The 216,813-nt window shown below is 37.2% G+C and overlaps 11 protein-coding genes, 1 long non-coding RNA gene and 1 other non-coding gene across 20 annotated transcripts; 6 read left to right on the top strand and 7 right to left on the bottom strand.

The window, feature by feature from the left end:
* The first annotated feature begins 66,955 nt into the window (after positions 1 to 66,955).
* Positions 66,956 to 86,515, top strand: zfand2a (zinc finger, AN1-type domain 2A). Of its 3 annotated transcripts, XM_077735168.1 has the most exons (12): positions 66,956 to 67,040; positions 77,723 to 77,967; positions 81,697 to 81,788; positions 83,478 to 83,545; positions 83,632 to 83,726; positions 83,811 to 83,942; positions 84,016 to 84,167; positions 84,346 to 84,465; positions 84,962 to 85,037; positions 85,102 to 85,178; positions 85,930 to 86,014; positions 86,183 to 86,515. In XM_077735168.1, the coding sequence occupies exons 4-12, from the start codon at positions 83,491 to 83,493 to the stop codon at positions 86,219 to 86,221; spliced, it is 831 nt and encodes a 276-aa protein (XP_077591294.1). In that variant the 5' UTR covers positions 66,956 to 67,040; positions 77,723 to 77,967; positions 81,697 to 81,788; positions 83,478 to 83,490; the 3' UTR covers positions 86,222 to 86,515. The 3 variants fall into 3 exon arrangements, with proteins under 3 accessions (XP_077591294.1, XP_077591293.1, XP_077591295.1); XM_077735167.1 differs by lacking the exons at positions 66,956 to 67,040; positions 77,723 to 77,967; positions 81,697 to 81,788 and adding an exon at positions 82,677 to 82,877; XM_077735169.1 differs by lacking the exons at positions 66,956 to 67,040; positions 77,723 to 77,967; positions 81,697 to 81,788 and adding an exon at positions 82,677 to 82,877 and having other exon boundaries at positions 85,930 to 86,055.
* On the bottom strand, positions 75,557 to 78,121 carry uncx (UNC homeobox). 2 transcript variants are annotated; one of them, XM_077735166.1, is made up of 3 exons: positions 77,682 to 78,121; positions 77,301 to 77,476; positions 75,557 to 76,670 (listed from the first exon to the last, which is right to left on the bottom strand). In XM_077735166.1, exons 1-3 carry the CDS (start codon positions 77,947 to 77,949, stop codon positions 75,735 to 75,737), a joined length of 1,380 nt encoding a protein of 459 aa, XP_077591292.1. In that variant the 5' UTR covers positions 77,950 to 78,121; the 3' UTR covers positions 75,557 to 75,734. The 2 variants fall into 2 exon arrangements, with proteins under 2 accessions (XP_077591292.1, XP_077591291.1); XM_077735165.1 differs by having other exon boundaries at positions 75,557 to 76,682; positions 77,682 to 78,120.
* Positions 86,516 to 88,900: 2,385 nt separating the features above from the next.
* galr2b (galanin receptor 2b) lies at positions 88,901 to 92,749 on the top strand. Of its 3 annotated transcripts, none has more exons than XM_077735277.1 (4): positions 88,901 to 88,941; positions 89,134 to 89,482; positions 90,884 to 91,266; positions 91,861 to 92,749. In XM_077735277.1, the coding sequence occupies exons 3-4, from the start codon at positions 90,893 to 90,895 to the stop codon at positions 92,621 to 92,623; spliced, it is 1,137 nt and encodes a 378-aa protein (XP_077591403.1). In that variant the 5' UTR covers positions 88,901 to 88,941; positions 89,134 to 89,482; positions 90,884 to 90,892; the 3' UTR covers positions 92,624 to 92,749. The 3 variants fall into 3 exon arrangements, with proteins under 3 accessions (XP_077591403.1, XP_077591405.1, XP_077591402.1); XM_077735279.1 differs by lacking the exon at positions 88,901 to 88,941 and having other exon boundaries at positions 88,954 to 89,482; positions 91,861 to 92,191; positions 92,384 to 92,749; XM_077735276.1 differs by lacking the exon at positions 88,901 to 88,941 and having other exon boundaries at positions 88,954 to 89,482.
* A 1,925-nt stretch (positions 92,750 to 94,674) lies between these two features.
* LOC144209082 (uncharacterized) lies at positions 94,675 to 96,401 on the top strand. The gene is made up of 3 exons (XR_013328990.1): positions 94,675 to 94,924; positions 95,051 to 95,144; positions 95,588 to 96,401. It is a non-coding gene; the product is annotated as an uncharacterized LOC144209082 (long non-coding RNA).
* A 3,926-nt stretch (positions 96,402 to 100,327) lies between these two features.
* axin1 (axin 1) lies at positions 100,328 to 115,840 on the bottom strand. The gene is made up of 11 exons (XM_077734900.1): positions 115,614 to 115,840; positions 112,963 to 113,910; positions 110,293 to 110,433; positions 110,087 to 110,183; positions 108,732 to 108,857; positions 105,931 to 106,244; positions 105,055 to 105,204; positions 104,800 to 104,982; positions 104,114 to 104,221; positions 102,966 to 103,115; positions 100,328 to 101,937 (listed from the first exon to the last, which is right to left on the bottom strand). Exons 2-11 carry the CDS (start codon positions 113,817 to 113,819, stop codon positions 101,811 to 101,813), a joined length of 2,253 nt encoding a protein of 750 aa, XP_077591026.1. The 5' UTR covers positions 113,820 to 113,910; positions 115,614 to 115,840; the 3' UTR covers positions 100,328 to 101,810.
* A 3,730-nt stretch (positions 115,841 to 119,570) lies between these two features.
* On the top strand, positions 119,571 to 119,642 carry trnat-cgu (transfer RNA threonine (anticodon CGU)). The gene has a single exon. It is a non-coding gene; the product is annotated as a tRNA-Thr (tRNA).
* A 238-nt stretch (positions 119,643 to 119,880) lies between these two features.
* Positions 119,881 to 122,315, bottom strand: LOC144208858 (phospholipase A2-like). The gene is made up of 4 exons (XM_077734896.1): positions 122,233 to 122,315; positions 121,467 to 121,635; positions 120,931 to 121,037; positions 119,881 to 120,396 (listed from the first exon to the last, which is right to left on the bottom strand). Exons 1-4 carry the CDS (start codon positions 122,267 to 122,269, stop codon positions 120,197 to 120,199), a joined length of 513 nt encoding a protein of 170 aa, XP_077591022.1. The 5' UTR covers positions 122,270 to 122,315; the 3' UTR covers positions 119,881 to 120,196.
* Positions 122,316 to 122,938: 623 nt separating this feature from the next.
* On the bottom strand, positions 122,939 to 125,041 carry LOC144208088 (phospholipase A2-like). Of its 2 annotated transcripts, none has more exons than XM_077733752.1 (4): positions 124,891 to 125,041; positions 124,347 to 124,524; positions 123,925 to 124,031; positions 122,939 to 123,308 (listed from the first exon to the last, which is right to left on the bottom strand). In XM_077733752.1, exons 1-4 carry the CDS (start codon positions 124,907 to 124,909, stop codon positions 123,160 to 123,162), a joined length of 453 nt encoding a protein of 150 aa, XP_077589878.1. In that variant the 5' UTR covers positions 124,910 to 125,041; the 3' UTR covers positions 122,939 to 123,159. The 2 variants fall into 2 exon arrangements, with proteins under 2 accessions (XP_077589878.1, XP_077589877.1); XM_077733751.1 differs by lacking the exon at positions 124,891 to 125,041 and adding an exon at positions 124,761 to 124,878.
* A 1,054-nt stretch (positions 125,042 to 126,095) lies between these two features.
* zc3h7a (zinc finger CCCH-type containing 7A) lies at positions 126,096 to 134,512 on the top strand. The gene is made up of 22 exons (XM_077733746.1): positions 126,096 to 126,256; positions 126,744 to 126,819; positions 126,957 to 126,993; positions 127,072 to 127,272; positions 127,479 to 127,637; positions 127,812 to 127,892; positions 128,527 to 128,572; positions 128,670 to 128,947; positions 129,017 to 129,269; positions 129,646 to 129,674; positions 129,759 to 129,867; positions 129,947 to 130,105; positions 130,192 to 130,397; positions 130,842 to 130,942; positions 131,022 to 131,203; positions 131,288 to 131,361; positions 132,094 to 132,224; positions 132,293 to 132,398; positions 132,468 to 132,576; positions 132,642 to 132,775; positions 133,301 to 133,464; positions 134,064 to 134,512. The coding sequence occupies exons 2-22, from the start codon at positions 126,749 to 126,751 to the stop codon at positions 134,248 to 134,250; spliced, it is 2,817 nt and encodes a 938-aa protein (XP_077589872.1). The 5' UTR covers positions 126,096 to 126,256; positions 126,744 to 126,748; the 3' UTR covers positions 134,251 to 134,512.
* Positions 133,888 to 136,040, bottom strand: rmi2 (RecQ mediated genome instability 2). The gene is made up of 2 exons (XM_077733750.1): positions 135,689 to 136,040; positions 133,888 to 134,821 (listed from the first exon to the last, which is right to left on the bottom strand). Exons 1-2 carry the CDS (start codon positions 135,969 to 135,971, stop codon positions 134,628 to 134,630), a joined length of 477 nt encoding a protein of 158 aa, XP_077589876.1. The 5' UTR covers positions 135,972 to 136,040; the 3' UTR covers positions 133,888 to 134,627.
* A 386-nt stretch (positions 136,041 to 136,426) lies between these two features.
* Positions 136,427 to 139,701, bottom strand: ubfd1 (ubiquitin family domain containing 1). Its single transcript, XM_077734545.1, has 7 exons — positions 139,605 to 139,701; positions 138,586 to 138,864; positions 137,868 to 138,076; positions 137,656 to 137,721; positions 137,476 to 137,581; positions 137,320 to 137,402; positions 136,427 to 136,848 (listed from the first exon to the last, which is right to left on the bottom strand). Exons 1-7 carry the CDS (start codon positions 139,618 to 139,620, stop codon positions 136,738 to 136,740), a joined length of 870 nt encoding a protein of 289 aa, XP_077590671.1. The 5' UTR covers positions 139,621 to 139,701; the 3' UTR covers positions 136,427 to 136,737.
* A 473-nt stretch (positions 139,702 to 140,174) lies between these two features.
* On the top strand, positions 140,175 to 193,545 carry LOC144208083 (UNC93-like protein MFSD11). Of its 2 annotated transcripts, XR_013328826.1 has the most exons (19): positions 140,175 to 140,764; positions 141,216 to 141,271; positions 141,353 to 141,460; positions 141,546 to 141,625; positions 142,452 to 142,548; positions 143,105 to 143,163; positions 143,246 to 143,393; positions 143,621 to 143,670; positions 143,869 to 143,934; positions 143,995 to 144,120; positions 144,608 to 144,782; positions 148,422 to 148,525; positions 151,864 to 152,291; positions 158,083 to 158,165; positions 166,268 to 166,422; positions 177,336 to 177,408; positions 183,061 to 183,178; positions 184,351 to 184,417; positions 193,515 to 193,545. XR_013328826.1 is itself a non-coding variant. In XM_077733747.1 (13 exons), exons 1-13 carry the CDS (start codon positions 140,675 to 140,677, stop codon positions 146,018 to 146,020), a joined length of 1,350 nt encoding a protein of 449 aa, XP_077589873.1. In that variant the 5' UTR covers positions 140,175 to 140,674; the 3' UTR covers positions 146,021 to 146,319. The 2 variants fall into 2 exon arrangements, 1 of the variants encoding a protein (XP_077589873.1); XM_077733747.1 differs by lacking the exons at positions 148,422 to 148,525; positions 151,864 to 152,291; positions 158,083 to 158,165; ... (3 more) ...; positions 184,351 to 184,417; positions 193,515 to 193,545 and adding exons at positions 145,179 to 145,314; positions 145,862 to 146,319.
* kdm8 (lysine (K)-specific demethylase 8) lies at positions 146,771 to 152,797 on the bottom strand. Its single transcript, XM_077733748.1, has 8 exons — positions 152,615 to 152,797; positions 151,810 to 152,269; positions 151,545 to 151,717; positions 150,408 to 150,540; positions 149,895 to 149,945; positions 149,539 to 149,688; positions 149,341 to 149,433; positions 146,771 to 148,582 (listed from the first exon to the last, which is right to left on the bottom strand). Exons 2-8 carry the CDS (start codon positions 152,257 to 152,259, stop codon positions 148,418 to 148,420), a joined length of 1,215 nt encoding a protein of 404 aa, XP_077589874.1. The 5' UTR covers positions 152,260 to 152,269; positions 152,615 to 152,797; the 3' UTR covers positions 146,771 to 148,417.
* Positions 193,546 to 216,813: the final 23,268 nt, after the last annotated feature.

Below are 216,813 nucleotides of genomic sequence, written 5' to 3'. Positions count from 1 at the left end.
CGCTCTATATCACATTAAGCAAATACCCCCCCCCCTCCCCAATAAACAATTAAATGCCTAATTTGTATTTACGAGGCTAATCCGCGCGATAGCTACTAATACGCGGGGTTACCTGGCTATTTTTCAATATCCACTTCCACACACGAGCCAACCGATAAGAATATTAACCTCATCGGTTTCAGGTAACTTTCAACGCGTGAACATCTTGTCTTTAAAGACCCCAGTGCCAAAGCGGGAGTCTCTGCCTTGGCATTTAGTGACATTTTAAGCCTTTTAACAGAATCCAGACGGGGATTTGCCTTTTCCCACCAAAGGAAAATAATTTATATCCTCCCTTTTTTTGCAGAAACTGTGGGTAGAGGGATTAAATACCGCACGGAGATTTGTATGTGGTGCAAGTAAAACAATGTTGTGACTCAGTTAATACATTTGCGCTCATCTACTTTCATGTTTTTCCCCCTTTTTCCTTTTTTTATAAATGGAGTCATTACTCATCAGACTGAGGTTGGCTTTGGAGACTTTGAGTTTGAAGTGTTCAGGTCACATTGGTGACAGCACCAATTACTTGCATCACCTCCCAATCAATCTTCCTTAAAAGCTACAATATGGAGTCATTTGAGCTCCAAATAACACCTCCAGAATGGCTTGGATGCCACACTGGCTTTTAATAAGAAGTCGAGCTTGTCTCTTGTTACCGTGGTAACTGAGAACTTGTTTTAATCACCTTCATCGAAGTGTTTTATAATAGTGAGGGCACAAGCCATGATCCCAAATAAGTTAACTGCGAAGAAAACGTACTTTAGAGATTCTGTGTGTCTGGCCAACAGCTAAATTAGATTAAAACTGTGTTTTTTTTGTTTATTGTACAGAGAAAAAGACTACAGGTTGTGGCTCATTGATTTCTATTCAATAAAGTTCAGTGAATTACGTATCTGGGGTGATAGTGCGATCTAAACCCAAAAGAGACAAGTGACTTTATTTCTGGTCATTTCAAAACACTAAATTCAGATTAAAACAGCTTAAAATTAGCTTCAATTCAGATATTAACAATGAAAACAGTTAAAAAATAGCTTAGATTCCGATATTAACAATTAAAACTGTTAAAAATTAGCTTCAATTCCGATATTAACAATTAAAACAGTTAAAAATTAGCTTCAATTCCAATATTAACAATTAAAACAGTTAAAAATTAGCTTCAATTCCGATATTAACAATTAAAACAGTTAAAAATTAGCTTCTTTCACATTGACCACACCTTAACTATTTATTTCTCGTCATTTCAAAAAACTCAATTCAGATATTAACAATTAAAACAGTTAAAAATGAGCCTCTTTCACATTTACCACACCTCAACTATGACATATTAACACTTAAACGAAGGAAATACAAAACAGTTTTACACTAGGCATGGTTTTTGACTGTTTCCCAATGTTAATAGGCGCTTCCCCTGGAAAAAAAAACAATGAAAACAATTATTCTTTCCTCCTTTTCTTAACCAGTAACAATTATACATTCATCTTCAAGTACAGTACCTTCACATGTAGTAGTAGTAGTAGTAGTTTGTTAACACTTGGTATGTGTGTGTGCGCGACATTCAGGGTCTGTTTTTGTGTGTGCGTGCTTTGATGCGCTGCCTCTTTATCTCACGGACGGCAAGGTTAATGAAGTGCTGGCACTTTTGGAGGAAGTGGAAATGGGATGAGTAGAGAAAAGACCAGAGGAAGCTTGGAGATGAAACGTCCGGCTCTTAGCGGCTGTAAGTGGCAATTCTGCTGTGTTCGCCGCAGACAATAAGAAAGGCAAAGAGGGGGTCTCGGGGTTGGGTGGGGGGGTGAGGGGGGTGCCGGGCGGGGGTCCTCATCCTCTTAAAACGTGGCAGACGCCCGAACGCGGAAGGGTTGATTGCATCTCTTTCAGCGCGGCTCATGAGCAATGACATTAACGTTGTAAGTTGAGCTGTCAAGCAAGTCCTGGTATAAGGCCGTTTGAGTGTTTCTATGATGCCTTTAATCCCGGTTTTGTGCTCCGACGTTTTCCCCAATTGTCCGCACGCACGGGCTAATAGGCAGAAAACTAAAACTACGTCTTAAACTAAATGGGGTCTGATGTAAAGCTGCTCCCAGTGGAGGGAGTCCTTGCCGGGATTTGACGAAACGAGGGGTCGCCGTCAACAAGGGTGTTGAAGTCAATAGCGGCGAGCCGTGTTTACGAGATTATATATTTGTAGTTAGTCTGTGGAATTTGTGTTGGTATTTATTCACAGGATTTTGTGCTCGTTGTGTATTTGCGTTTTTCTTGATTGCGCTGCTCCCTGTCGTGACTGGACGTTTGGTCGCCCGTCTTTTGATCGCCGGTCAAATGTACTTAGATATTAAACAGTACTTAAATAATAAACAGTACTTAGATATTAAACAGTACTTAGATATTAAACAGTACCTGGATATTAAACAGTACTTAGATATTAAACACTACTTAGATATTAAACAGAACTTGGATATTAAACAGTACTTAGATATTAAACAGTACTTGGATATTAAACAGTACTTGGATATTAAACAGTACTTGGATATTAAACAGTACTTGGATATTAAACAGTACTTGGATATTAAACAGTATTTAGATATTATAGAGTAAGACCGGCGACCAAACGTCCGAGCACCCTCCCTGTTCGTCTGTTAGATTTTGTCCAATCAGATTCACTCGTAGATCCATACTAAAGTCTTCCCAAACTTCTCAAACGGATTGGATGTCCATCGTTGTAAAGGCAACCGAGTTAACCAATCAAAGTGGGTCAACAGCCTTCACCCCCAATGACGTCAGTCATTTTCCTTCCCCCCGATTGCTCATCTCCGCCAATTCCAACAATCCAAACAATTGGAACATTCCCGATTCTGGCCTTCTCCAGATTATGTAAATATCCAAGTTGCATAATTGTCCTATATAATATTCTGTGAACACGCTTCCAAAATGGCGACTTAGCGGTATGATTTACTTGGCAAGTCTAATTCCTTCGTTATCATCGTTCATAGACAAACAAAAACACCGACTCCTGATTCCAATTTAAACAAAGAACAGCTAATACTCATACTTCCCATTCTTTACGTATTTTTTTTTTTGTCTATCCTTTTTTTTTTTTTTTGCTTGTAATGTTCCAATTCCCTTTACACGCATGCTAGCTAATAGGTAAAGAGTCCTGTACGGACCAAACGAAGCCAAGGAATTAGCATATAGATGAGTTCCTCTCACCAGAATGGCGCTCTTTTGCCTCCCATGTGCTCGACTGAGATCACGTATGTAAAGTACGAGTAGGCCACCCCCAAAAAAACGTACATTAATCAATTTCAAGTCATCATGGCGTCTAAACGCCAAGACTTTCCTTCTCGTTATTTCCTCATCACTCCAAAAAACAAAAAAAAACTATGCATTTTTTACAAATGAGGCGGGAAACCCACTAAGAAATCTCCGCTGAGCAGCGTAATTGTTTCTCCAAACACCGAAGGGAAACGTTGGCGACAAATGAGCTTCTCTTTTCCCCGTTTAAAGCCGCATTCACCAGGGTAAATAAATACAAGCGTACCTCTGTCCTCGCCGGCGACTTGTATTTGATCCTCATTACTGTAATTCTATAAAAAACAAACACAAGCCTCTGTGAAGTATTTGCGGCAGAGCTGTTGTTAATATGCCCAAAGAAGCTTACAGAATTGGGTCAACTAATTAAGCAATTAGCTTATTCCGGCTTCGCGGTCAGGGCCCTGCCGCTAATCTGCCGAGAGTCTCGTCTGCCACCCCGACTGAACGCCGCCGCCGCCGCCGCCATCTTTTTTCCCCTCATCCGTGCGGCTAATGCGCCCATTTGCCATGCAAATCCCCGCCAGTGAATAGCTTGTTTATTGTCAACTTGCAACACGGAGACATTTATGTAGCGCCGCTCGAGTGTTTTGCACTTTGCGTCGGGAGCTGTGTTAACACACACAAAATCCCAGACAGATTAGGAGCGAGCGTGAAAGCCGACACACGTTAAGTGATGCGTGTTTTCCCTCGCCGTCAACGCCGCTTTGCTAAATACTCCCCATCAATGCCATCATTTCCTTTGCTGAATAGTGACTGTTAATTTGCTCTGTTGTCCACATTCCTTGACATCAAACATGTCAGATGTACGCTTACGTTTAAGTATATGAAGATACTTTAATCAACATTTTACAAGATATAGAACTGTGTTTTTCGGCTATAAGTTGCACTTGTTTTTATAGTTTGGTTGGGCCTAAGACTATGACTGAAGTCAGACTTGTTTATTTTATTGTATCTTTCAACACCGATCCCCTGATGTTGTTTTTTAAGACTAGTTAGAAACTGAAAAACTGTTATGTCAACAAACGCCTATTTCACTATTGTTACTTTACGTATGTTTGTTCTTGGTTTCAAAAAAAATGTCACATATACATATACTACATATAGAAATACTACATATACATGTACTACAAATACATATACTACATGTACATATACTAGATATACATATACTACATACATGTATACTACATGTACATATACTACATATACATATACTACATACATGTATACTACATACACTTATACTACATATACATATACAACATACACATATACTACATACACATATACTACATACACATATACTACATGTACTACATACAAATATACTACATACACATATACTACATACACATATACTACATATACTACATACACATATACTACATACACATATACTACATATACTACATACACATATACTACATACACATATACTACATACACATATACTACATATACTACATACACATATACTACATATACTACATACACATATACTACATATACATATACATATACTACATATACATATACTACATACACATATACTACATATACATATACATATACTACATATACATATACTACATATACATTTAATACATATACATACACTACACATGCATATACTACACATACATATACTGCACACACACAATTTTTCTATTTTTGCTAAATGAATAAATAAATACATCTTTAAGATTGTTGGAAAAACTACATAAATATCTTTAAAAAAAGTAAATGTGGGAAGGATGATATAAGTGAATTAACATATGTTAAATTTTAAATTTTTCTACTCAAAATATAACAGTTTTCATCAGAAAAGCAAATAAATATCCAATTCACAAAACGTAGGATAATTTAACACCAAAAAGTTTTAATTTCCACCCCAAGCCCTTTATTTGACAGCCTATTATCCACCAATACATTAGCCAACCGCCCAAAACTGTAAATACGAATAAAGTCGGCACTCGTGCGTGTTGATTGTCGTTGATGGAAATAATTCAAGTGCATTATTATTTTTATTTAGTCTACCGATGCCATCACGTTCTGCCCGAGTCAATGACTGAATAATAACATCTTTTCTGTGTCGAAATGTAGGAGAGGTGCGCTATCATATGCAAATGACGCTTTAATGAGAGCCATGCCGGTCTGACAAAGTGTACCTAATTGAAGGAAGGGGGCTTGGAATGCATTGTTAACGGGTCAGGGGGACGCCACTTTACAGGCTAGCTGATAATACGTAAGGTGTGGAAAAAGCATTTGCAATCTCCCTCATCCTCCCTCATCCTCCCGTCATTTCCCATTCAATTCCTTCATTAAGCTTATGCATATCATCAAGCCGATATGGCCAGGGATAAAAAGCATGTGAGCGACGGACGGAATTCAAACAAGCCTTCTCATTTGCAAAGGTCATTAAAGCCTGGCATACATTAGAAAATCTGCTAATTATGAAATGGCTTAACTTCACATTCGATGGGATTATGGTTCCTCATTTGGAATATGTTGATCTCTATTCGTTCCTTTTTTTTTCTTTCTTTCTTTCGCTCACCACAAGACACTTGACAAGCAATGTTCCGGTTTCTTGTCGGTCATCTGCGCGGAGCAGTATAAAAAGACCCCCGTCTTCCCCCCCTCCCTCACTCTTCCATCATTCCGCAATTTAAATTTTGCTGCATTTCAAATCACTTTTAAAGTTGTCATCATCCTTTTAGGATGACTTATCGCAGTCTTCCCACATGGGACATGGTTTGTCGTTATAAAATGAAGATTGAATAATTTTTCTTCTCTTCATAAGCGATGTGGTATAGTCGCCACATTTTATTAGATGAAATAGAATTATTTTTACAAGCGTTAGGGCACTGGTGTCAAAGTGGCGGCCCGGGGGCCAAATCTGGTCCGCTGTATCATTTTGTGTGGCCCGGGAAAGTCAATCATGAGTGCCGACTTTCTGTTTTCGGATTAAATTAAAATGAAGAGTATAGATGTATATTACATTTCCTGATTTTCCCACTTTTAAATCAATAATTGTCATTTTTTAATCCTTTTTTCTGTGTTTTTAGTTCAAAAATATTTTTGTAAAATCTAAAAATATATTTAAAAAAATATAAAATAAACATTGAATTAGATCTATAAAAAACTGAATATTCAGGTCTTTTAATCCAGTTAATTTAATCCATTTATTTAAAAAAAAACATCTGAAATGGTCCATCCCGCCAGGCTTATAAAGCATTAGTATATCAAAAGACATTATAATTGTAGATCTATAGCAGAATATTAGAATATATACACTAGCTTTTTCTTAAATATCATGTTAAAGACACAATAAAAATTATTTTCTATGATTTTTTACTGGTACATTTTCTGTTTTCGTATCATTACTAACATTGAAAAAGTCTTCCGTTCTAGTTGCGCTCCACAAATACCAACCCAAACTTTTCCTCCGTCTTATGGGATGAAATCATGGTGATTTCAGTCTATTGAATAATCCAGTGGCCAATTAAATGGGGGTGGGGGGAATTGCTGCGATCTATAAAAGGTTAATAAGCCTCAGCTGCAGTGTGTTTCTCTTGAGCAAATGTCACTTAGACGCGGGCCAGCGCAGGTCAAGATCTCCTTCCAGATCTAAATTTAATCACGCCGCGTCGCCTCGGCCCGTCTTCGCCCTCATTAGTTCTCGCCGGCTTGAACGAGGGGGCCCAATCTGTCCCGCTTTTGCAGTTTTTACCTCCCAAGACAGAGTACATCTAGCTTCCAAATAATTATTTTTCCTCATTAACCCGCCATTGACGGGACCTCCAATCCATTTGAACTGGGAAAGTTTTACTGGACATCCATTATTGTATGTGATCCACCATACAACCAGTGCCATATTATCTTACCTATTGGCCCACAGTTTCCATTTTCTTCGTTTCATACGGTTTTTGAGCCGCCATTGTTCCAATTGAAGTTGATTCAGTGCTATATTTTGTATTATACGTTATGTTTAAGGCCTATATAAGTAGATTGAAGGTTTATATGCGTGTATTTGTATGTTTAAGGCTTGTATAAGTAACCAGCATTGTTTTTTTTACTGAAAAAAACATTTAGTAAAATAGAAAGAATACATACAGTACTGTATACATACTTTAGAGAGATGGAGTGAGAGGTTTACTAGAAATTGGCTGAAAGAAGCTATGTTGGGTGAGTTCTCACAGCGCCAGGCATCGGTATTAGGGGTGGAAAGAAGTACTACTCGGGAAAAGGCGCGAAAAAACTCTAATTTACGGATATTTTTCGACATAAATGCAATTTGCAGACATGTTTGTATGTACCGTTTGTTCGTACGTTGAATATTTGTAAGTAGGAGAGTCTGTATTGCCTTGGAAGGCCATTTTGTAGTTAACGTCAGTCAAGAAAACTTCTTAAACTATTAAACAATATTCCATGTACCATTTCCCCCGATCTCACCTGACCCGTTTACCCAACCAATAACCACATCCCATAATAATTCTTCTCGATAAAAAAGCCATAGTCTTCAAAATCCATGTTGCGCATAATTAGAACAGTCCGTCTTATTCCTCTTTTTGGCATGAATGTAAATTTATGCTATGCAAAGCTAGCCAGCGAGCGGACATTAAAAGGAATGACGCATTCAGAATACGCAATAATTCTTGGGGGCCCCCACAGAAACCATTAACATAATTCTGATAAATAAGCAGATGGTGGAATGTGAGAATTGAGCTAGATTTATCTTAATTAATATCTGGAAACTACTCAGAGAAAGGTAAATGGCTCCAGCGGGGTTACAGATATTCCTGTTTTCCGTGTGTCATTCTCACGGCCTCGACGTACGCCATAATGGCCGGAGGATATTAACTACGGGTACGCGTCAAACCTGGACGGAACGCCGATAATAGCGTGCACTTCGTGATGTTTGTTTCCCATCCGACTCCATTGTATTCCTTCATTGGAATTCACGTCCCAGAGATTAGTCTTAGCCCAACCTTTTCCTTTTCAAACAGGTGGAGAAAAATCTCAATTGCGTTCCCATGGCGATACGTCATCGTTAACCGACAAAATAAGACGTACAATCAAAAAACGTAAACGCGTTCAAACGTCCTAATGAGTGTGGATTTCTCGGTCCGGTGTCAAATAAAGTGCAACTTTGTCTGGCTCGTATTAAGGCAATTAAAATGTTAATTATTACAAGTGGAAAGGGGACAAATGAATTTAAATAAATGAATGTGATTCTTTTTTTTTTTTTTTTGGTCTTTTAATTAATTCACAGGGTTCCTGCTGCGCTGGGTAATTACGCTTAAGTGTTTAATTACATATTTTGATGGGATTCTCAATTAGTGAAGCTTAATAAATTATTATACGACTGCCTCTCAGGTGCTTTGAAATGAAATATTATATTACACAGCCTAGTGGGGGGGGGGGGGGTATTTTGGAATATCCTTACAATGGCGGAGGTAAAGAAAACAATGCATATATTTACATTTATTTAAATATAAATCTGGATTGGCCAGTATTGAGTTGTCTTATTTAAGTAAGGTTGTAGGTTAAGCTTGGATGTCTTTTGTTGTTAGTTTATGAAATAACATTAAAGTTGTTAGAACAGTAAATAAATAACAATATACCAGACTCTTGTAAGTCCACACATTTCACTTGAATTTGAGGTTTTCTCAAAAAAGGCCTTAAACGCAAACTTTGAGTAAAATAGACGTTAGTTGGGTGGTTTGAACTCAACATTTTAAGTGAACTGGACCTGATTTTCCCCCTTTTTAAATCAATAATTGTAATTTTTTAATCATTTTTTTTCAGTTTTTAGTTCAAAAATCATTTTGTAAAATCTAAAAATATATTAAAAACCTAAAATAAACATTGTTTTATATCTATAAAAAACTAAATATTCTGGGTTCCAGTTCATTTAATCCATTTATAAAATTTAAAAAATCTAAATATTATATCTAGAAATGTATTTTAAGAAGTCAACATTGTTAGCATTCACAAAATAAGTTTGTAGTTCAAGATATGTTCTTATTATTTTCGTGTTGTTGTAAAAAAATACAACACTCTACCAAAGAATCCTCTTTCCCCCCAAGATTAATTTTCATAATTTCACACTTGAACACTGCCTTCCCTAGATTCAAGTATTTGCATCTAATCATAAAAAAAGTCTTATTTTTTAAGACACATCCCACCAAAGTCCTCCACTTTTTTTTTATGACCAAGGCAAGGGTAAATATTCAATATGTGACTGTCTGGGAGTCTTACAAATCAATTTGCAGTGTCACGACATCCACTGTGGAATATGCAAAGCGTAGATAAGTAGCAGCTTGTCATCCAGCCAACGTTACTGCGCTTTCAAAAATAAAAGTGCCACCTGCAAAAGTATCTCATTGAAATCCTCTCAAAGGTTAGCGCAGTTATCTGTCACTTAGAGCACACGGGAACATGGCTTTCCCCCCACTTTTTTCCGTCTTGTTTTGTGTTTTACACCTTTTTTACTTAGCGTTACCGTTCACAGTCGCCGGCGGGCAAAATTCTATAATTAGAAGGCCGTTGAGTTGGTTAGCAGGTAATTTACCTGCAGGCGGCACAAGTCTAATTATTGCCTTTTGAAAAGCTCATTTAGTTCCCAACACTTGAGGTGTCTTTTCTCCTCGTCGCAGTCGGCAAGGGTAACGGAGCTCTGTGGATTGGCCATTGTTGTCACGTTTGGAGATGGTCATATAGGGTATTATATGGTCATATAGAGTATTTTTGGATTTTTTGTATGGACATTGGTCCTGGTGTTGGGTCCGTATTGGCAAAACATATTGTATCAGAAGTGAAAAGTATTGGAGCATTTCTATGCTCTAGAACAAAGTATGGTTGCCCTGCTTATCATACACTGGATTAAATTGGAGTAAATTAAAATTGTTGTCAATGGTTTCAATGTAATTCAAGTATTTTGCCAGCAATTTATTTTTATTTCATCACAGATTATCAAACATGTGGGAGTGCATTGAGGACAGATATTTCATTATACTATCAAATGTGTGTGTATATGTACATTTTGTGCAGGTGTACTATAGGTGCAGGTGTACTATAGGTGCAGGTGTACTGTAGGTGCAGGTGTACTGTAGGTGCAGGTGTACTGTAGGTGCAGGTGTACTGTAGGTGCAGGTGTACTGTAGGTGCAGGTGTACTGTAGATGCAGGTGCACTATAGTTGCAGGTGTACTGTAGTTCCAGGTGAACTATTTGTGCAGGTGAACTATTTGTGCAGGTGTACTATATTTGTGCAGGTGTACTATATTTGTGCAGGTGTACTATATTTGTGCAGGTGTACTATATTTGTGCAGGTGTACTATATTTGTGCAGGTGTACTATATTTGTGCAAGTGTACTATATTTGTGGAGGTGTACCATCTCTGCAGGTGTACTATTTATGCAGGTGAACTGTTTGTGCAGGTGTACTATAGGTACAGGTGTATTATAAGTGCAGGTGTATATATGTTACTGCTTACTACACTAGCATGTAGGGATTTCATTATGGCGACGCCAAATTCCCTGCCAGCCTAATGATGACAAGCTCTCTAGAAAGACGGATTGATTCTTTGAGTAGACAACATGGCCCTCTGATTCATCCACCGTTTACACACCCGCGGGCACTGTGGGACAACATCGTTCGCGGCCGGGGGCCTTTTGGCACCGCAAGCGTGTCCGCTACCCAAAAATTCACACGGGCGTCCACCAGCATGCTGCTAGGGCGTCCAACTGGAAGCCATCGAGCCGCCGTGACAAAACCTCCGATTAGACCGGCGGTTGGTCGCCACATCTCCATCGCTGTCGCCAAAAACGTGAGATAAAAGCCCCTCCATCTTGGCAACATCTCACGACTGCCCCTTTAAACCCCCCACAGGCCATTAAAGTGGCAAAATCTGTTGGTCTCCGGCAGAAAAAAAAACACGAGCCCGCCATCACGTTGTAACAGCCGTTACTTAATTGCGGCGGATTGAGCGAGGCCCGAGTGTTGCCTTAATTAAGCAGCTAATTGCAATGTAGCTCTTGATTAGCTTAGGGGGGGGATGGGAGAAACCGATACGTTGTACGCACTTCAAACTCATTTACAGAAATTGGAGCTAATTTCGCTCTCTCTCGCTCGTCTGCATTAATTTAATTTGAGTTGCTTTTTTAGCTCATTAACACTTCTAATTAATACGCTGACACCACCATTAAGACGTCGCTTTGAAATCGCCGACTCCTGATGGATCGGGACTTAAGGGAGGGTAGGAAGAAGACACTGGCGCTCTTTTGGTTACGTATATTTATATCCCGATACACGTATATGAAGCTTAATAGTACATCATGGCCGACACTAATGGGGATGCTGTGACAGGTGGCCAAATTGGATACGAAAGGGATGCTAAATGTTTTCAAATGCGAACAGAGCGTTCGCGTGACGGCCTCGGGGGAGCAAGGGTGACGGGGGAGGGCCGGCGGGGGTGTCGGGGCCAGATGCCGTACACAGCTGAAGACCACGCCTGACTACATTTGCGTCTTCGTCATTTTAATGAGCACAATTTAGTGAGCGAGACTTGCTAACGCTGCGTGAGAAGCGCCATTAGCATTAGCATCCACGCTAAGGACGACGAGTCGGAGATTGCTGTTTTATTTGTTTTAGGAGATTTCCTTTTTTTTTCCCTAAGGTGCAAAATTAGAGAGAAAAATGAGAATAACCCTTAGTTGTTTTGTTTTCGTTTTAATTTTGTCTATATTTGCACAGTTTGGAGTACAATTACTACTTGATGAAAATGGTAGACTGTCGTAATTGGCTTGGTTTACAGAATGGAAGGACGGAAGGGAAACAAAGTGTTTATTTGTGTATTGAATTAGTTGAGCATTTGGATTTTAGGAGACAATTTTGGAATGCTACAAATACTTTGCAATTTACAAATGATCAACACTTCTTTAAATTTTCCTATTCCAAATAAATTAGTCGTAAGGCATAGTCATGAGTTGTGAAATGTGAAATGAATCGATCTAGTAGTACAACAATATTTAAAATCATATATTTAGATGTTGTAATGTGTTTTTATTCTGGTAAAAAATAGCACTCTATAATATTATACTGTTTTCTCTATGTGGAAGATATTTTTTATATATTTTTATTTATTACCTATTTATTTATGTCTAAAACATATTTTTCTGTGTCTGTATTCTCACCCTCTGCTACTATGACAGTGAAATTTCCCCAATACCACAAGACTAAAATAATCTAATCTAATCTAATGATGAATAATACTATACATGAACCCTATGAGTGATATTTAGCCTCTTTTTGCCTTCCTGTTCTGAAATCAGATCGCTTTAAATATAGATGCTAATATTCAGCAACATCCTTATGTTGTTTCCAAGTCTATGTTAGCATCAAGTTAAAAATCGCTACCTGGTTATTTTAAACTGTTAAATACTGAGTCATATCTTTGCACTCACATGTCAAAGCGATTTTCATTTTGGATAGATTTCTTCCATTTCTTTCATTTTCACCTCACTGATTGACTTCCCCTCAGATGAGATGAGAATGAAGCATTGATCTAGGGGGGCTCAAAGGGGGGGCTTCTTATATGTGGGTGGGTTTTTTTTTTTTTTTTGCAAAGCGCTTCCCTTTGCAGAGTTTTCCTGAGGACAGAACACGTTGTAGGGAAAGCCTTGTGTTTAGCACTTCATTAAAAGTACCTCTAATAGGAGCCACTAGGGAGATGCTCCCTGCATGGTGTGTAAAAGCCATCAACATCTGCATCAATTAACCCCTTCATCCCCACGGGGCCCATTAGAGAGGAAGACGAAGAAGAAAATGCCTTTAAAAAAATCCTTGGTGTGACAATAGAAGCCATTTAATTGCCCGTTTGTTGTTTTTTTGTTCGTCAAACGCCAAATTGGACGTTAAGCCCCACCCTCCCCGAGTAGCTTTCCCAAGGAAATGAGGAGAAATGAGGGATTTAACGGCAGATGAAACTTTAATCACACGTCGTGAGTTGCAGTTTCACGATCTGTGATATTTAATTCCTTTTTTGGCCACTAGGGAGATGAACAAACAAGTCAAATGAGATCATTTGAAGATATACAAATCGGTTCGCTTGGATAAATGTGTAGTAGGACGTAATTGTGGTGTTGTTGAATAAATTTAGTGGCTTTTCTTGATTATATTGTCAGCTTTAAGATTGTATAGTATTGATTTGGCGACTTTTCATTAGGTTGGTATTTCGTCATTTAGTTCATTTCAATACTTGGCAATTAAGTTGCTTTTTTTCAACTTAAAAGGCAAAAATTGTCTCCCAAAAACTGAATCAGGTCTCCTAAAAATCACTCATTTTGCCTAATGAGCATATTAACGGTGGTCTTGCCGTTTAAACACAAACAAAAACCACAATGTTAATAATTGCAACTCTCCAGCGTGGTGGTCCTGATGCGAGCTTTAATAATTAACAGGTCTTTGTCTTATCCCCCTAGAGGCGTTCTTGCTATTATCCCGCTAAGTTACAAACGAGTAATTACTCTGTCACCTGGCGGGTCACAACATTGTCGCCGTCCTAATGCTGCTTTTTGCCAGCATTAGTATCACCTGGAAGACACCTGCTGACATTTTGGCTATTTTCACTTATTTGGAAGCTTTCATTAGAGGATTACCTCCTGTGTTTACATATTAGCGTTAATCCAATTGAGTCAACAAGGGGGCGTTAGTGTAAGCGACGAAACGGGTTTGAGCAATGCTGAATGGGACGGAGGAAATTATTTACTTGTGTAATGTTCCTCTAAGTTTCTGAGCATTTTAAAAAATGGAAGTTATACTCACTCCAGTGCAACTTATATTTTTTGTGTATTTTTTGGGGTACTGCGACTTATACTCAGGTTTGCCTTATAGTCCGCAAAATACGATAAGCCATTATTGAATGTATTGGCTTAATCGTGTGTATGAGTAAACAAATATTTAACACATTCTATTAGATAAAATACAATTATTTTTACAAGCATTAGGGCACTGGTGTCAAAGTGGCGGCCCGGGGGCCAAATTTGGACTGCCACATCATTTTTTGTGGCCCGAGAATGTAAATCATGAGTGCTGACTTTCTGTTTTAGGATCAAATGCAAATAAAGCGTATAGATATATATTAAATTTCCTGATTTTCCACCTTTTGAATCAATAATTGTAATTTTTTAATCATTTTTTATGTGTTTAGTTCAAAAATCATTTTGTAAAATCTAAAAATATATTTAAAAAAAGCACAAATAAACATTGTTTTAGATCTATTAAAAAAACTGAATATTCAGGGCTTTTAATCCAGTTCTTTTAATCCATTTATAAAAAAAAATCTAAATTTTATATCTAAAATGGTGAAATCAAGTTGACGTTAACATAGCCCGCAAACCAACCCGAGTCTGACACCCCTGATTTAACACATTGCAGAATACTTTTAGTAGAGTATTTATTTTTAACGACTTATTCTAATGTCCATATTGTGCATTACAAAGAAGCAAATACACTCCATTCCGACGTGTACCGCTTTAATGAGCAACCTCCTACAGCGTCTTCAGCCCTGACCTTTGACCCAAGTGTCAGCCCTTATGTCAACTCCCACTAATTAGCTTTTGATCGCACACACGGTCTACATGACGTCAAACTCTCCCCGAGACGCGTTCCGAAAATGACAAAATAAAGACAGACGGAATGGGAGGGGTGAACCCGAGGCGACCTCCGATAAAAAAGGTGGCCCCCATATCATGCGGAAGTCAATTAGGGCGTCGTGCTCTCTATCGGCTCGTTACTGTCGGCCGTATTTATTTAGTTCAAGCATTTGTCTTTGCCTAATTAGTTGGCGATCAATAAGCCAATTGATTTTGCGCCGCGCTCTGGGAACTGCTGCTATTAGAAGACGGGAAAAAGAAGCTAACCGCCATGTTAAAAAAACAAGTTGATGCTGAAGTTGAACCTTCATTTATTGTGGGTATAAGACCCCCCAAAAAACAAACACTTTAAATTATTTCCACACTCCCACGCTCACTTTTTATATGCAGTATTTATGGGGATTAAAAGCAACTTTAACACCATTAATTTTAGTTAATTACAAAAGGAAAAACACTTAGATTATGCCTGTGTATATTTGAGTCAAGCTTTCACTAATATTTTTATGATAATAGATAACGTTGCCATAACTATATTCTTTAAATCTTATTCCGTAAGACCCCAAAATTAAGTAAATATAAGAATTTTCCCCCTTCCATATTTTTTAAGCATAGTTCTTTGTATTAAAAAAATGCACTATATAAAGTACTCTCCAATTTCCATTTATTATTAAGTACAAATATGAAAACACTTAAAAAATGCTATTATAAGTTACACGTGTATTGTTGAGTCAGGCTTTCACTAATATTTACCATATTTATTCGCATATAAGCCGCTTTTGTTGAACAAAAAAAGGACTGAATTGACTGTTTGGCTTATATGTGCATAAGAACACAACTTGCAAAAAAATTGCGGCTTATACGCAAGAAATTGTACAATTTAAAACATTTAGAGGCAACTTTTTGGGTGCAGTTTATTTCCTGGCGGCTTATATGCGAGTATATACAATATTCAATTTGGTTTAGATTAGGTCACTAAAATTATATATTCTCTTAAAGATACAAGTACATTTTATTCTGTTCTGGACAAAGTCATACTCCAAAATTACACATAAAAAATATACCATACTTTTCCTCCATCCAGAAAGTACCACGTTACCTATACCCCCCCCCCTCCCTTCCTCAGAATAATCTGATTGCTAACATTTATGTTTTATATCACCCTAACTGCAGACAATACACATTGTAATGGCTTTAACCCCCACCCTCCTTTAACCAATTCCCCCCAAAAATTGTCTTTACGTGCAATACAAGCCCGGCCAGTAAAGTAACACCCATTAAAAGCTAATTTGCACCTTCAGGCAGTTCATTAATAGTGAATAGTAGAATCACACCAATATAGTCTGTCCTCACCTTAGGGCACCATCTCTATTCATCAAACTTACACACACACACACACACATACACACCTCTCATTTCCAATAACATCAGTCACCGTTGTGCAGCAGAGGGGACAATGGACACGTGTGGATGAGGGGGTTGGGGGTCAAAGAGGCCGTTGTAAAAAGGCTCGTCCCGTGTCATTCTTCATCATTTGGATGCTAAACAAGGTTAGCCGTGTCCTCGCCAGTCAAGTGCTTGCAGTAACCTGCGCAGAACACACTAATATTTCTCTAATATAATGACCATAAACAGCGAGGAGGGTCGATAAAATGCTAATGTGGTGTTATGTATTATATATACAGAGTATAACTTTTCTTTCTTTGTTAGAGTGTTGGATTTTTGTGTTGTTTATCAAAAATTGTGGGTTTTTTGGAGAGGTTTGGTAGACTATTGTTGTAATGGGGTGGTTAAATTAATATTAGAAGCTGTTTTCATTATAATGTATATAGAACAGATGCAGAGTGTTGTCACAAATATTCTTTTCGGCATGCTATTTAAAAGAAATATATAGATATATATGATTTTGGGATTTTTGTAACTAGAAAGTTTTGAGAGAATTTTATGTTTTCTTTAGAATCGGACTCATTTTTATAGTTTTTTTTAGGAATAAGGTCATATTACATAAATTAGGGCCTCATATAATAGAGAAAAAATGTCATTTAAAAGTTTCTGTTAAATTTGCATGAATATTACCTGCCCAAAAAACTCAAATATTTTAGAAAGTACTATCAAGTACTTCTAAGCTAACTACATCACAACAACAAAAGAAAATATTGTATACACATCATGTAAATGACATTTAAAAGGTAACTGTTAAATTTGCCTGAATATTACCTCCTAAAAAAAAACAAAAATATTTCAGCAAGTACTCTGAAGTACTTCTTGACCAACTACATCCCAACAACAAAAGAAAATCATATATACTGCATTTAAACATACATTAACCCTGACTTTCCTATTATTGCGACCTTATTGTACACCAGTCATTTGATAAAACTTATATGAAAATCAGTCTTAATTGATAATAAAAGATATCATTTACCATTCCCAATCAAATAATATAACAATAACCCAATTATGTCCACTTTTAAGGCACAACATTCAATAACATACTTAAAGTGGCCCATCAAACAACTGACATTTAAATACCACAAGTATACAGATGGGCTGTAGTTCTTCTCCCAGCCAGTAGATGACCCTCCCCTTCTCTCTCTCTTCTCCGAGACCCCCATTCTCTCCCCCAATGGAGTCTTCCTTCCCCTTTTCATCACTTTGTGATGTCCAGCTGCTGCTGTCAACACCTTCTTGCGGCCCTGCAATTCATGGCTGGCCGCTGCCAGCTGAGACCCTCCGTCATAAACTTCAATCTGCTGTTTGCACAAGGGGGCTTCACCCCCGTGCGTCGTCCTTAATCAAGGGAACGACCCCCTTTTTTTCCCAGAGAATGGGTGGGGTGGAGGTCCCTAATTACCCAGCTGCTGCAAACGGATGACGTTCCAATTTGTTTAACCCGTCGTCCCAAAACGACACGGTACGGACGATATGATTGGTTGCCATTGACGGGGTTTGATGTCCAGTTTCTGAAGGCAGGCAATGAGTTAAATAGTAGAAGAGAAAATAGTTTTAGAGGAATATTTTAGGGCTATAACTAGAAGAAATTGAACTTTTTAGTTGCTTTAATGGTTAGTGTTGGTTATAGTAATATTTTATTTATTTATAAATTTGTTTAAATATCGTAGTGAATTTATTTTGGAATATATAATACAGCTTTATTATGTATACAAGCATTGGTCGTTGGTTTCAAATCCGCCATTTTTAGTTTTCACAAGATGTTTTTTATATGATATTTTATGCAATTCCTTCAAATACTTTCATCTATTTTAACATTTTAGTCCTTTAAATCGTTGGATAAATATTTCATAATCGTTATTAACATTAGTTAATTCCAGTTAACTCATTTAAAAATTATAATGTATTAAATATCTATTCAATAACATCCAATGACAGAAACTTTTTAGCAAACATGGCCCAAATGTTCACTCTTCTTCTTTATCCATATTCAAATCCTTACAATATAATCCCACTACTACAATCTACAACAAAATACTCTACCTAGACAAAAAAAAAAACATTTACACCAACAGTCAAAGACTACAACCCCTATTAGTCTCCATTTCCTTCATTAAAAAACGTAACACCCAACAACAACTCAACATTTTAGTAAAATTTTCGCCACATTACCCCACGTCAACGCCTCTTGCCTGGCGGCTTTCGATTATTTCCAACTTGGCGTTCTTCCTCCAGGGGCGATATGGGTCCATTTTTTTATTTTTTTGCACCGTGTGTGTGTGTCTTCTCGGGGCTTCCTGAATTTTATTAAAGCCTCAGCTGATTACTTGAAGTGAGGCACACAGGTTGGCGCGTTTTAGCCGTGGAGTGGAGGCCCGACAGGGTCATGTTTAACATGTCCACAGGCAATCAATTCACCTCAACCCCTCCTGCTACTCCAGCCCCTCTCCACCTAAGATGTCCTTAATAACCAGGCAATGGCGAATTACTGATAAGGCGCTGGGGTCTCTGACCCATATATGCCCACCTCTACAGCAAAAACCTGGCCCCCACGCGCAAATTGGAGAAATCCTCACCCCAAAGAAATGTACATTTTAAGAATGCATAGTAATGGAGGGAATTCAATTCATTGCACCGGCGACCTCTCATTTTGTTCTCGGACAAAAAAAAAAACGGTAGTTCGCCGCGAGAAAATGAGGATAAACTCGAGAATCTTTGTAGGAGAACAGGAAAATCAATAAAATATATTTTTTAAGGGTATAGCTGAAGATAAGGGAGGGGGAGGGGGGTTTTATGTAAAAAAAAATTGATTGAAAAGAAGGAAAACTGGTTTTAATTCATGTAGGATCATATTTTAGGACACTATACACTTTTTATTAACATAATTTTGCCGCTATTTGGCGAATCCGCAATAGTAGATTCAAGTGGTTACTTGATAACATCTTTTAATGCAGTTTTATCCAAAATAACCCAAAAAAAGCAAAAGGAACATTCAGATAATTCAAATTTATTCACGTACAATCACACTTTTTGAGTTACCATATTTACTCAAATATAAGCTGTATTTGTAACCCAAAAAAAATGATAACCGAATCGAGGGTATGGCTTATATGCGCATAAATTGGACTTGACATGCATAAAACTGCAAGGTGACAAAGAAGAAACGCCTTAACGCAAAACAATGCTGCAGATATGGTCATTTATTTCAAAATAAACAAAAGATAAACATAAAAACACAAAAATATATATATTGACGTCTATAAATGAAACTCAAGAAAAGAAACTAAGCATATCTTGCATATTATGTGTATTTTAATCATGTACTTCATTTGTCATTCTCTCAAAATCCAACACTAAAAAAAGTCCAAATACTTATACCTACTCCTCTTTTAAACATAGTACACCCCATTCAATAATCTAGTACTTACAATTTACTAAAATTACCACATTTAATCCTAAAAAGTTGCAACAAAACCCCTTCATGCACCACAATTGAAAAGTACACACTTTTAACCTTTAACCCCTCCTAGAATACAATAATTAAAAAACTAAAAAATAATCCAAAAGCACCACTTAAAACTGAAAACCACTCTTTTTTTTCTCCCACATATAATGATCATTCTTTTCTTCACCCTCATTAATTTGTCCAGTTGTACGTAATATTTTTTTTTCTCTTCCAAGTATTTCCTACACGACTTAAAGATAAAGGTTTATTTTTCTCGTGAAAATGGTTCCACGCCGCTGCCTTTTCTCTTTGGTGTCATTGACCCCCGTGTAAGTTTTTTACTTAACAAGCTTGCAAAAAAAGCTTCTACATTTGCCCTCATATGACAGTGACTAATTGCCCTGACCATGTGAGCTGCTCGTTAGGCCCAGGGACTCTTTTTTTCTTTTTTCCCTCCCTTCCTTCCTTTCTTTTTTCTTCGTTAAATTCATTATTTCGCCCATTTAATACTCACACACAAGTATATCATCTTCTCCTAATAAAAGGTTAAAAGATGAACACACTTTTAGTCTAATTGTATGTTGCTAATTCTACAATTATGTGCCGTTTCAGACATTAAAAGGCGACAAATGTTCAATATGTCATTTATCACGTATGAAAAAATAACCCTGGCATACATGTATGTGGAAATTACATTTTAGGTTATTAATATATGAAGATTTGGTGTATAAATGTGGCTTATAGGAACACAAATTAGATTTTTACCCAAAAAATATTGCATTTATATTAGCTTTCCCATTGTTTAAACCATTTAAAGGGTAACTGACTTTTTTTTTAATGAAAAAAGAAGGAATTTTATTCTTTCCTCTGTTGTTTTTACTATTTTTGGTAATTAAAAAAGAACAGAAAATTAAAAACAATGGAAATTAAAGTTAGGGTCATGTAGGCTACAATATTAACCAAGTTTTTAAGTCATAATCCTAAAAATCATTCAAATTATAGTACATTTTATTATAAAAAAGACATTCTATGTTCTACTAACACTCAAAATTTCAATATTATAAATATTATTCAAAAAGTACTTAAAAAATAATTGCTACTGCTTTTTGCCTTTAACTTCAATTCCAAAATGCAAAAAAACAACAACTTTTAACTTAAAAACTCTAAAATCACAATAGCAACCAATTTAAAAAAACTGCAAAAACATCCCACAAAAAACATTTAAAGACCCCCAACTTTCAACTTCAATTCAAAACAATAAAATCATAACACCAAGCAATTTAAAAACATCAAAATATCCCCTAAAGACAGCCATCTTTCCTCCCAACCTGCCCCCTTTTTTAGCCCGTTCCTCAAGCAGCTGGCTTCACAGTTGAAATTCCCGTCTCTATACCCCGCCCCCTGTTTCTTCTTACTCACCTGTGCAGCTGTCGGGGTCGCGCCTGTTTAGACAATTAAGAATGGCGGCTGTGGCGGGCGGGGGGAGGAGCTTCCAAGCAGGGGAGGGTTACCGGCGAATGATCACACAGACAAACATCAATCTAACCTGAACGTTAAGCTCGCTCTCCCATTACCGGCATGCTGTTTATACTATTTTGTCCCACTGTTTACACAAGACACCCATAAGGAGAGGGAAAAACAGGCGGGTGGGCCGCCTTTCAATCAATTCCATTATGTGTGCTGATGCTACGCGCTAAAAATCAAAGTCCGTACATGCGCTATCGATTCGTCGCCCGCTTCTGCATCGCCTTCAATCGCTTTGCTTTCATTAGTCGCACGTACGATTTGGGAAGTAGGAAATGTACATGTTTGATTGATTATATGAGACCAGTGATTGGTTGGAAACCAGTTTAAAGGGGTTTCTTTCATAGAGTTAACTTTGTTAAACTAGTTCAGTATTGACCAGAATCCAAAATCTGGCTTAAAATACTTACAAAATGTTGTTTTTTCTACTTATAGTTCGGTTTTATCAAACTAAATCAGTTTACTTTTGAGTTTGTTTGAGATAATTCAATATAAAAAAGCTCATTTAACCACAAAAGTTACATAACTTTTTTTTTACTGCAGTTTAATCCAAAATAACCAAAATTTTTAAATAATGTCAATCAGATTCAGTACATTTCTATAGTACAGCAAAAGGAACATTCAATAATAATCATATTGCAAATTAATTCATGCCCAATCACACATTTTGAACATATACACCGTATTTGTAACAAAAATTATATATTTTCCATCCCAATTGAATGTCCTTTGGTCAAAATTTAATGCGTAATGTGTACCTCATGCTATTATTGCACCCAGAGACTTTAGTGAAAACTAGACCTCTACAGACACACTTCCTGGTTGTACTGCCCACTTGACTTCCTTTTTGAATCCGTTTTTTTCTCAGCGGTGATTTTACTTCCAAGGTGCGTCTTTACACGAGAAAAATTGAAAAATTCAACGATTTTAAGGCCATTTTTAAGGCTACAGCTTAAACGCAGAGGCGGCTAATACGAGAGAAAGTACGGTAATTCTCATCTTTTATTGACTGAAGCCATTTATTTAAGCATAAATAAAAAAAAGAAAGCTTCTTGTGTCTCCCCCCCCACCTTGTGTCAGTCCCTGGACACTTTTCCCGCATATAAATTTGAAAATGATTTGTCCTGCCCTCTTAATAATAGATGAGGGAGCGCAAAGTCAGGGTCCCTTCAATAAACTCCATTCCTGCCTTTAATTAGTGAAAGAGAGGGAGGAAAAAAAAGGATGAAGACGAAGACGATACGGGCACGGAAGCCTGCTGAGGACTTTGACTGGGTGTTAGTAATTAAAACTGAAAGCAGCAAAAAAAAGAGAGAAAAGAAGGAGAAGGAGGCTCTATTTTTAACGGGCAGGCTGTTTGGTGCCAAGTGCCAGTATAAGGTTGTGCAATAAAGAGTGATAATGAAGGTGCGAGACCTCTAGAGGCTGACTGGGCGCTCGCAACAATGGCCGCTCTGGCGGAAGGCTGAAATACGGGGAGCAATTAGACGAGGCGGCGTGCGGACTGGCCACCAGAGATTAGTTAACACCTCAGGAGTGGCGACGCTTCAGGACAGACACGTGCTTGTTTTCTTCCTTTTCCTTTCAACAGATCATAGGGAGACTTATTGGCTGCTCACTGATTTGGAGGCTTTTTTTGTGTGCGTGCTTTTAAAGAATATTATTATTATTATTTTTTTTTTTAATCTGTCAGACGGAGGGAATAGATGTTGATCCTTTTGATGGTTGAAAATATGGGTTTTTAAATTAGAGCTGCCGGTGTTTTGGAAGGTAGAAATGAATCGATTGAAGGATGGGGTATTTGGCTTTGTTGCAAAGATTGGGGGGAATGGGGAGGTTAAATAGGGGAAAAGTTTATTGGGAGGAAACAGAAAGGAGATGAAAATGTTTAGGTTTGTATAGGAATGATGTAAAGATGACACTTGAGCATTATTTTTTCTATTAGATGGGACTTTTGTCAGTTCATAAGAAGCTCCTCCTCATACTTCAACATAGTTCCTGAACTTTTTCAGCATTATTGACGACATCCACTAAATTTCAATGAAATATTTGGGCACTTTAAACTGAAAAGGCTTTCAAAATGGGGATGACAGTTAAACAAAGAAGTTTATGACCAAAAAATATTCGTTAAAATTCCCAGTGTAATACACATGCATTGGTTTGAATCATTGTCTTAATTCTTGTACTTCTTTTTCAATTGAATGCAATTAGTCTATATTTTGAATACTTTTTCAAATCAATATATTTTTTCTAAATTAATTTTCCAACTAATTTTGGATGGCAACATCTCCAATGTCAAAATTCCATACAATAACCCAGTTCTGAAGATAAACTAATGAACGACTTATGGTCCGAATTTTACCTTCCTACATCCCGACTCCTGATTGGTCGAAAACCATGCATAACTTGTAACGCTTCGAACACAATTTTTAACGTTACCCTCCCATAGTGACATTTTACGTTACATTCCCACAACACGACTTCCTCGCTAACATTCCACATGACGCCACATCACATCGACCCTCTTCCAGCCCCGCCTCCTTTCCCACCACGCATCGTAACACAAACGCCACGCCATTCTCCGCACATCAAAACCGCCTTGGCGACTTCCGTGAAACCTTAAGCCAAAGAACCAATCAAGGCGACATTGTTAATAGAGGCCACATATAAGCCGTTAAGCCACTATACGCATAATGTTATTTAATTGGAGTCATAAAAAGCCAATTAACCCCGCCTCCTCCACTCTTTCTTTACACTGTCCTTCTCAGTCGGAAACGTCGCCTCCTGGCTGTCATCTCCTGACATGTTTTTTTAATTTTTTTGCCGTCATCTATTCTTTTGCTAGCTTTTCTATAAATAGGGTGTTTTTTTTAAATATTTGGGAGGTGACGAGCTCTTAGGCGAAGGCTTTTGATTGCCGCAATATCGGCGTTTGCAAGGAAAACAGCAACAGCGCGTGGAACGCAATATTGGATCCGTCGAGCCGGGGCCATTTAAATTTCAATGCCGCTAAAGTGGAATGATGGAGAGGGGGTGTGTGGGGGGGCTCAGACACTGTTAAATATGATGCTTGAATGAAAATCTAAACCCTCCAATACCTCTAAGCAATGTAACTCAATGAGATGAATTAACTGTAAATGCCTCATTCTCTGTGTGAGTGTCTTCCAATTTAAAATCTCATTATTCATATAAGATCCTGAACAAGGTGACTCTTAGGATAGATGGAATAAATGAAGATAATCTTACCGGACAGTTTTATGCAAATATGGAAGAGGGGCGGGGGGGGGGGGGTGTGTATTGAATCAACTGTGAGGAGAATGGTGAATCAAATAAGCTAATAAAGTGGAGTCGGGATAAAAAAAAACGGAAGAAAAAGAAGAAAAAAACAGCATGAATAATGTTTCTCGGCTATCTCGCCTCAGTAGGAACGCCGCTTGTGAACTTACAAAGTGTATTAATCCAAAAGCTCTTTTAACGTGTATTCTTTTCGCCGTTTTAACCGCCGTTAACTGGCTTTTACGAGGACGTCCAATCGGTGAACTCCGTGTCTTTAAATCAACGACGTTTTTGGTATTCGGACGACGTAGGTGATAATGGTGCCGGTTAAGTCCGATGTCTCGTAACCCAAAACGGTGTCGGGTATCCAGACGGGAATTGATTGCAAGCTGAGCTCATTCATAATTTATTGCATTAATAATGGAACATTCATTATGTGGGAAATGTGGCTTCCTTTGTTTTTTTATGTGGCTTTATGGGTGTTATTGGTGTTTGAATTGGTCGTTGTTTTGTTAAACTAGGGATGATGACATTGTTCAATCTATGAAGGAGTATTTAGTCTTTAAAAGTGGCCGCTAAAATCAACAGGAGAAAATTTATGGGACATTTTTTGGAGAAAATGGCACTAGTTATTATGTTAAAAAAATTGATTTATCTAATTAAATCCAGTCATGTTAATTGCGATTGGGATACAGATAATTAAAATAGTACTTTTGTATTAAAACACTGAAAAAAAACTTGCAATCCTTGAAGTGAAAGTTTCTGGGGTGAGAGTTTATTCCTGAAATTACACTAGAATTTAGCTGAATAAGAATTATTATTTCCCAACTTAAAATGACATTTCCAACAGCGACTTTCACAACTGAAGCACTTCACTAAAAATCTTTATATTTTTTTTTCCGTCTTCCCAATGGATTTATAAGATTTACAGCCAAGACAGCTGTGTGTCAACGGCTGTGAGGCTTCTTTTGGACCCGCCCATCACTCCACATTAGAACCGCTTTGAACATAAGCATATTTCACAGCGAGGTTGTGTCGTACTTTTCGCAATGGCGGACTGGGAGATAAAGCCACTGAGCGGAGGAAAAAGCCAGGAATTAGAAAAGAGGCCACCCCAAAATTGACAGCTCAAATGTTTTAACTAAATTCCTCCTTTGCTTTGGTCTGCCGGCGACTTTAGCCAACGTACTAAAAAGCAGGGGTAGGGAACCTATGGCTCGGGAGCTATATGTGGCTCTTTTAATGGGTGGATATGGCTCGGGAGCCATATGCGGCTCTTTTAATGGGTGTATATGGCTCTTTTAATGAGGGTATATGGCTCGGGAGCCATATGTGGCTCTTTTAACTGGTGTATATGGCTCGGGTGCCAATTGTAGCTCTTTTAATGGGTGTATATGGCTCGAGGGCCCTATGTGGCTCTTTTAACGGGTGTATATGGCTCGGGAGCCATATGTGTGGCTCTTTTAATGGGTGTATATGGCTCGGGAGCCATATGTGGCTCTTTTAATGGGTGTATATGGCTCGGGAGCCATATGTGGCTCTCTTAATCATACTTTTTCTTCATTAAATCATAATGTATCTTCATTAGACTCTTCTGCATGTAACTATCATTGATACTCATTGATTAGCAACAGTGAAATCATGTTCTCAAAAGAATTCCGACTGTTTTTTGACTTTCAAAGTGTTGAAAATAATAATAAATGCTCACATTTTCATGTATTTTTACTTTTAAATTCCGAGTATGGCTCTCAAGGAATAATATTTAAAAATATGAATTGTTTATGGCTCTTTTTGTCAAAAAGGTTCCCGACCCCTTGTACTAAAGTGTAGAACAACCTTGGAAACGAATTAAATAAATCAGCCAAGCACAAAAGTAAAGTGACAAAGTGGCGCTTTAACAATGTGAAAGCTAACAAGGAAAAAAAAAGTGGAAGTTTTAGTGTGCAAACGACTTGTTTCTTGTCAGATATTTATTAGCGAGTTTTACTTCTCAACAAGCCCTTTTGCATAGATTCCCACTCTCAGGCCCGCTAGTCCAGCCGCATCTGATGGCTTATTAAACACTTCTGTCGATAAGAAGCGTGGTGAATGTTAATTTGGGAGGCCTTCCGTCAATAAGTGACCATGAAAATGCTGCAAATTAACCTCCAAATGTCATGGGAAATGCTTCCGCCATTACTTTTGGCCCCCCCAAAAAAAAACCACCCACCTAGACTCAGTGACCATGATAGGAAATGATATTATATCCATAGTATACTTTATGCAATTAAATGGGCTGACAGCTATGCTAGTTTTATCTCTGTTGAGTTTTGGTTCGCTCTTTTTTTGAGTGGCTATTTTGGGAAATAAAATGTTATAATATTCTTAAGTAGCTCCATAAATATCTGGCGTTTATCTACATGTATATTACATTATGAGGCATTTAGTGTGGGATATGTTGTGTGCTTACAGTTGTGATTGTGTATATACTATATATATTTTTGGAATTATTCATATATTCCGTATTTTCTCGCGTATAGGCCGTATTTGTCGCTTAAAAAATGATAACTGTATCATGGGTGCGGCTTATATGCGCACAAAAAAGACTTGACATGTACAAAACAGCAAGATTTTAAAGACAAAACGCCATAATGCAAGACAATGGAGCCTATATGGTCATTTTTTTCCAAATAGAGAAAAGATAAATACATAAAACGCTTAACAAATTCAATTTTAATGTATATTAATGTTATTTAAGAAAAGAAATTAACCGTATCTTGCATGAAATGTGAAAAAACTCACTATTTTACCCATTGATGACAAACGAGACCGCTACAGACATACTTTCTGGTTGTACTGCTCACATGACTTCCTTTTTTAAACTTGTCTACGTGCAGGCAACACCCTTTCGGAATGTGCAATGTAGCAGACAATCTTTTTGAATAATATATCTCAGAAATACTACATGCAATGATTTTTCTCAACATTTTAACACATTTATACTCCCTATTAAAACCATGAACATGTAGTTTAAAATTCTGAACCATGGTGCGTCTTATACAAGAAAAATTGTAAAATTCAACGATTTTAAGGCCATTTTACAGGTGCGGCTTATACACGGATGCGACTAATATGCAAGAAAACACAGTATATTTTTTCATATCCTGCAATTGCATATCAGATAATTCCTACCTTGCCTATAGCCCATTTCCATCCCTCTTTATCACCTCCAAAGTGTCTTATCCTTCCCCAAAAGTCAACTTTCCATCACAATATCTAATTCTGACCCTTTGATATCACTTTGTATTCATTTCCTTTCTGGCAGGATTACAAATTCACTCATCCAATTTGTCCATTAGAGCCAATAAACAGAGTCAGACACAAAATGTAACCATACATACTCTTTGCCATTAACCCCATGTGTTATTATCCCATGTTAAGTAGCATCGGCCATGATCCTTTCATCCATTATGCACATGACCACTGTGCCATTTCCATGTTTTTATGCACATCACAAAGTCCTGAACTAAAGTCACATATAAGCTATAAGGCCTAAAAAAAATCCAACTTGTTGGGTATCACCATTGTGGCCTTTTTGTAAAAGCTAACATTGTTTTTATTTTATTTTTTCATTGGCAGTGAATCTCAACAGCAAGCGTAACCATCTCTGGGATTTAAACAGGAATAAAAAAGAAAAAAAATCCACTTATTATTATTGTTTGACATTTAGAAAATAGCCGAGTGTAGCTTCTTTTTATTTTTGACGCGGGAGCGATATAAAGCGCTAGAATTTCCCGACAATATATGAAAGACCGAAGCTGATATTAAATGTCTTTGCATAAATTGCTGCTGGGAATCCGTTCAAGTGGGCCAAAAGTTTGTTTTCTTTTTTTTTTGACGCAATTTCGAACCGAGCGAGAAGTCGACCGCCTCGGGTCTTTTCTTATTAATTTGTTGGGGTATTGATATCGTCCCGTCAGTATCGCTGTGACGGATGGAGGATGAAAAAAAACACATTTTCCTCAGATAATTTTATTTTTTAGATGCTTTGCAATGCAGAAATATCATAATTTGACATTTGGCGTGTAAGAAAAGATTGTTTGTATTTCAACGGTGTCCAGATAGTTTTTAATTCAATATGTTGTCCACACAAGAAGCTTAAATTCAGCCTACATCATGCGAAAATGTATCAGTGTTGACTCTAGATCAGGCATGGGCAAACTATGGCCTGCGGGCCAGATATGGCCCGATAGGACTTTTAATCCGGCCCACCGACGTTGACTAAATTATTATATTTTTTTTGTTTTTTGTGGCAGTAGCTGTGTCCACTCTTATTTGTTTTTTGTGTTTTGCAGCCCTTCTATCTTTTTTTTAAATTACATTTTAATATCTTTTAATACTACATTCCTTTTACATTTACTTTCTACTTTATACTTTAATGATGAGTGATGAGTATGTTAATACTTGAACCCTTTTTTTCTCTTTATGTTTCATATGTACTGTTAACGGATGCACTTTTTTATATGTATCCTATCTTGTGCTGACCCCGCCCATCTGTCACATTTTTATTATTATTTATTCATTTCAGGGTAATGCATTAATTAAAACAGTTATTCACTTCAACTAGTTTACATTCCAATAAGAAAACCAAAAAAAAAAACAACAACAAAAAATATCATATGGACTGCCAATGACAAAACCAGGAATCAAACCCGAGCCACTACAACAGCAGACCACCAATCCACAATTTTTTTTTTCTTAGTGGAATGAAAACTAATCTTTTTTTATACCCAATTCCAATCCTCTCAGAATTGTTTTCCCCAAAATCGGCCTTCAACAGAAAAAGTTTCGACACCCCCGATTTAGCTCATCCGAGTCTGGCCGTTTTTACATGCAGTACTCCTAAAAATCCTACAAAATAAATATATATATATACATACCGCCCATAACAGCCTGCACAAATCACCCTTGTTAACATTTTAAAACCTGGCAACCCCCCCACGTTTAAATCTCACACTCTTTACGCATATTTCCAAATGAAGACGCTAAATCAGGATCCCACAAAAAAAAAAAAAAAAAAAACTTGAATAGATTTCGAAATTCTTAAAGCAAGATCAAATAAAAAAACACCACAAAGGCGCCGGCGAGTGGAATTGAAAGTGTGATACACATAAGAAACTAGGAGTAAAAGGGTGTCTATACATATGTGTGGGTGTATAGGGGGGGTGTGACGACGACGAGGGGGGGTCGAAAACAGGATTAGACGCCACAGGCCTGGTTCCCACAGATTGCCTGGAATGGGGAACAGATTTAATGCAGGTATACTTGCGTGTTGACAGCTTTTTATTTCACCCCCCTACACTTAAGCAGACCCATGTCAAAACCTGTTTACATGTGCCGAAAAGAAGCGGAACATGTTTTCCAGTCGGGCCAACTTGGATTTTTTGACACTATTGGCTCTATCACCCCCCCTCACCCTTCTTGATGGCCACCCATTAGAAACAATGGCGTTTTTTTTGGACCTGCTTTGATTTTTGTCACCACATGCTGGCTTTTTAAGCACTTGCTCGCACATGTCAGCAAGTTTGAGAGCTTAAAGTGTTTCATGTTTAATGGGATAAGCAGCAACATGAGCTTCTTTCTAACCAATCTCAACCCAATTGAGTATGTGTGTGTGTATATATTTTATAATGCAATTTGTCAACTTCCCTTCCACTAGTAGGATTTGTTCCGTACTGTTAGATGTGCAGTCAATTACATTGCATCTTTCCAAGAGTGTTTTGCGAAAAAGAGATTGCTCATCGGGCAATATTAAAAGCTACTTAGTGAATGGCAGACCAAAGATGAACGAATAGCAACATGTTTTTTTTTTTGAAGTGGTATTTATTTATTTACTGGAGCTTTTTGGATTTAGACCCTTTTTTGGAGGATTTCTACATGTTATGGTGGACATTTGTATGCCAATTTATGAGTTAAATAGGTTGGAGTGGGGATATTATGAATGGGTTAAGGAATAAACCAATGGAGGTTGTAGTAAATGGATGTAGTTAGCTGTATGTTAACTTGAGTTTTGATTTATTTTTGTTTTTTTTGGGTTAAAAGGGAGATGTAGTGTAGAATAGGTCATTTTATACCTAAAAAAATTGCAAAAATGGACTTGAAATGTGAAAAAATCTTCATTTTTTTGTTACACTTTAATGGACATTGCGCTGTTTTTCTATTTGTGTTAACAGTGACCAACTGGGGGCGAAATAATACAAAAGGCTTAAAAAAAATGGAACAATTTACAACTCATCATGGACGATAAGGAACACAGAACTGTGAGTGTTTATTTTTTGATATTTTCCCTAATAGTTGAATTATTATTACAATATATATTTGTCAAACAAGACTTCAAACACTTTTTATAGTTCGAGGAAGGCTTTTTTGGTCTTAAAATTTGTGTCAGATGGGGAACTTTTTAACATACATCCAATCTTATGGCTCTTTCCATCCTCTTGTGAACTTAAAATTAATAACATAGCTATCAGTGAATAAATATTTGCTCAAATTCATTGAACATCCAACACCATCCACAAACTCATGTCCATTTTTGATCAACAATTTACCAAATCAATTTCCTTACCATTCCGTTTTACCCCAACAAGACTAACACCTAAAATCTTTATTACTTACCAAACTTCCATCCACAACTCCCCTGTCAATCAAAACCAATCTCCACCATCTTTTTTTCTTCTTCCTTTTAACACCCAATTGCATCTCATTACATTTGGTGTCCATTCAATGTAAATCAACCCATTAATTCTTCATAACAAATATTTTATTAATCACTTCATATACTTTTCAAATATTATCTCACCCACCTGCTGCATCTGATCCCTTAACAAACCACCCATCCCCCTCTTTCCACCTTTCTGGCCCTCCCTATTTCTCTCTTTTGGTGATCATACATAATTTAGTCCCCGGCCACATCTAATAAATGATGTTGACATATGCTCTAGCAGGGAGCGCCGCCTGCAAGTGTTGCTTGATAAGCGTCTTTGCATTTTTCACTGGATCCAATTTTGCCCTATCAGTCAGTCGGCGAGTGTGTGGCAGGCGGCACGCTCCGTCGACCCCCCCCAAAGCCCCCTCCGACATGTCCCGGAGCGTCCGATTAGCGAAAAAGGGGGGGGTAGAAGCCTAGGAGAGAGAAAAAAAGGGGGGTTGTAGATGTGTGTTAAATTTTAATTTGTCACCAATAGCATTTATGTTTACGCCCGTGTAGATAAGGTGGCATTTATAAAGATCATATTCATGATTCATGTGTAAATTACTATTTTTTTTGTAATGCAATAGAGGTGTAGGTAAGGCAAAAAAAGGTCAAAGGTCAGCGACACAAAGCAGAGAAGATTGAATATAGAGACAGATTAAAAATTGAAACTTGCTCCAGGCGCTCATATATCCAAATATTTGTCTGAGAATGGATTCCTCCAGTTGAGAAAGAGAAAAGGAAGAAAAATAACCCTTTACAACCCCCTCACACACCCACCCTGAAAAAAAATCAATTCAATCAATTTACCCCCACCAATTGTTTGTTGTCGCTCCGCCCCCCGAATCCCCCCCCCCCCCCCCCCCCCCCCGTTCTGCTGACCACAACTCAAGGATTAATATTTGATTAGCCTTTAGGAGAGGTGGAAAGTACTTATTAACCTTATTTGTCAATCTGTCAGTAGCACGATGCCGATTGGGCCTGGTGGCTATAGGGCGTGGGGCCGGAGGGAGGGATGGGGGGGGGGGGGGGGGGGGGGGGGTGCCGTGCCAGAACGGGAGGCGAGGTGGGGGTGGGGGGGGGGGGTGACTTGGGGGAATATCATGTCATCTGATGATGGTTCTCCCCTGGCTGTTTCATCCTAATTATCCAGTTTAGGCTGCTGTCACATGAACAACAATCACTATTGCTTTAGTAAAATATGCTAGGCATTACATTGAGTATGTTCATTAAATAAAGCCTGCATAAGAAGCTTGAGTTGAGACGATATTGTTGTAAATGAGATGGAGTAGGATTGTTAAACAGGGTATGGGATTTGACTAAAGGGAGTCAGAATTGGAGGAGATATAGTATTTAATGGAGGAAACTGTGGAGTTTTGGTTGGTTTTTGTGTATTTTGGTAAATTTATACATATAAAATAATCTAATTGGATGAATTGAGTGTTTGTAGTTCGGATTTTTTGTAGTATTTTTATGTAGGCGTTATTTTGTTGCTTGTACCACGTGAATTTTGTTAAAAATATGGAGTAATTATTTAAGTATTGAGTTTATTTTGTTGTTTTTTTCAACTAAATTTTTTTTAACGATATATTAATGATGATTAAATATAGAAATGAATATGTTTGAGTCCCTAGAGATGTAATGTATTTAATTTATTTTCTAAGGGAAGGGATTCATTTTGGAACACACAATACTAAAAAATAAATGTTCCACACAACTAGTTTTTCACTAAAATTTGCTAAAAAAAGATCATAATTCTCATAATCTTAAAACGATTCCTTTAATAATGCAATAAAGTAATTTTATAATCAATGCAAACATAACACAAACGGCTCTCAATGTTATTTATGGAAATATCCACAAATGAAAGTTAAAGTAATTAAATCTGACCTTTGTACAAAGTTCCCATAAATTCAATGAATACAAATGTTATATATTAAAAAATATGAAGGAAAACGATTATTATCTAATTATTAATGTTAAAATTATCTCAAATAGCTTCCTTTCTTGTCACATTTCTTCATAATTTGACAAAAACTATGCAAAAAATGATTCTTAAAATATACTTTATCAACTAATACATAAAAAATACTTGGTCATTTTAATTTTAAGGTCATATAATTAAAACAAATTAAAAAAAACATGGAGTCAATGTAGTAACTGGCCTTAAAAACCTTGACACTATACTCGTCCCCTTTTTTTTTCATTAATAATTTTAATTAAGTCTTCCCTCACAACAGCGAAATTGACTTTATGCATAATTGTTCATTATACGTCTTGTTTTCTACAATGGGGAAATTAAAGAGCCTCAAACGGACTAACGTAAGACATGATTAGTCTCTTTCCTCCCAAATGGATCCTCCATTTTTTCCCCCCATCTTTCTCATAAACTCCGCCTCCTTTTTAACGCTAAAGTGAAATGGATATTTCTCCCTACAAAAAAACAAAAAAACATTTAATGAATTGCCAATTCTGTTGTCAAGTCAAAATAACAGACCCTCTTCAGGGAAATTTAAGTTTTAGATGCGTTTTTTCCATAATTATACGCATTTATTTTGCTATTATGGACACTTAAAAAACATTTTTTTGCTTGAAATGTAACTGTCAGATCTTTTGTTTACCCATCTTACACTGGCAAGTGTACATCTCTGATCTTTCTCCTCAACCTCTTGTCTTATCTGCGATCTAACACCCCCTGCGCGCGCCATTGAGCTTAGTCAAAGACCATCCCGCCATTTTGCCCGTGTTAATTACAGATGCTTTCATGTGATAGAACGCCGCTCAAGTCGAGATTGATTACTCTTTGAGCTAAGTTGTCTTCCAATTACTTAGACAATTAGCCAACTAATTAAAATACTTAGCCTGTGCATTGGAGAGAAAGCGAGAGAGGAGAAAAAAAATCCAGGAAAGAAGACAAGGAGGAGTGACGTTCCCCTGATATACTAACTGCGAGGGTTTCTTACCCGCTAGAAAACCCTCCTGAAAATAAGCTTCGGATCACAATGTGGATTTAGGATTTATCGGAATATTTTCACTGTTTGGTAGAGTTGTTCTTTTAGAAGGCGAGGAACTCGACTTTGTTGGTACAATGGCTTTTGGAAATGGATGACAAGTGTAGTGGTGTTTTAGAAAGGTGAATGTGTTGGTTTGATAGGTCATCGTGACGAGTGATTGTGTGTTAAAGCTTGAAGTGAACTTTATTTACCATTGTAACTGAGTATGGGTTGATTTTGGGTGGATTTGGGTGAATTTTGGGTGTGGTAGTTGTTGTAAAAAGTGATAAACTGAAGTTTAGTATTGATATTGATTGATATTGATATTGACAAATATTGATTCTATGAAATGTTAAGATCTAGTGACTTTATTTTTCTTTGTACTTTACTGAATTTGTTAAGTTGGACTTCCATAAGTCCGTAATTCTGTAAAATTAACAAATCTAACATTATTACCGTAAGTTATGTAGCAAAAGGTAGGCCTTTTTAGTCATTTTTTTCATTGCTGTAATGGCCAGCATTTATTTTTCTTTAATTTAATCGTTTTACATTGCATATTTTCAATAGTTATGGATCTTAGTACTACCTTAGCACAAGATTCTATCATTTAATGTGTGTAAAAAACATTTTACCTTAAGTTTCGTAGCAAAAAGTAGGCCTTTTCAGCCAGTTTTTTTCATCACTGTAGTGGCCAACATTTGTTTTTCTTTAATTTAATCATTTTACATTGTACATTTTCAATAGTTACAGATCTGTGTAATAATTTATCACTAAATTCTATCATTTAATGTGTGTAAAAAACACGTTATAGTAAGAAATTAAAATATATAATCCTTAAATCTCCCAAAAACTTTTGGCTTTCAGTCCTTAGAACTTTTTCACATGTTCTGCTATGACAACCATATTTAGTTAGCCATAATGCATTATATATTTCACAAATACATAGTAAATTGACTATATCCTAAAGGCCTTGTCATAAAACATTAACCTTTGTTTTTGAGTAGGAAGCATACATGGAAAAGTGGAATTTAAAAGTCATATTTTACTAATGCAATGTTGATATTTGCGCTTCGTCACACACATTGTGGCTGATCTTTTAACCCCAAGATGGCCAATTCCATTATTCCTCCTCCATTTTGATGTTAATACGGAAGGGAGGTGGGAGGTGACAAATATGCACGGGACAAAGAGAATGTAGACATGCGTTCAATTTATGCATCCGTAATTGCTTCTGATGATGTTGATAATGATGTTGCACTCGGGAGGGTTTTTTTTGCGAGGGCCAATTACAGCCAACTCTTCTAACCCCATCAAGTCTAAATACTATTTTAGTAACACGCTGGATTTATCCTCGTTTGCTCGGGAAAGCTGTTTTGCGTCTAGAACGACCGTAATGTCGTCAAAGTTCGGGTACTCCGAACAACTTGTGTAAAAATAACGAATAGAAGAACTTTAACCAACCAAAATTTACTGGATACCCTAAATCGGTGTCCAGCACTAAGACACAGAGAACAACCAATCATAGCTAGGGGCAATTTACAGTCTTCAACAAACCGTGACAGGACATTTGGTCGCTGGTCTTTTGGTCCCCGGCCAAATGGTGACAGAGAGTGTACTGTTGAAACCAGCTCTCAAGATTATATTAATGAAAAAGAGTTTAATATCTACTGTTTAATATCTAAGTACTGTTTAATATCTAAGCACTTGAAACCAGCTCTCAAAATTATATTCATGTGAGAGTATCTAAATATCTACTGTTTTCAACAGTAATTAGATATTGAACAGTACTTAGATATTAAACAGTTCTTAGATATTAAACAGTACTTAGATATTAAACAGTACTTAGATATTAAACGGTACTTGGATATTAAGCGGTACTTGGATATTAAGCGGTACTTAGATACTAAACAGTACTTAGATACTAAACAGTACTTAGATATTAAACAGTACTTAGATATTAAACAGTACTTAGATATTAAACAGTACTCGTCTAGCATGTTTTGGGGATGTGCTGGGTAACCGGAGTACCCGGAAAAAAACCCACACCCTCGTCTAGTTTTAAGCAATGTCTTCCTCATTTGCAACTTATTTCAGTAAAGGCATTTATGGATAAAAAACAAATTGGTCACCCTCCCAAAAGTGTGTTTTTTCACTTCCCAAGACCCTCAAAAGTGGCAAACTTGGGTCTGACCGAAGGACGCCGTTAGCCCGAGAAGTCATAGCCAGTCAAGATCTCCGCCGGCTAATCGCCGACGCCATAAAATGATTTTAGCACCACTTGACCTGCACGGCGGCCCTGATGTGCCTCGGCATGCTCTGTCTCTGTTAATCAATCAGCTCGGTATAAAAAAAATAAAAAATAAAAATCCAACTCAACCCATGCAAATGTCCGAGAGAGCTTTCCTTTCAAGGTCACCCCCATATTTCCCCCATATTTGTATTTGTTTTCCTTTTTAATTACTCCTGCAGAAATAGCGCCGAGTACATTTTAAACGGGTGGAAATGTGTATAATGTATTTTACGTGTCCCCTCCGGCGAGGAAATGAACAAATTGCAAATGTGCTCGCGCTAGAGGATTTATAATCAAATGAGATTTTCTCCGGTGCTCGTCGCGGGTGTCCCGTTCTGTCAAAACTGTCACCCCTCTGGTTTATTCTCGGCGGAGAGGTACGCTGATGATGCTGACAACCTCATTTAGCGGGGAGAACAAACTCGCCGCCTTTTGTTTCTCCCTGACAGCTGTTTGTGCTCACTAATATAGACTTAACTGGCGTGGGACATGATCAACATGCATCACCGACGTACTGCCGACGCTATTCTAGTTAGCTCTAAATAATCAAAAATGTTGGGGAATAGACGTTTTAGCCAAGGCTGAATTCTAATGTTCAATTAACCATGTGCTAGGATTAAAAAATAATAATAAAGTAAAAGATTTATTCACTAAAAATCATAAGATTGTCTTCCATTTATTGATGTTTAGTATACCGTATTTTCAAGATCATAGTGCGCACCACATTATTAGGCGCAGTGTCAATGAATGATGCTTTTTTCCATTTATAAAGCACACTGGATTATAAGGCGCCCTGTCTATTTTGGAGAAAATTTAAGACTTTTAAGTGCGCCTTATAGTCGTGAAAATACGGTTTATGTTTATGTATGGCATGGTGGTTGAGTGGTTTTATTGTACGTCTCACTGTTGTGAGCTTGAGGGTTCAATCCAAAGTGGTTTCGTATTTTCCCATGTTGACTTTGTTGTTTTATTACATTTTAATATTTCTTACTACATTCCTTTTGACTTTACTTTGTACTTTATACTTTTTACTTTCATGATGAGTGATGAGTATGTTAATACTTTAGTCCTTTTTTCTGTTTATGTTTCATATGTACTGTTAACGGATGCACTTTTTTATATGTATCGTATCTTGTGCTGTCCTGGGCTGGTTGGCTTGGCCAGGCTCCAGCACCCTTCCAAGTCATTCTACGTCCATTAGGGATCTTTTACATTTTGGTTGTAATGGAAAGTTAGTACATAAAAATATTCTGTTTTTTTAGCCGTTTTGCCTCAAGGATTCAAAATAGGTAGCCATCATATTTTCAAGCCATTTAACATGACGACATTGCGATATCGTTCTTTGTTTTTTTTGCATTTCCCGCTTACAAATGTGCATGTAATGATGGTACAGAAGGTCAGTTTAGTTGTGACAAAATTTGAGAGCGTGTAATATTGCTCCCCCGCTGCCGTTGCACCATCACCGGCCGGAATGGCTGCTCGTATCACCACATTTTTGGATGGCGACATCAACTTGCTGGCAGTCTCCCACTGTCTCCAACCACCTACTTGCTTTCATGGCTTTCCGTGTCAATGGCGTGTGATTAACGAGTCGCCAAGGACGACTTCTACGGGAAAAGTGCACACTCAGTCTAGTCGGTTATTTCTTAAAAGCTAGAGAGGAATTATTGGATGTAGAAATCCCACCTGAACCTTATTGATTATCCCATTTCCATCACTTATTTCTGTCTAGTTTTAAAAGTAGTGAACCAAGCGTGTCACGTCTCTACTGCCGTTAGCTGCTACCATCTGTCTTTTGGTCGCCGGTCAAATATCTAAGTACTGTTTAATATCTAAGTACTGTTTAATATCCAAGTACTGTTTAATATCTAAGTACTGTCTAATATCTAAGTACTGTTTAATATCTAAGTACTGTTTAATATCCAAGTATTGTTTAATATATAAGTATTGTTTAATATCTAAGTACTGTTTAATATCTAAGTACTGTTTAATATCTAAGTACTGTTTAATATCTAAGTACTGTTTAATATCTAAGTACTGTTTAATATCTAAGTATTGTTTAATATCTAAGTACTGTTTAATATCTAAGTACTGTTTAATATCTAAGTACTGTTTAATATCTAAGTACTGTTTAATATCGAAGTACTGTTTAATATCTAAGTACTGTTTCATATCTAAGTACTGTTTAATATCTAAGTACTGTTTAATATCTAAGTACTGTTGAAACCAGCTCTCAAAATTATATTCATGAGAGAGTTTAATATCTAAATGTCTACTATTTTCAACAGTACTTAGATGTTAAACAGTACTTAGATATTAAAGAGTACTTGTATATTAAACAGCACTTGGATATTAAACAGTACTTGGATATTAAACTCTATCTCTTATATGTTAAACTCTCTCTTTTAGATATTAAACTCTCTCTCATGAATATAATTTTGAGAGCTGGTTTCAACAGTAAATTCTCTCTCACCATATAACTGGCGACCAAAAGGGACCAAAAGACCGACGACCAAACGTCCGAGCACTGTATTTGTTACATTGTGAGTGCAGGTTTTGAATTAGAACAATTAAAAGCATGCATTGTGATTTTTTCAGACGGTGGGAGCTAATTAATTTGTCTTTACTTATTTCAAATGTTAAGTATCGATTTGCGATACAAATAATTTGACATACGAGCTGATTCCTGGAATGTATTAAGTCCATATCTCAAAGTATTTATGTACAAGCATCTCCAGTGGCGCCATATTTATTGAAGCAGTTTTTCTCGTCTTAAAAAATCTAGTAAATCCACCACCCATGGTTCATTCTTCCTTTAACTGGAATATTGAAAACAACACCTCCATCCCTTGAGGTAGAGAGCTAAACACCAACAAAACAATGACCGCATTTGAAAGCAAGCAAGGGTGGTATTCCCGTAGTTGTCAAGAACCCCCTTTATTTCCCCGACCTTTACCATCAAACTCTATTCCGGTCTCTAAGAAGGGAAAAAACCTCAGACTCGCCGACGTCCTACAGGACTGAAATTATATCATTTGTCCAATTTGCTATTGTTTCATCCATGTCAGGATAATTTGCTTTGGGTTTCCCGGGGAATGTCTGGGGTTTTGTCTGGAAAACTCCTTAGAGAGCCGCTATATACAGCGCCGTGTGCCCTAGATAGACTGTTTATCAAGTGCCCCGCATTCTGTCAAGTTGACTTTGCGGGGCTGTGATGCACGGATAAAACACCACGCTCCATTTCACCATCACGCCGACCCCCCACCCGGCGTCGGCCAAGCCTGTTTACCTGGCGTTCTTAATTGGGTCGGCGTTAAGAGCTCGGCCGGGCCGTCATTACTCAAAAGAACCACATCGTAATGACGGCTTCATCTCTCCCACAGTAGTCGTCCCCTTCCTAATTAATCCCATCATCTCGGCGAACAGTCGGAAAGACAGCCGACAAACAGATTGAGCATATGCCGCTATCACCGCTAACTCCAGGAAGCCATTTTTCTAGCTAGCGTCTGATTAGATTGTCTTAAGTAGGAAGGACATATGGGTTCCCCAGCAATTGTGTTGGAGTTCTATGTGTCTGTTTTCATTTTTTTAAAGGCTTGTTTTATTATTTGAGATATTTAAATGGTTATTTTAAAGGGGGGATTCTGTCTCTTGTTGTGGAAATGTTGATACTTGATACCAAATTCACGTAGAGGGACGTTATCCGATATATATACCTATTGTTTGGGATATATATTGTTTTAGTTAGTGCCAACTAGAGCTATATTGATCATTTTTAAGTGTCTTTAAATCGTTTATAGACGTTTTTAGTTGAAAACTTAAACTACATATAGTCTTGACTATAGTATATGGTTTATTATTTTTGCTAATACTAACATATTTAGAGCTTTTTTACCCACTTGTTAGGGTTAAAATCATTTATAGATGTTAAAATGTTCATTTAAAGACAGTAAGGCATTAAATATACAACATTTTTACTTACTATTTTATCTATTTATTCAGGTCTTTCAAAATGCTTTTTGTTTAAAAGAAACTCTGAAAAAATAGAAGTTTTTGTATTAAGAAAATGTATTTTTGGAAAAAGTGGGGGAAACCAGTTAATATTCTATGTATATATTATCTTCATTTCATATCAGAAAACATGAAGTCTACTTTTTATTGTTATCAGCAATACTAAAGTGTTGCAAACATTTTTTTTCTTATTTGCAGGCGGTGCTCCTCCAATTAATTGCTTGCTTGCCCAATGTATCTCTGCACGCTATCTTGTTTCATCACTTGATTGCATGTGCTTAATTCTTATCATAATTGGAGTTGCACGCCGCCACAAGGCCCTGTCGCGTTTTCTACCAAATTAGGCTTAAAAAATGTTTACTCCATTTTTTCCCCGTCTGTTAAGAGCTGCTTTTTGTTCCCCAGTCACTTCATACATAGCACAGAATGCAAAAAAAATAAAAATAACTTGACATTTAGTTTAGAAGAAATGATAATCGGGTTAAATTTTGATCAAAATGCGCCAAAATATATAAAACCGAAATATAAGAGTCCACTTGAAGTCATTATTGTAGTGATGGTTTATCAAAATATGAATCACATTGTCAAGGCAAGTGAAAGCTGGAAAATAATCACCATTAGCAAAAAAGGTGGCGTGCTAATTCAATCAAGCGTCATTACAACACGTTGTGTATTAATAGATATGCTCAAGGCCTGTGTTGAGAAACGTGTGATCTGCCAGACAGGAAATGGAATTGTTCGCTAATTAAACTTAGCTAAGCCTGTCATTAAGTCTTTTGCTCCATGTATATTTCCATGACAACAAGGGAGGAGGAAGATCGTAACCCTTTGTTTCCCTTAAGGTAAATTATGCTAAATATTATGCTGTGCTATTACGATGACTAAATGACAATTAATAATATAGTCGCAAGATATCAACATCATGGAAGATGATATTTTTACTGAATGCAAATATATATATATATATATATATAGATCGCAAGAAGTTTTGGTGATAAGGTTTCATAAGGTAAAATTGTTCCTTTCAGCCAATCAGGGGAAAGAGGCGGAGTCTGTAGAGGTGACTAGGAATCTGCTTTAATTGTAACGAATAGTAATTCTTGTAAATTGGTGATTTTTTTGTGTGGGAAATTTACGTAATTTCCTCGTCAGAAGAGCAAAGAACGCTACTGAAATCTTTTTGTTAACGAAAAATTTTCTTTTTAACGAAAAATCGTCTTTTTTAAACAAAAAATCGTCTTTTTTGAACAAAAAATCGTCTTTTTTGACGAAAATCGTCTTTTGCTAAAGAGAAATTGTCTTTTGCTAAAGAAAAATTGTCATTTGTTGACAGAAAATTGTCTTTTGTTAACGTAAAATTGTCTTTTGTTAACAAAAATCGTCTTTTAGTCACGAAAAATCGTCTTTTGTCAACGAAAAATCGTCTTTTGTCAACGAAAAATCGTCTTTTGTCAACGAAAAATCGTCTTTTTTGTACAAAAAGACCCACCGTCCAATCAGCTGCTGTATTTTTCTTCGTAAGGTTCCTATTATTAAAAAGGCCTGACCTGTATCTTTCCCTGCGTACTATATGAATAACAGACATGTAGAATAATCCATTTAGGTTGCCAGGTTACATCCTCACAGTATTGTCGTACATTTTGAAGTGTCGGTCCACTCTGGAAGCCAACATTGCAGCAGTCATGAAAAGTATTTCTTATCTCTCTGGGTCTCTGCGGAGAGATCCGGGCAGCCGTAAGTTTGCTCCGTTAATTAAATTTCGCCCTGGCCGCAAACTGAGCTTTTATTCCGCCGCCGGCCTAACGTCTCTCCGCTGAACAACAAAGGCAACGTCGGATGACAGAAACAATCACTGTTTGCCCAACGATCGATAATTTCGAAAAGCAGCGGCATTGAGAAATTTAATGGTGGTTTTTATGACTTTAATTTTACAAGAAGCGATTCGGCTCAAATGGCTCGGGATTCGAACCCTCTGCGTTAGTTTGGCGACACATGGGAAGGAATCATTTGTTTTAATTAGAATTTACGGCATTGTTGAGATTAACCTGATTGTTGGATATGATTATTGTCGTATTTGGTGAGAAATAGTACGAATTTAAATCTTTTTTTGAGCGAAATCACTGTTTAATTTGACCTAAAACATCGTTTAAAAAGTCAGAAGCACTTTTTTTACAGGAGAAAAGTTATATTCTTTAATTAGAAAAACTCACTTGAAGAAAAAACGAGCCGAGCTGCAAAGATAAGTTAAGCACAAGTGGCCATCCAATTAAACAGCAATTGCGATGGAAAATTCCATTTAGATACTCATTTTCTTTTGTTAAAAAAAACACTCAGAGCTGAAATGAAATCAAAGTTTTTTTCAAATATGGTTATTATTTACCTGTTCTTTGCCATTTACACAAATCTATAAAACAGATAGGATATTGTCACTTACTTAAATAAAAAAACACAATGCGTGTACTTTTTAATTACTTTGCAATTTGGCATGACCAAAACAATTTTAGCGAAACGCTTCTACATTTATTTGGACTTGGGTTTCGTTTTATTGATGTTGCAAAGGAACAGGGGGGGTTCGATCTTTGTGGCTTACTTTATGTGGGGAGTTTATTAATACTCATTTCCATAAGAATAGAGATCCCTTTGGTGGCTGCCAATGCATAGGCAATGAACACCCGCCATATTGTACCAATGACAAGAGAGACTATGATACAATAGGCGGTTGCTCTGTGAAAATGGACGTGACTAACATGCACACACGCCGCGTTCACTTGCACTCGGACTTGGTCGCCATTAAGTAAACCACTTGGGGGGGTGTTAATGAATGCAAATCGACAAATAGCAACCAGAGACTATTAACACAATCTGTTTTGGACATTGAGATTAGGAGAACAAATAAGGGAGAATAACTTCTTCAAATGGGTATTTGATCTTGGATATTATTTGATTTTTTTTAATGGTAAATGATAGGGGGAGTGTTATTATTCATTGTTATTTCAGTGGGGAAAGTGGTTATTATATTCGGCTCAGTGTTTGGAGTTCGCGGGCTCAATTCTTGGTGGATTTCGACCTTTGTGAGAGAAGTTTGGATTGTATACCTGTGCCTTTGTGGGTTTATTTTGGGTACTCCGATTTTTATACACAAAGTCAGAATATTACTAGAAAAGTCATACATTGTAAATTACAGAAGTAAATATATTATATTATAATCTTATATATATAAAATAATAGACATATCCTTAATATTAGAGCAGGGGTGGGAACCTATGGCTCAGGAGCCACATGTGGCTCTTTTGATGGGTGCTTATGGCTCTAGATGTCTAGAGTTGCTTTAATATTCCAGTTTTTAATCAAAAATTTCTTTATTCCATTGATTAGCATCAGGCTAACATTTCTGTCAACATAATTCTGAGACTTTTTCTACTTTAAAGGCAGTGAAATGGCTAAAAAAAGCTCACATTTTCATGTATTTTTATTTCCAGTAAATTCTGAGTATGGCTCTTATTGATTAATAATTGAAAATATGAATTGTTTATGGCTCTCTTGGTCAAAAAAGTTCCCGATCCTTGTATTAGAGGGTTAAAATACGAGAATTAAATCTTAGATTATAATAATAGTGGGTGGAATTCATTATTAGTAGTCATTTTAAACAAAAATTAAACATGCCATTTTCTATACATTAAATTAATACCCTACCATTTACGATAGTATTCATCCAATACATTTTACATCATCAATATTATCCAACGAGCTCCTCATTGAGGGTTAACCTTTTTTTACACAAAAAAAACCCACATTACCATCAATCTCTAAATTTCATCCCCAATAATATACTAAATTACCCTTTTTATGAGTGAACTAACCAGACACAATCTCCCTTAAAAAAAAATAAAATAAGATGCTCAATTAAGCATTATTCTCCTTGCAAATATTCCGAAGAGAGAGCTCCGCGTGATTAGATAAATAAAAAGGCTGATTTAATGTCTGCCTAAGTGTTTTAATAATCCAAAGCCACTACAGTGCCGTTAAGAGTTAGGAGGATATTAAGGCCGGAGAGACGCGTAAAAAACTTAGTGGGGTGTATGAATTAATTAAGCGGGACCCACAGCAATATTCCCTTCAAGGATCTCGGAATTCCGCCTCGTTTTTCCCGGATGACGTCCATTAATGAATAGAGGGAATTTACGCTGCTTTATTTGGATGTAAGACAGTAACGTTCTAACCCAACTTCCTGGGAAATATGTTTGAATTGGGATTTAGGGTGGACTCATTATTACAGCCAATAAGATTCATTAAACAACTCCGGAAACAAATGAAAGTGTAATGACTTGATTCTAGCTAGCCAGTGTGGTGTTTAATTAAAATCTAATTCATTCATTAATTCACTTCGGTTAAATGGAAGAAGACCGGTCGAAGCCAGTCGCGCTTGATAGACTGTGTTTGTTTGTCCTGTCATTAAGTTGAATTACCATTAAGAAAAATTAGGCCGGATAGTGTAATAAATGTGAGAACAGCTCGTTTAAAACAAACTATTCCTGATTATCCTTTTTTTTAATCAGATTGTCCTCATTACTGGTGGTTGTTTAAATCGTTTAAATCGGTGGTGTCCGACATAAGGCTTGTGGGCTGGAAGTGGTACGCTAGGGGGGTCGATTCGGTCCAAGGGGGTGTTTTGCCTAAACTCATTCTTAATGTAGATTTAGACTAAAATGCTTTTATTTTTGAGTAAGTTAACTTTTTGGGCCAAAAAATCTACTGGTTTGGCCCACATGAGATCCCTTAATGTAAATTTAAAATCTAAATGCTAAAGCTAAATGCTAAATATGCTCCTTAAGTAAGTTAAGCCTGAGCTCATCTTTAATGTATATATAGACTAAAATACTTTTATTTTTGAGTTAGTTAACTTTTTGGGTCAAAAAAATCTACTGGTTTGGCCTACACTAGATCTAGTTAGCATGAAAATGGACCAAAACTGAGTTTGAATGCTAATGCTAAATGCTAAAAATGCTCCGATTAAATTTTCAAATAAGAAGGCCAAGATTTGAACCTCCTAAATGTGATTTTTTCCATTTCCTTTCTAAAAAAAATAACTTTTCTGCCATTGTCGATGATTATAGAACTTAATAAAAATAAACAGGATGGGTTGCAGTGTAGACACTCCGGTCTAAATTTGCATGAACACATTGTGCAACCGTGCCGCTGATTGCCTGGCGGAGACCCCGCGGTGGGCTCCACTGGCCAGATGGCCACTCTAGAATGAGATTGACACGCTGTTGCAAACTGATTTCACGGGCAGCTCTCGGGAGAGCCAAAGCGGCCCGTTCGCCTCTGTTGGGAATCGGGATTACAAAATAGCCAATTAAAAAGGAAAGCGGCCAAATCTTGGCCCGATAAGGTGCAGATTAAATCGGTTATACTTTATTAGGCAAAATGACTTATTAGAAAGCTGCTCCTCTCCAAACACATTTCCATTAGCGTCCCCCGGCCGCCTTCTTATCTGACGGCCGCGCTGTAATTATGAAGCTTTTCCGAATGGCGTTGACGACACCAGTAGAGCGCTGTATCGTCATAGATTTCGCTTTTAGCCTGTCAATTTGCGCCATTGGAGAAAATAGATTCCGCCTTTAATTACGACGCCCGGGTCCGAACAGATGCGAGGGTCTGAATCCGAGAGTGTCCCAGCATTCCCGGATGACCAGCGCTTTTGCTCCGCCCAGGAAGCATCTGTTTGGCACCTGTGGACCCGATATAGCTCCGCCCCACCTGCTACTAGACGTATTTTTTTTTGGATATGGGGGCTAAGTCCCGCCTTTTTCTAGAAGACAGAATTAAAGCATGTATAAGTCGCAGGAATAGCTAAACTGTGCAGTTTTTAGTTTGGAAAATAGGTTTATAAAATGCCAAATTTAAAAGAAAATCTGTAAAATTAAACGCCAAAATATACAAATACTCTATTGCCGTCAGTTAAATGTATTTTTTTGTTTTTTTTTGTATTTTCTTCATAGTATTTTATCTATTTTCCTGCCGTTGACAACAATTGACGCCCAATTACCGTATTTTCTCGCATACACACCCTATTTTTCGCTAAAAAAATGACTGAATCGAGGGTGCGGCTTATATGCGCACAAATTAGACTTTACATACAAAAAACTGCAAGTTTGACAAAGACGATACACCCTATTAAAACAATGAATATAGAGGTGAAAATTCTGAATCGAGGGGCGTCTTATACGAGAGAAATCGTAAAATTCAATGATTTTCAAGGCAATTTCAAAGATACGTCTTATACGCTAATATGCCAGAAAATACAGTAACTTAAACTGCAAACACCTGCCATGAATACTCATCTCTCCTTGCCTCTTTTAGTCAAAACATCCAACATGGCTGCCAATGTGAATGCATTAAAAAAACAGCTAACATACGATTATAGTATTGACAAATATTCATGAAAGTTGTTCAATGGCAAACTAGCATCTCTTATCATATTATACAAACCTCATCATCATTGTTTTCTTTGTCAAATGCACTTTTTGACCTAAAATGCAGCAGTTTATAGTCTTTCTTTGCTTTTACCAAGCTGTGAAAGGCAGTAGGCATAGATTTTATTTCTTTATTTCTTTTTTTAAAGGCCTCTTCAATAGACATGGCAATAGACTAGATCCTCTTCTATTGTACACGGCTATTCATATTCATAGAATCAAAGTATTTAGGCGGCAGATGAGCATCAGATTGAAAGGTGAAGTGTTGATCGTGCACGGTAATAATATGGCTTTCATGTCAGCATCTTAACTCCCACACTTTGTGTGCAGATGAGGCAGACACTGTGTGACAAAGTATCATTATTATTTTTTAATGTAAATTACAGTCACGTGTGGCCATGTCAGGGAATCCAATACCTTTTTTAAAAGCTGTTTTTTTTCTGTTTTTCAGTCACATACTTAGCTCGGTATGCATTTTAGCTGAACATAATCACTTCCTTTAGGCAGGAGATTATTGGGAATGGAATTTTTTTCAATGGCTTTGGTCTTTTTTAACACATTTAATCATCTATATTTTTGACAAAAAAGCATGAGTTTTCGTTTGTGTTTGTCTGTGTGAATATAGTACAAATCTGGCCTACTTTTTTTACAGCAATAAGTTCCCATTTGTGGTTTATTTTAGCTATTAGTATGTTATTTCTGAAGAATTATTTAAATGTAAATAATCCATATGTTTTTTTCACCCTACTTTAACCATTTTGTCCTAAAAAAAAAACATAAAGAAAATGCTCCAATTATTTTATTTTTAGCCTTTTTTCCAGAAAGACGACTTAAAACAAACAGTTGAATACTTCAGAATTATACTACGTCATAAAATCTAAGACTTTAAGGTCTCTAACAACAAGAAAAAATGATTAACTCAGCAGAATTAAGGACATAAAATCCCTTGTTTGGATGCAAAGCCTTGTTTTAAAGGCTTTAAGATCTGTTGTCCGATTGGCTGAATCATTGTTTACATACAAGCCACAATATGTTGTTTTTTTAGGGATCCTCAAAACGGCCAATTTTATTTTCTCCGTAAAACTGGCATCAACTAGTTCCATGACATAAGGGATGTATTTTCATACTTATGTTCAGGTTCCGCTAGACTGACAAAGGGGGGTTCAGATGTCGAGGTTTCATTGCGACAGATTTTGCTCAAAGCCTTGGTGATGGCCCGTTGGCGGTAGCGGGATACTGCGAGACCCTGTTTGATTTCATTAGTGAGCAATATTAGATGCAAGTCTCCATCTCAGAGGACGCTTAGCAGCGCCTGCGGCAAATTGACATAACGCTGCTTTATTTGTAAAGGGGGTACGGGGCAGCTGACTGCCAAAGAGGATGGTTTATAAACAAAAACATTCATGTGCTTTCATAGTGGGAGTTTCAATGGTGTGTTGTTGTTTTTGGGTTCGATTTTGGTCAAGCAAGATTGAAGTTTTCCCGATTACATTATTTTGTAGCTGAAATTATTGTTTATTATTATTATTTGGTTGTTTTGTAGTCATTTTAGAAAAATCGGAAATCTTTTTGCATGCAATTCTGACCTTCTAAAAATGTTGTGTTGTACAAACATACTTTTAAAACTTCTTTAAATGTCAATCTTATCCATCTTTTAATAAAAATCTCAATCTTTTCCCAACCAAATCCGATATTTTACTGGCATTAACATCCAATTTGACTAGAGTGGGTAAACGCTGTTGCTAGGCCTATTGAGAATAGTATTTAAAAATAAATATTTCCCCATTAATTAGCCAATCTTTTCCCCCAATTCGGTTTGGAGACACCACTTTGCTGCTCCACTTTTTCCAGGCTAGTCCTTTTCTCTTCCATTTCATTCGAACAAGCAAGAATAGTACTTAAAAATAAATATATCTCATTTAATTAGCCGATCTTTTCCCCAAACTCGGTTCGGAGACACCGCTTTGCTGCTCCACTTTTTCCAGGCTAGTCCTTTTCTCTTCCAAGTCATTTGAACAATCGCCATTGAAAACCAACGGATCCTCAAACCCCATTTGTGTTTTTTTTTTTAGCTTCCGGTTGACCCTTTCACCCAGATTTGCAGCTCAAATCTTCCTCTCCCACTTCCATCCCTCCCACAAAGTATCTCCAAATTGCTTTGTACCCAATCCTTTCAAACCAGCCATTGTCACGATAGCTACATTTAAAAATCCTAACAAAAGGCGCTAATGAACTTTAGAATTTCACTCCAATAATAAAAATTCAATCAGCGCCATTTTCATACCAACCATGAGAAATAGTTCCACCAAAACATTTGCATGTCCCCAACATGGCTATGATATGCAGCTCCATTTTGGAACTAATAGTCCATCCCATGCACAATGCCCTTTTGATGACAATGATGCTTCTTTTTTTTCCTTTTTTTTTTATTCCCCGCACAATTACAGCTCACGTTTCGCCGCCGGCCGCCCGGGCTGATTTGTTTTCTACTCCGAGGGGCTGTCAGGGTCTTCTTTATTCACCCGCAGCCGACAATCAGACCTTATTGAGAATGGGGAAAGTGACGGCTAATTGATTTTACAGTGATACTGTTGGGAAGACAATGAATGTGCCATCAATTCAATCCGCTATTTAATGGTTCCAATTTGGTCTGTAAACGCGCCCTAAACTAATTCTACCGCCGTGCCGCCATCTGAAAAGCTATCATGGCTCTAATCTCCTCCTATATATTCATAAGGAAAAGGGAATTTAGCCAATTCCGTGGTGTGGAGATGATCCGTTAGCACGGTGGTCGGTGTCAATGTTTAGAACGCGGCAATTGAGTTCATTTATAAGGATATGAAAAGTTTTATTGGCAGGGTTAGCCGAGCGGAACTGTCGGATAATAGGCAGTTACCGCCAAGTGTTTGAAGGCTATGAAGCATAGAGATGTAGGGAATAAAATGCCGGGACATGCCGTAATCGGAAGCTAAACTGAAATTCTCCAAAGCGCTACGGCTGTTAGATTCCCACTGATAGAAGGCAGGGCGATGGCGATGGCTATGGCGGCTATTTGGGAGCCGAGCGTCTATTTATTTTGCGCTTCAATTTGGCCCAAAAGTGGACGAGCGCTGAGCCGCATATGCCGATGCCATGTGATGGGATGCTGATGTGGATGCAATGAGGTTCTTTCCCCTATCCCGGCCGGCCCAATCATGGCGGGATATAGCTCGGGCTCAACCATGAGAACGGCTTGTTAATGTGTCTATTGTCTCTGGGAGAAATGCTAGCTCGCCTTTCAAAGATAAGGCCATTCGGTACCTCAATATGTACTTCTTTTGTCTTATTTGACGTTGTTCGAGTCCCTCTTGGCTTAGCAGGTAGACGTGTGCTCTCTAAAGTATTTGTTACTGTGTTTTTGTTTAGGGAGGATACAAGCGTTGGAGGTCAATGTGTGGTGGGTGTTTGTAGTTCTCGCATCTCATCAATCTGGGAGCTTTGCATAGGATGGGATGCAATGTTCCTGTGGGTTATTTTGGGTGGGGAAGTGATTTGATGGCGGATGGGATGTCTGTAGTGACGGCAAGATGTAGAAATGCAGATTAATAGGAGGTTATGATTGAAAATAGCTCTTTTTTACTGCCGTTTTGGTGGAGCCGAATTTAAATGTTCCACTAATTATAAAAGGGAGGAAAGAAAACCACAAAATGATGAATTATAAATGAATAAACATCAGTTTTCTAGTAAAATGCTAGCAGTTAATGTAGCCAGAATTTTATACTTAACCATTTTAAGACCAAACTACTAAATATTCAACAGCAAATAGTCATTTGGAGCCAAATTTTAAATAGAATGCTACATTTGGTCATATAGGGTTTTAAAAAAAAATAAGGCGACTGTCGAATAGAGTGCTTTGGTAAGTGTGGATTTTACTGTAGATTTTTGTTTCTTTTTTGCTGAAAATGCTTGTAATCAAATGTAATTATTACATTTGTAATTGATATAGAACCATTTTTGATGGTGGTGATATTTATGATAAAGGAAAAAACTATATATGTATGTCTATGTCTATGTATATATGTATATATATAAATTTTTTTTTTCATTTGTTTTCTGTAGCGCTTATACTCACAAAGGTCGTTGGGGTGCTGGAGCTTATGTGTCGGCAAGTGACCAACCCTAAATTGGTTTCCATCCAATATTTTGTGTATAAACTTTTAATGTCTCTACTATTATTTCAAAAACTACATTTCCCTCCGATAACGACAGAACCATCCATGAAATGTTCTGGGTTTTCAACTCATTTAAAATAGTCTGCCTGGAAACCTTACAGCATTATCTCAAAACTCTTTAAGTACGCACTTGCCCAAAAGAAAAAAACACAAAGCAAACTATATATAACAACCACCAAAGCGCTTCACCCATAGGGACATGAGCAATGGAAATCTCCCCATCTTACCTTCAACCTCCCTCTGGGCTGCACCCAAGCGCTTTGTTTGTTTACTTACATGACCCATTTGTGCCGTAATATGTCTAAACGGACGCAATCACAGTCGAGGAAATGAAGGAATAAATAGACGTCTTGTTGATTTGACGTTTGAGTCTAGTTAGTTTGCAAAAAAATGGATAATAATTCCACATTGGGGCGCTAACAAGGTGCGAAAGATGATTACTTCTCACTGTTATTTCTTAGCCTCCCATGAGAGACAGATGTAAATATTCCTAGTGTATTGTTACCATAGTAACGATGCTTCATTTTCAAGCTTATTGAGTCCCTAAAGCCTTTATGAAATATTGATGAAGAGCCTTCACTCTATTTCCAATGGGTCAACATATTCTTCATTTTTTTTCTTCTTTTCAATAAGGGAATATAAAAAAAATATAAATAAATAAAGCAGCGTACTTACAAAGTTATTTAAATTTAATCTGTAATCCGGTAGAACATCTTGCAGGAAGGAGGCTTTCGGTAATTGTCGCTGGCACCGCAAATTCACTTCTTTATTCGTAAATTAAAAATTGGAATTTAATAGGCTCTTCTTTCTTTTTTTTTTTGCAAAGGGACTTGATTAAAATATCCATTATGAGATCAGCGCTTTAGTTTCTGTTGTGGATTACTTTTATCTTGGTAGACCTAAATTATGGAACTCTGCTCTCGGAGGTAATTGCCTAAAATATATTCATTGTTTCAGCCATTTTTTTTTTAGGCACAATTCCTCTTACAGTTTTTCATCTCCAGACAATTTTCTCTAACATTCTCAGCGTTTTCACTGATTAGCTACAGTTTAAGTGTTTCTTTTTTTGTGGGTGATGGGCAGAGGGATGATAGTTGAAATGTTTTGTTGAGTACTTGACCGTAGAACCAAAATGAACAATTTGGTTTCTTTACTTGGATTAAATAGGTTAGGTGAGGCTAAATAGTGATGAGTGGAAAAATAATAGACAAAACGCATAGGTAAGGTCATCACGTGGTCAGACGTCATTTTTTTTATAGTTGGTGTACTTTTAAATTTATACCGTATTGTCCAGACTACCGATACGTGTACTTTTTGTCAAAGTTTGACTTGGATTCCAACTTACATCTTTTATGTTTTTAACTGTGACTGCATCTATTTAGGCTCTTTTGTATATGTGTATATGTATATACATATGTATGTATGTGTGTATATGTATATACATATGTATGTATATGTGTATATGTATATACATATGTATGTATATGTGTATATGTATATACATATGTATGTGTATGTATTTACATATGTATTTATATGTGTATATGTATATACATATGTATTTATGTGTATATGTATATACATATGTATGTATATGTGTATATGTATATACATATGTATGTATGTGTATATGTAAAAATCTGTATATATACATATATATATATATATATATATATATATATATATATATATATATATATATATATATATATATATATATATATATATATATATATATATATATATATATATATATATATATATATATATATATATATATATATATATATATATATATATATATATATATACATGTATGTATATGTAAAATATGTATATATATATGTATGTATATGTATCTATATGTATGTATATGTATGTATATGTATCTATATGTATGTATATGTATGTATATATATGTATATGTATGTATATATATGTATATGTATGTATATATATGTATATGTATGTATATATATGTATATATATATGTGTATATGTGTGTATATGTATATATATATATATCTGTGTATATGTATATATGTGAATATATGTATATATGTATATATTCATATACAGTGGTATATCCGCTCTGGTTGCTCACTCAGTGAAAGCTTGGAATTTCAATTTTTCCTGCTCTTTTTTTCTATCTCTAATATGAGATAAGGCAATGTTTGCTCAGGAAAAAAAGAAAAAAAAATCAATAAAATGTGCTGCGGTCACAGGTTAAGTCTCCCTCTCTATGAATTCCATTTCAGTTTAGTTTTTTTTTCAAAAAAAGAAAAAAAGATCTCCAGCGTCGATTACGGATTTTTTGACTTTCTATTACAACCTCCTCTCAACTTGGGTCAAAGCGCTTAGGTACACAAACCTCATTTTCAAATTTATTTCAATAGCAGCCTTAACCTAGATAACAGTACTGCATTGAATCTCTAGTATTCCCTTTCAAATCATATCATCCAAGTCCCAACACACTCCACTGTGGATTAGAAGAATCAGATAAAAAAAAAGAGGAAAAAAAAAGAAGCACAATTTAATTAGCACCAATGGATGGATCCAGCACTTGAAAGAGCAATAAGTAAGACCCCCACTTATAAGCGAGATATCTACCAGGCCCCCACTGAGGTCTACACACTCCAGGTAAAATTGAAGATGTAATCTTCCCTAGCAGAAAATAGTCCCACCCGCTTACCCGCCATCGTCTCCCAGCCGGCGCCAGCCGCGCCCTTGTAGCTTTAATGTGGATCAATTATAGGGTGAGAAGTCCCTGTCACATTTCATTCATTGTGTGTTTTAGCCAGCGTATTCGTTTTTTGTACAAATACTCACCAGTCAGGAGGCGATGTGTCAAACAGACGCAATTGAACGGCGTGAATGTTAGTCACGGCTCGATATTCTTATGTATTTTTTTATTTGCTTCTGTGCCCACTGTGTAAATAAAGTGTCACATTTGATTTAGGGGTCTAACAAGTTTTTTTGGGGGGGGTGCAAATGTTTTTTGTAGATGTTAAATTTGGGATGGTTACTGTTTTTGTTCGTTTTTGAGGGAATTGTGTGGAAATGTTTTCCAGTTTTATGTACACAATTCCGAATTGGGGCTTATTTGTGTGTTTATTGGGCAAAAAGAGATAAATTAATTCTATAAAATGTATTTTTGTAAGGTTTTAGCTATTGGTTATTTGAGTAATTGATCAAGTATTGATGTATTAGTTTAATAATATTCCAAATTGGAGCTCATTTGTGTGTTTTTTGGGCAAAAAGAGAGAAATTAATACTATAAAATGCTTTTTGTGGGGTTGTAGTTATTGTTCTTTTGAGTAATTGATAAAGTATGGATGTATTAGTTGATTAATATTCCAAATTAGAGCTCATTTGTGTGTTTATTGGGCAAAAAGAGAAATTAATACTATAAAATGTCTCTTTGTAAGGTTGTAGCTATTGGCTATTTAAGTATTTGATAAAGTATTGATTTATTAGTTTGATTAATCCAAATAAATTACAAATTACATTCTATGCTGTACTGATGAATGAATTTAACTCTAAAATCAACTATTTATGTATATATTTTTGTATTTTATCCCCAAAAAATGAATAATCCAAGTAAGCACATGACATTAACAACTCATTTTCAATTCCTCTTATCCTCTCAGAGGGTGCCGGAGCCAACTATCAGCATCAGGCGAACTCCTGGCCACCATTTTGAACTCCCCTCGCTGCCAATGACATGAATTGACGCCCCCCCCCCCCCCCCCCCCAATCCATTCAAACCTCTTCTTTAGGTAAGTTACTTCTCTACTCTCGTCCTTTCGCCAATGTCGCGTTTGATCAAGCGATCTGGCGCCAATACGGGAAACGACCGCGACCTTTTTAGCGTGGCGTTCCGCTACGGCGACTGGCCGTCTGGTCGGATTCTCTCGCGTGTCAGACAAGAAAGCAGCACTAATAGAAAGTCAATTAAGGTCCATGAGTGCAGTAGATGTGGGAATTTGCTGTTTTACCGATGTCACGCTTTACGTGACGTTAACCTCCCGAGCGCCATCCCATAATGGCCAAAGGCCTAGCGAAATAGACGCTGGTTCGGAAACCTGATGTTTCCAGTTAAGGTCATGACCCCCCTTTGCTGGGAACTGACCAGTAAGACAAGGGTTCATTCTTGTATAAGGAAAGAAAGCCACTGTTTCAGTGAGTAGTTGTACTGAGACTACTAGTTGTACTAGTAATAGTACTGAGAAGGGTTTCAATGTAGGTTGATTTGATGCATTTTTTTATAAATTGTATTTAATGATATTTTCATAATCTATAATCACTGAGTAGTGGAAAGCAGTTGGCCCACAAGCCATAGTTTGGACACAGTAAAGAATAATTTATGGGTTTAAATGACCTTTTTATTAGGGTAGTACAATGCGTTTATCGAGTGCAGTACAGCTGTATTTGAATTGAAGTATAGTAGAAAAATAGTCCCATTTTTAAAGCTGCTTCTTAGGAATATTTAAGTTTTTGGGGGGAAAATCTAATATCAAAGAATAAATAAAATAAAAGCCTTGTTTTTTCCTGAACATTTTGAAGTGCAGAATTCTCCGGACTATCAGTCACCCTTTTGTAAATCGCTTTTTTTCATCTCGTGTCTAATACCTAAATACTTTTTTTTCCTCTAATCACTAATAGCTTATTTTAGTCTCTTGTTTAGCATAAAGTTATCTGGAAAAACAAAAACAAAAAATGTTATCATTACAGCTTACTTAGCCTATTATCCTCCATTTTTCTATTGCCACTTGACCATATATGTTTATACACTTGCTCTTTGACTTAAACTTAAAATATTACCCTCCCAAAAATGCAACATATCTATTTTTAACTCCAGACTAATAGTCCAAAAAGTATGACATTTCAATTCACTGACAGGCGTCCAATCCATTCTGACCAAAAGGCCTACCCAACCACGTTTTGACCCTGCACACTATGTTAGGCCTCTTCTCCCCCCGTTAGCTCACGGCCAAATGTTGTCGCATCATTGTCAGGTCACGACACGCTTTCAGCAGGCGGTCTTTGCACTTCTTTGCATGGGATCACCTTCCACGAGGAGGGATTGGACGCTAATCCCACGCGTTGACAGCCAGCCGCCGCTGCCGCCGCATCAGAGGCGGACGGGCCAAGACGCCGGCACTCTCCGAGAAAAAGAACGAGATGCTCCCTCTTGTCCTTGGAGGCGAGACTCTTTTCCCTGAAAATCAACAAACGCCGTTGCCAAAGCCATTTCGCGGCGTGAAAAGGCGACAGTCCGCTAATCTATGAATAGGCCACCGGTGACAAATGTTATCTCGGCGTGGCATAGCGGGTTGAAACCCATTCACAGCGCCCCCGACTCACAGAGATGATGTCACTATAATCCCCGGCAAGGCCTTTTGTTACCCGGACGGGCAGGTGACTGACAGACTGACTGACTGACTCCAAAAGAGCAGTGCAAGGGCAGCCAGGAGAAATGGAGGATTTATTCGCCCTTAGTCAGTATTGTTGTGTACACACTTGAGTTTTCAGGTGAGCAAAGGTGTAAACATATGCTGGTAGATCTTACACGTTTTTTTGTGGAAGAACGTGTCCGCTCAGACGTCTTTTTGTTAAAAAAAATACAGCGGTTGTTGGATTTAAGTCGGATTATGGAGCAGGAGTGGAGTTGTTGGAGGTGAAACGGAAACTGGAGAGATGGAGGCAATGAAATGGGAAATGTTGGGGTGAATTGAGGTGGTTTGGACTTTTAGGTGTGAATTAGCTAGATGGCATATTAATTTGGACTGGAATGAGTAAATTTTAAATGGATTGGACTTGTAGTACTGTCAATGGCACTGAAATATGAGCATTAATGCCTAATCTTCCTTGTTTAAATGGATTGGATATGTATTGCATGCTATGACTTCAATATACATAAAATTCAGACTTTCTTTAGGCCATTATTACTGCATTTTTTCATTATTTCAGTTTTAAGTAGCGTCCCCACTCAAAAATGTTATTTATTTATTATATAGATATAAAAATATATACATGATTTTTATTTAATTACCAAAAATAGTCACTTGCCCTGTAAATGTATCAGTATCACCTTTTTTAGTAGCTGTTCATTGTAGTCAATCTAAAAAAAGACATTTTTTGCTGTATAATGTAACCCCCCCAAAAAATAGGGTCCAAATTTGCGTAGGTGTAATTTCCTTATGTTTTTTCTATTTTTAATAGAGACTGAAGCTAAAAGTAGTTTATTTTAATATGACATTCTGAAAAAAATACAATAATTTGAGCTACAGTACCTTTTTATTCAAAAAATGATATTTTTTGGGGGGTGGTGGGCTTACTGCATCCACCTTGATGGGTGTGTCTTTGAATTTTTCAGCCTGTTAATTCAAAAACCCTCGTAACTGGATTAACTAGCGTGTTATAGCACTCATAAATCAAGCTGCTATTACTAGTACTATTAAAAAGTGAATCGATGGCGCCCTTAATCGTTGTGCTTTGGAAAACTTGCCTTGATTGACATTTTATGCGGCGACAAATATGTTAAACAAGCAAATGGATACAACCGGGGGGGGCGGTTTGTAAGATAGGGTCATTGCCAATGGCCTATAAATGGCACTTATTGCACCTGAATCCCAAAGGCAACATAAAGTTCTGTGAAAAGCCGCTTTTAATTGATTGACAAGTATTGATAACTTAAAAGCAGCTCTTTGTCATTTGCACTTTTAGACGTTAAAACATTCCCCAGTTGACGCCATTTTTTTTCCCGTCCGAACGTCCACCACAGGACGTTCGGACGGGGTCAACACGCTATTGGGGCGTCGGCTAATTCAGGCCAGGGAGGTCCGAGGGGAATTGGTCGGACGCTCAAGGACGGGATGTCCAGAAATGAGACAGGATTAATTGAAAATCTTAATTACTTTCCGAGGGCATAAACATCTCAATATCAATTAAAATGAGTTTCCAGAGCGCTAGGGGTGGATAGGAGGGGCGGCAGTTAATTAGATGTAGAGACTGACGGGCTCAAGTCGCCGTTTTTTTTTCGACGTAAAGCTCCCCAATTGAGCGACGGCGATTTAAAAGGTATGAATAATACATGCGTGGCTTTTGCCGCTTTTCCCAAGCATTTTTTTTTTTTACCTGTTCTGCGTCGTCGATTCAAAGTTGAACAAAGTTGAAGGTTAGATAGATAAAGCCAAGTATATTCAGGGGTTATAATTTGAGTTTCTTAAATTATAGAACGCATATTAAGTAGAGTTATATGACGGAAGCCAATGGGGAAATAATATCCTCTAGTTGCGGTACTACACGCTTGACTGGGTAGATAAAGCTGGGCCGAATATAAAATAAAAAATAAAAAAAACGGAATAGTGGGTGGCGGGGAGGGATATGTTTTTGGTAGTGTAACTCTGATTGTCATTCCAAAGGACACATTTGTCATTTTGTAGAATGTCACACATTTAATGCGAGTATTTATTCATTTATTGATGTCATTTGTTAATTCTAATCTAGTTTTTTAGGGATTTTTTCCAGTTTTTTTTTGTTTGCGCCGTTTTTTTTCTGGTGGTCATGAGCCGTTTAACGGTAGGGGGGGCGGCAGACGGGGGGGACCCTCTAAACGGGTCTTTGGGAAGCCATCTAGGTAACGCGTTGGAATAGCGGAGTAACAAATGGACAGTGGAAGCGGTTTGTAATGGTGATTAGGGTCTGAAATTGGTTCAGATTTACAGTGTCAGTCAGAGATGGAGGCAGAGGAATAAGCAGTCTAAGCGGTCTAATGGATCCATCAGCTCGCTCGGGCGGCTCAGCGGGCCGAGCGGGGTCACCAGCCATCCGCGGGCGCCACAAAAGCACTTCAATTTTGTTAGGAAATGTATCAATTTAACTGACTCGAGCGCCACACTGGAAACCTAATGAATCTGGACTCAATTTTCCAGCACACTGACTCTGGCAAAGCGGTGGAAACAATGTCGGATGGCGAAGGGGTGAATTCGGGGCGCCCTGGCGCCATTGGCTGACGACGACTACGACCCAGGGGCGGCCTCGCTGTTTATCTGGCCACATTGACGGCTGTCACTCATGTAACAGTGAGCTCGTTAAAGGTAAATTGGCTTCGATTTCAGCGGGACGATAATGCTAATTGAGTGGCAAAACATAATACAGGGGAACTGTTGTGTAGTGGGAGGCAAGAAGGGGGGCGGGCCCGATTAAATGGCCGCACAATGGCGGGCTGCGGGTGCGGCAGATGTCGCTTTTGTGCAGATGACGGGATTGACATATCTCTAGCTTGTCAGGCCGTGGCTTTTTCCTGGAAGCTGCCGGGGCCAGATGGCCCCCACGCGCAAGCCCAATAAAGCAGTTAAACAGTTTGAAGACGACTAAGAAAAGGTGCCGCGCGGTAATTAAACAAGAGTAGTAGGCCCCGCCTCCTTTTCCTACCCCCTCGCTCCATCTACCCTGGCCGAGTGGTGCCTGACGGTTAGCTAATGAGGCGACTATAGTACGCTTTACTTTCACCCTTTGGTTTATATTATGTCTACATGTAAACAAACCTGCTCGGCAACAGGTGACGATATAAATTGGGAAGGGACAATTGGAGTAAAACTTTATTTTGGGCCCTTTAAATTGTCAATTGTTGAATGAGGCTCGAAAAATGTTAAAAATTAAGTCCGGAGAACCAAATTAATATTATATTTTTTGGATTAAACCTTTATTTCATCCCATATTGGGTTGTAGTATTGGTTGCAGTAGTAAAATAGTAGTAAGCACAGACACAGACGACATTGTAGACCTAGTACACTTTTAGGCAGAAACTCCTTTATTTGCTTTTAAAACTAGCTTCTTTTTGCCCCGCCCCCTTCCTCTATATAAGTCGGTTTTCCATTTTAGCAAAAAAACAATAACACAGTGCCTTTTCTCGATCCCACAATGCACTATAAAATGTAGCAGCTATATTTAAACAACCAAAAATTATCAATTATCATACAGAAAACTGACTTTAGACAAAAAACACAAAATTCCACAGAATATTTACATTGTCAATAAAACTACAAAGAATTCCTAATGATAGCATATATGTTAAAAAAATTAAAAACCCTTATTTTTACATAAAAACTAATATCCATAACATTGTTTTCAGCACCACACTCTTCTATTACTCATCACTTTAGTGATAACAGAATCATCTCATAACTGAGGTCAAAGCAGTTGAGAAGATTGAATCTAATATTGCATAAGTAGATTATTTTAACAGGAGGGCCCATTTGAAGGATTACTCTTCTTTTTTCGAATTATTATTTAAACGATAGCGCACACCTTGAACACGCCGTCAAGTGTATCTTCCGTTTACAGTGCGTGGGGGCCGCGTACTTTTATTCCGGCCCGTCTAATAGAGTGGCGGGCTTGTCGGCCTTTTATGGAGGAGGAGAGGCTGCCGCCCCTCCACTTGACCTCGCCATTATGGCGAGCGCTGATCTCATTTGACAAGACCGGCTGTAGCGGCCCCTCAATGTCTGACACGTCTTTGGAGAAAATCCTCCTCAATTCACTATTAATATTAAACTGGAGGTGTCGTGCTCGTCGGATGGACGATTTTTCTTGTGTTCAAAAAAATGGCAGCAAATTAACCCAAAAATAAAATCTGCCTTTTGTCCTGAACATTTTGAGGAACAGTATTTTCTGGACTATAAGTCACCCTTTTTTAAATAGCTTTTAGGCCTTTTGGTACCCGGTCTTTTGGTCACCAGTCAAATGGTGAAACCAGATCTCAAAATTATATTCATGAGAGAGAGAGTTTAATATCTAAGTACCGTTGAAAACAGTACATATTTAGATATTAAACTCTCTCATGAATATAATTTTGAGAGCTGGTTTCAACAGTCCTTAGATATTAAACAGTACTTAGATGTTAAACAGTACTTGGATATTAAACAGTACTTAGATGTTAAACAGTACTTAGATGTTAAACAGTACTTGGATGTTATACAGTACTTGGATATTAAACAGTACTTAGATGTTAAACAGTACTTCGATATTAAACAGTACTTAGATATTAAACAGTGCTTAGATATTAAACAGTACTTAGATATTAAACAATACTTATATATTAAACAATACTTAGATATTAAACAGTACTTAGATATTAAACAGTACTTAGATATTAAACAGTACTTAGATATTAAACAGTACTTAGATATTAAACAGTACTTAGATATTAAACAGTACTTAGATATTAAACAATACTTATATATTAAACAATACTTAGATATTAAACAGTACTTAGATATTAAACAGTACTTAGATAATAAACAGTACTTCGATATTAAACAGTACTTGGATATTAAACAGTATTTAGATATTAAACAGTACTTAGATATTAAACAACACTTAGATATTAAACAGTACTTGGATATTAAACAGTACTTAGATATTAAACAGTACTTAGATATTAAACAGTACTTAGATATTACACTCTTTCTCTTAGATATTAAAATATCTCATGAATATAATTTTGAGAGCTGGCTTCAACAGTAAACTATCTGTCACTGTTTGACCGGCGACCAAACGTCCGGTCACGTTGACCATCAGATAGGCGTGTCGTTCAACTAAATGGTCACATCCCCATTCTGACCATTATATAGCTGTCGTTGACCGTTTTTTTTTTTGGGCCACATTTTTTTTCCCCCCAGCAGACGTCTTAAGAGACTCCCGAAATGGAACCGCTGCTGCGGAACTCGATTTGATGCACCTTTTCTGACAGTGCATTATTCAGTCCAAGGTTGACTATTATCTCCAAAAGCGACTATAGTGCAAAGGATGTCACCATCCCTTTTTAGAAAAGCAAGACCTCTGCTATATTTCGCTGTCTTTTCTGTTTTCCTCTAATGAGAATCGAAGCTGAGCTTTTGTTCATCCGGTCGGGAACAAACAGATATATTTGTGCAAAGGATGGGGGGGGGAAGTTAGAGATGCTATTTTAAAAGGTTGCCACTGACTATTTTGTGTTTTCGCTCCGTCCCGCTTCCCCGGGGGTTTTCACCACGAGACATTTAATGGAGGGACTCGCGCTTTCATATCAGTAAGCGAAATCAAATAATGCAAGATGATTTACTCCCTCTGGCAACTAGGGAGCGGCCTTCTATCTGCCGGTCCGGGCGCCAGGGCCGGGGTGTAATCAGTTTGAAAATATTTCAATTATTGTGTTGATTTTAGCGGATTTGAGAGCTGTCTGGGACGCGTCTCGCCATGACCCAAACGCGGTGGGAAGGCGTTGATTTAAACAGGCGGCGGAGCGGGAAACACACGGGCAATTTAAATGGGATGGCAAAGTCGTGGCGGATTTCTCGAGTGTGGATGTGACATCCGCCCCAGTGTTGACGAATCAATGGCGTTGTTCGGTGACACTCGAGAGAAATCATCTGTCGGAGTCCGAAGAAGGCGGTACGTAGGATTGGCGTTTTTTTGTGTGACTGGGTTGTTCCCGGGGTATCGTGGGGGCTCTTTAGGCCGGTAAAACTAATTAGAGGTCAATCGATTTTCAGTGAAAGGACCTGGTTTGTTGTCACTTATGTTTTCTAAGATGGAAGATGGAGAAGGGCAGGGAAAAAGTGGGATTTGCCCATTGGGGAGTTTGGCAATTGTAATTAACTCAAAGAGAAATGTAACGTTGTTGATGATTGGAATATGGAAACAGACAAAGTTTGAGGTTCATCTCATTTGCTCAAATCTATATGGTAACCGATAAACTAAATGGATTATGTAGATGGAGATGTAGGGATAAGTATAGATATCGGTATATAGATATAGATATAGATACAAAGAGGTATAGATATATACTATATAGATTAAGATATATAGGGATATAGATATTGATATATAGATATATATATAGATATAAATATAGATATTTTGGGATATAGACAGATATTTTGGAATATAGATATCGATATTTTGGGATATAGATATTTTGGGATATAGACAGATATTTTGGAATATAGATATAGATATTTTGGGATATAGATATATAGAGATATATAAATATGGATGTATAGAGATATATAAAGATATAGAGATATATAAAGAAATAGAGATATATAATGATATAGAGATATAAAGAGATATATAGAGATATATAGAGATATATAGAGATATATAGATATATATAGATATACATAGATATACATATATAGATATACATATAGAGATATAGATGTGTTTGTATATGTAGTATGTTTCTATAAATTTGTATATAAAAAGTGGCAAGTGGTATATGCTTCGCAGTTCTACGATCAAGGGTTCAAACCTGACCTTTCTGTGTGGAATTTGCATGTTCCCCTGAGCCTGCCTTGGTTTTCTCTTGGTACAACTCATCATTCTTGTGCAGGCCATATTCAATAATATTTCCCCATTTTCTGCAGTCCAATAACCTTTGTTTTGAGAGCTACTCACGCAATTTCTAGCTGCTTATTTTGGTCACAATGTGTGTGGCATGCAATCTACACTTTAATATGCTTAAGTACAAGCTCCAAAGTGGCTCCTCCTCTTCCAATGATTTAGGGCTTTTTTTCAAGCATTTTACAGTTAGAGGGGAGTGAAAAATGGCAGAATGTCTTTTCATTTGATGCATTTGCCAGGCTTCTTAGCGGGGACCCCGAGGTGGAAGCTGGCGTTGAGGTGCGACTACTGTTATATGACAACAGGGTATTGAGGGGAGCTGGAGGTTAGGGGGTCCAGTCTGACATCTTGTCAGGAAGTCGAAATTATAAGTCACACCCCTGCTTGTAAAAACCTTCTAAGCCTCTTTTCCTGCCTGCCACCCAATTCATTTCTGGAGGGAGAGCTTTTTATATATATATTAGATATATCCGACATTAGCGAGGGGTGTCGAGCACCATAGGCCGCATTTGGTGTTAATTTTGTTCCTTAAAAGACTGAAGCTGGTTTTAGTGTTATTAGGGATTCTATAATGTGAATTAGTAAGCATTGGCAGTAAAATATGCGTAATGAATTTCTTTTAGATATTTTTCAATGAATGGGTGTATTTACTAAAGCACGGGTGTCAAAGTGGTGGACCGGGGGCCAAATTCGGCCCTCCGCATCATTTTGTGCGGCCCGGGAAAGTAAATTATGAGTGCTGACTTTCTGTTTTAGGATTAAATTAAAATGAAGAGTGTAGATGTATATTAAATTTCCTGATTTTCACCCTTTTAAATCAATAATTGTAATATTTTAATCATTTTTTCTGTTTTTAGTTCAAAAATCAATTTGTAAAATCTTAAAATATATAAAAAAAGCTAAAATAAGTATTCTTTTAGAACTATAAAAAACTGAATATTCAGGGATTTTAATCCAGTTCATTTAATCCATTTATAAAAAACAAATCTATATTTTATATCTAAAACGGTCTGGCTCACTCACATGAGATTATTGTTAAAATAACAAATTGTTGAAATTTGTGAACAATACTTTTTAAAATATATTTAATGGAAAGAAATTATACTATCTTCTATTGTGTTGCAATTTGTTGCATTTACATAATATTATTACCAAACCCGAAAAATGTACTAGTCAGGCAATAGCACTGCTAAAAAAAATGAATTGCAGTACACATTTTCTTCATGATTTGTACATTTTATTCATCTCCTTTTAGCCCATCCAATCCAAATAGTTGTAAAAGGTGCTAATGCGTGCGCTGGCATTCATCTCACTTCCACCGTTGAGTCCATTACGACTCATAGGTGTCATAATTTAATCGTCTTGTTTTCTATTGCCCGCGGATACTAAGCGGCGCCGCTTGTAAAATGCGGCCCAGTGCTATTCCGGCTCCTTCTTTCTTCTTTCTCCCCGTCTTAATTGGAAACACTAGGGGGGGTTTGCATCCCTTTCACTTTCACTTGACCTTAGACGATGAACCACTGATAAAGATGAGAATCATTATCTGCCCAAGAGAACTCAGGAGGAATCATTTCCTCCTCCTCGTGTTCCGTTCATTAATTTGCAAAGGCGCTTTTAAGACGTGTGAGTGAGCGGGTTTTCGTCGGCGTGCTCACTTATTGAAATCCGAATTCCCTCTAATTGGAAATCACGCCCGTCGAGTATAACGCGCCATAGGAACCTTATTTTTGGAAATATTCTCCTTTCAAAACAATGCCAAGATGATATCAATCGATCATATGGCGTGTAACGGCTTCACGCCAGACATCTGTGCTAATTTATGCTAATTCGTAAATAATGTCTTAACCCTTAATTGCGGAGCAAACCCGCTATGTTAATTAATATGTTAATTGGAGACATTCCAGAATTACGTGGTAATACGAGTCCATTACCAGGGTGATTGACATCTGCCTTTCTGTCTTTGCCTATGCGGAGATTTTACGTTATTTTCTCGCATATAAGCCGTAGTTGACGCTAAAAATTGTGATGGTTTGGCTTATATGCGCATAAATTAGAGTTGGCATGCATGAAATTGCACGGTGTATTATATGTTGGCAAGTATTATTGAAAATAAGATGGAAATATTTCACAATTCTGAGCTATTTTGGCCATTTTAGGATGAAAATACAAATATGTTCATTTCATTAAAACAGGAAATGTTGGCTAATTAAGATTTAGGGATGCTAAACAGGTAAATAAATGTCAATTAGATCAGGATCAACAATGATGAGGTCACATTTTTTAAAAATCTGTTTTGAGTGAAATACAACTGCATGTTTTTTTGCCATTCTTTGGTCTAAATACAATTAAGTAGTTAAGTGGATTTTGTGGACAGCTTGATTTGAATGTTATTATCTTTTCTTCCTCAGCTAAATGCCACAAAATACCTTATTTTTTGGCCACCTTTTGAAAACTCATACCTGTACCAAAAATTGGATTCTTCCTATTTGACATTTTGGACTTGGATGTTCATGGGATTCCAACATTACTCTGAAAAAAAGGTCAGTTAGTAAATGACACGAGTGCAAAAAGCTCTTTAAAATGCAAATATTCTCTGTAAAATCTCCCAAAAAAATGTTCATATTTGAATGAAAACCCAGGAGGACAAATACAGTAAACATCACCTAATGGTTAGTACACAAATCCTACTTGGTAGAGGCCAACTTTTTGTAGTCAAATATCTCTCATTAGCTTTAACTTGGCCAATCCAGGAAGTTTATTGAGTTCCTAGGCAACTAACAATATAGTTAGCTTTGGTACCTTTATGTGTGATAAACATTTCAGGTGTATATATGACCTTTAATAAATTGAACTTCATAAAAGCCTGTGATTGACAAACATTGATTTACCAAATCCTTTCACACAGCAATTTCCTAAACAAGCAAACATATGTTTTTTTGGACTCCTCTCTACTGTATTAAGTCATTATATCAACATTATACTGTCACACAAGGCGAAAAGTGGAAGTATAGATTTTTCCAAAGTAGCTATACATCCAGTTTAAGTGAATGTATGGTGGTCTAATTATTTACTTTGAAAGTTCCCAGTTCCAGATCAATAGCGGCCAAATAAACGTACATTTTGTAAAAAAAAAAAATGTTCCCTCCGCAGGTCCCCACCACGCCGTCGTCGATAAAGATCGGAGCTCCCGGGTCGTCCTCGCCATCGCTGATGGATGCGATCGCACCTCCGAGAGGTAAGCGCCATTGATTGCGTCCCGTTATCGCCTCTCATTTGCTTGCCCGCCTCTACACAATTGGCCCATTTGTGACCAAGCACCCCCCTGCTATGCTTGTGTGTTTTATATTTCAAATTCGCATAACATAACCGGGTCATTGGTGACTAACGTGATCAATTTGAGGTTATCTCCACATTTTTTTACTCTACACCGTTTATTTACCGTATTTTCACGACTATAAGGCGCACCGCATTATAGGGCGCACCCTCAATGAATGACATTTTTTCCATATATAAGGCGCACTGTATTGTAAGGTGCACTGTATTATAAGGCGCACTGTATTATAAGGTGCACTGTATTATAAGGCGCACTGTATTATAAGGCGCACTGTCTATTTTGGAGAAAATTTAAAACTTTTAAGTGCGCCTTATAGTGGTGAAAATACGGTAATTGCTATTGACTTCCAGGTATGAAGCACTCACTACTTTACAGTCACCTCTAGAGCCAGCCATTGTTGATGTTTTGGATTTTTTTGTATAAAATCTTGCAGTGGGGGAGGAGCTATATGATGGTAGATTTTGTAAACTAAGATGGCATCTGCATATTTAACAGTATTGTTTCAGTTCAGGCGTTTGTGTTTTTTTTTTATATCCGACAGTGGTGGTTTTTCGTTTTTCGTTTTTATTTTTTTTCCATATATAAGGCGCACTGGATTATAAGGCGCACTGTCTATTTTGGAGAAAATTTAAGACTTTTAAGTGCGCCTTATAGTCGTGAAAATACGGTATTTAGAATGTTTCAACCCCCCTAGTTGAATACCCATAAACCCCCTCCTCCGGGCTATTAAATGGGGGGAAAAAAGCATGGGTGGTGTGTCTGCTTCTGTCCCTGAGCTTTATGACAGAAAGTGGACATGTCAGTAGTTAGCGGGGAGCGCCAGGGGATTAAATAATGTGCATGTAATGGTGAGATGTGAGGTCTTGGCCTTGACGGTGTTCAGAAGGTTTGCAATTGCGCTTTAATTGTGGACGTCTTAGACTTTTTTTTTCTCGCCTTCCAGCTCTTGTCAGAGTATTTTTTAATTGCAGCCAAAAATGTCTATTAGTCAAGTCTCCCTTAGGCACACACTGGATCCATTATGGAGGTCAAAGTATGAGCTACGATGACTGGAGAGCAAGGGTTTTTTTTTTTTTTCAATCTATTAAGGAGTTGGTTTCATGTCAGTCTGTTGTTAAATTTTATATTTGAAAATAGATAAATAAATGGGGAGGAAATAATAGATTTTAGTCTAATCGAAACCGGTGAACTGACTGAAAAAAATTCCAAAATGTAGAGGATGATAAAAGTTATTTTTTGGAAGAAATTAGGTGCTTGGTTTGCCCCTCCTTATTGAAACATTACATTCTTTTAATATAAATACAAGGCCCATAATTTTGTTTCTCAAAGCTGGCCACACTTTGGGAATTTTTCTTAGTCATAGTCATTTTAGACATTTGAAAACAAATTTTCTTTAATAAAAATAACATAATATATGTGTATATATGTGTATATTTGTGTATATATGTCTATATATGTGTGTATATGTGTGTATGTGTGTGTATATGTGTATATATGTGTATATATGTGTATATATATGTATATATGTGAATATATATGTATATATGTGTATATATATGTATATATGTGTATATATATGTATATATGTGTATATATATATATGTATATATGTGAATATATATGTATATATGTGTATATATATGTATATATGTGAATATATATGTATATATGTGAATATATATGTATATATGTGAATATATATCTATATATGTGAATATATATGTATATATGTGAATATATATGTATATATGTGAATATATATGTATATGTGAATATATATGTATATATGTGTGTGTATATGTGTATGTGTATATATGTATAGATATGTATATATGTGTACGGGTATATGTGTTTATATAAATATATAGAATTTAGTTACGTTTTTTTTTAAATTCTCAAAGCCACTTGTAGTTAACTAGACATTATACTGTCCCTGGTGGCCAAGATTAGTACCCCACGAGGAGCAGAACAATACCCATCGAGTTACTATGACGATGTTCCACTTCCTTCACTTTTTCTTATGTTGGTCTCAACTCAACGGTACCCACAGTTGGACCACTAAGTAGTAAATCCAACCTGCAATCTCGCTCCCTTCTCATTCCACTTTCCATTCATGAGGACATACTGGAAAGTACACGAATAAAAAGGCCTCGCAGGTGGCGGCAGATGGCTCGGCGGATTTAAGTCTTCTTCTAAAAGAGCAATACGCAGCCAAATAAATGTAGACAGTGGGGCATGAACGTCGGAAGACAGAGTTTAACTCATCCCATCTCGGGGAAGTTTTCACACTTCACGCTTTATTAACCTCGGGGGCAAAGATTCCCGGCAAAGTCAGCTAAGGGAAAAAGACTTGTCTCTTTCATACAAATCACCAGCAAGTGTTGGCTAAATCCCCCAATGACAACATTTACACGCTGCCAGGATTGCATGCGTTTGAGTACGTTTAACTAAATGGCTTATATGCTCTCACAAGTAACAGTTTTTTACTTTAAATCTTAACTGGAACAACAGGAATATTGTTCATATTTCAAATCCTGAAAGACAAAATGACACATAGGGAATCTTAAAAACGCCAAGTTGAATTTGGCAGAGTTTTTTCGGATTTCGGTTTGTTACGACAAACTTTCACACTTGGATTGTTCTTCTCCACGTGGTTTAGCCCCGCCCCCTTTCCCGTGTTAGCGTTTATTGATATATCCGACAAGCCGCTACCCGTCTGAAGCCCAGGTGGACGTGGCCATCCGTGGGATGACGAGAAAATGGCTGGCCTCGCTTGATGCCGTTTCCCTTTTTCTTCTTAGTTATTGACCAAATGACAGTTTGACGTTCGCAAAGCTTTGAACGCTTTGGCTCAGGGTGTTCTCCGGGGTTCCTCGTCCTTGTTCCTTGGGCAAACCTGGCTATTGACATTGATTGGACCAGAAAAAGAAGAAGGAAATGACATCAATGAATAGTCCAAACTGGGACTTGGTGGCGGCTTGCATTAATTTGTCTTTGTTTCAGAGTAAACTGGACTTTTAGCTACTTTTTATCAGGCTTTAAAATACCTTTTACCCTTCGATTTTAAGGAATTCATCGCGTCTTATTTTGGATGAGGTCAACCAAGTTAGAGTTTATGTTGTGTTTTTCAGGAAATTGGTTATCTTGGTCTTTGAGGTGCTTTAGGAAAGGTGTATTATTATTTGTAATACCAAAAAAAGTCATTTTTGGTAATCATATTTTCTCCATTAATGTTTTAATTCCCTAATAATGACGTTTCTTTTTTAAAATATCTTAGAATTTATCTTATTGGAGCTAGCCAAATGAATGTATTTCATCAAAGACCCCATAGTAGGGTCATGTGACTATTTTTAATCCAAAAAAAGTTACATTTTTAGTATATAATAGTAGATTTTTATGGGTGTTCCAGTAGTGTATTGATGTATATGATAAAGCTTAACTGAAGTTAGTCATCTTTTAACATTATAGTCGTCTTTAAATGTTTTGAATTCTGATAACAGCGACTATTAAAGTCATTTACTCTGAACATCCTTAATAACTAAGAGTCTGCCAATAAACATGCATGTATATAACCAAAGTAAAGCCAATTAGAAAGTGCACATTTCCCAGTAGGAAAGTAAGAAAATGTGCTAATTGGTGTTTATATACAGTTGATCTATTGAAAAAAATGGAATATCTCTTAACTTACTGGTCAAAACAAGGCTGTTGAATGCCACTCATTGCAAAACAATCAAGATAATGAGCTAGTCATTGAGCAAGGCAATATACGCATTCATCCAATCAAAATATTCGAACCGTTCCCAATCAAACTACCGTATTTCTGGACTATAAGTCGCCCTTTGTTCATCGTTTGGGTAGGCCTTAAGACTTATTTCTTTCTATTCCTCATAGACAGCCTTTTTAGTCTTTAATTATCTATAAAAAAAGCTGCAGGGGTAGAAAACCCATGGCTTGAGAGCCATATGTGGGATTATATGGCTCTCCGCCTTTTTAAATCATATTTTTTTCTTCATTAGGCTCTTCTGTATGCATTCTCTCATTGATACTCATTGATTAGCAACAGTCAAATCATGTTTTTAGAAGAATTCAGACTTTTTTTTACTTTCAAAGTGGCGAAATTGATAATAAATGCTCACATTTTCATGTATTTTGACTTTTAAATTCTCAGTATGGCTCTCAAGGAATGGGAAAAAAGGTTCCCGACCCCTGAAAAAAAATGACTAGTTGATATTTTACTCTTCATTGTGTATTCTTCGCCCTGTATGAGTTATGATCCGAAAAATATGCTACATGGTGTTTGTAGTTTTATATCCGTGTTGCAGTTTAAAAGGGAGGGAAAGTCATCCAACTTCATGCATACAAGTCTGATTTTGAAGATACAAAGTGTGAGTTGTGTTTACCCCAGTAGCCTTGCTTCACTGATTTGATCCGCCATGCAAAAAGATGCGTGAATACGCTACTTTTTTTTTGCTTTTTGTTTGTGTCTCTTCGCCTCTCAAGCTCTGTCAAGCCTCCAGCTGGAAGACGAGCAATGGGATAACACGCGTAGCAATCACAACAAGTGTGGAAACTCGCCGCAAAAAAAATGTCAACTCTTTAAACCCGATCTTTTCGCTCGCATACCCACGCCGAGTTGGCGCTCATATTTCGGAAGCCCCTCCCCCCCTCTTACTCGACTTGAAGCTTCACTTGACATTGCATAGGAGTTAAAATCCAACTGATATCCTAATCGGCCTTCCCGGGAAGGCGAGAAACGTAACCGAAAATTATAGAAGTGCATATTTTTTCATAGAATTTTTTTTTTAGTGTAGATATTTTTTATGTTGATAGTCTTTTTATTTTACGTTAAAACACTTTAATGTTTAATATCCTGTATGTAAAAGCTCTTTTTTTAGCTTTCACGTCATGATATATTAAATATGTAATGCACAAAAGGTGGGAAAAATGCTATTTTTATGGAAAACTATGTTTTTTTCAATAAGGACAGGTTATTTGTATGTAAATTATATTTATGCTTTTTTTGGTAATAGAAAAAAATGATCTATCTGGATCTGAAATAATTTTTTATGTCAGTTTTTTGTCAAATTTACATTATTCTTATTAGACAAAACTACCTTAATTTAAACTATTTTGTTCAGATGTTGCATAAGCATGATAATAGTTGATATTAAGAGATTTATTTATATTTTTAATGTATCAACTTAGCTTTTTTTTACAGACACTTTAGCACATAAATGTAGTCTTTTTGCTCCTTTTGTTCTGTATTACTCAAACACTTGAAGAAAAAAAAAAGAAATCATCAGTGCAGATGGTTAATTTGAAGCTTATCCTAGGTATGCGCCTGAAAGATAAGCATGATTAAATCCACCGGCGCATTAATGAGAAGTGTGAAATAATCCTAAAACGAAAGAATAAAAGACTTTTAGAACCGAATGTGATGCTGCTGCTGCAAGGAGAAGCCAAATGTCAAGTGCCATTTGATTTTTTTCCCTTTTTTTTATATTGAAGGACCTTTTTCTTCTTTCCCTTTTTTTCCCAACCAACAGAAAAAGAGAGAGAGAGAGAATCTTTCCCTTCCCCATGCCCTTGTGTCAAATATAGTAAATTCCTCCTTCCGATATCTTTAACAATTCTGCAGCAATTCTGCAAATGACACATCCTAATAGCCCTAATTAATTTGTCCCTATTAACTAAAACTAACACACAGAGAAAAGTCTATTAGCCTTAATTAAGCCTGATATCCTATATGGAGGGAATGCAATAGGCAAGCCTGGGGTTTTACACCCCCCCCCCCCCCCCCACACTATGCACACACATACACCCCCTGTCCCCCACATGATAGTACATGGCCATGCAGCTTTCTGCCTCTAGGCTGAAACCCCTCTCCTCCTCTAGAGAGTTGGAAATGAAAAATGGAAATGGCACAAAAAGCAGGAGGTGCTAAATTAGCTGCCTGATCTGCACTTATTGCCGTATACGCCACCTCCCCCTTCTTCTACCTTAATATTACTTTGTAACATATCCCATCCCGCCATCCACACACCTGCCCTCATGGCATAACCGCCTTGCTGGGTGGGTGGGGGGTGGTAGACACGCCATATTTATCAAGTATACGCGCATGTGTGTGAATAAATACACAATGATCAGTTCAATTGAAAATCAGCGTCTGCATGACAGCCCGACCTGACACCCCCCTTCGTAATTAGAAAGAAAAATGATGGCGTCCGGGATGCATAATAGAGCAAAAACAATTTACAACCTAACACTCCCTCCTCCCTCACCCCCCAAATAATGATCCTGGCGTTCAAATTGAAAATTTCTGCGGCTATATGAACCCAAATTGAATTCATAAAGTGTGATTCATGACTCTTTTTTTAATATTTTTTTCTTTTTTTGTGTCCTCACTACGCATAGCTCCATCGATTGATGGTTTTCTTCAAGCATTGCAAAGCGTGCAGCTGGCGGGTAAGAAAAAAAAAAGCTTAACTACTTAAGCAAATCGCTAATTTCACCTTAAGGCCACCAATGTGCAGGAACCGATACTACTATTCAAGCCTGCTAATGAATTATAGATGAACTCGGCACACGTCCCATATAGCCTCGGAGTGTAGCGTGTGTGGAAAAATAAATAAAATACATATAAACATTCAATTCTAGTGCAAATTGCAGCCTGGAGGGAAAGAAACATAGGGGGAAATGTGTCTTTTTTTATCCGTCCTATTGTCATGGCTTGATTGTCACTTTATGACTATAATATCCTAAATAAATGTTCTAATTTTTTGCACGTTATTATTTAAAGTGGAATTTAGCCCTGGATATTTTTTTATTAATTATAGGGAGAGAAATATCTAAATATGTAGTTAAAATGTGCATAGGCATCTAGTGAAAAAAATATATTGGCAATTTTACATAAAATAATGAACTCAACTAAAGCCAAATTCAATAATCCATTAAAAAATGACACCAGTGCTAATAAAATTCTAATTGGCTGCACCTCTAAACAACACTCAAGCTGCTTCTAATCCCCCACATGTTCACCTCCCTTCCATCCTAAAAAAAAAATGCAATTCTCCCTTATACAAACACCTCCAAATTATAAAAAAAATGATCTAAAAACAAAAAAAAATCATCACTTCCCAATTATCCCATACATTTACAAATAAAACCCCCCTAAAAAACCTTCTGCACACCCACCCATCATATCCCCCAAAATAAAAACACGATTTAACATGATATTATTATGCGCCTTCCAATATATTGGCCAAGAAATCTTGCAGGGGGGTTGGGGTTATAGTGGGAGGTAGCAGATGTCCCAGATCCCACCCGGGTTCCCCAGGGGCGCCTTCCCTATTAGAACAAATGTGTTGTGCCATTGTAAATAGGCACGTTCGCCCCGGCCCGACCCATTACAGACCCGGGCCGTGATCAATAGGCTGATAAGAGCTCGACATGGACGTGAAGGCGACACAACAATGAGCGGATATCATTGAACATCTATCTTCATGTGTACCCTCACTTCTGGTCCACACACACACACACATCCATACACACACCGCCATAAAGAGTGTGAGCTCATGAAAATGCCTCCCCACGATCCAATAATGCACACATGCACGCAGCTGCCTAGGCTATTATTTTCCTATTTCAATTTGACACCCAGGCCTTTTCATGCTAATTCTATTATTCCTGGAAGTTTATGTGATTTCATATCACGGCAAATCGGTAATGTATTACCACCTCGCCTCACCTCACCTCACGCACACACACACACACACACACTATCTTTTTTTTTTTTAAGAGCTAAAATAAACCGTATTCCCCGCAAAGTAGCCACCGGGAAAATAATTACTTTCATATCAAAACTCTGCAGGAGTGCAGCGGCTCCCTTTTGCCTCAGGCTGCTAACCTCATTTCATCTTTTGGAGTGTGTGTGTATGTGTGTGTGTGTGTGTGTTATAGATGAATATATTTGTTACGCCAGTCAGTATAGAAAATACAACTTGCATTTCCTCCCGGAAGATGAAAATCGTTTACGTTATTGGCTGGTGTTGCCAAAATATTTTGTTAACAACTTCCAAAAATACAAAAAAAGCCTTAAAAATGACCCTAACTGTATATCACGTTCTTATAATATAATGTATACATTTCTCATTTATAATATAGTTTTTATGTTGTTGTTTTTTTTATATAATGTTTTTTTGTGGAAAAAAACATAATAGTTGGTAGCAGTATAACATTTATAATCATTTTCCTTCTAAATATTTTGTATGTTTTTTGGGGGGAAAAAACATAAGATAAAATAAAATCATCACTCGAAATAATGCTCTAAAGTGATTGGCTACTTCTACCCGGAAGTATTTTTTACAGCCAGGTAAGGTCGAACAAGTTCTTTGCGGTTGTATACAATAAATTTATTTAAGAAAAGAGTCTCACATATGTATATAAATAGTATCGTCGTTTCTTTTGTTGAAGTAGTTTTTTTCACAGCTCTTGAGGGTTTCGTTGTGTTTTTTTCTAACACATTTAAAAGGATATCTAGACACTCAGATTAGGGGAGAGGAGAACCTAAAGTGGCAAAGATTTTTGGCCTCACTTTTAAGCCTTCTCGTAACCTTCTTTTAGGTTTACTCCATTTTTTTCCTGACAGTTCGGCGTTAGTTCTAGCGGACTGTCATCTAAATGTTCATTCCCGCATTCAGCGCTGTGTTCTTGGCTCAAAGTCCCAGGGGTACTAGAACCGGAGCCCGCCCCATCCCCGTCCACCTCCCCCGGGGAGACGCTCCGGCGACACTGAACGCCACTCGCCGGGTTCCTCGCGGTGGTATCCCCGGCCCCTCCGTCGTCTTCCTCGGCGGTGGCGGCGGCATTCGAAGCCGTTTTTAAGGCCGTTTGTGGGACAATGAATCCCAGTGGCTGCGTAATAGGATAAAGAAGAAAGTGGCCCTTCCCGATAAGAGGCCGAGAACCGGACAAGGCCGCGGAGTTACGTCTCGGTCTCGAGTCCGAAAGGAGGCTTTCCACGCTGAATGGGTTAAGTTTCTGCAAGCCGGTGTTTCTATTGCCGCCGGAGCATAGGCTCGACCGGTGGGCGGTGTCGGGGGAGTCTAGCTCGGAGCTGCCGGCGTCCTGCTCCGGTGCTCTTTGGTTGTGGCCGGACGTGTGTAGCGAAGGGAGGGAAGGGAACGAAGGGAGGGAAGGTGGCGCCGTGGAAGACGCCCCTTCGCCGGAGACTAGTTTGGTCAAGTCCAGCCGGGGGCCGGAGCCGTGCTCGCTGTCGGTGACGTGAGACAAGCCGCTGTCGCTGTCCGATCCCGGCGTGTGAAATAGATCCCCGTGGAGGTGCTTGTTTTGGGCCTTAAGAAGGCGGCGTTCCTGTTTGCGCTTTTTCTTCTCTAGGCGGTCGAGTTCTCGCCGGGCGATCTCCTCCGGGTCCATGGGTTCGCCACTGCAGGTGGTCGGGTGGGCGTTGTGTGCGGGTCGACCAGGACCCTTTTTGGTGTTTTCCTTCTTTCGCCATTTGGCTCGGCGGTTCTGGAACCAGACCTGCATGCGTTTAGAGCGAGAAAATACGAGTGTGATTTTTTTTCATATTTTTTTTTAATGATTATAGTCCCCCAAAACAAATCAATTAAACGCAACAATGTTTTAATTAACTAAATCCTCCTGCTGTCTTGTCACATGCTAGGGCCCTTAATTGGACTTTTAATTGGGCAATCTGTGCGCACGCGACAATAAGCAGCAGCGTGGAGCTATTTTTCATCGTGGCAGAAGTGGGAATTCTTTTTTTTTTTTTGTATAAAAATTATGTATCAGATCGTGCTTGTTTGAAATATACTTGATAAGATCATCATGAGATTGTAGTACTTTGTAATACACTTGAATATTTGCATGCTTTGGTTATTGACAAAATAAAATAGTTACAGAAATGTTTACATTTTGGGAATATTATGCAAGTGCACCCATAATTTCACTAAATATTTTTAAGGATAACATTTCAAAGAATAATGACAATAAAATTAAGCACATGTAAAATATCCAACTTAGTGATTTTCAGACATTTTCAACTGTCACTCGTTGCTTTTTTTAATAGCAAATTCGCATGTTGAGCCCCAAATCAAAACAAATATAGGATGCATACGGCAATTAATATATCTTTCTTACCTGCACTCTCGACTCAATAAGGTCCAGTCTTAGGGCCAGAGCCTCCCTCATGAAAACGTCCGGGTAATGGCTCTCATTGAATGCTTTCTCCAGCTCCTCCAGCTGCCAGCCGGTGAAATTAGTCCGCGTTCTCCGCCTCTTGCACCCGGGACTCTCCTTGTCCATATCCCCCGAGTCTGTCATCAAAACACACAAGCGCGCACTTGCATTTTACACCCATGCAATTGCTGTTTACACAACCAAAACGTAATTTTCTTGCAATTCCACTGTCATTTTTGCATCACATTTGCACTAAAACGACCCCCTTTGTGTTCATCCCACATAAAAACATCACATTTCCCCCCTCAATAAGCAATACGAGCATATCACAAGCAAGCTTACCTGTCAATTTATACGGCTGATTGTCTATGTTCATCCCACAGCCGGACCCCAGCATCCCACCAGAGCCTCCAACGGACGCGGCGCAAGACCCATTGAGTAATCCGTCTATGGAGAAGGGCACAGCGGCGGAGGACTGGAGCTGGTGACCAGTAGCCAGCTCGTAGACGTGGTGGTGGCTCAGGTGGTACGGGAAGCCCACCATCCCTCCGCCGCTAAGGGAGCCTCCAAACTGGGCGTGAGGCGGCTCCAGTATCCGGCTGTCCATCATCTCGAAAACGACGTCTGGGTGAGTGGGATACGTGTAAGGGAAGGGAAGGGGGTGGGGGCGCGATGGTTATGCTTGGGATTCGTCCCTACCTAGTTTTAAAAAGCATGCGAGTGTGGCGGATGAGGCGGGGACATGATGTGCGCCAGGCACAGATGAGCTCCACTTTATCCACATGAACCTCCCCGATAATTAGCCCGGGCTTGTGGGGAATACGACGCCCAATGAGAGGCGGTAATGGGTGGTGACGTCACAGGCGCGCCCCCCCACCTCCGTCCTCCCGTATCGATTGCTAATTAAGGCTGACATCCACCTCAATAAACAATATCAGAGCTGTCACAACAAGACAAGAGGGCTTTGATAAGAACTACATTGCCGTTTACACGGAGGGGAAAGAAGAGGGGGGAGTGGGAGACTGCCCGGATCCAGGGGAGGGGAGCGGAAAGGCGGATAGCTCGGAGCGGGTGGTCACCCCCTGCTCGGAGAACCAACACTAGCAGCAGGTGTATGGATGGAGCCATTCTGTATAGCCGGAATACAAAAGTTATTGGATGTTGGATGATGTTTAACACAGGGGTGGGCAAACTTTTGGGCCGCATTGACTTTAAAAAATTGACAGATGGGCTGGGTCAGCATAAGATATGATACATATAAAAAAAGTGCATCCGTTAACAGTACATATGAAACATAAACAGAAAAAAGGACTAAAGTGTTAAACTCATCACTCATCATTAAAGTAAAAAGTATAAAGTACAAAGTTAAGTAAAATGGAATGTATTAAGAAATATTAAAATGTCATTTAAAAAAAGATGGAAGGGCTGTAAAACACAAAAAAACAAATAAGAGTGGACACAGCTACTGCCACTGGCTTCCAAGTGACGGCGCCATCTTGGGAAAAAAAAACATTATTTGGACAATGTCGGCCGGCCAGATTAAATAGCCTCATGGGGCCGTATGTGGCCCGCGGGCCGTAGTTTTCCCATGTATTTTCATTTAGGGCCAAATATAGTCTATAATCTATAGCTGGCCTATAGTGTAGATGTGTCACGAGGTATTTTAATCAGACTTAAAATTAGGCAACCCAAATCAAAGCCATCCACTCGTCTTCTTCAGTGACCCTTGACCCCAGAATTGGTCTGTTGTAATAACCCGAATCTCTCAACAGAAGCCACTATAATTGTTACCCTATTAGCATGCAAATGGTTTAATTAATATTATTGAGGGAAGGATTTAATCCGTTCCTCACTTGACCCTCTCCTGCATACAAAAACAAAAATATGCGTATCCATTTAGACGAAATCACAAGATTGGAATCATTTAAAAACTTACCATTAAACCTATTGAGTAAGTTTTTTTGTAGTTTTATTTTATACTTCTGGGTAACATTTGTCGGAATATTTGCTTTAAAGTTATCACCACTGTCATGTTTCCTTAAGAAAAACAAATATAGCTTCTCAGATCCTGCTGTATATTGTTTACTTATTGAATGTTTGTTTTAGTAAGCAAGTCAAGAAGGCTATGATAAAATATTGGAAGGAAAATATGTCCATAAAATGCATCATGAGGGTCCTTTCAATCCCCCCATGCAGAGTTAGGTCACCCCAAGATCATTTTAAATGATGAAACTGTCTTTTTCTCCCCATTTGACATTGCACTTTGTTATAAGGCGCACTGTCTATTTTGGAGAAAATTTAAGACTTTTAAGTGCGCCTTATAGTCGTGAAAATACGGTAATTGCAATTGACTTCCAGGTATGAAGCACTCACTACTTTACAGTCACCTCTAGAGCCAGCCATTGTTGATGTTTTGGATTTTTTTGGTCTAAAATCTTGCAGTGGGGGAGGAGCTATATGATGGAAGATTTTGTAAACTAAAATGGCATCTGCATATTTAACAGTATTGTTTCAGTTCAGGCGTTTGTGTTTTTTTAATATCTGACAGTGGTGGTTTTTCGTTTTTTGGTTTTCAGGTTTTTTTCCATATATAAGGCGCACTGTCTATTTTGGAGAAGATTTAAGACTTTTAAGTGCGCCTTATAGTCGTGAATATACGGTACTCTAAATTTAAGTCTAAAAGTTATACTAAAGTAGACAAATAATACATTTACATCACCAAAAAAAAATACACTTATCTAGATGCCCATCTTTTCCCCAACAATACTTTCCTCAATAGCAGCACAGCATCAAATTCATTTTTAATTAGGCAGGCAAATTAATAGGCAGCAGTTTAAGGGGGTTTAATTACTCAATTAACTTCACGCACGTTAATTTTTAACCATCTAAATTAGGTTGCACATTATTTGATTTGGTGATAATTATAGAATTAAATCTAAATTAATTGTTTTTTTTTTGCAGGATGATTTGTATGAACTAGTTGCACTTCCAATTAAACAGTAGAATGAAAAAAAGGAGAGAAAGAGAAAGAGAGCTTGCCATTTTAAGCTCTCAAATCCTTTGATTCGATTTCCAAGCAAAGCAACAAAAATAAATAAAATAATAGAAGTGCCTTGGAAATGGCCCCCCTCCCTTCCCCACTTTTTTTCTCTCTCTCTCTCTCTCTCTCTCTCTCTGATCCTTGCAAATTCTCTGCCTCTCCTTCTAATCCTACAATTAAAAGTTTCCTCCCATCTAATTATCTGTAATTGTGCCGCTGTCAAAGTAGAATGGAGAAGTGAAAGCGATTGATTTGGACTTTTTAATTCAGTTCATTTTTTGATAGAAGAGAAAGTAATTCCCTTCAAATTACCTCATTCAATCCTGACACCCTAACGCCCTTCAAAATCCCCCCTATCCACCCCCCCCCCCCCCCCACCCCATCCTCTCCTTTTTCTTCCAATTTATAATTTAAAAAAAAAATGAAACCCGGACTGACTACTTGCCTCCTCCGAATAATAATAATAACCAAAGTTCCATTAGAATAATCATTTCATTTCAATTAAAAGTGACTTATCACCTTTACTAAAACATGCTTAATATGCCGAAAATTATAAATGCTTGAAGGAGCCCAAAGTGGGGAGTCTAATTGTAATCAGCAAATCAGAGGTGCTTGTCGCCGACGTGCCTTTTTTCCCCCCCACACACACCCACCACACTTCTTCTTCAGCCTCGGAAATAGAACTAATTTACTCAACTCCCCCGGGAAATCCGCTCAACAGATTAACATTTTCAAAATATAGTAATGATATAATTTGAGAAATGGTGACGCCAATTTACTAGGAGCCTTTGTACCGAGTAATTTGCATTTTTTTTGGCTTCCCTTCTTTCTCTCTTCTTCCAATGCCTCCCTCATATACCTTGTTAATTACAGGGATGAGGATTCGCAATTATTATTATTAGGATTATTTTGATATCATTTTTTTGATGTCTGTTTTGATACAAATGTGCATATCTTTAATAAGATCTGTAATGGATAAGGAAGCATATTCGGGTCACTTAAAATGGGCAAAAAATACTGGAGTACTGTTAAGAATAATACCAAATACATAATTATTATAAGGTAATTGTTTTTTTTAATTTACATAACAAATTGTTAAACTGTCATTCAGTCTATGTATGCATATGACGTCATTGATGTGTCACAGAAATAATGCAGTCCTAACTATTGAACATTAACTCAAAAATCATACTGTAAATTAATATTTTTGAGTGAATGACAAAGTATAGATATTTTTGTGTTAAATATGATCACTTTGAAACAACAATTTAACTAAATTCCACACAGAAAATAATCCAAAATCTTCTCTTTTACTAGGTGCTCCTATTCAGGACCAGGGACAGCTCCATTTTCAGGACCATGGACAGCTCCATTTTCGAACGTATTGAAGCAAGATTTGGCAAAAAAAGGTAATTTAAACCCACAAACTGCATGAGAAATGTACTACTGTGTAAACTTGGCATATGCGCCCTGTTGCTTGTTTATTTATTTGTTTATTTTCTGGGGGAAAAGTTGCTCAATGGGTTCTTTTCCTCGGCCATCTGCTGTAGTACAAAAATATCATCAACCCAGGAGATTAAGATTTCAAAATACTGCACTGAATTACATGAAAAAAGTTAAAAGTATACTTTTTATCCCCACACATCACATTTAATCTTTGTGTTAATTATAGGCTATTATGCACTTGTCTGAGCACCCCCTAAACTAAAAAATAGATCTCTTGTTAAACTTGACCCTCTCAAATCTTATTTTATACTCAAGGGACTTCACTAATATCTCCATAAACAAAGCTGTTCTGCCCTTTAGCGGCCATTGTGTGGTAGTGACACTGATAAATATATTAGGTGGCACGTGACAGGTTTTGAGCGAAATATCAAACCAGAAAAGTATTTTTTTTAATTACTTAATTTTGGTACTATCCAAACTATTGGTTTTTATTGACCTGCAGCACATTTTAACATGTTAAAATGCATATAAGAGACAGTGTAGAAGTTTTAAAGTTTCCTTTTATATGAATATGTTTATAGAGAAAAAAACGTGATACATAGAAGTATTTTTTGTGATTTGACTTTTTTTTTTTCTCTCTGGACATTTTATTTTGTCTTCCAATGATATGTTTAAAAAGAGTAGTAAACCTATTTATATTTTGTATGATATTTTTCATATTCTATTTATTCTTAAAACTGACTTTTTTAGCATAAATTCATTTTTTCTCAAAGATGAGTCAACAATCTAGTAAAACCTCGAACCTTCTAGTTTTCCAGACAATTCAAAAACATTCCGGATGACGTCAGTTCCTGTTACGTCACAGTGACGTGGAAAGGTGGGCATGCCCTCAGACGCTTAAAATGTCCACATTTGAGCGTCCCGTTAAGAATTAGTTTCACCAACTGTAGGAGGACTACTAGTGCACATCGCAGATTTAACACAAATAAGCCTTTATATTTACTATTTATACTTAATTCTAAGGATCCAAAACTGCTACGATTTTCGATCTGGTGAGTAAATAAACCCTCTAGTCTCCCACTACGATCGTGTTCTTTCCCCTTTTGCAACGTACAAATCTTAAATATGATTAAATATCATTTGTTTATCTACCGATCGTCTTATTTCGGACGGAATACCGTCACTTCGTTGTTGCGATCTCCAGAGTATGACTGTTAGCCAATTGCTAACTGCTAGCATGTAAGAGTTGAGGAAATACGGACGATGATGGTCGTTTTGTCATCATCGTATTCTACTAAATAATCATTTTATAATAGTTTTAGACTATATTAGTGATGTCGCTGATTTGGGTGTGTTGTGATGTTTGGATCGCGATCGGGAAACTTAAATCTAACATATTTGTTCTGTGTTGTGCTCTATGGCAGAGATCGTAACATATATTATAGTCGATTTGGCCTATAATTATCTTTTCTTTAAGGTTTCGATGTAAAAATGAATAGTGTTTTATTTTGCTAAGTAAGCATGACTTGGCATACTAAAAGCTAGCTATTGCTACGAGGTAGACAGCAACATCCGGTATAGTAGCCTGATGTTTACATAGTCATCATATTTCCATCCCTTACAAAATATTGTCATTTCATTTGTTTTTACAGTTAAACCTTTGTCATGGAATTGCCAGATCTTGGAGAACATTGTTCTGAAAAGACCTGCAAGCGTTTAGGTAGGTAAAATCACCTGGAAAGATGGATGCATATTCCTTTATTTATTATGAAAATTAATATTTTCACTCCCCCCCCCCCACACCAGATTTCCTTCCTATGAAATGTGATGCCTGTGAAGAAATATTCTGCAAGGATCACGTTACTTATGCACACCACAAATGCACTTCATCTTACAAAAAAGTGAGTCAGTGTTATGTTGATCACGTTTTGTTATGTTAGTTTGTATTTATTTACACTACAGCCTATTCTAATGTGGTATTTCAGGATGTCCAAGTACCTGTGTGCCCACTATGCAACATCCCCATTCCCATCAAGAGAGGAGAAATGCCTGATATTAAAGTCGGGGAGCACATTGATCGGGATTGCAAATCGGATCCGGCGCAACGGAAAAGAAAGGTATTTTAAAAAGTGCTACAATACAAGATTTTTGTAACAGTTGTACTCTAAAATGCACCTTTTTCTGTCCTAGATTTTCACCAACAAGTGTTCCAAAGGAGGCTGTAAACAGAAGGAAATGATGCGTGTGACATGTGACCAATGTCATTTAAATTACTGTCTTAAACACCGACATCCACTTGATCACGATTGTAAGACTGATGGCAAGCCTCTCTCCCAATCGGGGTATGTTTTTTTTCCAATTTGTGTATTTTCTGGACTATAATGCAAAAATCTAATTTGTACTCCAGTGCAACTTGCATGTATTTCTTCCATTCCATTGTGCATCCTTTGCCTTGTTCGACTTATAGTCCATAACTTGTCTGATTTACCTGTTACACTTATTATTTTTTTATTTTTATAGACATGCTGCTTTAATGCGGGCTCAGGGTTCTTCTTCTTCTACCTCTGCTTCATCGTCTTCAGGCCACGCCAGATCAGTTTCTAATGGTAGCACTTCAGCCAGCAGAGCTCACTCGAGCAAGTAAGAAAAACTTAGAATATAAATAAATATACAGAAAATGAATGTTCCCCAATCACAAATATGATACGACATAGGTTTTGATTAGGAATGGTCCCTATCGGAAATTGGGCTTGATCATCTCATTTTCAGGGTTTTTTGATCATGTATGTAAGATGTATTCTTGTAGTAAGTCATTGGCTCCAATTGGCGTCCAATTCGTTTTGACTGGAGGGTTAAACAGCTCAGAAAAAATCACAACCAAAATTGACCAATTCATCACATTGGATGAGCCACTTTTCTATTTTGTACATTAAACAGGGTGAACCATAAAAAATGGGAACTTTTTAACAATACCATAAAACCAAAAAGTGCTTGGAGAAACATTTTGTTCATCGTAAATAAAAGTCTCAAAACAAACCATTTAAGAAACCAAGATACAATTTGAAAAATTAGTTGAAAATGATGATGGCATCTTCTTAGGCAGTTTACCATCTCCTTCCTTCTCTTCCTTGCCTAGCGCAAGCCGGCCAATGGTGACCTCCGTATCGGCACAAAATATGGTGCAGCCGTCGGCGTCGTTTCAAACGGGCTTGGTAAGAAAATTAAACTCGGGTGTTAAATGATAATTGGGCATTAATGGAACTATTTTTCTTCTAGACTGACGAGCAGGCTTTACAAAGGGCTCTGGAAATGTCTTTGGCTGAATCGAGACCAGCCTCACAACCAACCTTGAGGTAACCTTCTCTTAATATACATTACTATTTCACAGATATATCCGACAAGTTTATAGTGTAGGAACAATAAAACAAATATGAAATGAGGGCTAAAAAAAAAATCCCAACTCACAATTGGAGAGTATTTCTCTTGCCACTAAGGGGCAGTGTCTACTTTCAATACAAATATCATCACTAAAAAGTATATGGATATCTTTATTTTATTGAATACAAGCAGTTGGGACTGGCTAAATTTGAGCCAAAAGACAATTGTTGCACTATTAAAAAATTATTTGGAAAAATGGGTGTTTAACAAATACAAGATAAGAGTTACACACTTGGAGAAGGTGAAGAAATGCAATCAAACTCTCTACGTCGCATAGTTTGGACAAACGTAGCGAGAGAATTTTAACATACACACACACTCACACCGAAAAATCATCCTTTATAAGGATTATTGATTTATTCTTATTTATTAACCTTTTTTTAGGGCAGTTATAGTGAACAGTATTGCAATAGATGGGTTAAATAGTAATCCAGATAGGGTTTTAAAACCAAATAATATTAAGTTAACACTCCTGACATCACAGTGATTCACCGTCTTGGAATGTATCTAACGCGATAAACGAGGTATTACTGTAGTATAGAAATCAGAATTTCAGATGCAAACTAAGCGAGCAAAGGACTTTTAATTTAGCAAAAGCAAATATACTCGTAGTCCAAAGCCATAAGCATGTTTTAAGAATTTTTAGTTTGTTTGTTTCTTGCTCAGTCCACAGGAACAGGAAGACCTAGCGCTTGCTCAGGCCTTGGCCGCCAGTGAAGAAGAATACAGACGCCAGCAACAGAGACAACAGGTACCACGTAGAAGAGTTAGCCAACAGTAGCATGCTTTCATGTAGGTACAATGCCCAAATGGCATATTATCATATTTCCATAGGCTTCAATGGACATTTTGATTCACTATATAATCTTGAGAGTAGAAAAAAAAACATTCTAATCATCTTTTTTTTTTTTTTTTTCAGGGGCGAGAGTCCAAACCGTTAAGTTGCAGCCTTTCTTAATCCTGGATCACTTCTTTTTTGTTTTTAATTTCCTTGCTGTAACTTTTCTAAAACACCTCATAAACTGGAATATGTATTTCCAGTAGGATTGATTGTCTTTAATAATCCAACACAAGGCTCAAAAGTTGCGCTCCATTGACGCCTTCAAAACAGAAAACTAAGCACATAAAATGCCTAGCAGGTTCTGTCATTTTTACCAATGAGTTGCTGTGTAAATATTTTATATGTATATATGCTGATTTATTAAATTTAACGCCGCTTGTGAACAATGAATGAATAAATGGGTTTAAATAAGCTCATTTTTTCCCATGTTTTCACTGTAGATGGCAGTATCGGTTTATATAGTATAGTACAATTAGAAGTACTTGTAATATTTGAGAAGTTAGGAAACGTGCAATATTTATGTCATGAATATGTACTGCAGAAACAGTCTTGACCTTTTTGACTGAACTTGTCATATTGATGGTGATGTTTTGGCCTTTGAGGCAGAATCTACACCTGCTCCCCACCCCTCCTTGTCTCTTTTCATTAGGTGAATTTCTTATAGGTGAATGGCGGACTGAACTCTTTGAGCACCTGAAAGCTTCAAACCCGTATGAAGATGAAGGAAATTCAGCAGTGACCCTGGAACTGGTTCGTACTCTTTTATTTATTTATTTTTTTTTATCAAAATGGCATTTTGACGTTCCTTTGTTAGATTTTGGCGCACTGCTGTCATCTAGATTACATCGACGGAATTTTAGAATTTGTGTATTACGTCTGGGGAGGTGTCCTTTGCAAAATACGTTAAAAATACAGACAGTATTTTACTTTAGACATTCTTTTCCAAAAGCAAAAGTAAGATCTCTACCGATTAATATATCACACTTAATCATAACTGTTAATATTCTCCTAGTTATATGTACCCAGGGATTACTAAACTGTACCCACTAATTCAGATTACTAAACTTTATCCACTGATGACTAATCTGTACCCATATGTTATTAATCTGAACCCACTATTTACCTAAATTATACCCCAAATTTAGTCATCTGCGTGCAAATTAGTTATTTAATTTTTTACCCTTGTATCTGGTTTCCATAATTTTTTGCCTTCATTTTTTTAAAACTAGTTCTTTCATAGAGTTAAAGTGTGTTGGCGTATCCAATGAAATGATCCCTTTCAAACTTGAATTCTATAGTAAGAATATCTGCAGTTGCGATGACAACAAAAAAGAAAAAAACTGTTATTAGCAATACTGTCCTCAATTTTTTTAGTGAAGACATAGCGTTCTTCCATCAAAAATGTCCATTCCCCGCCAGCCCTTTTCAATTCAACAGCCAATGAGTTAATAACATAAAAACCTGCTAAAAAATAGTTTGGATTTTGTTTACTGCGCGCCATATGATTGCTGCTGCGCAGAGAAGAACAGAGTAGTACGCACTTGCGCATGCGCAATCAAGTAACAAAAGGTTGAGCTTCATTAGTGTCTGCTTTCCACTCATTGGTAATTCAAAACTCTGAAGCATCGAGTTGTTCCCGATGAGCGGCAGACTAATTGCGGGTCAATAATGCTTCTCCCTGTAGACTAGGCTTCAGGACTTAATTGCATGTCCGCCATCATTATTAATCACTCTGTTTTACATTTTTCTTGGACACATTGTCACCCATTACTTATCCTCTGCCAGAATAAGTAGTTAGTGCTGAAATGATTTACCGTATTTTCACGACTATAAGGCGCACTTAAAAGTCTTACATTTTCTCCAAAATAGACAGTGAGCCTTATAATCCAGTGCGCCTTATATATGGATAAAAAACAGAAACCCAAAAACGAAAAACCACCACTGTCGGATATTAAAAAAAACACAAACGCCTAAACTGAAACAATACTGTTAAATATGCAGATGTCATCTTAGTTTACAAAATCTTCCATCATATAGCTCCTCCCCCACTGCAAGATTTTATACAAAAAAAATCCAAAACATCAACAATGGCTGGCTCTAGAGGTGACTGTGTAGTAGTGAGTGCTTCATACCTGGAAGTCAATAGCAATTACCGTATTTTCACCACTATAAGGCGCACTTAAAAGTCTTAAATTATCTCCAAAATAGACAGGCTTTATTTTGCGGAGTATGTTATCTTGATTTTGTCAGATGTACGTCAACAAGATAAGAGGTAGTGAAACATGGCATGGAATTCATCCTTAATTTCCTCGGAGGCTTTGAGTAATACACGACAGAATGTCCATAGAGGATAGAAGAGAAGGCCAGGACTCTCACGTACAATTGATTTGCACAATACTCCGAAGAAATCAATATCAATCCTGCGCATTGGGCCAAAGAGGGAAAGCTTCTTTATGTCATAAATTCCCTGGAAATGATTACGTGAGTGTTAAGGCTAATGAGGTCATCAGCAGTTTGCTCACAGAGGCTTTTTAGCTGTTGCTTGTTGACATGCTGCATTTTTAAAAAGGCAAAATTTGTATTAAAAAAAAAGCAACTTTTGCATCAAATTTAGTCTGAAACCTTCCTATTAGTAGAGAAATTTAGTATTTTTATGTTTTTACCTTTTAGTTTTGAGGCGAAACAATATTTTTTTACATAATTAATAATTCACAAGTCTCTATCAGTTCACGGTCAGTAATTAATCCATTTTTTTTCGTTGCCGGCCTTTGACAAGCAATCGGTGGGTTGTTGCCATAGAAACACACTTGAGAAAACAACACTTGGGAGTTATTCCTGTATGGAATTTGGCTTGGTGTTAACTATTTCTCACATTTTCAACATAATTAAAGCACGTTTATTATAAGTAATTCATCTATAAATAGCATTTTAAAAGAATTCTCGATTTTAGGATAAAATCTACTTTGATTGCTTATTTTTTTTTTTTGCCATGACACATTTTAACCTTAGCATTGTTTCCTCTTTTCCAGAATCTGTCCTCCCCCTCATTCCACCACCACCACCACGCTCTCCAACATCAGCATCATCAATGACGACGGCGCAACATCCTCGCCAAAAAAAATACCTCCAAACACTGTTAGCCCCTCCTCCGAGACCCCCCGAATGTGCCACTGCAGAATCTTTCGTCTTCTTCTTCTCGTTCCTGCAGGGAAGCGCAAGTGGCTTGCCGCCGAGAAGAGGATTGGGTGAGTAGAGTCAGAGGGGGGTGTGTGGTTGGGGGGTGGGGTCTCTTGTAGCGGATAGCAACGGCAATCAGATAGCAAGGAGGCAGTAGAACGACTCGTCGCCAGGAGTTGGGACTCCATCATCTACATTCAGGTATGTTACACATAGATGTAAATATGGCTTTTTCTGAAATATTTTCACGTAAAGTTTATGGACACTGATTTCTAATTGGGTTGAATGAGATCATGTTACCTATCTTATGTTTGATTCTCTGTTAAGTCGTCGTCTATACCATCCACGCCTTTTGTTTTAGGCCCATTTGGGAATTATTTGGCATATATTTATTCAATTTTATAGTCTAATATTTATATTAAGACCCTCCCGAACATGTGTGCTAGCTGCGGGGGGATGGAGATGTAAAGTAAACCTTATTTTGTCTCATGCCGGTAAGAGTAGAGTGCTAAAATTCCTTTGCTGCAGCTAAAAAATAAAATAAAATAGAGTATTCACAGTGCTATTATTGTCAAGTGCGTTCTTCTTCTTTGTACCCAGTGATAATGTAGTTGGTTTAAAGTTTAATACAAGCCATTGTGTTTTCATCACAGCACGCCAAGAATGTTTCCTGAGGGTCTCGTCGGCGCTTTTATTTTTTATTGAGCTCTTTGCTGTGCCACTCAAATAGGAAAGATGACTAGAGAATATGATTATGTATAGCAAAATGGTGTGCGGCGGGGAGAACAGCGTGGGGTTTTTTAGTTTTATGAATATCAAAAGTACATCGTTCCAATGCTTGAATATTAGATGAAGGAAGAGATGAGTGATGAAAAAGTCAGTGGGTGATAATAATGTTTTTTTAAGGGGGAAATGGCTATGTTCATTCGTTTTAGTATGATTAAGTTAAATTCATTATTAAATAAAATAGACTTTTCAATAATATTTATACTTGTGTAATATTTTTAGTTATTTTTTTCGCTTAAGAGATATTTTGAAATGTATTATTATACCAGTTTTAGTTTATAATCATTAATTCTGTCTGTAAAATTGCATTTTTTTTTAGTATTGCATAGAGTCAATAGAATGGAGTATATTTATGTTTTTGTCATGTCAATTCCAATAACTCTTATTATTATTACCCATAATCAATTTTTAGTAGCAAATATTTTAACAATGCGATTTAACAAATTAGATTTTTCTGTATAAGTGTTTCATTTTTCCATTATGGCAACTCCATGGGAACCTCACAGTTCAAAGCTCAGAATAACTCTTGAGTGAAATGTCATTTAAAAAAGCTTTTCAGAAATGCGCATAGAGCTGCCTCTCCTGCGAAGGAAAAAAAAAAAAATACTGCACTTTGTGATGAAAAGCTTTGGACTAGGCACAATACATTTCACAACGTGTTTTTTCTATTAGAGGAAAAACATCACGACACGAGGCGGTTCTGCTTTTTGCCTTTTAATTGGTTCTTCTTAGTGTAAAATCATTCAAAAATGGCTTTGTACATTGGAGATAACATTCCAAAACTGATCATTTGTTTGCCTTTTCATTCTATTTCAGACTTCCAACATGGCCGACACGGAGGATTTGACCAAGCCGACGTCGCCGGCTAACGTGTCGGAGACCTACCCGGTGAACCCGGCCAGTGTGATCGTCTCGGTGGTCTTCTCGCTCATTTTCTTACTGGGCACGGTGGGAAACAGCCTGGTTCTGGCGGTGCTGTTGCGGAGTGGCCAGTTGGGCTACAACACCACCAACCTCTTCATCCTCAACCTCAGCGTGGCTGACTTCTTCTTCATCATCTTCTGCGTGCCCTTCCAAGCTACCATCTACTCGCTGGATGGCTGGGTCTTCGGCTCCTTCATGTGCAAGGCCGTGCACTTCTTCATCAACCTCACCATGTACGCCAGCAGCTTTACGCTCGCCGCCGTCTCTGTCGACAGGTACGATTCGCCGAATCTTGTTTTCTTCAAGCACGTCGACCAGGACGTTTGGTCGCCCAGGACGTTTGGTCGCCCAGGACGTTTGGTCGCCCAGGACGTTTGGTCGCCCAGGACGTTTGGTCGCCCAGGACGTTTGGTCGCCCGGACGTTTTGGTGGCCCGGACGTTTTGGTCGCCCGGACGTTTTGGTCGCCCGGACGTTTTGGTCGCCGGGACGTTTTGGTCGCCCGGACGTTTTGGTCGCCCGGACGTTTTGGTCGCCCGGACGTTTTGGTCGCCCGGACGTTTGGTCGCCCAGGACGTTTGGTCGCCCAGGACGTTTGGTCGCCCAGGACGTTTGGTCGCCCAGGACGTTTGGTCGCCCAGGACGTTTGGTCGACCGGGTGAATATGATTTTGAGAGCTAGTTTCAACAGGAGATATTTAGATATTAAACGCTCTCTCATTAATAAAATTTTGAGAGCTGATTTCAACAGTAAACTGTCATGTTGTCAAACATCCAGCGACCAAACAAACGTCTTAATACCCTTCATGCACGATGGATCCCTAAATATGTGAGGCTAACCTTAACTAATCCATCTTCAATGTTCTCCAAGGTACTTGGCCATCCGCTACCCTCTCCGTTCCCGAGAGCTGAGAACGCCATGCAACGCGGTGGCGGCCATGGTGGTCATCTGGGGCCTATCCTTAGTCTTCGCCGGACCTTACCTCAGCTACTACCGCCTCATCCACTTTGCCAATGGCACCATGTGCATCCCCGGCTGGGACGAACGCCAGCGCAAGCTCCTGGACACCTGCACCTTCCTGCTGGGTTACGTGGTCCCGGTGCTGGTGGTCAGCCTGTCGTATACTCGCACCATCAAGTACCTGTGGACGGCTGTGGACCCCCTGGACGGCATGACCGAGTCCAAGCGAGCCAAGCGTAAGGTAACCAAGATGATCCTCATTGTGACCGTTCTCTTCTGTATCTGCTGGCTGCCCTACCATGTGGTCATCCTCTGCTACCTCTACGGTGATTTCCCCTTCAACCGCACCACTTATGCCTTCCGACTTCTGTCGCATTGTATGGCCTACGCCAACTCCTGCGTCAACCCCATCGTCTACGCGTTGGTCTCCAAGCACTTCCGCAAGGGTTTCAAGAAAGTTTTCAGCTGCCTACTCAGCAAAAAGGCACGCAACAAGGTCCACGTGGTGCACGTGGCCAACACCGCACCGGGCTTCGAACCCGGCTCTACCGAAGTGTCGCACATGAACGAGGAGAACGCCCGACACAACGGTTGTGAGATGACCGACAGACGACCCGTCCAGCCCCGGGAACCCACCGTCACACTCAACTCGCCGTTCCGGAGCACCGCTTGAGTAGAAGTGGCGATTACCCAATGCCGGACAGAACCGGAAAAGTCCACGGTAGGCTTTCTTCGTTCCGAACAAAATGCAATGAATGTGTTTGCTCTCACTTGGGCAATTTTCCTGCCAGGACCTGACGACAGCAACAACTTTGGCGAGAGGTAAAAAAAAAAAAACATCTGTTTACAAGCGTATTTTTCAGCGTATTTTTATGTTGGCGTCTGGCCAAATATCGAGCAGACAATCTGTCATTCTTGCTCCACGTTGAACTCTCGCTAGCTGACGTACCGTTAATTTTAACCGCAGAGTGCAATGCTAACCAATGCAAATTTACTTGTTGTGTCAAGCGAAGCGTGATGTTAAAACGAACTCTTAGCGCGCTCGCCAACATGCTTACCACTCTAGCTGCATATGTATACATATATGTATGTATACATACATATATACATACATACATGTATGTATGTATACATACATACATGCATGCATATATACATACATAGTCGCATGTATGTATACATACATACTCGCATGTATGTATACATACATACTCGCATGTATGTATACATACATACTCGCATGTATGTATACATACATACTCGCATGTATGTATACATACATGCATGCATGTATGCATGTATATATATGCATGCATGTATGCATGTATATATATACATGCATGTATGCATGTATATATACATGCATGTATGCATGTATTTATACATGCATGTATGCATGTATATATACATGCATGTATATATACATGCATGTATGCATGTATGTATATATACATGCATGTATGTATATATACATGCATGTATGCATGTATGTATATATACATGCATGTATGTATATATACATGCATGTATATATACATGCATACATGCATACATGTATATATACATGCATACATGCATGTATATATACATGTATGCATGTATGCATGTATATATACATGTATGCATGTGTGCATGTATATATACATGTATGCATGTGTGCATGTATATATACATGCATGCATGTATGTATACATGCATGTATGTATATACATGCATGCATGTATGTATACATACATACATGCATGTATGTAAAATGTATATGTATAATGTATGAGTGAAAGTGAGCCCATTTAAATGGTTTTACCTTTTTTGCCTTAATCGAAATGTTAAACTATATATTTTTAAATGTAGCCTTTATTAACGTAGCGAGACTATGAAGTTTGAAGACAAAAACGCTTTTTTGTACCGTTTGTAACTCTAAATGTATGTGTTGCGCAGATGTTTGACTTTGTGTTCGGTGTTTAGCATGCACGTTAATTAAAATATATTTTTGTGATGAAGAGCCAATTTCAACAATTAAGTCATCAATTTAAAAAAATCACGCACTTTATTGCTCTCTTTGACGTGCATGTTTATGTTTGATGTTCTATAATGCGTTCCTCAACAATATTCTTGCATTGTGTGGCTTTATATGAGACGTAGTGTATATTTTTGTATCGGTAGAATTAATAATGTACTTCGCGTTCGAACCTTTTTCTCTCTTGACGGGTGTATTTTCTAGGGAGGAAAATAGCTTACACTTAAATTAACGTATTTGTGCATGTTTTGTTCTTCTGTTTACTGCGAGTAAATGTGTATTTTCGATACTGAGGGAAGGTAATTGACTTTTTCATGGACATTAGATGTTGAATGTTATCTATAGATATAGATAAAGATTTTTCTCTGTATATTAAATCTAGGAAAGGAATTCTGTGTGGAATTTCAATAAAATAGTTACCTCTATAGCTTGTATCATATTTGCCTATCTATTATTGTCTGTTAGTTTTTCCTTCTGTCTTCTGTTTTTTTGCGTTAAAAAAAGCCTTATTATACTATGTCGTTTTTTTTTTTTAGAAAAAAAGCCTTGTTATACTATGTCGTTTTTTTTTTTTTTTTTAGAAAAAAAGCCTTGTTATATTATGTCTTTTTTTTTTTTTAGAAAAAAAGCCTTGTTATACTATGTCGTTTTTTGAGAGAAAAAGCCTTGCTATGCTATGTCGTTTTTTTTTTTTTACTAAAAACAGCTTACCTTACTATACTAATAATTGTAACAGACAAAAAAATAAATACTACTGCTTACTTTTAGGAGCCTGTGGCCCAGTGGATAAGTCATTGGCCTTGCAACTCTGTGGACCTGGGTTCAAATCCTGGTTTGTACTGCTTACCTAACTTTTCCCACTTGAAGGTTCCTCAAAGTACTAAGTGTGATCTGGGAGTGAAAAGAGACAAAACAGCAAATACTACTACCTACTCTTGGACAGTGGTGGCCTAGTGGGTAAGTCATCAGTCTTCCACCTCTTTGGTCTTGGGTTCAAATCCAAAGTGCTTACAAGTATTTTCCCAACATTATTCAGGTAAATGAATGAGATAAAATTACAAGTACTACTGCTTTCTCTCACAGGGTGGTGGCCCAGTGGTTAAGTCATCAGTTTCCCGTATCTGTGGACCGAGGTTCGAATCCCAGTCCATGCAAAGATTTTCCCACAATTGTACAGGTAAAAAAATAAGTTCTAATGTCTAAGTGTTTAAGTGTATAAGTGTTCAGTGGTGTATGAAGCATTTTGTCCAAAAAATGACTAAGTGTTTCACCCCATTTCCTTGGATAAAACGTTTCAACACCTATGTATAAGTGGGGCACGAGTTGGTGTAGTGGGTTGCACACTCGCCTTTGCACGGAGAGAACGTGAGTTCGCTTCCCGGTGTCGGCGGTTCACTGACCAAGCAAGCGGTCGAGGGTCGGCCGAAGGCCGACCCGAGAACGCCTTTCGCACAGACAGGTCCATCAAGTGTCTTCCGAACTGCCGAAGGCAGTTCGGAATATAACCTTTTGCTGAAAAGTATGACTAAGTGTTTTATATAAATTAAAAAGATTTTTCTTTTTTTTTCTTCTTCTTCTTCTTATTCCATTTGACCAATTTTTCTTTCCAACTATTTTCAGCCAAACGACGGCAGCGGGAATCGAACCCAGGTCTCCCACACGGGAGTCCAGTGATCTAACCTCTGCGCCAACCAAGTGACTACACTTTTCTTTGTAATCATTTGGGTATTTTTAGAAGAAGTTCACAGAAACAACTAAGTGAAAAAGTGTCCCAACCGGGAATCGAACCCAGCTCTCCCAGACGGGAATCCAGTGATCTAACCTCTGCGCCATCCAAGTGACTACACCTTCCTTAGTAATCATTTGAGTCTCTTGACTTCAAGTCCACAGAAACAACTAAGTAAAAATAATGTCCCAACCGGGATTTGAACCAAGGTCTCCCACATGGGAGACCAGTGATCTAACCTCTACGCCACCAAGGGACTACACCTTCCTTAGTAATCATTTGAGTGTCTTGACAAGTAGTCCACAGCAACAATTAAGGGAAAAGTATATGTCCGAACGGGGATTTGAACCCAGGTGTCCCAGACAGGTGTCCAGTGAACAAACCTCTACGCCACCATGGGACTACACCTTCCATTGTCATCATTTGAATCTCTTGACCACAAGTCCACTGAAACAATTAAGGGAAAATGTTACTGTCTTACTATACTATGTAATTATTTTCCAAATAAAAGCCTTACTATACTGTGTCGTTTTTGAAGAAAAAAAGCCTTACTATACTATGTCATTTTTTTGCAAATAAAAGCCTTACTGTACTGTGTCGTTTTTGAAGAAAAAAAGCCTTACTATACTATGTCGTTTTTTAAGAAAAAAAAGCCTTACTATACTATGTCGTTTTTTTGCGATAAAAAGCCTTACTATACTATGTCGTTTTTTTTAGATAACAAGCCTTACTATACTATGTCGTTTTTTGCGATTAAAAAGCCTTACTATACTATGTCGTTTTTTTGCGATAAAAAGCCTTACTATACTATGTCGTTTTTGGCGATAAAAAGCCATACTATACTATGTCGTTTTTTTGCGATAAAAAGCCTTACTATACTATGTCGTTTTTTGCGATAAAAAGCCTTACTATACTATGTCGTTTTTTTGCGATAAAAAGCCTTACTATACTATGTCGTCTTTGGCGATAAAAAGCCTTACTATACTATGTCGTTTTTTTTAGATAAAAAGCCTTACTATAGTATGTCGTTTTTGGCGATAAAAAGCCATACTATACTATGTCGTTTTTTTAAGATAAAAAGCCTTACTATACTATGTCGTTTTTGGCGATAAAAAGCCATACTATACTATGTCGTTTTTTTGCGATAAAAAGCCTTACTATACTATGTCGTTTTTTGCGATAAAAAGCCTTACTATACTATGTCGTTTTTTTGCGATAAAAAGCCTTACTATACTATGTCGTCTTTGGCGATAAAAAGCCTTACTATACTATGTCGTTTTTTTTAGATAAAAAGCCTTACTATAGTATGTCGTTTTTGGCGATAAAAAGCCATACTATACTATGTCGTTTTTTTGCGATAAAAAGCCTTACTATACTCTGTCGTTTTTGGCGATAAAAAGCCATACTATACTATGTCGTTTTTTTACGATAAAAAGCCTTACTATACTATGTCGTTTTTTTTTGCGATAAAAAGCCTTACTATACTATGTAGTTTTTTTGCGATAAAAAGCCTTACTTTACTCTGTCGTTTTTGGCGATAAAAAGCCATACTATACTATGTCGTTTTTTTACGATAAAAAGCCTTACTATACTATGTCGTTTTTTGCGATAAAAAGCCTTACTATACTATGTCGTTTTTTGCGATAAAAAGCCTTACTATACTATGTCGTGTTTTTGCGATAAAAAGCCTTACTATACTATGTCGTTTTTTTGCGATAAAAAGCCTTACTATACTATGTCGTTTTTGGCGATAAAAAGCCTTACTATACTATGTCGTTTTTTGCGATAAAAAGCCTTACTATACTATGTCATTTTTTGCGATAAAAAGCCTTACTATACTATGTCGTTTTTTGCAATAAAAAGCCATACTATACTATGTCGTTTTTTTGCGATAAAAAGCCTTACTATACTATGTCGGTTTTTTTTTAGATTAAAAGCCTTACTATACTATGTCGTTTTTGGCGATAAAAAGCCTTACTATACTATGTCGTTTTTTGCGATAAAAAGCCTTACTATACTATGTCGTTTTTTTGCGATAAAAAGCCTTACTATACTATGTCGTCTTTGGCGATAAAAAGCCTTACTATACTATGTCGTTTTTTTTAGATAAAAAGCCTTACTATAGTATGTCGTTTTTGGCGATAAAAAGCCATACTATACTATGTCGTTTTTTTGCGATAAAAAGCCTTACTATACTATGTCGTTTTTTTTGCGATAAAAAGCCTTACTATACTATGTCGTTTTTGGCGATAAAAAGCCTTACTATACTATGTCGTTTTTTTTAGATAAAAAGCCTTACTATACTATGTCGTTTTTGGCAATAAAAAGCCGTACTATACTATGTCGTTTTTTGCGATAAAAAGCCTTACTATACTATGTCGTTTTTGGCGATAAAAAGCCGTACTATATTATGTCGTTTTTTTGCGATAAAAAGCCTTACTATCCTATGTCGTCTTTGGCGATAAAAAGCCTTACTATACTATGTCGTTTTTTTTGCGATAAAAAGCCTTACTATACTATGTAGTTTTTTTGCGATAAAAAGCCTTACTATACTCTGTCGTTTTTGGCGATAAAAAGCCATACTATACTATGTCGTTTTTTTACGATAAAAAGCCTTACTATACTATGTCGTTTTTTTGCGATAAAAAGCCTTACTATACTATGTCGTTTTTTTGCGATAAAAAGCCTTAATATACTATGTCGTTTTTTTTGCGATAAAAAGCCTTACTATACTATGTCGGTTTTTTTGCGATAAAAAGCCTTACTATACTATGTCGTTTTTGGCGATAAAAAGCCTTACTATACTATGTCGTTTTTTTTAGATAAAAAGCCTTACTATACTATGTCGTTTTTGGCAATAAAAAGCCGTACTATACTATGTCGTTTTTTTGCGATAAAAAGCCTTACTATACTATGTCGTTTTTGGCGATAAAAAGCCGTACTATATTATGTCGTTTTTTTGCGATAAAAAGCCTTACTATACTATGTCGTTTTTTTTTAGATAAAAAGCCTTACTATAGTATGTCGTTTTTGGCGATAAAAAACCATACTATACTATGTCGTTTTTTTGCGATAAAAAGCCTTACTATACTCTGTCGTTTTTGGCGATAAAAAGCCATACTATACTATGTCGTTTTTTTACGATAAAAAGGCTTACTATACTATGTCGTTTTTTTGCGATAAAAAGCCTTACTATACTATGTCGTTTTTTGCGATAAAAAGCCTTACTATACTATGTCGTTTTTGGCGATAAAAAGCCGTACTATATTATGTCGTTTTTTTGCGATAAAAAGCCTTACTATACTATGTCGTCTTTGGCGATAAAAAGCCTTACTATACTATGTCGTTTTTTTTTAGATAAAAAGCCTTACTATAGTATGTCGTTTTTGGCGATAAAAAGCCATACCATACTATGTCGTTTTTTTACGATAAAAAGCCTTACTATACTATGTCGTTTTTTTGCGATAAAAAGCCTTACTATACTATGTCGTTTTTTTGCGATAAAAAGCCTTACTATACTATGTCGTTTTTGGCGATAAAAAGCCATACTATACTATGTCGTTTTTTTGCGATAAAAAGCCTTACTATACTATGTCGTTTTTTGCGATAAAAAGCCTTACTATACTATGTCGTTTTTTTGCGATAAAAAGCCTTACTATACTATGTCGTTTTTTTACGATAAAAAGCCTTACTATACTATGTCGTTTTTTTGCGATAAAAAGCCTTACTATACTATGTCGTTTTTTTACGATAAAAAGCCTTACTATACTATGTCGTTTTTTTGCGATAAAAAGCCTTACTATACTATGTCGTCTTTGGCGATAAAAAGCCTTACTATACTATGTCGTTTTTTTTAGATAAAAAGCCTTACTATAGTATGTCGTTTTTGGCGATAAAAAGCCATACTATACTATGTCGTTTTTTTGCGATAAAAAGCCTTACTATACTATGTCGTTTTTTGCGATAAAAAGCCTTACTATACTATGTCGTTTTTTGCGATAAAAAGCCTTACTATACTATGTCGTTTTTGGCGATAAAAAGCCATACTATACTATGTCGTTTTTTTGCGATAAAAAGCCTTACTATACTATGTCGTTTTTGGCGGTAAAAAGCCTTACTATACTATGTCTTTTTTTTTTACTATACTATGTCGTTTTTGGCGATAAAAAGCCATACTATACTATGTCGTTTTTTTGCGATAAAAAGCCTTACTATACTATGTCGTTTTTTTGCGATAAAAAGCCTTACTATACTATGTCGTTTTTTTGCGATAAAAAGCCTTACTATACTATGTCGTTTTTTGCGATAAAAAGCCTTACTATACTATGTCGTTTTTTTGCGATAAAAAGCCTTACAATACTATGTCGTTTTTGGCGATAAAAAGCCTTACTATACTATGTCGTTTTTTTGCAATAAAAAGCCTTACTATACTATGTCGTTTTTTTTTAGATAAAAAGCCATACTATACTATGTCGTTTTTCGCGATAAAAAGCCTTACTATACTATGTCGTTTTTTTGCGATAAAAAGCCATACTATACTATGTCGTTTTTTGCGATAAAAAGCCTTACTATACTTCTTTTTGCATAAAAATATCCTATATAGTAATGTGATTATTTAATCATACTGCATACTGTTGGTTTATTGCATGTTTTTATTACCCTGGGTACCTTTTTTCTGTTCTCTTTTGAGGTTATATTGACTGTCTAATGACACTGCATGTTGTACATATTTACATACAAACCATCATAATACCCATAATAATAATAATATAATGATAATCAAGGCACTTTGATGTCACTTTATATATTTGAACGACATTTTTGAGGCTTAAAAATAAAACCCCTTCTGAAATAACTGAACAAATAGCAAAATGACATCCATAAATTAAAAGATAACCAATATATTAATTAGCTTTACACGGCAACTAAATCTCCAAACTCAATTCACCCTAACTGAGACACACCTAGCTTTTTTTTAAAGATTTCCTTCCATTTCACGTCCTATCCAAGACAAATCCCCCAAAAACTTCAACATATCGTTTAGAACGAGCTCCCATATTAAAGATACGTATTACAAATCTTCAAAAAAAAAACAGTTAAAAAAATCATATCGCGCTACGTTGACTTACCCCCAAGAGAAAAAAGGCTCGGTTGTTGCCACGGCAACATCTTAGTGGTCTAACGTTAGTGGTGGTACAAGTAGGAAGAACTTCAAGCTGTATTAAAAAAAATAAATTAAAAACAAACACTAAAGTCGAGCCTAAGTTGAATGTTTTTCCGGATGTTTTTAGCGTGTACATTCACGAGTTTTGCATCGAAATGCTACAAAAAATTCAACGAGGCTTACCAATGACCATGAAATTATACAAACCATTGCTCGTGCAATCTCTTTTAAAAAGAGACGCAGTACTTCTAGTCACCACAAGGAGAGGCACTGAATTTGCGCTGCTGGAATTTGCCTTGATTAAAAAAAAAAAGATCAGTTATGATATGATTTGTCAAGTTAAGATATCCAATTCAATCCATATGATGCATTTTATCATTAAAATGATAATTTAAAAGCAGCTTGCATAGATTTTCAAATCATTTTTCATAGTATTAGTTGGACGTAATTTGACTAAAACATGCCTAATATTAATTAAAATTAAAAATCATAATTTTACACAGTATTCATTTTAGGAAATATTATACCCCGATCATTGACTTGCTACAATAAGCCCCGCCCTAAAAAAAAAATTACAACTTAGGAAAAAAACCCTCCCGACTAAAAGTCTCCCCAAAAAATAATAATCAACTTTTAAGTGGCATGGAAAAATAAAGTCATCAATAGAATCCCTTTTTAAAAGGACTATGATGGTCTTCATTGGAGTGACTTCAATAAGTAGCAAATTTTTTAAATAGTTAAATAGATATAAAACCCTATTTGTTACCACAAACTGTACACACCTGGTATGAATACATATAAAAAAGACGCACAAATACGTGTTTTGACTGTAGTGATTAGAACAGCGTAAAAAAAGAAAAGAAATCGCAACGCTTTTCCGTCAGTAAACTTTACAAAACTACAACGCACTTCGTGTTTTGCTTTCCATTCACTTCCAGTTCACCTTCTGTCAATCAGTCAATCTTTTCCACTTTGCCGATGATCTTCTCCTCGAAGATTGGCAGTGTGGCATCGTCCTCGTGCACTTCCTCAAAAACCACCCCACAGTCAAACTCGTCACTCACCTTCTTGAAATAATACCTACATACAGAAACAATACAATATTAATAACAAAAAAAAAACAAGAAATAATACAGAAGGTGCTTTTTCCACAAGTGTTTAACTCAGTCACGGACAACAATAGACATCAACTTCGTTTTTTTAACCCTAACCCTTACCCTAACCCTTACCCTTACCCCTACCCTTACCCTTAACCTTACCCTTACCCTTACCCTTACCCTAACCCTTACCCTTACCCTTACCCTTACTCTAACCCTTACCCTAACCCTTACCCTAATCCTTCATTTTTTAACTCTAACCCTAACCCTTCATTTTTTAACTCTAACCCTAACCCTTCATTGTTTAACCCTAACCTGAACCCAAACCCTAACCTTTCATTTTTTAACCCTAACCCTTCATTTTTAACCCTAACCCTTCATTTTTAACTCTAATAAACCTTCATTTTTAACTCTAACCCTTCATTTTTTTTTAACCCTAACCCTTTGTTTTTTAATTCTAACCCGAACCCAGATCCAAACCCGAAACATAACCCTAAAAAATGGCCCACCCTAAAATGCAACAGATATACTTTTTTTCCTATTTGACTGGAGCGACTTATACTCGGGCGAGACTTATACTCGGGCGAGACTTATACTCGGGCGAGACTTATACTCAGGCGAGACTTATACTCGGGCGAGACTTATACTCGGGCGAGACTTATACTCGGGCGAGACTTATACTCGGGTGAGACTTATACTCGGGCGAGACTTAAACTCGGGCGAGACTTATACTCGGGCGAGACTTATACCCGGGCGAGACTTATACCCGGGCGAGACTTATAGTCGGGCAAGACTTATACTCGGGCGAGACTTATACTCGGGCGAGACTTATACTCGGGCGAGACATATACTCGGGCGAGGCATATACTCGGGTGCGACTTACACTCGGGTGTGACTTACACTCGGGTGTGACTTATACTCGGGCGCGACTTATACTCGGGCGCGACTTATACTCAGGTGCGACCAAAAAAACCAAAAAAATAATGTAGTTTGGTTAGAGTTGAAACTGACCTGTAGTTTCCCTTCTTGGTCAGCAGCTCTTTAAACTGGCCGAGCGTCACCAGCCGCCCTTTGACGGACGTCCTGTAGGGTATGGGTTCCCCGCAGAAGTAGTACGCCACGGTCATGCTGTCGCTCGCTTGCTTCTTAGCCGCTTTGTGCCTGCGGGGACGCAACAAAACATATGCGGCTCAGGGACGAGGCATTAACGACGCGCGATAACGGCATTGTGCAAAAGGTATGGAAATGTGCTGAAGGGAGAAAAGAAAACAAGGTGAAGGATGTTCTTGACGGGGAACCAGCTTACTAATGGGCAATTCACAGGGAAAAGGCTCACAAGACGTCCCAAGCTTGCCAAAGCCACGCATTTCCCTGGAGGCCATTTTAGCAAATGAGAAACATGACGAAAGACGCTCATTGGCAGTTAAAGGCAGTCACCGGAATTAATGAAACGAGACGTAGAGGAACACGTGACTAGTTTAACAATGGGGAAGTTAAGAAAACAATTGCGCTAAAAGGGAAGAGGTATTATGTTGGGATTTTGTTGAGTGGAAAAATATAATAATTCTATTTGTTTTGTTCTGTATTCGTTTGTGCGATTTTTCTGATAAAACAATGTGTCGAGAAAGGTTTAATTACCTTCAAATTAATATTTTGACATTTTCTATGTTAACAAAAGACAAAAATTACATTTTTTAAAACCTATAGACCGCAAGGAGATTAAATATTAAAAATATATACTTCATTTTAGTTAGATTTGGTAATTATAACAACATACAATTTCGGTAAATTGTGTTAAATGAGTAAAATGTTTGTGATTTTAAATTAATGACCAAGAATATTTATTTTTTTAAATCTAAATGGTATAAACTAATAACAATAACGTTTAAAACCATGCAAAAATGTATGAAAACGATAGAGAAAAATGTTAATCTGTTCTATTTCAGTGAATGACATATTTTTCTTCTAAAAAATATGGACTTAATTTAAGTTTGATGTAGCTTTCTTCGTCTATTATTAAAAAAAATAAAAGAAAAACCCTGTTATGTTGACAAGAGGTCAGCGAGTTCTATACATTCGATATGATGGTAACAAAGGGGCAGTGATGGGGATTGTGAAAGGGGTGAAGGCCAGTAAACTGAAGACGTAGGCGGACATACTCGGTCTCTGAGAGCTCGCACTCCGACACGGCAGGCACCATGCCGAGTGGCTGGAGCAAAGGAGTCCTGAGTGTGGCTCGACCTCGCTGGATCACCTCCATCACGTACCTGGAGGATGCCAACAAGCGCCATCTTGATTAGACACTCAAAAGACATCTATTGTGGAAATTTCACATCATGGCATAGTTTAGCTTCCCATATAGAATTTCCATTTATTATTCGTAGTGTCTTTTTACTGAAAAGAATGACACAATACTGTAAAAGTACTAAGCTAGCATTGCTTTGATGAGAAAACATGAATACACCTTCATAATTATCGTTCATTTCAATATTAATTGATTTAATCGGAACTGGCGCTTAATAAAAATAGAAAAATTACAGAAATTTTATTGTGTAGCTTGCTTTTGCCATCTAGTGGTAGACAGGCTTTGGTACAGTATTAAAAAAGTGTTCTGCTCTGTTTACATTGGGCGACATATATCAAGAATTTAAATACATTAATCAAATCTATCCTTTAAAATCATATTATTTGTGACTATAAATGCTATGCTAATGCTTATGAAGGAAAATAAAAATTTGCAGTTCAGCCTTCCTAGTTTAAACGGGTTATCTAATAGCAACTGCCTCATTTAAATTCATAAAAGGATAACGATTGGATGCCAAAAATTGTCAGTAAATTCTCTCACCGCTGTTTAGGCTGCACCGTTCCAGACATGATCATCTTCTCCTCTGCCAGCCTCCTCCGGACCTCCTCCAATTGGATGAGAGGACTCGGGGCCGGGTTGGGGGGCATGGTGGGGTCCTGGATGAAAGGATGGGATGGCTGGACGCCAGTATGGCCCGCCCCCTTTCTGGAGCCGGCGGTGCTCCTGAGATTGGACCATTTTTAACATGAGGAAATCTTGACAGTAAAAAAATGTAAATAAGGTCATGTGACTGACCCGTATGGACTCTTTTTGTGTCGCATCATCTCCTTCTGTCCTTCCATGAGCCACAGGAGGATCTTCTGCTTTTTCTCGGTGTCTTCTGGAGGAACTGTTGCTTCCTCTCCACGTTTGAATGCTCGTCTACATGGGGCACCATTTTTGTTGCTGCAAAAATGGTATGTTTGGGGGAAAAAGAAGGTTAGACTTTTAAAGAGAAAGTGACTATTTTGGGTATTGAAATTCTCATAGGGAAGAATAAAAGCATTATTTTGAACTAAAAAAATGTTTCAAATATATATGGCAATTTTCACATAGTAAAATAGAACTTGTATATAAGAATGAAGTAAATAAAAATACAATCACATTAAAATAATAAAGTAAAAAAGCACCACTCTTATGGCATCTATTAACTTAATTTGTGTAAAAAAAACTGCATTAAAACTGCATTAAAAAAAAAACTTGTCTGGGAGAAAATCCCTATAATTTCTTTATTATTTTAATTTTTTTAGATAAAAATAAAACAAATAATGTAAAAAAATATTTACTTAAAAGGTTTATTCATTTAAAATAATTAATTTAACTCTGAATAAAGATGATTGGTTCATTATTGGTGCTATTAAAATATTTATAGAACATTTACGCTTTAATATTAAAAAAAACAGTTAAAAATAGAACAAATAATGTATAAAAATATTTACTTCGAAGGTTTATTCATTTAAAATAATTAATTTAACTGTGAATAAAGATGATTGGTTCATTATTGGTGATATTAAAATATTTTTAGAACATTTACTCTTTAATATTAAAAAAAAAGTTAAAAAACAAAACAAAAAAGTTAAAAAAACAAGAGGCAGGACATCTAGTGCAGTCAATGGCAGCCAATATACATACCCAAAAGTTGCACAGTCCGTGTTTGCAGCTCCAGCACCCCAGGTCGACTCCACTTGATGAGCATGATGTTTGTAGTGGTGACCCAGCTCGCCCTTGACAACGTGCTTGCATGGATGTTTCCCCGGAGTCCCCCAAGCATCTGGCGAACGGGATTTGGGCGAATGGCGGCCCGTTCCAGGGGATTGACAGCCCGGGGTTTTCATGACTCGTTGGACGTGTTCGTCCAGGATGCTCTCGGGGTTCTCCTCGTGGGCGTCAATCAAGAAGGCGCCGTAGTAGTCGCTGTAATTCGCCGGTTGGACGTCCGCCTCTTCCTATTGGTCAAAAAAAGTAGGGTGTATTCATTTATGAAATATATATCTGAATACATTAGAATAGTAGGAAGGTTGTTTATTTATGCATTTTCTTTGTTTTTGGGTGTTGTAGTTGTTAATACTATGTCAAAAGTACTGTTAAAAAATCATTCTTAGATGTTTTAACTTCAATGGGAGATAATGAATTAAAAATAATAAGCATTGCTCAATTGCTGCTTCATAAAAAAAAAATAATAATAATAAATCCTCACCAACTAAATTTTTGTTGTACTATTCCGTTTCACTGTTAGTGTGATTTATTTTGTGTGGTGCACCTTGCCCAATGTCTCTTATTAAATAAATCAAACTGATTAAATCTTTGAATACTACAAATTTTTTGCATATTAGCTACTACAACGTGAAAAATGGACTCTGGAAATTGCTTTAAAATTGTCTAATTTGACAATTTCTCTCGTATAAGCCGCTTTCTGGTTCTAAATTTTGACGTCAATATTCATGCTTTTATTAAGGAGTACAAATGAGTTATTTTGAAGGGAAAATCTTTTTTACAAATCATCACAATTATCAACTGCATTAACTTGCATTATGGTATTTTGTGCATGTCAAGTCTAATTTATGCGCATATAAGCCATACCCTCAATTCAATCAGCATTTTTTGACCGAAAAATAGGCAAATAAAATACGGTAAATATGGAATTTGGAGAATTAAAGGCATTTTCTCCACAAGATGGCAGACTTATATCACTAGGACCCCAAAAAAATGTACATATACAGACCTGCCCTGGTGAAAAATGCACTTATATTCTGCCAAAATTGCCGCTAATATTTTTTTTGCATAGTAATTTTAAAGCATCCACAACTAAAAGCACCATATTTAAACTAAAAATATTTAATTATGTCATTTCAAAGGCAATTTTATGGACTAAAAATTCTGATTCACTCAAAAAACTGAAGACGTACAGCTGTAATTTTCACCAAAAAAGCTATACATTTCTACCCATATTGGGTGTATTGTATTTTTGGAGAAAACTGAGGGCAAAGAGGAGACTGTGAAGTTAAATCCTGCAAAATCCAAAGACTAAGGCAGCCGTTAGCGTGTTTTCATTGGCTTCTTCTTTTCATTCAAATCCAAAGCAAAGCAAAAAAGCAAAAGCAAACTCTTGGCTGGACGTACTGAGCCTCATTTCACAGTCGCCAAACACTTGATCGGCGTTCAAGTGACATCAAACCGTCGCCCGCCGCCGCCGCCGCTCTGTTCCCGGCTTACAAGCGCAGGTGCTCCATCTGATTGGCGCACAAAGCCAGATCGCCCACAGGCCGAAGCTCGAACCGATTCATGTCATGCTGTTATTTTATTATTATTTTTGAAAAGACTACTCGTTAATAGCTGGCCTCATTAATTCCATTGAGCTTTTCTTTGAAATCTTGGACACATTGACTGGTGCCTTTTGTGGAGTGTGGACAAACTATTGCATTTTTTTTTTTTTATCTCTCTAAACGTCTTGATCCCATTACAGAAAAACAGTATAAGCTTTTGGACTTTGTTTTGGTCTGATAAGTTTTTTTTTTAGATGACTGTCCATTTTGTTTGACTTTTTTTTACAGTTAGGAATTCTTTATAGTTCAATATCCCTTATTGAAACTCAGATTTATAGTCAGATGTGGCCTATTGATAGATTGTTTTTCTTTCATTTTGTGTAATTCAGGCAGTGCAATGTTTCGTAACCGGACGTTTGGTCGCCGGTCTTTTGGTACCTTTTGGTCGCCGGTCAAATGTACTTAGATATTAAACAGTACTTAGATATTAAACTCTCTCTTGGATATTAAACAGTACTTGGATATTAAACTCTATCTTAGATATTAAACTCTATCTTAGATATTAAACAGTACTTAGATATTAAACAGTACTTAGATATTAAACTCTCTCTCTTGGATATTAAACAGTACTTGGATATTAAACTCTATCTTAGATATTAAACAGTACTTAGATATTAAACAGTACTTAGATATTAAACAGTACTTGGATATTAAACAGTACTTGGATATTAAACAGTACTTAGATATTAAACTCTATCTTAGATATTAAACTCTATCTTAGATATTAAACAGTACTTAGATATTAAACAGTACTTAGATATTAAACAGTACTTAGATATTAAACAGTACTTAGATATTAAGCAGTACTTAGATATTAAACTCTCTCTCTTATATATTAAAGAGTACTTCGATATTAAATAGCACTTAAATATTGAATTATCTCTCTTAGATATTAAACTCTCTCTCATGAATATAATTTTGAAAGCTGGTTTCAACAGTAAATTGAATTGGAATTGATTTCTTAAAGGCTTTGAGAGAGATAGCCTCTCCTACGTTTGAGTACACAACACACAAAGCCTCCCATTGTGCGAATGGGATTCACGTGGTGAGGTGAAGGAACGGCCTCTTTTTTTTTTTTTTTTTAAGTGGACGAGAGAGGAAGAGACATACCAGTCGGAGCCTCCTGAGTCTTTCCTCGGTTTCTCTCTCTCTCAGGACACCCTCCAGGCGGAGGATCAGGTCTGCTGCAAAGCGTTCTGGAGCCACGTGGATGTCTTTTGGGATCCTGTTGGTGCGCTGAGGAGAGGAGGAATATCACGGCCTTAGTATCTATGTTGAACGTGTTAATTTGCCAATATTACTGGATGGGTAATGTAAAAACATTTTTAGAGCAGATCTGCTGCTTATTACTCGCCATAAATTGCAGTTAATGAGTTAAAAGATATTTAATGTTTAGCATAGTGCAATTATTCAAATCATACAAAAATGGCCTCTATGCATTTCTATTATCATGAAAAATTAAATATTATTTAGATGACACCAAGCGAGGAATTGAGAGCATCTTAAGTCTTTAAGATAAATTCTTAAATGTACATACAATCTGATTTGGTAATTTGTAAAATCAGTCATGATTCTTTTAGGAGTGTCAAACTCATTCTTGCATTGTGCGTTTTAAAAATCAAGCAAGTAAAAAAAAAGTTTGCAATATTTTAGCATTTTTAGAAGAATATTTTAGCATTTTTAGAAGAATATTTTAGCATTTCTAAAAGAATATTTTAGCATTTCTAGAAGAATATTTTAGCATTTCTAGAAGAATATTTTAGCATTTCTAGAAGAATATTTTAGCATTTCTAGAAGAATATTTTAGCATTTCTAGAAAAATATTTTAGCATTTCTAGAAGAATATTTTAGCATTTCTAGAAGAATATTTTAGCATTTCTAGAAGAATATTTTAGCATTTCTAGAAGAATATTTTAGCATTTCTAGAAGAATATTTTAGCATTTCTAGAAGAATATTTTAGCATTTCTAGAAGAACATTTTAGCATTTCTAGAAGAATATTTTAGCATTTCTAGAAGAATATTTTAGCATTTCTAGAATTTCCAATCTGCAATTTGTTATCATAGCAAAAAGCATGAAATTACAATTCACGCCATCCACACAAAATTATGCTATTGCCCCTCTAGCCTTTAATTGCAGACCTGAGCATGAAGGAGTATAATCACAGTAAAATGCAGTCAAATCACACCACCTCAACCCTGGCCAGCCTAATTAGCTCCTAGCCAGAGTCAACCACCTCATCTGTACGAAAGGCTGTCACAATCGAAGGGGGAGAAGCCTTCTCGTCTACTCCGTTTAGACAGCTTTCTCCTCACCACTATTCTTACACTCCCTCACGGGCCTCATGGCATAGTACACATGTTAAATATGCACCACCTCCAGGGGCATACGTGGATAGACAAATACAGCAGAGACAGACAGTTGAAAGAAATGGAGGATGGTGGAGCGAAACCATGAATAACTCACGGGGATCAGAGGCAACGGCACGCGCCCATTCGCCCGGGCGCTTTCGTGCATCTCACGCCGATGAGGTTTGTGGTATCTGTATGGTGGGATGCCATCTCTGGAATAAACAACAAGTAGTCACAATAAAAAAAAAATGAAGTCGGAGATGGGAGAAAAATAACATCATCCATATTCGATGGTGTTTTTGCTGAAAACAAAATACGTACATGCTACTGTCGGTGAGTGAAAGCGTGTCGGCGTCACTGGACAAGCTTTGCTGTTCGCTGTCGTTAGCGCTGGTGGCTGGAGCTAACGCGTGACCGGCGTTGGCGTAGTAGCGGTCGGCAGAGTCACGGCCAGGCGCAGGTCTGCAAAAAAAAAAAGGGAATAATTAATAAGGGTGTACCTCAAGGTAGGGTATTGGGTACTGGCCAAGTAGGTGTGTCTTACAAATTAACCAACTTGTGCTTTTCTCTAAAGGAAATATGATGTTGGATTTTTTTACTGATCCTACTTAATGTTTCAAAAACAACTCCATTGGAAATTAAACAAAAAAGTCTCCATTCGGCAAAACAATTCCATAATCAAGCGAAAAGAGCGTCACGATTTAGGACAATATGAGAGTGATCACGAAGGTTGTTGGATAGCGATCACCCCTGCATCAGCAATTTCTTAAGCGTCCTTCCAGGTCTGCATTCTGGGGTAAAGGTCAGTCCTGGCTAATTAAATGCTCAGATATACAGGGTGTCTCAAAGAAATGTACTCGCTTTTAGAATAAAATGTACTCGCTTTTAGAATAAAATGTACTCGCTTTTAGACTAAAATGTACTCGCTTTTAGACTAAAATGTACTCGCTTTTAGAATAAAATGTACTCGCTTTTAGAATAAAATGTACTCGCTTTTAGAATAAAATCTACTCGCTTTTAGAGTAAAGTATACTCGCTTTTAGACTAAAATGTACTCACTTTTAGACTAAAATGTACTCGCTTTTAGACTAAAATGTACTCGCTTTTTAGAATAAAATGTACTCGCTTTGAGAATAAAATGTACTCACTTTTAGAATAAAATGTACTCACTTTTACAATGACCAGAAAACTTTTAGTGAGTACATTTTATTCTAAAAGTGAGTAAAATTTTTTAAGACACCCTGTATATAATAGTATTACAAAATCACTCCAGCAATCCTCAAAATAAAAATTCCGATGTAATTAAAATTACTTTAAAATCAAATACCGACCGACATTTCTTAGACAACCCATGTCAAATTCCACCAAAACCGAGTGTTGCACATATTGAACATGTAGACACATTTGACATCACTCACATCCGCCACTCTCGACATTGCCAAGAATACTTCTGACAAGCCTTCTCACACATGAATTATAGATGTTGAACATGGTCTTTTTTTATTCACATCGGAAGTCCCAAAAGCATTCATTCAACCGGGCTGCTCATTCCCTGTTTAGAATGCACACGAATCCCAAAGAGAGAACGAGTCTCAATGAGAAACCTTTTGCAAGCGGCTAATTCCTTCAGCTTCCACACCACGGACTTAATAATGGAAATATATGCAACGGCAGAGTACGCCGCATGAAATAAGGGGACATGTGGGAATTATGAGAAGAAAAGGTGAGCTTTACAGAAAGAACTAAAGGTCAATAGAAAAAGGCAAGAGGAGTCTTTATATACAGCGCCCAAGCTAATCAATTCTTGCCCATGTGATCGCACCTTTACTCCTGTCTTTATATTATTTATACATGATAGAAGTGTGGACGCATACTGCAGAGTTGTGATGAGCAGATCTATTTTTTATTTATTTTTTATGTTGCACTATGGGTGAAATTTCAAACTATATTCATATTGATTTACCATCACTTTACTTGGTTGTGATCTTGAAGTCTGCAGATGGAACGTGTTTGTTTCACTTCATAGTTTGTTAGTTTTTAACATTTGCGAGTTTAATTCTTACAAAAAAAAATATTAGTAATTATTTAATGAATTTGCGAGGGTTTTCCTCTATGAACCATATTTTTAATGACTATAAATTCTGAAATTTTCTCCAAAATAGACAGGGCATCTTATAATACAGTGCGCCTTATATATGGGAAAAATGTCATTCATTGAGGGTGCGCCTTATAATGCAGTGCGCCTTATAATGCAGTGCGCCTTATAATGCAGTGCGCCTTATAATGCAGTGCGCCTTATAATGCAGTGCGCCTTATAATGCAGTGCGCCTTATAATGCAGTGCGCCTTATAATGCAGTGCGCCTTATAATGCAGTGCGCCTTATAGTTGTGAAAATACAGTACATGGAAAGTGTGATGGATCAATAGTACAGCAGAATTCTGAGCTAAAATGCTAAAAGCAGGGCTAAAGTGCCATTTCAGGGAGGCAAAATGTATTGCGGAAGAGATTAAACGTAGCTCCTGAATGGGCATCAATGGCAAGTGATGTTTATTTGGTCATTTTTTATTGTATTTGAGACGATACTGCAAAATGGAGAGGCTGGAGTCTGGTGGAATGTATTTTTTATCATGGCTATTATCAGCATAGCCTACATTTTGAAGTATACTGTCCTAATGAAAGCTTTGATAAGTTGTATGTACACTATATTGAAGAGCTCGTCAACAGTAGTAGCACACTTGGCCCAAAGTGGCAGAAAATGAAGCTGCCTCTCTGACTTAGGAGTGAAATCTCCCCTGAAGCCTCCTCATCCACCCCATAAAAGTACTTGGAATTCTTCATGCGCCATCTGCCTCTTATCTCCCCCTACACACTTCATCTCACATTTTGGGAAGCTCTAAAAAGGTGGCAAGAGGGGGTTATTTCCAATTCAGCAGTTAGCAGAAAAACGCTAAAGGGTTAGGAAGAAAAAAAATGAAGCGGCGAGGAGTTACCTGTACTCTTCGTTGAATCTTCCCGTGGTGCGATGCGATGGAATTTCGGTAAGAAGCCTTTGAGTGAGTCTACTGTTGGGTAAGAGGTGACATTCAGATGGTTCTTCTGGATCTTGGTCGCACTTCCATTCTTCGTGTTCATTTAACGTGGGCAAATAACCGCTTAGGTTCTTAGTTGTTCCAGATATTGGACTCTGATCTGCGTAGATTTTGGGACTCTCACCCCCAGCCTGAGCGTGTTCTAAATATATATCCGATTTAAGGAATAAAGGGTAGGTGTTTTCTTCCATAGTGGCTTGGATCTCGGTTTGAGCTTGGTCAAACATAGCCGGATCGATATGGAGCTTCATAACGGAATCTTTGATGTAAGACTTAGTCGCCGGTTTGATCTGCCTGGAAACAATGCCGTTATTATCCAAGATGTACTTCTTATAGATGGCTTTAGCTAGTTTTAGCCGCTTGTCGTCGTTGCCATCGCGGGCTTCCAGTTTGCGGAATCCACTGCAGGCGAACCAGAAATCCAGTAGGTCGGCGCAAGCTTCTTGTTTGAGGAAAGTCCTGAATAGATGGATACCGTCCTGGTCGTCCAGGAGAGAGTGAAGTGACTCCGCCCATCTCAGGTAAGGCGGTGTAGGTGAAGCGCTGCCCTCTGGCTCGTAGCCCAAATCCAGGTCGGGCCTCCTTGGCGTGGCCACAGATACTTCGCATTTCAGGTTTTTGCATGACTGGAAACCGGCGTTGTGAAACTCGGTGAGCACCAGTTCGCCCTCTTCTCCTGGGACTGGAGGTCTGGGGGCATCTTCATTGAAGCTGCCCCCCAGATCAACCAGGAAGCCACCTTGGCTGCTTAGGCTCATAGTCCAAGCATCTAAGTAGTACGTCCTTCTGGAGCCAGAATAACACGGTCTCTAGATTTAGGCAACTACTTACGCCGAGGGGAAGTAACTCCTGTATGGATGGGAAAATGTATACGTTAAACCCATAATACTCTTCTAATGGATACATTCAATTTCTATTAGAATTCTGCACTGTCAGCCTTCTGGTTTATTAAATACTCAAGGGGCCAGTTTTGAGATGAACAGAAAAATAAAAGCTAATTCAGCTAAATAAGAGGAATGTATCAGATACTGAATGTTTAAATGATAACTCAGCTTTATTTGGGTAATATTTTAACATTATGTTAACTGAAAAATAGCCATCAACATAAGTGATGCTACTTTCTGCCTAGCAACAGGAAGATCATAAGTATTTTTATTTTTTTTTAACAGACAAAAGTTTGTCAAAACAACAAATGATGATGAAACAATTACTTATCTAATGTATTTTAATTCATTCTTGTGACATAACTTGTCTGTTGTCCCCATAGCGGGGTTAGCTGCAGTATTATGATTATTTTTTTATTATGATTAGCTGCACTATGATTTCAAAGGTTGGATAAAAACAAATGCTTGTCTTTATGATGTTTAATGTATTGAATGAATTTCACCTCAGTTGCTCCAAGGTGTGGTTCTGAATTGTATTGAAAAGTATCGCTAGTAAATCATAACAATGTTTGCTACAGTCACCTTACCTGTAAAACTAATGAGTAGCTATAAATACCATGAAAGTGAATGTAAAGGTGACCTAAGGTGAAGTTGATTTTTTTTTTGTTTGGTTCATTAAAAACGCTCAATTGTGTGATGCATTTAACACTATTATCAAAATCAGCAGGTAAACAACTATATTAAACGCTATATGTTAAACTTGTAAGGTTAATCCAGACATTTTGGTCAGATTGATGAATTGGTGATGTTTTTTCAACTTGAACAAGGCTATCCCAGCAATATATAATAATTATTTTCTTTCACATAAACTTAAAGAAAAAACATTATCATTTTGTGCCTAGGAAAGGAGCCATTGACGTCAATAGACATCCAATCCATTTCAAGATGGAAGATTTCACTTGTGCAATGTTATTTAAAATGAATCTTGTTAAACATTTGCCCCAAAAGTTTCTTGTTTTTATCTAAAAACTATTTTAAATTCTGTAAACATGTCGTTCGAGAACCGTTCGTTTGGCGCATTGATATTTCACATAGCTTCACCTGACATCCCAGGTGTATATCATTAGCAGGTCCTGATAGGTAGCTACAACCAAAAATCCATCTACTAGCAAGTCCTGGCAGAGAGATAAAACAAAAAATACATCACCTGATCGCCTCATCGCCGTTTCCTAGGGGAAAATCTCGACACATTTATGTCAAAAAAGGACTGAAAAGCGAAGGCCAAAGTGGGGGAAGGGCACCCAAAACTAACTCGGCGTCCACACACACATTAGGATCCAGCAAGCAAGCAGGCCCCTCGGCGGTACACGGACAAGTGCACAACTTTGTGCCACTGTTCACCCACTGACATGTCCCCGCCACCTCCGCTCGTAAAGTAGTCCGCATGAGGGCCGAGAGCGACGCCGACACTTCCGCGACCGGCAGGACGATTCCTGCAACGTAATCGTGCACAATTTCCAGCGAGTACCGAAGCGATTACAGCGCTGGCGTTTAATCTCTTATCTCCCTCCCTCGCTCGATCGCTCCCTCGCCCCTTTTTCGACCGACTAGCGCAATCTCTCCTCCGCTGTCAGCGCGTCGCCCAAACAAAAGTGACAAATACTTCACCTTCTCGGCCCCGCGGATCGCAGCGGGCGTCTGGCCTGGAAGCAGCAGACGTCTCGGATGGTGCCATAGTTGTGAACGGAGATAGTTTTTTTTAAGCGTAACAAAGAGGAGTGTCGGTGGTTGTCAGCCTCTCCATGGCTGTCTCTCTTCTAATGTGTCTGCAGCAAGATTGTGCACAGTGCCCCTAGTGGCCAATACGAGCCTTGCTGCTACCCACAACTATACTACACTAGTCTGTATTCTAAATGGCAGGATTTGCCTTCAAAGAATGTCTAATAAATGTCATGCTATTATCAAATGATCTCATTTATCTATCATCATTTGTCAATGTGTGTCTATTTTTTTTTAAATAAATTAATATCTATCACTTTCTATTAAAAGATTTCTCTCTTTTCAGGTGTTCCTATTGAAAATGTATTTGTTTTCACCTGTGTTGCCTTCACGGACAGTCTGACATTCCAACATTTCTATATTTGTCTCTTTCAGGTGTTTCCTTAAGAGACTTTTAATTAAAAATAAAGAAAAAATCACTCATCTTGTCTTTGACACACCAAAAATCCTAATATAATTTATTTGGGAGAATTGGGCTATGTCTCTATAGGAACTATTAACTAAGAAACTATAAAGTATTACGATATAAAAGCAAAAGTTATGTGCGTGCGCATTAAAGTGTGGAATCACCCTGAGCTCACATCATGACTCTAAATAACGTTAATTAACAGCATGATCAATTCCTGGTTGTAAAGCATGGCATGTGTCAGAAAATGATTACATGAGGCGTCTTGTTGTTTTATTAGCATTTGCTCATAGTTAACTTGACAACAAAGGAAGAGACACTTTGCATCCCTTTTAACTCTGCGCAGCAATTTCCTGTGTTGTTGTGCGCAAAGCCCACTAGGCACTTTTAATTATGTCATCAGATGACTTTAAAGCCCGTGAGACAGAGACGGTCTGAAACAAATATGGTGCCAAAGAGGCCGTCTCAGATCTACTCGCATAACTGGCAGCTACATAGTTTTACCGCACCAGGGATAAAAGCTGGAACAGCATAAAAGATCGCCAAATTGATGGCGTATATGGATCAAAACACTCAAAAGGAACAGAAAATGCAGGGATTCTCTTCACATGATAAATTGTCGTATCCCCACAGTTGCCTTTTCAAACGTTTTAAAATTTTACCTGCAAGTTTAGACAGGTTAAACTAAGCTTTAAACTGCCCGTTCCCCAGAAAGTATCACTTTAAAATAAATGGATTGGACCTTAATGGCCGTCAATGGCAGCCAATGAGTTGATGGTTTCATTAAAATTGGTCTTTGTCCTTCTGATGTGAACTTAAATTGATTTGTCAGTGTTTAATGTGGAAATACACCCTTTTTGGTGTATTTTTTGTACATCAATAGTTATTTTTTTAGCCAGATCTGGCACTTTTATCACCATCAATGACAGCCAATGAGTTCCCACTTAATTTTTAACCAAAATTATTTTAAATGAGGACAAATAAGATTGGAAAATAATACTTTTGATGTTTATGATAAATGACAATTTACAAAACAGTACCCAAGAATAGTAAGAGATTAAATAAAATAAACTGGGTTTATCTAGTAAGTCAGTTGCAGTTCATTTTGCATTGTTTAATAACTAATGAGACATGTTATATTAAAGTACTACATTAAACTTCAGTCTGCTACATAATTGGATATTCTGTTTCATATCAGAGTAGAGTTTGTCATTGTACATATGGAGCCATGTAACATTTATAATCAGTCCTGTTTATTTTCCAGGCAGATAGGAAAGGAAAGATAATCTATAATTTATCATAAAATCAGGTATGTGTACCACAATTACCCGTATGAATTTTCAAGGATGCAATGCTGTTTTACCTTGAGCATGAATCCCTTTGCTCTGCATCCTTGAGTAGAACGTTTAATCTCTGAGGTTTCCATAGCAAATTGGAGATATGCTTCAAGTTGAAGTAAAGTCCATCTTGCTTTCATGATAGGAAAATTCCAGACAGAATGGGGAAGTGCCAGAATTGGACTTTTCCATCCATTTGTTCCTGAAACAGAAGTAGGGCCATGAAGTAGTTAGACTTAACTTTCTTTATTAAGCTTCAAATTTGGTGTGTTTATAGCCGAAATTCTCAATAGGACGAAAAAATTTAGCAAAAACCTTATGCTATTTCTCTTTTAAATCAAATGACAGCTTTTAATAGTCTTTTTTGTTTCAGTTGAACATGAATAGTTGGAAAATGGTTGCTAAAATCTGTTTTTATGCTAAAATGAGTGATAGTCAAGCAGTAAAAAGTAGGTTTTATTTCTTATATAAGCATATAGATGTCTTCAAATGTTAAAAATGAAGCGTCACATTCTTTGAATCAGACAAATTCCATGTTTTTTCTTCCCATTGGGATTCTCATAAGCCTTTGTTGTCTACGTCAATGCCAGTTTGAACGCTTGTGTTTAGGCCTCGGCTGAAATAGGCTTATCTCCGCTATGGTTGGACAAAAGATGTTTTTGGTGAGCGCGTCTGCAGTTGAAAGCAAACAAAGATGTCTTCCCTCAAAAAAAAAATGTTGAACGCAGAACAATATAATACAGAAATCTTCTTAAAACCCAAAACCCATAACTTTGACTATTTTGAGACTCTGGACGCCATTGAGGTATCTTTAAATATGACAAAAAAATATTTTATATTAATTTAACCTGCTTGAAAAATATATACCGGAGCCCCTTCTTTGTCCCGACTGAATATATCATGACTACCACGACTTGGAGTGGATTAAATGCGGGTTTTGTTGAACAAATTTCAGATTTTTTCAATGGATTTTCCCATTGATCAGGCCAAAGATCCACACATGGATGAATTGATTTAATAAGGTCCATCATAAGGGAGAAAGTGCATTGTCAGACTTTGGGGTGGGATGGAAAACTGCCATGAAATCAAGCTTTTTTTTGGTCTCCAGCTGCCCTTTCCATGGGATGCATATTTATCGCTCACATCAAATAATGCATCGAGCTTTTGATGACCGTCCAGACAAAGCAATGGCACCAAAACCAAGACACACAATGGACGACGACGAGTTCCGCCAAGGAACTAGACGTCCTACCTGTCGTTTTTTGCTTCCTCAAGGCTTCGCCGTGTTTCAACGCCGGATTCCGGCAACCTCCTTCGCGGTCCGTAGTGAAAACCGTCGCCATCTTTAATCATCAGCGACTCCATCTGTCGTGGGTTCTTCCTTTTCTAGTCCTCTCTTTTCTCTGTTCCAGCCCCTTTCTCTCTGTTGATGGTGACGGAATGGGGGGGGGGGTTGTATAGGGGGGTCTTCTCAATTTCCATCCGACATCAAAACGGCGTATCGACGGGCTGGCGGGCCGCCCAGCAGGGGGGCATCTCCAACATGCTGCATTGGCTGTTGTCCTGTTTCGCGCTTCACGTCGGCTGGCCACACGTGTTTTCCTCAGAGTCAATCAAAAAGCATTTGAATGCGTCATTTCAAATATTTTACCTTGATTATCCAGAACAGCGTATGAAAAAAGTGTATTATTATTATGTTTTTTTAAAAAGAGATTATATGCGCAACAAAAAATGGGATGAAAAAGAAAAAGTCTACCCTGTGATTGGCTGGGAATTTGTTCCAGGTCTGTACTGACTGTTTCCCATAGTGAGCTAGGCTCCAGCACCCCCTGTGGATGAGCCAGAGCGATGGAAGATGATGAGGCAGATGGGGAAAAAATTGCATCTGCTTTCACATGTCAGTTGGATTTCACACATCATGTCTGATGACATTTAGGGTCACATTAATGGGGACCCTCCTCACAATGAGTTTGGTTTCTTCCAGTTGAAATAAGTTGCTATGTCATGTTTCACATAATTAGAAAAAGTTGACTCACCAATATCTAAGTCAGACGTGTGGTCGGCTTAGTGGTTATATAGGATGTATGTGACTCACAAGGCGCAGGCGCGGTGGCCAAGTGGTAAGGCGTCGGTCTCGTAAACCGAAGATCGCGGGTTCGAACCCCGTCCGTGCCTTTTGTGTAGACTGACTTGCATTACACACTTTCACATTTGACTCGTTGTTCTTAAATCGATTTCATGTTTGATTTAATCCGGTATTCATCTAGAATTGATATAACGTATGGACATATGGCATGGCACTTTTATCGAAGCAAACACTCCACAGAAATGTGCTTTATTCATCTTTTATTTTTAAAATAGTACAAAAATGTTCATTCTGTTACATCACTTAGTGTTCAAGAAAACAAAAAAATAAGTGTTTTAAATCAAACGTCATTGGAGTCTAACGGTCAACATATCTGGCGTCCTCTTCTGGTTTGTTTGGGTAGTTCAATCAAAACAATGCACTTTCCAAGGGTTCTCCTATAGCCAGTGACATCAATTATGTATACATATTTTTTTAAAAGTTCATTTTCTCAGTCTCCATTCAAATTTCCTTCACATAAAACCCTTCCATTCACATCTTTCAGTGACATAGTGGAAAACATCACCCTTAACATGATTCATCAACATCTCATTTAGTAATTAAGCCTTTAAAAGTACCACTGTACAAACCTGTTATTTACTGTTCATTGATTATAAAGCTTGTATTCTTCCATTGGTATAAATTTCTGTTTAAGGGCGTAAATGGTGCACATTGGATGCTGATGACCACACCACCAATTTGGCCACAGGGCGTATTTCCTTTTGTAGGGTGAATTTCTCAGGCACTTGGCAGCAGCTCGGTCACACTTACACAGCAATTCCTCACATTTGTCTGTCAAATCATCTACAAAAGGATGAAACACTTGTCAGTGAAAAGCAAAAAAAAGAAGGATTAAAAAAAAAAAAAAAAATTATGGGACTTGAACTGGAAAACAGCCAATCAGCCAAAAAAGGTAAATACAAATTAATATGTATACATTAAAGCTTTAAAAATAGTAGAATGGCTTTTCATCTATTTTCTTAGTTGGAGTGTTTTAAGTATTAATATGCAAAGATATTGTGTGGCTAATGTAAAACCAGTTCAAATTCAGAGTCAATCCGGTTTTGTCTATCAATGTAAATGGCATTTAATGAGCTTGATGTGGATTTTGACATATTTTTGATTGGATGTCAATGGAGAAAAAAAGTAGAAATCTGTTCTTTTGTTTGAGTGTTAAAACGACAAGTTATTGTGTGGCTAATGTAAAACCAGTTCAAATTCAGAGTCAATCCGGTTTCGTCTATCAATGTAAATGGCATTTAATGAGCTTGATGCGGATTTTGACATATTTTTGATTGGATGTTGTTGTCAATAGGGAAAAAAAAGTAGAAATCATACCACAATCTGGAGTGTTATCATCACAGGTCCAATCATATCTGTCTGTTTTGGTTTGGCAACCTTGGCGCTCGGCGCCATCGTAGCAGCAGTCGTGTTTGTGGCAGCACCTGTGGCGAAATCTCACATTTAAATAGTGTGTAGAAGAAGAGTTCAACTGAGTTTTGGGCTCCTTGGAGGGTCCTAAAGTGTTGGGTGGATTCACACGTTATTTTAAAGCAGGCACGCAGTTGGGGGTTCATCTGGCCACAAGTGTGTTAACTGAGTAAATGGTAGCTTTGTGGTGGAAATAAAAAGATGGAGACAATTAAGATTTGGGTATGTAAAAGTCCCAGTTGGTTTAACTCATTGCTTGCCATGGATAAAGATAAACATCCATTGGAAAGAATTCTTTTGCAAAAGCCAATAACCACATAATGTATAGGTAGGTCAAATGTTGGCTGTTTATTTTTTTCTAGGACTATAATCAAGTACTTCAAAGTTGACTTTTTAACACTAATCAATTCAAGTAGAAGTGAAAGAAGGGGTTTTGAACTTGCCAATCGGTCCTGTCCCGGGGCCAGCCTTGGCCCCCGAGGCCACAATAGCAGCCATATGAAAGATAAGCCAAAGGAGATTTGCCTGTACTGCATTGGATCATTCCTGCTAGCTCCAGCACCCCTCTTTTAGAACGCTGGGGCGAGACCCCCATCACGGATGTCCAAACCACTGCAACACAGATGTTAACAACCAGGATTGAAACATTTTTTTTGTATGATTGACATCAGTCTTGGCACAAATACTGCTTCTTTAGCATTTAACCTTCATTTTGTTTGCATTTCTATAGCGTTGACCTCACTTGACAGTTAGCAAAGGGCGGATATACATCCTGAATTAAGAGATAACTTTTACCCACACCCAAGTCAGGTAAACATGATATGATACTACATTATACAATGCTTGTATAATGGCAAAAAATGCATTCAATTTAATTCAATTCATTTATAACTAACCTGGACTCAGATTTAAACCTTCAACCTCCTAACTATGAAGCAGATACAGGAAACCCTATTCCACACATATGTGAAAAACTTATTTTTAAATTTTTAAATTCGCTTGAATTACTTCTTATCATCATAATCCATCATGTTCATAATCCAACAAAACATACATAAAAAAAACAAAATCATGCATGATTTCAATTCTTACTTTTGACCTGAAATAACTAAAAAAAGTTCCCCATTCACAGTTATTTGCTCCTTGCACATATTTAAAAGGACTTTTGAAAAGAATTCTAGCATACTTGATGGTAAAGAGCCAACCTACCTGCAACGAGTAAACGTGTCCAACCAAAGGCAGTCATGGCATGTGACAGGCCGGCAGGGTGCTGAGCTGCACAATGCTCACATCTGCGCTGTGAGTGTAAAACTGAGTAGAGATCTTTTTTTAGAAGCCGTCTGAATAATCTCCTGAGCATCACCATTGGCCACTTAAGCCTATCCAGTGTTTAGCAAACTGTTTTACCAGCAGTTTTTTCCCTTCTTTTGTCTGCCTTCCATTAAAAACAATATTATAATAATGAAACATTAAGATATATCAAACTTTAACTCTTCAATTTCGTTCATTATATTCATGGACCACCCAAAATTTTAACTTTTATAGGTTTTACTGGCACTTCTTTCATTATATTCATGTATAAAATCACTCAAAAATTCCATACAACTCATTTCAGTAGTAAAGTGAAACCATTGTCTTGTACTGAAATTAAACCAGCAGTTTTCCCCTCTTTTGGCTGCTTACAATTACTAACACTTTTGTAATAGTGAAAATTAAAATATATCAAACTTTAACTCTTCAGTTTCCTTCATTATATTCATAGACCACCCAAAATTTCAACTTTTCTAAGTTTTACTGGAAAATTTTCCAACATATCCATGTATAAAATCACTCAAAAATTCCATACAACTCATTTCAGTAGTAAAGTGAAACCATTACCTTGTGCAGAAATTAATCCAAGTCAATAAAAACACAGTTTCTCTATTACTCCAAATTAATTTAATTACATAGTTCTGAATTTAAAAAGAAGAAGGTATTCAACGGCTCATAATAGAAAAGGAAAAACCCAATAACTTGACTAAAAGAGCTATTTTAATCCCACAAATAACTATTCATTGTCTCTTACAGTATATATTGTAATATATGATTTAGTGTCCATTGATTGTAGACTCCCATTAGATCAGTTTTATTTCTAATTCAGGCACTGGTACACTGTGGTTCTTTCGAGCCACAGGGCAAACCCCGCCAGAAGGAGTATCTCCGTTTGTAGGGCGAATTTCTCAGGCACACGGCAAACTCTCGGTCACACTCACAGAGGAACTTCAATCTTGGGTCTGCCGTATCATCTGCAAAAAATGACACACTTGTTCACGATAGGCAGGGGAAAATATGACATGACAATGATTAATGCATGGAAAAATATGACAGATTTTGGGAGTAGTTCAACCACATTGCAAAAAGATTTGCTGCATTTTACAAATATTTTTGAACTTTAATAATATATATTATGTAAATATGTTCAGATGGGTTCCAATTAAATGGCTATTTGTCCTAAAAAAACATTTTTAACTCATTAGTTGCCAATATATTTATCAACAGACCAGATCTGTTGTAAAAAATGACCTTTTTTTACACAATAATTTTGTCATATCACCATTTAAAATGCTCAAGCTAATAAAACTAATCAACAACATTCCTAAACTAATAAATATTCTGATGTTGACGATTTAAGATGCCAATTAAAATACTATATTTGATATACAGAAGTATCCAATACAGTCGCAGACAAAGATGTTGTACTAGCACTGATTCTATAGTGTATGGAAGAAGCCAAAAATGAATAAAAATAACACTAAAAGGCTGCTTTGTAAAATTTCTAGGCCTCGGTAGATCCACAACTGTGATTCTTGGCATATATTTTTTGATTAGATGGATGTAGATAAAAAATAAAGCAAACAATACCACAAACAGGTGTCCTGCCGTTACATGTCCATTTGTATCTGTCTATTTTGGGTCGACAACCCAAACGTTCGGCCTCTGCAAAACAGCAATCATGTCTTTGGCAGCACCTGAAAGAAAAACGAATTTTGATAAAGGGTGTGTGAGTCTTACACTAAATTTAGACTCAAAAAATGGGTAGAAAACAAGAAAAGACGGAAACCATTAAGATTCGTGTGTAGAAATGGGAAGTCCCGATGTAGCTTAACATAGCATTAGATTCTTAAGTACTAATTCATACCCTGGGTAATGTATAGGTGGGTTATATATGGGGTGTTAACTCTTTTTTTTAACACTAGAATGAGGAAAAGTGGAAGTGGTATTTCTAGAAATAGTCAAATAAGCTTTGGAATTGGGTAAGACGTAGAAGGGGGTTTTGAACTTGCCAGTCGGTGCTGTCCCGGGGCCATCCTCGACCCCCCAGTCCACAGTAGCACCCGTATAAAAGGTAAGCTGTAGGTAGTCTACGTGTACTGCAATGCATCATTCCCGCCATTTCAATCAGACTTCTTTTAGAACGCGGGGACGACAATGCCACCTCAGACGCTACAAAAGCCAAACCCACTGCAAAACAACAACCAAAATCAGTTGAGAGTGATTATCTTCTTATTATAAGCCCAAAATGTAATAAAAATGGAAAAAAGTGACACCATAACAAACCCTAAATCGTAAACGAATGCAGAAAAGATGTTGACTCAACATTCCACTACCGATATTAACATCTGATGTTGTTTTTTTAATCAGTTTTGCACCCTTGGTTAATATTATTAATATATATAGGTATAGTAACTTTAACCTACCTGTAAAGAGCAAAAGTATACGGTGATTAGCCATCATGGTAGTATATGCTCATATCCGAAAAGTCTGCATATTTATACACGTGTGGATTTTTTTTAAAGTTCACAATCATAAGACCAATCATTTTCTTACCAAACTGGTTTGACAGCATATTGATAGCGTCTGGCAGGAGGCCTCAAATTGTACCGCACTTTATTGTTATTCTTTTCTTATGATTGTTTATATCTTTGCGCCTTATGATTGGCTGGCAATAAATTGAAAAGGTACCTAGCCCACTTCTCATAGTTAGCTAAAATAGACTCCAGCACCCCATGATAAAGAAGATTAACAAATGACAGATTTACAGGTGTCAACAAAAAGTCAACCAGGAAGATGTAGCTTAACATATTTACAGGTGTGATCAAAAACTCAACCAGGAAGATGTAGTTTAACATATTGACAGGTGTGATCAAAAACTCAACCAGGAAACTGTATCTTAACATATTACAGGTGTCATTAAAAACTCAACCAGGAAGATGTAGCTTAACATATTGACAGGTGTGATCAAAAACTCAACCAGGAAGCTATAATTTAACATATTTACTTGCAGGTGCCTAAAAAACTCAACCAGGAAGCTGTAGCTTAACATATTTACTTACAGACGTCATCAAAAACTCAATCAGGAAGAGATGTAGCTTAACATATTTAAAGGTGTCATCAAAAACTCAACCGGGAAGCTAGTACTGAATGTTGTGGTTAGAATACTTGCCAGTACTAGTTATGAATTTATTGTGTATCTTTTTAATCATAAAATCTAACTACAGGTTTAGAAAATATTTAATGACATTCGACCAAAACACATCTAGATTTGTGGTCTAAGAATAATCTATTATTCAATTTGTATTATTCTTATCTAAGGTTTGGAGGTGTGTCCAAATGGTTAATTACTTTAAATCAGGGTTAAAATCTTATCACTCCCTTTTAATAACTTGCTGTTTTGCTGAAATGTTAATTTGTATGAACTTTGGATTTCTGAATTCGTTTGTATCTTTATTTCCTGTTAGAATTATTTTGGTTTATAATTACCTTAATGATTTAATAGGACTCTTTAAAATATGATTTTATTTCTATTTCTTGGTTATATCTTGCTGATTTGTGATATAAAACATTTGGACTTACCCTGTGTTGAAACAAATGTTTTGTTTTCTTCAACATGTCGTAATTTATGTTGCTATTTCTAGTAATTAAAGACGCTTGAATTTATTTACTGACAAAAACAAAACAGCATGAAAACATTCGCTGACATGTTAGTTCATTATCTCACTGTAGAGGGCAGCACCCGTTGAATACAATTGTTGTTTATTCAGAATAAAAGAAGAAAAAGAATGACGATACTGCATAGTGCATAGTGTAGTGTTTATATTTTTTAAAAATCCTGTTTTGTAAAATTACTAAATCAATATAATATTGATTTCTCCTCTTGGATGAAGTTGGCTTCGTGGCTCGTTTTACCATTAATGTAAGTGTACATCGATGTTTGTGGGTTAAACAGAAACCAAAAAAAAGATTGAACAAAAAAAATATGGAAAAATTCCTTATTGCTTATTCATTAGAATTAGTTTAATCTAAGGCACGCTTATCATTTTTTGGGATCTAATTTGTTGAAATATGTCCGTGAAGATCAACAACCATGTAATGATTTGTCCCCCCGAAAAGTCTGCCTATATTTTGACATATTTTAACTAGACAGTGTATTCCGATGAGTTTCGTTTCACAGCATCAACCGACATATTCACCATATTAAAGTTATCTTTTCAAATAAATGAGTTCTAAAATCACAGAAACACTGTAAGGCAATTCAAAAGTGAAAATGTCACAACTCTACAGTTTCATTTTCCTTAAACTCAACATTCTTTTATGGTGAATACTGAGAGTGTCATAGTTCTTTAAATCCACCCCTTATCAGAAAGGTATAAAAATGCCTGTTGTTTTGTCTTCTTTTCTAGATATCATGTCAAGAATGAAGGTCCTGGATGGAAATAGTCGCTGGGAAAAGATCCAGGAAGATTTACAGTTTCTTGCGTAAGATCTCGTCTTAAATTATTTTAAAATTTGAATAGCAAATGTACATCATGTGGTTTTACTAGAAAAACGAAACCAAAACTAAGTCAAGAAGAACTGTCTTGTAAGAAAGTTGTTTTTTTTCTCCTCCACTCTAGCTCACCACTACCTTTTCCAAGTCCGAATGAATATGAAGTAAGATAATGTGTACACATTATTAAATGAATATCTGTGGCATGCGACTATTCATGGATGTTCTTTTTTGGTTGTTAGGTGTTCATTAAGGATCTTGTTTTGAATCTTTTTGAAGAAGGCAATGATCTGTTTAAAGAAGGAAACTGGAATAAATCCGTCGAGATGTATACAGAATCCTTGAATATCACTGATTATGCATCAGAGGAAGTCTGCATAGCATCTAATTTAATAGAGATGATTCATGCGAATAGAGCTGCCGCATATCTAAGCATCATTCCGGTGAGACAATGTGTCCAAACCATATATATAACAACCATATATAATATTTAAATTTCTTTTTATAAATTGATTAAAAGAACTGGATTAAAAGCCCTGAATATTCAGTTTTTGTATAAATCTAAAACAGATTTGGGCCCCGGGCCACCACTTTGACACATGTGTAATAATCTATTTATGACCATCCTATATTAATGTCTCTTTTCCAGGGATTGTATGACCAAGCGCTAGAAGACTGTGAAAAGGCTCTGCAGTTAAATGACGGCAACTATAAAGCACTGTATAGGAAAGCCAAGTGTTTAAATGAGATGGGGAAGTATCAAGAGGCCTATGATGCTGGAGCAAAATGTGTTTTAGTTGTACCCCAGGTAACGAGATGAGGCTGCCCTTTAATTTTGGCTATGTTAAAATCACGGATATTATTTAAATACAATTGATTAATATGGTTGTTGTACCAGATCGCCTTGACATGGGAAGATGTACCTGGTGTAATAATTCAGCAGCTATGTTAAAATGTTTTTTTATTTTTTTTATTTTCTCAGGATCCCAGTGTTATACAACTGATTAAGGACCTAGCCAAAATATTGGGACTGAAAATTCGCAAATCTTATGTTAGGAACAAGGTAAGTGGTCCCTCCCATATGACCCTCTTATAGATATTGTTATCAAAATCAAATCAAATCCAAATCAAATCCAAATCAAATCCAAATCAAATCCAAACCAAATCCAAATCAAATCCAAATCAAATCCAAATCAAATCCAAATCAAATCCAAATCAAATCCAAATCAAATCCAAATCAAATCCAAATCAAATCCAAATCAAATCCAAATCAAATCCAAATCAAATCCAAATCAAATCCAAATCAAATCCCAAATCCAAATCCAAATCAAATCCAAATCAAATCCAATCCAAATCCAATCCAAATCCAATCCAAATCCAATCCAAATCCAATCTAAATCCAATCCAAATCCAATCCAAATCCAAATCAAATCCAAACCAAATCCAAATCAAATCCAAATCAAATCCAAATCAAATCCAAATCAAATCCAAATCAAATCCAAATCAAATCCAAATCAAATCCAAATCAAATCCAAATCAAATCCAAATCAAATCCAAATCAAATCCAAATCAAATCCAAATCAAATCCAAATCAAATCCAAATCAAATCCAAATCAAATCCAAATCAAATCCAAATCAAATCTAAATTGGTATTTCTAGGCTCATTTCATAGAGTTTTTGCATCTTCATCCATCCAGGTTTCACAGAACCCATCTTCAGTTGAAGAAATAGAAACAGAAATTGGTAAGCATTTCCACTTTTTTTAAGTTGTTCTGAATGTAGTCATTTTACTGGCGTCCAATTTGCTCATCGAAAAAAATACTTCTCCTGTGTCCATAAGTACCTCTGGACGACAGTGTTTCGGACCCCACACCCGTTGTGGTTCCACCACCGAATGACTCAACGGTTGACAAACCTCCGCTGTGTCGCAGTATTCCGCCAAAACCTGTGTCAGAGTCTTCAGGCTTTGAGTCAGATTCCCTCCCCTTGTCCACACCCTCTTCCAACGGTTGTCAATCTGAAAAATCACCATCACTGTCTGAGACCAGCCAAAATTCAGAAATCATTGGCAGTGACCTCGATGACCTCCTGGATGAAACCGAACCAGAACCAGACATGGTTTGTGTGCCTAAATTATTTCCTCTTTTTTTGGACTTTGGAATGTATTTATTTATTTTTTGTCCACAGCTCCCATCCACAGTGAAGGGCACTCTTCCTTTGACAGCCCAAATGCCCTCCACCTCCTCAATGCCGAGTCCATTCCTCATACCATCTTGTATCAACCCCATTTTATCCAGCGCCCAGCAAAGCATGATCAATCTCCCACTCCTTTCTAACCAACTTGGATCCAGTGCCTGTTTTGGGATGGATACTTTAAAGAACCCAGCTAAACCCTTGGAAACCCTTGATAATCTCTGCAAATCAGATAAATATAAAACAGGTATAATTACTCAGCCTTCCTCTTTTGCTATTTATTCCCAAATGCCTACCGTATATTCACGACTATAAGGCGCACATAAAAGTCTTACATTTTCTCCAAAATAGACAGTGCGCCTTATAATACACCATTTCGTCAGTCTTCAAAATTAAAAGTCTTGAAATTGATTTTTTTCAAGTTTTCGTGTTGTTATGCTTAAAAAGTATCAATTTCAGTTAAAACATTTTTTTTTAAAAAGCTTGCATTGGAATAAATGTTCAATTTTTATGAATGTTTCATGCTTGTTTAGGAATATGTATCAAAATTATGATCTCAATGTTTGGAATTGTACATTTACTGTGCTATTGGCCCACTAACAAATGTCCTGCTTCGTTTTCAGATTACTCTGCACATTCATTTGCACCGCAGGTAATTATTATTCCTGACTCAATTGATGACATAACTTGGGACATTTTCATATTTGACTATTTTAAATATTAACTCCGCCTACAGATAAATAAAGGATTGGCTGTTGGGAATCCCAAGGTTTTAGCAAATAAGAACCCTTTGTCTGAAACTCATGAATTCAAACAAGCATGTTTGATCTGTTACACCAAAACAGGTGAGCATGATAGTCTTGCTTTCAATTAAGACAAAAAAAAATTGACTTTATTCATCTCATATGTGTTCTGTCCCTACAGGAACTGGCGTTTTAGACTACACACTCTACATTGATGAGCATAAATGTAAAAAGGATCTTTTACTGTGCCGACAAAAGTCATCACCCGATAACCCGTGGAGGCTTATTCGGCCCAGACCAACAAAACCACAAAACCTTGGTCCTTATTATATCTGCAGAGGTATGACAGCTAATATTGAATCTTTATTTGAAGTATTTTGATATGTACGTTCATATTATTGCAAATACTTTGATTTTTTTTTTCAGATGTGGCTGCAGGAAAAGACTGTCCTTATCCTGGTTATTGCACATTTCCATATTCTCAAGAGGAGATGGACTTCTGGATGCTGGAACGGAAGGGCTTCATATCTCGAGAACTTCTCTTCGACCCTTTTGGAGCCAGCTCCAAAATGAAGTTGACTGTGGCCGAAATCTTGCAGGAGTTCCCGGAGAGATTTGTGTTTTTGTGCGAAGTTAGTAACCGATTTGAGATTATTATTACCAATGTTCCCTCTAAAATGCGTTAGTGCGCAATTGCGCACTACTTTCGTCTTCTCTGCGCAGCAGCAATCATATGGCGCGTAGTAAATAAAATCCAAACTTTTTATTTTTTATTTTTTTATACCCCTTTCTGCATGATGGCGCTATTTACACAGCTGCCAGTGGTAGTAGCTCTGTCCACTCTTATGTTTTTTTATGTTTTACTGCATGTTTTACATGAAAAATTAGAAGGAACATTGACATGCATCTGCTTATGACAAGTGTAATACTGGCGAGCAATGATGATGTCACTCACACTGGTACTCAGTGCGCTCAGGGAGGTTGTCTTTCTGTCCAGACCAATGAAAAATTAGAGGGAACATTGCTTGTGACTGAGATTGAAAGACTAAAAGAGTGTATTTTTTGTTTTTCTTCAGGCATGTTTTGACCACAAGCCTCGAATCATCAGCAAAACCAACAAAGCCAACCCTTCGATTTGCTCTCACCCAGAAATGAAACATGATTTTGAAAAGCAAAAGTAAGTCATAATGATTTTAATCAAGTTAAGCAAAGGGTAAAAAAAAAATAACTGGATTTCTACTCCACTTGTCCGCTAGGTGCCTTGTCCACGTAATGAAGGATAATACAGTCCGCTATTCCAAAATCCGAATGTTCAATCCCCCAAAACAGCTTAACCTGTGTCGACACGAAGGGCGCTACAGATGCCAGATGGAAGACGAGTGCAACTTTGCTCATAGCCCTATCGAGCTACAAGTCTGGATGTTACAGCAGGAGTGCCGTAAGATGGGTTGCCAGAACTTTGTGGAAGTAAAATGAACATTATTTAGGAATTCATGTTGACGTATGGTTTGTTTTCGTGCAGGTATCAGTCACGAAAGTATTGTTGAAGAGGCGACAACATATTGGAATTCAAATATTGCACCACAACGTGCTCAGGTAACACATATCATGACGGCTCGTGACCGGATGTTTTGTCGCCGGTCTTTTGGTCGCAGTTTTTTTGGTCCCTTTTGGTCGCCGGTCAGATGGTGACATAGTTTTCTGTTGAAACCAGCTCTAAAAAATTATATTCATGAGAGAGAGAGTTTAATATCTAAGAGAGAGAGTTTAACATACTGTTATATAATGTACTGTTTAATATATAAGTACTGTTTAATATCCAAGTACTGTTTAATATCCAAGTACTGTTTAATATCTAAGTACTGTTTAATATCCAAGTACTGTTTAATATCTGAGTACTGTTTAATATCTAAGTACTGTATAATATCTAATTACTGTTTAATATCTAAGTACTGTTTAATATCTAAGTACTGTTTAATATCTAAGTACTGTTTGATATCTAAGTACTGTTTAATATCTAAGTACTGTTTGATATCTAATTACTGTTTGATACCTAAGTACTGGTTAATATCTAAGTACTGTTTAATATCTAAGTACTGTTTAATATCCACTGGTTCTTGTGGCTTTGTTTTTGTAGCGTTGACGGCTATTGACGTCCAATATATTTTGAACAGCAGAGGATCCCAGTAAAGATAAATCGGATTATTTGAAGTAATGTCATCTGTAATGGATTTATAATTGTTAATGGCAGCAAATGAGTGTTAAAAAAGAAGAAAAAGCTGTTGGCCTTGTGTAAACTTTTCTTTCCATGTGTTTTTTTTTTCTCAGTGTTCAGTTCAAAGGAGGTTTGGACCTCCAAATTTGAAGATGATGTTTGTTTGTAGCCAATGTTGGAGAAATGGACAGCTCAGTGAGGCAGACAAACAGCAAAAGTATTGCTCAGCTAAAGCAAGGCACACGTAAGATCACCTGCGGGGAAAATTTGACAACTTTTTTGGTCGAATATTAAGTGAGTTTTCCTTGACAGGTGGGCCAAAGACAAGCGAGTGGTGCTCGTGAGTTCTATTGAAAGGAAAAAGTGGACACCAATTAGAGCCCTTCCTGCCACAAAGCCAATACCAGCACAGTTTGAGGTAATTCAATATAACACATAATTTCATGCATCTTTATATATATAGATATTTTTTTTCCCTTCATTTTAGATTTGCCGCCACGTGGCCGCTAGTAAAAAGTGTCAATACATCGGCAATTGCACTTTTGCACACGGCCCAGAGGAACGAGATTTCTGGACCTTCATGAAGGAAAACAACAGTAAGTTGCTTGGTTTATTCGCATGATGGACTTTGATTGAATGTTTTGGGTTTGTTTTTTTTTAGTCGCAGATTTTGATCAGCTTTATGAAAGTTGGCTAGAGTCACAGAGAGCAGACTGGGGGGAGGAGAACGCCAACGTCTCCGGGAGGGAGAATGGAAAGCCCATCCAGATGCCCACAGACTACGTGGAAGAAGTGGTGAGTCGGCTTTAATTTTTCATTGGTCTGGGCAGAAAGACAACCTCCCTGAGCGCACTGAGTACCAGTGTGAGTGACATCATCATTGCTCGCCAGTATCACACTTGCCTTAAGCAGGTGCATGTCAATGTTGCTTCTAATTTTTCATGTAAAACATGCTGTAAAACACAAAAAACATAAGAGTGGACAGAGCTACTACCATTGGCTGCTGTGTAAATGGCGCCATCATGAGGAAAGAGGTAAAAAATTTAAAAAATTATGTTTGGATTTTATTTACTGCGCGCCATATGATGGCTGCTGCGCAGAGAAGACGAGAGTAGTGCGTTTATAGTACAGTGGTACCTTGACATAAGAGCGGAGCAAATAGAGCCAGGATGAAAGGTATACAAATGTAAAACTAAATTAGAATTAAGTTTAGTGTAAGGTTAGATAAAACTTATTTTTGAGTGTGTCATTTAGATTTGTTTATGTTATATTACGATTCACCGGTTTAAAAAGTGATTTGCGTCTTTGTGCTTGGTGCAGGACGGTAACCACTGCTGGTTTTGCGCAAAGAACTGCAACAGCGAGAAGCAATGGCAGAAGCATATCACCTCGGAAAAGCACAAGGACAGAGTCTTCAGCTCCGAGGATGATGACAACCGTTGGCAGTATCGTTTCCCCACTGGGATTTTCCAAATCTGTGAGAGGTGAGCTTTGTGAGACATAATCATGACTACAACCTTTATTGTCTATATGTGACAATATCTATAGTGAATCGCCAAAGTTTGGGCAATATGAACATATTGGGAATCACCCCAAAAATCTAAATGGGGCATCTTTTCCTTAAAGCGTGTCAAAGTGGCGGTGTGAGGGCCAAATCTGGCCTGCCGCATCATTTTGTGTGGCCCGGGAAAGTCAATTATGAGTGCCGACTTTCTGTTTTAGGATCAAATTAAAATGAAGAGTATAGATGTATATTAAATTTCCTGATTTTCCACCTTTTAAACCAATAATAGTCATTTTTTAATCTATTTTTTTCTGTGTTTTTAGTTCAAAAATCATTTTGTAAAATCTAAAAATATCTAAAAAAAAAAAAGCTAAAATAAACATTGTTTTAGATCTATAAAAAACTGAATAATCAGGTCTTTTAATCCATTTATAAAAGTAAATCTAAATATTATATCTAAAATGGTCCGGCCCACATGAAACCCAGTTGACGTTAATGCGGCTCACGAACCAACCATTGCCTTAAAGGACATTTCATATGCAATGTTGTCCTTTGACACTAACATGTGTGTTTGAACAGGTTCAAAAAAGACACATGCACCAAGAATGAGACATGCAAGATGGCACATGGTGAAAAGGAGCTGCAGGAGTGGAAGGAGAGACACAAAGTCCTTTTGAGGAAACTGGACAAAGCCAGAAAAGACCATCTTATAGCACCCAATGACAATGAATTTGGAAAATACCGTTTTCTTCTTAAGAATACCTAATTAGCTTATGCGCCACTCATCTCAATGGGGTGATTGGAAGTATCAAGTTGTAAAGCCCCTCCCCACATTTCCCATACTCAGTCATTTGACAGTTTGTTTTTTATTAACTCAAACATCGATCCCAGTTATCTAATAACCACTTTTTTAACTCATAGCCTGCCATTGACAACAAATTCAATCTAAGAGGCTTGTTTCAGTGCAATTGACAAACACATTGGCTGAACTATAAATGACAAAATGCCAAATAAAGCATTTTTTATAAGATCAATTGTAGATTTTTCTGTACTTTTTAATATTGTCAGATGATCTACTTAATGCTAATGAGCTGATTCATAGAATATGGGAGGAGTTGGCTGAGGTCCATTTGTTTCTGGTTGTCAAGGACCAGTGGAGGGAAGAGAGGGAAGAGACCCCCGCCTGGCAACCAACACATGCTGGAGGTCTTCCACCTCCAGCTTCCACATTTGTCGATGCAAAGCGGCTTGTTCAGAGAGGTCGGCCATCTTCATAGCTCGGATCACTGGCTCCGGGGAGACGGCATGGACCACTCCCATTACCATCACGTATTTACCTTGGGGAATAGGAGCAGACCAGTTCATATTAGGTATAAAGTACTTTTTTTTTTTTTTAAAAGTTGAATCAGGGTGGCTAATCTTGAAATTACAACAAACACCTTCAATCATTTCGATGATCTTAACTTATGGGATGCTTTCTTAAAAGTCAAAGGATGCAAAAAGCTACCATGAAATTCTTCCACTTTCCCTTGTTAATAAAATTCCATACCTGTCAACTGGTACGTTCTCGCCGTAATTGGTACAACTGAAAGCCCATTTTTATATTGGTACGCTGTACACATGAAAATGGTACGCTAAACGGTGATTTTGAGAAAAAAAAAATAAATTAAGGCACTTTCTAGCCATTTTTCACCATCCGCCATTGTTTCTTCCCGGAAACGCATGTCTGCCAAGTGATATATGTACCGGCGCCTCTGATTGGCTAAAAAAAAAAGATCATGATAAACATTTCGTTTTGTAACACTTTCACCATGTGATTTCCGTTTCCTGTTCCCTTGTTTATGTTTACTTTCATTTTCACTTGTTGTTCGTGATTTTTTACAAAAAAGTAAAGTGGTAAGATTTTCCATGTATTTATACATATATGTAAGGGCGAAAACAAAATTTGGTAAGATCACAAATGGTTCGAGGTTGACAGGTATGAAATTCCAATCAGGTAATTGAAAAAAAATAGCATTAACTTCAAATCCACTTTAAATAAGAAGCGATTGAGGTATCTTTCACTGCCTGAACACAAATAAAAGTACTATAAAGATATTGCTATATATATAACTACACTACTACAACCAAAACAATGTCAAACTACAGCAAAAGTCAAGAAAATCCTAACCAAGATCTCTATCACTTATGAAATTAATATTTACCCGAACAAAGACATGGTTTCCCTTTAGGGATGCTGTTGATGCCCTGGACGGTGAACGTGCCCGTCTCATCCATGAGAAGCACGCTGTTGAGCTCCAGCTGCACTTCCATCACGGTGCCCTGCATCCACACCAGCGAGACCGACAAGGAGCGATCCTTCCCGGGCCTGAGGAGCCAGCCGACCGTGGTCTCACCGGTAGTCCCACGTACCTCCTTCGCTGTCCTCAGTTGACCGGACAAGACTTTGACGGGTGGAGGACGCTTCGGATCAACAGGTGAGTCCATTACGTCACAAGATAGCCAAAAATGATGACTACATCATGTTTTATTTTCCCCCGCGTGTGGATGGACTTCCGTAGTTATAGCGTCATCTCTTTTGAGTGCTTTTCAAAATAAAAGCTTGAAGTCCCCCTTACAAACGACAGATTTGACTATGACATGAAAAACAACTAAAAAATAGAAATAAATGCATCTTTCACTTAATTCAAAGAACATTATATGTAAAAACTAAACATAAATGCAAAATATGTTACTTTTCACAAATACAATTGTCTTACATGGAACAATATGAATAAAACTAAACTACATTAATTGGAAAAATAGTTTTAAAAACCACGCTTTCTCCAAGTTAATTTCAGTATAGTTTATTTAACAAAATATCTTTTTGCAGCAATATTTAGCTCCAGAACTGTTAGATCTGAATGTCATACACGTTAAAAGAACAAAAAAGAAAGCAAAGCTAATTTCATTAAATAACTTTTATTTCTTTATGAATAACAGAAGAAAACTGTTAGCAATTTCTGTACAATTGTTTCATTGTGTTTCTCCTTAAGTTGGTTGAAGCTCAATGATCAACAAGAGGAAGGGCTAAGAAATGTGATTGTTCACATTGTAGCGCATGATTGGACTCGGCAGGCGTTTGTCTTCAAGTTCCTTCAGATGAGATGCCCACAGGTTTCCTCCAGTCTTTCTCTCTCTCTTCTTCTCCCGATTTTGTTGTTGTTGTTGTCCCATAGCAACATCGACAAACTCAAATCGGATAAGAGGCACATTAGAAATACTGCCATTTTCCTAGGACTGTGTCTTTGATAGCATCCACAAACTGAGTAGGTACCCAGTAAACCCAATACTGAGAGGCTTCTGTTGGACCCAGCTGGAATGCCTGCAAACATGTGGAAAAATATCTTATAAACATGTAATTGAGCATGAAATATGGTTGCATTTAGACCAGGTGTGGGCAAACTTTTTGGCCCGAGGGTCACATTGACTTAAAAAAGCACAAGATACGATACATATAAAAAAGTGCCTTCGTTAACAGTACATATGAAATATAAACAGAAAAAAAGGACTAAAATATTTTTGAACTAAAAACACAAATAATTTTTTTCTTCAAAAAATTGCAATTATTGATTTAAAAGGTGGAAAATAAGTAAATATAATATACATCTATACCTATCATTTGAATTTGATCCTAAAACAGAAAGTCAGCACTCATGATTTACTTTCCCAGGCCACAAAAAATGATGCAGTGGGCCAGATTTGGCCCCCGGGCCGCCACTTTGACACCTGTGCACTACAGTCCATACTCTTCCCTGTATTTTTTAAATTGACTTAAAAAATGCCATATGCTCACCATCATGTAATAGCCCTCATGATCTTCGATGGGTTCAGAAACCACATTTTTGATGGATCCCATTGGGACTTTCTCCGTCCTCTCTTTAAATACACACAAAATAGATCACTGTCAGTTTTTCTGTATTCAAACCAGGCAAACAAATCAATCCTTCACCTTTAGTCCCGATCCACAGCTGATCTTGTTCCAGTTTGAATGTGAGTCTTACTTTTCCTCCGGTCTTGTTGTACATTCCGGATAAAGGCACAGTCGGTAGTCGCTCCTGTCAACGATTAAGTTAAAGATTTTCAAAAAAACACCACGACAACCAAACCGACAAACGCCTCCCACTCTTACTTTTGTCCCTTTAATAGCCGTCATCACGTCCTCCGGTCTACCTTTGTCCAGAACTTTCCTGTGTTGCTGAAATAAGAGCACACGTAGAAGTAAATAAACATTCAGTGTTCTTCTCTGGTAAAACTTCATCCCAGTTTTGTTGTGAATCCCAAATTTTAGGACTTATTGCAATAATCCTGTTGATTTTCAACATAGCAGCGACATGTGTTGACCTTTTGTCTGCACAGTGGCTCCTTCTTGTCTTCGTCGGCCTTGGCTTCCTGCTGTACGACTTCTTTGGGCGTACTGACGGCCAACACGTCATTTATGGTGGATCCCACCACCATAATCTTGGCGCCACTGGTCACCTTCATCTCCCGTAGCGTCTTGTCTTCTGGAACTAGGCCCTTGTACATGACCTTTTGCATGGCTGGTGGAAGACCTGACACATGAAGAAGAATAGGTTATATAGTATACTTGTTGGATTAATTCTGTAATACTATTATATACGTGTGCATTTAATCATTTTTGTATGAGAGCTTGTCACCGAGGACTGTTTACTGGAAGATAGGACTGACCTTTACCCAAGAATGCAGACCTGGAAGGACGCTTAAGAAATTGCTGATGCAGTGTGATGGCTATCCAACAACTTTCGTGATTGCTCGCATATTGTCGTAAATTGAGACAGTTTTTTAGCTTGATTATGGATTTTTTTTGCTGAATGGAGGCTTGTTTGTTTGATTTTCAGTGGAGTTGTTTTTGAGTTCCGACTTTAATTGTTATTATTGAATACCTGCAATGTGATGATTGTTACAGCTGTTGTTTTTGCGTATGCAATTGGATTAATTAATAACCTTGGAATTGTTTTGATTTATGGCCTTAAATGGGAAGGAGAAATACTACAACTAGATGGTTCTAAATTTTCTCAATCTTCTTCCTTGATCCCCTTACCCGTGAGTGAGTGGATTTTTTCTTTTAGTTTGGCGCCGGTGCTCTCCATTGGGATTCTCAGGTCATATTTGATCTTGTTCCAAATGATCTTCAAGTCCACCATCTCGCCTTCTTCCTCAGCGTTGTCGCTGCCGTTGCTGATGCCCGGAGAGTCCTGAGTAGCCGTGTTTCCCTCGGCAGACGTCGATTCGGAGTCGCCCTTATCCGTCGTGTTGCACGTAGGTGCCTCTTCTTCTTCTTCCTTTGGATTTGCATCTGTTTGCATTGTGACCTGACTTTCTGCCATAAAGAGAAAAAGTGATATATTACAACTTTATTTAGTGTTTCCAACCTAAAACTTGTTGAAAACTTTTGACCAATTTTGGTCTTAAATTCAAAAACATATAAGTTTTGTTTAGCAATATATATATTTTTATATATACTTCAATGGCATTTAATTTAAAATACACCTTAAGACTATAGATTCAGACCAGGAACATTTAATATTAGACATTTTTACATTGTTTATAATAGAACGCAAATCAGACAATACAGAAATGTTCTGTCAAAACGTGTTATTTATGTGCATGGTTGTTTAATACTTTTTAAATAGTTACTCAGTTAACTTTAATGAGGGGTCAACAAAAAACGCGTGCTTTTTAGGGGGCTAAACGCTAATGACACAGCATCTTGCACTTTCCATGTGCTTTTCTTTTTGTCAATTAAATAACACATCGACTATTAGACATTTCGGGTTGTCATTTGAGTCTGATTTTCTTTACTCTTATATTATTCACAGTAAAAGTGTAGTGCGATTGGCTCATTTTGATTAGTTAGCAGTCAATGACGTTAGCTAGCGACTAACCTGGTGAAACATGGCAAGGTAAAATCTAAACGAAGAGACGTGGACTTTTAGAGACACAACCTTAACTAGGCACGTTGTAAACGTCTCTGTCAGTGGCTGCTCTAATTTAACATCCGATACAAAAATAGCTGCAGCGTTGTGGACTGAATGTTGCCATATTCTACCATATACTCACCATCCTGGGTCGCCATGATGATTGTGTACAATCAGTGGAAACGTTCCGTCGAGCCCAAGAGTGTATAGATAGAGCAAGATACTTCACACCTTTGCTCAACGAAAGTAGTCCACGTCGACAATGCAGGCACGTTTTGTGTTGTTGAGATTCAATAGAGATCATAAATAATAAATATTGTCTAAGGTTGCGTCTCAATAGCTGACGACGTTAATTAAGTTGGAGGTTTGACACTGTGCAACTGAGGTTGTCCTTGCAAGTAAAACAGTTATGTGAAGACTTAAATTACTCTTTATAGAGTTGTCCTGCGGCAAATAAAAAATGTATATAAGTAGGGAGGAGTTAGATAAGGTTTCAAGGGAACTTCATACACACGAGTGCACAAAACGTACCTTTTCAGGAAAGCGAACCAAGATGGAAAAGAAGAAGGGTGAATCCTCTCGTTTTGTCAAAAGTCTTTGTTGTTGTGGCAGGGTAACTGCACGCCAAGAGGTGGCCTTTTCGTGGATTACTATTGGTTGGAGGTTTCTTCTTCGTGTACATTTATGTTTTGTTTCGCCTAATGCGGAAATAAAACTCACCAATTAAAACGAGACCCACACGCGTAATGGCGCATGTTCAAGATTTGCACTCGTGAAAAGCAAAACGCTTTCCGTAATGTTTATAGTAACATTTTACTTAAAAAAGAATATCCTGGAAGTAATATCTTCAATTTATTTTGTTTTTAAAATGACATATGTTACACTTCCAGCCACCAGATGACAGCAACACTTTGGCGTATCAAGTAATGTCCCGCTGTCCAGGTAGGGGAAGAAGAGCAGTATTTGACTACTGTGGAGCGAGAAAGTCATCCAAGATAAACAGGCGGAAAAAAACTCCCCTAATAGAAGTCACAAGTTGTCATGCGTACTTTGTCTGACAAACTGACAAGAAGCCCACAAAGCTGTCGTTATTTCCACCCACCACATCCATCGTTCATTAACTTAAAATGATATTTGGGTGCTTTTCAAAAGTTGAGAGGCGGTCTCCATGAAATGTAGTTGCGTGGATAATAAGGAAGGGAAAGAAGCACTATGGCTGACTGGAGGACTTTTAACGTCGTAGTTTTGGGTGTGGGATTCTTATTTATTTTTACAGCCTTCACCACTTGTGGTAACATTGAGGTAAGAAATGATGTTAAATTGGTGATCCCCCATCTATCACTTTTTCCAATTCAGTAAACAGCCTTTAGTTTTTAATTTATTTCATTTTAGAAGTTGCTCGCATTTTGTTAATGGGTACTTTTCTTAGTGTTTTTTGCTATAATATGAATATTGGCAATTTTCCTCCAACTAGTTCGTTTTTAATATTAATTAAGCCAGAATGAATGTTATTTGAAGTACAATAAACATTAGTGATTAATATTCCTCACGATCTTGTTTAATATCTCATTTTAGACAGTATTAATGTTTGTGAGTTATTTCTACTTAAATGTTACAGACATTTAGAAAAGAAAGAGACCAACTTGAGTGTCATGTGCATCTCGTGTTTTCAATTTCCCCTCGAATTGTGTTGTTTTATGATCTTTTAATGTAATCCAATTAAAGCCCTTTTCTTTTTTCTCCTTCATTTTAGCAAACGGTAGTGAAAAGCCTACCGAATGACACTTTCACTGGAAGCGGATACCACAGGTTGGTAGATTATAACTAATATACATTTAGCCAAAGTGCTTCCAAGTTCTGAAAAAATCTGTATCTGTTTTTTTTTTCTAGTTTGGGAATCATCTATGGAGTCTTCTCTTTTTCCAACTTGGTGGCGCCAGCCGTGGTGGCGATGCTTGGACCGAAGGCGACCATGTTTGTGAGCGGACTACTTTACAGGTAATACCTCTCGCTGATTGGTCGTCTTTGAGAGGAAAGTGTCCACCAATCAATGCCTCATCAATGTCACATCTTGTGTCTCCAGTGGCTATATCGCCGTCTTCTATGAGCCGTCCACGTGGTCTTTCTACCTGACGTCTGTGCTGATTGGTGTTGCTGCCGCTAGTAAGTTCTCACCCTCAAAACGTCCAGGCGACCAAGCGTCCGGGCGACCAAACGTCCGGGCGACCAAACGTCCGGGCGACCAAACGTCCGGGCGACCAAACGTCCGGGCGACCAAACGTCCGGGCGACCAAACGTCCGGGCGACCAAACGTCCGGGCGACCAAACGTCCGGGCGACCAAACGTCCGGGCGACCAAACGTCCGGGCGACCAAACGTCCGGACGACCAATCATCCGGGCGACCAGACATCTGGTGACCCCATAATCTCATCTGATCAGAAATCAGTCAAAAATATTGGGTTTTCAAAATGTATTTAAATAGTTACTCACATCCCAAAAATATTCAGGGCGTCCCCCAACTCTGGCCCGAAGTCAGCTGGGATAAGCTCCGGCACCCCTAGTATGGATAAAGTGATTCAGAAAAATGAGAAAATATAAGGTGGTAGTCCAAGTTTTTTCATTGCCAGTCAGTGACGGATTAAAAGGAGACCACCTCTGCACGTGTCAAGATTAAAAGAAGAAGGATTAAACATGTCGAATGGAAATAAATGACAAATCCTAAAAATAACCATTAATATGGTTACAGAGCATGAAACTCACGAGAGGATATGAATATTCTTGAAGTAAAAAAAATGGTTTAGTGGGTCATGATGACACCCTCAGGCCGTGTGCTGGGATTACACGTTACTTAACAGCACATTAAAGATAATGTCACACTTGATGCGGCGAATTAACTGCCCATTTTTTACCCTCCTCTATTCATGCTTCCACTCACGTGATTCACGAACATGCTTGATTTCATTTATTTCAACTTTCTGTCTTGTTCTAGTGCTGTGGACGGCTCAAGGGCAGTTCCTGGTGGAGAATTCAGAAGCTTCTACCATCAACAGAAATACGGGCATGTTCTGGGCTTTGTTACAATGCAGGTATTACAATTAAAAAATACATTTACAAGTCAATAAGCACCCAAAAATAAGATACTTTAATTTTTTTGGGATGAAAATGTAGAAAATCAGCCTTAAGAGCAAGGTTTTTTGATGTGAGTTAGCTTAACATAATGCAAAAAAAATGATTTCTCATTTTCATGTTATATTATTTTTACTGCTATAAAATGATGGAGATGAAAATGTAGAAAATCAGCCGTAAGAGCAAGATGATGTTCTTGATGTGAGTTAGCTTAACATAATGCAAAACATTTCTCATTTTCATGTTATATTATTTTTACTGCTGTAAAATGATGGAGATGAAAATGTAGAAAATCAGCCTTAAGAGCAAGATGATGTTCTTGATGTGAGTTAGCTTAACATAATGCAAAAAAAAAAGCAGTTCTCATTTTCGAGTTAAATTATTTTTACTGCTTTAAAATGATGGGGATGAAAATGTATAACATCAGCCTTAAGAGTAATGATGTTTTTTTGATGTGAGTTAGCTTAACATAATGAACTTTTTCCCTTTTTGATTTATAATTGTCTTCATTTTCAGCATGCTTTTTGGGAACTTGTACGTTTACCTGGAGTGGAACGGGAAAAGAGAAATATCAGGTAAGTGCTGAATGCTTGTAGTAAGTAAGACACACGAGAATAAAAGATGATCAATACTCCTGTCCTTGCGTTTTGTGAGCAGACGGCAGCAGGAAGATTATCTTCCTCTCCCTGCTGGTGGCATCCGTGGTGGGTACGCTGTGCTTTCTGGCGTTAAGGAGGACTCACTTACCTGAGGAGGAGATGCTGTCTGAAGAGGAAGGACAATCACTGCTTTCTAGCCGTGTCGTGTAAATGGACAGTTATTCATTTTTGGACACCGTCCCCTTTAAATGTTGACAAGTAAAGTGGGAGATGACTTTACCTGTGTAGTAGACGGATACATCTTTTGAATGGAATTGAATTGAATGCTTTTTTTGTCATTATACAAGTATAATGAGATTTAAAGTTTTCACCACAAAGTGCATAATTAACAACAAAATTAAAAACAAAATGAAAAACAATATTTTGTTTTCAGGTACCAGCATAGAGCCGATACAGCTCTACAAGATGTCAAGGCTGATTTCAGTAAGGTTATTTTTATATTTTATTCTGGGTTTGGATTTTACAAACCTGACGGGACGCCAGGCTTGTATAAAAAGCTTTTATCTTTTACTTGCGTTTAGTAATGTTTAAAATTGTAATGGTGACAATTTATGGTCGTTTCCTGAATGATTCTGTCTGTCCTACTTCTCTAAGTAAATTATTTGCATTTTCCATTAATAGAAACCATGCTGCAGCTCTTGAAGACCAGGGACATGCTCCTTCTAAGCCCCTGCATGGCTTATAGTGGTGAGTTTTTGCATTTTTTTTGGGTAAAACCGGACTTATCTAATTTTTCTTATGGTGCAGGTTTGGAGCTGTCCTTCTATAGCGGCATTTATGGGACGTGCCTGGGCGCCACGGAACAGTTCGGCGAGACGGCAAAAGGGCTTATCGGCATCTCTGGCATCGTGGTTGGCGTGGGAGAAATCATAGGTAGGTTGGACTGGAGTTGCTCAAATTAAATGGTTCGCAACCTTAGTTTTGTGAAACACATTAGCTGCTCTGAAGTAGAATGTGCATTGTGTATAGGGTCATCTTAAATAAAGTTCTAAACACGGAAGAGTTTAAAGGGAACTGGGCAAGGTTTTAGGAAGTAAGTCAGAGTTATCCTAACTTTTTTTTAAAGTTGACATCTTTCAGTATTAGTAGACATTGGAATGAGACAAAAAAATATGTTTATTTTTAAATATCATCTTATTAGCTCCAATAGTCCAATCTATTTTGACATGATTATTCAATGCTTTCCCAATTAAAAATGCCTTTGACAGTGAATGTGTTAAGGGATACTACCATCAACAACATAACCCAGAGGTAAAAGTATATTGTAGTAGTATAAAACTATTGTATTTTTACACTGCTGGAAGAAAAAAATTAAAAAAACAAAGATTGTCTTTTAATATTCCTTTTCCATGCTTGCCAGGCGGAGGATTGTTTGGCTTGGTGTGCAAGAATAATCGCTTCCGACGCACTTCGGTGGTCTTCCTTGGAATGGTGGTGCATTTTGTGGCCTTCTATCTGATCTTCCTCAACATTCCTGACGACGCCCCTGTGGTCTTCAGCAGCACCACCTCCAAAAGCCCATTTCTCACCCCAAGGTACATTTTCATAGGTTATTTTACAAATACAATGAAGGGTCTAATTTCATTCTTTTGCATGATTTTCTCCAAATATACCAACCTAATCTTTCTGAAATAATTCAAATATATATCAATATGTTTTCCTGAAAAATGAAAGGTTTAAAGCTGAAAACAGCCCAGTAAAATGTCAATTTTAGCCAAAATATGCCAAAAGTACTTCAGGGGTAATACAAGTGACAAACAGATCCAATGGATCAACAAAATACACGCAAGGTTGAATTCCCGGCCGGTTTGCGAGCGGAATACTACGGTAAATCTAGAAACGGCGACTCCGTACGACACCAGCGCGATAAGTAGTAACTACGGACCAGCACGCTAGGAGCGCTAACTGCGTCGAGTGCGATGCCCTTGCAGCGTGTCCATCGCCCTGCTCTGCAGCTTCCTTCTCGGCCTCGGCGACAGCTGCTTTAATACGCAGCTCTACAGCATCCTTGGCTGCATCCATGCCGAGCAAAGCACGCCCGCATTTGCCATCTTCAAATTTATACAGGTGAGAAAAAAATACCCCAAAAACCCTTCATTTCATCACACTCATTTTTTTCGTGACTGGACGTTTGGGCGCCGGTCTTTTGGTCCTTTTTGGTCGCCGGTCAAATGTACTCAGATATTAAACAGTACTTAGATATTAAACGGTAGTTAGATATTAAACGGTACTTAGATATTAAACAGTACTTGGATATTAAACAGTACATAGATATTAAACAGTACTTAGATATTAAACATTACTTAGATATTAAACAGTACTTGGATATTAAACAGTACTTGGATATTAAACAGTACTTAGATGTTATGAATATAATTTTGAGAGTTGTCACCATTTGACCGGCGACCAAAAGGGACCAAAAGACCGGCGACCAAAAGTCCGAGCACCATTTTTTTAGTAGGAAAAACAACTCATTTCAGTCCAGCTTAATTTAACTCAGTTAATTTCTTTCCAGTGTATTTTTTTTTAAAGAAAAATAATGCTTTATAGGGTTCAAGTTTGGGTAATAGTTTTTTTTCTTCTTTTTTTGTTCTTCCCCTTATTTGTCATTTAGTCAGTCTTTGCCGCACTGGCATTCTTCTATGGTGGTGCCATGCTACTCACATGGCAACTTCTGATTATGGTGGTGCTGGGTTTTAGTGGCACGCTCTCCTTCTTCGTGGCAGAGCGCATGCACGATGCAGATGACGCCTACACGGAGGCGGTGGAATAACTGTCAAAAAAAGATACTTTGAAAGCACGAGCAGCTTCAGGCGCTGAGGGTTATTAGTTTTTAAATGATACATTTTATCATCATCTCAGTTCATTTGCATATTGTGCTAATGGCCAAGTAACGTTCTGTGATGCTAAGTGTCATTTAATAGGACACTTTTAACAGGCTGCTAATACTTTATGCTTTTTTTGTTGTAATATTCTGAGTTGTAGTAATCAGCAATCTTTTTTTATAGTCAAAATACTTTTATTTTTTAATGCTGTGCTAACAACTTTTGCAAATAAAGCTATGCAATTCTTGTTGTGAATTTCCCTTTTTATTACGAGACTAAAATTAACTTTCGCCACTTTATCTTAATTTTGCTGCTTTCTAGTTATAAACACGCTTTTTATTAAAGGGTTTAAAATTTAATCTAATCTAATCTAACATGGGCAAATAACTGAACGGCTTCCAAATTTTCTATAATTTAATTTTTGTTACTACATGAACTATTTTGGTTGCATAAATGCAGATTAGGAGATTTTTTAAAGATTTGTGTTGCATTCTTCATGGAAAAAATGTACTGTATAAACTGAAAATTGCTGAAAAAGGTTTGTATTTCTGCAAAAAAATGAAATATGTGGTTGTACTGTAATATGCTATTTAGATGAAAAACTTCACATCAGTCTTACAGTTTTCTTTATTAAGCTAAAATTAAAACACCAAAAAAATTTGTTGCATTTGTTGACAGAAATATAAAGCATCTTCTGTATAAACAAAAAATATTTTCAACATGTATCTTTTCTGCAAAACCAAAAAAGTCATACTTTGTATCTGTATCATAAAACTGCTTCCCATCAGTTTGTAATATGCAAATGAGGTCTTAATGAGATGTGAGTAAACCCCGCCTTTCAATCCCTACTATTGTAATGATTATAACTTTATATTTCACATGAAAAAAAGTATACTTTAATTTAATCAGCAGCAAACATGAAGCCGCAAAGAATGTAGAACATTAATCAAAAAAAGCGGAGAGCAAGAAAGAAGACGATAGGCTGCAGGGAAGGGAACAAGGGTGCACGTTATTTCACTGGTAATTAAATATTGATCACTTCATAATGAGAGTAAGCAGTTCTGCAAGATCGCAAGTCAATTGTGCCACATTGCGACAATAATACACTTGGGTTTAATCTTCAAATTACGCCACAGACAGGATAACTATAGTGTATCTGAGGTCTTTTCGTCTTTTATAGATAAGCACTTTCTATTGGTTCTGATAGTTTCATTTTATGTCATGTACAGCCGCTGGTAAGCTTTGAAGGTTCACTCGATTTTAATGAATGACTTCGATTAGCTTTTGTTGTGCTTGAGGGATCTTCTGATTCTCATCAAAAGTAATTCATTTGCACCACAAGAAATGTGAATGGACATTGACATGTGCTCACAGGTGTCAAAGTGGCGGCCCGGGGGCCAAATTTGGCCCGCTTCATAATTTTGTGTGGCCCGAGTAAGTAAATCATGAGTGCTGACTTTTTGTTTTAGGATCAAATTAAAATGAAGAGTATAGATGTATATTACATTTCCTGATTTTCCGCCTTTTAAATCAATAATTGTCATTTTTTAATAATTTTTTTTCAGTTTTTAGTTCGAAAATCATTTGGTAAAATCTAAAAATATATAAAAAAGCTAAAATATACATTTTTTTAGATCTATAAAAATTGAATATTCAGGGCTTTTAATCCAGTTCTTTTAATCCATTTATAACAAAAAAAAATTTAATATTATATCTAAAATGGTCCACCTGAAATCAAGTTGACGTTAAATCGGCCCACAAACCAAGCATTTGAAACCCTTGTGCGAAAAGAAAATAAATAAATACACTTATGAGCTCATTTCCTTTTCAATTTGTACCCCTTTTGATTTTTTTAGAGAAAAGAAATGAGTTCAAATATTTCCTGTTCTGAAAATTACTACCTACAAAAGTAATTAAAACCTAAGGCCATTCTCAGCAGGTCCTTTGACTCCGTTTCCATTTCTAATAAGAACCAATCAAATGTGAAGATTTTTCATATCCTTTGAAAGGAACCCGATTTTACATTTCCCTCGAATTGAAGTACAACAAAAACCTCTAAACGATACCATATTACGTCTTTTGTGTGTATTTGTGTGTGTCTGCCCACAGGGGACACTTAATTTATGCACCTTCAGCTGTGACCCGCTTTACCCAGCAGCACATTTTAGCTAGCGCTCCCTCATTTGCATAAATTATGCAAATGTGAACACCTGAGGATATTTGTCATATTAAAAGGTCGAAAGTGCAATTACAGCAGACAATCTGTTAAAAAAAAATGTTGAAACAAGTAACTACATGTTGCTCGATTACCTCAGACTTCTTCATGGTTTTATTCTTCTTTTGAATCAGGACCACCAGAAACTGACGGAAAAGCTTTGCTCAAGGGAACGTACGTAATGCCAATGCTGGATGGGGATGAAGAGGACGTCTCCGGGGCGGAGGATGCACTCCAGGTATGGCGCTTTGGCGAATTCGGGGAAATGTTCTGGGTCGGGGTTTTCAACCTCAACCTAGGGGGGGAAAAATGCTTAAATGAGATTGGGTTTGTAATGTTTTGTTTTCTTAATATTAACTTTTTGACTGGTTTTAATGGAGAAATCGGATTGGACGTCAATTGTGGTAAAACTTGATCAATCAATTCAAACCTTTGCAGTATTAATATCTGTTAAAGGAAAAAAAATATATAAATATATATATATACATATGTATTATTTACATTGAAAAATAATAGTGTAGACTAGTAAGAATTCTCAAGTTTTATTCTTTAAAATTTCTAATGTACCAAAAAACTTTTTGGGTTTAAAAAGTAAAAAATAAACCCCAAATATTTGCCTTTTTTAGAAAAAATGGGTAAAATGATCGTTCTTAAAATTTGTTTTTAAAGTTTTATTTTAGCATTACACATAAAAGTAGACAATAGGCCCCATTTAGTTTTATTCATTATCTTTTTAGTTTTTTAAATTGCCTTTTTGACAAAAAAATAACAAGTACATATTATTCTAATTGAAAAATTGTTGATTAACTGTAAACTTTTGGGAAAAAAATCTATCTGAATTTAGCATACACAAAGTTGACACTTGGCTTGATCTTCCCCCTGGCGGCCACCTATGGACTAGCACCATTTAGTATTAAACCTAAAAAGTGCAGCCCAATGTAGGCTCAATTTAATATTATTATGTGGCCAAATTGAATTATATTTTCAAAATTCATCATATTTTGTATACCTCTCGCATGATTCATTTTAAAGACACAATCATATTAACATCACCTGACTGGTGTTATGCAGTAGCGGAGACGGGTTCGGGTAGAGCTTGTCGGACTCTTCTGGCGAGTAGAGACGGATGTATTTGCATCCCACCACCTGTATGGGGAAACTAGGATATAATGCCCAACAATCCATTGCTAGGAAAGCTAATATCTTGATTCAAAATGTTAAAGTGGCGTTTAATAAATAATAAATGACTACCTGAGCCAGGAAATTGTGCTGGGGGTCCTGGTGGAGGGGCGATACGGTTCCGGCGGGCCCAAACCAGGCGTTAACGGTTACGTCTTCCTCGTCGCCGTCACCCAGGCAGCAGTAATCAGGCAGGCGGATGTCATCCTTCAACTCTGGTATCTATGGCAACCAGGAAATTATTCCACATCCAAAAATAATAATAACAATATTGTCATTCAGAATGGCTGGCCAGAGAAAGAACGAACAAAAAGATCACAAGTGCATACAAATGTCTTAATATCATTTGCATTTTTTCTCGGGAATATGTGCCGCTTCGTTGGAGATGGAAATACATTTTGGGGGGGGGGGGGGGGGGTTATTTGTACCTGCTCAAACAGCTGATGTTGAGCCAGATAGCCGCAGATTGACGTGTCACTCTGTAATAAAAAAAATAAAATAAAAATAAGGAATTCCGTCTAGGCCAGGGTTGGGCAAACTTTTGGGGCCAAGATATGATACAAATAAAAAAGTGCATCCGTTAACAGTACATATGAAAAATAAACAGAAAAAAAGGACTAAAGTATTAGAATACTCATCACTCATCATTAAAGTAAAAAGTATAAAGTACACAGTAAAGTAAAAAGGAATGTATTAAGAAATATTAAAATGTCATTTAAAAAAATGATAGAAGGGCTGTAAAACACAGAAAAACAAATAAAAGTGGACAGAGCTACTGCCATTGGCTTCCGCGTGACGGCGCCATCTTGGGGAAAAAATATATTTGGACAATGTCGGCGGGCCGAATTAAAAAGCCTAACGGGCCCGTATGTGGCCCGCGGGCCTTAGTTTCCCCACACTTGGCCTAGGTGCAAGATTTTAATTTTTCTTTTACTACTTACGCGTTTTAAAATATAGCGGTCGATGAATTCATCCAACGTCATCAGCGTCTGGGACCACTCTTCGTCCGTATATCTGGAGCCCACCTCCACGGGGACGGTACGACACCCCGCCACTGACCTCAAATAGTCCAAGCTTTTTTGGGGATGGGGAGGAAAGAAGGCTGCATTTTTAGATCAGTTTACATTTGAGCCACGGCTTCAATTTCCATTCGTCTGGGGATGAAATTGTCCGTTAGGCATCCTTCACACGCAGACGATAGCGGTGTTTCTTCTCACTTGCTCGGATAAGTGCACTTGGATGCCCGAAGAGTGCCAATCGGCTTGATTGCAACACTGTTTAACATTGCTGGAGGACAAATGGCTTTTACTTGGTGTTGTAACTTTGAACAAAGAGGGTCATTTTTTTTATCCTTGTTTTTACGTGTATGTGTATGTCGGTAATAACCTTTTTTAAAAATAGAAGAGATTTTGAGGTGCATTGAGACCTGCCATTTTCAGAGAAAGAAGGTATGGTTTTTGGATAGGATGCGTTTATTTTATTTTTTTTAGTATTAACTGATTGATGGTGTTTTTTTTAATGGTAAGGTTGGCAGCGAATTAAAATAATGTATAAAATATAATAATACTTACCCATAATAAGGCACATGTAAAATAATGTAGAAAATATACCGTATTTTCACAACTATAAGGCGCACCACATTATAAGGCGCACTGTCAATGAATGATACATTTTATTTTTTTCCATATATAAAGCACACTGGATTATAAGGCGCCTTGCTTATTTTGCAGAAAATTTAAGACTTTTAAGTGCGCCTTATAGTCGTGAAAATACGGTAGTAATATAACAAAACATACAAAACAGTTATTTAATACATAGTGTTTAAAAAATACATTGAATGTACTCTATGAAATAGATATAAAAATAAATTAAAGGAGTAAGAAAATAACTAATTCCTAAATTAAGTAATAACGATAATAACTAAACAAAATGTGCTATTGTGAAAAGATTAATATGCAATGTAAATAATGATATACTAGATATACTACAATTGGGACAGCCTAGAAATCAGATTTTAGGTGCCACTGTATTTTCCCCATTCAAATCTTTCAAAAATATTCCATCATAGAGATTCAAACCTCCAGGGGTGCTGGTTGAGAGCTGGCCAGTGATCAATAGTCTCCTCCAAAATGACCGCTTTGAGGGGCAACAAGTAGTTCTTCTTAAAACTCTCCAGAGATGGACACTTTAATCTGGGAATGGTCAGACTTTCTCTGATCTGCGGAAACTCCGCCAGCGCAAATTTCATCCTCTGTTAAAACAAAATTGAATCACAAGTACTTATTAATTAGTAATGTTAGTCTTTTTGTCAAAATGTTTCAGCTTTTATACCAACATACGAACCTTAGCGTCTCCCTGATCCTCATTTTTAACGTTTTTCCTGACTTCTTTCTGCAGAATCTGAACCAGAACTTGTAGTCGGTCCTCCATAATGGCGGCTCCCATCAACAAGCCCATGTCACAAGTACGAAGGGCCTCCAGGAGGTCCTCCTCAGACGGCTCCCCCCGACACAAGGCGCACACCTTAAAGAGGCAACCATACGAATAGACTCTGCGCCATTCTTTGTCCACATGGCGCCACGTTCCCGTGTTGAGTTTCTCCCACGAGAAGTCCAGAACGATCTGTGCGTCGAGCAGGCGTTTACCGGCGGGGGCGTGGCCGTAAACTTGAGATCTGCATCTTCTCAACATCTCCACCACGCTTCCATGCACCTTTTCACTGAATTGGAGGGGAAAGTGGTCCTCATCCGGAGGAAGGGCAGCGAAAATCTTTGACCACACTGAGGTTGCCATTTATGAAGATCTATGAGGAGCAGAAGATCAAGGTGAGCAATCTAATATACACAATAACACAAAACCAGTGGTATCTTTAATTATGTGCCCGCAGTGTACTAGATTTTCAAAATAATGAGCAGTAGACTAGTTTTTCTCTGGTCTGTATCAGGCCTATGTGCAGAAATGTATTTTATTTTTTAAATAAACACCAACAATCTAAGGATTTTAAATATAATTTAAGACAGATATGGAATGTAAGTAATAAGAACACCATGTCACTTTGTAATTTTTAATTTAAAAAAATTATATTAGCATCAGGACGAAATACACAACTTTTCACACAGTAATTTACCAAAGTAAAATACATGTTTACCTTTCAAAAAGCTCTGCGATGGCGCTAAATGTCCTGAGATTTGTCACTAAATAACGGGATTGAGCGCGGGGTAACCAAATTAATTAAATGCAGAAAGATCGGTAAAGATTTATTTGGAATTCATGGCGAAACGACTGAGGTAAAATACTCTGAAAACAACAACAACATTAACTCAGAATTTCCCCTATGGCAACCAGGAATCTGTGTGACGACATAAATAGACCGATAGGAAACATCAACTTGTGACAACTTTAGTTCCGGCAGTCCAATATATTACATTGAATTAAATTAGAAACAACTTGTCAGCATATTAATTAACAATTAAATAATAACTTCAATTAAAAAAAGGTTTATAAACATTTTAAGTTAAAAACATTCATTTCCAATAACTAATCTAATCTAACAATTAATATTAGAAGTATTACAATTGAATAACAACTAACCCTGCAAAATAAATTCAACTAAATAAACATGTTTTTCCGTTTTATTATCTATTTTATTGGATTTTTATCTGAAATAATTAATTCCAGGTACCATATTATTTTTTTCAGTTTAATAATTGGTCACATTGATGCACAATATTGTAATTATGAAGCCTAGGACTAAAACTATATAGTTGCTTATTTACCTGTAGATGGTTAAAGAATCCACTTGCAAGTACATGTAAGAAATAGACTCAAGGTTGTTACACAGATATTTAATTTACCTTTTTTCTCCCCATGTTGGCAGAAGCGTTTTATGTAAATAGCAGCCATTCCCACAAGGTAGCTTGATATGTACAGTGTCTGCTCATGCAAAGCTAAAACAATAATTGGATTTGTCTTCTCAATACCGCTGTGATATGATCCCCTTTTTTTTTTTTACGCCATTGATTTTTTTTCCAGCACGGGGAAAAAGTCTGAGCAAACATGATAGGGGCCCTTCAGTATCGGAAGACACACTGCGTTTTTATCAAATGCCAAATGCAATGAAATTCAAATATTCCAGCTTCTCTCTGCAGGGTTTTCCTAGATTTGGCCCCCGGGCCGCTACTTTGACACCATATGTGAAACTTAATTCTAATTTAGTTTGACATTTTTGTACTTTCTCCTTCTCCAAGTTCATTTAAATTTGTTTATTTTACGATTCACCGCTTCAAAAAGTCAAATCACCACAATTTGCTTTCGTCAAAATACGCCAAAATCCCTAAGATTTATTCCATCCATCTTTCTCCCACAATTCATCTTTGATAATTCCATCCACAAATTGCCACCCTCCACCACAGGTCCAATTCCTCTTCCACATTTTGTTACCATGAAAGATTGTCTTGCTTGTTTAATATCACACTTGAAAGGTTTTACAAGTACTCCAGAGACCCGAGCATATGTATACGAGCTAGTAAAAAGTAAACTTTCCATATTACAACTCTTTTTTTAAGATATTGAATGAAAGAAAAAAAAAAGAACATCAAATAGCAAGTAGGTGATGGAGCTTTGCCATTTGGTAGTAGCCATATAAAGAAAGTCTCCAGAGAGTGTGTGCTCTCCCCTCCTGTGTAAACATGGGTATAAGGTCGCGGACAAACAGCGGCGGGCCTTCTGACACTGGCGGCGTCTTACAAGTGAATGTTCGTGTGAACAGAACATCCGGGGGGCTCCCTACCGACCCACCGCATCCCCCTTTTCTAACACGTACACACACATGCGAGCCAGGCTAGACAAATACGGCAAGGTTTATTTTCCCAGTGTCACATAGAGAAACAAATGGAGCGTGTTGGACCAGCTGAGACCGGCTCGCTGTAGTCTTGACTTGACACACTGACTTCTACTATCATGTGCTTACATGTTTTTTTTTGTTTAGGGTTTAAGATGCTGTATTTATTCTTGTTCTTATGATAAATCTGATTATGGGAATCTCAGTATCTAGACAATAGGTGTCAAAGTGGCGGCCTGAGGGCCAAATCTGGCCCGCCAAATCATTTTTAATGGCCCGGGAAAGTAAATTATGAGTGCTGACGTTCTGGTTTTGGATTAAATCAAAATGAAAAGTATAGATGTATATTAAATTAAGTGATTTTTACCGTTTTAAATCAATGATTGTATTTTTTTAATCATTTTTTTGACTAACGGGGAAAAAAACACTGAAAGAAAATGCAATGCTCCACCCAGTGCTCGTTGATATCTGTTATACACGAAAGAGATCTGGCAAAAAATCATAAACAGCCTCATGTCTTAGCCACCAAAATTAGAAATTTTCCTCATATCTCCGGACAATTATTTGCTCAAAACTTTACTCGTATCTCAAATTGCTCGTATGTCAGGGTGCTCTTATGTCAAGGCACTACTGTATATAAAACTAAATGACAGCTCGCAGCCGTAAAAGTATCCTATGAGCTGAATTCATTATTTCCTACCTCAAATAAGCGGCTCAAAATTCACCCTACAGCCTATTATTACTTTTTTTTAAACATTTAATTTACTTTTACCTATTAACTTAATTTCCTCCTCCAATTAAATTATTTCCCGAAGCCAGTTTGGGCTACTTGTGCGGTAAACAATTAATTAGGTTTAGATAAACGTATTTTTCTTTGACCCCCTTTAGAAATAACAACAACAACAACAAAAAAATAAACTCCCTACAGCCGCTCATAGTTGCGTTGGACCGTAGAAATGACCCCTGGGAGGGGGTCCCCGGAGAAATCGGGGGCCGAACCGTGGGCGGCATGTAATCAGCGCCATTACACTGCAGGTGATGCTGAAATAAAAGATGTGAAAAATAGCCTGTGGTGATGTTGCCATGGATTAGAATCCAATTAAACACTTTTTAGCTTCGAACAAAACTGTCATGCTTTTGCCTGCTGACTCATGAAATGAATGCATTGTCGCCTCACAAAGCAAATGTTACGTCTGTAACTTTTTAGCCTGATAGGTGGGAGTTCAAATAATCATTTAAATCTGTTCTTTTGTCTCCCCTGTAATTTAGATTTATATTATTTTTACCTCTTTTTTTAGCTGTAGTAGAAGAAAACAGTCATAAGGACACTGAAATGTCAATTTATGACACTTTACTATTCAATGAAGTCACAGTAAGGGTTGACATTTTTTTATCATAAGCCTTCAGAAAATGAATATGTACATAAATTATGGTAAAATCAAGTTTGGTAGCCTAAAAAGAGAGAAATTCCAATGAATATTCATTTATATTATATGAGTGATGAATTATAATGACTATTAAAATGAACATTTTGAAGTATTTTGGAGTATTTTTGGACATCTAATCAAAACATTAAATAATAAAACTCATAGAAAGCAAATCTAATTCACAATATAGTATAAAATATGTGTTATCATCTTGTTTTGATCATCATTTAAAATATTTTTTAAAATTTAATTCCATTTTGATCAACAAAAAACTTTTAGAGCAGTACCAAGATTGTTGGTGTTTCTTTAAGTTTAGTGTTGCAACTGGCAATTTTAGTTTACTATGTGGTCAAGGCAAATTTTTGCTCATTTTTAGATTAAAAAAAACAGTTTGGCATCTACGCACTTAACAAATATGACAACATTTTTAATTCTTAATCTCATTCTATTCATAGTGACATTTTTGTCTAGACCAGAATCACCATCTTTCCATTTAATCATCACAATTCCATTTTTCCCCCAATCAAAACAACTCTGACACTACCAAGCATGTTACAACGTCATCTCTAATCCCCCAACCCCTACGCCCCAATAAGCCATTTACCATTCCCACACCCTATCGACACGCCTATAAAAGCTAGACCGAGGTTGAAGGGGTTGCCACATTTCCACGGAATCCCCCCTTAATGGACATTTCGGTAATACCCCGAAGAGGTAACAAATGAGAGGTGTAAAGTTAAACGTCCTGTGAAATCATCCCATTTCGAAACAAGCTGCCTTTACGGCCTCGGGAGCTTTCTCCACAGACAATTATCCTCCTGGAACTCACACACATACTTTTTTTTTTTTTAGAGTGACTACAGGTCCGCTCGCTTACAAATTCTTCCGCTAAAAAGTCGGAGGCCGGGATGGCGATGGCGTCCCCCCCTCCCTTGGGTACTTCAACCCCGCCTGCTGAAATAGACGCCTTCGCCAGCTTGGCTGTAATCTGTCTAAAGTACTTTGGATCAAATGAAGGCGAGCAGGTGTGCCCCCCACGGTGGGTGCCCAGGTGACACCTGCTACTTCCCCTTTAATTCCAGTTAAAACAGATGTTTCACCAGGAGGCTACGGCGACCATTCGCTTGGCCCCTTCTCGCTCTACGCTTGATATCAGTCACATTTGATTAGGAGACCTGCCTTTGCTGTAATAGATGCATCAATATTTGACGAGTTCCCAAAAAAAACAACCAAAAAACGGCAACATTTGGCTAGTCATCGAACCCATCTTCCATTTTTTAATGCCAATATGAAAAAAAAGAAGCAACGTGAGTGGAAAAAAGGTGAAGATAAAACGAAATCCTCATATTGTTAATGTAATCGTGCCAAGTGGGGTGCCAGAGGGTGACTAGAGATAACTTTGATCCTGAGAAGCCTATAAAAAAATATATAAAAATACAAGGGTGCACTGATCTTAAAACACTATTTGGGGCAGATTTCAAGCTGCTCTGCAGGGGATTTTTTTTTGGTATGAAAGAGGAATGAACTCATTGGTAAGTTCTTATTCATATTGCAGGTAAAAGGTGGAGGACGGTGGAGGTTTTCTGGGGTGAATTAGGTTGCAGGATCAATTTTTTTGATTTTTTTCCAGATTTTAGCCCCATATGCTCTGCTTTTGAAGGTAGTAGCAAAGAGTAGGTGTCTTAATTTGAGCAAATATTATTTAATATTCTGTAGTGGAGCCTCTATTAGTGTCATGTTGATTAAAATGGAATTAATTATTTTGATTTTTTCCAAATTTTAGCCCCATATGCTCCACTTTTTAAGGTACTCGCGAAGCATAGGTGTCTTGATTTGAGCAAATATTATTTAATAAATGCTCTAGTGGAGGTTTTAATGTCGTTTTGATTAAAATGGAATTACATTATTTATTTATTTTTTTAAATTATGATCATTACAAGATGACAACACCTATTTTATACTCTATTGTGAATTACATTTGCTTCCTATGAGCTTCTTATTACTTATTGTTTGGATAATATGTTCAAAAATACTCCAAAATACTCATAAAAAAAACTCATTATAATTCACCACGCATCTAATATACAATAAACATTCATTGGAGTTTCCTAAAATGTTACACATCTCTTTTTAGGCTACCAAAGTTGATTTTACCATAATTTATGTGCATTTTCATTTTCCTGGGGCTTTGAAGTAAATTCCATTTTGGCAATTCCTTGGAGAGTTAGTTTAAAAAAAACAAAAACAAAAAAAACAGTTAGAAATATCTAACAATCTACAATACTGTTTGTGTGGTGGCATGTGTTTTCATTTTTCTAATTCTTATCCCCATGCTCTACTCTTCTAAAGGCACCAAGATGATTGACAACTTCTGATCTACATGCAAATATTGTTTAATATTCTACAGCAGCGCCACTTCTCAGAGATACCAGGTCAGTGTGTATGTGTGTATGTGAGAAGAGAAGTTTATTTACCAGCAGAGTGCAGTGTTGTGGCAGCCTAACTACATGATTTAAAAAAAAAAAAAACAACAGTTACTGTAATGAGATCCAATAGAAGAGCAGTATCTAACAATCAGGCTTGATTGACACTGTCAGGCAGGTATTAAATCAAAAATATGTTTATCATAGTGCCTGTAATTTGCATGCATATCCGTAGGCGTTGTTTGAGAAGAGCCTATTAGACATCAGGCATTGATTGGTGGGGGTGATTCTAATTGGATATAGGCCTTCATGCATTTGCACTCACAATTGTCAATCCATTTTTATGGTAATATAATACACTTTTTACTTTTTGGTGCAGTTTTTGGGAATGATCTTAACTCAAATATATGTTTGTGATGTATCCAAAGATAATGTGCTGTGGTAGTTATGTAGTATTCATTTTTTTTTTGTAGAACCACGTACAAGGAATGCTGGGGGTGCTGGAGTCTATGCGAGTTACTTATAGGGATTAGGTGGGGTACACATTGAATCGGTGGGCAGCCAATCACAGCGCACAAAGAGACAGACAAGCAATCGTACCGAGGGGCAAATTAGTTAGCTTAGCATGCATGTTTTGGGGGTGTGGGTAGAAATCGGAGTACCCGGAGAAAACCCATGCAAACCCGGGGGAAACAGGCAAACTTCACACAGTGAGGACCTACCTGGCATTGAACCCTCGACATCGGATCTGTGAGGTCGATGAGTGTACCACTACACCGCCGGGGTGCCAGTTATAAAATAAATGAACAGAATCTACTGTAAAAACATTAAATCTTGACATTTACAGTAAAATACTGGAAACTGCGTTGCCAGAATCTTATTATTCAAAAAATAGGATGACTATAAAATACAATTTAAATAGTATAGTGATTCAGTAACAATGCTTTTTTTAAGTAGAATTTTGGTTAGAACTGAAAATAGTTAGCAATAAATTTATGTGCGTAAATTTTGTGTTATATAGCAAATATTGAAATTCCAGTTAGAGGACGAAGCTGCAATCTTAACATGGGAAATTTGTGAGCTTTGCTATTGGGTGTGTGCTCCACTACACTTTATTTTTCTTCTGCTAAGTCCCAAATTTTGTTATAAACTGTCCAAGAAGAAGTTGCTTAGTAACTGCGCCAAGGATGTTTTAGCCGTGTTTGTTTGTTTGCTCGCGAGTCCGACCTTGGCACACGGCACCCACTTCAAAGTGGGTCGGCGTTTTGCTGCTTCTGAGCGCAAACTTGAATCCCAAATACTTGCATTTGGGGGTCAAATCCGTCCTGGGGGACATGTGGATTACAGTTGGGTTAGACAAGGAGAGGCCGCTTCATTTTGGTAGTACCTGGGACTCAATCAACAAACGGATGTGTGAATTAGGGTAGAGAGAGAGTCGGTTTTGTACCTTCCCGTTTGCTGTCTTTGCGGGTATGCATAGGTGCAGCAACAGGTAATGACGTGGTATCGATTTGGAAAGCTGAGGAGCTGATTGATGATGTTGCCCTCCCGGCCGACGTGGCGTAATGAGTTGCCATCTCATCGGCTCCCCCACTCCATCCTCTACGTGTCACATTGAAGCTCCGCGCAGGAGAAAGTCTCTGTCATTTCCGTCAGCATACGCCATCATTCTTCAAACCTTAAGAATGGCGTGCTTAGTCACCTAGAGTAAAGTCGTTGACGGTCCCCAATCAGGACAGCGGAGACTTGACAAAGACGTTCTGTTGTCGAAAACGTTGCAGGCTCATACCATGCTAGACTTGACTCCAATTTTGTCAGATTTTGTATTTAACTACAATATGCACTATATTCCATCATATATTCCGGATTATATCATATTCCGGAACATGAAACATTCCAGAACATGAAAAATTCCGGAAAATGGAGTATTCCAGAATAAGTATTCCGGAATATGAAATATCGGTAGTATTCTGGAATAAGTATTCCGGAATAAATATTCTGGAATAAGTATTCCGGATTAAGTATTCTGGAATAAGTATTCCGGAATAAGTATTTGGGAATAAGTATTTGGGAATAAGTATTTGGGAATAAGTATTTGGGAATAAGTATTCCGGAATAAGTATTCTGGAATAAGTATTCCGGAATAAGTATTCCGGAATAAGTATTCCGGAATACTTATTTCAGAATAAGTATCCCGGAATACTTATTTCGGAAAAAGTATTCGGGAATACTTATTCCGGAATGCTTATTCCAGAATACTACCAATATTTTATATTCCGGAATACTTATTCCGGAATACTTCATTTTCCCTCCCTGTCGAAGCGGATTGGACGTGGCATTTTTTTCTTTAACTCTTTGCAGGGCAGTTCTTAAACTCATGAGTTGCCATTGACGACGCAAAATCTTCAATTCATTTTAACTGGGAAGGGCGAATAAATATTCAAGGGATTGGACGTCAATATAAAAGCTATTTCCTAAGCAACGCTGGTTTGTCTCTCACCATCGATGGCAGCCAACGAATTAAATATGCCGTAAAGCTGCTCCCCATCATAAAAATGTTCTTAATAAACTAAAAGAAGGAGGGGGAGGATGACTACTTGACGCTGTAAATCCAGCCTCAACTACTTGGCTGTCCAACTACTTTTCCTCTTCCATCATCTTCTCCAATCTACAGCCAGTGCTTCAGTCACCCCAAACGCGTCATCTCGACTCCCCGTCCGACGTATATCAGCACCCCCCCCCCCCCCCCCCCTCCATTTATAATCCTGGCCACAACACCGGCACTTTTCATTTCTCCCAGACGATGACACACTGGGGCGTGATCTGTTTGATGGAGACATTTCCCGCTCCGGCTCGGGGTCCCCGCCCGCCTCCATTACGGCACCGCCATACATCTCGCCTCCACCCGAGCCCCCCCGTGATGCTCGTAGGGCCCCAGCTCCTGTTCAGGGGGCGAGGGGGATCGCTCACCCGCATCTGACACTGCATCATCTGTGGCAAGCTATCAAAAACAGCCTCACCTTTTTTTAAATTCTCTCTTAGAGGGATAGGTGAGATAGGACGGGGGTCTTATACCGCCCCCGCTCCTTCTTCCACCATCACCATTGAACAAAAGACACCGTAGAGACCTACTCTTGAGGAGACACATGAATCATTGCTGACAAGGCTCCTCCCGCCACGGTGTTGTAGCCGCGAATAATCCACCACAGCCCAGGCCTTGATCAATTAGTCAATCTCTCAAGTGCACCTCTCAATTAACAAGGTGATTCCCGATGCTCCACACGTGATTCGCCGAAAGTACTTGTCTCCGTCGATTTAGGACGCCATCCAAGCACAGCGCTTGGCTACCTGGATTTTTTTTTTGCTGGTGGACTGAAAAAGTTTAAAGTAGTTGGTTGAGATTGGTTTTGGGTGCAGATAAGCTAACGCCAATAGACTGTTTCGTCCCGTTTAAAGTTGTAAAAGTTGGGGGTATGTATGTACTTTTTGGGGTGGTGTGAAGACAAAGTGGTCAACTGTGGTGGTCTTGTTTCAAGAGATGCAAAAAAAAAAAAACGAGAAAATGCAGGAAAGTACAGTTTTTTGTAAGATTTTGACAGGCATTATGGGAAATGTTGTTTGCTTAGCATCAGAGACTGTGGTTGATAGCAGCAGGCTAACATGTGTTGTTCAACATGGAGCAATGATGGGAAATTATTTTATTATTTATTTGTTACCCAGCTGACACTTTTTGGCCCAACTTCAGGTTACCTTGTTTTGTCGGGGTTTAAGAAACTGAATAGAAATAGAAATACCCTTTAAGAAGTGTGTCAAAATGTTGATATTGATGCGCTTGCAAGATCATATTCAATATCAAATTAGTGTATACAGTGCATAAATGGCCTTATGACTTCATGTTAGAGGTCATGGAGTTTGTTATTTTTCTGGAGGATCCTGACATCATTAAATAAAATACAGTCTAAGCTCTTTCAGAAGCATTAACGTTCCCCCCTCGGGAAACCGGCATGAGCCGAGCGTTAAAAAAAGGGGGACGGTGGTTGGCTGGTGGTTTGCAGGGGCGCAAATGTCAAAGGTCGTCACGTCAGAGAACATTTGGGAGCTTCTCAAGCGAGATTGCCATGCCAAGGCAGCCGTCCCATTGGCCCCCGGGGCGAAGGAAACGGATTGCTCCTATTACAGCCAGCCTCACGCACTGCAGTCCCCCCACTGACACATGCAACGCTCTGTTGGAGAGGACTCGGCGTAGTGGCCTGTTGAAAAGAGTGCCGTTGGGGAGTGTGTTGGGTGGGAGGCTAATGGGCGATCGCTTTAAAATATACACTATTCTTTTACAGTAGATTCCATTCAGATTGGGTAAGTAATATATATCTGAATTGACATGAGTGACATACTTTAAATGTAGACTTGTATATTATTCCAAGATGTTAAAGCAAGGGTGTTAGACTCGGGTTGGTTCGCGGGCTTGATTTCACGTGGGCCGGACCATTTTAGATATAATATTTAGATTTTTTTTTATAAATGGATTAAAAGAACGGGATTAAAAGCCCTGAATATTCAGTTTTTTATAGATATAAAACAATGTTAATTTTAGGTTTTTTTATATATATTTTTTAGATTTTACAGAATTATTTTTGAACTAAAAACACAAAAAAAATGATTAAAAAATTACTATTATTGATTTAAAGGGGGAAAATAATGAAGGTTAATATAAATCTATACTCTTGATTTTAATATGATCCTAAAACAGAAAGTTGCTACTCATGATTTAATTTCCTGGGCCACACAAAATGATGCGGTGGGCCAGATTTGGCCCCCGGGCCGCCACTTTGACACATCTGATCTAAATGAAAAACAAATGAGACCGAATATTGAAATGGAATATTTAGAAACATTCCTATTTCAGTATGCATGTGCTCAAACACATTTTAAAAAGGAGAAATACATTAGAAGGCATTTCCAGCCTTTGTCTGAAAAAAATGCTATGATTATTATGTATGGCCAAAATGCAAAGCCCAGAGTGCAATATTTTGAGATCGCACTAAGCCTGAAGTGCAGTTTTCTCAAAGGTTCATCTCTGAATTATTAACTACGCAAACTTTACTCATGAATCTTTCAAAGCCAATCGGACCTTAACTGACAGGGGAAATAATAAAGTGGGCTTCGTGGAGTGACTTTTTACTTTAAGGAATTCAAACAATTTGCGGTCATTCGTGTTCAAATGAAAAGGAAGGTTTTGCCAGACAAATTTTGCGCATGGCTGAAAAAAAAAACATGTCAAAGTTGATCGCCGACAAGTCATTTTCATCTAAGAAAAATCGTTGTACACAATTTGAACTGATCAAACAAACGTAAAATACAAGCAAAACTTGGCGGTTTGTGAACAAATGAAGGGTGAAAAAAGTTAACTTAAAAGGGCTTAATGTGAAAGCAGGCCGTCGTTTTCTTGACAAATCTGTGTGCCGTAATTAGTTTCTTTAGTCCACTTTTAATTCAATGAACCAAACAACCCCCCATTAGTTGTTTGTACAACACGATAGGAGGACCAGTAGATCTCATGACCATTTCCTGGCTCAAAGAAAACCTCCTCTCATGGTCTTTCTTCAAAACAAGTTGGCGCTGAAACACAAACCGCCCGGATGTCATTTCACATCGTTGCCCCGACCAACCTTTCCCGCAGAGAGCCCTGCCGAGATGTTTGTCTTAGCATTAGGCGTGCTCTTTTGTCAGAGTGACTCAACTTTTATCCATTTAAATCGGTGTAATTGCATCAAAGTACCTGGCTGGTGCCTTCATGCTGAGATACTGATAGGAGGATTAGCTCGAGTTGATGTGAGGCTCCGCGGGACGCCGCCTGGATTTTTTTGCACCTGAAGTAGTGGCCGATCGTGAGGATCTGTGGCTGTTGTCTCAGGAAAGAAGTAGTACAATTATACGGCACAACTTAAGAGTCATTGGGGTGCGTAACCGGACGTTTGGTCGACTGGACGTTTGGTCGACCGGACGTTTGGTTGCCCGGACGTTTGGTCGCCAGGACGTTTGGCCGCCCGGACGTTTGGTTGCCAGACATTTGGTCGCCCGGGTGAATCTAATTTTGAGAGCTGGTTTCAACAGTAGATATTTAGATATTAAACTCTCTCTCTCTCTCATTAATATAATTTTAAGATCTGATTTCAACAATAAACTCTGTCATGTTGTCAAACAATCCGGGGACCAAATGTCCGGCGACCAAACGTCCGAGTACCCATTGGGCACCATCGATGTCCAATGCAATCCATACTCTGAAGGGTTTTAGTGTCAACTTTTGAATAGCTGTCCCAAAATAAAGACCAATTTAAACGTGAATCATGGCTTACTCTTCAAATTCAATTGGATTAGACGTCTATGCCCGTCAATGGTGCCAATTCGAGGACTATCCAGGTGTAATATACCTCTCTCCCAGACATAGAAGATATTAACCATTGGGGAGTAGGCTGTCTTTGATGCTATTCTTCCTTTTAAGAAGCCCGTGTGCCGCTCAAATGCTTTTGAAGCTGTTGTTATCTTTCACAGCTTAAGATCAGACAGGCATCAAGTGCTTAAAAAAATGCGTGTTCTATCTTCCCAACAAGTGGATGGCTACTCCATGTGCCAGGAGAGTGACATTTAATCAGACTGCAAACTTCCACCAAGGCTAAGAACTCCCACAACCCCTAAACATTGCGGCATGTTGTTATTTTCCCCCCTTTTGTTTTGTGCCGCGCAAACTAAACTGAAAATGACTGGACCAAAGTGCATTTATTCTTACTGACATCAACAACAAAATGGTGCACGCCGCGGCTTAAAGGTCACTAACTTTTTGTTCTTGAAGAAACGGTAACTGGGGCAGAAATGCTCCGCTTGATATTTTGCTACTGACAATTGTAGCACCGAATAAAACCTAAAACTGTGTGCAATCTGTGTGTCCTCTCAAGTGGACAAAAATACAACATGAAAAGATTCCGCAGGCTGGAGCATTGTTTTAAAATGTTGCTACATTGGCTATAAATAGACTTTTTCCAAAATTAAGGAAAGGAATGCCTGAAATTATGAAAATATTTAGATTAGATTAGATAAGAACTTTATTTAATCCTGTATTGGGAAAATTCCTTGGTTGCAGTAGCAAGCACAGACACAGAAGACATTGTAGACCTAGTAAAAAAAATAGTATTGTCATACTGTTGATATGCATGTACTTTCCTACTTTTATTTTGAATACATTTAAACATAAATAGCAGCATTTCAAACGATGAAAAAAATATCCTCGCTAGACTTCTGCTAGTATTACACAATAAATACATAAAAGTATCTAAACTGAACATATATATCTTGTAAAATTAAGAATAACCAAAAAAATTAAATGTCTGCCCTATAATAGTCGATAATGTAGATAGAAAATTGGAACTCAAATCTGACTGTTGTATTACCATTTCATAGTTATTCCACCCAAAACAGTGCAACAAGGAACGCCCCCTTTTTTTTACAGGAATTCTGGTTGTGACATCACAACTGTAATTGATCTTCCAGTGCTGCGCTAGCTAGTTCTTTTTGTCAAAATAAGTGAATGGTCATACAAGAGAAAAACATGCCTATGATTAGCATATTACCAAGACTCCAAAAATATTTGCTATCTTCTATTTGTTGATTTTTTTTGTGGGTGTGGCCATAAAAAACTGAAAAAAAACAGTTAATTAGGATGTTATTTGATCCTTAACCATTTTCTGTCACTTTATATGTACCCAAAGTAATAGGTACTTCTACTGTAGTACTTCACAGCACTTTTAAGATACGAAGGCTTTGACTTACAAACATGGTCAGTGTTAATTACGACTCTTAAGTCAAGGTTGTCGTGAAGAACGTTGCAAATCCAATGAAAATACTGGAAATACAGTATTTGTATTCTATTTTTTCACTAGACGGAGTTCACCCAGCAGTCAGCGAGTGTTTTTTTAACACTTGTATTTTCGATTAAATGTTTCAGCTCTCCGCTATGTTTCATCGCGCATGGCTGCTGTCGCAATGTCCGCCTGTCACACATGTTCCCATGTTTGCCGGCTGACTTGTTTGCCTTACGCTTTCTTTTCTCTTCTCTTCAGGTTGTCTTGTCGAGGCTGTGGCTTGTACGTGTTTTTATTTGGCCCTCCCTCTGTCAAGACGTATTATCCCATATTATGACCGTGCAAATAAAAGTCTACAAAAAAGGCTTTTCTGCCGAGAGCGTTTCACGCCACGGAAGAATTTTCGTACCAAGGTGAGTGTGAAAGTGGAATACCAAAAAAAAAAAAGGTTAAAACAATGCTTTAGAACAAGGGTGTTAGATTCAGGTTGGTTTGCGGGCTGCTTTAACGTTAACTCGGACCATTTTTGATATAATATTTAGATTTTTTTAAAATAAATGGATTAAAAGAACTGGATTAAAAGCCCTAAATATTCAGTTTTTTATAGATCTAAAACAATGTTTATTTTAGCCTTTTTTAAATATATTTTTAGATTTTACAAAATTACTTTTGAACTAAAAACAGAAAAAAATGATTAAAAAATGACAATTATTGATTTAAAAGGGGAAAAATCAGGAAATGTAATATACATCTTTATTTTTCATTTTAATTTGATATTAAAACAGAAAGTCAGCACTTATGATTTACTTTCCCGGGCCAGACAAAATGATGCAGTGGGCCAGATTTGGCCCACGGGCCGCCACTTTGACACCTGTGCTTTAGACAATACACACTTGGCTATAAAAGAGCACTGAGAGTGATGGGAAAAGTTCGGAAGATAAAAAGGTTAAATTCAAACTTTGACTATGGAAAAAAAGGCCAGTTTTTACAGAAATCGGAGCAGTACTGACATTTTTAAGGAAAACTTAAGTAAAAAGTGAAGAAAAAAGATAAACGTGGGAAAAAAAATCCAAACAGATGATGTAATTTTTAACATTTCTCACAAAAACCCTCATTATATAAAAATCATCTCCTAAACCAGACTTACTTCCCGAATTCGATTAATTTTGCATGAGCTCATGTCGACTTTCCAACCAAATATTATGTCATTACGTGGTATAACTTATCCTACGAAGCGACTCCATTTCCAATGTGCATGAATAAATCAGTCCAGCAATTATCCAACAATGCTTTTAGGACTATTCCACAATTTTTGAGTGCTTTTGTAGCGTCCGCAAACGTCACATTTGCGACTTCTTAATGGACCCCTGTGAATCATCCGCAAGTACATGTCTCTTCGCCCCATAGTAAAGTGTCAAAACGAGTGTGATCACAAATGACGAGGCCACAAACTTTTACTGGCGCCACAAGTCTAATTCTCTCAAATCCTCTGCTGTCATTTTAAAGCATCCGCCATGTCATCATTACCAGTTTAATCGAGCTTATTGCCCCAATTCTACGAGTCCACTTGACGGGGCCTAGCGGGCTTCGATGTTTACGCCGTTTAAAACTCATTACATATGTTTCTAAGCAGCTTTCAAAACCCGTGGCGAGAATAAGAACACCGCCGCGGCGTCGCGACCATAGCCGTTATTTACAGGTCGCGAAACCGCGGTGACAAATAACGAGCGGCGCCATCTGGGCGACTTTGGCTCCCATTAGCCGGTAATGAACATTAGTGTCACGGAGAGGGTCAGCGAGTGGCTCCAGAGCCGCTTTTCGTTGGCTGGCTTCGCCCCTGGAGAACTCTCGCTTGCGTTCTTGCTCGCTAGCTTGCAGTCAAAGTGAGTGAATGTCAGCGTTATGGCACGAGGCTGAGACTGCATCCATTATGTCCTCCTGTGCAACTCCTGAGACAAAGTGCTGGCTTGACAACACACGCAGGACTCGACTTTTTCTCAACGGCGCTTGACAGTAGTACATAGCGTCTTCACTTAGTCATAGCACAACAGGAGCTATCTTAAATTGTTCAATGCTGTTGACAATGGTCTTATTTCATTAGAATTCGGGTGGAGGTTGTATGGTAGGTTGTTTCAAGTGTGTAATTTAAGGATTTTTGAAAGATTAATGTGATTAGAAGAGGGTTAGGGCGTCTGATATAATAACGGGTTTCATTTTTTTGGTGACTGAGCTTGTAACTCAATTTTATAGTATTAAAAATTGATTTTTCCTATTGAGGAAAGGAAAGGGAGATGTATGTAAATTACAGTGAAATGCCATTTTGTTAATTCTTCTAATGAAGAAAAACAGTTCTATCAATAATAATTTTACAAAGGGTCTTTAACCTAATTATTGCCATTAACAGCGGTAGATCATCCATTTTAGAGACTATTTTGCTCTTTAAAAACATACAAACATAAATTAAATGGTTAGTAACTACACTAAAAGCCCATTTTTTAATTGACAAAAAAATAATGAATGAGTATTATACGGGATTTGTAAAAAAAAACCCAACAAACTTTGCAATAATTTAATAAATAAATCTGTAAAGTTGGAATAGGCCTCTTCTCACCACAACAGTTGGCTGGAATAGGCTCTAGCACCCCCTACAACCCTTGTGAGGATTCAGAAAATGAACACATTAGTGTCCACTACACTCTAAATTACCCCAAACTATGATTGGTTGTCCTTTATCTCCTTGTGCCTTGTGATTGGCTAGCCACTGATTCATGGTGTCCCTTACCTGGTGCCTGTAGTTTGCTGGAATAGGCTCCAGCACCCCCACGATCCTTATGAGTTTCAGAAAATGAATGAATTAATGTCATATGGAGTAATATGACTGTCTTTTAGGGTGGGAGGTGACCCCCATGTCTCCATGGTGTATCAATAATGGACACCTTTATTTTTGCATTTGACAGAAACAGAAAATGATGTCAGATGAACTCTTGACAGAAGTGTAAAAAGAGTCTCAGTGTAGTAGTATAAGAGGAAGAACAAACTGGTGCCTTTCCGTGATGTCACGTCTACTTCTGAGTTGAGTGCCCCAAACAATGCATTATTTATGTGTGGGAGATGGTGTTGTTGATTTTTTTTTTTGTTGTGTTTTCTTTTGGTTTGACTGTGTAGGGAGCGCCCACTTTATGTACAAACGCTTGAGGGAAGCGCCTTTTTTTGCCTGGTTTTATAGCACTTTGCCTTGGCACATGCAGATTGTAGAAAGAGCAAAGGTGTGTAGCAAGGAGTTGAACACTTGATTTTTTTTTTTTTTTTTGCCTGGTGGCTATTTCCCATAATTGGCTGCTTCTCTTTCGGGCTTTTCTGCTCATTAAATGGTAATTACGATTCAGTACAGAGCTTTCTGTTGGCCTTTTGAAGGCTGTGATATCAATGAAAAGCAAGTTATATATATACCTATATTAAAATGTGTTCGTTTCAAAATTCAATATGTATTCACGTATCGTCTTAAAACTTTTTTTGGAAGTTGAAGTACTGCTACTACTGTTTAGTACTTGCTAACTAACGATGCACTTCTGACCAGTGTGGAAGTGCATGGGTTTACTGATTAGGGGATCGTTATGATTACAGATTGTAGAATGAATTATTCATTTATGATTTTTTTTAGAATGCACCTGAGTTGGTTGGTTGCAACTTTTTTTGTGGTTTTAGAGATGAACTTTTAAGAGAGGTTTGCTAAAACATCAACATCATTTCCAGGGCATGGATTATTCAAGAAAAACACATGAAATCTGCATACGGCGCCCTCGAGTTTCAGTGCAACTGATGTGTCAAATCATATTGCATTTACTGAGAAACGTGATGGTGCGTGAACCTGTTGAGAATTTAATTCATTTAAGATTCTCCTCCCCTTTTAACACTCGTATTAAGGACAAAATGAATCAGAATGGAAAAACTATATTCACCATGCCAACAAATCACTATTATTAGCTATGACTAATAGTTCGCCAGACTTCTCAAGCTAATTATCTAACCGACTACTGCATATAACTATGACAACAAAATATAATGTACTCAGATGTTTGGTCGCCGGGCGTTTGGTCGCCCGGATGTTTGGTCGCCCGGACGTTTGGTCGCTCGGATGTTTGATCGCCCAGACGTTTGGTCGCTCGGATGTTTGGTCGCCTGGATGTTTGGTCGCCCGGACGTTTGGTCGCCGGACGTATCTACTGTTGAAACCAGTTCTCAAAATTATATTCACACATTCAAAGGCATTGTCTAACAGGCATAATTTCTACAAACAAATATGCAAATGAAAAACCTTCTGCCATGCTTAGCACATCACTAAATTTCTATAATTGAATAATCTTATGCTCACTTTAAGCCTGGTTTAAATTAAATGATCAAAAGCAAGAATACAAACTCGCCTGCACGAAGGCAAGCCAATATATTCCAGTAGAAATCTACTATCTACTTTACATAGCATAAAAATATGTTTTTTTTTTACCATGGAATGAGCGGTTTTAGCCCCTCCACATTTCGCTCTCCCAGCAGGACTAAATATGCCCGGGGCTTCCAATGGGAATCCCCACAGGAAGCCCAGCTGTCATCGGAATTCTTGTTAGGACAAACTTTTTGGTGAGATAAAAAAAATAAGAAAAGAAAACAAAAAAAAAACCCAAATCAAGTTGATAAAAAAAACCTAGTAATAATGTCACATTTAGCAGCTAATCAGTGGCAATGCATTTCCCGAAACTAAATTAAAAAAAACCTTTTAACTTAACTCTTCCCTTTTAAATTTAATGAAAAGAACTAGTATGTATTCCATTTCAGTATCCATGTCCTCCACAAATCCATCTCTACCCCGAGATTTCCAATTAAAGCTTCATTTTCTACGCTGTGACCACACATTCTTTCACCTAATGTTGTACAACATGGTTTTCGCACCTGCGTGTTGTTGTTGCTGGTGTAAAACAAAAAAAGCTCATCCAAAGTGGCAGCCTGTTAACAAGAAGCGAGAGCACGAAGAGGCCATGCGGTGGCGAGATGAGAACGCCATTTAAATTTCACGCCAAGGAAGGGTTTTGACGTGGCGCGCCGCTATAGTCATGCAAATTCACAGAAGCGAGGTGCATTGATTAGTGCGCCTCTCGCAGGAATGGATGTGCATTCCGAATGTCTATTCAATAACATCCTGAAGTTGTGTTTCCAGGAATGGTAATGACAGTAAAAGAATATGTACAAGGTCTCTTTTAATATTTTATTCTTTCATATTTTGAAGATGAGGACTGGTTGTCAAGTTTAGATGAATTGGATGTCTATTGTTGTCAATGACAGACTATGATGACCATGATATGAAAATAAATTTACCGTATTTTTATGACTATAAGGCGCACTCTCAATGAATGACATATTTAATTTTTTTCCATATATAAAAAACACTGGATTATAAGGCTATTTTGCCTATTTTGGAGTAAATTTCCGACTTTTAAGAGCGCCTTATAGTCCTGAAAATACGGTATTTTAATTTAATTGATATATTATTAGCTTATACTCTGTAGTTATTTTATTAATGGAAAAAATATTTTGAAAATACAATTATTGGTACGTTTGGGAACGTAGTTTCAACTAAACGCGGGAAAGCAATTAATTTATTAAATCAATAAAAAATATAGAGGATTTAGAGATAAATAACAATACTAAAACTGACATAGCAAGATAGCATGAAGTAGACAAGGCGGACGATCCGACAAAGATTGGCAAACACACGGGGTTTAAATACACGGACACGAGTTGATTACAAAACACACATGAAGTAGTAAATAGTTTGCCTTTTTATTTAATATTATAATTCTAGTTATCCATATTTACTGGGAGCAGCTCTATTTTGGATCAAGTTTTGCGTTTCAGCAGGACAACAATAGACGTCCATTTTTTTGAATGTTTAGCACCATTTTGCTAGCCAATGAAGTACTAAATGAATGGAAGAAAAAAAAATAATTACATAATGCATGATAGAGTTAAGTATAGGCCACATTTGCATGTACGTAGTATTTCTTAACTGGATCGGATTTCAGCTAATTTGCTTCACAGTTTGTCCTCCAACTCACTTCATTTAGGACCTAACATTTCCATTTTTGAAAGAAAAGACTAAAACAAAGCAAAGTATTCTGAATACCATGTAATTTTGACTTAATATTTCAGTCATTTTCATAGCCGGGTTCATTGTTTCAGTCCGATTTCTTGCTAGCAAAGACGTGAGCGAGAACCCAATCTACAACCATGATGGTCATTTTGATTAATGACCAGCTACAGATTAAATTCTTAGCAATTAAAGCCGCTCGGTAATTATGCGGCGACATCAGCCGACACTCACTGCAAAGGAGTCGGTCGGGGGGGTGTATAGGGAGTTCATTTAAGATTTATTTCCTTATTGATTAATTAACAGAATCCTATTAACAAGGTTCTGTTCATTTACAATTAACTGAATACCATTATCAATTCCCTCATCCACTTTACTTCTTGTCCAAAGTCAGGAAAACGATTTCACCTTGTTGATGGCAAAGCATTTACGCCAAGTGTTATCACGCTCAGGAGGACTTGAGGCTTAAATAAAAAAATAAAAAAAAATGATAACGCCGCCATTAATTTGCCATCTCTAGAAAAGGGCATCAGTGATCTGTGAAATCACTTTGTTCGTTTGAGGTACTTGCACTTTCTTTTCATTTACGTCTAATAATGACTTAGATTATGCAAAAAAATATTCTTCCCGGGCATCTGCGGGATGTCGGACAACGACATTACCCGTTTAATTCCGCCCAAAAACCTTAAATATCTTCCATTTTTAAACTCATCATTCAGAAAAGCAACAATATCCTGTTGTTTTCTGACCTGGTGCTTCAAATACTTTTTATTTTTTTTGCTGTTTTGGGTAACGTTCAAGCGCTCTCATCGACTACATTTTCATTTTTATTATTGTCAACGTTCAGTTGTGCTCACGCATTTTTTTACGGCACCCCGGGAAGTCTCCACTCCATCTATTGTTTCTCGGCTTCTGCTCTTGTGTGGGAAGCGTGAGATGCACAACAACTACTTTTTTCATTCTAGCGGTGCAACTTTATAACTTTCACGCAATTAAATTACATAACATAGCTTTTCTTTTGTGCCCTGGGCAGACACAGACACACATATATCTATTATATGTATCATTTGTTTATCAAATAACTTTAGATAGAAAAGAACCCTAATAGTCAACACAACTAGTATCAACTATGTATCAATTTTTTTGTATGCCCCAAAATAAGATTGCACCCAGAGAGCTGGTTTCAACAGTACTTAGATATTAAACAGTATTTAGATATTAAACAGTACTTAAATATCAAACTGTACTTCGATATTAAACAGTACTTAGATATTAAACTGTACTTAGATATTAAACAGTACTTAGATATTAAACTACTTGGATATTAAACAGTACTTAGATATTAAACTATTTGGATATTAAACAGTACTTGGATATTAAACTGTACTTCGATATTAAACAGTACTTGGGTATTAAACAGTACTTGGATATTAAACAGTACTTAGATATTAAACAGTACTTAGATATTAAACTGTACTTGGATATTAAACAGTAGTTAGATATTAAACAGTACTTAGATATTAAACAGTATTTAGATATTAAACAGTACTTAGATATTAAGCAGTAATTAGATAATAAACAGTACTTAGATATTAAACAGTACTTTTTAAACTTCTCTCGACCAAAAGACTGGCAACCAAACGTCCGTTCACGAATGATTTTTGCTTTTTTGAGCCTCCTGTTTGTGCACCATTTAATATACCTCTGCTGTTTAATTAAACAGCAAAATATGGTATGTACTTATTGAATGTCCAACTAATTAACAAATAGCTTTGGACAAGTAATATAAAATCACCAGGCCATTGTACAGTTCTTTGAAAAATACAATGCCTGTCTTCTATTAGAATCTACTGTTAAAAAAAGAGAAATATGTCCCTTTGGGCACAATTCATAATCATATGCCGCAGAGTCCTAATTATTGTTCGGTAAGAAAATTATTGTACCCTTTGCTGAGCTGTGGGAAATTGGTATCAAGTGTATAAAAGTAGCAACTTTAAAGGTTCCACCCTAGCGACAAGACCCTGAAAAGCCCAACAACGATTTAGTTAGTGTCTAATAAGCTCCACTATGCACTGTGACCCGCCTCATTATTCAACTACAAGAGTACTAGTTTCAACTTATTCCAGAATAAAAAAAAATACTTATATGTTCCCAAGCTGTAGATGGCAGGCTGTAGGCAATGCCAAGACTCTTAAAAGTACAATAATGTTTTTTTTTCAAGTCACTGACTTTAATATTGTAAACAAAGGTTAGACATTCATTCCATTGAGTATTGAGCACCCAAATAAACTCCACACTTGCATTTTTGGGAAGGATTTTTTTTTTTTAATAGAGCATACAATTTAAAGGGACATTTGGTCACTTTCTGTATTGCTTCATTGCAAGTGTTGCGGGGGTGCTGGAGACAAACCAGCACAAATACGGACAACTATGGTGATATGGAAAATGAATATATGTACTAAGTAGCGTTTTTTTGACGTTGTTGTTGTTAGTTGTGTGTACAGTATTAACCCTAACAACTATTTGTTATACTTGTCAATTTAGGCCAATTGTTCCCCTTATTAATAATTGCAATTCCCCTTATTTAGCGCAAAAAAAAAACAACTTACAAATGCAAACGTGCACATATTTACTCATAATAGGGTGCACTTAAAGATTTAAAAATATATTGCAGACGCGCTGTATTTATATAGAGAAAAGTGCATATTTTGTTTAAAGCAGGTATGTCAAAGTGGCGGCCTGGGGGCCAAATCTGGCCCGCCAAATCATTTGGAGTGGCCCAGGAAAGTAAATCATGAGTGCCGACTTTCTGTTTTAGGATCAAATTAAATGAAGAGTATAGATGTATATTACATTTCCTGATTTTCCTCCTTTTAAATCAACAATTGCAATTTTTTAATCCATTTTTTCTGTGTTTTTAGTTCAAAAATCTTTTTGTAAAATCTACAAATATATATATAAAAAACAAAAATAAACATTGTTTTAGATCTTAAAAAAATGAATATTCAGGGCTTTTAATCCTGTTCTCTTAATCCATTTATAGAAAAAAAATCCTGTAAAAAAGTTGTTATACGGCATATGCAATCTGAAATAATCTAAAAACATATAAATTGACAGTTGTGATACCCATGGTTGACAGGCCAAGCCATGTATATTCCTGCTAGATACAAAAAAAAAGCCATTTTTCTTCAACAAAATCCTTCCTGGCTAATGCTGAAAGAAGCACAATTTACCCCCGACGCTGCCGGAAAAAAAAAAAAAAAAAGTGCAAGCCTTTCGGCTGTACCCTCCAACAAGACTCCTGGGATCGCTCTCTTCTGTTATAAGGAACGCGCCCTCCATCCACTACACTTTTCTAATTAAAACCTTTGGGAATGACTTTTGAGCCCCCACGAGTTAAGAAAACAACAAAAAAAGATGCATACATGTTGTAGGAAAAGGCCGAGAGGCTCAATAGATTACTCACTGTGAAAAACAATGCGTGCTGTACGGATGGGAAAAAAAGCATGTCGACTTGCATAGATTGTCACCGTGGTAACGCATTGATTTTCCTTTGAATATCGCTATGGCGAACGCCTGACTCTTAATAGATGAAGACGAAGGACGTTGTTTTTAACGCTACGTCGAGTCGGTAAAGGGAAGGTCAGAGTCGGGATTTTTATTAATGAGGTTTTTGGGACAAATGAAGGATTACGTAAATTCAAGGGATTGTTTTACAGGTAATCGGACGTTTGGTCGCCGGTCTTTTGGTCGACGGTCAAATGGAGAGTTTACTGTTGGAATCAGCTCTCAAAATTATATTCATGAGGGAGAGTTTAATATCTAAGAGAGAGAGTTTAATATCTAAGTACTGTTTATTATCTAAGTACTGTTTAATATCTAAGTACTGTTTAATATCTAAGTACTGTTTAATATCTAAGTACTGTTTAATGTCTAAGTACTGTTTAATATCTTAGTCAGACATGGATAAACTACGGCCTGCGGGCCACATTCGGCCCGCCAACGTTGTCCAAATAATGTATTTTTTTGTTTTTCCCCAATATGGCGCCGTCACGTGGAAGCCAGTGGCAGTAACTCTGTCCACTCTTATTTGTTTTTCGTGTTTTATAGCCCCTTCTCTCTTTTTTTTTTAAATTTCATTTTAATATTTCTTAATACATTCCTTTTTACTTGACTTTGTACTTTATACTTTAATGATGAGTGATAAGTATGTTCATACTTGAGTCCTTTTTTTCTGTTTATGTTTCATATGTACTATTAACGGATGCACTTTTTTATATGTATCGTATCTTGTGCTGACCCGGCCCATCTGGCACATTTTTAAAGTCAATGTGGCCCCCAGGGCCCAAAAGTTTGCCCACCCCTGATCTAACTACCGGCGACCAAGAGACCGGCGACCAAAAGGGACCAAAAGACCGGCAACCAAACGTCCGGTCACGATTTTACCTCATTAAACACATTGAGAAAGCTCCTATGGCAAGATTCAATATCCTCAAAATCCCCATCGTAAAACCCCTTGTTACGATACCGTGCTCGGACGTATTTTGAACATTTTCTCGGTAACAAGTCCAACCTGTCCAACGTGGTGAAGAAAATTAACGAGGGGATTCATGACAGGAATATTTCCCGTTGAGATAAATGACAGTTACAACAAACTCACCTTGACAGCGACTTTAAAAAAAAATGAACGGAAATAATTAACGCTCTCGGCAGTCCGATTCTTTTGATTATGTCGAGTTTAAAGAGTTTTAATTGCACGTGTTTTAATATTATTCAGCAGTTTTGGCAGCTTCATCGTTGGTTCTTCTTCTTTAAAATGACAACAAAACAATGACAGCCAGTCTTGGTAGTTTTTCTCATGTGTGTGTGTGTGTAGGTGTGTGCGGGGGTGTACTCATGAAAGTTTGAAAATGAAATTGTCTGGCAGAACAACAAGAACTAGTTCTCTCAGCAGAGATTTCACATTAGCAACTCTGAGGTCAGGCGAAGGCACGGCGAGGCGCTTTAGGCTAAATAAGTGACTTACTGGCAGAAAAACAAGCTTGTTACTGCACAACATATCCAAATGACGGCAGTTCGAATAAAAACAGAGCTAGAACTACTGTTTTTTTTTCATTGACCGCATAAAAACATATTAATTTCAATTGTACATGCTGAAAATTAAAATGTGTTTCTTTGTATTCTTTTCAGGGCACTTGTTTTACCAGTGATGCTAGTAGCCGTCCAATAAATTTTGACAGGGAGATGTCACAGTCGTCCAAAGGTATTTGATGAATTTTATATTTTTAAAAAAATCTACTGAAGAGGTTATTTTAACTTAGGGGTGGGCTAATTTTTCGGCCCGGGGGCCACATTGACTTTGAAAATTTGACAGATGGGCGGGGTCAGCACAAGATATGATACATATAAAAAAGTGCATCCGTTAAGAGTACATATGAAACATAAACAGAAAAAAAGGATTAAAGTATTAACATATTCATCACTCATACTTAAAGTAAAAAGTATAAAGTACAAAGTAAAGTAAAAAGGAATGTAGCGTCAAGAAATGTTAAAATGTCATTTAATTTAATTGCATTCATGTTGTTGTTATTAGAAGTCACTAATATCATTAAAATAAAAAATAACTTCATAGTGTTTTTGAGGGCCATAATCATACATAAAATCTCATTAATAGCATTCATGAAAAATAGGAGTAATAATTCCTGCTATACTATAAATGTCTTAAATGTTTTTTCATAATTATTTTTTATTAAGTATTGTAGACTGTCAATTAAAGGGTTAAATAATATAAAAAGTGTTCTTGAGGGCCATAATCATACTTAAAATCCCATTATTAGTACCCATTTAATCAAGATTATATACATTTATCCACAATCCATTGAATTTTATACTCACACATTCATCAGCTAATGAAAAAAACTACACATTTTGACCCTAAAAGTGAATTAATCACCCATTCAACTGTATTTAACACAATTATCCTTTCCCCAATTAATGATATCTGTGTTATTCCACTATGATGGTCAAGTACCAACACTGCCTCATCCACTGTGTCGCCAACCCCCCCCCCCCCCCTCCCCCAAAAAAGTCCCTAGTTCATTTGCCATCCAACTTTAAGCAGTCCTTATTTAATTGTAGCAGCCATCGTGATTTAAAGGTCGACCGGGGGATAATTAGGCTGACTCAGCCCCCCGGTTACGCCAATAGTGGAGGAAGCCTATTGATTTAAAGAAGATAAGGCAAGGCAGTAATAGAGTGTCCCTTTAACTCACACGCCGCCACCACCACATCATTTTCCTGCTCCGTTATTACCTCTACCAGGAAAAGGAACCACAAAAAACTTTTTGTAGCTTTTCCTGACACAATTTTATGGCTTATTTCAACAGTATTTCATTTATTCCTCATCGATCTAAGGTACATTTTAGCTATAGCTAACTGGAATAAGCTCCAGCAACCCCCATATGAGGATAAGTGAACGGAAAATGAATTATGTTATGAGAAATAACTATATCTCATAAAAAAAATCATGGTATTCTGTAACTTATGTCACCCGTTGCTCTCTAATTAGCCTTTAAAAATATATATATTCATAACATAAGGAGTGGAAAAAAATGTCTGCCACAGGAGGACTTATGAATATTTAATGAAGCACCAGGTTGACTCAGTTGTTGTTATTTTTTTATTTTTTTTTTAGTGGTGGTGGTTGATAAATTCTGATTATAGGACGAAATGACTGTGCTCTATGATGATAAATGAGGCAGTATGCATACAGCAAAAGAACCTTTCGCAATGCATTTGTCATGGAAAAGTCCAGCATATCCAACCAATTGTGGAAGAATTTGAAATAGGATATATTTGCCATGATTTTACCACCAGAGTGCTGCAAAAATAGAAAAATATGTCATTTTATATTCTGTATAGTTCTGCAATCAGTATTTTTGCATCTTATCCTTGCTCAAAGTCAAATTTTAAATAATTTAAATACTCATTTTATTGACTTTTAGGTGCCCTAACCTATTTTCATTAATTTTTTGAACTGCTTATTTTCACAAGGGGTGCAGGGGGTGCTGGAGCCAAGAGGTTTGGTTTTGGTTGAGGAAGTTGAAAGGCTATTTTTGATTAGTTGTGTATACAACTTGAATTTATCTTATTATGTGTCGCTAAGTGATTAATTGCAGAAAACTGAAAAAAAACATCAGTTTGTGTCAATGTGATGTATATATATATATATTTTTGTTATTATTATTTTTTTCATCATAGTGAACTGAAGTCCGCATTTGCATTTAGAATAATGTGTTATGTTAATTATCTGTTAATTATAGTAAGACTCACCCTCATATATATATATAGATAAAAATGGATTTTATTTGAATAATTGTCAAGTCAGTGGCATAAAGTGGACTTTGTATAGATACTTTTATATCTAAAGTAATTGCAGCCCCTTGGCCCTGTAAAAAAAGTACTTTTGCTAAGAGACAGGTGGCGCTATGCCTAATTACAGCCCACATTTAATACAGTTCTTTTATTTTTGTTTCTAAATTACTCTCATACTGCAACACCACCTCACAGGAGGCATAAATGTAATGAGAAGACCGAAAACAAACAATGAAACAACAGCTTTGCGACTATTACCGCATCATTTAAACTCCAAAATCCACACAACTACCTCGGCCAATAGTATTACACATTAAAACAAATTAACAATAATACACAACGAAGATAAGTAATAATAAATACCCCGGGCCTCTAAGCAACCATAAAAATGAATAAAAAAACACGAAAACTCTTCCAGAACGGACAGTTGAACAACAATAATTGAATTGCTAATCACGGAATGAGATGAAAGGAGAGCGAGGACGAAGAACGGTGGAAACAATCCAGCTTCGAAAAAGATTTCTAGTGTTTAATTGCATGACATTTGACTTTGCATGCCAGTTTTTTTAAGAAGGAATGCTCTTGAAAGGTAGAAATGGGAATATATACCCAAAATTGGCGACGACATCAAGAGAAACCGAAAAAAAAAACACGGCGTTCTCCCAAAAGCCGCCAGCCGTGCCAGTTGGTAAAAGCTCCCCTCTGCACTGTAATTCCGCTGCCTAATTTATTGGATTCGGATGTACTTGATGTCTCTCTAAATAGACAGTGACAAGCTAATTATAGTTTCGGTAAAAGCGGAACAACACAGTCTAAAAGGAAGGAAGGGAGGGGGTCTTTGATTTTAAAGTGTCATTGTCATTCTGAGGTGACCTTCGACCTTGTTTAAAGGTGGTCAAGTGGGTTTTTTTTACGTTGACCTTGGACTCTCCCGTGGGTCCAAGGTTGGGGTCGGTGGCTATTATATAACTCGGCGGGTGGAGTGACTTTTTCGGTCATTTTGGGGGGGAAAATAGGGCCGAAGATGTTGGGATTTGTTTATAGCAAGTACGTTGCTTGGAAACATTTAATTTTGCATCTAGATTGAAATTGATTTGGTTATTTTGTGCATTGGCACCCCTGAGGAACACTCTCTGCTTACAAGGACATTGAAGACGTAATAGAGGAAATAGGTTTTTGGTCAAAAATAGGGAGGAAGACATGGGGAAGAAGAAAAAAAATGATGTTCTTATGGAGTTGGGAACATTTTTACTAACAATTTTATATTGGGAAAGATTGCTTTTGGAGTTACTCAGCTCTTACTCGTTTGTGTTTTTTTAATATCCGACAGTGGTGTTTTTTTTGTTTTTCCATATATAAGGCGCACTGGATTATAAGGCGCACTGTCTATTTTGGAGAAAATTTAAGACTTTTAAGTGCATCACATGACTTGAAGCGTCCGGATTTGTCAGTTGGCCACCATTGCTCGAGGTCACCAAATCGTGTCTCTTTAATCCAAGAGAAAAAAACAAGTGTGGAGGTGACTCTTCCTACGTGTTTAGGTGCAGCCTTGTGCAGCCTTGCGCGACACCACAGGGGCGAGAGAGGTGGATCAAATCAGACAGAGGAGTTGACCCGTTAAGCTTGAGGGTCACTCGTAAAAAGGTCGAGTAGCAGATGTGATGGCCGACACGCGCAGCATGTTAGCAGATGTTTAGCACTGTCGTACTTGGCTTGCTTAACAAAAGCACGCAGTAGATCATAAAGTTTATTTCAGTTTTTTATGCATGTATTTTTTTATGAAAGACAAAGGCTTTTTGGGGACACACTGGGATTTAAATGTCATTTTTAGTGCCGTTCTTATTGGACAACTGGGGTAGATTTTGTAGTTAGGGTTATTTTTTTACCTCCCCGTACTTGACAAACTTTTAGTTTAAATTAATATATATATATATATATATATATATATATATATATATATATATATATATATATATATATATATATATATATATATATATATATATATATATATATATATATATATATATATATATATATATATATATATATATATATATATATATATATATATATATATATATATATATATATATATATATATATATATATATATATATATATATATATATATATATAATATATAAATTGGTCATTTTTTGATATTCGATGGAAGAACCAATAAGAAATAAACATCACAATATTTAGGAAAGTCCTTAACATTGAAATATATTTTTTTTATTAACAAGGCTTCTAAAAGAAGGAATAAACACCTAAAAAAATGGTCTACGTATACAAGTATTCCATCAAAATATGGATTTTACACTTAACATTTATACTTAAGATTTTCCTTCATCACTGAGTGTTGTTGAGAAAATTATTATATCCAGTTGTCAAATTTTGGTGCTTATTGAAATCCAGATTGTTTGGCCTCAACTCTTCCAGCAAAGTTTTAATCCGTTGTCACAAGTTAATGAATTTGGTGGCTGCTTTTGTCCCATTTCAATGCACTTTGCGTCAATCTAATTCACTGATGGGTGGCACTGAAACACCTCATTGAAAACATCTCCACTTATTGTCCCTCTTTCAATCAATGAAAACGCTGAAACACAAACAGAGAGCCGAAAATGAACTATTGCCCAAATCAAAAGCTCATAATTGAATTTTTTTCAAATGGGATGTCACAAAGGATCCCCACCAACGTCTTAGAGGTCGCCAAAAACCTTTCACCTTCACTTTAGTCAACAATTTTTCACAAATTCTTCATCACCCACATAATTAAACGGCCTTCGCCCTCATTTTTTGAGTGATTGTTTGGAGTTTTTAGACTAGGAACAATTCACAAGGACATCACGAAAAAAAATACAGAGCTTTTCAAAAATGACACTGATTTTTGATGATAATCACAGCGTCGTGATTTAATAACGCTAGAAAAGATCAACCTGACTTTCCCCCAAAAAATGATGCTCTGATTAAAGGATGAGAACAATGGTTCCTACTCTTGTCTTCTCTGCGCAGCAGCCATCATATGGCGCGTAGTAAATAAAATCCAAACTTTTATTTTTTATATTTTCTTTACCCTTTCCCCATGATGGGGCCATTTACGCAGTAGCCAGTGGCAGTAGCTCTGTCCACTCTTATGTTTTTTTGTGTTTTATAGCATGTTTTTCATTAAAAATTAGAGGGAAAATCGACCTACTGCCATAAGCAGGGGTGATACTGGCGAGCAATGATGATGTCACTCACACTGGTACTCAATGAGCTCAGGGAGGTTGTCTTTCTGCCCAAACCAACAAAAAATTAGACAAAACTTTGGATGGGGAATCATTTTTTTAATGATAATTCCCGAATTTGCAGTCAAAAAAAGGCCTAGTCTCTGATAAATTTGGTAGGAAAGTATTTTCAATAGAAATCGACTCTTGGATTTATAAAATAGGAATAAATGATTATATATTAAACATGTTTTTTCTTGATTTTTGTAATTTTGCGGTAAAGGATTTCTTCCTTTATGCATCCAATGAATGGATTTGCCCTTTCGCAGGTATTTGTGGACTCGCCTGACAGAGTTTAGGGATTATCGAAGCAAAGTGCCACGTTGCCATGGTTACCAGTCAGGCTCCGCCGCGCTCTCTACGTCAAGGATGCTTTCTTTGTTGGCCGTAAGTATCACACTAATCGGAAATAGGGGGGAAAAAACCCGAGAAGTACACGTTTGCCGAATATAGAGAAAGATAGTCCGTCATTATTTGCAGTTTATTGAGCATTACTACTTTTTTGTGGTCTAATTGCTTTTTTTTTAGTTTTTCAATGGGGAAAACCCACACAGCAGTTTTTTTTTTTTACCTAATATCATCATCGTATTTGACAGAGTATGTTTCATCGGCGTCCAATTGGAAGATACTTTTGTGATTTACTTGCAGAGAAGTCGGCGTAACTAATTAATGTTTTGGTGGAAAAGAAACACTGAAGTGATGGCGATGTTAAAATCTTAAAATTGAAGGGTGGTTGGCTGTGTAAATAAAACACTCTTTTGTGATTTGCTGAAAGCTTTCATTAATGTTTTACAAAACTAAGATGTTATGTTGGAAATTAGACCAGGCTTGAGGAGTTGATCGAGGGAAAACTGATTTTTTTATTGCGTTTTTTTGTTTATAAGGCACTTTTTGAGCAATAGAGGTCTTTATTTTTTCTTTATTTTTTAACAGGTGATTTTAATGGCACTTAAACATGAGTATATTCCTTCTTAAAAGGATTAAATGTGTATTATTGGGCATTTTTTTTCATGAATTGCCATTGACTGACTTAAATTATCACTTTTTATCACACTCAATTATCACATTATTAAAAAAAACAACAAAAAATGCAACAATAACAATTACAATAACAATTTCAATGTGATTGGGTTTAAATAAAGTTTCATGGATTGAACGTGTATTGTTGTCAATGGCAGGCAACAAGTTAAATAGTAGGAAATATTAACAACACCAACAAATACAAAATAAAAATAAAAATTTTATAGTGTAATTGGGGGCCATATATATATAACTTTTTTCCTTTTAAATTCATTTTAATTACATTTACATCAATAAAAACAAACAAATCATTAATATATCTTCCTCTGAGTATCTGGAGTACCGCTAGGGGGCACAAAAGCAACTGGCTCCCCAATCTGTTCACCTGCTGCTCTTTTTTCTTCTTGTATTTTTTTCCCAGGTATCCCATAATCATGTGTGCATCGATCTAAAAACTAAGCATGCTGTCCAGTTAGCATAAATCCCCCAAATTTTGTTTTATTTCATGTTTTAATGTCATTTTCTTTCATTTCTTTAAGTTCATGCTTCTCCTGCACAACTGGCTTGCAGCTGTGGCTTGTTAAGTCTCAAGATTTCACCCCCAAAGTAAGTGCATTACATTTCTAAATGTTTGAGGCTTAAAAAATGATGCATTGAGTTGATATTTATCATAAATATTGCACAGATAAATGGAATATAATTATCTTATGGAGAACATTGTGCAAAATATTCACTTTAGGAGCTTGTTTGTGGAATATTATCTATTCAGTTTAGGAGCTTGTTTTGTGGAATTGTTTGTGTTTGTATCATTACTTTTCACTGCACATGAATTAATTCAAACCTGTAAGGATTTATAATCATCAAAAATATGGATTTGGTAATGTTTTTGGATTAACTAGTGTTTAGAAATTGCAGCAATTAAGACTTAAATGAGTCTTTGATGGATACCAAGCAGAAAATGTTTTAATTTAATGAATTTTGCTTGATAATAACATAAAATGTCAGTAAAAGGGAGTCAATACTATGTAGTTTTACTATCTGAAGTATAATAGATCAAGGATTTTCCAAAAGAATCAAATACCAGCTCAAAAATGACATTAATAGAAGCCTGAATGTGACTTTTTGACCTCCTGAACGCCGCTTCTATTGAGCGCTAAAAGCTGCAAGTTCTATTAACAACGTCCACACAAATCAGACGGCAGGTCAAAGAGGTCAAAGCCATCCCTCGCCATCAACAATCACATCTTGTACTACCTTTTTTGACTTCTTTGGAAATATTGATCGTACAATGAAAAAAAAAAAAACTATTCCCAACAACTATCCTATTACATTTAAGCGTGATATGGCCAAATGTCAAATCTAGACTAGCGAGTATGTGTCACTCACAAGCAGTTTTTGTTGAATTTTGAGTTATTTTCAGGCAGAAAACACCAAAACAAACATTAAACGTTTATATCTGATCAAATTCCAATAGATAATACTTCTCCTTTGCAGAAAATTTCTGGAAATGTTTGAAAACATGTCGTACAACCTCGCATTTTCTAGTACAGGTGTCAAAGTTGCGGCTCGGGGGCCAAATCCGGCCCGCTACATCATTTTCTGTGGCCCGGGAAATTTAGTTTTTTAATGGCAGTTTGTGGAAAATTTAGAAATTTAATGGTTTTTCAATGGCAGTTTATACATTTAATTTTGCAGTAAATAAATTTTTAAACCTGATTTTTTTTCTACAAAAAACTTGGATGATTCTAAGTCACATCCCTTTATTTTTTAGTATTTATTTTTGGTTTAAATGGTTTAAAAAAGATTTTTAAAAAAAGTTTGGACAACTCTTACGGAGGGTCACGCTTACCGAATACATTTTTGAAAAATAAAGTTAATGTCGTTAATTTACCTGAGTTCTTGGCAAGAACACCTTCATTTACAATAAATGGACGAGTTGGACAAAAAAAAAATGGGGTGCATGCGCGTGTGGGAAGATTTACAAGTAATGATTCATTTGCACATGAGAGAAGTGATATATGAGCAGGCACCGAGAGGATATTGGTGCAATGTCAGCACCGAGGCGGCGCAGGTGCGATATGAGCGAGGGTGCGCGGGCCTGGAAATAGGCCACCTTTGTGGGAGAAGCGCAGTGGGGGAAAGAAAAGAGAAAAAAAAGAAAGAAAAATAGTGTTTGATCAGGTGCGTGACAAAGCAGTAGGACGCCAGGTGAGCTCATCTTTTTCCTATTTCATATCTCAAACATTCTGTTGTTAGTCTTCTAAAGAAAAATGACCAAATAAAACCGTGACTGGACGTTTGGTGGCCGGTCAAATGTACTTGGATATTAAACAGTACTTTTATATTAAACAGTACTTTGATATTAAACAGTGTACTTCGATATTAAACAGTACTTTGATATTAAACAATACTTAGATATTAAACAGTACTTTGATATTAAACAGTACTTTGATATTAAACAGTGCTTTGATTTAAAACAGTACTTCGATTTTAAACAGTACTTCGATTTTAAACAGTACTTCGATTTTAAACAGTACTTCGATATTAAACAGTACTTCGATATTAAACAGTACTTCGATATTAAACAGTACTTCGATATTAAACAGTACTTCGATATTAAACAGTACTTCGATATTAAACAGTACTTCGATATTAAACAGTACTTCGATATTAAACAGTACTTCGATATTAAACAGTACTTCGATATTAAACAGTACTTCGATATTAAACAGTACTTCGATATTAAACAGTACTTCGATATTAAACAGTACTTCGATATTAAACAGTACTTCGATATTAAACAGTACTTCGATATTAAACAGTACTTCGATATTAAACAGTACTTCGATATTAAACAGTACTTCGATATTAGACAGTACTTCGATATTAAACAGTACATCGATACCAAACTTTACTTGGATACTAAACTTTACTTCGATACTAAACTTTACTTCGATACTAAACTTTACTTCGATACTAAACTTTACTTCGATACTAAACTTTACTTCGATACTAAACTTTACTTCGATACTAAACTTTACTTCGATACTAAACTTTACTTCGATACTAAACTTTACTTCGATATTAAACAGTACTTCGATATTAAACAGTACTTAGATACTAAACTCTATCTCTTAGATATTAAACTCTCATGAATATAATTTTAAGAATTGTTTTCAAAAGTAAACTCTGTCACCATAAGACCGGGGACCAAACTCCTGAGTACCAATAAAACTTATCCTTTAAACATACCTGGTATAAAATCCACTCAGCTATGTATCATATCCAATTCTTTAAGTTCAAAATAGACTGTTCTTGGAAGTTGACGTGTATCCCATCATTTATTTATATTTTTTTTAAGTATTACGTTTTCATGTCACGTTCATGACACCTGACTGTACGAGTCATAGCGGGAGGAAAGTGGAGCACTTTTTGCACGAGATGACTTGTTAGCATGGAAGCGTAGCTGCGGGCCCCGCCATGCAAACGCAGCCATGCGCAACTCCACTTGGCGCGACATCAGTTCCTTCTTGACTGGACCTGCGGGCATCTTCTCTCTGCGATTAGCTGTGAAGATTATTCCCTTCTCTCTTATGCATTCTATTTGAATCTATTAAACACTGGGGCAACTTTTAACCAGTCATCACTGGTTTAAACTGTTATTTTTATTCTTGCTACCCAAAGCAAACAATAGAAAATAGGCTTCCCTATTAAAAAAGGTTACCTGGACAGGCACAAGAGCTGATTTTTTTCATCCATTTTGAGCATTTTTCCAAATCACCATCTTTGTTTTGAGAATTTGAGATGGCAAATGATGACATTTGCGAAATAAGTGCGTGAACATTCAAGAGATTTTAACCTCTCGATATGTTAAAGTCAACACCATGTCTCCATTGAGTACTAAAAAAAAAAAGATAAAATGTAACAGTACATTTCAGACATTGTTTTTTGACGAATGTTCTGCCCGATGGTTATATGCGATCGAGAGGGGGGGCTCGCAGAATCTGCAAGCACACTCTAGAGGGAGAATGGTACATGCCTTAGGCTTTTTTGCAAGTTCTACTGTAAGAAGGAACTCTGGGGAAGCCACCAGAAAAACAAGCAACCTGCTGAGAAGCAGAAGAAGCCAGGCCAAGATAGGAATCCAATAAACTATCAAAATGGACAACAAACTAAATACTAGACCAATAGTGTCAGACTCGGGTTGATTCGCGGGTTGCTTTAACGTCAACTTGATTTCACGTGGGCTGGACCATTTTAGTTATAATATTTAGATTTTTTTTAATAAATATATTAAAAGAACTGGATTAAAAGCCCTGAATATTCAGTTTTTTATAGATCTAAAACAATGTTTATTTTAGGTTTTTTTTAAAATATATTTTTAGATTTTACTAAATGATTTTTGAACTAAAAACAGAAAAAAAAGATTAAAAAATGATAATTATTGATTTAAAAGGAGGAAATTCAGGAAATTTAATATACATCTATACTCCATTTTAATTTGATCCTAAAACAAAAAGTCGGAACTCATGTTTTACTTTCCCGGGCCACACAAAATGATGCAGCGGGCCAGATTTAGCCCCCGAACTGCCACTTTGACACATTTGCTTTAATTGATGAGCTCCCTCTAGCGTTAAAGCTGAAAAATGCAATGTAAGTTAAGCTTCTTGTGCAGGCCATAGTCTAAAATAATTTAAAAAATGATAAAATTAGCTTTCAGAGTTTTTCTATGGACTGTAGTTTGGACACACCTGGTCTTAGATGATCCCAAGGGAGAGTTTGAAATGCGGAAATAACAAAAATGTGCTATTTTGTGAGATGTTGAGGGTGTGATTTGGCACTGAGAGTTAGCACAATTCCAGCAGAAGCATTAGGTGGCGGTCATCGTTTGATTTTTATCCGCCCTGGGCACTCGCACTCTCCTCTATCAAGTACTAGGAAAAAGTGGGGAAAATGGCTTTATATTGTTTCCTTATTACCACTTTTTTCTTGATCTCTAGCATTCTCAGGTTTTGGCAGCAGACAATGTCAGCTTTTGACTCGGTAAACAACATCCTTCATCCTTTTGCAGAGTTTGTGAGGAATACAAAAAAAGGACCACAGGGCATCTTTCAGTTTATGATGATATTTTCTTTTGAAAGTAAAAATGGCCTCTAACCCTTTTTTTAAAGCCCCAATGCACTAAATAATTGACAGCAAATGAAAACCTTTCAAATTCTGGTGTCATATTTGTATGGATTTTTATTGTAATTTTATTTAATTGAGTTTGTTAGCAAAGATTGTTAAGTTATTTATGCAAAAATTGATTTTTTTAAAGAAAAAAAACCTATTTGACAGGGTTAAATTGCAAAATGATTGCAAGCCAGTCAATATTTTTAATAATTTAATAGTAAGCGCATCAATCTTCATGACATAAATGTGCCGTTAGTCTGAATAAAGCGTGTTTGGCCTTGGTGGAGGTCAACAAGGAGCTTAAACTAGTGTTAAGAGCTTTCAGCTTTATGGAAAATAGTCTAGATATTCTTGCGATTAACCTTTTTTTTTTTGCACTATATCCAGTAAGTCTTTCAGGAAATTGCAGGCTCTCATACAAATGTATCATTCTTAGTGACATATCCTTGACATTTATCATTCATTTATAACAAAAGGAGGATTACTGAATGAGGAAAATGAAGTAAACCTTGAGACATTATGAGGAAATTCTATTGTATTAACTGCAACTGTTTGGTTGTAAAATGTTGACTGAAACTCATCACGCACCTGCAGTCAACCGCGACCCCGTGAAATGAGACCCCCGTTCAACGATGTTTGTCTTGCTATTGACCCGTTGTAAAAACCCAGTTTTCGCGGTACGTCATGACCAAAAATGTGCTGTAAAATGTAAATCGCCTCATAATATTAATGAGTTTTCACACATTACTACGACTAATTGCAATATAAAAAAAGGTATAACAGACCCATGACCGGACGTTTGGTCGCCGGTCTTTTGGTCGCCGGTCTTTAGGTCGCCGGTCAAATGTACTTAGATATTAAACAGTACTTCGATATTAAACAGTACTTAGATATTAAACAGTACTTAGATATTAAACAGTACTTAGATATTCAACAGTACTTAGATATTCAACAGTACTTAGATATTCAACAGTACTTAGATATTCAACAGTACTTAGATATTAAACAGTACTTAGATATTAAACAGTACTTAGATATTCAACAGTACTTGGATATTCAACAGTACTTAGATATTCAACAGTACTTAGATATTCAACAGTACTTAGATATTAAACAGTACTTAGATATTAAACAGTACTTAGATATTAAACAGTACTTAGATATTAAACAGTACTTAGATATTCAACAGTACTTGGATTTTCAACAGTACTTAGATATTAAACAGTACTTAAATATTAAACAGTACTTAGATGTTAAACAGTACTTAGATGTTAAACAGTACTTAGATATTAAACAGTACTTAGATATTAAACAGTACTTAGATATTAAACTCTCTCTTAGATATTAAACTCTCTCTTAGATATTAAACACTCTCTCTTAGATATTAAACTCTCTCTCATGAATATTATTTTGAGAGCTGGTTTCAACAGTAAACTCTCTGTCACCATTTGACCGGCAACCAAAAAAACGGCGACCAAACGTCCGAGCACCACCTGACCTATTGATAGACATATGATTTGCAGAAGCTTTTTATTGGAATTTTTAATAAAGGGACTTTTGAATGACCTTTATATCATTTAGTAAACCATCTCTGAACGTGGCTCTAAGATCTGCACATGAATTAAAATGACGCTGAAGTAATTACTGCAGTCCGGCCAAAGATAGAATACTGCCAAGGAGCATTCACAAGCAATTAATTGTATCATATTTTATAATTCATATGCATCCCCACAACCAGACAAATCGTGGCAGGGCAACAGTGGACGAATAGTTATTTCTATTCCAGCATTTCGCTTTCACTACAAACATCACCTGCTTACAATAGCGTGCTGAAAGAACAAAACATGGCCCCAATGTTCACCTAGATGAGGTAACCGTTACGTAATGGCTCGCATAAATCTGCACGCCATATTTGTTTACGGGAAATCAACTTAATATTAGAGTTGGTTGCTGCCAAACGTGGTTGTTTTGAAACTTTTGCTTGTCCTTTATCGGTGCAGAGAAGAAAGTGGAACAAGAAGTCAAGGCAATTTGGCACAGTCTTTTATCTCCTCCATCATCTCACATGGATGTCAGTTATTTTGGAGGGGAAAAAAAGCTGAAAAGCCCCCAGATTCAGAGCAAGGGATGTTCTCTAGGCCTATCTGTGGTCGCCCCAGCTGTCAGGAGCTGGCTCTCGCCACCAACACTGGGTTTCCGCCAAAAACTGGTCCATTTTTTTGCAGAAAAAGGGAAAAACGATGGGCTGATATTTTAACGGTGACTCAAAACGTCTATGTTAAGATTGTAGTGTTGGTTCAGGCGGCACAGCAAATGTTTTTTTTTTTAAATCTAAATACTGTACATTTTCTGTTCAGGCAGAAAAGCTGGAAATAGTCAGGACCCCAATGTTATTTTTAGGGTAAACTGTAAGATAATAATTACTGTGTTTTCTCTCATTTTAGCCACATTTGCGTATAAGCCGTACCCTTAAAATGGTTGATGTTTACAATTTCTCGCATATAAGCCGCCCCTGATTCACAATTTTCACCTCAATATTCATGATTTTAATAGGGAGTAAAAATGTGTTATTTTGAAGGGAAAATCTTAAAAAAAAAATCATTTTTTTGCGACAAATGCGGCTTATATGCGAGAAAATATGGTAGCTTGATGGACTCCATGATGAATCTTTGTCTTTTCTTTAGTTGAGATTGTTCTCCAGTCATTTATAAGGATATATCTTCTTGATTTGGTCTTGTAGTTCATTGGTTGTCGTCAGAACTATAACTGCAACTACCTTACACAGGGCAACTGAGTAATAGTACTACTTAATGCTGTATTGTAGGTATAATGCGATACTTTTGAGGGGATCGCTACGGCAATAAAACTTTGTAGCTGTAAAAAAAAAAAAAAGTAGAATCTACACCAATGCCAAAGGTACAAGGATATAAATCTCTCTTGCTATAAAAGCCAAACGTCAAGGGTACAAAACCAGAACATTTGAGAGACCCGAGACAGTTGCCTTTAAAAGAACAATGATTGTTTTTATCTGAATGTGTACTGACACACCAGAAGTCGGTTTTCTACCCTAAAGATTAAATCTACTGCAATTTCCCCGACGATGTCTTCTTATTGAAGGTTTAAAAAAAAAAAAAAAAAAGATCCAGGTTTGTTCGCCAGTCGTTTTCAGAGCAATGTCAGTTCGTTGAGGTTGTTCAGTGATATCAACGTCAACGTAACGTGTGTAGATTGTCAGAAAAAGCCAAGGCACTTTTCAAGTACTTCCTTTTATAGATCAACAAGAAGTCAAAGCTTTATGTACTCCATAATACAGAGACTCTGCCTGACCGTGAAGATAGATTTTTCAATATAAAAGTGAACGTTTGCGTCCTTGCCAAAACGTGAGTGCTAACGGCCAGGAACACCAGCGGCCCGTAAAGTGCAACGGGAAACGCAAAAAAACATAAAAGTACTGCCAAGGCTCTCCAAAAAAAAAAAATAATAATAATAATGGAGCCATCAGCTGTAATGACACGGCCTTTGCCGCGGGACATTCCGGGAATATTCAATCTGAAGGCCGTAAAAAAAAAACATTGTCAACCCAGTTAACAGCCAGCTCTTAAAAGCAATGTCCGGTTACATGTTAAGACCAGACGGGTGGAAGGGCTTCCACTCCCGTGCGTTCCATCTACCCGAAGTAGATGGAGTGTGAAGATAATGCACTGAAAAAGATGTCACAGCTTTGGCTGCTGCTTCCACATTGGCTGGTTTTGTACTACTCGGCAGACGCTGACAAGGTGTAGGGACAAGGAGTGATAAATCCAACACACGTCGACTGAAAGCTTAGCGACTCCCCGGCGCCTCTTTTGACCCACAAATTAAACACGGTTTTTGAGCACAATTGTATGAAAAAAAAAAAATATATATATATATATATATATATATATATATATATATATATATATATATATATATATATATATATATATATATAAATATATAAATGTTACCCAATGAGTTTGTGCTAACATTAATTATTTTAAGTTAGAATACAATGAGCCAAGACCAGTAGTCTGCGGTGCTCGGATGTTTGGGCGCCGGTCTTTTGGTCGCCGGTCTTTTGGTCGCCGGTCAAGTGGTGACAGTTTACTGTTGAAGCCACCCTATGAGAGAGAGTTTAATATCTAAGTACTGTTTAGTATCTAAGTACTGTTTAATATCTAAGTACTGTTTAATATCTAAGTACTGTTTAGTATCTAAGTACTGTTTAGTATCTAAGTACTGTTTAGTATCTAAGTACTGTTTAATATCTAAGTACTGTTTAATATCTAAGTACTGTTTAATATCTTAGTACTGTTTAATATCTAAGTACTGTTTAATATCTAAGTACTGTTTAATATCTAAGTACATTTGACTGGCGACCAAAAGGGACCAAAAGACCGGCGACCAAACATCCAGCGACCAAATGTCCAGGTCACAGTAGTCCGCCTGTAGGTAAAAGAAACCCAAAAAACGTAAATTGATGTTTTAATCCCATTCCCCTGTTTTTCAGGAAGCCAGAATCAGTTCCCGGAAGTGATGAAGCAGAATCAAGAGTATTGAAAATAAACAACCCAAATGAGAGTGTTGAAACACTTTTAGTTTGAGAGGCTCCTCTCAGTCCACATGATTCGAACGCTAATCAACGGCAATGGAAATCGGTAAGTGAAATGCAAACCTATTGAATTTTAAAGTTAAGCCATTATGAGTCATTTGTAAGGGGCCACATCATTTTCTGCATGGCGATGGCGTCCTCACATTAGCGATGAGGACGGCGTACTTTAAGGCTGACAGTAATGAATGACTTGCTCTTTATGGACATGCCAGCCGCACCTCAATAAGCGATGGCCTTCCTTTCCCAATTTGGCCCAGGCCACCAGATGTGATATTTCACCTTTCCGAACAACACATTTCTGCAGAGGCAACAGCATTTTAGGGATTAGAAACAGGTCTCAATATACATCAGGTCATACTTTGGTTTCAATTATGCAGAGGCAAACCATTACACGAATTATTGTCATTGTATGAAATAGAAAAGCTGTAGATCTGTTCCCGTATTGATGGTTAATTTTTCTGAATACTTGTTGTGAAGATGCTTCATTTAACACAGGATAGTAGTACTTTAAAAATACTTTTCACGCATGTCCATCAATGTTCCCTCTAATTTTTCATGTAAAACATGCTGTAAAACACAAAAAAAACATAAGTGGACAGAGCTTCTGCCATTGGCTGCCGCGTAAACAGCGCCATCATGGGGAAAAGTGTATATAAAAAGTTTGGATTTTATTTACTGCACGCCATATGATTGCTGATACGCAAAGAAGACGAAAGTAGTGCGCAATTGCATGTTGATGACATTGATGTCCACCATTTCGGGTTTCCGCCAAAGCACCATTTTCAGCTTAAGCTGTGTTATGAAAGCAAGCCCTAAAATTCCCAGTCAAGCTCAGAGTATTAACTTTTCTATTCCAGCGCACAGATGGGATTTATTTACAAGAGACGATCGGCACATATGGTCATAAATGAATTAGGCCTGGGCCCAAAATACTGTATGTACCCTCTTCCGTACTCAAAAGGCATCAGCCACCTGTTTTAGTCAAAGTACTCAAGTTTTCATGGCTTAAAAATCCACGCATATTTGCAATTCCAATCACTTTCTTTAAGATGAGTTTTCTTTAGGAAGATGAGGATGTTTTTGGGCCGTGACGGCGCCAGCTAGCCAACCAGTCGCATCTAGATATGTTAAATAAGTGTCTCGTTAATTGGACCTTTTCCATTTGGCGCGGAGGCCATTTTTAATTCATAGGCTTTGTTACCGCGATTGCCCGAGTCAAAAGATAATGAAAAACTTCCTCGTCCTCCATAGATAGGATTTCAATTGCTATGCAAGTGCTGGTTTTTCCAAGGTCTGGAGTCTCTCTTGAATGGATGTTGGGGCTATCTGACTCCAGCGGGTTAACAAGCTATACCTTCGTATCCTGTTTGGCGATTCAGAACAGGCTCCAGGCCCACGTCACACCACACGCGATAGGCTCGGTACTTGTTTATATCGGCGGTCCAGGCATCCCACTGGCCGAAAATTAAGCATTCAAGCTAGGGCCTCCCGGTTGTGCTCCTCCAACGTGACGTGTCTGGAGTACCAAATCGGAATCGGTTGCCTTAGGTAGGCTTTAATCTTGTAAGGAGACGTCTGAAGTGCTGGTATCTTTTGAAATGACAGTACTACATATTATTTACACAAAAATACATATTAATCCACAAAAAAACAGCGTTTAAAGGCATTAAAAGTGAAATGGACTTGACGTGTTGAGCCCACAATGGCCAACAATGACCTTTTTGACAAAAATAATCATTACTAGAGAGTCATACTGAGAATTTAAAAGTAAAAATACATGAAAATATGTGCATTTGTTAGTCATTTCACCACTTTGAAAATATAAAAAGGTGTCTGAATTCTTTTGAAAACATTTTGAGCTGTTGATAATCAGAGTATAAATAAGAGTATGCTACCACAGGTTAACTTAGAGCCATATACACCCATCAAAAGAGCCATATATGGCTCCTGAGCCATAAATTCCCTACCCCTGATATATATGAATTATACTCAAATATCTCCATGTAACACTCCATGGCTGATTGTTTTTTTAATAGCATTTATAAAATTGCACGCAAATTATAATTTGTTCATGAAAGGGATATAGCGTAATTAAAAATATAGAATATTATAAACTATAATTGGAAAAAAACTATTGAAACAAAAATGCATTGAGCCAAAACTGAAAAATAGGAAAATTTACAGTTTTTCTAGGAAAAGATGACTACTCAGTTTGCCTTTTTTATAGATAATATAAAGAAATTGCTACACCAATTGCAAAAACAAAGCAACACACTCAACAAGGGAATTGTAGCATAAACTCTTAAATCATCACATTAACATAATTAAGCTTCATACTGAGATGCAAGTCTCATTCCTTGACTTAATATTTTTTAGCCTTAAGCTCTTTTCACCTGTAAACAGAGTGTCAAATCCAACCCAATCCCTTTTGTCGCCATTCCAAATTCTTCTTTTCTCTCCATTAAACCCCAACATTTGCCACTGATCAATATGTAGAAGTCTATAAAAAAAAAAAAAAACGGTCAATACCTGAAGCAAGAGTGAACCCACCTCTCAAGAGTAAGATGGCCTTACCACCGCATCCTTTCGCGTATGCTCGGCTAACAACTTCCCGCCTTTTGAACTTAATGCCGACGTTCTTTGCCAAATACCGACGCATTGATTAATCCGTCTGTACTGATCTGAATTTCCTCTGTGTTGTACGCATCCCTTTGAAATATTCAAAGTTGAGCTCTTGGAATAACCATTATATGGACCTCTGCTCTCCTTAGGGGGCACACCATGAAAGTGGCTGCATACAAATGAAGCGCAGCCCTAAAAAAAAGGCCAAGAAAGAAGTCTTGCTCGTATAATTTGGCTTTAAGAAATAGCTAGCTCGCTCAACTAGGGGCAAGTGTAAACAAAGTCGCCTAATTGGAACGTGGAAATGTGTAGAACTGTCACTCAACAAGGCCTCATTATAATTCACAGGTGTTTATTTTAATCGGATACTACTAAATGAAACCTTTATTATTGTGGATTATGCTAATGCGTATGGCAAACTATGGCCCGCGGGCCATATACGGCTCATTAGGCTCTTTAATCCAGCCCGACAAAGTTGTCCAAATGTTTTTTAATCCCCAAGATGGCGCTGTCACGTGGAAGCCAGTGGCAGTAGCTTTGTCCACTCTTATTTGTTTTTTGTGTTTTACAGCCCCTCTATTTTTCTAAATTACATTTTAATATTTCTTAATACTTTCCTTTTGACTTTGTACTTTATACTTTTTACTTTAATGATGAGTGATGAGTATGTTAATACTTTACTCCTTTTTTCTGTTTATGTTTCATATGTACTGTTAACGGATGCACTTTTTTATCTGTATCGTATCTTCTGCTGACCCCGCCCATCTGTCAAATTTTTAAAGTCAATGTGGCCCCCTGGACCCAAAAAAATTGCCCACCCCTTGCGTAGTGTGTGTAATAAAAATCATAATACCGTATTCTCTCGCATATAAGCCGTATTTGACGCTAAAAAAATGACAAACGACGGCTTATATGTGCATAAATTAGACTTGACATTTGGTTATTTATTTCAAAATAGAGAAAAGATGAACAGAAAACCCTAACAAAATTTATTTTGACATCTATCTTGCATAAAAACGTGAAAAACCTCACTTACTCGTGCCTGCCAATGCTCGCTCAGGGCGCCGACATCATACCTAGTTTTCCATATCTCCCTTCTACATAACACTTGAATCATATACCCAGGATTTTTATCTTTCAGTTGAATTTGAGTAGGAAGACACGGAAAACAGACTGGATAGCTGCCCTCAAGCACCAAAGTTTGGCACCCCTGGCTGAGAGCTTGAATCTAAAATCTATTACACCCATCCATTTAAAGACTTCTTACCTTTTTCCACTTCTTAATGTGTTTTCAGTTGCTTCTCTTTCATGTATCTTTCATAGCCTCCAGCCATTTTCTTTTTTAAACACTTGAACACTACCCTGTGGCGTCATCTCCATGACCCATGAAGTGTATACACACCTCCGTTCAAGCATCTGTAAACTCAATCCCCGCCATTTTGCCCCTATTTCCAATCACAGATGCTCATCAGGGCTTCATTTTGTCTCCCAATATGCATCAGGGTGTCCTGTTGATGCCCTATCTTGTGTTTTTTTTAGTTCTCAGCATTATTGTGGCACATAGCCAGGGTGATGCAGCGTTTCACGGGTATTGTGTACTAGTACTACGATGTAAATATTTAGCTACATGCTGATATTTTGGCATACTTGGTTCTTCAAGTCAAGGGGTTATATTAACTCGGTCTGTCCTTGATAAGGCGAGACTTTGGTTTTGACTGGGAGTGATGGTAATTGATGGCTTGGCTTGTATACTGTGATGTTGATTTTTATAATAAGAACATCAAGATTTATTTTGGGAACGCAGTTGTATTTTGTAATGTTGTGTAGTGTTCTCTGTTGGTGAGGAACAAGCTATGATGTTCCAGGGTGTTCCCGCAGGGGGAATTTAAGCACTGCTGGGATTCCCTGAGAAGTGAATAAGGATTAGGGAACTGGAAGTAAACTGATCGGAATGCAGTTTTTTTATGTAGTAGCTTTGGTGTATTACCACAAAGTGTGCAAATAAAAACTGAGTTTTCACATCAGGAAATTGGAAGTAAACTGATCGGAATGCATTTTTTTTACGTAGTGTCATAGTAGTGTAGTACCAAGAAGTGTACAAACAGTAACTGAGTTTTCACGTTAGGAAATTGGAAGTAAACTGTTCGGAATGCAGTTTTTTTTATGTAGTGTCATCGGTGTAGTACCACAAAGTGTACAAACAGTAACAGAGTTTTCACGTTAGGAAATTGGAAGTAAACTTATCAGAATGCAGTTTTTTAACGTATTGTCATTAGTGTATTACCACAAAGTGTACGAATAGTAGTAATAGTTGTTTTGAACACAAGCTGGTTACAAAAGCCATATTTTTTCTCTATTGTAATTTCCGCACTGTACATCGCACTTTACTAAAAACATTATAATTGACCAAAAAAAATTGTATCAATGAATGTGACTATAGTGTGTCTTAATATCAGATATTTATATAGTCACATAATAATTTTAGATTGAGAAAGAATATATTTTATAAGCAAATTACTTGTTAGTACACACTAAGAGTAAGTCTATCAAATTTCTTTTTAAAATGGCGACCCTGTTTATCTTAATGACCCTTAAAATATTTACCAACATATTGTCCCACGACTAAGCACACCGAGTTATTTATGCCATGTTAAAATGAAGCTGACGTTGTTTTAATCTCGCTCATATTTGAAAACGTTGCCTTGGTGAGAAATATAACTTGAAGGTTACCTCCCCGTGTTTGTTCTGTTCATTAAAACGCACGCTAATGCAAGGGTTCTAATTAAAACCTCTAATTAAGACGGCATGTTGACAAAGAGCGGATCACACTGTAAGAGCCTCCAGGGACAGCAAAAGCAGTGCTATGAAATGCTAATGAACAAAGCAACGAAACATAGCTAATAATCCTAATTTAACGTTTTTTTCGTTGTTTTTTTGGAAAGTACCAAACTATAGACCTTCCAAATGAACTCTTGTCTGTCATTTGACTCCAATGACAACGTTCAAATTGCTTTTTAGCCAAGCTTTTGTCTGCTAACTTTGACGTTGATTTAAGAAGAATGTACCTTGCCCTCATGTAGATGATCGTTGTCATGACGAAAGGAAAAAGTAGAAAAGCTAGCCGGTTAGAATTCTGCTTTGGGCACCAGCGGCACTGAATAGTGTGTATTAGAGGAAATATTTAATTGAGCAGGGCCTTCCGCTTCATGGATCGCTGCAGCAAATCAAACTGAGCTGTGCTGACAAGTCCACAGAAGCACCATTTCTAAGTCCTTTATGGTTTATTCTCATTTTTGATTTCTCGTACTGTGAGAAGAAGAAACAGAGCAGGTCAGGGTCGGTAATATCTTTTTTGAATGTGGAATTATTTTGATTAGCCTTTTGTGTAAATTCCCCCATGCCTTCTAGTATGTTAACTTTTTAGACCAGTGCCGTATTTTCACAACTATAAGGCGCACTTAAAAGTCTTCAATTTTCTCCAAAATAGACAGTGCGCCTTATAATCCAGTGCGCCTTATATATGGAAAAAACAGAAAACCGAAAATGAAAAACCACCACTGTCGGATATTAAAAAAAACACAAACGCCTGAACTGAAACAATACTGTTAAATATGCAGATGCCATCTTAGTTTACAACATCTTCCATCATAAAGCTCCTCCCCCACTGCAAGATTTTATACAAAAAAATCCAAAACATCAACAATGGCTGGCTCTAGAGGTGACTGTGTAGTGAGTGCTTCATACCTGGAAGTCAATAGCAATTACCCAATTTTCATTACTACAAGGCGCACTTAAAAGTCTTAAATTTTCTCCGAAATAGTGCGCCTTATAATACAGTCACTCCCTGAGCGCACTGAGTACCAGTGTGAGTAATATCATTGCTTGTTATGGGCACACCAGTATTACACTTGCCATAAGCAGGTTTATGTCAATGTCCCCTTGAATTTTTCATGTAAAACATGCTGTAAAACACGAAAAACATAAGAATTGAAAGAGCTACTGACACTGGCTGCCACGTAAATGGCGCCATCATGGGGAAAGGGGTAAAAAAAAAAGTTTGGATTTTGTTTACTGCGCGCCATATGATTGCTGCTGCGCAGAGAAGACGAGAGTAGTGCGCAATTGCGGAACATTGGTCCGGAGCAATGCCAGGGGCAACGTTTAATTCTTCCTTTTGGGTTGCCAAAGGAAATAAGTTGAGTAGCTTTGCTTTAGACGGACAAATTTCAGAGCATTTTAGCAAAAGTGACAATGACGACTGATCAAAGCAGTACATTTATTTCTATTCCGATGTTATTTTTAGGAATTCCATTGCGACCTTACTAATTCTGTATTTGAAAAAAGGGGCAGTCTTTGCTCAAAAGAAGTAGAAGAGCTACTGATCAAAAGACTTGTACGATGTTTAGATGTTGAAAGCCTCAGGCGACGCCATCTTTGAAGCTTTACATATGGGCGTTTTTTTAAAGTGGATATTTGGAAACTAGATTTTAATCGGTCTCTGTCAACCAGGTTTATTGGGAATATTCTTCTTGGCGTTGTTTTTGGGTGAATCTATTCAAGTATGTGATGGTGTTTTTCACTTTTGTCAGCCGGCTGACCAACCGGAACCGCGCCGCTGTCCCCTCGCCATCCGGTCTCCTTCACGGTGATTGACACCTTATTCGGGCTTGTACAAATATCGTCTATTTTGCGCCGTCAGAGGTGGATAAGCTCATATTTTTTCTGCTTCAACGTATCCAGATAGAGGTGGAAAACAGGTTGAGAGGGATGGGTGGCTTCCAGCCGTCAAGCGCGGCGAAGCTGACAGCCTTAAACTGTCCTCGCCAAGCAGGGTCGCGTTTTGCCCGACGGCTCGCTGTCAATCTAGGCGTCGCTCATGCCGAGTCGGGTTTGGCGGCTAATTGCCAACGTTTAGATAAGGACCAATCAACAAATATGGGAGCATGACCGGTCTTTTGGTCGCCAGTCAGATACTTAGATATTATACAGTACTTAGATATTAAACAGTACTTAGATATTAAACAATACTTAGATATTAAACAGTACTTAGATATTAAACAATACTTAGATATTAAACAGTACTTAGATATTAAACAGTACTTAGATATTAAACAGTACTTAGATATTAAACAGTATTTAGATGTTAAACAGTTCTTGGATATTAAACAGTACTTAGATATTAAACAGTACTTAGATATTAAACAGTACTTAGATATTAAACAGTACTTAGATATTAAACAGTATTTAGATGTTAAACAGTTCTTGGATATTAAACAGTACTTAGATATTAAACAGTACTTAGATATTAAACAGTACTTAGATATTAAACAGTACTTAGATAGTAAACAGTACTTAAATATTAAACAGTACTTAGATATTAAACAGTACTTAAATATTAAACAGTACTTAGATATTAAACAGTACTTCGATATTAAACAGTATTTAGATGTTAAACAGTTCTTGGATGTTAAACAGTTCTTGGATATTAAACAGTACTGAGATATTAAACAGTACTGAGATATTAAACAGTCCTGAGATATTAAACAGTACTGGGATATTAAACAGTACTTGGATATTAAACAGTACTTGGATATTAAACAGTACTTAGATATTAAACAGTACTTAGATTAAAAAAACAACTCTCTCTCTTAGATATTAAACTTTCTCTCATGAATATAGATTTGAGAGCTGGTTTCAACAGTAAACTCTCTGTCACCATTTGACCGGCGACCAAAAGACCGACGGCCAAACGTCTGAGCACGACTTTTTTAACAACTTGTGTTTTAACATAACGTCTTCAAGTTCCATGTAATAAATGTCAGTAGCGTGAGGCCGCCGCAGAGCACCTGGACAGCCAGTCCTCAGTTGAGACAGTGGTGCGTGAGAAGAAGAAACATGCAGGCCTCAGTTATTCTAACAGAATCTTCTATCAAGTAGAATATTCAACAGTAGCAGCTGACCCAATGGAGGGCCTCTTCTTTTGTGGGTTTTTCATCTTAAATCGAAGTACTATTACGCATAAATAAGACCACCATGTGCTGAGAATACTTCTGAAGATGTCAGTCAAAAGTGAGTATTATGTTGTTGGCAGAAGGTTTCTTAGTGGACATATTATGGGATATGTTTCATCTGATTGGTTACATGTTCAACTTGTGGCTGAAGATTGAAGTGGACATGTTTTGAGCCCCAAAAATAGGATGTAATAGTAAATAAAAGTTAATTTTCAACATCATATATCCATTGAAAAATGCCAATGTGTATTTCTGTAGTGAATCAGTTGATTCTTTTGGAGGGGGTCAATATGGCTTGCGTTTTAGGCAATGATGAATCCTCAGTGGCGCAGCCCAGCATTTCTCAACTGTCATCGCCATCCCGCCTCAATTATTTTGAAGGATGGTCCGGGACAAGGTCGTTCTCTCACAAAAGACACCTAAATACGCTCCACTGATTTGAGCAGAAGATTATCTGCTCTAACAGCGCTAACAAGACTCATTTAGAGTCTGTCTATTTTTGAGCTTTTCAATATGTAGGCTTTTGGGTATTTGTAGTATTTTACATATAAATTTATTTGCATGTACTTTTTTTGTTTTGTATTATCAAAATACTTGGTCATTTTGACTAGCAGTTTGATGCACAAATTAGATGTATTTTTTTATTCAATTTAAAATTAGGGCAAGATTTTGGAGCCCGTTTGATATCTAATTATAGCTTTATTTATGTATTTGATGGGGCATTAAAAAAATAGATAGTTTGGCATCTAGTTATAGCTTTATTTATCTATTTTTTGGAGAATTTTAAAAATATACTATATATTTGTATTAGAGTGATACATATCACTTCAACAAAGCATGAAAATATATTTAAAATACATTTTAAAGATGAAAATGTCTCCTAAATAAGCAGAAATTGGAAGCCTACTCCTCTCATAATTAATTATATGAAGCATTTATTTGGTATTTTTTAAAATAATGAATAAGGAAAATAACAAATATATAATTTTATTCTATATTTATAATTATATTCATAAAATTTATAATATTTTAGCAATGAGAACAATACATACTCTTCAACCCGCACTTCTTAGTAAATAATTTAAACTAACCTTTGAATACATTGTAATGTCACTTCTTTATCAGTGAGTGATTATTTTAGGTAGAAATAATATCATACTGTTCGGTCCAGTTAAGATGAATCCATTAAACATATGTTTTTTTTCCCTGTGTGTTTTACAGCTCTCATGGGATGAGCAGAACTGATTTCCAGCATATTGTAAGTCACATTTCTATTTTATTTTTTTATTTTTTTTACTTCTTCACTTTCTCTCTCCCCGCTGACATTGTCGGCAAAATGCAGGTGCATTCATTATCCTGTAATTACCCTGCTGTTGGTCTAGCGGTGTATTATTCATTACGTGCTACATTCTTCCCGCACTGTTGTGACAGCAAAGGTAAAATGAGCGAGCTTCATATAGAGAGCATCGGCTCCATGGGCGTCGTTAATGAGCAGGCCAGAAAGTTGAATCTCAAGGCCGCCATCATGCCAGTCATTCATTCCGTCTCCCGGCCGCTTATTTATTTTTATTTTTTATATACCTTTTGTGTAATTTTTTTTTTTACGACGTCATTGCTCGTCCGACTGGAAACAGCTGGTGGGAGTAAAATTGCTAAGTAAGTGATGCTTGGCGCGTGGCGTCGTCAACTCGCCGCTCGCTGACGCATCATGTTTCAAGGGGCTTTTGAAAGGGCGCCAACTTGGGAGGATTCCGGGCGGGGGAAGTATGAAAGTGAGTCACTTTTTTTTTTTTTTTTTTTTTTTGGGAAACGCCAACTCGCGTAAATGCAAGTAAGAGGTCCTGAAAGTCATCCGAGGAGCTGTCCAAGGTCCTGAAACAGTTTCCGGGATTTCTCTTGAGTTCTGGGTGATGCCTAAACATCCATTTTTTTTATTTTTTATTTATTTGACTTATAAATTTACCTGAACATTTGCTTCAAGGTTAAGTTGACTGTCAAAACTGTATTAAAAAAGGGAATTATACTTTGTATATTTAAAAGAACTAAACACCAGTCCCTTAAGAATGGCCCACTAACTTCATTTTATCATAAAAGTAACTGACATGCAAACTTTTACAGGGGGTGCTGGAGTTATGTCCTCAACCTACAATCTTTCGACATTAAAATGCAACTTTACACGCCAAAGTGCGTACTGAGAGTATCCTCTACTTTTCTACGTCTCAGCAATAATGGTGAGTACACTACCTTTCATTTTCTTAAATGTACTTTAGTTTTTAAAGTATTTTGAAGTACATTTCTTGAGAACTCAATGTATTTTGTAGCGTTTTTAAAATATACTATCCATATTTAAACTGAAAAACAGTTGAACCAATATAGATAGATAATATAACAGTATCTGAAAGCATATATTCTTTATCTTCCTTACAATGTACTTCAATATATATCCACATTTGATCACAAATACATCAAAGTGAAAGCTTCAAGTACAGAAAACACAAAAGATGGATGATATGGCGAACTCTGCTGTATTTCCTTTTACTGTTATTCCACTTTTTGCCATACTTTTATATGTATTGTTATTTTTTTAATTTTGGGTGTCACTTAATTACAAAAACAAAAACCAAATTGAACCTCTGTGTAAGCAGCTATTGTAAAACATTCATTACTAGCCTCCATCTTATCTTTGTAATATTCATGACAAAACAAAGAGCGTCACTTGTTTTAAAAATGAATAATTTGGTATGATAGGCCCCTTAAGTTAACAATGACCCCGTTTTTCACTCATCGTACTTAGACTGGTCTCCAGTCAGACCTCCACCAATTAGGAATCAAACCCAAGCCCCCCTGTACTTACTAATCCATGCATGAGAACCATTGCCCACAATAATGATCTGCATTAGAAAAGGACAAATGTCCAGTATTTGCTTCTGGTCTTAGACTCGATTTTTTTCCACACCTCCATTGAAGGTAGTTGTTTTTTTTACACATTTCTTGACTTTCTGCAACACAGCAACATTTATATTTTAACGGCTGCATATGAATTATACAAAGCCAAGCGGTGAGAAAAGATTTAATGATGTCTCGCCGGTGCAAAAGTAGAAATCGTGCCGTCTAGGGTACCGGGTCGACCATGTGGAGTCCATCTCGTCCCGAAACTAAGAACGCCGTTTCAGGTTAGCAGTCTGTACGCAGTTTTGGGCCAAAACCTTTTTCTCCCGACCCTGTCGGAATATTGATCGACGCTGACATCTGGTGTAATGACTCTTTGTCAGTCAAGAAACGAGCGGGCGGCCCCCGATTCGGGTCGTAGCGTGCAGTGACTTTTAATTAAGAGTCCTCCGCCATCTCCATTTGACCTCGTCATCTGCAGCGCGTGGTTGATTTTGTGTCAAAGCCTCGAACGCGTCACCCCCGATATACACAGGCGCCAGCGCAAGTGTCGTAATGGTAGTTTGTCAAATACTTATATACCGGATCTGGAACTTGGCTTCCATTAAAAGTTAAACAGGTTCACTTAAGCGAAATGTCTTCAAGCTGAGTTCAGGAACATTGTCATGTAGAGCATAAATGATGATTCTTTATCAAATATTTAGTACATTTTGAGTGTAGAAAAAATGAAAATCGGACTAATAATTCAATGAGATCTTACTTGCACGCTGAAATAACTTTGAGTAAGTGTTACATATCAATGTATGATCCTGAGTAAGTGTTACATACATACCTACGTATGATGTGGAGTAAGTGTTACATACCTACGTATGATGTTGAGTAAGTGTTACATACCTACGTATGATGTAGAGTGAGTGTTACATTCCTACATATGATGTTGAGTAAGTGTTACATACCTACATATGATGTTGAGTAAGTGTTACATACCTATGTATGATGCTGAGTAAGTGTTACATATCTACGTATGATCCTGAGTAAGTGTTACATATCTACGTATGATCCTGAGTAAGTGTTACATATCTACGTATGATCCTGATTAAGTGTTACATATCTACGTATGATCCTGAGTAAGTGTTACATATCTACGTATGATCCTGAGTAAGTGTTACATATCTATGTATGATCCTGAGTAAGTGTTACATATCTACGTATGATCCTGAGTAAGTGTTACATATCTACGTATGATCCTGAGTAAGTGTTGCATACCTACGTATGATGTTGAGTAAGTGTTGCATACCTACGTATGATGTTGAGTAAGTGTTGCATACCTACGTATGATGTTGAGTAAGTGTTACATATTTACGAATGATGAGTAAGTGTTACCTACTTGCGTATGATGATGAGTAAGTGTTACATACTTGCGTATGATGATGAGTAAGTGTTACATACCTAGTTAGGACAAAATGAAAGCATGATCGTTCTTATTTCTGTATTTATTATCATTTTTATTATTATTATGCCCGATACAAGCAATATGGACTCACAGCTAACAGTCCACATTTCATTTTTTTGCTACCCAACACAATCCGTTTTCTCTGATTTGCTCACTCACCACTTGCCTGCCTTGTGTACTCATAAAGAATCTTTAGATTGACAGAGTGATGTCTCTTGGGGGTTGTTTAACATATATGCCACTGATTTATTCATACCCATATTTCATGTATCATTCCTTGAAACAAATTGCCTCCTTTTTGACCAGATAGGATTTGAAAAACTAGACAATCAATAGTCAAGAGACTGTTTATAGTAAGACCAATTTTTTTCCCGGTTTAGATTTGTGAGCTGTTATCTACACTTCACTTGGTCAATTTGTTAAATAAGATACTTAAATTCTTGGCCAGAAAAACAAGGGTTCATCTTTACTACATCTGAAGTCTGAATATATATCTTTAAATGCAGGATTTAGTAGAGGATGTAGATAAGTAGTAGAGATTACTGTTCTTAAGTACTAGTTTTTGTTCATTTCGTGGAAATCCACAGTGACAATATTATGTAGGATTAATGTTATTTAGGAAAAAAATATGGAAATGTTGTTGTGAAGATTTATATATAGTTTTTTGGAAAATATTTATAGTTTGTTTTTCTCAAGCCATTTAAAACTGCTACTTATCAACATGAGTTTTCTACTCTACATTGCAGAGTAATTGTCTTATTGACATTTGAATTTGGACTCATTTTGAATGTTTTCAAACAGTTCTTGGCCCAAAACCTGCTGCGATGTTTTTGTAAACTCCCCCCCCCACCCAACCTAGAGAAACCATTTTGAAACAAAGAGCTGTGGTGAAACAAATTGGCTGGCTATAAATGGGAAGGTAAATAGCATGGTGTTGTCTTCCTTTTTGTTCTAACCAGCGACTGTTTCCTCACGGTTGGTGTTAACTTCAGTTTTGATTATAAAAAAATAACCCATTCATTTTATTAAAAAGAAGAAATATGATAGTATTTGTCTCATCTGACTATCTGAGCCTATGTCACATGGTGACAACTTCCCATGCAATTAAATGATAAGCGCTCCATTGTTTTACATTTGCATGTGGAGTTACTTTCTCTCTTTTTCTATACATTTTTATTATTGCATTTTTGCTAAAAACTAAATCCTTTCTAACAAAAATTCCCTTCTTCATTCCTCGATTGAAAATGATTAAATAGAAAGAACAAATAGATTTCTAAACGGCCTCTTTCATTATAAGCATTAAACTACAAGTGGATATATTCAAGATTACCGTATTTTCACGACTATAAGGCGCACTTAAAAGTTTAAATTTTCTCCAAAATAGACAGTGCGCCTTATAATACAGTGCGCCTTATATATGGAACAAAACAGAAAACCAAAAACCACCACTGTCGGATATTAAAATAACAAAAACGCCTTAACTGAAACAATACTGTTAAATATGTAGATGCCATCTTAATTTACAAAATCTTCCATCATATAGCTCCTCCCCCACTGCAAGATTTTATACAAAAAATCCAAAACATCAACAATGGCTGGCTCTAGAGGTGACTGTAAAGTAGTGAGTGCGTCATACCTGGAAGTCAATAGCAATTACGTATTTTCACCACTATAAGGCACACTTAAAAGTCGTTAATTTTCTCCAAAATAGACAGTGCGCCTTATAATACAGTGCACCTTATATATGGAAAAAAAATGTCATTCATTGAGCGTGCACCTTATAATGCGGTGCGCCCTATAGTCGTGAAAATACGGTACTATTGTCTTTCACTCCTCTAGCGGAAGTACTAGTAAAATACCCCGAAACTATCTAGTAAGACCGAAGAAAATGTACAATAATTGTTGATATTATTGCGGCAGTGTAAGTAAGTATTGATGTTTGCGTGCACCGAGTGCGTCTCAGGCGTGGTGGGCTCCGAGGAGTTTGCTTTGCTGGAGGCCAAATTTTGACGTGTCTTTGAACGCTGCATCTTTTATGCACTGTCAGCGTTGGGATGCTTGGGCCGCAAACCGCCAGCTCCTGAGAAGTGACGCATTGACGCCTTTCCACTCGATGAATGATTCAATCCGAGGCCTATTTCTTTTCTTCTTTCGACATAGGCTCAAGATTCGACTCGGAAGATAATGTGATGACATGAAATAATGCTGTAAAATGTTGAAAACTACCAAAAAATGTACTTTTATTATTGAGGCGCGTTGGTAAAGTGGTTTGCCTCACAGTTTTGCAATCGAGGGTTCAATCCCGGCTGGTTTCAACCTTTGTGTTGAGTTTGTACTTTCTCCCAGTGCCCATGTGGGTTTTCTAGGGGTAAAAAAATCAACTTATTGTTAAGGCATGATGGTTAAGTGGTTAGCCTCACAGTTATGCGATCGAGGGTTCAATCCCCCTGGGTTTCAACCTTTCTGTTGAGTTTGTACTTTCTCCCAGGGCCCATGTGGGTTTTCTAGGGGTAAAAAAATCAACTTATTATTAAGGCGCGATGGTCAAGTGGCTAGCCTCACAGTTATGCGATCGAGGGTTCAATCCCGGCTGGGTTTCAACCTTTGCACTTTCTCCCGGTGCCCGTGTGGGTTGTCTCCGGGTACTCCAGTTTCTTCCCACGTCCCCAAAGGATATATTATAGGCTGGTTGACCACTCATAATTGTTTGTAGGTATGTGAGTGAGCGTGAATGGCTTTGTCTGTGTGGCCTGTGATTGGCCGGCAGCCATTTCTAACTGTCCCCCACCAGCTGCTCACAGTTGGCTAGGATATAGAATTTAGTTTACTGGCTTTTTTATTTATTTTTTTTAAAAACTAAATTGTTTTTGTTTGGCTTTTCCTTTGGCGACCACTCAGTAGAAAATGTTTCCACACCCTTGGGCAAAAGCTACCAGCTGTTATGATGTGATATTTTAAGGTATGTTTTTCAAATAAAACCCTGTATATTTTTTTTATATGGGAAATCGATTACCTTCACACTCCATGCACTCACTTGATAACCGTTCTTTTAGGAAAAAGCACGATCAGATATGGCCAAAACATCCATCACCCTAGCAGGAAAAATAAGTTATAAAAACATGTTTGTATCCGGTTTTTGTCCCCAAAGCTTCTTTTCAACATAAGACCACATCACTAATAATGACCTAAGCTCAACGTGCTTTGGGAGATGTCATAAAAAAACTGCTTCACTTTAAAACTCCTCCCGTATATACCGTATTTTCACGACTATAAGGCGCACCGCATTATAAGGCGCACCCTCAATGAGTTGTTTTTTTTTCTATATATAAGGCGCACTGTATTATAAGGCGCACTGTCTATTTTGGAGAAAATGTAAGACTTTTAAGTGCGCCTTATAGTGGTGAAAATACGGTAATTGCTATTGACTTCCAGGTATGAAGCACTCACTACTTTACAGTCACCTCTAGAGCCAGCCATTGTTGATGTTTTGGATTTTTTTTGTATAAAATCTTGCAGTGGGGGAGGAGCTATATGATGGAAGATGTTGTAAACTAAGATAGCATCTGCATATTTAACAGTATTGTTTCCCGTTCAGGCGTTTGTGTTTTTTTAATATCCAAAAGTGGTGGTTTTTCGTTTTTGGTTTTCTGTTTTTTCCATATATAAGGCGCACTGGATTATAAGGCGCACTGTCTATTTTGGAGAAAATTTAAGACTTTTAAGTGCGCCTTATAGTCGTTAAAATACGGTACACATTTGTCCACAGAAATCTGTCCGTCCTAGAGTGATACGTGTATCTTTGCTGCTGAGGCACACTGCATTTTAATACAATATGCTTCATATACTACATAATGCATCGCGTGCTCCCCATCTATGCTTTCAGTGCCCCTCACATGAGGCCTCACCTCCATCATTCCACTTTACTGACACCTCTGTGAAACCTTTTGCTGAGGAAAAAAAACACGCAAACCCAAAGGACGACAAGTAGAGAAAGAAGAGAGGGAAAAAAAATAATGCTGTAGATCAGGGGTGTCCAAACTTTTTTTTCTCTGTGGGGCGCTTTTTAAAAAAATAGGAAGCAAAAGTCAACTTGAAATCCTACTACGTTTTTTTTTGGGTGAAATTGACAGTAGGAATCAGGGTGAGAAAAAAATAGAGGTTTAAAAAGTATGTTTTTCTAGTACTACACCAGTTTTATCTGTAAAATTGACAGTAGGAATCCGCTAGAACAAAACAGAGTATTAAAAAGTATGTTTTTGCAGTACTAGACCTGTTCTATTTGTAAAATTGACAGTAGGAATTGGGTAGAGAACAAAATACTGTTTTAAAAAGTGTTTTTGCAGTACTATGCTAGTTTTATCTGTAAAATTGACAGTAGGAATTGGGTAGAATAAATAATTGAGTTTTAAAAAGTATGTTTTTGCAGTACTATACCAGTTTTATTCGTAAAATTGACATTAGAAATCAGGTAGAGTACAAAACAGTTTTAAAAAGTATGTTTTTGCAGTACTATACCAGCTTTATTTGTAAAATTGACAATAGCAATCAGGTAGAATAAATAGAGTTTTAAAAAGTGTTTTTTTCCAGTACTAAGTCATAGCAAAAATACTCACTTCCCCGTTAGACATTAAAAAATAATGCTCACATATAGTTGCACAGATGATAATAATACCAAAAAACTCCAAGTACATCTCATCTAACCGTGGTATGCAAATAAATCCCTGTACTCCATTTTTTACCTGTGATGCGCCAATTCCCAGAAAATAAGTGTATTTTCTAGTTGAAACTGAAAGCCCAGCCGGTGTACTATGCTTGCCAATCCACCCAACAATCTCAAGAGACTATTACATTTTTGTATTCACTCTACAAATAATAACAACAAAACATTCCCAACATGTCAAAGGTGCCAAAAAAAGGGAACATTTGAAAAGAAGTGCAATAAAATCCAAGAATCATCATCCCTGCTAGTCTTTTACAAAGTATTCAGAGCATGATAATTGTCCTGGCAATATATGCATGACTTCACTAACATAAACATACACACACATCCACCCACACATGTTGGCACGAAAGCTCCTATCACCTTTTTGGTGGTGGTGGGGGGGGGATTCACGTGCCAGGGTGCGCGGGGGCGAAAGATTAGCTCACTTGCCAGGCCAATCGATGCATTGATCATCGAGGCATGAGAAGTCAGCCAATAAGGACTAAGCAGGAGCTCTTTCAATGTCAGGACTTGTTGTGGTTGTTTGCATGGAAAAATGCAGCCACACCTCTCCGGTGGAAAATTAATGATTACGAGCAAAAGGTTAATATCCACTCAGCTGAAAATGAATCAAGAGTGAATTAATGAGATCATTACTTGCATGGATTGATAATGAAATTAGTCTTCTTTTTCAAAAGCCGGGAGCTGCAGAGATATTGTTTTTTTGGGGGGGATAATGGTTCTGTAAGCGGCGTCCTTGACCGTACGCCCTCTGCTGGAAGGTGTTTGTAATTTTTATTTTGTTTTGTGGGTGTTTATATACTTGGAATGAGATTACATTAATGGATATGGGAGTTTTGATAAGGTTGGAGTTAGGTTTGTGGTTTCGCACTCAGATGACTCATTTGTTCGGTATCTGTTCGTTTCAGAGGATAAAGAATGAATGAGTGAGTTTTTTGGGTGTCTTTATCTCTTGACAATAGTCTTATATTAACTACAACACCTTATTTTTACTTCACATGAAGTTATTTTTTGCATAAAGGAGGGAAATTCTTTTTTTTTATCTGCATACAATATTTGCAAGTACCATATTTTCACGACTATAAGGCGCACCGCATTATAAGGCGCACCCTCAATGAATGACATTTTTCCATATATAAGGCGCACTAAAATTTAAGACTTAAGTGCACCTAACAGTCCTGAAAATACGGTAATTGCTATTGACTTCCAAGTATGAAAAACACTCACTACACAGTCACCTCTAGAACCAGCCATTGTTGATGTTTTGGGGGTTTTTTTTGTATAAAATCTTGCAGTGGGGGAGGAGCTACATGATGGAAGATGTACATTTGACCGGCGACCAAACGTCCGGTTATGAAATCAACACACAGAGTTAAATGGGTTGATATCATTTGTTCACAACGGTATTAATACGAGTCGCGTCGCACAGTTCGATAATCCAGCACAGTAAACCAACCCCCCCCTGCTTCATAACACAGACATTAATTATGTATGCCTAATTTATTGGTTTACAGTATCAACGCGCTCATCTCTCAGTGATTACTGTTTAATTGGTGATTAGATAGCTGCAAGTACCGGGCCATGCTGGCTGTCATATTTCTTTTTAAAATCACCTTTTTTTTGCATGCAATACCTGCATTGAACACACAGATGCTCATTAACTAAAAGAAGGTGATTAGCAAAACTTGTAATAAAAACATATAAATACCAGAATATGCTAGGTTGGGCTTTTATGTACAAGGACGCCATGTTACCTCATGGCAACAAATGTCACCATGCGTTTTGGGATGGTCATATCTGCTTGCTGGTAGTTTAATTTAATTCATTGAGTTTATTTTTTTAATTATTTTGTTAAACTAGGCCACTGATAGTCAACAAAGCATTCTTTTTTTGGTCCTGCTGTGAATTTAAATTAGTTTGTAATAGTAGCGGTTTGTATTGCTATTTGCTTATTGATATGGTTCAACACTTTAGGAAAATTATTGCTATTTTTGTAGGTCAATTGGGTAAAAAAACTAATTAAAATGGGCATAAAAGTCCATATTTCTGAAACTGCATTATAGTAAACAGGTTTTTATTTTATGTTTAAACAATACTTAGATATTAAACAGTACTTAGATATTCAACAGTACTTAGATATTCATCAGTACTTGGATATTAAACAGTACTTGGATATTAAACAGTACTTAGATATTAAACAGTATTTAGATATTAAACAGTATTTAGATATTAAACAGTACTTAGATATTAAACAGTACTTGGATATTAAACAGTACTTGGATATTAAACAGTACTTGGATATTCAACAGTATTTAGATATTCAACAGTACTTGGATATCAAAAACAGTACTTGGATATTAAACAGTACTTAGATATTAAACAGTACTTGAATATTAAACAGTACTTCTATATTAAACAGTACTTAAATATTAAACAGTACTTGGATATTAAACAGTACTTGGATATTAAACAGTACTTGGATATTTAACAGTACTTGGATATTCAACAGTATTTAGATATTCAACAGTACTTGGATATTTAACAGCACTTGGATATTAAACAGCACTTAGATATTAAACAGTACTTGGATATTAAACAGCACTTAGATATTCAACAGTACTTGGATATTAAACTCTCTCTCTTAGATATTAAACTCTCTCTCTTAGATATTAAACTCTGTCTCATGAATATAATTTTCAGAGCTGGTTTCAATAGTAAACTCTCTGTCCCCATTTGACCGGCGACCAAACGTCCGAGCACCGATCAGACATTTATTTTCATCAGTGGCAGCCAGTGAGTAAAACTTAACCTCAATAGACCCAGAAAATATGTATTTGCGAGAGTGATTCATGGCAACCAGTGTGATTAAGACTAGGAAAAAACCCCCAAATGTTTCATTCTTTGATGTCAAAGCAGAAGTCCATTAGGAAAGGCTGCCAAAAGCCAGCGAGATCTCGTGCTGTGTTCTGCCAGTCCCGCCTACCTCCCCCTTCCCCTCACCAGCTGGGTCTGCGAACACGGCCCTGGTCCTCCAGCGGTTTGGCATCGCTGTTGTTGATGCAGGACCTGCAGCTAGACACACACACACACATATACACACACACACACAAAACATGCAAGTAAGAGTCATGGTGGCGATCCGCCTCCACTCTTGCTCCAACTTTTTGCAACTTGCAAACGTCGATAGTGGAAAATGGAGCAGTGAGATCTACTGCTCGCTTGTGATAAAATGCAACTTGCGGCTTTTTACAGATATTATTTCCAGTCAGTACGTAGTCCAGACTGTTATTCGGAAAGTGATTGAACAAATTCAACTGTGTTGACCAAAAGTCGGCACTTGCCTGAAAACTTGTGTATTTTTTAATGCCAGAATCTAATATAAGTTTTTAATTATATTGTTGATTGCGCTTTGTTTTTCTACCCTTCTAACTTAGAATTTTAGTCTTGGAGAAGCCATATTTTTAGATTGAAAAAAAATGATGAACTCATTGGCTGGCATTGATGGTGATAGATGGACCAAATTTGAACTATTTTTTTATTTACTGCATTGTAACTTTGGCATGTAACTATCAAACTAATGAAACACATTAAGATTCTGGTTCTAGAGCCTATCATAGCTGACTTAGAGCCAAAGACTGGACTGGTCGCCAGTTTGTCACATTTTTTAAGCTCTTCTAGTAAAATCTTTGAGTGCAATTAGTTATTTCGAGTCATTTTAGAGTGGAATTCGTTATTTTGAGTCATTTTACAGTGGAATTGGTTATTTTTGAGTCATTTTAGAGTGCAATTGGTTAATTTTTGAGTCATTTTAGAGTGCAATTGGTTAATTTTGAGTCATTTTACAGTGCAATTGGTTAATTTTTGAGTCATTTTAGAGTGCAATTGGTTATTTATAGTCATTCTAGAGTGCAATTGGTTATTTTGAGTCATTTTAGAGTGTAATTGGTTATTTTGAGTCATTTTACAAATGCATATCTTAACAAATATGTATGAAAATTAACTCATTGATTGATGGTTCACTTGATAATCTGAAAAATATTGATTTTTAACTTTTACTTCCATGGTAGCTCTCTTGTTTTGGTTTAAAATATTATTAATATAATATAATTGCCAAGTAGGAACTGTCAAGCACCCTTTCTAAACCTCCATTCAAATACAACTGTTTATAAAATTCATTTTCCCCACAAAAAATCATCCCAAACTTTTTTTTACAACAGTTTTAAGTATATATCCTTCCCCCAAAAAGCTGGCCAATCTTTATCTCCACTTACCTGATTGTCACAAATGGTAAACAAGGGTAGAAACGAGCCACAGAAAAGGCGTTGACAGTTTGACGAGTGGGCGATGCTCATTTATCATCGGGCGTTGTCTTTTAACGGCGTGCCGGGGACGCTGATGAGCCACATAACATGGCGTGATCCCCGTTGGGAGGAGCAGTTCAAGGACAACTTAGCATGCCTTTCAAGCATTGTAACTCTCGTAGGATGGATCACAGCGTTCTAGCCCAGAAACAAACGAGTAGGAGGTAGACGCCTTTGTGTGTTAATGACGGATTTGGATCTTAGTTTCACCATGTGACTGATGCAAAAAAAGTGCATATTTAGAAAGGAATTTTCGACCGTTTGTTGATTTTTGGCGGGGTTTTTTTTGGTGATTTTGCCAAGGTACCTTTTTAGAGATGATGTCAAATGAAAGCCTTATTTTTTTTAATATGGCTGTCCTTGGCCTGTGTTCTGGCTTCTTATAAAACCTTGAGAAATCCTTGAATAAATGGGTAAATCTCAATCAATCAGTCCAGAACTTTTACTTTTCAAGGTATTTCAATGCAAAATGAAGTTCAATTCAGTACAATCCAAATGCAATATACTGGAAAATGAAGGATTTGACATGATTTTTAGATCTTTTCAATTTTTTTCTGTAATCTCTCCACTTTTAAAGTGAAAAAAATAATATTTTTTTAAAGGATTCTTATGCTGTTGTCAATCAAATGAGAGAATGCATTTTAGAAGAGTCTAAAGCAAAAAAAATGAAGATTAAAGCAGTTCTAGATGTAATATCTCAGTTCTATTACCATCAATTTCCATATTTTAGCTCACAGGTTAACATGGATGCACTCATCAAAAGAGCCACTTGTGGCTCCCGAGCCATAGATTCCCTACCCCTGATTTTAGATGATTAAAGTGGACCAAAACACCACCAAATACTTCATTGAATACAAAGCAGCCTGTTTTAAACCTGTATAAAATGTAGGCTGTGTTAGTATGGGCATAAAAATGAGAAACAAAATGCAGCCTAACAAAAATGTATTGGAGTTATTCATGTAAGTGACTCATTAAAATGTAACAAAATATAAGGCACTCATTTAACTCGCAGTTTGTCATTTGACAATGTGAAATATCACTCTAAAAATGAACTTTATTCGATATACTGGTTGTAAGATGTACTTTTTTGAATGGAAGTGCTAAAGGAAAAAATATCTTTCCACCAACTTTTATTTTA

This window comes from Stigmatopora nigra, chromosome 15 (assembly GCF_051989575.1).
Source record: "Stigmatopora nigra isolate UIUO_SnigA chromosome 15, RoL_Snig_1.1, whole genome shotgun sequence".
NCBI classification, from domain to species: domain Eukaryota; kingdom Metazoa; phylum Chordata; class Actinopteri; order Syngnathiformes; family Syngnathidae; genus Stigmatopora; species Stigmatopora nigra.
This window is presented reverse-complemented; position numbering and strand designations above follow the sequence as displayed.

Coding starts and splice junctions, on each gene's coding strand:
- uncx (XM_077735165.1), bottom strand. CDS start 77,949: ATGATGGACAGCCGGATACTGGAGCCGCCTCACGCCCAGTTTGGAGGC. Junction 77,477..77,681: donor TCAGCCGTATAAATTGACAG/GTAAGCTTGCTT, acceptor TTTTGATGACAG/ACTCGGGGGATATGGACAAG. Junction 76,683..77,300: donor TTATTGAGTCGAGAGTGCAG/GTAAGAAAGATA, acceptor AAACGCATGCAG/GTCTGGTTCCAGAACCGCCG.
- zfand2a (XM_077735168.1), top strand. CDS start 83,491: ATGGAATTGCCAGATCTTGGAGAACATTGTTCTGAAAAGACCTGCAAG. Junction 84,466..84,961: donor AGCAGAGCTCACTCGAGCAA/GTAAGAAAAACT, acceptor TTCCTTGCCTAG/CGCAAGCCGGCCAATGGTGA. Junction 85,179..85,929: donor GCCTCACAACCAACCTTGAG/GTAACCTTCTCT, acceptor TTTCTTGCTCAG/TCCACAGGAACAGGAAGACC.
- galr2b (XM_077735277.1), top strand. CDS start 90,893: ATGGCCGACACGGAGGATTTGACCAAGCCGACGTCGCCGGCTAACGTG. Junction 91,267..91,860: donor GCCGCCGTCTCTGTCGACAG/GTACGATTCGCC, acceptor ATGTTCTCCAAG/GTACTTGGCCATCCGCTACC.
- axin1 (XM_077734900.1), bottom strand. CDS start 113,819: ATGAGCCTAAGCAGCCAAGGTGGCTTCCTGGTTGATCTGGGGGGCAGC. Junction 104,222..104,799: donor ACGGTGCAGCCTAAACAGCG/GTGAGAGAATTT, acceptor GGCATCCTCCAG/GTACGTGATGGAGGTGATCC. Junction 101,938..102,965: donor ACCAAGAAGGGAAACTACAG/GTCAGTTTCAAC, acceptor TTCTGTATGTAG/GTATTATTTCAAGAAGGTGA.
- LOC144208858 (XM_077734896.1), bottom strand. CDS start 122,269: ATGACTGCCTTTGGTTGGACACGTTTACTCGTTGCAG. Junction 121,636..122,232: donor GACACGTTTACTCGTTGCAG/GTAGGTTGGCTC, acceptor TCTGTGTTGCAG/TGGTTTGGACATCCGTGATG. Junction 121,038..121,466: donor CCCCGGGACAGGACCGATTG/GCAAGTTCAAAA, acceptor ATTTCGCCACAG/GTGCTGCCACAAACACGACT.
- LOC144208088 (XM_077733751.1), bottom strand. CDS start 124,797: ATGATGGCTAATCACCGTATACTTTTGCTCTTTACAG. Junction 124,525..124,760: donor TATACTTTTGCTCTTTACAG/GTAGGTTAAAGT, acceptor GTTGTTTTGCAG/TGGGTTTGGCTTTTGTAGCG. Junction 123,309..123,924: donor CGGCAGGACACCTGTTTGTG/GTATTGTTTGCT, acceptor CATTTTTTGCAG/ATGATACGGCAGACCCAAGA.
- zc3h7a (XM_077733746.1), top strand. CDS start 126,749: ATGTCAAGAATGAAGGTCCTGGATGGAAATAGTCGCTGGGAAAAGATC. Junction 127,638..127,811: donor GTGTTTTAGTTGTACCCCAG/GTAACGAGATGA, acceptor TTATTTTCTCAG/GATCCCAGTGTTATACAACT. Junction 128,573..128,669: donor AGAAATAGAAACAGAAATTG/GTAAGCATTTCC, acceptor TGTGTCCATAAG/TACCTCTGGACGACAGTGTT.
- rmi2 (XM_077733750.1), bottom strand. CDS start 135,971: ATGGACTCACCTGTTGATCCGAAGCGTCCTCCACCCGTCAAAGTCTTG. Junction 134,822..135,688: donor GAAACCATGTCTTTGTTCGG/GTAAATATTAAT, acceptor CTATTCCCCAAG/GTAAATACGTGATGGTAATG.
- ubfd1 (XM_077734545.1), bottom strand. Junction 138,077..138,585: donor AAAAATCCACTCACTCACGG/GTAAGGGGATCA, acceptor TTCATGTGTCAG/GTCTTCCACCAGCCATGCAA. Junction 137,582..137,655: donor CGGCTATTAAAGGGACAAAA/GTAAGAGTGGGA, acceptor AATCGTTGACAG/GAGCGACTACCGACTGTGCC.
- LOC144208083 (XM_077733747.1), top strand. CDS start 140,675: ATGGCTGACTGGAGGACTTTTAACGTCGTAGTTTTGGGTGTGGGATTC. Junction 141,272..141,352: donor ACTGGAAGCGGATACCACAG/GTTGGTAGATTA, acceptor TTTTTTTTCTAG/TTTGGGAATCATCTATGGAG. Junction 143,671..143,868: donor AGATGTCAAGGCTGATTTCA/GTAAGGTTATTT, acceptor TTCCATTAATAG/AAACCATGCTGCAGCTCTTG.
- kdm8 (XM_077733748.1), bottom strand. CDS start 152,259: ATGGCAACCTCAGTGTGGTCAAAGATTTTCGCTGCCCTTCCTCCGGAT. Junction 149,689..149,894: donor AACATCAGCTGTTTGAGCAG/GTACAAATAACC, acceptor TGGTTGCCATAG/ATACCAGAGTTGAAGGATGA. Junction 148,583..149,340: donor TACTGCATAACACCAGTCAG/GTGATGTTAATA, acceptor TTCCCCCCCTAG/GTTGAGGTTGAAAACCCCGA.